The sequence below is a fragment of the Eschrichtius robustus genome, chromosome 15, assembly GCF_028021215.1.
Source record: "Eschrichtius robustus isolate mEscRob2 chromosome 15, mEscRob2.pri, whole genome shotgun sequence".
NCBI lineage: Eukaryota > Metazoa > Chordata > Mammalia > Artiodactyla > Eschrichtiidae > Eschrichtius > Eschrichtius robustus.
In genome coordinates this window covers 24886797-25157928 of record NC_090838.1, presented here as the reverse complement: position 1 = coordinate 25157928, position 271132 = coordinate 24886797, and the positions used below count along the sequence as shown (strand labels likewise).

At 48.2% G+C, this 271132-nt stretch overlaps 1 protein-coding gene across 2 annotated transcripts; it reads left to right on the top strand.

Annotated features, from left to right (window-relative positions):
- Positions 1-31781: 31781 nt before the first annotated feature.
- On the top strand, positions 31782-254755 carry GALNT14 (polypeptide N-acetylgalactosaminyltransferase 14). Of its 2 annotated transcripts, XM_068564337.1 has the most exons (15): positions 31782-31910; positions 173632-173801; positions 203795-203893; positions 209867-209934; positions 211768-211833; positions 211961-212082; positions 219183-219270; positions 220041-220125; positions 222657-222760; positions 235322-235448; positions 237619-237711; positions 241872-241955; positions 242442-242586; positions 252883-253002; positions 254227-254755. In XM_068564337.1, exons 1-15 carry the CDS (start codon positions 31782-31784, stop codon positions 254383-254385), a joined length of 1659 nt encoding a protein of 552 aa, XP_068420438.1. In that variant the 3' UTR covers positions 254386-254755. The 2 variants fall into 2 exon arrangements, with proteins under 2 accessions (XP_068420438.1, XP_068420439.1); XM_068564338.1 differs by lacking the exons at positions 241872-241955; positions 242442-242586 and having other exon boundaries at positions 254227-254426.
- Positions 254756-271132: the final 16377 nt, after the last annotated feature.

Genomic DNA, 271132 nt, shown 5'->3' with positions numbered 1-271132 from the left:
TTTTTGTGCTACAGTGACCCCTCACTTTCCTGGCATCCCTACCAACCCAGAACCCAGGCAGAAAATCAGAACAATGGCCATTTCCCAAGGCCCATGCGTTTTACTCATAAGTTAGCAACCCAGAGCCATTCGTTAAAATTCTATTTATTATTAATTTACAAACTGTTCTAACAAACATGACTACCTGGTTTCCAGGTCCATAGCAGACTAAAGGAGGAGGCTGAATAGGGGATAAAAGGGTGTCCATTGGCAGAACTAAAGGAAGTTTGACAGCCTGGTAGATGGGCAGTGCGGGAGGAAGGAGCACTTGAAAGGGGCACTTTTGAAGCATAAAAACCTTTATTTATTCCAAATGGTAAAATGTGAAGTGGTTTACCATAAAGTGCCATACGCACTGATACATGAGGTATTACTGATTTTGTGAACAGTCATCATAAAATTATAGTCTTTTAAAGATTTTTATGCCTATTTATTTATCATTATTTCTCTCTTTAGACCCTGCCATTTTAAATATTTGGTTTAATTAAGTTATTATTGCTTTGCACCATGAAGGCCATTTTGCAGATTTTTTGGGTGACGGGAAGGTGGTACCATTATTCCGTTCATGACACTTGCATTACAATGTGATGGTTTTGCTTGGTGCAGATGAGATCTACATTCAAATTAATTAATTCTGATAGAGCCCCCTGCTTGGCTTCTTGGTGGTGCTCTGAGCTGCCCTCCTGTCACTTGTGTGTTACCCTCACCCCCCTGAATTTAGGTATCACTGTAGCAACTCACAGATACCCTGTGCCTTGCTGACCTTCACCCCCACTGATTCCCTCTGTGCCCTCCCAAAGCTGAGTACTGGAGATGAGGGGCAAAGCCATGTCCCCACCCACATGTCCCCTCCCCATCTTCTGTCACCCCAGGGTATGGGGGGCAAGTAAAGCTCTAGGACAGGATAGACTGTTCAAGGGTCCGGATGAAGTCACGCTGAAGGTCTGAGTGGTGGATATTAGTGATTTCCAGAAGTTAAAAGCCAGAAGATTATAATGACCAAGACAGGTGGAAAGTCTGCATTCCAGAAGCCCAGCAACGGAGGAGCAAGCAGTCAGTCCTCAGGTGCCAAGACAGGTGAGTCAGGGAGTCCAGAAGGTAGGGCTGTCTAGAAGTCCAGCCCAAGGAGGCAGAGCATGCCTGGGGGTCCCGTCCTAAGCCTTCAAATCTCATAAAAAAAGGACTCTGATAAAAGGATAGTGCAAGAGGGGACTAAAATACCTGCCTTTTATTTATCCCTGTTTTTCTTTTTTCCTTTCTCTCATGTTTTGTATAAAAACTTAGTCACCAGAGAGAACCTTCTAGATACCAGTTAAGGCCCAGGGCAGGGCAGTCAGCAGCTTACTGTACAGAGCACTGCTTCCCTTCTGTGGTGCCGCCGGGTTAGAGAAATGATTTTAGCCTCCAGGATTTCCAAGCTGATGTTTTCCCAATGAAATATATGTTTTTTAATATTTATAATGGAAGAAAAGGAAAAAATGAGTTTTGTGGGTCCTAGGTAGGTAAAAGGGGGCCAGCTCTGCCTGGCTTTGTGGAGGAGTAAGTTGTGTGTCCAGCTCTTGGGGAGCTCTGGGAAGACAGCCCTCTGGGGTCACTGGCCCCAGGGCCTGAGCTACCAATGCTCTCCCAGAGTCCCGAAGACCGAAGGGATACAAAATCCAGCAGGAATGAAAGTGAGGAGAGGTTGGGCAGGAACACTCTAGCTGTATGACATTGGACCTCAGGCTACTCATTGGTAAAACGGAGCCCAAAATGTCTACGTTACTGGGTCATTATGAAGATTAAATAATGCTGGTATGCTGTAGGCACTCAGTAGATGAAGCTGCTCTTTTTTTCCTTAGGCAGGACAAGTCTTTCTTTACAACCACTATTATTTAGTTTTGTTTTTAAAACACAGTCACTCACAACGACCACTCCTCTGAAATGCCCAAGGTTTCATACCCCATTTCTACTTTCCTCTTCTTCCTCTACTTCCCATCTCTGAACCTATCACTGCTTCCTTGAAGTGTGGCCTCAGGAGGGCACCCCTCGTCTCCAATGCCAGGCACCTGCAAAAGTGGCCATCTTGTTATTAAAGCTCCTCTCACGTCACACAGACACAGGCTCTGTCCTCCAGTCACCTTGAACTTCAGAAGCACGAGAAGGTTTACTCGTCAGAGGCCCAGGTTGTCAGTGAGGGCTTTTCTGGACCACAGACCAAGCAACTCTGGAGACCATACTGACCAGCAGTTGTTCCGGAAGCTCTGTTGGATAATTTAGATGTGACCTAGAGCTGACCTGACACTAGGAGTGAGAAGGCCTGACAAGTGCACAGCCACGGCAAGGAAGCAGTTACTCTCTGTTAGACTGACGTCCTCACGGTGGTCCTCCATGCTGATTGGCTCAGTTGGTTTGCTCGTGGTGCTGATGAGGCCCTGGCATGGTGAGGCCAGCTGGGCAGTGGGATTGCATCTCCTCCACCTGTCCAGACAGCCAGCCGTTCAAACATTCACCCATCCATCAGAAGACATGTGTCAACCTCCTATAATGGCTTGGGCACCGTGCTAGGCACTGGGGACACAGAGTCACAGTTTACTGGAGTGACAGCTGACGGACAGATGGCCTAAGGCACGCTGTGGTGGATATGCACAGAGTGCTGGGGAAACACACAAGACAGGTGCCCAGGCCAGCCTGAGAGAGTCGGGGGAAGCTTCCTGGGGGGTGATGCTTGGCCATCTTAAAGGATAGAGGCACTAGATAAGACAGTAAAGGGAGAACGGTGAGGTTCCAGATAGACGGTCCTGCACGTGGAGAAAAAGTACACAGAAGCAGGGAAGGGCATGGTGTGTTTGGGGAACAGCCACGGTCCCGAGGGGCGGGGCTTAGCTCTGTCGTGAGGGAGCAGGTGAGCGAGTCCGCACAGGCAGGCAGGGGCCCAGCGAGTTCTGTCATGGCATCGGGACCCTCTCCTGAGGGGCTGAGGCATCAGCCAAGGCCTTCAAGTTTGGCCATGAGACGTTCAAGCCCTTCCTCTCCACCACTGTCAGCAGGGTGCAGGCAAGGACCTCGGAGTCCTAAGAACTGAGTTCAAATCACGGCTTAGCTCAGGGGTTACTTCGGAACCTCGCCTTTTCGAATCTCTACAGCCTCATCGATAAGACGGCGAGAAACATGCTAACCTCACAGGGTGAGTTTCATGAGACAAGATATGAGCGTGTCTGGCATTGGGCAACGCACTTTAAAAAATGTGAGCTCAGCCTGATTTTTCAGGTTAGGGGCGGAGCACCTTCCTTCCCACATCTATGGCATGTGCTGCGGATGAGCAGACACTAGATGGCGCCCTGTCCCCACGCAAGGGCTCCTTCCTGGGTGCTGGACTGCAGATGACAACTTCAGCCCCCGACCTGGGAAACGCCAGCTGGTTTAGAGTCCTGCCAGCCTGACTCAGAGCAAAAGACCCCCCTCCGCCCCGCATGGACTCACTCCCCTTTTCTTGCCTCCGTTTTCTGCTCAGGTTTTAATTGATGTACTGTACTTTATTTTACACAGCTCATTCATTTCTGAAAAAGAGCAAACTATGCTTTTAAGCCCTTGTTTCAAATGCGTCTCTTTGATGATGCACTCAGTCCACTCACCCTTAGAACCCAGCGCCTGGCTTAGTGCCTAACCCATGTTTGGTATTTATTGAATGAATGAATGAATTTTGAAGTAATAGGTGAATCTTGTCATTTAAAAAGTCAGCATCTAATTGAGTTTCTAGCGGAAAATATTTAGTACATAGTGTTTGCTTGGGGACAAACGACTTTCCTCTAAAAGGGTCCCTCTGATGTTGCATAAGGTATAGTTTCACTCTGATGCCGAGCACTGTGGCTTTTCAAACCACCTTTGAAAAGCTCATCGGGCTCTATCTGAAGACATTCTTCCTATCTTAACATTCCAGGGACTTGGGCATCGTTTTCTCTCACACATTCAGAATTCATCCTTCCAGAGGGATTAACCAGTTGAGGAAAGTTCCAGAGACTTTTGCGTTCAGGGTGGCAGTGGCAGTGGCAGCTCTGTGAGTAGCGGGAGGCGGCTGGTCCTGGGCCTGAAGGCTGGTTGTTAAGTCCTCGTCTCCATCCTAAGCCTCGACAGCTTCTCCTGCTTGCAGAAGAAAATGAGGCCAGAACAGGCAGGGTGGGGTGTTGGAAGGAGCAGGCCTCACCCTGGCAGGGAGTCTGGGTGTTTTTTGTTCTCCTGAAGAGCAATCCACGGGGCCTTAGATGACTTCCCTAACTTCTCAATTCAACTATTTACAAAAGTTATGTGTGCACTTGGAGGAGGTTGGACTGTATAACTTCTAAATCTGCCTCTGGCTGGAGATAAATTTGCCAAGAGTACAGGCTGGGCTTGAAAAAAGACGCCTGCTTGAGTCTGGCTCCACCATTTACTAGTGTAAGTTACCTTTGGCCAGTTGCCAATGTATCTGTGGTCCAGAGGATGGTGTGGATCACGTGTGATCACGTAGGTACGCTGCTTAGCACTGAGCCAGGCCTCTGCTATGGTTTACTGTGGACACACAGGAGGGGCTGACTCCACTCTACAATGGGCCCCCCCAGGATTCCCCCCAGGGGAGAAGCTAAGTGGTTTCTGAACCAGGGCAAACCAGAGGCCACAAGGCTCTGATGCCTGAAACCCAAGCTGCAGTTCTGCTTGGAAAACATCAATCTCGGGGTTTTCGTACAGAGGGTTTGCTTCCCAGATTCATTTTCCTTTTGGCCGAATGAAAGGATCAAAATGATCTTTGTCTTTGTTTTGACTTCCCATCGGCCTCACATCAAGTCTCCCCCAAGAGGGAATGTCACCAAGCTTGACATTCCACTCACCCAGCTGGTGGCCTGATTTGCTCATCAGCAGTAATGACAGACGCAGCCCAGCTAAGACTGCACAGCGGCAGCAGTGGCCTTACTCAGGCACAGCGGGTGGACAGCTTGCGGGCCCCAGGCTGGCGCCTCTGCTCTCTCACCCCCGGTATTGCACACACTCAGAGAAGCAGGCCGGTTCAGGCCCCACAGCAAGGCTGGGCTGTGTGCTAACCCTCTCTCCTATTTTGCATGGTCCGGGGTTCCCTGGGTGCAGCTTGGATGGTTGACTCACACAGAACATTCTTTTCCTGGTCTTTGGCTTCCTTGAGAAGGGAGGAATCTGAGATTATTAGAGTGCCTTGGCCAGGGCTTTAATGATGGGAGGGCCATGGAGTTCTCAGGAGGCAGGCGCTCTTCCCCTAAAACTGCCCCTGCCTCTGGGTGGGGGAGGAGCTTCTGGAGGGGCGAGCTGCAGGGAGGTCTCCCGGGGACTCCGGTGGCTGGGAAGGTGCAATACGGTTTGCAGGCACTGCCTGGAAAGGGCCCTGGGAGATTGTTGCTCAGGGCTGCTCGTTGCTGCCCGAGTGCATGTGTGTCTGACACCCAGGCTCCCAGAACTGATGGTTTCTTCAGATCAGGCTATGCCAGGCTGGAGGCTCAGCAGCTGAGAGGAGAGGTCTGAATTCTGCAAGTCTTACTGTGAAAGCTGGGGTCCTTAACGGAGTGAGAATGATCCAGGGGTGGGCTGGTGAAATAGGCAACACATTTGACCAGGAGCCAGATGACATGAGCTTACGTCTCCTCTTCCACCAACTGGATGTGAGGCTGTGTGGCCTTAGGAAAGTCATTTAACCTCTCTGAGTATCAGTGTTGTCATGTTCTGATTTGGGATGGTGATTCCTGCCTCCCAGGCTGGTGGCAAAGATTAAGTAAGATTGTGAGCATGAGAGAGCTTTGCAAATTGTAAAGTAGGGTTCGTAGTTGGGGGTTACTATTCTAGTGGATAGACCTGGAGTCATATGCATCTGCTGGATTATTTGAGAATATTTGATTCTGCTCTAGAAAATAAGAGAAACCAACAAATAAGGAGGATAGATAAAACTAAGTGTAGAAGCACATGGCTTGAGAGACAAGTCAGACGTAGATAAAGAGAGTGAATCACCGCGTGAATTTAGGAAGGGATGCAGGAGCTGAGTAGGCTCTGAATATTCATGCTTTGCACTAAATATACATGAGGCACCTGAAGCATCAAATAGTCAGGATACGTCAAACATACACGAGACCCATGAGGCACTCAGCCTTCAATCAGCCGCCCATTGGTGACGCCCACCTAGTCCCATTCTAACCCCTAGAAATGCAGATAAGCACCATGGCTTTCAGCTGACTAATTGGCGAGCTGCAGCTGTGCCCTGCCATCCCTGCCTGAGGCTCACTGATAGAGCACCTGTGTGGTTGGGCCCAGAGCCTTCGGTCTTTTGCTCAAAGCCTCAGCTCTGGTGCTTGTGAGCACACCGTCAGCAGGAAGGGCTGATGTGGCAGAGGGACAGGACACCCCAGCATTCTGTAGCCCAGGATTCAGTGGTGTGGACCTTCTACAATATCCTAAGTGTGTTTACTACTCCGTCTCTCCCTGCCTTGCTTTTTCCTGTTTTCAATTGACCCAATCAACCACGTGAGCTGAGGCTCCTGCGTTTTGGTCCGCAAGCCCTTCTGTTTGGTGACTTGCTGGTAGAGGAGTCGGAAGATACCCGCGCAGCAAGGTAATTTCCCCCCTGACGCCTGGGACCAGAATGGGGAGCTGGGGGCTGGGGGCAGGAGGACTGCGTGCTTCCAACTCTGTGGCTTGGCTGCTGAGGTACGGGTGCCGTGTCTACACGCATGGTGGGTGGAGCGGGCCCCTCAGTACACCCCTCCCCAGCAGCCCTCGTCAGGTGGGTCAGCTCCCATGCAGAGGGCTGAGCAATGCCTAAGACCACACGTTGTGGAGAGGTTCCCAGCGACCCTGCCGCTCTCTCCCCTTGTCCTAAAACGACAGAAGGTCAAGTGATTTCAGCAACCACCTGACAGAATCTCATGCTCTCCTCACTGGCCTGACCGGTGTTCCAACTTTCTCACCATCACCTTCCCATAGCCTCTTCTGAAAGTCATCCATGCGAGGCTACGTGTCTGAGCGCAAAGAAACCTGGGCCAGAGTCCCGCCTCTGTCACGTACTAGCTGTGGGATGTAATCGAGTCACGTAAACTCTGGGCCTCGGTTTCTTCATTAGTAAAATGATGCCTGACCAGGCACTTGTAACAGCTGATGTCTGTTCAATAACCCCAAGCACAGAGAAGGCAGGTAGTTCTTTATTTTATTTTACTTTACTTACTCTATTTGATTTGATTTTATTATTTAGATTTTTTTTTTTTTAAATAGACATATAGGTGCTGGCCTAGATCCTAACCTATGGAGATGAAAATTCAGCTCCTGTTCTTAAGGAGGTTGCAGTCTGCTTGGAGGAAAATACAAGAAGGTAGCCCGGTGTAGGGAGCGAGAACACACCTGGGGAACTCAGATTAACTTGGGGAGGCTTGGAAGAGGTCCTGGAGGGCGTGGTACTTAGTTTGAATGCTCAAAGATGGATCCAGGGACAGAAGGATGAGCTCGGTAGAAGGAAGGGCGTGGGAAAGGACAGAGTATTAAAACGTGGATTCATCAGGAGAGGGATGAGTGCTATAATGACAAGTGGTTGCAGCAGGATAGAGGGTGATTTGGAGAGAGATTGTTCCAATAGCTTAGCAGAGGACAGATTGGTAGGAGTAGAAATGGGAGGGAGTTCAGAGATTGTAAGTGACCTACCCAAGGTCCACAGGAAGTGGTAGGTCCTCCTGACTCAACTCTTTCCCGGCCTCCTCCTCAGGTTTCTTAGAATTCCAGAAGGGCCTGATAGGTGCCTTTCCCGCCAAGTTGCTGTCAACCCACACCCTGGTGGCTGCAGATCAAGCCACTCTGGAGGGGAGGGGAGGGGCGGGGGGGAGGCTGCCCTATGCAACCTCACGTCATCAGAGACCCAGACAGAGGCCAGGTTGAGAGTGTGACGGGGACAGGCAGGTGTGTAGAGGCAGCTTCCCAGAGCCTCACGCTGCCCTGCCCAGCCGTCCTTCCTTAGGAGGGTCCTGCAGGAGGTAAAGGAAGAGAGGGAAGGAAGAGGAGGCTTAACGGGTGACTTCAAAGCTGCTTCTCCCTCCTCAGTGTTGCCTCACCCCTCTCCACGAGAAGGCATTTTGTTTCAGAAGCAAACGGGGCATCAGTGAACAAGGCAAGGTCCCCTCCTAATCCCCACCCCTCTGACTCACACTATGCAAGACCAGCCCTCTGGGCAGCGGTTTTAAACACCCCTTTTTATTACCATGGAAACTTACTGAACATTCAGGGCGCTGTTGGACCGGGGGCTTCCTTTCTAGGGGATGTGGAGGAAACCATCTTACTGTACGGGTATCAATCTGGGTCATATCAGGAGAGAGAAACCACACAGTAAGGTGAATAGGGGTCCTTTACATAAAGACTTTTTAACTATAACGGGGGATTGGAGTAACGAGAGACAGGGTAGTAAAAAGTAACGAGAGGGCTAAATAATGCAACAAAAGCAGATAGAAGGGCATCTGCTATCCCTAGGCCTGAGATAAGAAATAACTCCCTTCCGCCACCCAGAGCTGATCCAAGCCTTGGTGGAGAGGGCATGCTGTGGTTCCTGCACGGCCGAGAAGCCACTGGGGTGCAGGCAAAGTGGCAGACTTGCTGAAGATCTCAGCTCTGGAACTTGCTCAAGTTCTGCCCTCCAGAACCTGCTGGAAATCTGCCCTCCAGGGTGCTAAGGAAAGCTGTTCACGGGAAGGTTTCTCACCAGGGGCACTTTTCATGTGTACTTTCCTCGCGGAAAATACTGAAAAGGTGTGAGTTCAAGGGTTGAGATTTAATCAAATTAATCATTTTTACTGCTTTATCAGAGACATTCTTAAATGAAATTGGCTGTTACCCCCCTGTTCTCCTGCAAATGTGCGGTGGTGAAGAACATGATGGCAGGGTACGGCTGGGCGGGGCGCTGGGCTGAATCTAAGGCGCCAGCTGTTTACCTACCACTGCTTCTGCATCCCCGGTGTGAATGTCAGCACGACAAAAAAGGACAAGAACAGTTTCGTACTATTATTTTTTTTTTTAATCTTTATCTGATCTTAGTCATGAAGTTGGAAATCGTGTTGGTATTGTTATTTATTTATTTATTTATTTATTTTTAACATGTACTATGTGGGAGGTTCTTGGTATTTTGATTATTATTTATTGATTGATTGATTTATTTTTGGCTGTGTTGGGTCTTCGTTTCTGTGCGAGGGCTTTCTCCAGTTGCGGCAAGCGGGGCCACTCTTCATCACGGTGCGCAGGCCTCTCACTATCGTGGCCTCTCTTGTTGCAGAGCACAGGCTCCAGATGCGCAGGCTCAGTAGTTGTGGCTCACAGGCCTAGTTGCTCCGCGGCATGTGGGATCTTCCCAGAGCAGGGCTCGAACCCGTGTCCCCTGCATCGGCAGGCAGATTCTCAACCACTGCGCCACCAGGGAAGCCCCAGTTTCGTGCTATTATTCAAATAGTTTTGGCCCTGCAGAGCCCCTGAAAGGATCCTGAAACCACAGGGGTCCACAGACTACCCTTGGAGAACTGCTGAGTTGCTGGCTTGGCCAAGCTCCTAGACTAGGAAGTAGGGGTAGAATTTAAATATTGGGCTCCTGGCTTCAAACCCTGTGCCATTTCCACCAAAACTGTTGGGGTTCCCAATAAACAGCCTACCTCTTCTTTGTCCAGATTCTTAATAAGTTTAAAAATAAAATAAAACTAGGGTCCAAGTGTCATTTTTTATTACAAATAGAGACCAGGTTGAAGGATGTAGCATCAGGTCTGTCAACCAAGTGGGCTTGATAATACCAAACCCAATCAGCCACATAGCGCTGGCCTGGAAATAGACCGTGTGTGTGTGTGTGTGTGTGTGTGTGTGTGTGTGTGTGTGTGTGTGTGTGTGTGTGTGTGTAGGGCTGGGGAAGGTGTGGGGAGCATTGCCCAGAGAGACAGAGCAGAGCACAGGTGGTCTGCAGCCCGTCACCCCTGGGATGTAGAGGGCAGGGCTGAGCTGAGCACGGTCAGTTATTCCTAAGACAGAGGAGTCTTCGGCCTTCATAAGACAGGGAAGAAACCCAGCCTTAGAACAGGAGTCTCAGATGCTTCCGAACCTTGCATTCCACATTCGAGAAGTTTTCCCTCCACCCCATGTCTGTATCCTACCAGCCAAAGGCAGTCTCTGAGTAGCCAATTCCCAAGGTTTCTTGTCATTTCTCAGATATGCTCAGCACCCCTCCTTAATGCCTTTGTAACTTTCTGTATCCTAGATCAAAAGTAATCAGATGCTTTTACAGACATATAAAGCATGTTGGAAGTCCCCTTATTAAGAGGCAGTGAGGTTGAGGAAGAGAAGAGACCAGCTTCTGGCTGGGCCTCTGAGGGGCTGTATGGTGGTGGGACTTTCGCAATTCAAGACACAGCTGGTCAGATAACCCGGGTCAGGGCACCCGGAAGTGATCTGGGCAACTGGGTCCCCACCACCATGCTCATGTGCTTGTAATGTGTCCTGGGAACTCATCCACCTGAAGGAGCCCCCTTTAGCGTGACTAGATGCTTGTGTCCATCCTCCCCAAGAGGCACTACGTCTGGGAACCTGGAAAAGCAAACAAATCATTAGATGGCTAAACAGACTTAAAGCCCAGGAAGTGAGACGAGTCTGGGCCACTGCAGCACAGGCCTTTCTAGTGATTAAATATTTGCGCTGCCAGATGCACACTCCCGTTTTCCCCCTGGTCGGCGCTCCGCAACCGCGGAGAGCTCTGCTTTCCGGCTGCGCCCTGATCAGCTGTCAGTTACTTCCATCCATCTGCTTGAGCTTGTGTGACATCATCTTCATCTGAACACATTTAGCGCTTGTAGCAGGCCGAGCTAAGTTTACAGATCATTTTCTGTTGATTGCGTTTTTGAGTGGCTGCTTCCCTGAGTGTCCGAAGAGGGCCAGTAATTCACCAGTGTGCGCTCTCCCAGTTGCTCCCACAGCCCGATTTACTCCGGGGAAGATTTCCTTTTCGACACTTGATCCGCATCAGGAGTGTGGATTCCCATTAGGTCTGATCAAAGAGATCCTCTGTGATTTGCCCTGCTTTTAAAGAGCCACGTGTGTTGGTTTATTTCACTAATAGATGCTGCCTTTAATGTTTCTGGCAGCCCGTGGGAGCTTAGATAAATATCCTTTAAGCCAAAAACAATAGAAAGTGTGCAGGGGCCTTAAGCAAGGCCAACCTTTGAGTTAAGAGTTTGGGATTTTGAAATGGAATGCTTTTCCACCCCTCACAAAGAATTTTTTTATTTAAAGGCAAGCAAACAATTAGATGTTGTTAATACGCATTTCGAAGTTAATTTTTTAGAAGAAACAAACCCTTAAAGATAAACCCCAGGTCTTTATCCTCAAGTGTGAATTTCTCCCTCAGAACCCCACATTTATGAAGTTTCATTTGGGGAGTATCGGTTCCCCGCAGCTTGGTCTCCAAATGGTTTGTAAGAGCTCTCACTATTAAAGCCCATTCATAAGGGAAGTCGTCTTTACAGGAGTTCAGTTTTGCTTCAAAACTGAGTTTCTTGATTGTTTACTTGGTTTAAAAGAGTGTACTCTGGGGTTTGGGTAATTGACATGCTGTAGAGGACCTGGTTACCTCCTCAGTGTGTCTTACCAGTGGGACCTTACATCAGATCTCCTGGAGAGTTTTAATCACACAGCTTCAAGGGGCCCGTAGATCACCCTCTTCATTTTAACATCTGGCGCTTTCAGGACGTGACACGTTCTCCCAGCTTACAGATGATTTCCTGTTGGTTGAACTTTAGAGTGGCTGCTTCTCTGGGTGTGCAGGGAGGCACCTTCATTCACCACTTAAATCTGAAGTTCTGCGGCCAAGACATGAAAACCCAGGTTTTCACAAAACCCCCATTTTCAGAAAAAAATCACTGAAATGATTCTGATGTATGCAAAGATCTGATGTGTTTCAGAACCTCCTAACTTCGCTTTGCCAGGTTTCATTTGTTCCATGCCTCTCCAAGACGGGCTCTGGAGATAGGTTGCCAGGACATCCCCGACTCATGCCAGGTACCCACCAGCGTTGCCAGCACTGACCTCTCGGCATAAAGGAAAACGCTGGGCGGTTTGTACATTTCTTCATCCTTCCTCCTGTGCCACTCTCTCAGATCTGCACTTTCTCCAGAGCTCCCCAGCGTAAAGGGATCTGAAGATGCTGGATCCGACCTGTTGGCAGCGTGTGTACCTTGCTGAGAAGAGGATGAAGTGAGCGTTTGGCTTCCTGTTGCTGGCATACACATTTTAATTTTAGGGTCTTCATCTGCTTTGGTAGATAAATCACAAACATTTCCATGAATAAGCACGTCTGTTATGCAAATTGTTTTCCGTCTGCTGGTCTGTTGAGAATAATGTTCCATAATTACAACAGCTATTTACTTATGGGCAAATCAGCTTTCTTACCACCTTCTCCATTTGAGAGAGGCCTCCAGCTGCTGTAGGAGCCCTCGTGTCTGGAAGGGCTGGAGGACTCTGCCTTTGTGGGCCTGTGGTCTGAGTTGGCAGGTCCTGGGACAGAGAAGGATCCAAATACCATACATTACTCACTTGTACATTTATTCCATGAGTGTTTATTGAGCACCTACATCATGCCAAAAACTGTGCAAGGTTGGGTATTCAGAGATGAATAGATCCAGTCTAGTTCTCCATAATTCACAGTCTAGTTCAGGAGAATTAAAGTCAGCATGGTGTTCTAATGAGGGGTAAGTGTAAGGGGTCATGTAAGTCCAAGGAGGGTCCATAGTCCAGGATCAGGAAAAGCTTCCAGGGAGAGGTGACATCTTCTTACTATGCTCCAGCCATGCTGGTCTTTCCTGCAGTTGCAGATTCCTCCCCACTCCAAGTATTTTCAATCTATGTTCCCTCAGGATTGAATGCTGTTCCCTCTCCTTTTGACTATCTCCTCCCATACATCTTCAGGTCTTGGCATAAATACCACTTTCTCAGGGAGGCTTCCCCCGACCTCACTCCCCACAAATCTAAATGATGATTCCTCTGTTATTTTTCTTTCCTACCGCCCCATTCCTTTACAACACAAATATATTTGTATCTATGTGAATCTTTAAATAACTGTTTATTGTTCCTACTAGCATGTAAGCTCCTTTTCCTCCACTGTGTATACAATAGTGTCTGCCACACAGAAGACACTCAATAAATACTGGTGGGACACATGAATGAAACTACCCAACAAAGGCAAGTCAATAAGTCTTCTGGATCTCAGTTTCTTCATCTGAAAAATGGGATTTATGTGCCTGCTTCATAGGATTTTTGGAGTGTGATTACCTGAGCAATGTCCCCCAGAGACTTTCACATCCTAATCCTTGGCACCTGTGACTATGTGACCTTATATGGCAAAAGGGACTTTGCAGATGTGATTAAATTAAGGATCTTGAGATGGGGAATTTATCTTGGATTATCCAGATGGGTCTGATGTAATTACAGGGGTCCTTATGAGAGGGAGGCAGGAGATCAGAGGGACAGAAGGCAATGTGGTAACAAAAGCAGAGAGAGACCTGAAGATGTTACGTGGTTGGCCTTGAAGGTGCAGGAAGGGCCCACAGACCAAGGACTGCAAGTTGGAGGAGGGAAGAAACAGATTCTTCCCTGAGCCTTCACAAGGGACACCCCCTCCCCACACTGACACCTTGATTTAGCCCGGCAAGACTCATTTTGAACTTCTGACTTCCAGAGCTGTAAGAGAAAAAAATGTTATTTTAAGCCTCTAAATGTGTAGTAATTTTGTTACAGCATCAATAGAAAACTAATACATGTAGGGATCCAGTAAGATCTTGTGTGGGATGACTCTTGGAAAAACACAAAGCCAGGAGTCATTATTAGTTTACGACAACTCCCCCCTTGTTTATTCAATTTCTGTGCAGTGCTATGTAAGTTCCAGCTCCTATAATGAGGCGAGATGCTTGAATAATAGCCCTACACCCCAAGAAAGGGTATTTTTTCATAGTTTATAATTGCCATAGAGCTTGAAAATCTTCCAGGTCTTATAGTTCTTAATTATGCTCTCATGCATATGTATCAATTACCCACATGCTCCTACCTAGCTTGTTACTGCAAAGATATTTTAAAATATATATATTTGGAACAGTTTCCTCTGCATGCGTCTCCCTCTGAAAATATCCTATGAAATATTTCACCTCCACTGCAATAATCCGCTCCAGTTGGGACATGCTTGCCAATCTTCTCCTGCATGATGAAATTAAACCTGCATTGTTGTCTGCTGCAGTCTCAATCCTGCTTATTCTACCTGGCAGTTCTCTCCTCTTAACTCCCAGTGGCGTCATTATAGATTTGGTTCTCTGGGTTTGTGTCTACTTTGCTGGGTATGGTCTGCAATCTGGGAAGGATCAGGGAGTGCCTGACCCAGGAGGTTATATTGAAATGGCAATGGAGGGGGAAGAAAGAGTGTTGATATTTTTGCTTGCTGTTTCTCCCTGTTCTAAGTGGCTCTGCAGGGTCTATACTTCTGGGCCACTGAGTTCCCACTGAATCTCAGTGCTAAGGGGAGGCAGTTTTATCTGCAAATCAATGACTTTGCCAAGTGATAGCACGGGAGCCCTCAAGTGGCCCTTCTGGTGATTTTCGGTCCCACCTGACTCAGTTTTTCAATTTGTAAGTCTACTTTCTTCTTTTCTGATTCCCCCCTTTCCTTCTGTTCCTTCTCTCCCTGACTGCTCCCCCTGTCCTGGAGATGCCCATGGGAACTATACCTGCTTGTCTCTGTTGGGAGGATCACAGTAGATCTTCATTGGGCATTTTCATCAAATGGACTAATGTCATTCTGTTGGTGAGCTGAAAGGTGGTGGTCTGCCTCAATATTTTGACTGTTATACTGAACTTAAAAAAATTTCTTTTGTGAAAGAGGAGATTTCACCTGTGGAACCTCTATTTTTTAAAACATATGAGTTGTATCATTAGGTAAAACCTTTAACCTCTCTGCATTTTGGTTTCTTTACCTGTAAAATGGAGATAATAATATAAACATGGTAGTGTTGTTGGGAGGATTAAATGAATTACTATGTAAAATGCTTGTCACATATGGGGCACGGTCACTTGGAAAACACTTATTCTGTCCTCTGCCCCCGACTCCATTCTCATGCTTGAGATGCACACACACCCCCTGGTGAATTTGCTTTAAAGGAAGATTCTGGGGTCTTAGTCCAGAAAGTCAGATTCAGTCAGTCTTGGGAGAAGTCTGGGAATGTGCACTTGGAACAAGCTGCCCAGGGGACATTGATGCGGGTGGTCTTCAGACTCTACTTTTAGAGACTGTTCCACGGGCTGTGAATACGGTGAGCTTGGACCATAAGCATCTTCAGGGCAGCGCCTGTGTGACGTCAATTTGTGTATAATCACAGTGTCTGTCACAGAGGAGACACCCAATACACATTGGCCAATGTTAAATGAATACCTCTGTGCACTTTCCATGTTACCTGATTTATTTTTTCAAGCTTTACTCCTCACTGGGTAATTACAAGGCTACGTATAAAGTACACTAGTGTGACAACCCATCCTCTGAACCCTGAAGCATATTCCTAGGGGACATCTGGAGTCCCCATTCTCCTCCATTCCTGCATGTCCAGATTTCCCCATCTTTCAATAAGCCCCAGTTCAGAGCCACATTCTCTATGACGTCTTTCCTGGTTACAGTTAACATTACCTTCCTCTTCGACCAGTTTCTCTACGTCATGTAAAATAGGTTAACTCATACAGGTTCAGTATGTGCATTGGCCCTCTCAGCAAATTACGTGCTCTTGATGGTTTTCCCCATAATGTCTCTCAAATCCATCTCCTACTGCCATTTGGGCCACAGTTGGCCCAGTCCCAGCTCCATCATCTTGCTTGTATTTATGACATTAGCTTCTTCTTTGACTGGGTCAGGTGACTGTGAGTTCTGTATCTTTTCGATAAACTCTCCTTCAAGTAGGCTAGCTTGAGTGATCCTCAAGCTCTCCGTTCTTTATCTTCAAAAGAAATGTGAGAAGCAATCAGTGATTGGGCATGTAATGGAGCAAACAGTTTAAATCTGAATTTGAGATGAACCTCGGGGGACTCACCTTTCTTAAAGACTGGAGCCACAAACATAGCTTCAGAAGAAACAAGCTGGGAATATCATGCTTGTCTGTAACTAAGCTGAAAGCTGGCACTTGTGTTTATTTATACAGTTAACGTTCTCTGTTACTCACACTTGGGTGAGGGAGACTTTCCTGATTGGACATCTGACCTGGCATGAGTTGGGCTCATGGCCTGCTCTGGGGGAACTGCCAAGACTGAGGTTCAATGTGGAAAGTCTTCTTTGCTGCCTCGAGAGACAGTAGTGAAAATGACAGGTACAGAAGAAATCAATCTAGCCACCCCCTCTTCCAGTCCAATGGCAGCCTGGCCTGACCAAGGGCTGATAGTCTTTTCCCTGCTCTTCTAGATGATTTCTAAGGTGTTAGCACCACGCTGATGCTCTTGTAAAATCACACTGGCTGCTATTCCCCTTAGATGGTGTCTCAGCCACCAGCTCTAAATGCCTTCAGATGTTCAAGTCAGCGGACCCAGCACTGTCTTCGTTGGCCGAGGTGCTGTCAGCTAGTCAGCAAGGGCTTACAGCGTGTCCCCTCGGTGCCCATCTCTGCACCAGGTGCTCTGTGCACTTGACTTACATGTGTGAAGAAAACAGTTAATTGCCTGCTGGACGTGCTGTTCTGGAAGGGTTCTGACGCTTTGGCGAGCATTGCCAGGGCAACCAGACCAAGAATCTGTTAATTAGTTAATACTGCAGTGATCGTAATCCACTCTAGTGAAGAGGAAGCTGGTTGGGATGCTTGTCTTCTCTGTGAGGGGTGGGTGAGAAAGAAACAAGGAGTTTCACAGTAGAGGTTTTGTCCCATTTTAAAGCTAACTGGGACAAGACAGGGAGAGAACTGGTATGGGGGAGAGTTATGGATGAAAAGATTTCAGCCCATAACCACGTGGATGACCAGCAGAAAAATGGTTGAAGGGTTTCTTGGGAGAGATGGAAACCACAGCATGAAAGGTGTATCAAGGGAGAAGCTTAATTGCTGAGTTGGGGTTCAGGTTTCATGTAAAGTTTAGCTTTCCGATCAGGGCATCTGAGAAGATTCACTTAGAAGGGCTTTTGTAGAAACAGTTGGGAATTCATGAAGAAGGACACATCCATGTGAGTTTTATTTAATTTTGCGTGTGTGTATGTAATCACGAAAACCAATGACTGATTGTCCAAGGCTGTGCCCATAATGGTTTTTGACATAGGGATGCAAATCCTTTCTGCCCACAGTTCTGTCTGCCCTTTGGTGCTTTGAACCCCACTCTTCAAGCAAAGGTCTTTGGAATTAGGGTGGACTCCAAAGGAACTCATTTGTAGGTTGGACAGAGCCAATTAGATTCTTTTTATCTTCAAGAATTTCACTAAGAAACTAAATTAGTTGATAATTAGGAGCTTGAGTGAGGAGGGGGTGGTCACAGAGATCTGTGCTAGGTAGCCATGTCTTCCATGAGCACTCAGATGCAGAGAACAACACTGGTGGGGGCAAGGAGGATTCTTTCTTGCTTGCTTGCTTGCTTTCTTTCCTTCTTGCTTTTCTTTCTTCCTTCCTTCCTTCCTTCCTTCCTTCCTTTCTTTCTTCCTTCCTTTCTTTCTTCCTTTCTTTCTTCCTTCCTTCCTTCCTTTCTTGCTTTCTTTCCTTCTTTCTTTCTTCCTTTCTTTCTTCCTTCCTTCCTTCCTTCCTTCCTTCCTTTCTTTCTTCCTTTCTTTCTTCCTTCCTTCCTTTCTTGCTTTCTTTCCTTCTTTCTTTCTTCCTTCCTTCCTTCCTTTCTTGCTTTCTTACTTTCTTGCTTTTCTTTCTTCCTTCCTTCCTTCCTTTCTTTCTTTCTTTCTTTCTTTCTTTCTTTCTTTCTTTCTTTCTTTCTTTCATTCTTTCCTCATTCAAAGCTATTCACTGAGCACCTTCTATGCACCATACCCTCTTCTGGACACAAGTGATACAACAGTGACTAAAACACAGTCCTTTTCCTCATAGAGTCTACTTTCTAGTGAGACAAAGGAGAGACGTAAAATAATTAAACACACACTGTGCGCTCAGGCAGTAATAAGTGCTATGAAGGAAAAGAAAGCCACTAGGGCCGTAGAGATTGACGGGGTTGAGAGGCTGCTGTTTTAGATAAGAAGGACAGGGAAGGTGAAACAAGGGAACAACCCCTGTAGCTATCTAGGAGGAAAGAACGAAGTGGGTGGCTGAGAGGGTTAGGGACAAGGCTTCATGTGGTCATAGAGAAATGCAGAGAAGGATTCTTTAGAGATCTGGCTGTCCTTTCTGTCCTTGGGTTCTGTGAGATACCCTGCTATACATCTAATGAATTACCCCTTTTTGCTTAAGCCAGTTTGAGTGCCTTCATTTTCTTGCAGTTAACAGATTTCAAAGTCATCTACAAATCCACAAGGTGAGTCTAAAGCAGTTACAAGCTACCTAGAATTTCTGTCAAGGCTCCCTAGTCAGAGCACGTGGCTCTTTATCGCCACCTGGTGCCAATATTCTGGAGGTGCAGGAGCCTTAACAAAGGAGCGAAAACCAGTCTGTGAGCACAATAGATGACAAGAGATAATAAATGTAACTTCTTATCCCCAGTTTTAGCAAATTTTGAAAATGGAAGAAATTATATTCTTGAAAACATTAAAAGGGTATTTATTCATGTCAAGATTATCCCATTTCATCTGTAGGATTCCAGGAAACTTGGAGATATTAGTTGTGATTTCTTTGAACTGAGGGCAAGAGCTGGTCCCATCTTGGAGTCAGGTCATACAGATCACTCTTGATGGCTCTGAATGATTCTGCATGTGAACCTGAGGCACAGTTTATTCCTGGCCTTTTGCTTTCACTCTAGCTAGAGAACCAACCAGTAAGCTGGGATCTCTCTAGAACTTGGATCCCCAAGATGCACATGTACTCAAATGTCAAAAAGGAATATAAGTAACCCTGTAGCTTGAGGCTCTGACTGCTCTTGGACTTGTGTTTAAGGAAATAGTATTTGCTGAGTACTCTGATGCCAGACACTGAACGTATAGTATCTTCTTCTATCCCTAAGGAATTAACCCTGTTGTAAAGATGGGGAAACAACTGCAGAGGTTAAGCACCTTGCTGGATCAGTCAAATTCTGGGTTGCAAGCTCCAGAAGATTGCTCTGGCTGGTAAAGCAGAAACAGAATACTAAAAGGATTTGGGGAAGCTCACAGAGAACCAGGGCTAAGCTTCCAGAGGTATGCCTACAGTTGCACTGCAGAACTGGTCTGATGAGCAGTCCACGGCCACCATTACAGAGCACTAGATGCCAGGATATGCACCACTGCCATTTTTGTGCAGGTACTAGGCTAGACTGCTTCTGCTATTTTTGCAAGCCCCATGCCTCTTTTGTGCCAGAAATTCAGCTTTTCAGCTGTCATGACTCCCACTGCCCTCTGTCCCTTCTTTCTTGTCTCATCAGCTTCCGTGTAAAAATTTGGCCAAGTGGTCTGACCAGGAGAGCATAAATCTGGGCTGCAGCTGCAAGGGAGGCTAGGAAAGGAAGTGCTGGTGTTTTTCAGCTCCTCTGAAAGGCTGCTTCAGCTCCTTATCAGGGAGGGAATTCCCCCCAAATGGAAAGGGGTTCAGATGTGGGCAGCCAAACACAATCACGTGCCCTCCAGAGTTGCCAATATGACATGACCAGTGAGGGGTGGGCTTGGCGTCTCTTTCCAGAGCCCACTACTTCACAGTCCTTCTTTCTGTCTATCAAATGGAAGGAGATGCTTGCTTTTAAAAAATTCATCAAACAAATATCGTATTGAGTATTTTCATCATGTCACTAAGTGGTGAAGGAGGGGTGCCAAGGTCCAAAGACACAGTCCTTGCCCTCAAGGTGATAGCTTTTCGAGCCATCATCACATGATCATGAGTGGCAGTGATGGATGACTAGTATATTGATTACCTTCTGTACCAGGCGCTTTCTATCTGTTGTTTCTAAATCCTCACAACAGCCCTGCAAGGAGATATTCGTAATGTCACTTTTTTTTCAGATGATGACACTGGCACTCAGAAAAGCTATATAACATGCCCACATGACACAATTAAGAAGCAGCAGATCCCAGACTACAACCAGAGGTCTGTGTGACCAACTCCAACCCGGGGACAATTGGGGGACAGAGGGATTCAGTGGCTTGACAAAAGTCTGCAGCTGATGGCAGAGGTAGGCTTAGAACCCAGGCCTCTGACTCCGGTGCCTGTGTGCTTAGCTGCTAAGCCAAACTGGCTTGACATCAGCTGTGCTCACGTCACACCAGGTGTAGGCTGACCTGACCCTCTTTGCCTTCATTGTTCTGAATGCCTTTTATTCAGTCTTGAGGTTTTAAAACTTGTCCTTTCCAGTCCCATGTTTTTGAGGGATGTGCTGTCCACCTCAGGCGATTCCAGGAGATAGGGGTGTGTCACTAAAGCCAGATCGCCCAGAGACCCTCTGAGGACACAGGCTAGTGAGCACCAGGGCATCGGCCAGCTGAGCGTGAAGGTCACTTCCCCGTCTGACTTTCCACGAGGAGGGCTCATTCCTAGAGTGTGTGACTCCTTCTCGAGAGAAGCTCTTGATTTTAACTCTCCTCTGTGAGGCTGCTGGGTTCTATGATCTCAGGGCAGTCACCCTGACTGCTGGGATGAGTTCCTTCCCTAAAGGACAAGGACAGGCTGCTTTTTTAAAACAAAGAATTGCTGTATTAAAGCAAACTATTAACACGTACACACAAATGGTAAAGCTTAAATACTGAAGTCATAGCAAACAAATGGGAATTCAATATCCAGGGTTGGTGGACAGAATGCTTGAGAGGGGCAGCCCCAGATCAGACTCCCATGGTGGAGAGGGCGTCTTCAGAGGTGAGGGGCCCTGGGACAGGCTGCTGGTGGTGATTAACTCCCTAATGAGGAAAAAGGACTTTTGAAGAAGGAGCATGTGCAGAGCCTTGGTGGGGGATGACGTGAGTGACATTATGAGGACCTGCCTCCCAACTGGACAGGCCTGGCAGCACTGAGGGTGAAGAGCAGAGGATATTCTTTTTTTTTTTTTTTTTAATTAATTTATTTATTTATTTATTTATTTTTGCCTGTGTTGGGTCTTTGTTTCTGTGCGAGGGCTTTCTCTTGTTGCGGCAAGTGGGGGCCACTCTTCATCGCGGTGCGCGGGCCTCTCACTACCGCGGCCCCTCCCGTTGCGGAGCACAGGCTCCAGACGCGCAGGCTCAGTAGTTGTGGCTCACGGGCCCAGTTGCTCCGCGACATGTGGGATCTTCCCGGACCAGGGCTCGAACCCATGTCCCCTGCATTGGCAGGCAGATTCTCAACCACTGCGCCACCAGGGAAGCCCGAGCAGTGGATATTCTGAGAGAGGTCATGAGAGGCTGAGGGAAAGAGACAGAATTAGAGGAACTGGTTCTTTACATCTTTCTCTCCCACCTCCCACCACTGGTCCAGCTTTCGCCATGGTTAGGTAGCCTTAGTTTTCATCTTGCTCCTTAATGTGCCCGTGGTCTGTATGTAAGTGCTTAAACATTATTATTGTTGTTGTTTGGGCACTACTGGACCATTTCTATTCAGTGCCTGTAAATATGAGCCCATACCACGTCCTCCCACTCCAACTCACACACACACACACACACACACACACACACACACACACACACCCCCGTGAAAACCTCAGAGCCATTTGCTGCACCCTGGGGATTGCTTTGTCTTTGAGAGACCAGAGAGAAAAACCCATCAGCTGTCAAAGATTTTAATTATTTATTTTTAATTACATAAGCAATGCATGAATATGTCTGGTTGTAAAAAATTCACACAATACATATAAAATTAAAGTCTCCTCCAAGTGACGAATTTTAAATAGTTCTGGTCCTTACCTGTCAGACCATAGGTCTGCGTGGAACAGTTCTGGGGGATGTGGGTGAACCGGGCAGGGGTTTAAGGCAGCTGGAGCCTTCATTATACAGGGAAGGGTAGGGAAGCCGGGGTCACTTGTTAATGAAATGGGGGTGGTCTCTAGTTGAACCTATCCTTTCTGTTTAGAAGCTGTGGACTTTGCTAGGAATGTGTTCTTAGAGTTTTGCAGTTTTCTTTTCAAGGAGTGAGGAAGAGGAGACATGGGCTCCTGCACCTCTGTAGAGATTCACCCTTTTCTCTAACATGTGCTGCTTTAAGGCAGCCAGCATCAGAGGCAAATGTTTGACACCCTGGCCCACTGGCTTCTCTCCAGAGGGCCACCTTCCCGGTTCAGGCAGAAGAAAGAGAATCATCCTCACACATCCCCTGTCCCGTGTGACTTAGTGAAGGAATTTCTCAATATTGGTTCACACCCTCCTTGAGTTTAAGGGACCTGGACATGCTTGGCCATAGCAAACAGGAAGACTTTTGTCAAATATATCTCTTCTCATCAACATTTTATCAGTGGGTATTTCCCTATGACTCAACAAAACCCTGTACACATTGGCTGCAGAACCAAATGGAGATGAGTAAAGGATTTAGGAGGAGGAGTAAGAAATGCATTGAATCCAAGAGAGACTGAAGTGGAAAGGATCTTAGAGACAATCAATTGAGTTCCTCACTTTACAGGTGAAGACATCAAAGACCAGAGAAATTTGGTCTAATGCTCCAAATCCCATAGGCAGGGTTAGAAGCAGAGGGAGAACCAGGATTCCCAGTTCCAGACTCAAGGCAGTGCTTCGTCCCTTACCGCAGATTTGGAATTCAAGCTGCCACTGAGATTTACCTACAGGACCTGGGCAGGTGACAACAATTCTTGGTCCCAGTTGCCTCATCGCTCCTATCTACCTTAGAGTAGCACTGCTAAGAGCTTCACATGACATATGACTGTTAAGTGCCATGCAAATCACCAAGCAATTTTCAAGTACAAAGAGTGAACCGCATTTCAGTTATTGGCAAGACAAACATTCTTAATTAGTCAGTCAACGATCATCACCTACCTGAATAAACTTTTTTGGGAATCTGGCCAGCAAGGTTTGCTTTTTAGTTTTGTTCTGTGTTTTGAAGTTCCCTAGAAACTTGGTTATGGACTGAGTGTTGTATGATCTTAGGAAGTTATTTTTAATTCAGTTAGGTGTGATCATGGTGTTGTGGTTATGCCCAGGATGCCATTAATTTCGGGGACTTTGTGATGAAGTGTTTCTGGGTTATTGTTTAGGTGTTCTGTATCATGTCTGTAATTTACTTTTTAATGGTTCAGCAATTATAGATGCATGCTTGTGTGTGTACACAAATATATGGCAAAATGTTAATTTTTGAATCTTGGTGGGAGGTATCTTATACGCCTGGCTGTTGAGTAGATTATCATCCTAACTTCCTGTGTGTTTAAAAATGTTTATAGTAAAATGACTAGTAAAACAAGTTTTCCGGGTGATCCTGATTCTCTCTAATGGTTTGAGCCCACTCATGTGGAGCTGTGAGCCACTGACCAATGACAATGTGTGAGTGAAAAATCTTTTAAATTCCCTGCTTGGTGTCTTGTCAGAATTGGAATCACTTTTCCTCAGCAGTACTGGTGAGGTTCTATTTCCCATTGCTCTGTTTTGCCTGTCTGAGTCATCTATAAGACCAAAGTATTGAAATAATAAACCATCTTCAACATTTCCAGGCAGACCTAAGAGGTGATACTGACTCAACTTGAAGATATTGACTAGTCCAGTGGTTCCCAAACTTAGGTGCCTAGAAACATCACCCACAGAATTTCAGCAGGCTTAGGACAAGACCCAGGCATCTGATTTAACAGATATAATTCTAATGTACATCAGAGGTAATTCTAATGCACATCTAGGTTTGAGACCCATATTTTAGACCACAGTGACCACAAAGCCAGGGTCATAGGTTTGATTCCCAACTGAAGAGCTATTTAACTTTGCAGAAAGAAAAGTTCTGTTCCTTAAAGATATCCTGCACACCTTGCTCTGTTCTATCATTTTAAAATAGGGGTCCTGGTGGGAAAAAAATGAAAACAGGGAACCAGGACAAAGAAGGTGAATGGATCAGAGCAATTTACTATTGCAAACCCATATACGATTTTCTTCCCTTTCTCATGAGAACCTCCTACATTCTATTGTAGAGGTGACTGCATTTTGTTGATGGGTGAAAAGAGGCCTTTGTTTGTTGTTCTCTGACTGCCAAGTGTATTCCTACCTCAGGAATTTTGGATGAAAAGGTAAAAATGTCTTGTTAGTATCAGTGAATTATGATCCAAATGAATCATGCTTTTAATGAAAAACACTTGATGCACACTTACCCGGCATGCCTGGAAGGAGAAATTGAACCTTGGGAAACAGAAAAATGAACACTCCCCCCTCACCCAACTACCTTTATTACGAACATTTTCTGGGACTTCCTACACCACCATAAAGGAAGCCAGGAGCTGCCCTTTGGTGCAGCCCAGGTTTCTTGCAGCAAGAACCAGCAGTGTCCTTCATTAGCACGCCACAAAGCAGCTTCCCGTGTTCTTATGTAATACGTCTTTGCAGCTTACACCTTTAATTAACCAGAGATGTCATCAAGAAAAGTTTGCCAAGGAAGAGGATGCCCGGTTTAATTTAAAAGATCTTTAATAGTTATTAAGGAAATCAATTTGGAATTCAGGCCTGAGAGCAGTGTTGGGGGAAGAGATCACTGAGAGGAACTTTGCCATCTCTCTGGGTAATGGATTTTAACCCTTTGATCTGCATTGCTTCAAATCCCTGGGACAGTGGTGCAGGGGGATGGAGAGGGATGCTTATTTATCACTCATCACTTTTGAATCTACCTTCCAGATCCCAGAGGCAGGTCTGCCTTACATACAGAAAGCCCAACCTTTCTGGAATGCAGTTATCCTGGCAATCGAAGGAAATGGAAAACCATTATAAATTGAAAATCTACTACCTCATAAGTATGAGCTATTTCTTTTTCCCAAGAGATGCATTATTTCTCCCAGAGGATTTGTGCTTGGACTGTACATCAGGTGTCTTTTTCTATTATCGCGCAAACCCTCCTTCTTCGGATCAAGCCAGAAAAAAGGAATTTGGCTCTTTGGAGCACAAGAGAAATATTATTTTCAGTTGTCTCATGAAAATGATGACACCAAGGGTGAAACAGCCAGAGGATGGGCAAAATAAATTGCCTATGGTGTAGGGGGGGGGACTGCAAAAGGGAAAGAATTTTTATTTTAAAAGAACAACATTCTGCCAGCAGGGGGATGATTTTAATATCATCCTCTGATGCAGCCCAGCTGAGTTCAAACGCTAAAAGAACTTTTCAGATAATCTCTGTTTAATTAATATTTGCACAGCACTTAATGAGGGAAACTGAAGACAGGTGAGGAGTATGGCTACAAAAACGACTTTCTTGTTGCAATGTAGCTCATTCTCAGGTGGACTGAAGCGTCTCTACCTGGAACTCCTATCATTACTCAATGGAAACTCAACAGAGAGGATGAACCAGATCTTTGGGCACTCAACCTGCATCCTAATCACCAGCTTACACTTTCTTGAAGAGTTGGGAACAGGTTTGTATTTATTTGTATTACTCACAGCAAATTGCCCAGAATCTGTGCCTACAACGTCTCTGTTGATTGCTGATTACCTGGAAACTTCTGGGCTTATTAGCCCCCAAAATGTCTCCGTTCCCTGTTTCACTTGGTCTATTGAACCTAGTGAGGGGTGTCACTTGGGAGAATTGGGGGTTCGGGGTAGATGCGTTATAATGCAAGGTCTACTGATGAACTTGTTGTCTTGCTGGAAATAGATCAGATAGCTTCTCTGAGCTCCACTTTCCTCAATTACAAAATAAGAAGCATTGAACTAGATGGTCTCCAAGGCCCCTTCTGAATCTAATATAGTCTGCTCCACTATTTCCCCTTTGTCTTGGCTGGGTGTTATCTCTTCTAAGTTAGTAGACTGATGGTACACAGGAAATCTCAGTGCTTATTGAAACATTTGTGGCTGAAGTACGGGTTGTAAACTGGCAAGCAGGAGGCTGGATCCAGTCTGCAGACCTGTTTAGTTTAGCCCACCTAATTTTTCAGAGAGGGGGTGGGAATTGAATTAGTTAACAACAGTTAAAATCCAGGCAATATCACGAGGTTGGACTTGTGTTTCTGTTGAGAAGTTGGAAAACTCTGGTACCGCTTCATCTTCATTGGCAATGATCTGCTTCCTTGTGAGTCCTACATGGACCCAGCCCCTTCCCACTGTGTCCTCAACAAGAAGATTGAATGTCAGTTTCATTGTTTTCATTGATCTCATACCATTTCACTCATTCATGGCCCATGGAGTTATGTGGGTAGAGGGAGAGAGGGTTGGAGGGATAATTAGAGTCTCATGTCAGGAACCTCCTGTCCTTTGAAGAGACACCTGTGCCAGGAGCCTGGCTGCTTCCTGAGATGTGTGAGCTGATAGGTGGATAAAGTTCCTTCAGTTGGGTGGATAGGATCAGACAGCCTTTGACTGATATGGACAACACAATGATTTCCCATTTAAAGCCAGTGCGATTTGTCCACATTGTCTCTCCTTTGAACAAATGTTTTGATTATCGTTCACTCAGAATCGTGCCCCACAGGAACATTTAGGCTGTCCCAAACTCAGCACACCCACAGAAGAACTTGAACAGCAAAGACCCTTTTGTCACCTAAGAGCATCAATCTTTTTCTAGCGACATCACTGGAGTCGTCCTGTCCATGACAGTGGCCATTTAATTTATTGCCTAAAATATGAATTTCTTGAAAGTGAAAGGGGGCACTATTAATAATTATGCCAGGAAAATAGGAATAAACCAGGACTGCCCCAAGCAAACTGGGGCACGTAATCACCCTGCTCAATGCGCAACACCCACTAATGACTTGATCACAAAATCTGTCATTGGCCGCAGCAGCTTGTCCTGGGAACCAGATTTGTCCCATTTCCACCCCTGGGCATGCTTGGCTCCTCTCATTGTTGAAATTCCTGTCAGACTGGAGAGGACTCATCCTGTTTCCATTCCTTCCAGGATCTGAGCTCTCCTGCCCCCTTCTACCTTTCACTGATGCCTCTAAACTTAAGCCTCCCAAGAAGGACTGTCTTTGATTTGTCAAAGATGATGCAGGTGGTGATCAGACGTGGCTGTGTGAACTCTGGGTCCTGGGGAATGAATGATATCTGTCTTCGGGTCCCTCCATTTCTTCTCCTGCTCCTGCACCCCTCTTTCCTGCTAGGTAATTCAGGTTAAAGAATTTTCCTCTCCTTTTCTTTAAGCTAATTGGGTCATCCCTTCGTGCTGCTAGAACTTTACATTTTCTACGTGGGGAGAGGTGGTCCATGGCTCAGGTCACTGCAGGACACCACCACTGAAGATCAAACCACTTTCACAACCAGCAAAGGCATATCACTGCAGCAACAGTGAGTTTTATACTTGGCATTTGGGTGAGGAACAAAGAAAGTTTGGGGGCACTTCAAGTAATGAAAGAAAGGAGCAGGCTTTTGAAATGCAAAGATATAAATCCCTTTCCAGGAAGCAAATTATACCGTGGTACATAAGAAAAAAAAGGGAGGCGGGGTTGAGGGTAGTAGGATGGTGAAAGGAGGTGTTTAATGGATGGAGAAAGATCCAGAAAGGTGAGTCTCAGATCCCTTAGATAAAGCCACCCATCTACGTGGCAAAGATAAGAGGAAAAGTCGGCTGGCTTTATTCTTTTGACAAAGATGCACCAATGTGGCAGAGAGAGGAAGTAAGAAGGTTGGTAACAGCTCATTCTCATTTACCACACAGCCTAAACTATTCTATCACTCACTTTATAAAAAGGCCTCGCAGGACACTCGGGACATACAGTTTGACAGAGTCTACAGTGGCAAGGAAAAAGGAGAGGAACACAGAGGGAAAGGGAGCTGATGTATTATTTACAGGTGAATAAAGAACTTGAATAAAGCAGGCCGCAGGATCAGGCCCAAAGACTTGTGTCCATACGACTGTGGAATAAAGACAGACATCTCTGAATTCTTGCTGTTGCTCCTTTTGCTGCTGGAGACCCTTGCCAGTGCTGGGCCCGTGTGCATGTGTTTCAGCTCATCACTGTGCCCCAATCTGCCCTGATCTCAGTTACATTTCCCTGCGGCCCAGAAGGGGTAAAGCCCTCACCTGGAAGCTGCCGGGCCTCTGTGGGTACAATCTCATTAGGCTGGGCACAGAGGGCATCTCGCTGGTGGTGGCAGGTCTAATAAGCATGCAGATGGAAGACACACATGCACACACACACTCTCGCTGAAGTCATGCAGTGGGCAGAGAGGAGGGATACGGGGGATCGGATCCGAAAGGAACAAAAGGCTGCAGCCTCTGCAGTGAGCTGAGTGAGAGTGACAGGAGGACAGCTAAAGGCAACCAGAAGCAAAGTGTGAAACCCCACAGCAAAAGGCACCAGAGAGCATATGCACTGGACTTCACAGCTTCCTCCCATTCCCGGCTTACACTGGCTCCGTGTGCTGCTTCACACAGCTTTCTGGGGCCATAATGGGTTTTATTCCACAGTTTTTATACTAACACGAATGACTCACATCTGCTCCAATACCCAATTCGCTCTCTAATGACTTCGGCTGCTAGGAGAGAACTTGCCAAGGACAGGAGTGGCAAAAAAGAGTCCCAATTCAGGGACGAGGAAGGTTACAACCCCATACGTGTGAGCTGGAAGGCCTTTGAGAGGGCATGACGTTAGGAATGGGGAAACAGACCCCGAGAAATCAGGAATTTGCTCCAGACTATCAAGACCAGAGGTTGATCCATTTTAGGGCACCAGGATAGTCCTAATTCAGAATGTTCTTATTTTCCTGCCATGTTAAATCTTTTGCTAGGAGCTTTTCCTCCCCATATAGGCTATGATGAGAAAAAAGTAACTTGGATTAATCACCAATGATAGCTAATCCCCCACTGGGATCAACTGTGCTCTGCATTACTTAAGGTGGATATTAAAGTTTTAACTATCCGGGGGACCCCTGAATAGGCTGGGAGAGACTTAAAGGGCTGGACCCTGCATGGAGACTCACCTGGCTTCCAGATGTTTGAAGTCCCAACTGAAATCAGTTTCAACCCTAATGACAGTGACTGGCTTGACCACCCAGAATAATATGCCTTTTGGCTGGATCAGGTAATGACACTTGGCAAAACTGGATTCCCTTCACAGCTTTCATAGGCCCAGGGAATCTTCTCCACTTGAATGGAGGACAAAATAGCAATCAAGAAGCAAGCGTCTTGGAAGGCAATCCCTGCTGCCCCAGGCATCACAGGCCCCGTATGGAGCTGCCATGGGAGACCCAAGGCCTCAGTTGCCCCAGATGCCAAACAGCACAAAGCACCTTACACCCTCAGCAGCAGGTGGTGTGGTGCTGCACTATCTCTAAAGCTTGGCGGTGGTGTTGTGTAACTGTTCACCATCTGTTACTCAGATGCAGCATCACAAAGCACTGAGCAGCGGACTACGGTGCTGCAGCTCCTTCCTGGAGCCCACAGCACTTCAGCGGCTTGCCTGGGCCTCCCCTGCAGAGCCTGCCGCAGAACACTTTGCAGGCCCCAGCCTGCAGGTCCAGGGTAAGGCTCCTGGAAGGATCCAGGAAGCTCAAGATGCTGCAGACAGGGGTTCTCTTGCTGCTGCCCCCCACCCCTCCCATGACCATGATCTACCTGGACCTTTGCCCAGCCAAAGTCGTGGCTGGGAAGCCTACCTCAACCTTTCAGTGTGCTAATAAAGGCAAATCCTGGACCGTCCCCAGGGTTCTGTGTGATTGTCTGAGAGCTCAGCTGAATCTTGAGATGGGCTGGCAGGAGTGCTCAGCTTTCCTGGGCTGTTTGATTTCCACCTTTGTTCCCAACCAAAAACTTCTCATCTATAGCCTGGCCGAGAACACTTTGGGGCTATGAGGAAGGACTGCCCTGTGACTGAAAGACAAGGTACCAAACACAGGGGTGTCCAGCAGATTCCTCCATTTCTGACTCCACTTTTTGCTGACTCCATCTTACTGGAGAGTGAATTCTGGAGCCGTGCTTTACCCCTGCGCTACCTCCCCATGCTGAGCTCTGTAGGGAGAGGCAGGGAGGATGATGGCTACAGTAGTAGATGCATCACTTTCACCTCCCCAGGCAACTTGATGAGATAAGCATCCCTCCAACTCAGGCAACAGACATAATATGGCACTGTTCCCCAGGGAGAGCAAGGTTTCTTTCTTTCCCTCTTTGAGGGATTAGATGATCAGGTAACACCAGCACCTTGCATTTAGCTTTCACAACTATTCATTCACTTGTCAGAGGAGGTAGTATCGTCCCCATTTTACAGATGAGGAATCTAAGGCTTGGGGAAGGTAAAGGACTTCCCCAAGATTCACACAGCTGGTGTGGCTGACCCGGGCCAGGAACCCCTAGTCCAGTGATATCACCATCATTCCAGCCTAGCTGAGACCCACATGGGAATCCAATTCAGACTTTGCTCTGCCTCTGGACTCAAGTAGTTCTAATCTTCAAGAGGAAGGAGGATGCACTTCCAGAAGGCATTTGGGGAAAGGGGTTTTTGAAAGATAACCCTCTGTTCTCAGTACCCCACTGCCCCAAAACCACTTTCCAAGAACCCCATGTGGTTGACCCAGCTTTGGACTCCATCCCCCACCCCCTTTCTGCAAGCACAGAGCCCTGGTCCTTATAGGGAGAGAAAACCCTTAAGGGAGATAATTACACCTTAATTTTTAAAAGGATTTCTTTAAAGTTAAATTTAGACCAACTCAGCGTTCCACTAAGCAGAAAAAGTTGCCAGGCACCTGCAGGCAGGCAGAGAAACACCCTGGGGAGGTGGCTGAACTCTGCCTTGGCCCTGCACGGCCAGGAGCGTGGCTTGCGGGTGGAGCAGTCGCCCCGCCAGCGGCCCAGCGTCTCGGCGTCAGCTCCCGTAGGGCGGGTGCGCAAAGGGCGGGACCGGGCTGTGAGCGCCACGTGCAGACCCCCGCGGCAAGCCGGAAAGTCCTCCCAAGCACAAATCCTCCTGGCGCCGGCTGGCCCTTGGATCCCAGCTCGCAGCTGGGGGTGGCGGGTCTCGCGGACGCACCTTTCCCGCCCCGCCCCATCCCGGTACGGCCCGGGAGCTGCGCCCAGGGCTCGCCGCGGGCGACCCCAGAACAGCACCCGGCGCCTCGGTGGGCGGGCGGCGGTAGCGCACCCTCTCAGAGCCCCGTTCGCTCCTGCCCGGGCTCCCTCGGAGTCGGTCTGTCTGTCGGCCCTCCCTCCCCCTTCGCTCCCTCCCTTCCCTCCCCCGTCGTGTTTCTCCCGGGGTGCCGGGCACAGCCTCGGATTCCTCCCTCCCCACAGCTCGAGTCAGTTTCCCTCGCGGCGGCTGCCGAGGCGGCGGCAACGGCGGCGGCGCGGGAAGCATCTCGGCGGCCACCGCGCTTCTCCGGCTGGAGCGGGCGTCCAGCTTGGCTGCCCCTCGGCCCTTCCCTGCCGCGCCTCGGGGCACCGTGTGCCCACCACCCCTGCTCTCTTCTCTCCCAAGCGGGCGGGGCGCCTGGCAGGATCCCACCGGCCCTCCACCCGGATCCCGGGGCTAGCGCTCCCGGGAGCAGGGCGCTCTGGGGACTCCTGCCCCGCCGACCCTGACCGCCAGGGGGTGCCCCACGGGCGCAGCGCCGCCGAGAGGAGAAGGCAAGAGGGACCATGCGGCGTCTGACTCGCCGCCTGGTGCTGCCGATCTTCGGGGTTCTCTGGATCACCGTGCTGCTGTTCTTCTGGGTAACCAAGAAGAAGTTGGAGGTGCCGGCGGGACCTGAAGTGCAGACCCCCAAGGTACCGGTTTGGCGGCGCGCCGGGCGCGGGGCAGTGGTGGGCAGGAGGGCGCGCAGCTCGCGCGCCGGGTTTGCGGGCTCCCGGGAAGCCAGGGCGGGGGTCTGGGTGCTGCGAGCAGGTAACCGGGCGCCGGATGCGGCTACAGTGTGATGTTTCTGGATTTCAAAAAGCTCAGGGACATCCCCGGCCCCGCTCTGTGTGTAAGTGGGAGTGGGAGTGGGTGTGGATGGTGGGCGCGCTGGCGGGCAGAGCGGGCTCTCAACTTGGGCAGCGCGCCGGGGTCCCTGGGCGGCGGGAGCACTACGGTCGAGCAGCCCAGGGGGTGGCCGTCCGTGGACGCCGCGAGAGAGTCGCCGGTGGTGGGGTCGGGTGGCAGGGCCGGCAGGTGCTGGCGCCCGCGAGAAATCGGGCGGCCGCGCTGATCTCCTTCCTTCCCTCAGCTGCCAGGCCCGACCGGGGGAGGCCGGAGACCGAGGGTGCGCCGCGCGCGCGTGTGCGGCGCGGGAGAGCGCCCTGCAGCCTCCCGGGCGGTTGCTGCCGGGGCCCACCCGGCCTTTCGCCACCCCTGCTGTGTAATTGTCCTCGATCCCTCCGGCTGCATTGGAAGTTGAATTGCATGTGCCCTGAACATCACTAAAGAGCCTGTAAAAACAGACGCCTTGGTATTGGTGGGGAGTTGGGGAAATGAGAATCCAAGTGGCTTTTCCAACTCCTGCCCAGTCGGTTCATATGAGCGGAGCTGCAAGGTTCAGTCTTACCTTTATTCAGAGCCCCTATTCCTCGGTCTCCTCTTCCACAGACCTGGCTGTAGGACACAGAAAAAGGAGGCCTCAGGGGGTTTCCTGACCAGCCAGGAAACGTTTATGAACTGGGTCCAGAGAGGTCCTCCAGCGACCGCAAAAAAGCCCTTGGAGAAGATTTACGGTCCCAAGCAGGAGACAGAAAATAATGGGGGAAGGGAGAGAGAGGGGAGGCTCCCAGTAAGTACAGTGCAGAGCACCTACTAGGTGCCAGGTACATAGTGGGTGCTTTTTCATAAGTAGTTGTATGAGTTGGGTAGGATTCTCCTTATTCCATAGATTAGGAAACCGGTTCAGTCTTTAAGTACGTTGCCTTAGGACACTACTGATTTGAACTCAGACCTCCGATATTCAGGATCTTTCCACTGTATCAAGTTGCCTTTGAGATTGCCTTTTAACTAAGTCTCTGGTCACTTATGTTTTGGAATCTTGCCAATGCTCGATTGAATTCCACAATCATTTATTGATGATCTGCCATGTGCTGGGCAGTGTGCTAGGTACTGTGGGTACAGAGATGCAGAACTTGTTCTCTGCAGTAGGGGGATCTGCTCAGGAATAGACCAGGACCATACAGTGTGCTGAGGGCTACAATGGCTCAGTGCGCTGGGCGTCATGGGAGCCTGGGGACTTCCTGGAGGAGGAGGAGGACATAAGGGAACTGAGTTGAGAAGGATGAACAGTAGGTTTGCCAGCAGGTAGGGAGGGCATTCCAGGTAGAGGTTAATTGCATCAAACAGGCTGAGAGGAATTACACAGCACGCTGAGTGAGTTTGGCGTCAAAGCATGTGGCCAATGGCAGGGATGAGGTTGGGAAGACGTGTAACGGTCCTGTTGGGTAGGACCTTGTGGGTACCAGGGGACCTTGGAGGTGTACTAAGCAGGGGAGTGATGAGGTCAGACTGATGATTTCAAACAGCCTTCATCACACTGGGTCAATTTTCTCACTCACCTCAGACCTAGAGAGGTCTGAGGTGAGTGAGATCTGGAGAGCTCATAGATCTGGAGAGCTTTTCGTCTTTTTCCCTGGGTGGTTCTGCTCCTTGTGAGGTTAATGATGTCTGTGGGGGCATGAACTCTCTCTGTTTTGCGTTGAGCCTCATTACCTTAAGCTTGTTTATTCTAGTCTACACCAGGGAGCTGGGACAAGAGATCTGTTTCCTTCTTTGTGCACTTTGTCTGTCTTCTTTTCCTGCCTCTTCTCATCCTGGCGAGCGCTGAGCACACATTGATCGAATGCAGCCACAGGCCAGGCTCTGTGCTAGGTTTGGGGGCGGCTGTGATAAGTACACTGTGCCCCTGCTGTTTGGCAGGGGCGGCTCTCACAAGTTCCTGGTTGAGGCAAAATTACAAACAAATGAGTAGCGACATGGGATGGGGGCAGTGGTCTAATGTCAGAAGTCCAGACATAGTGCTGTGCAGTCACTTGCTCTTTGTCTTAGTATCTTCCTTTTCCCTCATTTTCTGTATCCTTTATAACCATGAATTCTCTAGACTTTAAAAATCTTGATAATTCTTATTATTGGTCACCCTTTTTTGTTAGTAGGTTTCTTCTTCCTGTTTTTCACCTGTATTATGCCTTTTTGTGTCTACATATATGTGTTGTGTGTATTCGTGGGCGTATTTTGTGTCTGGTGGATGAGCAGCCCTCTGTATCTTAGTGTATATGTACCTGACGGGCGGGATGGAGAGACAAAGAGAGGTCCTTCTTAGCACTAGAACAGTTGTATTCCCATGACTGATCTACTCAGGAAATTTGCATGTCAGGTCCCAAGGAGTGCGGTGGGTTTCCAAACCTGATTCCATGTCAGAACCACCTGGAGAGCTCGTTTAATTTACACGTTTTTGTGTTTATTGCAGAGATTATGATTCTGTGGCTTTGGTAGAAGGTCCTAGAATCAATATTTTTACAAGGGCTCCATGTGAGTCTGAGGCAGCCTATTGATGGGTGGTATTTGGGAGCTAGATGAAGAATACCAAGTCTCTTGGGTTTTTTCGTAGTTCGGTGGACCCCATGTAAATATGGCCGAACGATTTCATTCCTCTTGAGCTCCTCATGGACCAAGCCTGTGTGAGCATGCGCATTCATGTGAATAGGTAGCATTTGTATCGTGCTTTATAAATTCGCACACTCCATTTCACATATATTAGCTCATTTAAGCTTCACAATGACCACAAACAATAAGGCAGATCATACTTTTATGCAGATGAGATTGAGTAATGAGGTTAAACAATTGGCCCAAGATAACAAGGCTATTATTAAGTGACAGCATCAGGACAAGAATGGAATGGGATTATTCTGGCAACTGCTCACGCAAGTGCTGCTTCCATGCCATTAAGCCACATGGATGCCTGGGTCTGCGCTAGTGGGTGATGGGGTGAGGTTAGGGATGTTAATAGTTGCACGATGCCCACCTACTTTCCAAGCACTTTCATCCCTAGGTGCTGGCCTTTGGAGAGCTCCAGGGAGGTTGGTGTAATTTGTGGGGAAACCATTTCAGAGGGAATCCTGCTCTGCCCTCAGAGGAGGTCATATGGGGCAGAGGAGGCTCCTCTGGCTGGATAGAGTGCAGCCGGGTGGGGCGGGTCTGATGGAAGGTTGCAGCATCATTGGGGGGTTGCCTCAAATGGTTGCAGGCGGTTGCAGCACCGTTGGTTTAGGAATCATTTGCCAGGGCGGAGATTGTTTCCTCAACAGTAGGAATTATCCAGGGACATTTGTCTATTGTAGGGAAAACTTTTTGGTTTTTGAGTGAGTTCAGTATCCTAGGTTTTCCTAGACAATGCTCATGCACAGTCATGGGGAGAGCTCTTGCCTTGGACATGTCTGAAGCCAGGGGGACTCTGCCTAGGGCTCTTCCCAGTGTGGTGGAGGGGGTCAGTTTATTTTCTAAAGCAAGAACACTGGGCTTCCTTCCCTTAAAAATATTTAGAGAAGTTGAAATGGTGGAGGGATTGGACTAGAGAGGGCTATGGTGAGGGCTACTGGGCTGGGGACTTCCCAGCTTGTAGATTCCATGCAGCCAATTGCCTTCACTGGGGACTAGACCCTTATTCCCCTTTCCTCAGTGTTAGGGAACATCCTCATTCACCTGGCAATGGGATCTCCAAAGTGAGCCTGATAATAAAATAAAACCTATGCTTCGTCACAATCCAAGTGATATGGAGAAGCCAAGCTGCACTCCAGGTTTAAGAAAATTAATTGGATTTTTTCCCTTAGTTTTAAGAAAGGCTGTTTCTATTAATAGCTCAAATAAAGATTTAAGTTTGACTTTTCAATGTTGATTTGATTTTTTATGGGGTTTCCCACCCCCAAATTCAGCAAAGCTCTAATTCCTAATTGAAAATCCTGTAACAAGCTTGATACCTTAATTTAAACTGTATTTTAGCAATAAATACTGTACCACTAAAAAAAAGGACCTGAAAAATGTTTCCATTTTTTCTCTCCCCTATCATTTGTTTGCTTCTTGGAGAATTATACAATAACTGGCAGAATTTAAAAAAAAAAAAAAACCCAGCAAATTTGTCTCTTATTTCCAAGAAACTAAATTTTGTCCAGGGGCTTAGGGCTTAGTAAAAGCAGAAGAATCTGAGGCCTGAGGGTGCTTTTGGAGGAAGGTATTGGAAATGTAAAGGCTCTGAATAAAGTGCCTCAGGCCCATGTAAATGTATTTGTGCTGTACTAGAAATACAGCAAAAACTATTAGAAAAGAGCCTGTTTTCTGTAATATTTGTATATTGCAAATACCTTATGTATATGACACTGTTATCGTATTCCCCATTTATTAGGTAATTTCTCCCACTAAAAAAAATCCATCAATTTTAGAGAGAGGCCCTAATAATCTGCTGACGCTCAGTGGGTGTATTTTAGACTGCCCAGGGAATTTTGACTCTGGCATGACCAGAAATAGCTCATTATCAGATGAACGTTCATCCTTCATGAACATTCATTTCTGTGTGTGCTGGTGCCTGCGCTGGACGCTGTGCTGTTTTCCCGTCTAAGGCAGTTCCTGGAGAAGGTGGCGGGGATGGTGTTGCCTTGTGGGCCAGCTATGGCTGCTGTGAGAAGCTGGCAAATACGAGACTAGAAGGTTGGAGCCTCAGGTATTCAAGAAATAGCATGCTTTTGCTTTCTAGATATCAACGAGCTTAGAAGAACAAACCAACCCAAAAACCCTGAGCTCCCCTGTACTTCCTCTCTTGCCCTGTTCAGTCCCATCAGGCTGATGGGAATTTCTCCTCCTTGGGTCATTTTTGGCCTGCCCTGGGTTGCACCCTTGTCCCTGCTTGCTTTCCCAGCTGGCATTCTCCCCCAGGCCCTGTCTCAGGGACCCACAGATCTATTCGAAGGGAACCTCTTTGAGTCAGTCTGGGGAGCTCTCCCTCTCTCTCTCTCTCTCTCTCTCTCTCTCTCTCTCTCTCTCTCTCTCTCTCCTCCTAAACCCTTGTTCCCCTAAGTGGCCTGGTATTTTTGGAAGCAAAGACCAGGAATCCCTGTCTCAAAATTTTCTAGAGGCACAGAATGACATCTGCTCAAATCAGGGAAGACAAAGGGGCAAAACCAGAAAAGAAAGAGAAATTAATGTCCTTGTCACAAGCTTCCCCAGCCTGTCTAGAGACTACCCTTTTCCAAGGTTGCTCATCTGTTTGTATCATTTAAAAGTGTTAATTTCCAGTCATCAGAGGTCATTTATTAACTGAACAGGGACAGAATGAGGCTGCCGTTGGCTGATGCCTAAGGCCCGGGATTTTTACAGGGACAGGTTCACATGCCATCTCGTCTGCCGCCTTTGCCTGCATCCTTTCCCACACCTCTCCCATCCCAAATTTCCAAAACAGTCTTATGCATTATCAGGCACCCAGGAACACATTCTGAAGTTGAAGAAATGTGTTTCTGTGCCCTTGTTTAATTTCTAACGTTTTTAGTTTTGTCACTCTTCCAGAGCATTTCAAAGTCCCCGATGCATTTTTTTGGAAAAGAATCTGAATTAGAAAGTAGGAACAAATCCCCAGCTCCTCTCTCTGGGGGCGTCTGTGAACCCTGTCATGACTTTTGCACATTCTACCCGAGACCAGCATTATGGACCCACCATCTGTTTGGGGAAGTGAGTCTGACATGCCCAGTGCCCTCTACAGCTGGCTGCTGCCTCTTCCACTTGCCCGCAGTGACCCTGAGCTGGGTGGTCAGCCTTCCTTCTTGTCTGGACCTCAGAGACTCACACTGTTCACCAGGGTCAAAAGATGGAGAGCCCAGCCCTCTCCTGGCAGCTCCCATGATGTCATAATCAAGTGTGATTTCACCTTCTGGTTTTTCTTATATACGTGGCAACCCGGGTGTCTCTTTCTGCCATTGGCAGTGCTGGGGATAACTCAGATAGTCTCTTCCGGGCTCAGTCTCCTCAACTGTGAAATGGGAGCAGCATGCTACAGCACTGCCTGTCTCCCACTTGCCTTGCCAGCAGTCTGAGTCATTTTGGGTTAATTGTGAATAATTCTGAAGTGAGACCTCGTGGCTTTAAGTAATTATACCACAGATACTCTGTGTCTGTTACTTGTCTTTTAATTATTTTACCAGAAATGTTAGATTAACCAAAAGATAAATCCGTTTCCGAGTCCTCAGATGTTGAACTGATTAAGAAAGAACCCCTTTGGGATACTGAAGAACGCGCATGCACACACATGTACACTGGCACCCTGGGGAATTCTGCAGAAGCTCCTGAAATTTGCTGGCTCTGGTATTTTGGTATTTCAGAATAAATGGCCTGAGATGACCTTCTGGGGCAGCAGCCTTTGCATTTGGCAGCAGCTGCTGTCATCACAGGACCTAATGAACACTAGGAAGCTAATGGGGAGAGCGAGGAAGAGATCTATCTCTGTGACGGGAGGAATGTATGTGCCACTCAGGGAGTCCTCTTTCCTCCTGCTTTTCTTTCCTTCGCTTTCCTCCTCCCTTCATCATTCTTCCTCCTCCTCTTACTCACATCTCCTGGAAAGCGAGGGGGCCCCAGAGCAGCGAGGCACAGGGCACTTGGTCAGGAGCCCCGGGAAGAAGTCTGGAGGTGCAGGAGCCCAGTACTTCCTTGCAGGCACTGACCAAGGTCAGGAGCAGCCTGTCTCGCTGCTGCTCTGGACACAAAGGCCGTTCTTTCCGAAGGAGGGAAGTAGCCGCTCTGGGCCATCCTGAGCCATTCTGCTCGGATGCTCTTATATCAGCTCGAGCCCTCATGGCAGGAATTAAGGAGCCATCAGACCACTATCTCCCGGACAATGCCAATTTCAAGTACAAAGTCTCTTCTGCATACCATTTCCTGGAGACAAGATTAGGCATTTGAAAAAAATAATTAAATTCTCCTCATGTCACTTGTCTTCTTAACTGTGAGCACTACAGAGATCTTTCAAGGAAATGCAGGGCGAGCAGCACACGCACATGTTCCTGCCACGGGATCTGAGTGCCCAGACGAAGAGAACCACCACCAGCTGCCTCTTTTCTAATGATCCCGTTGTTTAAACCCAATTTGCATCTCATTCCCAGCCAGGAAAGCGTGGGTAACATCTACAGAGCAGGTAGGACCGCCCCATCTTGACAAGCTGTCTCCCAAGAGGCCATCGGTCCCTTTCCTCTGTCCTCACTAAGGTTTGGAAATTAGGATTTTTTTTCCCCTGATGGTCCAGGCTGAGGATTTATGTAGCTCCTGTTGTTCCTCTGAGAACGCTCTAATCGTTAATTCCCCACCCCCCCAGCCACAGAGAGACTGAGCCAATCAATATTTATGCTCCCATCGCTCACAGCTGCAACGCACAGGCATAATGGACGCCAAACTCCTTGATGGTCATTGAGAAATTAGCTGGCGCCCGTGTTTCGGGCTCATTGTTTTCTAGGATCTTGGGGAGATCGGACCATGTCGTCCATGGATTATCTGTTTCAGGCTCGTTTTCCAGGATCTTGGGGAGATCAGACCACGTGGTCCATGGATTAATTAAGCCACCCAGCTAATTGGCTGTTAATAGACAGGCAGTTGATAGCTGCCAGCTGAGTGCTGAATCGACCGAGGTCCTTATTATGGTGGGCTGGTGGTCTTTACCTGCAGAGGCACTGGCTCAAAGACCTGACTAATTAAAGGTGAATGAGGAACTGGAAGATAAGAGGTAGCTTCCTCCCTCCACCTCTTTGTGCGATGTTTTACAGTTTACAAAGCGTTTTTATTCACAAATGCCTCATTTGATCCTTCCTGCAACCCCTTGAGGTGGGTGTTATTATTATCCTCGTTTTCTGAAGTATGATGAAGCTGAGACTATAAGAGGGAGGAGACTGGCAAGCTCACCCAACCGTAAGTGGCCTTGAACTCACTCATCTGACTGTAAAGCCTGTACTGTTTGTATCATGGCTGCACTCAACGTCTGGCAAGCTTCCTTTTCCAGGGGAAATGACATCTATTTTATATATGTATGTGTTATGCATATATTTTCATATGGACAAAAAGCTTATGCTCTTGCTGAGAAGTGACTCCGTACCTCTGCTAAAACACCAGTGTTGCTTTTCTGCATGTAAAAGGGAACGGAGGGTCTGATTAAGGGAACTAGAGCCGGTCTCCAGAGGGCCACCAGGACTTTGGGTTTTCTCCCAGGACAGGCCAAGTTTAACTCACTCGCAGGCCCAGCAGAAACATTCCACAGGACACTGTTTTCTACTGTGGGAAGGTGCCGGCCTGGAATGGCAGACTCATGGTCCCGGGAGAAGTGGAGGGAGAGAGGCTTTCCCACCCCTGAGTCCTGTAGTCGGCATTGTGTCTGTCCTTGATTCTCCCTGGCTGGCGGGGTTTGACAGCAGGAAATGAGGCTCTGCTGTCATTCAAGAGGCTGCTTAACTCAGAAGTCAACAGGATTGTGCAATTAACACAGAAACCGTTGATATGAATCCCTTTCGTGATGAATGTGGTTCTTAAACAATCAGAAGCAATTCCCCTCTAAGAGGAAATATGTCATTTGAAAGAACCTAAGACGTACATCCTATTTGACATGCGAGGCAGGTGTATGGGGGAATGACTCCAAAGAAGTGTCTTTGGAAGGTAGCCAGCGTCACCTGAGAGCCTCCCGGCTCGAAGACAGAGGGTGCCCTGCCTGCGTCGTGCTCTTTAGCCTTGAAGGCCCAGGGTTCAGCCTCTTGGTGGCTGCTTTGGAGGTTGGGTGTGGGTAACGTAGTTGCTGCCCGTGTATATGCTTAAACTTATGACAGCATAAAAGCAGGAGGTTGCTAATATCTTCCTGGTATTTTGTCTGCAATTTGGGTAAGCTACCCGGAGGGCTCATGGTGGTGGTGCTTTTGTGATGTGGCCTGAATGACACAGTTTCTGTTGTGGGATCCTGAACAGAAGCATGACTTCTCCACTCTTGTCCATTTCTGCAGAGTGTGGCAACGTTAAAGGGGACTATATTTTTAAAGAGTGTGCATGGAGTAAGAATGAAAGGAAATGTAAACCTAGAGAACTCTGATATTTTCGCTCTCCACTCAAAAGTCCCGATGGTTTCTAATCATTTGTTTAATTCTGGATCAGGTAAACACCCTGTAATTCTCCCTGCCTCTCTTAACACTGAGATTATGGCTTCTGCTCCAGGTTTTAGCTTTTCTCTTAAAACTGAATGTATATTTTGGAAAACGTCTTGGCAGTGTCTACTAAAGCTGAACACATGTATATACCTATGACCCTGCCATTTCACTCCTAGGGATAAACCCCAAATAAATGCATTTCGTATTTCAACGAATGCCTCGCACTCAAATTGAAGTCGGCAAACTTTTTCTGTAAAAGGTCATGTACTTAGAATTTTTGTTTTTTTAGGTCATATGGTTTCTATTGTAACCAACTCTGCTGTTGCGGAGAGAAGGACAATATGTAGATGAAATTGAGCACGGCCGTGTTCCAATGAAACTTTATTTATGGACCCTGAAATTTAAATTTCGTGTAGTTTTCACATCTTGTGAAATATTATTCCTCTTTTGGCGTGATTTTCAAAGATTTATAAATGCAAAATCCATTCGTACTTTGCCAGGGTATCCTTAGACAGGTGGCAGGCCAGATTTGGCCCTCAGGCTGTGGAATTCCACTTACATAATGTACAAGAACAGAGCAAACTAATCTATGGTGTTTGAAGTCAGTTTCACGGTGACACTTGGTTGGCATCAGTGACTAGAAGGAAGCAGGGGGGCATCTGGGGCGTTGGTACTGTGTCAGTTTCTCGATCTGGGTGCTTGTAACTCAGGTGTGTTCATTGTGGGAATTCATCGAATGCCTGCGCTTTTCTGTTTGTATATGCCTCCTCTGTAAGGCGTTCAGAAAGATAAAGAATGAACTGAGTGGGTGGCTTCTGACTTCAGGTGTTAGCACCTCTTTGGGGTCAGAGCATAGAAGTTTTCATTCTTTTTACAGCCACCGGCTTCTGTTTCTGAATAAGAGAGTCTCGGGCTTCCCTGGTGGCGCAGTGGTTGAGAATCTGCCTGCTAATGCAGGGGACACGGGTTCGAGCCCTGGTCTGGGAAGATCCCACATGCCGCGGAGCAACTAGGCCCGTGCGCCACAACTGCTGAGCCTGCGCGTCTGGAGCCTGTGCTCCGCAACAGGAGAGGCCGCGATGGTGAGAGGCCCGCGCACCGCGATGAAGAGTGGCCCCCGCTTGCCACAACTAGAGAAAGCCCTCGCACAGAAACGAAGACCCAACACAGCCAAAAATAAATAAATAAATAAGTAAATTAAAAAAAAAAAAAAAAGAATTAAATATATTAAAAAAAAAGAGAGTCTCTGGAGAAAGGTCTTGATAGGTCTTTCCAACTTCCCAACTCTTACTCCCTTTTACATACAGGGAGACGTTTAATAACTAGTGTAGTACAGGTACCAGCCACCCAAAGTACAATACCTGCGGAGAGTTCACCCTCTAGTTGCTGAGTCATAGGAAGTTGGTTGGGGGAGGGGAATCCTAGAGGAGAGCCAGGCAGTGGGAAAGCCTTCAGGGCAGTGGGAACCGCCAATAGGAATTCGGCTCCATAGTGATTCCGGGCTGAAATCTACCTATGTTTATAATTAAGAGGTGGAGGCTTAGTTACAGTGAGTGGAATTATATGGCTACAAGCTAGTGGCTTGTAGCAAACCATCTTCTATTCTTTTTTTTTTTTTGCACCCAGGACAAAAAGCAGAGAACAACCTGAGCCCCTGTGAGTGCCAGGTGTTTCCTGTGTCAGACATCTGTTCTTCCTAACAGCCCCGTACAATAGGCATTAGTAGCTTTATTTTTCAGATGAGCAGCATCAAGGCTTAGGGAAGTTAAGTGACTTTCCCAAAGTCATGCCGCTCATCAGCAGAGGAACTGGATTCCAATCCAGATCTGTCTGGCTCCAGAGCCCACCTTCTTCCCACGTCACCACGCTCACCCCAGGTTTCTCTACCCCTCACAGTCACACCGAATCTGGCCTCCTGAAAGTGATGATTGAATATAGTTTCCCCTTAGCAACCTGCCTTTATAGCCCGCTTTTGTTCTGCTTCCTGGAATTACACACATCTTATTGAGACCACAAGCTGTTGAATGAAATAGTTTTATATCAGAAACTGTCTCTTCCAGGACAAGTCATTTAAAAACAATAGTCAAGGAGAAAACTTTACAAAACTTTCAAAGAGAAATAGATTGTGCTTTCGGCACTGTTTGATATCCCTTGTGAACACGTCAGATGACTGGGGATGTTTCTGGTCCCAGGGTTAAACTTTGAAAAAGGAAATCTCCAAGCTGTCACATTTTTGACCATGTTAAGGTGCTGTCGACATGCCTCAAGACTGATGAAAGAGGGCATGGTAAGGAGTTAATCAACAGATGCTGAAAGTGCAAAGGCCATAGTGAATGGTAACCCCCCTCCATATCACCCCTCAGAGAGGAATAGTCCTGTATCCGACATAATAGCACCAATTATTTGGTTGTTTGTGCTGAGGAGTTGAAAGCTATCATGTGCCGGGAAAATACTCAGCATGGAGCAGTAATTATGTATCAGCTGATAATAAAGGATGCACTGGATTGACTGCTAATTAGATTATTAGCACCAAAAACAAATACCTGCTATTAACCATAGATAAGCCACATTTGGGGACTTCCCTGGTGGCTCAGTGGTTAAGAATCAGCCTGCCAACGCAGGGGACACGGGTTCGAGCCCTGCTCCGGGAAGATCCCACATGCCGCAGAGCAGCTGAGCCCACGCACCACAACTACTGAGCCTGCGCTCTAGAGCCCGTGTGCCACAACTAGTGAAGCCCTCACGCCTAGAGCCTGTGCTCCACAGCAAGAGAAGCCACCGCAATGAGAAGCCCGCGCACCGCAAAGAAGAGTAGCCCCCGCTCACCGCAACTAGAGAAAGCCGGCACGACCCAACACAGCCAAAAATAAATAAATAAATATTAAAAAGAATAAGCCACATTTATGATATTTTCTACTTTGAAATACACATTCCTTTTTATAATGTGCAATTTCCTTTCTTCCCTTTCTGTGCCAAGACTTCTAATTTTCCCCAGTCATATTAAGCATAGCTGTTTTCTGAGCTGTAACCAAGTTGTTTTCTTGTTTCCTTCTGGTCTCAAAAGGAGTTGAGAGCTCTGACATGTATTGAGTGTCACGTGTCAAGGCCCTACATGAGACGTGCTAGTTCTTTTCAGGGAAGAAGTCGGGGTTATTCCAGAGCAGAATCCCGGTATTTCCCACGGGCACAGAGTCTTTTTTTTTTTTTTTTTTTTCACGCACACACACTGTATTTTATTTTTACAAGAGATAAATAGACTGACACCAAGCATTGTACATGGATGACCACAACAAAAGCAACAATGATTGCAATTACCAAACCTGAAACACACTCATACTATGTCATAATATTGACATTCAGTCCAGTAATCCTCCACTGTAACAGCTCCTTTACTTTGCAGTGAAAATTGATTTGTATATTCTTTGCCTCTGAGTCCTTGTGGGATTTTTTTTTTTAATTCAGACAGAAAGTCACAAAAATTATACTCATCCTCATCAGTTCACTCAGTCCCATGTAATTAATTTTTTTTTTTCATCTTGATCTTTTGTTAGCACTTTTATGAGTTCATCAGTTTTTCATTAGAGATCTGAAAATGCTTATTCATTCAGTTCAGCAGTACAGTCAGTTACCAGAAACCTGTACTTGTCCGAGTCCTTTCCATGCATTTCTTGAAGATGAAAGCCTTTTATAGGAACATATTTGCAAAAGCATCAGAGTACACCCAGAACTGTCTGTAAATGACAAAAGACTTAAAAATGACCACTGTTAAAGATTTGATGAAAGTTCATAATAATGCAGTTGACAAGAAAATTAGTTTTTTCTGAGATATACATTTTAAAGTAATAACTAGGAGTATTACTTATAACATTATACCAGAACATATAAGATTTTTAGAAATTTCATGTAATGTCTGAAACATTTATATTAACATATTTCCATACATATTTCCATACAAATACAAATATAAGATTTTTAGAAATTTCATATAATGTCTGAAACATTTATATTAACATATTTCCATACATATTTCCATACAAATACAAATATAAGAGTTTTAGAAATTTCATGTAATGTCTGAAACATTTATATTAACATATTTCCATACAAATAACCCAATGAAAGTTTAGTATTAGTTGTTTTGTTTGTTTGTTTTTTTATACTGCAGGTTCTTATGAGGCATCAATTTTATACACATCAGTGTATACATGTCAATCCCAATCGCCCAATTCAGCACACCACCATCCCCACCCCACCGCAGTTTTCCCCCCTTGGTGTCCATATGTCCATTCTCTACATCTGTGTCTCAACTTCTGCCCTGCAAACTGGCTCATCTGTACCATTTTTCTAGGTTCCACATACATGCATTAATATATGATATTTGTTTTTCTCTTTCTGACTTACTTCACTCTGTATGACAGTCTCTAGATCCATCCACTTCTCAACAAATGACTCAATTTCGTTCCTTTTTATGGCTGAGTAATATTCCATTGTATATATGTACCTCAACTTCTTTATCCATTCGTCTGTTGATGGGCATTTAGGTTGCTTCCATGACCTGGCTATTGTAAATAGTGCTGCAATGAACATTCGGGTGCATGTGTCTTTTTGAATTACGGTTTTCTCTGGGTATATGCCCAGTAGTGGGATTGCTGGGTCGTATGGTAATTCTATTTTTAGTTTTTTAAGGAACCTCCATATTGTTCTCCATAGTGGCTGTATCAATTTACATTCCCACCAACAGTGCAAGAGGGTTCCCTTTTCTCCATACCCTCTCCAGCATTTGTTGTTTGTAGATTTTCTGATGATGCCCATTCTAACAGGAGTGAGGTGATACCTCATTGTAGTTTTGATTTGCATTTCTCTAATAATCAGTGATGTTGAGCATCTTTTCATGTGCTTCGTGGCCGTCTGTATGTCTTCTTTGGAGAAATGTCTATTTAGGTCTTCTGCCCATTTTTGGATTGGGGTGTTTGTTTCTTTAATATTGAGCTGAATGAGCTGTTTATATATTTTGGAGATTAATCCTTTGTCCGTTGATTCGTTTGCAAATATTTTCTCCCATTCTGAGGGTTGTCTTTTGGTCTTGTTTATGGTTTCCTTTGCTGTGCAAAAGCTTTGAAGTTTCTTTAGGTCCCATTTGTTTATTTTTGTTTTTATTTCCATTACTCTAGGAGGTGGATCAAAAAAGATCTTGCTGTGATTTATGTCAAAGAGTGTTCTTCCTATGTTTTCCTCTAAGAGTTTTATAGTGTCCAGTCTTATATTTAGGTCTCTAATCCATTTTGAGTTTATTTTTGTGTATGGTGTTAGGGAGTATTCTAATTTCATTCTTTTACATGTAGCTGTGCCAGTACCATATTGTCTTGATTACTGTAGCTTTGTAGTATAGTCTGAAGTCAGGGAGTCTGATTCCTCCAGCTCCATTTTTTTGCCTCAAGACTGCTTTGGCTATTCGGGGTCTTTTGTGTCTCCATACAAATTTTAAGATGATTTGTTCTAGCTCCGTAAAAAATGCCATTGGTAATTTGATAGGGATTGCATTGAATCTGTAGATTGCTTTGGGTAGTATACTCATTTTCACAGTGTTGATTCTTCCAATCCAAGAACATGGTATATCTCTCCATCTGTTGGTATCATCTTTAATTTCTTTCATCAGTGTCTTATAGTTTTCTGCATACAGGTCTTTTGTCTCCCTAGGTAGGTTTATTCCTAGGTATTTTATTCTTTTTGTTGCAATGGTAAATGGGAGTGCTTCCATAATTTCTCTTTCAGGTTTTTCATCATTAGTGTATAGGAATGCAAGAGATTTCTGTGCATTAATTTTGTATCCTGCAACTTTACCATATTCATTAACTAGCTCTAGCAGTTTTCTGGTGGCAGTTTTGGGATTCTCTATGTATAGTATCATGTCATCCGCAAACAGTGACAGTTTTACTTCTTCTTTTCCAATTTGTATTCCTTTTATTTCTTTTTCTTCTCTGATTGCCGTGGCTAGGACTTCCAGAACTATGTTGAATAATAGTGGTGAGAGTGGACATCCTTGTCTCGTTCCTGATCTTAGAGGAAATGGTTTCAGTTTTTCACCATTGAGAATGATGTTTGCTGTGGGTTTGTTGTAGATGGCCTTTATTATGTTGAGGTAGGTTCCCTCTATGCCCACTTTCTGGAGAGTTTTTATCATAAATGGGTGTTGAATTTTGTCAAAAGCTTTTTCTGCATCTATTGAGATGATCATATGGTTTTTCTTCTTCAATTTGTTAATATGGTGTATCACATTGATTGATTTGCGTATATTGAAGAATCCTTGCATCCCTGGGATAAATCCCACTTGATCGTGGTGTATGATCCTTTTAATGTGTTGTTGGATTCTGTTTGCTAGTATTTTGTTGAGGATTTTTGCATCTATATTCATCAGTGATATTGGTCTGTAATTTTCTTTCTTTGTAGTGTCTTTGTCTGGTTTTGGTATCAGGGTGATGGTGGCCTCATAGAATGAGTTTGGGAGTGTTCCTTCCTCTGCAATTTTTTGGAAGAGTTTGAGAAGGATGGGTGTTAGCTCTTCTCTAAATGTTTGATAGAATTCACCTGTGAAGCCATCTGGTCCTGGACTTTTGTTTGTTGGAAGATTTTTAATCACAGTTTCAATTTCATTACTTGTGATTGGTCTGTTCATATTTTCTGTTTCTTCCTGGTTCAGTAATGGAAGGTTATACCTTTCTAAAAATTTGTCCATTTCTTCCAGGTTGTCCATTTTACTGGCATAAAGTTGCTTGTAGTAGTCTCTTAGGATGCTTTGTATTTCTGCGGTGTCTGTTGTAACTTCTCCTTTTTCATTTCTGATTTTATTGATTTGAGTCCTCTCCCTCTTTTTCTCGATGAGTCTGGCTAATGGCTTATCAATTTTGTTTATCTTCTCAAAGAACCAACTTTTAGTTTTATTGATCTTTGCTATTGTTTTCTTTGTTTCTATTTCATTTATTTCCGCTCTGATCTTTATGATTTCTTTCCTTCTGCTAACTTTGGGTTTTGTTTGTTCTTCTTTCTCTAGTTTCTTTAGGTGTAAGGTTAGATTGTTTACTTGAGATTTTTCTTGTTTCTTTAGGTAGGCTTGTATAGCTATAAACTTCCCTCTTAGAACTGCTTTCGCTGCATCCCATAGGTTTTTGGGTCGTCGTGTTTTCATTGTCATTTGTCTCTAGGTATTTTTTTATTTCCTCTTTGATTTCTTCAGTTATCTCTTGGTTATTTAGTAACGTATTGTTTAGCCTCCATGTGTTTGTCTTTTTTATGTTTTTTCCCCTGTAATTCATTTCTAATCTCATAGCGTTGTGGTCAGAAAAGATGCTTGATATGATTTCAATTTTCTTAAATTTACTGAGGCTTGATTTGTGACCCAAGATGTGATCTATCCTGGAGAATGTTCCGTGCGCACTTGAGAAGAACGTGTAATCTGCTGTTTTTCGATGGAATGTCCTATATATATCAATTAAATCTATCTGGTCTATTGTGTCATTTAAAGCTTCTGTTTCCTTATTTATTTTCATTTTGGATGATCTGTCCATTGGTGTAAGTGAGGTGTTAAAGTCCCCCACTATGATTGTGTTACTGTCAATTTCCTCTTTTTATAGCTGTTAGCAGTTGCCTTATGTATTGAGGTGCTCCTATGTTGGGTGCATATATATTTATAATTGTTATATCTTCTTCTTGGATTGATCCCTTGATCATTATGTAGTGTCCTTCCTTGTCTCTTGTAACATTCTTTATTTTAAAGTCTATTTTATCTGATATGAGTATAGCTACTCCAGCTTTCTTTTGATTTCCATTTGCATGGAATATCTTTTTCCATCCCCTCACTTTCAGTCTGTATGTGTCCCTAGGTCTAAAGTGGGTCTCTTGTAGACAGCATATATATGGGTCTTGTTTTTGTATCCATTCAGCCAGTCTATGTCTTTTGGTTGGGGCATTCAATCCATTCACGTTTAAGGTAATTATCGATGTGGATGTTCCTGTGACCATTTTCTTAATTGTTTTGGGTTTGTTTTTGTAAGTCCTTTTCTTCTCTTGTGTTTCCCACTTAGAGAAGTTCCTTTAGCATTTGTTGTAGAGCTGGTTTGGTGGTGCTGAATTCTCGTAGCTTTTGCTTGTCTGTAAAGCTTTTGATTTCTCCATCAAATCTAAATGAGATCCTTGCCGGGTAGAGTAATCTTGGTTGTAGGTTCTTCCCTTTCATCACTTTAAGTATATCATGCCACTCCCTTCTGGCTTGCAGAGTTTCTGCTGAGAAATCAGCTGTTAACCTTATGGGAGTTCCCTTGTATGTTATTTGTCGTTTTTCCCTTGCTGCTTTCAATAATTTTTCTTTGCCTTTAATTTTTGCCACTTTGATTACTATGTGTCTCGGCGTGTTTCTCCTTGGGTTTATCCTGTATGGGACTCTCTGCGCTTCCTGGACTTGGGTGGCTATTTCCTTTCCCATGTTAGGGAAGTTTTCGACTATAATCTCTTCAAATATTTTCTATGGTCCTTTCTCTCTCTCTTCACGTTCTGGGACCCCTATAATGCGAATGTTGTTGCGTTTAATGTTGTCCCAGAGGTCTCTTAGGCTGTTTTCATTTCTTTTCATTCTTTTTTCTTTAGTCTGTTCCGCAGCAGTGAATTCCACCGTTCTGTCTTCCAGGTCACTTATCCGTTCTTCTGCCTCAGTTATTCTGCTATTGATTCCTTCTAGTGTAGTTTTCCTTTCAGTTATTGTATTGGTCATCTCTGTTTGTTTGTTCTTTAATTCTTCTAGGTCTTTGTTAATCATTTCTTGCATCTTCTTGATCCTTGCCTCCATTCTTATTCCGAGGTCCTGGATCATCTTCACTATCATTATTCTGAATTCTTCTTCTGGAAGGTTGCCTATCTCCACTTCATTTAGTTGTTTTTCTGGGGTTTTTTGTTGTTCCTTCATCTGGTACATAGCCCTCTGCCTTTTCATCTTGTCTATCTTTCTGTAACTGTGGTTTTTGGTCCACAGGCTGCAGGATTGTAGTTTTTCTTGCTTCTGCTGTCTGCCCTCTGGTGGTTGAGGCTATCTAAGAGGCTTGATGGGAGGCTCTGGTGGTGGGTAGAGCTGACTGTTGCTGTGGCAGTCAGAGCTCAGTAAAACTTTAATCCACTTGACTGTTGATGGGTGGGGCTGGGTTCCCTCCCTGTTGGTTGTTTTGCCTGAGGCAACCCAACACTGGAGCCTACCTCGGCTCTTTGGTGGGGTTAATGGCAGACTCTGGGAGGGCTCACGCCAAGGAGCACTTCCCAGAAACTCCGCTGCCAGAGTCCTTGTCCCCACAGTGAAACAGAGCCACCCCCCGCCTCTGCAGGAGACCCCCCAACACCAGCAGGTAGGTCTGGTTCAGTCTCCCCCGGGGTCACTGCTCCTTCCCCTGGGTCCCGATGCGCACACTACTTTGTGTGTGCCCTCCAAGAGTGGGGTCTCTGTTTCCCCCAGTCCTGTCGAAGTCCTGCAATCAATTCCCACTAGGCTTCAAAGCCTGATTCTCTAGGAATTCCTCCTCCCGTTGCCGGACACCCAGGTTAGGAAGCCTGACGTGGGGCTCAGAACCTTCACTCCAGTGGGTGGACTTCTATGGTATAAGTGTTCGCCAGCCTGTGAGTCACCCACCCAGCAGTTATGGGATTAGATTTTACTCTGATTGCGCCCCTCCTACCGTCTCACTGTGGCTTCTCCTCTGTCCTTGGACGTGGGGTATCCTCCTTGGTGAAGTCCAGGGTCTTCCTCTCAATGACTGTCCAGCAGCCAGTTGTGATTCTGGTGCTCTCGCAAGAGGGAGTGAGAGCACGTCCTTCTACTCTGCCATCTTGGTTAATCCTCGGGCACGGAGTCTTTATAAGGGTAAGGGATTGTAGAATTTTCTCTGTGAAATATATGCTGGAGTTAATTGCCAAAGAAATGACCCAGTTGCTTTTTTTGTGGCACTTTGAGGTTTGGTCCTTGTTTTCCTGATTTGAGGAGGATGGGATGGGCATTTGGGTGCTTCGGGTATGTGCCCTCCACCCCACCCCAGCAAGTAGGCCATCTTCCTACAAGTGGGTTGACTGTGTTCCCCCAGTAGAATGAGATTCCAGCTGTCTTCTGCCCAGGGTGGCTATGAGTTCTGTGGGTAGGACCATCTGAAAGAAGCCTCGGGAGCTCCCTGGGTTGTCTGCAAGGAAAAGCTCCAGTAAGAGTCAGGAGGCGGCTCTGGTCATGTGCTCAATAAGTGGTGCAAGTGACTGTCAGGTGTCCTGCAGGAAGCGCTGGCAATGGAGCTTTTCGTGGCCACCATCATATGCTAGGAGGCTTCCATGGGGAGAGGGGTGTATGGCTGCCTTTCAGGAGAAATGCTAGCTGCTCTATCTGTGTTAAGTTATTCATTCTTTACAAGGCCTACCACAAGGTAGGCAGGCTGAGATTTACCTGGTACTTGCCAGTACAGTCATACTGGGTGTTTAAGGCTGTCACCTTTCTGATTAAACAGTGTCTGAGCCATACGGGTTGTTAAATGTTCTCTTATGAACATTATCTCTGGATGATGTATTGATTACCCTTATTTTACCAATGAAGAGCTTAAGGTTCATAAACATCCAGTGAAACTTGCCCAAGTCAACAGAGCTAGCAAGTGGCGGAGCTAAGACAGGTCTGGGTGATGCTGAGGTGCCAGTGGGGCAGTCGGCAAGTGAGCAAGACAGTGAGCTCCTTGAAGGAGTTTCTCCCTTTGAGCGCCCATCCAGCATGGGGAGACAGGCTTATCGAACAGGGGGAGACAGAGTGGGCCAGTTGCCCTGCTCCAGGCCACTGGGTCAGGCTCATCAGTTCATTCAGCAAACCTACATGGGCATTGCTGGGTGCGAAGCGCTGTGCAGGATGCAGGAGATGGCCGAGGCTGGTTCTGCCCTTCTTGCCCAGGGCGAATTCTTAGGGAGTAGTGAAGTGTGGCGCAGTGGCCCCTGGCTGGCGCCTGGCGACTTCTGTCTCTAGAACTCTGTCTCCCTCTTGGACTTTCAGGTGTGTTGTTTATTCCTGGAAAGATAGAACTGTGTCGCTGGGATGGCTGTTAAATGGTGAAATGGGCTGCAAAATGGCTAGAAGTCTTTTTTGTCTTTTAAGTCAAAATGGGATGTGAGGCCAAGGGGATGGAGAGAATCTTTGCCTGGGTTCATGGGATAAATGTTTGAGACTATTGCTTTCAAATTTTCTAGGTGTTGTTCTGCAAGGTTGATTTCTTCCCCTGATCGTGTCACTCTTCTGTTAGCTCAAAAAACTGTGGTTGAAGTTTAATCTCCTCCTTAAAGCTCTTCCACTAAAACAGGAACCTGTTATTCCACAGGGCCTCTTATTAGAAGAAGAAGGATTTAGGACGGCCTTTTAAAGTCCGCTCAGTGAGTTTTGAAGAAGTACATTTGCCAGCATCCACTTGTCCCCAGAGTGTCTGCTGTTTGAAAAGCACAGCACTAGTGGAAGGATCACGGGAAAGGAAAACCGACTTCAGGATAGAAAAATAGGCTGAGCCCCCCACTTTAATTAGTCGAGGATGCCTATCGTGGGTTTTATACTGTGTTGGACACTCTAGACCAGGATCGGCCCATGGGCCAAATTCAGAACCCTGTCCTCCTCTGCTTATCCTGTGAGCTAAGAATGTTTTTTAAAAATATTTTTAATGGTTGGAAACAAAACGAGGAAGAAAAATATTTTGTGACACGTGAAAATTATCTGAAATTCAAATTTCAGTGTTCATAAATAAAGTTTTATGGGAACCATCACACTCATTATGTGTTGTCTGTGGCTGCTTTCACACTGCCGTGGGTGGCAGAGTTGAACAGCTGTGATGGAGACTAGGTGGCCCACAAAGCTGAAATTTTTACTATCTTTATAGGAAAAGTTTGCTAACCCTGGCCTTAGACTTTTGCTTCTCAAAGTGTGGTTCTTGGGCCAGGGGTGGAAGTTTGCTAGACATGCGGATTCTCAGGCCACTCCACAGCTACTGATTCAAAATCTGCATCTTTATAAGACCCCCAGGTGGTTCTTGTGCAATTAACATTTGAGAAGCGCTGCATCAGATAGCAACTAACTCTTGCTCACAAAAAGGTAGTATGAATCATACTTCACGAACTGGGGTCTAGAGTTGGTGCCACGTTTCCCTATTTATTGAATTCAGTTTGATTCAGAGCTCCCATTCCCCTGGGTTGGAGTGGGGAATTCCTCTCCTACTCATAGCTTCATAAGGATCCTCATTGCCTGGTGATGTGGGAAGAGCCTAGAACCTTCTGAGCATCATGGTCATGTCTGTAACATCATTGACTAAGCTCTCATCATTCTGTTGCTCTCAGGCAAGTGGGTTCCTTGTGATGCTGGGAGCCCAGAGCCCAGGGCCCAACCTCCCTAGGGGCACCACACAGCCATGCCTCTGGGACCCTGCTGCCCCCTGGGGCACCCACCACTTTCAGGACTGGCTACCTTCATTGTCTTTCCAAGCTGGAGGAATTCCCTTTTTCCATCACCTTCTGGGCTACTTATTCTTTCAGCACAGCTTTTATGTACCACTTACCTGGGAGTGAGGGAGTTTCCTGTCCAGGTTGTATGCTGAGGTTAGGGGCTGGGACAGGGCTGGGGTGGGAGTGAGTGGGTGGAATGAAAACAAATGCAAACGAATATCCCGGTACATTACCCTACCATGCCTGTAGTGTGTTAGGGTGCAGTTTGCGGACATGAGCAGCACCATGTACTAGCAAATCTAGGATATCTTCCTGTAGAACAAGAAGTAAATTCTGTAGGAATTTAGAGAAAGGGCAGTTGTGTGGTTGGCAGGGGTGGGGAAGGTCTTCCTGAGGCAGTGGTACTTGGCACGAATGACCAGAGGTCCATGCAAACCAGGAGCAGCACAGATAGTGGAAGAGTTTTTTTTTTTTTTTTTAATTATTTATTTATTTATATTTCATTTTTTTGGCTGTGTTGGGTCTTCGTTTCTGTGCGAGGGCTTTCTCTAGTTGTGGCAAGCGGGGGCCACTCTTCATCGCGGTGTGCGGGCCTCTCACTGTCGCGGCCTCTCTTGTTGGGAGCACAGGCTCCAGTCGCGCAGGCTCAGTAGTTGTGGCTCACGGACCTAGTTGCTCCGTGGCATGTGGGATCTTCCCAGACCAGGGCTCGAACCCATGTCCCCTGCACTGGCAGGCAGACTCTCAACCACTGAGCCACCAGGGAAGCCCGGAAGAGTTTTAAAATAAAGCCATTTGCTTATTTTTGTTCTCAGAATTGAATGTGTCTGAAAGTAAATGGATCTCTTCAGTTGGGAATATTATAGTCTAATCACTGGGGACTTTGTTCAGGAAATATTTTTGGTTTAAGCATTTTAACTGCTCAGAGTTTGCTAATTGCTCTTAAAGGGGCAATTCAGGGAAACTTCACTGTGGCGTTCCCTTTCTCTTAACTCCCTGGCGTAAATGAGAGTTGCTGTTTACGTTCTCTATTTCTCACCAAGGCTGATTCTGGCTTTTCTTGACCACCTATTTTCATCTCTAGTCATGTAGCTGCTCTTAGAGAAATGCCCCGTGGAGAAGTCATCTTTTCTACCTACATTCTCTTCAATGAGGTCTTGGCAGGGCTGTGACCGGAAGTCATGTAGAATAGTCACGTCTTCTGAGTCCAGAAGACCTGAGTCTGTATGCATTCGTTCAAGGAATCAAGAAGTGAAGATATCCTGCCTGGTGTTACCAGGAGGATGGATGGGGATCAGGGCCTGGGAGATTTCTTTCTTCTTATATATGCCAGGTAGCCCAAAGGCTGATGGCCGGCTGGCGTTCCCTGAGATGTGTGGCTGATCCACCATGCCTCTCTCCAAATTATCTTCTTGGGAGGCTAGACTAGGAAAGTACCTGACCCAGTGGGCATGGAAATATACTCATGATGTACCAAGTTAAAAATAACTCGTGTCTATAGTAGGATCCTATTTTGTTTAAAACCATATATCTATTGAAAAGAAATCTTAGAACATCAAAATGGGTAATATACATAAACGGGTATTGTCTATGTTGTATTTCTCATTGCTGCTTATTAATTTATTGATTTTAGCCTTGTCTTCTCCCTCATGCCCTCCACTCACCCCTCTCCCCAATTTTAAGTAAGCAACATAACAACCTGGATGTGTAAACTTCCATATCTTTCTCTGTGTACCCTCTAGTCAGTACGTAAACATATATAAATATTTATTGATCTGTTTTGGTCATTATTAAGAAGGAGAGAGAGAGATTTATCATATTATATATACTTCTTTGTATCTTACTCTTCATTAACCATATATCCTAGAAATCCTCAGATCAGCAAGTTCATTATTTTTAATGACTGCATAATATGCTATGACATGGCTGTGACTTATTTTATTCAACCCTTCCATGTGACAGGTATCTGCCTTGTCTCTTATCTTTTGTCACTACACACAGTGCTGCAGTAAATATCTATGTACACGTGTTCTTACATATTGGTGCTTCTTCTATGGGATAGGTTTTGAAGAGGGGGGATTCTGAGTCAAAGGGAGTCTAATTTTTATATTAATGGATATATTAAGATTGCTTTTGAAAGCAGTGTAATAACCCACATTTCCACCGGCAAAGTGAGTGTTCTTTCCCCAGCAGCCCCTTTAGCGTAAATTTTGTCCTTTTCATTTTGCCCATTTTGGGTGTAAAATGGAATCCTATTGTAATTTTACATTCCTCTGACTACCAAAGAGGTTGAGTATGTTCTCATATTTTTATTGCCCTTAAGGATCTGTTTTTCTGTGAAGTGTCTATTCATATCCTCTGCCCATTTTTCCCCTGGCCTATGTGTCTTTTGTTGTCAATAATAAGAGTTCTTTGTAAGTTACAGATAGCTCTTTATTGGTCATATGCATTGCAGATTTTTTTCTAGTCAGTTGTTACACTGTTGATTTTGTTTATGGTATATATTACCATATATTTTTTGCCTATTTTTATATAGTTAAATATGTCTTTTAAAAAATAGTTAATGAGGGCTTCCCTGGTGACACAGTGGTTAAGAATCCGCCTGCCAATGCAGGGGACACAGGTTCGAGCCCTGGTCAGGGAAGATCCCACATGCCGCAGAGCAACTAAGCCCGTGCGCCACAACTACTGAGACTGCACTCTAGGGCCCGCGAGCCACAACTACTGAGCCTGCACGCCTAGAGCCCGTGCTCCGCAGCAAGAGAAGCCACCGCAATGAGAAGCCCGTGCACCACAACGAAGAGTAGCCCCTGCTCACCACAACTAGAGAAAGCCCACGTGCAGCAACGAAGACCCAAAGCGGCCAACAATAAAAAAATAAAAAAATAAGTAAATAAATTTTTTAAAAAAACCCAAATTACTGAACTTTAAAAAAAAAATTAGTTAATGAATGTTCTGTCTTATTAAAAAGATCTTCCTAACTACTACGTTGTATATAGAACATCCTAAATTTCCTCTTCTATATGAATTTAAAAAAACTTTTAAATCTTAAGTCCATCTGGATTTTATTTTTATTTCTAGATTGAGGCAGAGATTTAACTCCATTTTCTTCCAAATGGATAGTTATTTGTGTCAATATCATTAACTAAATAAGCCATCATTCCCTCCACTAACTGAAATACCACCTTTGTCATATATTTATTTCCCCTAAACAATGGGTTTTAGTTCTGGGAACTCCACTCTGCTCTATTGATCTGTTTATCTCTTACTATATCAATATCATACTTTTTACCAGAATTTTCTTATTAAACCTAGGGGTTACTTGTTAATTAGTCCATTAGATTTTCCAGGTATAAAATCATATCATTATCAAAATGAGTTAAATTTATCTCTTCTTTCTGAAGATTATTAATTGATCATTTCATTATCTTGTTTTGTCACATTCATGAGAACATTCAAAATGAAATACCATGGCAATACAAGACTCCTTTCTTGATTTTGATGCAAATGGCTATAGTATTTCACTATTTACTATTTCACATTTATGAAATATTCTTTACCATATTGTAGTGGTTTCCTTTCCTGTTTTACTTCAAGTTTTTATTAGAATTAATTTTGTATTTTTAATTATATTTTGATTGAATCATATAATTTTTCTGTTTGATTGATGCAGTGAAATATTTTGACTTCCTTATTTTGAACCATCCTTGCTTTCCTAGGATAAACCCTCTATAGTTATAGTTTATTTTTATTTATACTACTGGATTTTATTTGTTGGCATTTATTTGGAATTTTAACAGCTATATTCATGAATTAGCTTAATTTATAGTTTTTTTTTTTTTTTTTTGGTACTCTATCAAGGTTTAGATTTAAGAATATACTGCTTCCATAAAATGAATTAGGGAGATTTGTGTTTTTTTTAAATGTAAAATAGTTAAAATAATAGTTTAAATAACTTTGACATATCTGTCCTTTAATGGGCACATAAAAACTCAGCTCTGAAACTACTGATTTCTTCAGTGGTAGCCCTTGACTCCCTTGAACACCTATTTTTATTTTTCAGTCCAGTCTGAAAATGGTAGTTTTTGAATAGGAATATTCAGCCTATCATAATTAGTGAAATAATTGATATATTGAATATTTACTATTTATTTTTCTTTCTCCTTTGTATTATTGTCACTATTTTGGCCAGTCATTATTTCCACTTCTGTTTCCTTTTTAGATGCAGACATCTTACTATACTATCAACACTGACAGTTACCTTTCTTTTCAGGACATTCAAATAGATATTTCTATAAAAACAAAATATGGATGAGTTTTCCCTACAAAGATGTTTTACTCACTTATTTTCAGTTTAATACATTGAGACTTTTAGGAGTACTTTTACTTCCTTACTCTTTCTTACACTGAAATCTGGCAGACCTTTAGAAGGCTTTTACTCCCAACCTCCACCCCCACTAATTTCTAGGTTTTGCTAAGATAATTTAACACTTCTAGAGCTAAGTGGCAAGTTTTTCTTTGCAGAGTGCCTCTTCTTTTTCAAGTATTCTTATTTGTCCCTTTTGTTACATGTTTCCAGCACTTTATACTATTTAGATTCAACCGTGCAAATTGCATGGTTCATCACTCACCACTGTTTTCTCTTCATCTCATTCATCCTGAGATTTCTGTTTGAATTCATTCATGTCTTGACCTGAGTGAGTATTTTCCTGAGAGGGGGTATGTGGGTTATATTTTCTATGAACCCTTGCATATCCACAAATATTCTACAAATCAGACAGTTGGATAACCGCTGGCTTGGATGACTGGTAGTCTGTGGCTGGTTCCCTGCTGTCTTCTAGACTCCCGTTGTGCAGATGGCAGGTAAACTTGATAGCTAACTACTTTTCATTTGTAAGTCACTTGTTCTTTCCGTCTGGCAGCCTGTGAGATTTCCTCCTTATCTTTGGAACTTAGGAACATACTTTGGGGTACGTCCTTTCCCATGACTCCTGCAAGAAGCTCAGTTCCATCGGCAGACTTCAAGGGAAGCCCTCTATTTTCATTTGTTTAATTCTTGTCTGTTCTTTATTTGTTCGTTTTTGTCCTCCTGGGATTACTCTTATGCACAAATTAGGTCTTCCGAATAGATCTGTTATCCAAATATCTTTTTTGCCCCGATTGCTATTTCTTTGTATTTTTGCTCTTCTTGTGATATTTTTTTTCCATTTGCTCTTCTGAGCCACTGATTCAGGTTGGTACAGTGACCGTTCCTTTACTCAGCTCATCTGATGAGCTTTTTAGTTTGAAAATCATGATTTTTAGTTCCAGAAAGTCTTCTTTGTTTGGTGTTGTAATTGAGCATCATTAAGTGCTGTTATTGTGTTGCTTGTGTGGTCCTTTGCCTCCTCCAGCCTCTCCCACTTCTAAGTGATTTGCTCCTTCATCTCTCTGCCTTCTGGTCCCCTCTATGGGGAACGTTTGTTTCCTGGATGAGCCTCAGGACCAGCTGCCTTCAGGTAAGAGCAGCAGAGAGTGGTGACGGTATTACAGTCTTGGCTCCTGTACTTTGGTGTGGTTTCACCTGGCAGGTAGTCAGTTCCCTGAGACACAAGAAGGAACCCCTGAGCTACCCTAGCTTCAGGCTAGAAGGGACTTGGCAGGGCTGTTGAGCTTCCAGTCCTTCCTGTGGGCTACAGAGCCTCTCTGAACACTCTCGCCAGCTGAGCTGCCTTCCTCCCGGGGTCCATCCCACTCTGGGCCAGGCTGCCCACAGGATTTGGGAGCTCTGAGCTTGCCTCTCTGCTGCTCCTCTCCAGGCTCTCTTTCAGCCCTGCATCAGCCTTCTCCATCCAGCTCTGCAGGACCTGAGGTCTCTCTCATCACAGACTCCAGACCACACCTGTGTGCTGGCCTCAGCGGCTGCCAGGCTCACAACAGCAACCTGCGGTTAGTTAGATTGACGTTGAGTGAGACAACTCCAACCGTCAGCAGGGGCACGTTCAAGACCATTGTCCAAAACTGCTTCATCAACTCCTGAATTTTGTATCTTGTCACCTCCTAGGAGAGGGGGTTTTGCTTTAGTGTTGAAAGAATTTCTATGCATTGAGAAGTGTTACTGTGATTTTATAGTAGCTGCATATAATAATACTGCTGTGTAAGCCTAATTTATCTAGACCAAAATTACTTCCTTATGGGGTCATTTAGGGGCTGGTAGGTTTAATCCATCACAAAGTAAGAGTTCCAGAAGCAAATGGAGATGGGGTTCTCTAACCAGAGGAAAGAGGACTTGGTGTAGCCTAAGGATCAAAGGGGAGAATTTGGGGGTGGCAGGAAGGAGAAGGTTTGAAGTAGAATTAGGGACAGACTCAGTGGTGTTGTGGACCATGAGAATGACACGGGATCTTGTTCCATAAAGTGGACAGAAAGCCAGGTGGACCCTGGGTTGCTGGGAGATTCATTGCCAAGATGCTATCAGATGTCCTTTCAAGTGCAGAGAACTGGAATATGACCTAGGTCGTGAATGTTGGCCATTGTGCCTTGAAGACTGTGACCTGTCCCAAAGACTAGCTCATGAAGAATTCAAGAGAGCCTCATGTTTTTCAGAATTTATTAAACACCGGTTCCTTACAAAAAATTGTGCCTGGTGCCGTCCCACACATCTCGTTTACTCTCCACCCAACGTTCTGTGTTAGGCAGCCTCTTCCCCAGTTTACATAAAGAGCAGGAATGAGAAGCTAAGTGACTTGTTCAAGGTCACAGGTCAATAAACACCCACCGTGATTTATTAGCTGAGCAGGAGGCCTGACTCCTATGTGATAGTGTGGCTGAAATGCATAGGGTTTTGACCAGATTTTGCTCAAACAGTGATCAGAATAAGAAAGCAACCTCGGTATGTTTGCTCCCCTGCACCCTGGAGCCGGTTCGCCGGGAAGAATGTTTCAAGGACCTTCTGCTGAATGGGCAGAATGTGACCACTGGCCGTCTCCAAGGACAGCCTTTTACAGAATTGGACTGAAATAGGAGCTCAGGTCCTCTGAGGAATAAGGAGGGATACAAAGAAGAAAAAAGGAGAAGCAAATACACAGAGCTACAGAGAGAGAAGGCGCCCAGCCCCATCGGTGGAGGCAACAGCCGTGTGAGAGGCTGTGCTGTTGGTACCGGTGCTTCTGGCGGCCTGTTTAAAAAATAAACAGTAAATAAGGCATGAGAGAGAAGCAAAATAGATACAAAGGAGGAGAGGGTCAAATTGAAACTCATCTTGCATAGACAAGTGACGAAAGCCAGATAAGGCCCTTTGTCTGAAAAAAAAGTCTTAAGCAAACATCTATTTACCTGCATCATCTCACCTCATTTTAAAAGGAAACAAAAACTCTTAAGGTGCAGCTCAGGAGTCTCCAGAGGGGTGGGATTTGGGTAGTCTGTGATAGTTTGTTATAGTTTATTTTTGGTTTGATGGGTTGTGGTTTGAAGTCCTGGGTGAAAGCCATACAGGGGGTGGACAGGAAAGCTGTCCCAGTCAAACCAGCCTGGGAACCAGCAGAGAGGGGCTTTCCTGCCGTCGACTTAGTGAACAGATTAAATTCTACAAATGTTTAGGATGAATATCTGTTGTGCGTCCAGGGATGAACTCAGCCTTGTGGGAATAAAAGTGTAAGCCCAGGTCCTCTTGCCCTGGAGACTTGTGAAGTCTTTCAGGGTAGCTGCCCTGGGAGGCCTCCATCCTGGTGTCCTTGGGGCTTGCGACTGCAGAATCCCCGGCAGCTCAGCGATGGCATTTCCCCGTCTGCAGCCTGGACGGTTCCCTGGGGCTTCAGAGCGGAAGCAGGGGGACAGCATATACTTGCTGCCTCACCCCAGCTTGCACCTTTGAGGCTCTGGGGTGCTCACTGGTTTCAGTTCTCTGGCTCTGCTGGGAGACTATAGGGAGAGGGTCAGTTTGTCTAACTCTGTCTTACAAATGTGCTACGTACATGAGAGAGGACTAAAGTCCTTGACCCCAAGTTGTTCAGGGGTTTGGAGTTACCGTCCAAGTTCCCTGAATCCACATGAGTCAGGTTGAGTCATATCTTTGAAAATCTGACTTGCAGATTATTTTCCCTCATGAATGAGGGTTGATGTAAGTCTTGCAGAGTCAGTTTTTCCCATTCAGAGAAAAAGACCAATCAGCTTGACATCAATCCCTCCCAATTTTTGAACAGATGGTTTTCTGAGCACTTGAGAAAAACATGTGGTGGTCGCCAGGGCTAACATGGCTTCCCCTCAGGACAAAGCACGTCTTCTTTCCCATGGTCGTCTACTGGGAGGTCAGGGGAAGGACACAGCAAGCGATGGCTAACATCTAGCCCATGTGCTGTCACTCCTTCCCCAGCACTCAGGCCAAGGGAGATAGCGCTAACTGTCCCCTCTGCCAGCATATGGCCACAGTTTTCATGGAAGCCAGAACCAGGCTTGGTAGCTCCTGTTCTGCCTTTATTTTGCTCATTAAAGATTGCCTTCTGGGTAAGAAACAGGGTTCTTTCCTTTTTGTGACTTTTTAAATCCTTGGCCTGTTCAATTTCCAAGATGCCTAGTGTGTGGAAGATGTGTCCTCTGGAGTCACTACAGGTAGGCCACCTTTGACTTGATTAGCCAACGAATGGAGTGTCTAGAAATGGGGGCCAGGAGGAGGGATCTGTGTGCTTCTTGCATTTATAGGGAATAAAGAGATTGAGGAGGTAAGAAAGGGAGAAAGAAGGACTGAGTCTGGCTATTCAGACACCTGAAATATTGTTTCAAAGAAAGGCAGTGCAGAAATTAAACCATTTTTTTAAAAAGAGATGGGGCTCAAAGACAAGGAAAGAATGGATTTGTTTTTAATGATTTCAAGTAGAATTGAGGCTGTTCCTGTGATTGTTGGAAATAAAATTGGTTAGAAAATGATGTCAGCAGAGAGTGGGTACTGTGAACTGGGAAAATAAATGAGCTCTGAAATCACCTTCTATTTTATAAATATTGTTTCTGGAGCTGAGAAAATTGAGACAGATTATTCCTTTTTCTCTCTCCCAAGCTACGGGTGGAAGAAGCCCCGAGTATCCCATTTGGACCTTGTGAGGAGCGTCCCATCTTGTCCTGGCGCGCTAAGTAGCTTTGTCTGCATTTAGACACACTCCATTTCGCTCTCAAGGACCACTACAGCAGTAGCCAATTACAAACACACCTCATAACACATTATTGAGACACACTGCAAGCAGATAAGCTGGAGAGATGTTTAATGATTGGATCGCATCGCGTCCATTCCAATCTGTCCGCACTGCCGGAGGACGGAGGGGCTGTGCCTGGGTGCGAGCGTCTCTGTGTATTTGTGCTTCTGTGTATTTCATTTTCACTGTGTCCTAATTGGACATAATTTGAGCCAACCCAGTTGACACTTTCAAGGAGGGAGAAAGGGCATCATTTCACATTCTGACAGGCTCTTTTTAAGCCTGAGATTCCTTGTCTTTGGTTTTCTGAAAGTATCAGCGCTATTAGCAGCCTGGATTCATCTGAGAACAAGGGATAATGCATTTTCCGACTCCATGGGTGGTTTTCTTCTGTTATCTGTCTCTTGTGGAGAGGCAAAAGGTGGGCATTTTAGAGAAATGTTACTTAGGCAGCCACTTCCTCCACTCTTTCATCTGCGGGTTTGGTTTTGCGGTAAGAGTTTGCTGAATTTTATTTTCTTTGCCGTTTGCCATTGCTGTTGGTTTTGAAGTAATGACTGCATTTTGCCACAGTAACAGCAAGCATTCCAGGCCTGGGAGAAGTGGTGGCTGATTCACAAAGCATAAGGCCTTCTCTTACGGTGTGGGGTTAGGGGTATCAGAGCTGAGAGTGAGGTAACAGCCAGGGTCTGGGGGGTAAACCGGAATCCTCACTTGCTGAAGCAGGGAGCCTTTGAGTTTATCACACCCACTTGCTCTCCTTACATCTGAGGATGCTGAGACTAGGGAGAAGGTACCCTCTCAAGTGTACTCAGCTGGTCGGTGGTGGAACTTATCTGGAACCTGGCCTCTTGGCGCCTAACCCAAGCTCTTTGCATTCTGCCTGTTCCAAGCTGGCTGTGTTGGCCTCCATCAAATGCAGGGCTCAGGGGGGGAGATGGGAGCTGCTGGCAGGATGCTGGGGGACTGCCGGCATCTCCAGCCATGAAAAGCATCCCAGAGCATGCAGACGATGAACACTTGCATACTTCTCATTCCTCAAGGAGACTGTTCCCATTCCACAGAGCCTTCTGAAAGAGGGCGTATGATTTCAAAGGATTATTTTATCAAAGGATTGTTTTTATCCTCCTTCTTTTGGAAAAATGGGTTGCCCAATGCTCCTACCCACGTTGTCTTGCTTGAGTTTCACTCTTGTAGTTCTGAGCCTTCCTTGAAGGGGTAGCAGAAGGAAGAGAGAACAAACCTTTGTGTATGCCTGGAAATCAGCCAGGAAGGTTTTCAGCTGGATGGAAAACTAGGTCAGGTCTTCTAGAGCCTGTTTGTACAGCTGAGTGGGTGACGTGTCTGGCCTCCCGACTTGGAAAAATTTACTGTTCACATTTCATTCATATGTTCCCTAGTCCTTGGCAAGTGAATTGCTTTTGAAGAATTTATGTTCCCATCTGCCACTTCTATTACTAAGGGTGACATTTGTGACTGATATGGTGACGGCAGAGTCCTCGGGCCTCGGTGATTTGACATTGCCCATCTGTAGCCTGAAACTTTGGGGTTCACATGGGGTCATGGGTTTGGTAGTTCCCAAATCACACCACCTGTCTGAGGGAGCCTGTGTTTGCTCACAGCCAGGCAGATGGTGCCAAGTAGTGGCACATTCCTACTGCTACTTTTGCAGCCAGCAAGAGAAATGAGACAGGGCAGCCAGCAAATTGGTATTTTGAAGAATCTGCTACGTCTGTGGGTGTGAGTGTGGGTGGTGTTGGGGAGGTGGTGAGAGTCTGCAGTCTAGTCCTAAAGAACCAGCTGTTTCCTGGCTGGTGGTCTACAGAAGAGCTGGTGCTAAAGGAGAAGTAGAATGGGAGGTAAAACGATCAGCACCATGGAAAGCACCCTCCCTAACAGCAGTGAGACTTGCCTCCTGTCTGCGCTTCCCATACTCTGCTTTCATCATCTTCAGAAGGAGCTGGGAGAAGGACAGCAGTTCCTTCTGCCCATTCTGCTCTTGGGGAGACTGAGGCTCACGGGGTGACTGGCTTGAGATGTTGTGGTAACCCAGCAGAACAGGCAAACAGAACTTCCAGCATGATATGGTTGTTTGTGCAAGACAACCTCTTGCTTTCTGTCCTTGGATATTATACAAAAGCAACAAGGGGAATAATAATAATTTAAAAATGCAAAATGTCATTTTCAGTGGAATTAGAGAATAGATATAATCTGTGGAATCTGAAGTATGTGCAAGGGCTACCTAAGCAGCTGGGTTTGGGAGAGGCCACTGGCAGATGTGAAGAGGTTTAGAAGAGCAGCAGGAGGGCCTCGGGGCAGCAGATGGCAGAGAGTGTCAGTAAGATATGTGTCCTGGAGGTGCAAGGGCATCCTGAAGATGTATCCCTTATTTTCAAACACTGGGCAGGGACTGGCATGAGCCAAACAGAAGGAAGGTGCCTCCTGGGCCTGTTTTGCTTTAGAGAAGCAGAGGAGGTGGGTTGATACAAAGTATCCCCCAGAGAGACCTATTTGCCGGAAGTAATTTCTGTTGCAGCAGAAAAAAAGTCATCCCTCCCTTCATCCCTTCCTTCCTGCCTGCCTACATTTTTCTTGAGGTCTAACATACATGCAGTAAAGTATATAACTATTTTTTAGCTTGACAAATTTTATATACGTTCACACTTGTGTAACCACCACCCAGTTCAAGATCTAGGGCATTTCCAGCACCCAAGAAGTCTCCTTGTGCCTCCTCAGTCATTACCCCTCCCACAAAGAGCTTTTTTTTTTTTTTTTTTTTTTTTTAATAGTGAAATGCTACCCTGGTCCTTCCTTCTATCCCACAGGGACTTCCTGCAAAAAACTGGTCCAAGAAAATCCACTCATACAATGATAAGTAATGAAAGAGAAATGAGAAATTGAGGGTATTGGTAGAATAGAAGCAAAGATATTACAGTGAAAAAATGTCAATAGTAGCCACAAAAAGTACACCAAATAAGGAACATTTCCATGTAAATGTAGGGAGGAGATGAAAATTTCAATCAACTATTTCACAGCGAATTTAAAGAACCCAATGAAGCAATCATTTCTATGAAGAAAAACTACAAAGCAGAAACAAGAATTCTGGAAAGGATGACAGGATGGCAAGAGGTGGTGAAACGCAAGCTGTCAGAACCCAAGGAGAAAATAAGGAGGAAAAAGGCAAATCTATCTCAGAAATGAAGATAAAGTTGGAAGGCTCTCAAGGGCAAATAGACACTGGAAAATTCAGTGTGGAACATAGACAGTAGAAATGAGTACAGTGAATAAATGCAATTGAAATAAGAGAAGTGTTCATAAAGATTGGAGAGAAAATGATAGATATAGAAGACATGCAATGGAAATCCAAAGAAAGCATCATTTTAGTCCCTGAAGGAAAACACAAAACAATTGAATGGAACAAACATTTAAAATATAAATTAAGAAAGCTTTTATGATATAAAAGAAGAGTTAATATCTAAATGTTGAAAGAACACAAATTTGGACTTTGGGGAAAATTACCCAGAGCAGTTAACACCAGGATATAGCCTTGGAAAGTTTTAGGCATTAAGGGAAGGGAATAATTCCCTTCTTTCCTCCTTTCTCTCCTCCCTCCCTCCTTCCCTTTCCTCTCCTCCCCTCCCCAGCAGAGTAGAGAGTAGGTGTGGAGGTGGCAAGCACAGAAGTTAATTTATTGAGCAAGGAAAGATATATAGAGAGGATAATAGGACCCATGGTTTTCACTGTTTGAGAAGAGATTTATAAACATGTAAAGAGGAAGGGCTAGAAAGAACGTGGGGTGCTGGATTGGAATTAGAAGTATCCATGTGTATATGTATATACATGTATTTCCTAACTCATTCTGCTGAGATGGTCTGGAGGCAGTGGAACTGTAGCAGCCGTGAGTGTACGCTGAATACTCAGAGCCTGTTTTCTAAATACTGTCCTTCCACTAGGAGTTACTGGGGCTCCTCAGAGAAATGGCTGATTTAAGGGATGGGGCAGAGAAAGTGTAAAATGAACCTGAAATATTTTATTTTGCAGAAAGTCAGGAAAAGATTGGAACCTGTCAGGACACAGAAGCCAGCTTGGAGTATCCATGGGCCAAAGGACAGTATGAGCATCAAAGTAAATAAGTATCAGATTACAACCATTGCATAAAATAGGAATCCATGTTATAGATGAATGAATCAATCAGTCAATCAATAAATATATAGATAAATAGATAAGTGGGGGAAAAGGGGAAACTTTTCCTTATGGTAGAATGCCAACTGAGAAGTGTAGAAGGAATAATGGAAATAAATATTCATTCATCACTTGGCAACCATCATGATGGTAGTTGATACAGGCAGGAGTTGTCAATGGATGCTAAGTCTTGTGGGTGGAGGTTTCATAAGGATCTAGTGTTATTGGCACAATACGGAATAGCTTCCCACAAAACCGTTATCAAATACAATGGAAACATGGTGAATTATCAGTGGTGAAACCTGGCAGACACCGCCTTGGCCAGATAATCAAAGTTAACATGAATAGTGGTGGAATGTGTTGACCTAGGGTACCCTGGATGTGATGCACTGAGAATACAGCATCATTTCTATTGTATTCCTACCAAGAATGAATGGCCTTTGTCTGGTCATGGGGAAGCATCGGATGTACCCAGGCCCTACAGAATGAAAGGCCTGTAACTGAGACTTTTAAGGACTTGAGAAACAGAGAAAGGCTGGGGGACTGTTCCAGATTGGAGGAAACTGATGAGACATGACACCTAAATGGAACACGTGTTGGTGGATAGGATCCTAGACCGGGAAGGGAAAGGAGACATTGTTAGGACAGTTGGAGATACTTGATTGGGCCTGTGGATCAGGCTGTGCTGTAGCAGGGTTGATTTTTTTTTTTTTTTTTTTTTTTGGCTGTGTTGGGTCTTCGTTTCTGTGCGAGGGCTTTCTCTAGTTGTGGCAAGCGGGGGCCACTCTTCATCGCGGTGCGCGGGCCTCTCACTATAGGGTTGATTTTTTGACTAGAAGGGTTTGTATGGTGGTTCTGCTTAGAAGGGTCCTTATCTTTGGGAGGCATACGCTGGAGTATTTAGAGATGATAGACATCATGTCACAAGAAAAATCTCTCTCTTTCTCACTCTCCACAAATGGGAAAAATACAGTAAAATGCTCTCATCTAGGGATTTGTGTGGAGGGGAGTGTAAGAGTTTGTATTGTTCTTGCAACCTTTTTTTTTAAGGTTTGAAATTACTTCAAAATTAACAAAGGGATCATGAAAAAGACAGTTTGAAGGAAGGAAGGAGGGAAGAAGGGAAGAAAGAAAAGAAAGGCAGACAGGCAGGAAAGAAAGACAAGAAAAAAGGAAAGAAAGACAGGAAAAGGAATTCCTTGGGAATCTGGGCAAAGAAATCAAGTTACTTATGAGGAGAAAAATATCAGGTTGGCCCCAGTTTCCTCTGCAGAAACATTGAACGCCTGGAAGTCAGTGAAACATCTACAAGATAAGCAAGGGAAAAAAATGTGACCCAAAATTCCCATCCATCCTAGTCATCTTTTAAGTATAAAGGCAGTTTTGATCACGCGATAACTCAGGGAATATTGTTCCCATGAGCACTTCCTGAGCAAACTAGTAGAGGATGAACTTCAGTCAACAAAGGGAAGAGTGAGGATGAACGCCGAGTAGTTCCAACTGTCAATCTACACTAAAGCTAAAACAAATATAAGGATTAGAGCAACAGAGGAGAATGTAAATGTTCTGCGCCCTGATGATGTAGAAATAACACAACCAACAAATATTGGAAGGGGAAGGGGGAAAAAGTAAGTTGTCGGAATGCCTCATTCGATAATAGCAGGGAGTCAAAAGATGTAATTTAGAGCTGACAAATGAAGTAATATAAGCATAATTATATTTAACAATAAATGGTAAACATTATGAAAGATAATATTATTGATTAAAATCAGGTGATGGAAGAGGGATGCAGCCTAGCCAGCGTAAATGGTGCCCAGGGGCTCTGTAATGTGTTTGTCGTCTCCCTCCCTGCGTGCAGCTGCCACTGTGTTAAATTTCTATGCATTTTTATAACTGGTGTCCGGGGATGTATGTCTCTCTCTCCCTACCCTGACCATGCCTTTGCTATGCCTCTGTGGAAAGGGAAGTGAAGAGGAAGAGGAGGAGATATACCAATTTTATCTTTGCTTGTAGTATAAGACTCATAAATCACGTCTAAAGACATAGATTAAGATTAGTATATAATGTTTTAGTTATAAAATGTAACCACTAGAATAAAAACATGAACCTTCCCAGAAGAATCCCACAGAATAAACAATCACAGAAAGACTAAAATAATGCCAAGAATCCAGGAAACATGATATAAAATGAGAACGAGGAGCAAGCCCATTTGTCATACTGCTAAATATAAGTGAGTTTAACTCACCTTCTAAAAAGATTTTCAGATAGGATTATAAATCACAACCCAATTCTATGTTGTTTAGAGAGACACCCCTAAGGAAAGTGAAATGGTAAGGTTGAAACTACAGGAAGAATGAGTAAAGGAACACCAGGAAAATGCTTTAAAAGGTTAACAAAAAAGTAAATATAGAAATAAAGTAATAATCACAGGCTTGCATCAGAGAAAGTAGAATTCAGGTTAAAATGCATTAAATGAGGTAAAGGAACTTCATTATGCTAAAGTATGCATTTCACAATGAAAAAACCAGAAATATTGAGAAAACAAAAATTTCAGGAGATTCAAGGAGAAATAGAGCAAAGCACACTAGTAACAGATCACTTTAATTTACATGTTTCGGTCTCCAGATAACTGGACAAGAATAAAAATCAATATTGAAGACCTAATTAACATAAGTAATAAAGCAGATCTGATTGATAAATAGCAAACCCCATAGACCAAATAAATGAAGGGAATGCATCTTTCAAGGGCCCACGAAACATTCACAAATATTGACCATCTATTAGGGGCTAAAGATAACCTCAGTAAATCCCCCAAATTAGAAAAAAAGATACAAGCAGTATTCTCTAATTACAGTACAATTAAGCTAGAAAGTAATACTAAATCAGAAAATCAAAAGACCATTCCACTAAAAGTAAAATCAAATCAAAACTAAACAAAAAGACCCCTTTAATGCATAGCTCAAAGAGGAAACTAGAAACTGAAAATTCAGATTTTCTGGAAAACAGCAATTGATAAAAACACTAAAAATCAGGACAGATGTGATAAAGCTAAAGCAGTACTCAGAGGGAAAATGATGACCTTAAATATTTACACAAAAGAATGAAAACACATGAATTAGTCATCTAAGTCAAGGAGTTATAACAGAATAAAAAGATTATAGCAGAAGGAAAGCAGAAGGAAAAAGTAGATAAAAGTAAAAATTAATGAGTTAGGAAGCGAAACAGTTGAAATAAATTTCAAAGCTGGTTTTGGGGAAAAACAACAATGAAATAGATAAACTACTAGTTAACCTAATCAAGAGAATGTGGGAGCAAGTGCAGATACATAAAATAAGAAATGATATGTGGGAAATAATGACAAAAACAGGAAGTTAAAGGAATCACAGGGGACTACTTTGCTCAGATTTATGCAGATATGTTTGAAAGTCTGAATGAACTAGATTTTCCAAGAAAATAAAATTTACTAAACTGACCTCAGGAAAGAATCCAAAATTTCCAAGGCAGAACACAAAAAAACAAACAAAAAATCCTTTTCAAACAGGTATACACCACCCCAAAATAAAAAACAACAGTCCAGATGGTTTTACAGAGAACATTTTATCAAACTTCCAAGGAACAGGCAATTCCAATACATTCCAGAGCATAGACAAACAAGAGAAATAGTTACCAAAATCTGACAAAGAAGGCACAAATAGAAAACCAAAGACTAATCCCACTTATTATATCAATTCAAAAATCCTAGGAAAAATGGCAAAACAATTTCAGTAATACATTTGAAAACTAATAAATCATAATCAAGAGGGTTTTAATCCTGGAATGCAGATACAGTTTTACAGTAGTGAACATTAGCAGAAAAGTGATATGGTTATCTTCATAGATGTCAAAAAGGCCTTTGAGAAAGTTCAATCATCATGTTTTATTAAAAAAAATACAAACAAAAGCAGGAACAGCTAGGTACTTTCTTTTTTTTTTTTTTTTTACATCTTTATTGGAGTATAACTGTTTTACAATGATGTGTTAGTTTCTGCTTTATAACAAAGTGAATCAGCTATACATATACATATATCCTCATATCTCTTCCCTTTTGCGTCTCCCTCCCAGCCTCCCTATCCCATCCCTCTAGGTGGTCACAAAGCACTGAGCTGATCTCCCTTTGCTATGCAGCTGCTTCCCACTAGCTATCTATTTTACATTTGGTAGTGTATATATGTCCATGCCACTCTCTCACTTTGTCCCAGCTTACTCTTCCCCCTCCCCGTGGCCTCAAGTTCATTCTCTACGTCTGCATCTTTATTCCTGTCAGCTAGGTACTTTTCTTAACATGCTAAAAATACATCTATCTTGGACTAAAAGCCAGCTTCATTCTTAATGGGGAAACACTAAGGGAATTCTCACTAAAGTAAAGAATAAGGATCTATACTATTAGTACTATTATTCATCATTGTGCTGGTGATACTTTCCAATGCAACTAGACAAGAGAAAACAATTAGAAGAGAGAAATGGGGAGAAGGCAATAGTCACTGTGTGAGATATTGTGGCTGCATGACTGGAGAACATATGAGAAATCACCGTGAAACTATTTCAGACAATAAAAGAATCCCATGAAGTAACAATGTACAAAAATTAGTAAACAGAAATCAATACCTTTTGTATGTACAAACATCAAGCAGAATGTACATTGGAAAAGCCCTCGGTTACAATAACAACAAAAAATGTAAAACAATAATAAACTTAGCAAAAAGACATATAGGGTATATAAGAGGATTTAAAAACACTACTGAAGGATACAAAAGGAGCCTTGAACAAAGGGAGAGATATATCATGTTCAGTGGAAAGACAATAGATGTTATTCTCTTTATAAATTTAATACAATCTAAATAAAAGTACTGGTAGATTTTTTTTAATTAGGTAAGCTTATTTTAAAGTGCATATAAAAAAATAAATAAGAATAGTCAGGAAAATTCTGAAAAAGAAAAACAATGTGGGAAGACTGGCCCTCCCAGTTATTAGAACTTACTATAGTGCCTCATTTATTGAAAGAGTGTTGGAGGCACATGCACAAATAGTTAAAAGAAGCAGAATGGATAGTTTAGAAATAGACCCAAATACGTGTGATCATTTAGTATTTGTTAGAGGTGACATCTCAAGTCATGGGAGGAAAAGCTTAAAGGTTTAAAAAAATCCCTAGGGGAGAAAAATAAATTTGCATTTATACCTCATACCATATATATGCCAGGATAAAATTCAAAACAAAAATAAGATTTAAATGTAAAAATAAAACTATAAAGGTACCAAAAGAAAACACAGAGAAGGCAGTTCTAACCAAGATTTAAATCCAGAAGCTGTAAAAGAAAAATCTGATATACTTGACTAGATAAAAATTGAAAGGAAAAAAAAAAAAACCAACAAAATCACCTGAATAGTAAAAAATAATCTGTATAAAGTAAACCGAAAAGACAAATGACAAAGGACTAATCACTTGAATAGATAAAGGGCTCCAAAGGGTCAATAAGAATTTCAGTCCTATAGAAAAAATAGGCAAAGATATAACCAGAGAAGTCATAGAAAAAGAAATATGAATGGCCCCTAAATGTGTTAAAAGATATGCTCAACCTTACCTCGGAAAACGTTAAATTAAAACTACATATAAATACCATATTTCACCTATCAGAGTGCCAAATGAAAAAAAAAAAATTCTGAACAGAGTGTATACAATACTCACTTTTGTATAAAAGGTGGTGTGGGGGTGAGGCAGAATTAGAATGTATATTTCACAGTTGCTTCTATAGGCATGGGAAATTCTGGAAGGAAACATAACAAGCTAACTATGGTTTGCCTTTAGGGGTGCTGATGTGAACTCAGGATGGACAGGGGTGGAAGGGAAACTTTTCATTGTGTGCCTTTTTTTTTTCAACCATGTAAATGCATCCATTTTTTAAAGGGATTATTATACTAGCAGGATTCTGACATATTCACTGATATATTTATATCACAAAATGATGCACACCCCCTTATCCCTCACCTACAGAACGGGGTACAAATGCTTCTACTCTAACTATAATTTGCCCAAACCTTTCCCCCTTTAATAAGCTGTGAAGGATAAAGGCAGAGCTCCTCAGAGTCCACTGTGAGTTTTTCAGGTAAAATCAGCATCATCTCGAATCACTGACTTTTATGAGGCAGTGAAATGTTTGTTTGCAGAATGCAGTGCATTTGCTGAGTGTGCGGTTTGCATCTCCCCTGACGCTTTGGTATGGATCTGGATCAAGTGTTAGATGCTTGTTTTGCAGCTTTTCAATAGAGATGTATGAGGGTGACTGATACCAGCTTGAGATTACTCAGTTTCCAGCTCTAATGTAAGTCTGAACAATTCTGACCATGTAGAGCCTAGGACATGAAACAGAGGGCATGGAATGGATCACTGAGATTCACTCGTGAAATTCCCCCATTTTATTGGTGAGCAAACACTCCAGTCCTGGTGGAAGGTGCTGAGCTAGAGCAAGAGCCTTGAGGTTCTGGGCTGGAACCTGCCAACTCTGGATTCTTTCCCATCTTCCCATTTCCCATGATCACAAAGGTCTTAGCGTGGTCAGTACAGTGTGACTCTATGGACAGTATGAAGGAGGCTTAGTATTAGGGTGTGAATGTCCTATGTTAGGATGCTTGCGTGTGGACAACAGGAAACAGAAGAATTAAGCTAACATAACCGAGAAGTCCAGATAATAATAATCTCTCTGTAACAAACCCCTATTTTATTTTCTCATAGCGCAAAACACTCTCAAAAAGATCTTGTTGGATTTTTTTTTTTTTGCTCATTTGTTTATTTGTTAGCTCTGTGACCAAAGAGGCCTCATCTGGCTTGTCTACTCTTGTATCTCTGATGCCTAGAACACATATTAGGTGCTCAATAAATACTTGTGGGAGGAGTTAGTTCTCTGCCCTTGGAGTGGAGGATGGAGGATGGAGCAAGCGCATGGTCTAAGAGTGGGGAGAGGAATTGTCCCCCAAAGACATTGAGAGGTGACAGTGGATGCACGAGGCCAAAAGACAACTAATGTCCACTGCACCTCAAAGATTTTCAGATAATCTTCTTTAGCTCTCTTCTCCTTCCTTATTTCTTAGAAAATGTCTTCATGTTCATGTTTTCCCTTCTGCTGCATTTGACTCAGGAGGACGGGGAGAAGCTTCCATAATCGTGGTTGGTTATTGTGTCTCACACAAGCGGGAGGCACCTCTCACACCACCTGGCACCACACAGAGTACATGAGACGCCCCTCCCAGTCCTTCCCCAGCTGGAGGATCCTGACTACTTCTCCTTGATTTAGAACCAGGACTAACCTGATGGTGTGTAGTCGCACAGCAAGAAAGGAAGAATATGGTTTTAGGAGGATACTTTCAATGGGAAACAGCCAGACAGAGGACAGAAATGCAAAGTGAGAGACCAGGGTTCTGAGTTATATTAAGAGGCCAGTGTCTACTATTGCCACACCTCTCCACTTAGGTTAAGTTGTGCTTTGGCCGAATGGTGGTGCTGGTGGTGGTGGTGGTGATGGTGGTAGTGGTGGTTACCATCTTCCCTGTGTGTACATTTCCATGGTATTCAGAACAGGTTTTCACGCAGGGCATGTGTTATTAGAAAACTCTAATTTGAAACCACAAGTGTTGTCATTTGTTAGTTGTGTGATCTTAGGCAAATCATTTAACTTCTTACTCTCAGATTATACTTCTACAAAGGGGGGATGATGGCAGTATATTCCCTATGTATTTCCCAATTGATGCGAGGATTAAATGAGACAAAGCATAGGCAAGTGCTTTGAAAACTAATGCACACGACAGAAGCTAATCTTTTAATGACCTTATTTTATCCCCATAAAGTTACATATCTTAAAGATCTGAGACTAAAGTCTTTGATTTTAGAGGAGAAAACCAAAGTGACAAGAGGTTTGGCCAGGGTCATATGCCTTAGCTAGTAGAGGAAACCGTTTCCCACTGTGGTAGGTAAAATAATGCCCCCTACTCCCCCAAGATGTCCTAGTTCCTAGAAACTGTATGTTAGCTTACATGGCAAAGGGGAGTTACATTGCTAATCAGTTGACTTTAAAATAAGGAGAGTAGCCTGGATTACCCAGGTGAGTCTAATGTAAATATGAGTGTCCTTAAAAGGGAAGAAGGAGGCAAAAGAGGTCAGAGGGATGGATGTGAGAAGGACCCCACCCACCGTTGCTGGCCATGAAGATGGAGGACAGAGCCGAGAAATACAGGTGGTCTCTAGAAGCTGGAAAAGGGAAGGGAACCCATTCTCCCCTAGAGCCTCCGGAAGGACCATACCCTTGCAGACACCTTGATTTTAGCTCACTGAGACTCGTGTTGGATTTCTAACCTAGAGAACTGAAGGAGAATAAATTTACATTGTTTTAAGCCACTAGTTTATGGCAATTTGTTACAGCAGCCATAGAAAAGGAATACAGGTACCATTCCTCACATTTCAGTAGGCAAAGAAAGGTAGAGGGTCTTTTTCTAAGTCATAAGTGTCAGCTACTTCGGGAACTTTTTCTAGAGAAAGGAGTTGTTGTGTTGAAAATATTCAATAACTACTATGGAGATAGCTTGGAAAAGATTAGGATATTAAATAGCTGGTCGTGGAAATAAATTTTCATCTCTTTTTAGCTAGCCTGCATTCCCTCCGTGGAGGGTCAAGAGCTGTAAAATTTTTCAGTGACCTGGTGTAATCATTACTTGTCCTGCTGAGTAGGCAGGTTGACTTTCTCAGGACCAAAGAACATCTTAGTGGAAAGTGAAAAGTAGGAAGTTGAGGCAGAGACCATTTTTTGTATAAATGGAAGTGGAGACTTTGGCTTACACACTTTTTTTTAGAATGATTTCCCCTGTGTCCAGTTAGCTTAATGCAGGGCCCGTGCTATGTCAGATACTCAGCTGGCAATTGTTCTCTTGTCGGGGTTCATGCACATTTGTCAGCACATCTGGAACAAGGGTGAAATTCATAGACACTGAATGCTGGATGGGATCCTAGTGGTTACCCTACCTCGTTTTGTGTTGATGACATTAAGCTATTGCAGTGACAGATCTCTACCAAGATTAAGTCATCTCTGGTTGTCTTCTCTGGGTTTTGCCACCTTTCTTTCTTTTTCCACTCCCACTGATGTTTCCATGACTATTCTGCTGTCCATATCTCTTTAACTCAGCACATTATTTGCACTCTCAGTGACTCAGCCAGAATATGCTCATTGATTCCACTCAAGACTTGATGTTTACCTAGTGGTTCTTTCGTATCAGTGCCGGGCCTATTTCTCATTTTGATCTTGATACTCCTCCCCCGTGGCTCTGACCTGGCTTCTGGTCTAATATGCTCATTGGTCCGATGAGCTATTAAGGCCATAGAGGAGAAGTGACCCGCATGGGGCCTCATATCACTGGGGCAACAACGGGGCCAGAGCCCGGTTTCCTTTACTCCATTCCTCGCCCCTCGCCCAGCACACGGCCTACAGTGAGTCTCTGTGGAGGACCAGACGCTGCCTGTGTCTTCCAGTCTCAAGACCAGCCTCATGTTCTCTGGGAAAATTCCTTAATCATAAACTTCCATTCTCCATATGCAAAATGGAGAGAGCAGAGAAGAAGCTGAGAGACACCTGGAGAGTGGTAAAGTCTGGGATGTGCAAGAAAAATGGATCAAGGGAGACCCAAGGACATACTATTGCCAGAGCAAAAAGAGTGATCAAGGGGATCTGGCCACATGTTGCCCATGGCCAATTTCTGTGGCTCTCACACAAATAGCTTTGGCCTCCAAATGGGCCAAGTCAAAGCCCGCAGGTGGGGTACATTTTATTGCACCATAAACGAATGTGAATGACCTGGATGCAATGGGTTTCCAGCCAATCAACATGCTTGGAAAGGGCTTCTCAAGTCCAGCTCAGCGTAGTTCAGTCTAGGTCTTGGAATAACCTGGCAGCCTTACTGCTCTGCTCTTGGATGTTTTTCTTTATAGGAGGCTGCAAGTCTGTAACAGTGTATTTCAGTCCATTTGCATTCAACACCTGCTGGATACTACAGAAATAAAGTGATGTATGCATGATAGATAATAATAAGAAACGTAGCACTTGTCATTTGTTAACAGTGCTATTCATTATTCTTTGCAGCAGCGTGGTGTGATAGATTCACGTTATCTTTTTCCTAAAGAGGAGAGATGAAGCCTGGTTTGTGGGAATCAACATACCATGTCTGTGGTCCCTGCTCAGGATGTGCAGCCCCAGACTCCCCAGGCACTGCTTCTAGAAGTGGCGTGGCCTCTCCTGTTGTACAAACAGTCTTCTAAAAGATGAACAGATGCTGGTCACTGATCGCTACGTTTTATACTCACAATATTGTATACTCACTACTCTGAGTACATGTAGTGGTGGGGAACTCATCGCTTGAGTTGGCACAGACAGCCAGCATGCTTCTTCATGTTGAGCTGAAATGCGTCTTCAGTCCTAAGTTTACTCCTTGCAGCCACAGAGAAGGATCCTTATCTTCCTTCTTCCTAACAGCTCTTTGGATAATTGAAGGTACCCGCTTAATTATCTCTCTAACCATTCTTCCTGTGACACGTGTCTGGGTCCCAGAACATTCCTGGTTGCCTAACTGAATGTGATCCACTTTGTCTATACCTCTATTAAAGTACGATTCCCAGAATCAAATCCTGACTCATTCTAGATCTTTTTGTGGGAGTAGCCTTGGGGCAAGTAGAAAGATGGTCTATATCAGGAGTTGGCAAACTTTTCCGCTGAAGAACCACTTAGTAAATAATTTGGCTTTACAGGCCATATGGTCTCTGCTGCAGCTACTCAGCTCTGCTGGTGTAGCATGAAGGCAGCCACAGACAATATGTAAACAAGAGAGCACGGCTGTGTTTCAATAAATCTTTATTTGTGGACACTGTAATTTGAATTTCATATAACTTTCATGTGTCACAAAATGCTCTTCTTCTGACTTGTTTTTCCAACTATTTAAAAATGTAAGAACTGTTCTTAGCTCACCTGTCATACAAAAATAGGTGGTGGGTCAGATTTGGGCAGTGGGCTATAGCTTGCTGACCTCTGGTCTGTATTCTCTATTTAAGAGCCCTGAGCTCCTTCCTCAGACAAAAAAAAAAGAAATACAACTCCTTTCGTCCATGCCTGAAATACCTCCGCTGATGAAGGAGGGAAACATTGCCCTCCATGCAAGAGAGGAGGGATGTCAGAGGGTCTGCTTAAAAGTGAAAATATTTTGGGGTGAGGGAATCCAGGCTTTACAACTTTAGTATGAATTAGTACCTTGTAATGACTTACCTTGTAAAACACTTACCTTGTAAATGACTTACCTTATAAAACACTTGCCAGTTTATAAACATGCATTATTTAACTCTGTCATCACGGAACCTGTGAGGTATATATTAAAATATCTACCTTCACAGAAGAGGAGAAAGTGCCTTAAAGATGAAGTGACTGCCTCGGGCTTCATGGTTCAGGCAGAGCTGAGGCTTATCCCAGGCAAGTTGAATTCTCTGCTACCTCTGTTGTTTGAATATAATAAAAATATAACATTTATTCAGTGCCCACTTGTGTCTGGCGCACTGCTAGAGAAGGAAAGACAGGTAGATAAGACACAGCCCCAGACCCAGAGAGCTCAGAGCCTCGTAGGGGAGATACCTAATGTCACTGTCGTTGCTTGGCTAGAAGGTGAGAGTAGGGTACTCCGGAAGCTCAGAAGAGGGGACCCTCACCCAGCCCAGCTGTGGACCGGAGGGCTTCTTGAGGGAAACTTTGCTCAAACAGAGAAGGAAGGGTGGGCTGGCTTGATGATTCTGGTGTCTGAAAATGATGGGGACTTGGGAGGGTGGATTGGAGCCCTCAAGGGGATGGAAGGTGAGCGCCTGCCCCTGCTTCACAAGTTTGCCCGTGGCAGCCCTGTTGCCAAGCAAGTGTTCTTTGGACCAATCCTGTTATCCCCACACATAACTGGTGGGTGTTGAAGATGGCAGTGCAGGACCTTCGGAAACTGTCAGGTACCTTGAACCGAGACTTCAAGTATACCCTGCTACCCTGGCTCAGGCTGGGAAGGCCCTTGAGAGCGAACTCCCTCTAATCTCTTTCAGGTATAAATAAGGTCTGCGTAGTTGGGATGGAGGGAGCAGGCCTGCTGCTTATTATTTCTGGGACCCCTTGCGTGAAATACACACTCCCGAGCGTCACCTGTCAGATCTGCTGCCTTTTGTTTCATTAAAAATAAAACAGAAAGCCCTCTAAGCAATGGCATTAAAGAACATCTGGAAAATAACCCTTCTGCTTTCCCAGGGAAGATGTCAGTACGTCCGAGGCAGGATTGATGAAGGCATTTTTGAAGCAGTAAAGAAAAAAAAAACAAAAAACGGATCAGGCTTCAGGGAAGTCGGCATAAGAAGTGAGAAAAAAAATAACCCCAAACGAGAAAATGTGTCTGTCTCCAAAAAACAATAGTTCTGGTGGCTAACTCTTAACAGCTGGTCTTGCCTGGTTTGTTTTGGTCCAAGTCAGCTATTCTAGAAGATGAAACAGTGATAGACAAATACTTTTTCTTCTTAAGCCAGTTAACAAGTAATTATTAAGCCTCCTCAGCATGACCATCATTATGTCATTGGTATTTTGGGGGACTCAAAAGAAGCAGACTGCATGGCCCGCGTGTCTTATCAAGGTGAAGTCCAGCAGAGGGAAGAGGAGGCATTAGTCTTGAAGCAAACAATGAGAAGGCTATTCAGTATTGGACTGGGGTTGAGACTGCAGATACGGTAGGAGAAGTGAGGGGTCATGGTAAGCTAGAGTAGTTAGCAAAAGCTTTCAAGGAGAGAGTGGGGCTTATTAGAATTTAAATCAGTGGAGAAGATTAGACATATAAGGAAAGACAAATAGCAGGCAGCAAACATCCCCTCACCACAACCAAGGACACTTCCTACAAATGACCTTGCATCATTAGTCCTTGAGAAGTTCGAGTCCATCCAACCTGAGCTCCTCATCTTTCCTCAACCAGATTTTTAAACTTTCTGGCATCTGTACCCACCTTTTCCTCTCTTATTACAATGGATACACCACCCTCCTCTTACCTAAGACCAGCCCCTCCACTTGTCCTCGGGATCTCATTCCTTCTTGCTCTTCTCATAGACGTTGCCCTTCCAAAGCTATCTCACACTTCCCAGGCATCAAAATCGTTTTTCATGTCAGTAGATCATTTTCCTATTAGTATACAAACATACTCTAGTATCAGCTATCTTAAAAATAAAGATATCTGACTACAAGTTCTCCCTTGTATCAGTCAGCCATATCCATAAAAATGCTGCATAACAAATAACCACCGCATCTCAGGGGCATTCATACAACAAGCATTTGTTTTTTGCTCATAGGCCTTCAGGTTGGCTAGGAGTCCACAGATCTAAGCTGGGTTCCAAGTTGTGGGTTGTGTCCTAATCTGTTCCACATGTCACTCATCCTCCTTCATCCAGAGGCTACCCAAGGTATGTTCTTCTCATGGAAAAAGGCAGGAGCCACAGAGAGCAGGCCCAATCAGGCAAGTGCATTTCAAGCCCTTGTTCAGGGCATAGCTGCCCATCTCATATGCCAGATCATGTCAGAGGTCCAAGCCCAACATCAGTGGGGTGGGAAACACACTCGTCTCCTGTGGATGGAGGGAGAGGGAGTGCATGCTTGCTGAGCAATATTCCACCATATTCTTTCATCTTCTGCACCTTTGTTCTGTTCCTCTTGAGGGCCAGACCTCTGGAAGAGGTTGCCTACACACGGTGTCCCCAGTTCCTCACCTCCTGTTCTGTTTCCGTCTCCTCCAATGGCTACTGCCACAACCACTCCACTTAGGCCCCTCTGATCAAGGTCACCAACATCATCCACAATGTCAGAGCCAGTGGATATGTTTCCATCCTCATCTTACGATCTCCATGTCTCAGTAGCATTCCACCCAGGTGGGCGCTCCCTCCTTCTGGAATTCCTTTCTCTTTGGGATTTCACACCTTCACCAGGTCCTGGTTTTCCTCTCTTTCCATGACTGTCCCTCCTCATCTCTTTCTTCTCCTCCTCTCCCCCAGCTCAGGGGTGGTATTTCTCAGGACTTGGTCTAGAGCCCCTCTTCTCTACTTTCTCTAAACTCCATCACTGTTCACAGAGTTTGAGGTGCCTTCTCTGCACTGATGACTCCTGAAGGCATGTGTCTAGCTCAGAGATCTGAGTGTTCACCTCCTCTCTATTCAGCTGCCTTGACAGTGCCGTTTGGTTGCCATGCATAACCCTTGAAGTCAGTACATCCAAATGGGATTGTTTGTCTCTTCAATGTCTCTTCAGTAATTTGCCCCTTCAATGTCCCCACCCACAGCCATAAAGATCCTAAACAGACCACATTGGCACCTGCCTCAGAGCCTTTGGAAAGGCTGTTTCTTCTTCCTGGAATGCCTTCTGCCCCCCTTCTCCCCAACCCACCCCTTCCCATGGCTGGTATCTTGCCATCGTCCAGGTCATATAGTCAAATGTTACTACCCTGGAGAAGCCTTCCTTAACCATTCTCTCTAAAGGAGGCCACTCTCCTCAGACTACCTCATTTTTTATGTCAGTCCTATGTTTCCTACCAGTTACCACAATTAGTCATTCTTTCATTTGTTCTCTTGGATTTTTTTCTGTTTCCCTAACTAGAATGCAAACTTACTGGCAGGCACTCAGTAAATATTTGTTGAATTAATGACCTTGAAAGGCCCTTGGAGATTATCTAGTCCTCTGTTTGCCAACCTACAGGCTGTGGACCCCTGGGGGACTGTGGAATCATTACCCTGGGTCCAAGAAGCCATAGTGTACGAGTAATAATAGATCTCGCTCATCTATGTACTACTATTTTTCAAATGATGGTGTTGTAATGAATAAGATACAAGTTCATTTGAAAGTATTACTACATTCATAGGGTCTTTTTATCTCACCTTCTAACATAATTCATAGACCTCTGTCCTTATAGTAGTAAACACAGCTCCAGAGGGATGAAGTTACTTTCTCAAGGTCACATTCTGCAACAGTAGAAAGGCCTGGAGGGAGGTGGAAAGTAAAGGTCAGGGGCCTAGGGAGCCATCCCTATAGCTTGGTGGTTAAGAGCATGGCTGTGAGCACATGCTTGGAGGCATCCAGTTCAACAGGGTGGGCCCGTGGCTGTGGCCTGAGCTGACTTGTGGGACTAAAAGGCAGTGACTTGGAGGGTAGTGGCAGGTGAAAGGGTTAAGAGATGGCAACTCTGTGTGCCTGAAAATCACGGTTTAGCCTGGAATAGTGTGGCCCCAATCCAGAGATCTTGGGACGTAGTGAAGGCCTGATGGCCAGGGTGGGAGGTGACAGAGCAAGTGTCACACACGGGCAGGAACTGAGCATTTCAATTAGAGAAGCATCAAAAAGGCACAGGAGAGCTGAGGGGTCACAGCAATGCACAGAAAGGAAATGGAGTGGCTTCTAATGAGCCCATTAGAGGGTGGCAGGGGAGTGATGACAGGGAGGCGGAGAAAGTGTGACAGAGGTGGCGGAAGTCAGGCTGGGACTTGGGTTTTCCCGGTGAGGACACCAGTTCCCGGGCCAGGGGCTGCAGAGGCTGACTCCCCTGCCTCGCCCAGCCCGCCCCCCACCCCATCTCCCCACCGCCTTCCTGTGATTAAGGCTCCCTTGTTGTCCCTGGGCTCGGAGTTGAGCTCTGCGGCTGTGCTTGGGAGCAACCGCCTTCCTGTGATTAAGGCTCCCTTGTTGTCCCTGGGCTCGGAGTTGAGCTCTGCGGCTGTGCTTGGGAGCAACCGCCTTCCTGTGATTAAGGGTCCCTTGTTGTCCCTGGGCTCGGAGTTGAGCTCTGCGGCTGTGCTTTGGGAGCACCTTTTTGAGGCTCTGAAGGTTATGCTTGAGCACTGGCTCCTCCCTCTCTCTGGAAGCCCTTCTCGCTGTCCTGATCCTGGCTTGCCTTTCTGGATGCCTGGAAGACCAGGAGCGAGGAGCGAAGGCTTTGAATCGGGCTCCTAGTCAGACAGGTCAGTCTGGCGTGGTTAAACGCCGTCAATGGGGGAGTCCTATCGCTTCTGTTTGGCTTGTGGGCCTGGCACCCTGGCGGGTTAGCAAATGTTGCTCAAAATAACGTTCCCCATGTATGGAGGGCTACGCTGCACCCCATGCAATGCTAAGCGTGTCACACATGCTATTTTTAATAGTCACACCAGCTATGGGTGAGCCAGGCTATAGACGAAGAGACAGATTCAGGGAGGTTAAGTGACTTGCTTAAGGCTGCCTAGTTACCACGGAGCAGAGCCATTATTCCAACCCTACTGTGTGGGGTGTACGAACCTGTGCTGCTTCTCCTTCACTGGCCCACCGCCGCAGTGTCTCCAAGGAGGACGCCCCATGCCAATCCCGTCCCCAGGACCCAGGCAGGCTGAGCATCAGGTCCGGGTGTCAAAGCGCTTAATAAATGTGGAGGAGCTGGATACATCAACCACGGGGCTTCAAACGCCACACCGGACGGCTGGTCCAAAGAAGACTCTTCCTCGGGCACCAGGTTCCTGGCTCCTTGCATCAGCCACCGTCGGTTCGGTGCATGTTACTGATCCCCGTCCCAGCCCACATCTTTACGGTTCCAGAATCAACTGCTTCTGCTTTAGCCAACACACCAAACTCCTAAGCTTCGCTGCATCAACAGCTCGCTTCTCTTAGCCTCAGGGTCTACCTCCCTGAGATTGTTGCCTCATCCAAAAAAAAAAAATGGGGCCTAGTAATGCTTACTTTAGAGTCTTGTGCTGAGGATTAAATGACAAAATCTGAGACAGTGCCTTGCACGGTGGCTGTTCCCAGTGCCTGTGCGGCGTGTGCTAGCCGAGGCTGAATTTCTCCCCCACTTGCTGTATATCAGCCGTCTCTAGAAATCGTGTTCCTAAGTCCATCCCTACAACCTCAGGGAGCTGAGGTGTCCCTTGTAGCTTCCCCACCAACAGCCTCTCACCAAGCATCCCCTGGGCCCTCCTTGCTTCCACTGTTCTAAGATTCGCCAGCAGCAGGAGAGGAAGTAGGGACTCGAAGTTGTGTAACTGCCCTCTTGTCGGGTTACACGTGGGGTCTGGTGACGGGTTATGGGGAAGGCCTTGGGCCTCGGCTCCTGACCTGGGAGACCAGGGCCTGCCCACTGAACCAGGGCTCCCTGATAGTAATTCCCAGCTGAGAGTCTAGGCCTTTCTGCAGAGACACAGCCAAGGAGGCAGCAGATGGGAACCCTGGCCCCATCGCTCCGCTTATTCAGATGCTTTGCACGTGGCTGAGTGCCCACCACCTGCCAGGCTCCTGCAGTGAGTGAGGCTCTGGGTGGGCACCTGGTGAAGGGTGGGGAGACCAGCTGAAACTCAGTGAGCCCAGGCACAGCCAGACGCCGCTTCCTACCATCCCCTCCCACCCCCTTGTTCTGTTTTCTTTAACTGGAACCGGCGGGAGGAAATGATTAGACTGGGCAGCTCGTTAACGATCATCGATTCACTACGTTCACTTCACCAGGCACTGTGACGGGAAATGCCAGACCATGATCCTCAAACAAGAAAACTCAGCTTTTCCCCCAGGAAGGTGTGGTTCCTGGCTCCCTGACTGTAATGGCCTCGGATGCCCACAGCTAAAGGCACTTAAGCCCCCCTGCAGCTTCCGACCCAGCCCAGGCTCTGTGATCATTTTGAGCACAGCGCAGGGAGAGAAGGACCAGCCATCCCAGTTTGCCTGGTTTAGCCCTGGATGAACCACATCTTGGGAACCCGGCCCCGGACAGTTGGTTACACTGGCAGGGAACATTTCATCCTCCTCCTCATCGGTAATAACTCATATCAAGTACTTCCCATGTACCAAGTTGACCTGTGCCACACATTGTACATCTTTAGGAAGTTGGTAATCCCCTTCAGGAAGCTGAGACAGAGGTTACAGTTAATTTACCTGATCAGCTTCTGCACGATTCTGTTTACCCGAACCCCTAACTTATGTTCTTGGCAGCAGGTCAGCCTCCTGCAGGGGCTACTCTAATCCTCTGGTTTCCCCCAAGCTCCTGCCTTGTCCTGGTTTCTGGCTCTCAGCCTTTCCTATGGCTGAGATCCACTGAGTACTTCAGTACCCTGGGACCAAGGTCAGCCTTGTACCTGACCTCCATCCTGGAATTCTACAAGAGCCTGGAGTGTGGCACTTGAACTTCTATCGCTGAGGCTTGGCCTTTACACCTGCACTTGGATCCTGCATGGCTGCCTGCTCACCGCTTAGTAATTACAGCTGGTGCTTGGTCAGCCTTCCTGGCATTATCTTCAACTGGTCTGGGCTTGCAGAAGGCTGTGCTCTTGCTCTGTTGGCACGGCGTGGGGAGCACAGCCCTTTTCATATCAGTCTGAACATCCAATAGCTAGAGAGACAAATAGACCACTGGAAATAACATCATGCACTCCAAAGGCACGTATAAATGACTTTTGGAAAGGGTGGGCTCGATTAAAATCAAATTGATTCAAATCATGATTTGAATCACTAGTCAGGAAGAGTCGATTAAATCAATATTTTCCCTTCAAAACTGCCTTCATTTTTGATACAATTCTAACGCACAGCCTTCACATCTCTGACAGAGATAGATGTGGTTTTCATTTTTAGAAGTTACATACCATGCATTTTTAAGCTGTGATTTATTTTGACATTTCGTTGAATCAATTTTGCAGCCACGTCTGTCTTGAGTGATGACTTGGTTATTTTATTTACCAAAGCTAATCAAACAAATGTGTGTAATTTTCCCAACAAAATAAGCATGTGTACTTTTGAATGTTTAACTATTTTTTTCTGTAAATGTAAAAATGTGTCTTTGCCGAGATGAAATTAGACTGTTTCGGGCAGATCCAACCCAAAACGCTTATATAGTTTGGAGTTAACTCAGTCTTTACCTTTCCTTTCTGCTTGCTTACATATTAGGAAAGAAAGGGTAGGCTTTTCTCCTTTTGTAGTTCCCAAATGGTTTTAAAATTTAGACTGAATTAGTCTTCTTTGGGAGACACTCTTGTATGTGTAGAGAAGAAATAGCTGTGATCACACAAACTTGATATTCTTCCTAATCGTTGCTGAGAACCCAGTGCTTGACTTCTGCCAGCCTTTGGTGTGACCTTCACGAAGCTTTGTCAGCATCTTTCATGATTAATTGAGCTTCACCCTATCTGAAACAAATTGTCTTCATGGGGATCAGTGGATTTTGTTTTAAGAAAGTATTTTCACAACAACAAAACCTTTTAAGACACACCTTTGGAATCAGATACAGTCTTAATAGGGCTGTTTATGGAAGGGCTTCTCTTTCCTTCTATCAGCCTTGGAAGGTTTGGGATGGACCCCCATAGAGCAGTAGAGGCCCAGGTAACTTACTTGGGTTTATCTTTTCTGACCCTATCTCTGGCTTCAATTCGTGACACCATCTCTTAGAACACGGCCATGTGAATTCTGTGCCTGCTGGGAAATCAAGTGTCTGCCAATGGATGAATGGATAAAGAAAATGTGGCTTATATATACAATGGAATGTTATTCAGCCATAGAAAAGATGGAAATCCTGTCATTTGTGACAACATGGATGAACCTGGAGGTCATTATGCTAAGTGAAATAAGCCAGACACAGAGAGAGCAATACTGCATGATCTCATTTATATGTGGAATCTAAAATAGTCACTCATAGGAGAAGAAAGTAGAATGGTGGTTACCAGGGGCTGGGGGGAAGGGGAAATGGGGAGATGTTGGTCAAAGAGTTCATGAAGGATGAAGAAATTCTAGAGATTCAATATACAGGATGATGACTCTAGTTAATAATACTGTATTATATACTTGGAATTTGCTAAGAGAATAAACTTAATTGTTCTCAATGCCCACCCCCCCAAAAAGATAACTATGTGAGGTAATGGGTATGTTAAAAAAGAAAGAAGAGACCTGCAAGGAAAGAAAGAACCTACATCTTTCTGCAAGAGGTGCCCTCTAGTTTTGCTTTTCTAGGACTTGGAACATAAATACATTTGTTTCACCCTGTTCATATAGTTCTAGTTGAATAGCATCATAACATTTCAGGATTAGAAAGAAAATAGCCATTTCCTAGTCCATCCTCAAACTAACTAACATAAAAATTAAGTGACTTGCACAGGTCACAAGCCTGGGACAAGAAACCATGTCCTCTGGGTATCCCAGAACATGGTGTTTCCTGTAATAAATCATGCCTGGATTTGAGTAGTTTCTCCTCTAAGTCTTCCTCTTCTGGAAAGTAATGATTTTTAAAAAAATTATTTTCCATGTACAAACATCTAACTTTTGTTCATTTATAACTGTTCTTTGCTGGACTTTCCTAGAACTGCATTTAGAGTCTAGGTATAGGATGGATGGTTTTCTGGTAAGGATGCCAGATTTAGCAAATAAAAGCAAAGGATGCCCAGTTAAATTTGAAGTTCAGATAAACAATACTTTTTTAGTGGAAGTATATCCTAGAAATTGCATGGGGTGTACTTATACTAAAAACTTAACTGGGCCTCCTGTATTTTAACTGGAAATCCTATTCTCCCTGTTATTCAGGGTAACGTGTTTTATTTGGTTACCCATGCTCTTTCTAAGGTGTAGAGTAACATATCTAATCCATCTTACAGGTGGCCAGACATGCTTGAGTTATATTTTCACTGCATACTCTGCTCTTCTGTTTTGTTTCATTAAAAAAAAATCATTTTGTGTGTAGAAAAGCAACAGATTTCTATCTATGAATCTTGTATCCTGAAACTTTACTGAATTCGTTTATTCTAACTTTCTTTTGGTGGAGACTTCAGGGTTTTCTATATATAGTATCATGTCATCTTCAAATAGGGACCATTTTACTTCTTCCAACTTGGATTCCCTTTATTTCTTTTTCTTGTCTGATTGCTGTGGCTAGGACTTCTAATACTATGTTAAACAGAAATGGCAAGAGTAGGCATCCTTGTCTTGTTCCTGATTATAGAGGAAAAGCTTTCAGCTTTTCACCATTGAGTATGATGTTAGCTGTGGGTTTGTTATAAATTGCCTTTATTATATTGAGATCTGTTCCCTCTATACCAACATTGTTGAGAGCTTTTATCATGAATGGGTGTTGAATTTCATCAAATGCTCTAATAATGAACTAACAGAGGAAGCAAGAAAACAACCCATTTACAATCACTTCAAAAAGAATAAAATACCTTAAAATAAATTTAACCAAGGAGCTGAAAGACCTAAACTCTGAAAACTATAAGACATTGACGAAGGAAACTGAAGACAAAAAAAATTCATTTTGATCAGCTCTGATTTTGCCCCACGCACCATTTTCGTTAATGTGCACCACTGCATCCTTTCAAGAAGGGATCCTGATGCTTGCAGAACTCACGCCTGCTTAAGCCAACCTGTGTGGCACCAGGTCACAGGAGACTGGCCAAATCCAGGTGCCGGAGGCTGGAGCGGTGCCCTGAGTTCCCAGCCTGGTCTTTCTGGGAAGCGCCAGGAGGGCCTGGCGTCAGAGTGACCACCAGAGGGAGTAGCTGTGATGGGGGCTGAGTGACACGAACCTCACTGTGCCCAGGATGGGAGATCTAGACCCTGCCTGATTAAGGAAGCCTGTGGAAAGCTCATGCTGACACAGCCAATTTGCTGGTTGATGGGAGCCTCACACAGAAGCCAATTATCCCTAGATGCATGGCTTTCTAATTGCAGTAGTAGCTCTTGTTGGCCATCATCTTCCCTCTGGACATGGAGCCTAAGCTGTGGCTCTTGATTCAGACAAACTGGTTTCCCAAAGGTGTGGTCACCTGAGCCACATATCATGGCATGCATTTCCATTTCTTATTTCTTTATGTTTTCGTGAATTGAAAGCGGTCTGCAGCTGAGGTCTGGGCCCACCCATCTCTGAACCCAGCCCCAGCCCCGCAGCATAGCTCCTCTGCTCCCCCTCCAAGGCCCTGAGATGGGCTTGCACAGCAGCAGACCTGGCTACACAGCTTCCTGCTCCAGCAGACCTGAAGTGCCTGAGTTTGCAGCCCTGTGCTCTGATCTGTGAACCAACCCTGCTCTGCTCTGCTCTGCTCTCTGGCACCCAGGTTCTCCCAGGTCTGTATCTTGTCCCATGCCTTGACCTCAAGTGCCTGTGCCCATCCCTGTTGCTCGTCTTGGTGGCCTCACCATGCTGTCCAGCTTCTGAACCTTTGCCATTGAGTGAGCACTGTCCTGAGTGGGCAGCGTGGCCCCCAGGAGCCCGGGCAGGCCTGAGAGCTCCCTGGTTCCGGCACTGCTGCAGGGCTGGCCCCAGGACAGCTCACCTCAGCCAAGCTCAGTGCGGGGTAAGTGGGCTGATTTGTCGGACTTCCAGAGAGTGGGAGGAGGAACCTTCAGTAGGCCAAATCCTCCCAGGATCGCTGTGAAGAGAAATTCCAATTTAGACCCTTTCTTCTGAAGTCATTTAGTTGGCTTTAACTCTGGGTGCAATTTTCCGGTAACCTTTAAAACAATAGGGTTTTCTTATCAATCTGTGTTCTGTTAATAAGGGCAGGGCTGATGGAGACAGGAACGGGGGGCAAACCCGGTGAACGTAAGTATCTAATGATATCAAACCTAATTACCATTTTCAAAGCCTGGCTGAAACTGTAAAGTTTTGGAGTAGGATCATTACCATTCAAGTTTTCTCCTCCTAACGAGCCTGAACTCCGTCTGCCATAGCTGAGCCGGATACGTTTTGATGGTTGTCCCTATTGACTAATGAACATAATTGGTCCTGGCCTTTTCTTCCAGCCTCCTCTTTTCAGACTCAGCACAGTCTCCGCTGGAGCCAGTCTTTTCTCAAGATTACCTGTATCCCTTCACTTTTGCTCCTGTGTTGTCACCTCTGGCATATGACGTAGCAATGTCCTCAACTCCCGACTTGAGCCTCGTGGCCTGCCCTGGTCTCTCCTGTACCCAGGGTGGTACCAGACAACTCCATCTGTGACCTGGTACAAATTTCTCTGTGGACACAACACGATGAGTCTTGGTCAGGTTCCTCGGCCCATCCACCATAGGCTTTCAGCATAGACTGGCACTGAAAGGCAATGCATATGCAATGGCAAATAGGCAGTGCTGTGGCTGCCCTGCTTATTAAGGGATGAAACCCAAAGGTGATGAAATGGAGTGAGAAATGTGTGTATTTTGCTGGTACTCAGGGAAAAGTCGATTTAATTAAAGACAGATGAAGAGGTAAATAGAGATTTCTGGGAATTGTGCAAGGGGACGTCAGGGTACTTTCGATGTCATTATTGGATGATGTAACTGTGTATTATTTTAAATTTTATTTTACAACTTAGGTTTTCATTTGCCTTCATGAAGGAACTCTTAGGCTTATCAAACAAGATTAGTGAGCATCTTCGGAGATTTGTAACAGGAATGGAAACGGGGAAAGCAATATTTAGAGAAAAGGGGAAAGTATTTTTCGAGTTAATTGAAGGGAAAGAAGGACAGATGTTAAGTAGGGAAACAGAAATTAAAATGGAGAGAAGAAAACTGCCTGAGATGGCAGGAGCTGAGTTGTGGTTGGTGAAAGATGGACGTGTCTACTGGACTTCATAGCCTCCTTGAGGAATACAGGTCAGAACTTAAGCTTGTAATTAAGACGAGGCCCTTCATATTCAGAAAGTGCTGGAGTACTCACTTTCATGGCCATTGGGCATGTCACTTAACCGACACCCTTTGTACCCTGTTTTACTTTCTGTAAAATGGGTCTAATAATGCCCATCTCTTATCATTGTAAGAATCAAACAAGCTGATCTCTGTAATGGCTTAGCACAGTATCTGGCATCTCTAATCAACAATTAGAGAAGCTGCAATTATTATAAAGATTGTTACTATAATAATACAAATAACAGAATTTAGTGCTGGTGTCACAAGGGATAGGGTGGCACTGTGCAGAATTCAGCACTTGTATAGGACACTTGAAAGCGGAGCCTGTGTGAGTTTGGCCGGGGCTTATGACCATCTAGCTACCTCAGGTGACCTTACGTCCTGGTTCACCTTGGCCAGTTCCATTTATACCTTTTGTCCTAGTGCAATTATTAGCAGTGTTCTCCTTTCGTTCTTAAGAGCATTCTGGTGTGGATGACAAATCATATAGTTGTCCTGCATGTGGTTCTTACTGTCTCAATCAGTAAGGCAGTATTATTCATTGTTTCCTATTTTCTCAAAAAGATTCTGAGTTTCTTGAGGCCACTCTATATGTGTGTAAATCTGTGTATGTATTCACCCACGCGCACACACACACACACAATTTAGTACTTCTTTTATATTTGCATCCGTGCTTCAACGGTGCTCGTCACATAGAGATGCGGTGCTCTCATCCTAAGTGGTCATCTCTCCAGGACCCTCCCCTCCCCCTGTTGCTGCTCCATGAGCCCCTCCTTCACTGCTCGAAGGGGGTCACTAGAGGACAGTGGGCTAAGAGGAGAAGTGGAGACATGGTGTTCATAGGAGCAGCGTTGGTTCTAAAGTGGAGCTGTGGGCCGACAATGAGTTTGCACCCTAAACATCTCCTGGGCCAGCCATTGTATTTCTTTGAGTCTCCGTTTGCTCATATAGAAGAGTAACGAAATGGACCTGGAAGTCTTGTTAGGAGGATTGTACTGCATGGTGCCCGGCCGTAGTGGGTGCTCAATAAATGGGAGCCTTGAGCAGGACGGCCCTCTAAATCTACGTGGGCAGCATCGTGCCCCTGCCCGCCCCTACCCACTCTTTCCTTCAGTTCTCCCAGCTGTTCTTTATACACTGGGGTTTCAGGTCCGTTGGTGACCTGGGTATGCTTGAGTGAAGGCAGCTTCTGGCCAGGGGGATGGATAGGTCAGTTCACGTGGCTGTCGGAGTTGTGTGCAGGGCGCTTTAGAAAGGGTTCTCTCCCTGACTCACGAATGCATGTGTAGAGCCTGCAAGAGGCACAGAGCCCGGTGTCGGGGAGAGGTCTTCCCACCACGTGTACGTCCTGTCTGCCTTGAAGTTAAATCATGTTATTCAAGTGGGATGTTTGTGATTCAATAATCAATTCAACAGTGAAAGGCGAAGGAGCAGCCTGCCAGTTCTGGCGGAGTAAATCATCCTGTAAGCACGTGAAGAGCAGCAGCCCCTAAGAGCTCTTGTAAACACGCTGTCACTCTCGGGGTTGGGCACGGTCCAGCCAAACCTCTCTCTGGTGTTTGTCTCTATTTCTTGGAAGCGCTGCGAGAGCCGGCTGTGACACACATTCTGTATCAGTCAAGAAACACTGTTCCAACCCATGTCTCTGTTACCCAGAGATTGTTTCTGATTGTTTGCAGATCAATTAGGAGGCCTTTTTGGAGCAGCTTCTGGGTGGGGGGAGGGTGGAGGCTCAAGGATGTTTGAGCCAGATCTGCGTGTGAAAGATGTGTGGGGACAGTGGAACCCCATTCTGAGCTGCGCTCTGCATATGTGCTTCCACTCGTGTTCACGGCAACTGTCCCTTGTTAACTTCATTTTACATGGGAGGAAGCTAAGACTGGGGAGGCCAGATGACTGCTCCAAGGTCACCAGCTGAGAGTTGGAGCCCGAGCTGACTCTGCAGGCTGTTCTCTGCTCAGTTATGATCAGCCGAAAATGTCCATGAGACCTGAGTCGTCTCCTGCAGTGACCTCTGGCCTCCTTTATCTGCTTCCCCTGCACCTTGGTGTCATTCCTCACCCACATTTGCCTCTTCCAGGTCCCCAGCTCACAGGCAACTATTCGCAGTGGAAACCCCAATTGATTATTAAGATGTGCAGAGAACTCAGGGCTCAAATAATATACAGGTAGATAAGTAGGCAGCCTGGGGTAAAGCAGAGGGCTCCGTGTGGCAGTGGAAAGAGGGGGGTTCCACCCCAGATCTCTCTCCTCCCGTTCTCTCTAGTCCCACATTTGCCTCAGTTTTTTTCACAGCAGAGATACTTCATCTATGATTTGCCTCTCTCCTCCACTAGAATGCAGTCTCCAAGAGGGCAAAATCTTTGTCGGTTTTCTCGACCACTGTGTCCCCTGTGCCTAGATGAACACCTGCACACAGCGGCGTGCAACAAATACATTCGTTAAGTCCCATCTTTGTAACTAACCTGTTTTGAGTGCGTGTAATATGCCAGGCACAGGGCAAAGTTATTTATGTTAGCTAGACCTTGTAAAAACCCCATGGAGTGAGTCCTAGTAATATTCCTGTTTGGCAGAGTGGTTAAATATTTTGTCCAAGATCCTAGAGCTGCTTAGTGTTGGAGCCTGGGCTGTTGGACTCCAGATCAGGGCCCTTAGACACTATTCTCAGGTGACCGCTTGCTGCCATCACTAAGCAGTTGAGGAGGGGTTTTCCCAGCAGAGGTTGCCTGGCCCCTGCGGTTCCTGGTGTTACCTTTGAACCTGGGTGTCTTCCTTACCTACATCTTCTTCCATGTACCCAACACTCAGATGTTTAAGTGCAAAGGCCAGTTTATCATCATATGTCGAGAATGTAGGGCTCAAATAAGATACATAGACAATTAGCAGGGCCAGAGCAGGGCAGAGGCCATGTGTGGTCATGGCAGGAGCACCGGGCTAGAGCCTGGTGACCTGGGCCACCCTGACCTGCACATCTCTGCCTGGGGTCCTAGTGTGCATGGCTTCCCTCACTCTCTGGCCCCATCGACAGGGTGGAGGAGAAGTCCCTTGGTCCCCATGCACTGAGTGAGGGGTCCTGTTGGAGGGATGTCGTCTGTCGTGGGACTGGATGTCCTCCAGGTCTCCTTCAGCTGCAGGAATACGAGTCTGTGGGTCTGTGAGTCCACTAAGGGAGAAACCAAGGAAGGCAGAATTGTCCAAGCAAAGCAGAGCAGGGGCCTGTGAAATGGAATGGAAAAGAGAAGCAGAGAAGCAAGGCAGAGTGAGGACAAAAAGAGCAGAGGCCAGGGGACCAGAGGAGTGAGAATGAAAGAGAGAGAAGAAAGCAATGAAGGAACAACGACATAAAAGAATGGGATCAGGAAGGGGAAAAATATGTATTTGGTGTGTGTGTGTGTGTCTGTGTGTGTGAGAGAGAGAGAGAGAGAAATAAAGTAGGTGGAGGAAGGCGATTGGAAGCTGGGGAGGGGAGTGAGCGCCTCGGAGCCTGGGCCACCCCTGCTTCTCCTCCCCTCCCCCACGCCTCTGCCCAGCACAAGGTGAAGATCATGCCTTCCATCCTGTCCTCCCAGCCTGAAGTGCTCCTCTCTCCCCGGGTTCGCCTCTTCTTCCACGTGTCTCGGTCACCTCCCTTTCTGCCCGTCCTGATTCCCTGTTCTCCCACACATAGTGAACCCCACGCGCAGACCCTAGGTGACATCTCCTCTCCTCGGTTTGCTCAGCACCTCCGGTCGGGATGTCTGGTCAGGGTAACCCCCAGAGCACTGCCGGCTTCCTGGGCCTGAGGCTCCTGAAGCTGCACACGGGCTCTGTGCTTGATTTCAAGTCTGCTCTTGAAATTCTTAATGATTTTTGAACAAGGAAGCTCTACTTTTCTTTGCACTGGGACCTACCAGTTACGTAGTCCTCTCTCAGAGCCCAGAAGCCCACCTAGCGGTCTGAAGGAAGGGAGAGACACCAGAATTCAGAGGAGGGTGGAGGTGAGAGCCAGGGAGGCCCAGACACACCAGGTCAGGTGCGGAGAAGGAGGGCCCGGGAGCAACTTGGAAGCCGTGGGGCAAGTTCCTGGGACCAGGTGAGCCAGGTAATTCTGTGGGACAGGAGAGGCGGCTAGGGACATGCAGAGTCAGAAGCTCCAGGGCCTTGACCCTGCGCTTGTGGGCAGGGAAAGGAGCTGGAACAGCTGTGATGAGGAAGAAAATATCACTTGACACCAGTTTCTGAATGAAGCTTCTCCATCCACCCTTGGTGTTACATCCAAGTGGCTGTCCTTGAAGCCACTGGCTCTCTGTTATGCTCCGCTGTCCTCTGGACATTGTTCAAGAAACAGCTGCGAAAGCATCAGTCTGGACAGTACTCAGACTCATGATGGGCATCCTTGGTTGACCCCGGTTCTACTTTTCTCCAAGTCCGAGGAAGGCCCTGGTATCTCTTCGCCAATAAAGATGGCCCTTACTCCTCCTGCAATCCTGTGCCCAGCCCCGAGTAGGGCCCGCCTCTCTCCATCCTGCAAACATCCAACCCACACTTCCAAATCTGCATTTTTGCAATTGGGCAAATGGTCTCGGATTATTCCACCAACTCAGTGATTTGGGCATTTGCTACACACTGGAATTTGGATGCACCTGAAAAAAATTCAGACTCCAGGGTGTAGGATTTCAAATTAAAACTAGAAGCGTGGTTCACAGCATTGCTTGTTTCGGCTGCACCAGCTCGTGGCTGTCAGCCGCCTACCCTCGGGCGCACTGATAAATTGCTGCTGAGCGTTTTTCGGGCTGGTGGAAAATGGATGCATCAGTGGGCTTTCGGAGCCTAAATGCAAGCTTGTGTATTGTGTAAGTTCAGTGTGAAATGGCAGGTGGAAGAAGATGGCCTTTGAGTCAGGGCCCCACCAGGAGTACAGAAGCACTTCTGTGTCTGAGGACAGGACCTGTTGGGCAAGGCCTGTGTGATGCTGCCATTTCCAAGGTCCTTCTGTCTTCAGAGGGACATTAGGACCTAAAGGGTCCCCGTTATTGCCCTCAAACTGATGTCCTAGGTTTGTTTCTGGGCTCCTTTTGGGATGGTGGACAAGCGCCGGCTGAATTTCCGACTGGTACTTGGTGAGTGGGTGGACGTGTGGGACAGTCCCTGATTAACGTGGGAAGGAGGCTTGAATGCGGGGTTGCGTTGATTATCCTGGGATAATCACTCAGGTGGTTCGTCTCTCTCCTCCCAGAGGCTCTTGGAGGCTGCTTTGCGGAACTCAGAGGAGAGGTGTAGGTGGATGGAGGAAGGAGTGTGGCTTTGCTGTTGGTTGGGTGATTAAGCCGTCGTCCTTTACTTCGCCCGGGTCTGGGTCAGTGTTGATGGATCTCTCCCCTCCCTGTCACAGTGGGGGCTTCTCACGGAGCAAGGCCGTTCATCACCCCATCAGGATGGGGAGACAAATGACCGCAGTAACGTAAACTGAGGAGGATTAGATAAAACCAAGGAGCTATCACACACAACAGTGGACAGTCATTTAAAAGGAAATCCATCTTGTTGTTGCCCGAGGCCTCTCGGGAAGAAAATGACATCTTCCTATCTCTAGCTTGGTTTTTATTGCGGGGGTGGGGGTGGTGGTCAGCTTCCAGGAAGCTCCGCCCCTCTCCTGCGGCGAGCTCTCCCAGGCTCAGGGGGAAGAAGGAAGGCTCTGGAGACACACCACCTGGGTTCACACTCAGGGTCTGCCTGTCCTCGGGCGAGATATCACATTTAACCTCTCGGAGAGTCCATTTCCTCGTTTGTAGAGTGTGGATAGTAAAAGCATTTCCTTTATAGGGCAATCGTGAAGGATAAATGAGAGGATACCAGCAGAGTGCTTAGGACGTAACTAGGATGCGATCAGTGATAAGTATGATGATTATAGGTCAGATGCCGGCTGTCTAACCTGTCCATAGACAAATTACTCTAATAAAACACAGACCCTCTCGCCTTCCTGATGTGGCCTGGGGGTAAATAACCATGAGAATGTTTAATGCTCTTTCTGAGATACTGACTTTCTCCCTGTCCCTCTCCAGAAAGGAAGATAAAGGGGATGACCCAGAATCTTCTTATTTTCTTTTGATAAATGCAATATTTATAAATGGAATGGAATATTTATAAATGGAATATTTCCTGCCCTATCAGTAAACAAAGGATGTCACAGCCATCAACAATTGCAGCCCTCCAGCGTGAGCCGGTGAGCCCTGAGGAAACTCAGGGCTGAAAAGAATACCTGCCATCTAGCAAGCCAGCAGACTGCAGCCACTCCCTGCGGTGGATACTGGCCCCAGATAGCGGAGGTGCCTATCAAAGGAATGATTTCCTTTGAGCTCCAGTGAGCCCCAGACTCTTGCATCTTCCCATACATAGAAAAGCGCTAAATTCCTTAACTTGAGATATCTGGTTTTCTTTCATTAACAATAATCTTTTGATGTTCAGATTACTTGCCCTTTGTTACAAAACGTCTATATAAGTTGGCTCCCCTGCCTCACCTCCCAGGAGCAGTTTCTCAGAGTTATCTGAAACACTGTCTCCCAGGCTGCAGTCCTCACTTAGCCCCAAATAAAACTTAACTCGCATCTCTCACATTGTGCATTTTTTTAAGTCAACACTTTAATACCTTTACTGAGGTATAGTTTACATACCATAAAACCCACCCATAGAGAGTATACAGTTCAGTGTTACAGTGTATTCACAGGGCATACAACCGTCACTGCAATATAATCTTAGAGCATCTTCATTGCCCGCACCCAGCCCCTGACGACCACTAGTCTACTTTCTGTCTCTATGGATTTGCCTGTTCTGGACAGTTGATACAAATGAACTCATACAATACGTGGTTCTTTGTGACTGGCTTCTTTCACTTAGCATGTTTTCAGGTTTCATCCATGTTGTAGCGTAAATATACTTCATTAACTTTATTTTTTAACATCTTTATTGGAGTATAATTGCTTTACAATTGTGTGTTAGTTTCTGCTGTATGACAAAGTGAATCAGCTATACATGTGTATATATATATATATATATATATATATATATATATATCCCCATATCCCCTCCCTATTGCGTCTCCCTCCCACCCTCCCTATCCCACCCCTCTAGGTGGTCACAAAGCACTGAGCTGATCTCCCTGTGCTATGCGGCTGCTTCCCACTAGCTATTTTACATTTCGTAGTGTATATATGTCAATGCCACTCTCTCACCTCGTCGCAGCTTACCCTTTCCCCTCCCCATGTCCTCAAGTCCATACTCTACATCTGCATCTTTATTCCTGTCCTGCCCCTAGGTTCATCAGAACCACTTTTTTTTTTTTTTTTTGGATTCCATATATATGTGTTAGCATACGGTATTTGTTTTTCTCTTTCTAACTCAGTTCACTCTGTATGAAAGACTCTAGGTCCATCCACCTCACTACAAATAACTCAATTTCGTTTCTTTTTATGGCTGAGTAATATTCCATTGTATATATGTGCCACATCTTCTTTATCCATTCATCTGTCAATGGACACTTAGGTTGCTTCCATGTCTATTGTATATAGATCTGCAATGAACATTGTGGTACATGACTCTTTTTGAATTATGTTTTTTTCAGGGTATATGCCCAGTAGTGGGATTGCTGGATCGTATGGTAGTTCTATTTTTAGTTTTTTAAGGAACCTCCATACTGTTCTCCATAGTGGCTGTATCAATTTACATTCCCACCAACAGTGCAAGAGGGTTTCCTTTTCTCCGCACCCTCTCCAACATTTATTGTTTGTAGATTTTTTGATGATGGCCATTCTGACTGCTGTGAGGTGATACCTCACTGTAGTTTGGATTTGCATTTCTCTTGATTAGTGATGTTGAGCATCCTTTCATGCGTTTGTTGGCAATCTGTATATCTTCTCTGGAGAAATGTCTTTTTAGGTCTTCTGCCCATTTTTGGATTGGGTTGTTTGTTTTTTTTTTGATATTGAGCTGCATGAGCTGCTTGTATGTTTTGGAGATTAATCCTTTGTCAGTTGCTTCGTTTGCAAATATTTTCTCCCATTCTGAGGGTTGTCTTTTCATCTTGTTTATGGTTTCCTTTGTTGTTCAAAAATTTTTAAGTTTAACTAGGTTTCATTTATTTTTGTTTTTATTTCCATTTTTCTAGGAGGTGGGTCAAAAAGGATCTTGCTGTGATTTATGTCATAGACTGTTCTGCCTATGTTTTCCTCGAAGAGTTTTATAGTGTCTGGACTTACATTTAGGTCTTTAATCTATTTTGAGTTTATTTTTGTGTATGGTGTTAGGGAGTGTTCTAATTTCATTCTTTTACATGTAGCTGTCCAGTTTACTCAGCACCACTTATTGAAGAGGCTGTCTTTTCTCCATTGTATATTCTTGCCTCCTTTATCAAAGATAAGGTGACCATATGTGCGTGGGTTTATCTCTGGGATTTCTATCCTGTTCCATTGATCTACATTTCTGTTTTTGTGCCAGTACCATACTGTCTTGATTACTGTAGCTTTGTAGTATAGTCTGAAGTCTGGGAGCCTGATTCCTCCAGCTCCGTTTTTCTTTCTCAAGATTGCTTTGGCTATTCGGGGTCTTTTGTGTTTCCATACAAAGTGTGAAATTTTTTGTTCTGGTTCTGTGAAAAATGCCATTGGTAGTTTGATAGGGATTGCATTGAATTTGTAGGTTGCTTTGGGTAGTATAGTCATTTTCACACTGTTGATTCTTCCAATTCAAGAACATGGTATATCTCTCCATCTGTTTGTATCATCTTTAATTTCTTTCATCAGTGTCTTATAGTTTTCTGCATACAGGTCTTTTGTCTCCTTAGGTAGGTTTATTCCTAGGTATTTTATTCTTTTTGTTGCAATGGTAAATGGGAGTGTTTCCTTAATTTCTCTTTCAGATTTTTTTATCATTAGTGTATAGGAATACAAGAGATTTCTGTGCATTAATTTTGTATCCTGCTACACTGCCAGATTCACTGATTAGCTCTAGTAGTTTTCTGGTAGCATCTTTAGGATTCTCTATGTATAGTATCATGTCATCTGCAAACAGTGACAGCTTTACTTCTTCTTTTCCAATTTGGATTACTTTTATTTCTTTTTCTTCTCTGATTGCTGTGGCTAAAACTTCCCAAACTATGTTGAATAATAGTGGTGAGAGTGGGCAACCTTGTCTTGTTCCTGATCTTAGAGGAAATGGTTTCAGTTTTTCACCATTGAGAATGATGTTGGCTGTGGGTTTGTCATATATGGCCTTTATTATGTTGAGGAAAGTTCCCTCTATGCCTACTTTCTGGAGGGTTCTTATCATAAATGGGTGTTGAATTTTGTCGAAAGCTTTCTCTGCATCTGTTGAGCTGATCATATGGTTTTTCTCCTTCAGTTGGTTAATATGGTGTATCACATTGATTGATTTGCGTATATTGAAGAATCCTTGCATTCCTGGGGTAAACCCCACTTGATCATGGTGTATGATCCGTTTAATGTGCTGTTGGAGTCTGTTTACTAGTATTTTGTTGAGGATTTTTGCATCTATGTTCATCAGTGATATTGGCCTGTAGTTTTCTTTTTTTGTGACATCTTTGTCTGTTATTGGTATCAGGGTGATGGTGGCCTCGTAGAATGAGTTTGGGAGGGTTCCTCCCTCTGCTATATTTTGGAAGAGTTTGAGAAGAATAGGTGTTAGCCCTTCTCTAAATGTTTGATAGAATTCGCCTGTGAAGCCATCTGGTCCTGGGCTTTTGTTTGTTGGAACATTTTTAATCACAGTTTCAATTTCAGTGCTTGTGATCGGTCTACTTATATTTTCTGTTTTTTCCTGTTTCAGTCTCGGAAGGTTGTGCTTATCTAAGAATTTGTCCATTTCTTCCAGGTTGTCCATTTTATTGGCATATAGTTGCTTGTAGTAATCTCTTATGATCCTTTGTATTTCTGCAGTGCCAGTTGTTACTTCTCCTTTTTCATTTCTAACTCTGTTGATTTGAGTCTTCTCCCTTTTTTTCTTGATGAGTCTGGCTAATGGTTTATCAATTTTGTTTATCTTCTCAAAGAACCAGCTTTTAGTTTTATTGATCTTTGCTATCGTTTCCTTCATTTCTTTTACATTTATTTCTGATCTGATTTTTATGATTTCTTTCCTTCTGCTAACTTTGGGGTTTTTTTGTTCTTCTTTCTCTAATTGCTTTAAGTGTAAGGTTAGGTTGTTTATTTGAGATTTTTCTTGTGTCTTGAGGTAGGATTGTATTGCTATAAACTTCCTTATTAGAACTGCTTTTGCTGCATCCCATAGGTTTTGAGTTGTCGTGTTTACATTGTTATTTGTTTCTAGGTACTTTTTGATTTCTTCAGTGATCTCTTGGTTATTTAGTAGTGTATTGTTTAGCCTCCATGTGTTTGTATTCATTACAGTTTTTTGCCTGTAATTGATATCTGGTCTCATGTAGTCGTGGTCGGAAAAGAACTTGATATGATTTCAATTTTCTTAAATTTACCAAGGCTTTATTTGTGACCCAAGATATGTTCTATCTTGGAGAATGTTCCATGAGCATTTGAAGAGAAAGTGTATTCTGTTGTTTTTGGATGGAATGTCCTATAAATATCAGTTAAGTCTACCTTGTTTAATGTGTCATTTAAAGTTTGCATTTTCTCATTTATTTTCATTTTAGATGATCTGTCCATTGGTGAAAGTGGGGTGTTAAATTCCCCTACTATTATTGTGTTACTGTCGATTTCCCCTTTTATGGCTGTTAGCATTTGCCTTATGTATTGAGGTTCTCCTATGTTGGGTACATAAATATTTACAATTGTTATATCTTCTTCCTGGATTGATCCCTTGATCATTATGTAGTGTCCTTCTTTGTCTCTTGTAATAGTCTTTATTTTAAAGTCTATTTTGTCTGATATGAGAATTGCTACTCCAGCTTTCTTTTGATTTCCATTTGCATGGAATATCTTTTTCCATCCTCTCACCTTCAGTCTGTATGTGTCCCTAGGTCTGAAGTGGGTTTCTTGTAGACAGCATATATACAGGTCTTGTTTTTGTATCCATTCAGCCAGTCTATGTCTTTTGGTTGGAGCATTTAATCCATTTACATTTAAGGTAATTATCGATATGGATGTTCGTATTTCCATTTTCTTAATTCTTTTGGGTTTGTTGTTATAGGTCTTTTCCTTCTCTTGTGTTTCCTTCCTAGAGAAGTTCCTTTAGCATTTGTTGTAAAGCTGCTTTGGTGCTGCTGAATTCTCTTAGCCTTTGGTTCTCTGTAAAGGTTTTAATTTCTCCATTGAATCTAAATGAGATCCTTGCTGGGTAGAGTAATCTTGGTTGTAGGTTTTTCCCTTTCATCACTTCAAATATGTCCTGTCACTCCCTTCTGGCTTGCAGAGTTTCTGCTGAAAGATCAGCTGTTAACCTTATGGGGATTCCCTTGTATGTTATTTGTTGCTTTTCCCTTGCTGCTTTTAATATTTTTTCTTTGTATTTAATTTTTGACAGTTTGATTAATATGTTTCTTGGCATGTTTCTCCTTGGATTTATCCTGTATGGGACTCTCTGCACTTCCTGGACTTGACTGACTATTTCCTTACCCATATTAGGGAAGTTTTCAACTACAGTCTCTTCAAATATTTTCTCAGTCCCTTGCTTTTTCTCTTCTTCTTCTGGTACCCCTATAATTCTAATGTTGGTGCATTTAATGTTGTCCCAGAGGTCTCTGAGGCTGTCCTCAATTCTTTTCATTCTTTTTTCTGTATTCTGCTCTATGGTAGTTATTTCCACTATTTTATCTTCCAGGTCACTTATCCGTTCTTCTGCCTCAGTTATTCTGCTATTGATTCCTTCTAGAGAATTTTTAATTTCATGTATTGTGTTGTTCATCATTGTTTGTTTTCTCTTTATGTTCTTCTAGGTCCTTGTTAAATGTTTCTTTTGTTTTCTCCATTCTGTTTCCAAGATTTTGGATCATCTTTACTATCATTACTCTGAATTCTTTTTCAGGTAGACTGCCTATTTCCTCTTCATTTGTTTGGTCTGGTGGGTTTTTACTTTGCTCCTTCATCTGCTGCGTATTTCTCTGTCTTCTCATTTTGCTTAACTTACTATGTTTGGGGTCTCCTTTTCACAGGCTGCAGGTTCATAGTTGCCATTGTTTTTGGTGTCTGTCCCCAGTGGGTAAAGTTGGTTCAGTGGGTTGTGTAGGCTTCCTGGTGGAGGGGACTGGTGCCTGTGTTCTGGTGGATGAGGCTGGATCTTGTCTTTCTGGTGGGCAGGACCGTGTCCAGAGGTGTGTTTTGGGGTGTCTGTGAACTTAGTATGATTTTAGGCAGCCTCTTTGCTAATGGGTGGGGTTGTGTTCCTGTCTTGCTAGCTGTTTGGCATGGGGCTTGCCAAACACTGGAGCTTGCTGGTTGTTGAGTGGAGCTGGGTCTTAGCGTTGAGACAGAGATCTCTGGGAGAGCTCTCGCCGACTGATATTACATGGGGCCGGGTGGTCTCTGGTGGTCCAATGTGCTGAACTCGGCTCTCCCACCTCAGAGGCTCAGGCCTGATACCTCGCCGGAGCACCAAGACCCTGTCAGCCACATGGCTCAGAAGAAAAGGGAGGAAAAAAAATAAAGAAAAAATAAAATAAAATAAAGTTATTAAGATAAAAAATTTTTTTTAATTATTAAAATAAAAAAATTTAAAAATTAAAAAGAAGAAGAGAGCATCCAAACCAATAAACAAATCCACCAATGATAACAAGCACTAAGAACTATACTAAGATAAACATAAAACCAGAAACAAATTAGATGCAGAAAGCAAATGCCAAGTCTACAGTTGCTCCCAAAGTCCACTGCCTCAATTTTGGGATGATTTGTTGTCTATTCAGGTATTCCACAGATGCAGGGTTCATCAGGTTGATTGTGGAGATTTAATCCGCTGCTCCTGAGGCTGCTGGGAGAGGTTTCCCTCTCTCTTCTTTGTTTGCACAGCTTCTAGGGTTCATCTTTGGATTTGGCCCCACCTCTGCATGTAGGTCGCCCTCTGGCGTCTGTTCTTCACCCAGACAGGAGGGGGTTAAAGTAGCAGCTGATTAGGGGGCTCTGGCTCAGGCCGGGGGGAGGGAGGGGTACAGAATGCGGAGTGAGCCTGCGGCGGCAGAGGCCAGCATGACGTGGCAGCAGCCTGAGGTGCGCCACGCGTTCTCCCAAGGAAGTTGTCCCTGGATCACGGGAGCCCGGCAGTGGCGGGCTGCACCGGCTCCCGGGAGGGGAGGTGTGGATAGAGACCTGTGCTTGCACACAGGCTTCTTGGTGGCTGCAGCAGCAGCCTTAGCGTCTCATGCCTGTCTCTGGGGTCTGCACTGATAGCTGCAGCTTGCGCCCGTTTCTGGAGCTCGTTTAGGCGGCGCTCTTAATCCCCTCTCCTCGCGCACCCCAAAGCAATGGTCTCTTGCCTCTTTGGCAGGTCCAGACTTTTTCCTGGACTCCCTCCCAGCTAGCTGTGGCGCACTAGCTCCCTTCAGGCTGTGTTCACGCAGCCAACCCCAGTCCTCTCCCTGGGATCTGAACTCTGAAGCCCAAGTCTCAGCTCCCAGACCCCACCCGTACCGGCCGGCAGGTGAGCAGACAAACCTCTCAGGCTGGTGAGTGCTGGTTGGCACCGATCCTCTGTGCGGGAATCTCTCTGCTTTGCCCTCTGCACCCCTGTTGCCGCCCTCTCCTCTGTGGCTCCGAAGCTTCCCCCCTCTGCCACCCCCACCCGCAGTCTCCGCCAGTGAAGGGCCTTCCTAGTGTGTGGAAACTTTTCCTCCTTCACAGCTCCCTCCCAGAGGTGCAGGTCCCGTCCCTATTCTTTTGTCTCTGTTTTTTCTCTTTTCTTTTGCCCTACCCAGGTACGTGGGGAGTTTCTTGCCTTTTGGGAAGTCTGAGGTCTTCTGCCAGCGTTCAGTAGGTGTTCTGTAGGAGTTGTTCCACACGTAGATGTATTTTTGATGTATTTGTGGGGAGGAAGGTGATATCCACGTCTTACTCCTCCACCATCTTGAAGGTCCTCCCCTACTTCATTCCTTTTAATTGGGAAATAATATTTCCTTGTATTGATGTACCTCATTTTATTCACCCATTCCTCAGTTGGTGGGTGTTTGGATTGTTTCCACTGTATTGTGAATAACCCAGCATCATCTTAAACACCCAGGGGCCCCACTGCTGTCCTGGGATGCCAGGGGCCGGTAGTGAGTGGCCATATACCACTTCCAAGGTGGCCCAGCCTCTAATTTAGATCCTCTGGGGTTGAGAGGGGAATGGGGTTAGCTGTGTACCTTTTGTTACTCTTTAAAGTGAGTGTCCAGGGATTTTCCTGATGGCCCAGTGGGTAAGACTCTGTGCTCCCAATGCAGGGGGCCTGGGTTCGATCCCTGGTTGGGGAACTAGATCCCACATGCATGCTGCAACTAAGAGTTCGCATGCCACAACTAAGATGTCCATGTGCCACAACTAAGAGCCTGCATGCCACAACTAAAAGATCCAGCATGCTGCAACTTAACATCCCGCATGCTGCAACTAAGACCCAGTGCAGCCAGAATAAATAAATAAATAAATAAATATTTTTAAAAATAAATAAAGTAAAAATAAAGAAATAAAGTGAATGTCCTATTAGTTAGGGGCCTTTCTGGGGTTGCAGCCCTTTGTCCTCCTTTGGAATCAGCCAGAATCTGGGTGCCTGCAGGGCTGAGCCCCACAGTCCTGACCAGAGTCTCCAGTTTGGGGAATGACTTGGAGCCCCTTTCTGGGCAGAGCTGGCAGCAGGGTGGGGAGTGGAGGCTCCTGAACTTTGTTGCTGGTGCAGATGGGGAGAATCCACACCCACAGGAAGGCAGAGCAGACTCGAGCTCAGGGTGCTGTGTCCCCAGCCTTTCTGCCTGCATCTCCCCCAGATCATGGCGCATGGGAACAGTACCTCCGTGTGTGTTCAGACTGCCAGGCTGTGGCTCAGGCGCAGGGGGACATTGAGCGTGTCCCTGAGCACCTCAGAGCTCCAGTCCTCGTCTGAAAAATGGGGTGAGTCATGCCCACTTCCTAAAATGTTAATGAAAATTCATGGAGCCGATGGGAGTGGGAACGCAGCGCTGCATCTGTAATTCAGGCTCATTTTTATCGCAGGAGCAGGCGCCACTCCTATGTCCTCCCTTTGCGATAGACTGGGGATCGGCTCCCCTGCCTTTGAAGCTGCGTAAACGGAGGCATGCAAGGCACCCTCAGTATTAGCACCACTAGGGGCAGAGCCGGGAACCCTGCCCAGTTTCACAATAGATCCAGTCACCTGTGGACGCCCCACTTTCCTGAGTAAATGTGTCTGCCTGTCACAAAACCCGCTGGAGGAGGGCCCTCAGGGAGAAGCTCGGTATTCTGTAAGTCCTTAGGATGCGGTGGAGACCGCCCGGCGTCCATGATTCTGCGTGTCTGCGCTCATCGGGATGTGGGCCTCTGCCCCTTCTCCTTGGCCCCAGGGGGGACGCTGCTTCTGTCTCTGGACTCCCCGTGTGGCTGCAAGGCTGCATCCCCAACACTCTTCCTCTTCTCGTCGGATCATCAGGGCTGGAGGGGACCTTGCCCTGCTCTCGGCCATGTGACCAATGCGGGGACCATGGCCAGCCAGGCCTGGTGACTGGGTGAGAGCGACGGGGCGTGTCTGCTCGCCCTGGGCCGGAAGAAGGTAGAGTCCGAGCGGCTAAAGTAGCCCCTGAGGAAAGGATGGTGCCTCGACTGCTGGGGGCAGAAGGAGGGTCCCTGGCTGGGCGGCCGGGGGGCACCATCCAGCTGCATCACTGGTGTTGCTGGGAGGTGGGCACCCCCTGCTCGAGGGGTTCGGGCTGGTGTCGAGCATCGTCACACGTGGGTGAGGTAGGCCTGGGGCCAGTGCCCCACCCAGTTCCCCCTTCTCGGCCCGAGTGGGCATGGAATTGGGTTTTCCACCGCCGGAGCGGCTTCCCACTGACTTGATTTCTCTTTTCTGTGTGTGGAAAGGGGCCCGGCCTGGGGGGCCGGCATGGAGAGGCGCCATTGGTGCAGCGGCGGGGCGGCGCCCTGCCCACCTGCCGACCAGCCCCGCAGGTCGCCCCGCACTCCGACTCTTTGCAGAAAGCAATATTGCAGCCGATTTTAGCTCTCCGCCGGGATGGTAGGGGCCGAGATGCAGTTCCTGGCCAGCCCGTGTCAGCATTTCTGAGGGGAAGAGCTCTAATTAAAGGCTTCCCTGCACGGCCCCCTCCCTGCTCGCTCAGCCTGAGTGACGTAAATGAGCCCCTTGTTTCTCTTGCACCAGCAAACCCTGAAGGGTGGCTGGACGCCACCTCCCCCATCCCCATTCCCTGGTTGCCACTAGGAGTCATGGGCAGAGCTGGTGAATAACGGCCGCTGTCCAAGCCACAGCCCTGCTCTTCTAGCTTCTGACAGGCTCCTGGGTACTTTATAGCAGGGGAGGGTGTTATGCTTTCTTCCGTCTCCTTCTGACCGTGCTGCTCTGGCCTCTGGGGTGGCCTAAAAACGGCTCGGCTGAGGAGTCAGTTGATGAGAAGCATCTTACAGTGGGCACACAGAGTGGAACCTCCAGACTGATGGGAAGCAGGGAATGGGGTCCTGGGAAGGGGGCATCTGCCACGTGATGTGCTGCTCTGGGCGAGGCACCTTGAAGCTATGATGTCATCTCTCTCATGTAGCAACCCTGCGAGCAAGCTAAGAAAAGGGAACCTCAGAGAAGGTGAGCCACTTGCCCGAGGTCACACAGCTAAGGAGAGGCTGGGGCAGAGATTTGAATCCTGAGCTGAAGGCCTACGCTCTGGTCATCGTGCTCTGCTGCCTTTTTGGGCAGTTTGTGGGGCTGTATGGCACGAATGTGTCAGAGCTGGAACTCAAACCCAGGTCCACCTCATGCCCTCCGCCCTGCTGTTCTACTTCCCCTGGGCACCCAGGCCAGATTTGCTGGACACCTAGGATTTGTTGGGCATCTGGGGAGGACATGTAGGATGGTTGATTGTGGTCTTTCTCAAAGCAGGAGGTCCCCAGCGCAATTTGAATGTGAGTCCTTTCACAGTGTTTCAATTCACACATCATTTTTTAAATCTGCTATGGTGAGCAGTAAATCTGAGACTCAGGAGGGGCCATTACCAAGTTGACAGGTCTGGAAAGTGCATAGCAGCATCGGTCCATCCCAGGCCTTCCTCCTGGCCCCGTATGGGTTCTGGCTAACCCCACCCAGCACCCTGCTGATTTGGTCCTGCATCGTGCCCACTGAGGTTTACCAGACACTGAGCTGCGTGTGTTACCTAGAGCATCGACTTCCCCTTAATTCTAACCACTCTTGAAAATTATTCTCCCCATTTTTCCTATGCAGAAAATGAAGGCAGAGAAAGTCAGTGAACTTGCCTAAGTTCACACAGCTTTGAAATAGACGGGAGGGATCTGGATTGACTCACAGCAATGCTTTTCCCATGGTCACCTCAGCCTTTCGTGGAGGGAGGGGAGAGGAAGGGGGAAGCTTAAAGACAGTGTAAAACATGGGACATTGTCTCTGCCTTCAAGTCAGACTTCAAGCATCCATGTAATAGTTAAAATAATAAAACAAAAGAGTGGATGATAAAGAACCAAGATGGATGCACAGACTGCTAATTCAGTGGGAGCCCAGAGCTGGGGGGTCTTCAGGGCTGATCTGGAAAGGAGAGGTCAGTTTGGGGCTTGCTTCCAGCCACTCCTGCGTCTCCCTCACTTTTCATCCCCGAGGAGAAGCGCGGCCAGCCTGAGTGTGAGCGGTTAATCTGCTGGGAATGAAGGAGGAGATGAATCTCTTTAACCGTGCTAACAATTTTTCACCACTCTCTCCCTTATCTCTGTTTATTCTGGAAATCAATACAGACAAAGGAAAAGTTATTCCCTGGAGAGGACCTGGCCATGTGGTTTTCAAAAATATCCTTAGTCCTTCTTCCCTGGTCCTGCTTGCCTTCCCCCATCACATTTATTCAGAGCAGAGCCATTTCTGAGAAGCAACACTGGGTAGTGAACCAGAGAGTTCTAGCTGCTGTAGCCTGGTCTTTGGCAGGGCCAGCGGAGGACCCGGATGCCCAGGTCTGATGGCCACACAGCACAAGGGGCACATCTCTCTCCTTTAGACAGGAATGTTTGCTTCCTGAGCCAAGGAGAGGGCTGCAAAGGCAGAGAGGACCCGTGCTGGGTGGGGAAGGAGACGGAAGTGCCCTGCTGACTTCAGGTCTTAAGGGCTAGGGGTGTCTGGCGAGATCCGATAGGATGATCTGAAGTCTGACAGTCCAATAGAAATCAGTATCCCCTGCGCCGTATATTCTGACATGTAAACATACAGTCTTGGGTATCCTATAAGCTAATTGAATGATCTAGGGAATTAGAATAGATGTTAACTTTCAAACGTTTCCCCCAGTGAATCCTTTTAGTTGGATTGAAATCTGTGCCAGGTAGCAGATATGAACCAGTTGAAAGTGTAGCTTTGGTTTTAGGGGGCCAGGGTTTGGGACAGACTCTCTGCGCTCTGATAGGATGTGGGGCTCTGAGGGAGGTGGGGAAAGCACTGGAGGAGTTGTCCCCGGAGGTTGTCTCTAGCTCTGATAATGTAGAAATTTACTATCTTACATCGTTCCCCTCTCTGGGTTGTGCCTGTGTCTGGACCCTCCACGGAGCCAGGGAACGCTGTGAGGGCAGAAACAATGTCTTCCATTTGATTTGTGCCCTTGTACACAGCAGGAGCATAAAAACAGATTTGTACCCACTTGAGTTCCAATCTCTGTTCCCACTCAGAATCAAGGGTTTGCAGCAGGTTCTCTGGAGGAGAGGGCCACTCTCCATCAGTCTAGATGTGACATCCATTCTGTGTTCCGGTGTACCTGGCTGTGAACCTTGCCATTTCTCCTCTCTTGCCATCTGTAAAAGAGGACTCTGCCCAATAGGGATGAAATGAGAATGAAATCCTCATCTTGGAAGTCCCCTCCTGTAGAATTGTCTTTTCAAATCTTTTCCATCCAGGAAGAGTATTCTCAAGTACTACCACGGAGGAATTCAGTTCATTTTCAAGATTTTATTGAAACAGTTTGGTTCAGGCACTGCATGAAACACTAGGGTAGGAATAAATTAAAACTCTGATCTTGTCTTCGAGGACTGTTCGGTGTGGGTGGGTTTTCTCCCCGTCAGGAGTGGAGCCTGTTTAGCACCGGCCCTATTCAAGTTCAGTAGGAGGCCCTGGGTGGTAGGCGTGTGTGTCTGGGGGCCTCGCGTGGATTGTTGGCAAAGCAGAGCCTCGAGAGACTGGTCTACGGTGGGCGGAGAGAGGCCGTCTGGAACAGCTGCGTGATCATAATAGCATCTTCCCAGGCTGACAGAAAAAAATCCCTGACCTGGGCCCTCCCTGCTCCCGGTCCCGGCTGCAACGCTGGTTTCCTTGTCACTCTTGGTCGAGCCATTTAGCCTTTCCGCCTCTGTTCTCTTCATCTGTGAAGTACAGCTCATAACACCTCTCGTCCTCTCGGGTATGTTGTAGGGATTAATGACCGTGAAGCACCTCAAGGGTTGGGGAGGGGAGAGGGCTGGTGGTGGTGTCCATGCTGAGTGTTGGGAATTCTTGTTGAAAGCGAGGGGAAATATAATTTGGCATCGCCAATACATCATTAAATTGAATTCCTGATAGTATTTATTCAGGCCAAGTCACATTTTAGGAGAGGTACAGAAAGCACTGGATTGTGTCTGTTCAGACGAGAAGTGGGCTGTGATGTCTGCTTTGAATCCAAAGAAAACTACCCCTGTTGTTCCCTTAGTGCTGGACGCGCGAGGAAGAGGGCAGAGCTGCCAGGCAGGCTCGCTTGCCCTTAAAATAAAGGTTAAGATAATTTTGTCCCTTGGGAAATAAAAAGGGTAAGACTTTCAACTCTGGAGCTTTTACTTAAACATAAGATGCTTCTTTTATCTCTCTGCTTTTTCCTGACATCATTTTCACTAACTTACACAATTAAACCATAAACGCTCAATGACTTGTAGATGGACGACTGTATCTCTTCGATGCCATTTCTGTTTCTCAGTGGAAGAGCCTGTCTTTCCGGTCCAAAGATTTACTGAAGGGTGAGGGTTTTGTTGAGTCATTTATATTTGCTGTCTTAGCTCTTCTTGCTGGGAAAGAAATGGAGACATTGGTTAGAAAATTTAAGAACTAGGTCTGGTTTTGGTCCTCAGGAGATGTGTGACTTTGGACAAGTCTCCCCTATCTCTGAACTCTGTCTCACCCCAAAAAGAAGTACGGTAGTAAGGTCCACTTCATGATATTGTGAAGATATAATGAGCATCATCTGTGAAAGCTCTGTGCACCTGTCAGGTGTGGGGATTTATTGCCGAAGTGGGAAGAGGGAAAATGAAATCTAGAGGGGATCACCCCCTAAGCCAGATGGCTCCCCTGGGCCCAGCCTGACCTCCTCCTTCTCCTATGGGGAATGGCCCCCTGGCTGCTGTGTGCTTCTGAGGGGCGAGAGGCGTCTGAGCCCTGTGTGCCCCCAAAAGACCTCCCCTAGAGTGATTCTGGCCATTCTGGACAGAGAGATATACTAGGTCTGTCTACCCAGAACAAACTGCAGGGCAACCTGTCCTCGGAGCTCTTTGCCGGCTCTAAAATGAAGGTGACTCACCAAGAGCTTCCCTGGCCAGGCACCCTGCTAGACCTGCTACTCACACCGTTCCGCTTAATCCCCACAGCCCGCCTATGGCGGTGGGTGCTGCGGTTCCCCTTCCATAGATTAAGAAGCTCAGATTGGTTGGGTGCTTTGTTCAAGGTCACGTAGCAGGGCAGGGTTGTATCGGGAGGGCTCAGGCAAGAAACAGCTGGCACACACAGTGTGGCTCAGGGGACCTTAGTAAAGAGGCTGGTTAAAGATCTGCAGGCAGGTGAGACTATCTTTCCCAGAAGCCCCCAGCAAACGTCCCCTCACATCTCATTGGCCAGAAAATGTCACATGGCCTATATCTAAACCAATCATATACATGTGTGTATATATATTTTTTATATCCTCTTGATAACATGGGTTTGATTTTTCCTAATATTCATTTATAAATTCCAAAAAGAAAACATTTTGTTGGGAACAATATGGGAAATTTGAATATAAGCTGGGTATTGAGTAGTATTAGGAATTATTTTAAATTTTGTTAGGTGCGCTTAATGATATTGTGGTTATTAGGGAAAATGTCCTTGTAGTTAAGAGATGCGCGTTAAAATATTTACAGCTAAAATATGAAGATCTGTAATTTACTTTATAATACTTCAGAATAAAAAAAGACAAAACATGCCAAAATGTTAAGATTTATTAAATCTGAGTAATGGGTATGTGAGTGTTCATTATTCTATGATCTCTACTTTTCTGTATATTTGAAACTGTTCATAAAAGAAAGTTTTTAAAAAGTTAATTAAACCATGAAAAAATTGCAAAATAAAGCAAACAAAAAAACCCCCCAAAACAAACAAGCAAACAAAAAAAGATCTATGGGCAGGGGTAAGGGAGCCAGCAGGAGACGGAGAACCCCCCAGGGACCAGCACCGCCAGGGAGCAGTTACTCCCTAGGGCTGGAGGGGCAGGAGAGGGATGGTGTTACAGGAGCAGGGGGCCACCTTGGTGCCCAGGTAGAGGACGGCTCTGCAGTGGTCAGCTCCCGGGGTGCACAGCAGGGGCAAGTTCGGAGACAATATATCTGGGGGCAAATGGAGAATAACAGGATGCAAATCTGATTCTCTGGCATCAAAATCAGGACTCGTTACCATATCACTAAGCTCAGATAGTGTTGCACACATGCTCTCAGGTGGCGTGTAGTTGTCACGTGATGACAAAAAAGTGAAGCTCCTGATGATTGTTCTTCCTGGTGATTGTAAAGAGGGCCGTTGCCTGTCCTTTGCTACTGGAGCCAGGCCCGGTCCCTCAGTGCCTAAACTGGGCTTCTTAGCTTGGCCCTAGCTTTATACTTATGCAATGCAGCTGCTACAGGTGTTTTGAATTTTTTTTCCATTTTGTTACTACCTTGAAATTACAGCAGTTCTTAGACCACTGCTAGATCCCGTTGAATGCATTAATAAAGAAACACATATATGCTACATCAGGTTAAAAACTTTTTTTGAAAAACCGTATTTGGATATAATTTGTTTCCTTTGTAACACTATGCATTTAATTTTATGCATTTATAAGCATTATTCTGAGAAGGGCTTCCCCACAGCATGTACCCTACAAAAGATTCAGAACCTCTGAACTGGGTGGTCTTGACCCTGCATATGTTGTTGCAACCACAGGTATTGCAGCTGGATTGTAGCAGGTGATGCCTCGAAGGTCTGGGTCGTAGGGCCCGGCCAGTAGCTCCCCAGGTCCCAAGGTTGAGACCCTTGGACCGAGCTTCAGGAGTGTCCCTGGGATGATTCTGGCTCTTTCTGCCTCTGGATTCACTGACCTAAACACTGATCCTTTCTCAGGATCACACTTCTGAGATAAGTGTCCCGAGAAGGGAGACTGGGGACCTGAACCTACCGAGTGGACAAGGGTAAACCAGCTGGTCACCTTCACTTCGGAGTTTCCTCAATGTGTGATCTGTTCATCCCCCGTCTACCTCAGGATCACTTGGGAAGCTTATTAAAATGTAGATTCCCGCTCCAGACCCACTGAATCAGAATTTGGGGAGCAGGACCTGGGAATATGCATTTTGTGGGTTTCTTGGGTGACTTGGGGGCACGCTGATATTTGGACCCAGAACCACTGCTTTCGATTGCCTATGCCCTGGAGCTGCTAATTGGACCTGAGGTTTAAGATTTGCAATGGGTGTTCAAGAACACATCTCATTTCTAAACCAAGTTCCACTCCAGTTGGAGAAAATCGTGCATGGAGGAGAATCATGGCTTCTTGCACTGTGCCGGTCTATCTGGCTCTTGTCCAGCGTAACTAGAGGTCTTCTTGTCAGGCTCTGTGCTGTCCTCTCTGGCTCGGCCACTTTTTTTTTTTTTTTTTTAATTTTATTTATTTATGGCTGTGTTGGGTCTTTGTTTCTGTGCGAGGGCTTTCTCTAATTGCGGCAAGTGGGGGCCACTCTTCATCGTGGTGCGCTGGCGGCCACTTTTCATGAGAGAAATAAGGCAGCCAGGGGCTGTACTAGCAGGGTCTCGTCCCGTCTGCTCTGGAAGCCCGGAGAAGTAACATATCCACTGGACAGTCCTTCAAGTCCCCATAGCCAAGGGCTGGCCAGCGGGGAACCTGTGCCTTTTGCAGTGAGCCGCTCAAAGCTTCTCATTACAACAGGGGACCCAGTGCTCTACGGGTGGGTGGCACAGACACTCGGGTGGCAGCGGCATGCCAGGGCTCAGAAAGCAGGTGATGGCCTAATGGCCCCTTTGGCCTCCAGCAGCTGGAGTCTCAGCTGACCTGGGCTGTTCTCTTTTGACCCTGAAGTTTTGCATTGCAATGGCCAGTCAGTTGATCAAGTGCAATGACAAGGCAGTGGTTTATCCAGCACCTTTAATCCCAGCATTTAAAGAGCTGTTCAAAGGTCAGCTTCCAAGGAGTAAGTGTCCATGTCATTTATGTTTTCTAAAATAGTAGGGTAAATGAAAACAGTTTGCTGGCACCTTGCTAATGCATGCACGCTTTCCAGATTTTCATTAGCCCTTCAGAAGATTGCCAGTGGTATATGGATGATCCATTTGACAGCAGCAAACCTGAAGATTCACAGTATCTGTGCTGCAAATAATTTCAACTTTCATTTAAATTACTTTTTTTCCAGAACATGATTTCCTTTATGTGCGATATTTTCATGGCCAAGTCTCATCCTCCTTTGCTCTGATAGTTTAGTGGGCAGACCTCTGGCCCAGGTTTCTTGCATGTGGCTCTCAATATGGCTTGGACTCAGTCTTGCCATCCAGAAAATGGGCAGCTATTCCCAGTCTCTCCTCTACCGGGAGAACCCTTCAGTACTTTTTAATCTTGCTCCGTGGTTTCCTGTCTTGAAAGTTGTTATCCACTAAATAAACAGCTTGGATGTTATGATGCTTTTGTTCTCCCACTTTTAATAGTCAAAATATATTTACTAATTAGAGTTTCTGATTAGCAAGGGAGCCAGTAATACTGAGTTGATATCCTTGTAGTCAAAGGCAAAGAAATGTGACATCCTATTTCTCCTGTGGGGCTTTATCAAGGATAAGGAAACAGATAAAGCCTGTTAGGCTTTGGAATATATGGAAATAGCTCACAAGGGCCCGGGAGGTTGGGAACCACTGGGTGGTTGTTCTGCCTGTTCTTTTATTTGTTCCTTCATTTGTGCAGTAAACTTCAGTGGAGGGAGCACTTGCTGGGCGCTGGAGGTGTAGCGTCAGAGGACACAGGCAAGGATGCAGGAGGACAGATGAACGACGAAGGAAAGGCCAGGCTGTGAGAAAAGCCATAATAATGACAAAATAGGAGGCTAGGAGGGAGAGTGATGGGGGCCGCTTTAGATCAGGCAGTTGGGGAAAGTCTCTCAGGGGAGGGGGCATTTAAGGTGAGACAAGAAGGAAGGAGCCAGCCACGCCAAGGTTATCTTTGACCACATTGACAGAGTGGCCCAAGTCAGTGTACACATCTGTAAATGTGACTTCAGTCTTATTGCCAACCATCTTTCAAAAAAAATCAGAACAGCCATTAAGTGGACAGCTCACCCCAGGGGCTCAAAGCATTTGTCACATTTCTGTGAAATGGTCTGATTCCTTTTCTCCCTCCCTAAATAGTGTGTCATCTCCTTGAAGGCAGGGCCCCTGACTTGCTCTTCCCTGTATGCACAGAGTCTGATGCTGTGCCTGACTCAGGGGAGGCCTACAGTAAATTCAATGGGTGGAGGAAGGAAGGAAGGAAAGGAGGGAGGAAGGAGGCGGGGAGGAGGAAGGAAGGCACAGTGTTGATTTTCACTCTCCTCGGGCTTTGTGGTGCGGGGTTCTTGCCAGGCAGTGACAGAGGATCAAAAGTGGGTGAGAACTGGTAAGTGAAGTCAGCAAGGGTCTTCCCAGCCTTGATCTGATTTGCTGGTCCCTTGAACAGTGTGGTCTGAAGACTGCACGCAAAGGAAAGGTTTAGTAAAATATTAATGCCCTGCTATGCCTCTTGTTAAGAAGGCGTGGGTGCCAGGAGAGCTAAGAAGCCAGTCTATTCAGAAGTATAATTGTTTGGACTTTGAGCTGCCTGGAAGCAGCCGTATCCATAGGGAAGACTAGAAATGGGAGCAGAGGACTGCTTCTTAGCAGCAGGGGACAGACCTGGACTTCAGGCTGCAAGTGGAACAGGGACCTCAGGGGAAGCCATGGGATGTCTGGGTGGCATGGTTCCTAGTGCATTTTTGTGGGTCTTTTTTTTTTTTTTTTTTTTTACTTTTTGAATTTTATTTTATTTATTTTTTTATACAGCAGGTCCTTATTAGTCATCAATTTTATACACATCAGTGTATACATGTCAATCCCAATTGCCCAATTCATCACACCACCCCCCCCACCGCTTTTCCCCCCTTGGTGTCCATACGTTTGTTCTCTACATCTGTGTCTCTATTTCTGCCCTGAAAACCGGTTCATCTGTACCATTATTCTAGGTTCCACATATATGCGTTAATATACGATATTTGTTTTTCTCTTTCTGACTTACTTCACTCTGTATGACAGTCTCTAGATTCATCCATGTCTCTACAAATGACCCAGTTTCATTCCTTTTTATGGCTGAGTAATATTCCATTGTATATATGTACCACATCTTCTTTATCCATTCGTCTGTCGATGGGCATTTAGGTTGCTTCCATGACCTGGCTATTGTAAATAGTGCTGCAATGAACATTGGGGGGCATGTGTCTTTTTGAATTATGGTTTTCTCTGGGTATATGCCCAGTAGTGGGATTGCTGGATCATATGGTAATTCAATTTTTAGTTTTTTAAGGAACCTCCATACTGTTCTCCATCGTGGCTGTATCAATTTACATTCCCACCAACAGTGCAAGAGGGTTCCCTTTTCTCCATACCCTCTCCAGCATTTGTTGTTTGTAGATTTTCTGATGATGGCCATTCTAACTGGTGTGAGGGGATACCTCATTGTAGTTTTGATTTGCATTTCTCTAATAATTAGTGATGTTGAGCAGCTTTTCATGTGCTTCTTGGCCATCTGTATGTCTTCTTAGGAGAAATGTCTATTTAGGTCTTCTGCCCGTTTTTGGATTGGGGTGTTTGTTTCTTTAATATTGAGCTGAATGAGCTGTTTATATATTTTGGAGATTAATCCTTTGTCCGTTGATTTGTTTGCAAATATTTTCTCCCATTCTGAGGGTTGTCTTTTGGTCTTGTTTATGGTTTCCTTTGCTGTGCAAAAGCTTTGAAGTTTCATTAGGTCCCATTTGTTTATTTTTGTTTTTATTTCCATTACTCTAGGAGGTGGATCAAAAAAGATCTTGCTGTGATTTATGTCAAAGAGTGTTCTTCTTATGTTTTCCTCTAAGAGGTTTATAGTGTCTGGTCTTACATTTAGGTCTCTAATCCATTTTGAGTTTATTTTTGTGTATGGTGTTAGGGAGTGTTCTAATTTCATTCTCTTACATGTAGCTGTCCAGTTTTCTCAGCATCACTTATTGAAGAGACTGTCTTTTCTCCATTGTATATCCTTGCCTCCTTTGTCATAGATTAGTTGACCATAGGTATGTGGGTTTATCTCTGGGCTTTCTTTCTTGTTCCATTGATCTATGTTTCTGTTTTTGTGCCAGTACCATATTGTCTTGATTACTGTAGCTTTGTAGTATAGCCTGAAGTCAGGGAGTCTGATTCCTCCAGCTCCGTTTTTTTTTCCCTCAAGACTGCTTTGGGTATTTGGGGTCTTTTGTGTCTCCATACAAATTTTAAGATTTTTTGTTCTGGTTCTGTAAAAAATGCCACTGGTAATTTGATAGGGATTGCATTGAATCTGTAGATTGCTTTGGGTAGTATAGTCATTTTCACAATATTGATTCTTCCAATCCAAGAACATGGTATATCTCTCCATCTGTTGGTATCATCTTTAATTTCTTTCATCAGTGTCTTATAGTTTTCTGCATACAGGTCTTTTGGCTCTGTGGGTCTTATTGTCAAAGGAGGTTGTGCTCAGGCACCACACTTGGTTAACATCTGATCCATGGTCGTCAGAGCTGGAGGTGGGTAGGAGGGTACGGCAGGATAGGTGGGGAAAACAGGCTGAGAATAGTCCCACTTACCTGCATGGGGAGCTCACCTAGCCACAGGTGCCAGTGGGCAAGTGTACACCTGCATCTAGGTGAGCTCCCCTAGTGTTCAGGGCCTATAGCTGTCTTCAGTCAAGGAGGATGGGGGGTACCCAAGAGGATGTGGCCAACTGTCCTGGCAGTCAGGGCCCTCTGCCCATTATACTAGGGTTTAGGCACTGGACCCAAGGTTGGGCAAAGGGCGTGTGTTATCAGGCAGGTCCCCAGGCCTCAAAGAGGTGCCAGGAAGAACCTCAGCACAGGCCCAAGAAGTGGATCGCAAGACTAGGGCCGGGGGCCAAGGAAGGGTCTGTTGGGAGCAACGGGACTCTGCAGCTGCTTAAACCCCTCCTGTCTCAGCTGAGGGTTGGGCCTGGGCTGAATGAGGGGGCCCAGCTGGAGGAAATGGGACGAGAGACCAGGAGGCTGGGGACCAGCAGGGCCTGATGCTGTAGCCCTCCCGGCTCTCCCCCGCTGGAAGTAGGGTGCCAGGTAAGATACAAGATGCCCAGTTATATTGAATTTCAGAGAAACAACAAATAATTTTTTCATTATAAGTATATCCCAAATATCACATGATGTGTATTTGTAGTTGATCTGAAATTCAAATTTAAATGGGCAGCTTGTATTTTTATTTGCTAAATCTGGCAATCCTGTTTTGAAGGCAAAAGGCAGAAGCTCCCAAAGAAACCACTGATTTCTGATGCATCTGCTGCCTGGCGTGTCCTCTGCAGTCGAGGCTGGTGGAGCTGGTGTTTCTCCTCCACCTCCCTGAGCACGGGGGCCTCTGGGTCAGCAGCTGGGCTGAGGGAAGCAGCCAGAGTGGCCCGGGCTGGCACAGACGGAAGGGGTCTCTTGGCAGAGTGGAGGAGGCTGTCCTGCCGTCTCCCAGGCTGCGGCTCTGTGCTCCCCTCCTTGAAAAAGTGTCTGAAGTGAAAATGCCCAACTTCCTGCTCTGCCGTTTGACCTTGAGTGTGTCCTCTAGTGCTGCGTGGGCTTCTGGGGCTGTCACCCCGATCTGCGGACTCCCAGCAGCTCCATGGTTGCTACTGGTTTCCTTGACGCTGAGAGAACCACGGGCAGGACAGCCTGGAAGGGCAAGCAGCCTGTCTCAGTGGGTTGGTTCCGCTGGGTGCTGTGGATATCTCCTTGGCAGGTGGCACGTTTGTCCTCCTCCCCAAGGAAGTTCTGTCAGCCCAGGCACACGTGACTGCGGAGAGTTCAGTGATGTGCTGTTATTTTCGTGTTGAAAATGAGACGTGGGGGGAGGGGGATGTCCACTAAGCTATTTCTGAAACGTTTGTCACTTCCTGTCGCTTTTGAGTACAGGGAGAGGCATCCTCTTAAGACGATCAATACAAACTCTTTATTTCAGTGACTGAACGCTGAAGCTGGGGAGAACCAGTGATGGGGCGTCACTGTCTCTAAACCCACAGAGGGACATCAGCGGGACAGTGAAGAGCGCAAGTGTCTCTGACCCAGCCCGGGCTCTTCCGGATCCTCTGTTTCCCTTGAATTAGTGAGGGTTCTCCAGAGAAGCAGAGCCAGTCTGTGTGTCTACTTCTACATATTCATATTTGTCTTATACATCTACATCTATCTATCCATCCATCTATTTATCTATGTATCTAGAGAGATTCATTTTAAGGCATTGGCTCACATGATGGGGGGCTGGCAAGTCTGAAATCTGTAGGTTTTGGATAATCAGGTCAGAGCTTATGGTGCAGTCTTGAGCTCGAAATCCATAGGCAAGCCAGGCAGGATGGAAACTCCAGCTAGGTTTGTATGTTGCAGTCTTGAGAATTCCTTCTTTTCCAGGAAACCTCACTCTTTGCTATTAAGGCCTTTAACTGATTAAATGAGGCCCACCCACACTACAGAGGGTCATTTGCTTGACTTTGAGTCTACTAAATTAAATGGTAACCTGCACTCAAAGTCTACTGATTTAAATGTTAGTCGTATCTAAAAAAAATACCTTCACAGCAACATCTAGGCTGGTGTTGACCAAACAACTGGGCCCCATAGCCTCGCCCAGGTGACACATGGCACTAACCATCACAGTGGGCTTGTCCTCAGACTTGCTGAGTGTGCAGAGCTGGCTGGAGACCCAGGTGGAGTGTCAGCCACTTTCATGCGGATATTTCTCTCCAGTAAGGGGATGTTCCCTTGGCTTTTCTACACGAGGTTCACAAAGGCCAGAGTGTCCATCTTGATTCCCCTGCCCCTCTTACTACACCAGATCTCTTATTGCTTAGGGGAGATGAGTCTTTGTTCTCTTAAGGCCTTAACTGATTGGACGAGGCCCACCACTTATGAGGGGCCATCTACTTGACTCAAAGTCTGTTGATTGTAAATATTAAACACATCTAAAAAAAAATACCTGCACAACAATATCTAGACCAGTATTTGACCAACCGGGCACCATAGCCTAACCCAGTTGACACATAAAATTGTTACGCTTTTCCTCTGGCCTATCCTGAGAGTCGGGAGACTCTACCCTTGCCTTGGATAAGAAGAGAGCCAAGGAAAGGTGTGGTCACCTGCGTGCAGAGCAGGAACTTGGCACAGTGGGAGCGAGCCAGGAGCTCAGGAGAGCGGGGGCGGGGGGGGGAGTGCACATCACAGTGGGCGTGTCCACCTGATCCATGCCCCTGCCCTGGAGGAGGTTTGGTGGGCCTCCAGACAGAGGCCAGGAGAGACTGGCATAAGACAGGAGGTCGCTGCCAGCTGTCCCCTCCCTGGTCAGGGATGTTACACTACCTCCGTGGGCCTGTGAGATTTCCAAACATGCCCAGCTGTCTAGAGGGTCTCACACACCCCACCGGAGGTAAGTTCAAAAGGATTCCCACAATGGCTGCCCCGTGCGAGCCCAGAGTATTCTGCATGGCATGAGGCTTTCTGCCCAGTTCGTTTCACTGCCTCTGTCCAGTAGACTCTTCTGACAAAAAAGATGGTTTTTTGGTAGCGTCTTCCTGCCTCATCCCTTTTCTTCCTTCTCTGTAGGAAGGCTTCCCCCTCTGCTTCCCCCTTTGCCCTTCTTCTCTTTAGTTATAACCTGCCTGTGACTTGCAGGCTCTCTCTGGGGTGAGGTCACACACAGGGAAGGTCCCTGTCAGTGTGGGGCTGCCCCCAAACCCCACCACCCATGATGGAGAACCCTCACCTCCAAGAAGGCAGTACATTCACTTTTTCAATAAATTAAACTTTTTTTTTTTTTTTTTTTTTTATTTATTTATTTATTTTTGACTGTGTTAGGTCTTCGTTTCTGTGCGAGGGCTTTCTCTAGTTGCGGCAAGCGGGGGCCACTCTTCATCACGGTGCGCGGGCCTCTCACTATCGTGGCCTCTCTTGTTGCGGAGCACAGGCTCTAGACGCGCAGGCTCAGTAGTTGTGGCTCAGGGGCCTAGTTGCTCTGCGGCATGTGGGATCTTCCCAGACCAGGGCTCGAACCCGTGTCCCCTGCATCGGCAGGCAGATTCTCAACCACTGCGCCACCAGGGAAGCCCTAAATTAAACTTTTAGCTTAGAATAATTTTTAATTCATAAAAAAGTTGCAGAGATAGTAGAGCATTCGTGCAGTCCCTCACCCAGTTCCCCCCAATGTTATCCTCTTACATCACATGGAACGTTTGTCACCACGAAGAAACCAACATAGGTGCGTTACGATTAACTCCGGACCTTGGGTTTCACCAGTTCTCCTGTTCCGGGAGCCGGTCCAGGATGTCACGTTGTGCTTAGTGCTGCTCCTCCTTCCAGGCTCTGTTGGCCCCTTGCGCTTTCTCACTACACCCTTCCTAGTTCTCCCCTCCTCCCCTCCCGAGAGAGTGTCTCGGCTTGAAAGTTCACTGATCGAGGCTCATGGCGATGTCTGTTGATCTTTGCGCAGAGGCCTAACCTGGAGCTTTCTTCCCTCTTTCACGCTGGGAGAAAGGAAGCCACCCTGGCCGCTTGGTAAATATTTTACAACATCTAATGGAATCAAGTTGTTTACTCTGCAGGAAATAGAAAGGCATTCATTAAAGACGGTAACAAGCTGGCTGGTTTCTGGCCCTTCTGGTTTAGCGAGAGACCTGGGAGCTTGAATGATTTCTACTTAAGAAGCTTTAGTGCTGGCCTGCAACTAGAACATCCCAGAAGTGATTGGCTTCTGCTGCTTCTTGGGGCAGGGCTCTCAGGGCCAGGATCCCTGCAGCCTCAGACTCACCAGGGACCTTGCTGGGCTCCTACTCAATTCTGTCCCCATAATGTCTCCCCTGCGCCTCAAACCTCACTCCCCCCAAATTCTCCCCTTGGCCTCTTCCTCCTCAGCTTGATTCTCCCAGCCCGTACCCTTTGGGGGTGTCCTGCGGGGCTGTGGACCACATCCTGAGCCTGTCATTTCTGTGCCCTCCTGGGGCCCCTATGAGCTGTGCCCATCAACATGGCCCCTTGCCCGTGGGACCTGCCTTTCTTGTCTGGCATGAGAAGGATGGTGTTTAACACGCAGCCCAGAGACAGAGTGGAAAGGGCTGCTCCTCCTGGCTGGGTCTGGGAACTCCCACGTCACCCGATGCTGCGTCATTTCCTGCTCCTGCCCCACCTCCCCCTCCTCATGTCTCACCTCTGCTTTTCTGGACTTTGCCCCCCAAGAGTTTCATTTCACAGAAGAGTGAAACAAAAATATTTATTATTTAAACCAGGGCATATAAAGGAAGGCTGTAGTAAATTGTTCTGATGCTGTTTACAAGCGTGAAGTCACTAGGGAATCAGTGAAGGAGGTCTGAGCAGAATCTTGAATGAAGGGGAAACAGATCTTACAGACCCTTAGGTTTGCAATTTTGTCCCCTGCCGGCTCGTCACTCTAAGGAGAGCTCTGGCCTCCCTGCTTTGCCCTGTGGCTTCCTTGCCCTCTTCTTAGCCTGCACCCCACTCCTACCCCTCGCCCCCTCATCCCATCATTCGTCCCCCTGACCCCTGCCCCATGTACACCCAGTTCTCCGTGACCAGAGGAAGTGAGCTGCCGGCTAGTCCCTCGGCGCCTCAGCCCGGCCCCGGCCTGCTTTACCCGGGCGCCCTGGGAGCCATGCAGCGGAGCCCTCCCGGCTCTGGCTAGGAGCACACAGGAGCCTCTGATTGGACTTTGGAGATTTACCAGGAGCCTGGGTCATCTTTCTCAGTTGTCTTGAGTGATAATCGTTCCTGCTTTGAGTGTTTAACAAGTGCAAGTTTACATGTGATACCTGAGAACAAGCGGAAGACACAGACCCTAACCCTGAGAAGGGGGCCCCAAGACAGAGGGCACTGAAGTGGACAGACGGACGGCTGCACCCGGAGTACAAAGAAGCGAGCCGGTGAATGACTCTGTTACAGTGCAGAGAACTAGTTGCATAAAGTACACATCGTGGGAAGCTGTGGGATCTCCAAGGATGGCACAGGATATTTGTCACGGCCTGGGGTCCTCCCTCCTCATTTGTGAGGGAAGGCTGGCCGGGCAGGGTCGGGGGAAGGGAGGGAAAGGAAGGAAGAGAGACGTCTGTGGGCTGGAGGGAGCATCTATCCAACGAAGAGGTCCTGGTGGGAATGAGGGGGTCAGGAGAAGGGCCCCAAATCCTGGTGAGTGGTGGGGAGGCAAGTTCAGTCCTCATCGCAAGGACAGAGGGGCTTCTCTGGGGTCTGGGGGAGAGAGCTGACCTGGCCCAAGGTCAAGAGAGTGATAGCAGCGGCATGAAGTGAGGGAGTCAGCGCAGAGCTCTCGGTACATCGAGGGGGAGAGGATGGGACTGTGGCTCCCAGCGAGGGCTCAGCATGGGGGAACGATGGCAGAGCTCCGTGGAAGGACGCAGCCCTGGGTACGGGGAGGCAGGTGAGGCAGGCATCAGGGTGGGGAGGCTGTCCCAGGGCCTGGTCGTGTCTGGCACTCTGTCTCCCTCTCTTTCGTATTTGTTCCTAAGAACCTGGCCATTCATTGCTTTAGCCTCCAGAGGCTGGTGGGTGGTGAGTTTTGGAAATGGATGAAGGCAGGGTGAGGTCCTCCCCAGCCTGGAGCTTCCAGGCCGGGCCTTGCAATCCAGCTACCATGAAGGCTATAAGCTAACAAAGTAGAGCCCTGTCTTCTCTCTGCTGTTCTCCCTTATCAGGGTCCTCGTGGGGGAGAAGAACCTCTCTGGTTCGAGGCACATTTGGGCATTCCTATATCCCTTAGCCAAAAGCCATAGAGCCAGCAGGGCCCCAAGCCTGAAGTTCTTAATAGAAAGCAGGAAAAAAAAAAAGACCAGTTCATGTTTCCTACAACCCGCCTCCTGCCTGGGGTGGGCAGCGCATACACCCAGGGGTCCCTTTTGGGGGTGATGAGCTTATCCCTGACTCTGAACATCCCCCTCGGGGCCCTTGCATGTGGCTTCATGGCCCTCACATCTGGGCCATTTCTCCCAGAGAGCTGGGAGCTGGCTCTCCGGCGTTTGGCGGCATCCCACCCGCTCAGCAGCTTTGGATTAAAATGTTCTAAATCCACCTATTATGGACCATAAGCTGGAGCCCCAAGGGGCTGGTGCTTGGCCGTAAGCCAGCGCTCCCCCGAATAGGTTGGACACTGGCACTGAAAATGAGCCAGGAGATGAAGGTGGGTGGGTCCTCTTTCTGTTCCTGGCTTTTAAGAAGACTCCATCCCAGCTTTGTCCTCTTAGGGCAGGAGTCTCATCTGCCGAGATGGTTGACATGCAGATTCCAGGGCCTTATTGCCAAGTTCACGATTCAGTATGTCTGGGGTATGGTCCTGGGATCTGCATTTTGACGGAGATCTCTTGGGTAGTCCTGACGTGTAGCCAGATGTGGGAACCCTTGCTCGAGTCCACCCTCCTAGAAAGAATCCCTTCAAGGTCACTAGCCTAGGCCCTCGTAGATCTGGATGTGGAAGGGAGACTGGGGAACAGCCTGGGGCCTCCCTCCCCTTTGACTTTAGTTACACAAAAGGGAAGAAATGTTACCTGTAGTGCCCATCAGACCTCAGAAGACAGAATCCTTGGGAAGACCTGATTCTGAAGCTATTCAGAGCCAAGGGAGTGGCTACAAATGGGAGCCTGGGCCACCAGGACACGCTGTCTTATAGTGAAGGGGTGAGGTGAGGGGCAGTGTAAGGAGGGTGAGGGACCCTTCCCAGCAGCGGGGGAGGCAGGGCTGCAAGGTGGGGGCCTCCTCCCTGCTCCTCTCGGCTGCCTGAGGCCCATGCTCAGCCTCCTGCCGGGCAGGCCCTGCTCTGTTTTCTCCTGGAGGGATACCCTGCCCCCGATGGTGGCTGGCACTGCACTCCCTCTGTTCCTGGGGGTTCTGCTGGGGAGGGTGATCTCTGCTGTGAGATTTAGCCCCGCACGAGGAAGCAGGAGGCCTGGCTGGAGTCTGTTTCCAGCCACACCGCTTCCTGCATCTGTGCCCAGGCAAGGGGTCCAACCTCCCCGAACCTTAGTTTCTCCATCTGTGAAAGGGGATTTTGATTTCTGTCTTGCCTCCCCTATAGAAACATTCCAAAGGCCACATGAGTTGAGAGGTGGGAGAATATCTTGAAATTTCTGAAGCAAAGTCCATGAACTTGATATGTGGGACTAAATGAGTGAGCTGGGCAGTGAGGAATGGCGGGAGCTGCGGGGAACCGGACAACGGAATTAGATTCAATCAGAAAAAGTCAATACCATGGGCTCTGAATGACTCATAGATAAGGCCCAAATTTGGCTTGCAGGCCAACAGTTAACCTCTACTGTAAAGTGTCATTCAAAAGCCAGGTAGCTCTCATAGATTTCCGTACCACAGCCATCAACTATGATATAGCAACATTGCAAACAATGCCCTACAAAGTATTTTATGCCTGGACATATATATGTGTGTGTGTGTGTGTGTGTGTGTGTGTGTGTGTGTGTGTAGGGCCTCTAAGAGATGGGCTCTGGAGTCAGCCTGCTTAGATTCAAACCTGGTCTCTGGTGCTTGGATACGTTATTTCAATTTCCTGTACTCTCGATTATTTTCTTCATGTATAAAATGTGGGTAATAATAGCACCTATGTCACTGGAATCCTGTGCAGATTAAATGAGATAATCCATAAAAAGCTTAGCCCAATGACTGCTCATAACTTACTCAGTAAAAGTTCGACATGATGATTATTGTTGTGTTATTATTATTTTTCTCTGCTTTGTTGCACAAAGGATTGGAGGGGCGTATGCTGCAGGAACGCAGTAATAATACAGAATAAGGGATGGCGGTAAAAAAGAGTCTGAACTTAAGAGCAAAGATGACCACAAAGGTCTCATGCTGTTCCTTTGGAAAGTTTGTATTTTACTTTGAGCTTCCTGTTAACCACAGGGACCAGGGAGAAATGGCCAGTTTCAAGCTTCTTATCAAAAGGGAGGAGGGATCTTGGAAGCTCCTCCTGGATCCATGCTTATCTTTTGTTCAAGAAAAGAAGTGGAAAAAACTTTCATCCTCAGTTGAAATGACTGTGAATATACCTGGATAACTGTTTCCTCATTGGCAGGTCTGAGCCCAGAGTGACCCCTTGGTTGTTTTTAAACCTCGGTGGTCCCCGGATACTGGGACATGGAAATGGCCCCCTCATGGCTAGTGCCTCAAAGCTCAAGATTTGGGCCAGTTTTCTCATCTTCCTGAATGTGCCAGAACATGGGTGCTGTTCAGCTATTTCAGTAGATCCATCTCTGCCTGTACCTTGTATCTAACCCTCTCCTTCAGCAAACTGGTCATTCTTCTCATGTGGCTCTGACATCTGCCTTCCCACCTCCCATCTTGAAGCCCTTTCTGAAGGTTTTCTGGGTGGTGATTTCCTATGAGCATATTGGCTTGAATTTCCAATACCTTAGATAGATCTGACACCCCATATTTCTGACTACCCGAATGCTCCTGCGATAGAGTGTAGCCCGTATGTAATTTCTAGAAGAATCCTTTCTGGTTTGTGCACCGTTTATATGGAGCATTGAAGTACAAGTTTCTAGAGTGCACATACCACACATCTGTTTATCTTGCTCTGATTTACATTCTGTGCACAGAAGGATACTTAAATCAATGTCCTGATGAAGATGGTGGTAGTGTCAGTAACTGATAATAACTGGGACAGCAAAAGAGGAAAATATTACCTGATTTGAACACAAAACTTGAGTTTTCGGAGGAAAGCAAGCTCTACGCAATGCATTTATTTTAAGGGAGAATGTGTTGACTTTGCAAGCCATTGCTGGACGAAATGAGCAGTGCATTATTTTACTGCTGAGTCCTTCCAAATGGTTTTAGGAACTCTGATGTGTCAGGACAAAAGGCCTTCTTTTTACAACAATGTGTGGCTTTAGAAGACTTACTAAGGGACATGAAGAAACAATTGTGTGAAAAAATTGATCTTAGAGTGATTAAAGGGTCTTGTGATAAGTTGCTGGTCCTTTGCTGTGCCGTTATAGGGTCCAGTATGTGAAGTGGGCAGTCAGGAAACTTGACAGCATTCCCAGAGGGTGGGTCCTTCTGGTACTGCTTTCTGAGGTACAGGGAGGCATCCAATAGCCTGGCAAGCCCTTTCCCTGATCATCCTTTACCCTTGCCTGCCCCGCTACTGATTTCACCACTGTTGTACCTGCAATTCCAAGGGACTTCTTACAGATGTTGCTATTGTACTGCGTTATAATTCTTTGTTTACATGTTGATCTCTCTGGATTGTGGGGAGGAACCAGTGTGGTGTGATGTCTTATTAATCTTCATATGCACAAGACCTAGCATGTAGTAGGCCCTCAATATGTATTTGCTGAATAAATTAAATAATTTTGGAAAAACACACACACACACACACACACACACACACACACACACACACACACACAAACCTGGTCCATCCCTTTCTGGTAAGGTGGAGGACCCCAGAGAATTTTAATAGCTTGTCCAGAGCCCCAGAGCTAGAATGTGGCCTGTACGGGGACTGGATCTTCTGCTTTCTATCTCAAAGTACAAGTGTTTTTGGCTGGAGTTATCAAGTTGTGGGTTTTTTTTCCCCCCTCTTGTTTGATTACATTGTTTTTTTCTTCTTACACATTCAGTCATTGACTCATTCTTACTTTGTTTATTGAACAGCTACAGTGGGCTAGGTACAAACCAAAACAGATGAAGAATGCTTATGGTGTTCTGTTATGACCCAAATGGGCGGGATGGGGGGTGGATAGGAGGGAGGTCCAAGAAGGAGAGGATATATGTATACATACAGCTGATTCACTTCATCGTACAGCAGCAACTAACACACCATTGTAAAACAATTATACTCCAATTAAAAAGAAAAGAAGGCTCATGGAGCTTTTGTTTTATCAGGGGAAGATAGCCAATAAATAATAAGCATAATTAATAAGGAAGGTATATCATATGTCAGAAGGAAATAAGTGCTATGTAAAAAAGAAGCAAGTGAGCAAGGAGGGGAATTGGAAATGTTGAGGTGGGGCTGGCAGTAGGTTACAGCATTTCATGGGATGAGAGTGAGAAAGTGAGGTTGGAACAAAGACTTGTAGGAGGCGAGGGATTTTGCCTACAGATATCTGGGGGAGTGTGTTTCTGGCAGAGAAAAGAACTAAAGCAAAGGCTCCAAGGTGAGAGTGCACTTGGAGTGTCTGAAGCCAGGGCCAGCAGAGTGGAGTGGGCTGGGTGAGCAGAGTGGGGAGAAGTAGGAGATGAGGTGAGGCAGGTAACCAGACCCATATCAAGTAGAGTCTTGTAAGCCATAAATAGGACTTTGGCTTAGATTTGGAAGGATATGGAGAGACATTGGAGGGTTTTGAGGAAAGGAATGACATGATCTGACTTGTTTTTAAAAAGAACTAGCTGTCGTGTTGAAAATAGACATTAGGAGGGCAAGGGTACAAGCGGTGAGACCTATTAGGAGGCTATTGACATAATCCAGGCCAAAGATGCTTGTGGCTTGGATCAAGATGGTAGCAGCAGTAGAGGTGGAGAGAAGAGGCAGATACTGGATTTGTTTCAAAGGGAGAGCCAAGAGGGTTTCCTGATGGATTGGATACAGGGTAACCCAGGGTTTTCACCTCAGCAGATGGAGGGATGGAATTGCCATCCACAGTCATGGAGAAAAGCTCTGGGTGGAGCTGGATGCCCCATCTCCCCACCTGACCCACTGATTCCATTCCTGGGAAGGAAGAGGTGTGGGGAGAATATGGAGTGAGATGAGAGTCCCTGCTTCTGTTTTGAACCCACAATCTTTTTCTTCACTAATTCAAATGCTACCCTTTCATTATCCCCTTTAAGATTCATCTCCTCCTTCGTGACATCTACCTTGATTAATTTTACCTGGCTGAAGTCTCCCAGTTCATTCCATATTCATACAGAGATATACTTTACTTAACACAATCGATGAGTTTTTGAAAAGAGAGGTGTAAGTCACCTTTTAAAAAAATATTAAAGCCTATTTTATATTCTCCAGGGGAGCGAACTATTCAAAGTACCTTATTATTAATGCTTTTGTAAGGCTAAGAGTCCTTTCGTTAGATGACTATGGAGCTCCAGTAATTTATCAGTTTTGAAAGATCAGATTATAGATGTGTAAAACTGAGTGCACACTTATATGTCTCCGTGCGTGAGGCACCTGCTAGGCATCTCATCACAGGGCCACTGGGACCTCAGGCTTAGTGCGTTCTCACCTGAGCGCGTCATTTTCCTCCTCAACCCTCGTCCTCCTGAACTCCCTGTTCCGCCCAGGCCTGAAACCTCAGAATCATCTCTTGATGTTTGTCCTCATCCGTCTCTCTGTCCCTCCCACACCCAGCTCGTCACTTCACACCTGTGAACTTCCTTGCATCTCCCGCATTCTTTCCCTGACCCTCTGCCTCTATTAGAGTTCAGGTGCATGGACTTCTTAACTCTTCTCCCTGTAAGGATTCTAGCCCTGTTCTCTAATGCATCATTCTCCATTCAGCTATGCGAGCAAACTGCCAAAAGCATCGTTCTTATCGTGACACTTCTTTGCTCAAAGAAGTAATCTCCCAATCACCTTGCCTCTAGCTTGCAACTAAACCCCTGAGCATGGTATCCACGCCCCTGTCTGGACCAGCCTCCATGCACCTCTCTGGCCTTCTCAGCACCTGTAAATCCCTTCATCCTCATGCGTCATGAGGGGCATCTGTGATGAGACATGCCCGCGGTCCTTAGCGTGAGCAGGTGTGGGCCCACACCTTCATCACCCCTGGCCTGCAGTGCCCCTCAAGCCACCTTATTCTACTCAAATCCTTTCCATCTTCAAAGACCTCCCAAGCACCCCTTCCTATTGGAAGATGTCTGTTCTTCAGACAGAAATGACCTCTCCTTCCATAGCACTTTATGCAAATTATTTTCATAGACCATATCCTTCTAGTATGTCCTTATTCTGCTTCTCATATCTTCCTCACCAGTCTGTATGCCTGCTGGGTGCCGTCTTCAACCTCACCTTTCCTTTCATGTCTTATGTGGAGTGAGCGCTTAAGAAAAATGTGCTGTATGACTGTACAGCTGTCCTTTTTCTTATTCATGTTTTATTGTTGACATGTGCTGCCCACATTTAATTGTAAGCTTTGTGAAGTCGCGAACTGCCTTTGGTTTTTTACCTCCATCCTTACTGTACTGTCGCCACAGACAGTGTTTATTGTGCTAAGCAGTGAGTTCTTCATTAGCCCTTGTGTTTCAAGGTTCATCCCAGGCACTCTGGCCTCTGGTTTGTTTATTCATTCATTCACTTATTTATATCCCATGTGGCGGGTATGAATTTCAGGCTACAACTGTAGGGTGCCAGGAATGTCACATTTCTTTGTTTCTCTAAATCAAATTTAATCAGTGCCAAGCTTCCACCTGCTGAGCTAGCCGGAAATTCAGTCTGTCTTTTGACAGCCTCCCACCCACAACTACTCCTTGAGGATTGTACAAAAGCCTCAGGGTTCTCACTAGTTCTGAAGAGCTGAGGAAGGACCCTTTGTTTGGGGTCCATACTGGTCACATCATAACTCATGTGATCTGCAGGCCAGTGGCTCCTCTGCTTCTGTGTTAAGAGAGCTGGAGGGCCCAGGCTGGGAGCACGAGGTCCTTTCTGAGATTCTCCCATGGTCCCCGGGCACTGCAAGGAGAAGGACGCTAGCCTCTACTACTCAAGATGCGTCCAGAAACCATGCTGCATCACTTCAGGGGACATTCTCAAAACTTCCACCAGATGAGAGAGGGGAAATACCTCTTGTTCTTTTTAGCCTATTTCAATATTGCCCAAAGAAATCAATATCAGAATGACTTTTCTGTCATACATATTAATAATCTGATTTATGCTCAGTACACGTTATAAATTTGTGATGGTATAGAAATAGAAATAAAGAATTTGGACCAGAGAAAGAACCCAAAGTCCCAGTAGCTATAATTGCTATAGTTAAGCTTCGTATTTGGTTGTCAAAATGAAAAGGGAGATGAGGTTTCATAACTCTATTATCAGAAAGGGAGAAACAATCAGTTTCTCAAGAGAGGCAAAGATTTTTCTATTACTTGGTTCTAAAATAAATTTCTCTTGTGAAGCTTTATAGAGGGCATATCAAGTTAAGCCTTCTGAGATATTGCATGCAGGTCTCTGTTCCTGTAGCTTGTGCCTCTTGTTAACTATGTGTGAGGATAAGAGTGCCTGGGGCCCTGCACATGGGAGCATTGAGCACAGATATTGGTTCCTTCTTTTGCTACCTATATCTCCTGCTCAGATTTCTAAAGATGGCCAGATGTTTTTGATATCACCACTGCATCATAGTCTAAATGGAACAAAGACTGAAATAATCATCTACTAAAGATCATAACCTAAGTGGCAAAAAAGTATGGCCAGTCTGGGCAGGTAGGTTCTGCTCCTGATATTGCCTTTGCCTGTTGATGGCCCTTGGCCATTTTTTTTCCTGCTGAAATCTTTTTGAGCATTGGAGCTGGGACTCTGTCTTCATCATTGAATCACTAATGCTTCACATGGTGCCTGGTGTTTAACAGGTGCTGACTAAATCATTCTTCAGTTAATATGCTTGTTTTTTCCCTCTATTTCATATCTGTAACATCATCTTTTAAGTTACCCTCCTGGGTTTCAGGAATAATGTGGAAGTAAATAAGAAAAGAGTTCCTCCAAGGTGGACTTTTCTCTACCTCATACATGATAGGACTAAGGAAATACATCTGAGGATCTATCAGTGATTTAAGGGACATATGAGAATTAAAGGAAAGTATGAGAATATTGCTTCATTAAATAGAGAATATTAGTAAAGAGATAGAAAAAATATATATGAGAACCAAATAGACATTCTGGAGTTGAAAAGTATAATAACTGAAGTGAAAAGTTCACTAGAGAGACTCAACAGTATATTTGAGTTGGCAGAAGAAAGAATCAGTGAACTTAAAAATGGGTCAATTGAGAGTATCCAGTATGAGGAACAGGATGAAAAAAGAACGAAGAAGAATAGACAAAATATGAGACCTGTGGCACACCATAAAGCATACCAGCATACGGGTAATAGGATCCCAGAAGGAGAGAAGAAAAAGTGGCATAAAGAATCTTTGAAGAAATGATGTCCAAAAACTTCCCAAATTTATGAAATGCGTTAATCTACACATCCAAGAAACTCAATGAATTCTAAGTAGAGTAACTCAAAGAAATCCACACGTAGATACATCACAAACTGTCAGAAGTCAAAGACAGAGAATCTTTAAGGCAGCAGGAGAGATTTGTCACGTACAAGGGATGTCAATAAGATTAACAGCTGACTTCTCATCAGAGAGCTGGGAGGCCAGATGTCAGTGGTCTGGAATATTCAAAATGCTGACAGAGAAAGACTGTCAACCAAACATTTTATATTCAGTAAGAACTATCCTTCAGAAGTGAAGGAGGAATTAAGACATTCTCAGATAAACAAAACTAAGAGAATATGTCATTAGAAGACCTGCTCTACAAGAAATACTAAAGAGAATCTTTCAGGCTAAAATGAAAAAACACTAGATGTAACTCAAATCCACACAAAGAAATAATGAGCAGTCATAAAAGTTACTACGACGTAAATGTATTTTTTATTTATTACTCTTTTCTTTTCCTATCTGATTTAAAAGACAAATATACAAAGCAACAATTATAAAACTTTGTTGATAGGCTTATAATGCATAAAGATGTAATTTGTTTGGCAGTAATACCATGAAGTAGGGGAAATGAATGGAGCTATATTGGAGCAACGTTTTTATATACTGTTGAAAGTAAGTTGATATTAATCTGAACTAGGTTGCTGTAAATTAAGATGTTAATTGTAATTTCCAGGGAACTCACTAAGAAAATAATTTAAAAAAAAAAGACGACAAAGAAGAAACAGCGGGGAATAAAAATGGTACACCAGAAAACATCCATATAACATAAAAGAAAGCAATAATGGAGAAATAAAGGAAAAAAGACACAAGGCATATAGAAAACAAATAGCAAAATGGCAGACATAAACCCTACCTTATCACTAATTACATTATATTCAAATAGACTCAACACTTTAATCAAAAGGCAGAGTTTGGCAAGATGGATTTTAAAAAAACGTAATCCAACTATATGCTGTCTACAAGAGATATGTTTTCGATTCAGAGACACAAATTGGTTGGAGGTAAAAGGATAAAGATATAACGTGCAAACAGTAACGACAAGGAGCTATACTAATATCAGACATAATAGACTTTAAAACCAAATTTTTACCAGAGACCAAGAACATTTTATAATGATAAAAGGGTCAGTTGATCAAGGAGACATCACAAATATAAGCATAATCACCTAACAGCAGGACCCCAAAATACATGGAACAAAAATGAACAGAATTGAAGGAAAAAACAGACAATTTGACAATAATAGCTAGAGATTTCAATACCCCACTTTCAACAAGGGATAGAAAACTCAGCAGATGACCAACAAGGGAAAAGTGGCTTGGGCACTAGAAACCAAGTAGTCTTAACAGATATCCGTAGAATACTCCATCCAACAGCAACAGAATAGACATTCTTCTCAAGTGCACATGGGACATTCTCCAGGATAAACCATATATCAGGCCATGCAACAACTCAATAAATTTAAAAGGACTGAAATCATACAAAATATTTCTCCAACCACAGTGGAGTGAAGTTGGAAGGCAATTACAGAGGAAATTTGGGAAATGGACAAATATGTGGAAATTAAACAACATACTTCTAAATAACCAATGGATTAAAGAAAAAATCATAGGGAAACTAGAAAATACTTTAAGAAGCATGAAAACGAAAACACAACATACCAAAACCTATGGGATGCTGATAAATCAGTGCTTAGAGGGAAATTGATGGCTGTAAATGCCTATATTTATAAAGAAGAAAGATCTCAAATCAATAACCTATACTTCCACTTTGAGAAATTAGAAAAAGCAGATCAAAGAGATGGAAGGAAATTAATAAATATTAGAGCAGAAATAAGTCAAATAGAGAATAGGAAAACAATCAGAGGACTAGAAAAAGATCAAAAGTCAGTGACTGGAGTAAGCCACAAAGAGCTCAAGGGAACGTTCTAGGCAAGGCTAACAAGGATGGGTGCCGTTTTGTGAGGGGTCCTGGTGCTGGGCTAAGCACCCTGTTTTGAAGTGTGGGCTGAGAGGAGTCCTTGAAACTTTCTCCTGGAAGAGTAGCAAAATGAAATAAGTATTCTAAAGGATTATCTGGAGGCAGTGTTCATTATCTGGGAGCAGTGTTCAGTGCATTATAAAAGCTAAGGAATGAAATCAGTAAGGTGAAGCTAGAGGCCACTGCAGTAATCCAGGCAGCTAGGGACAGAAGTCCAGAGTTGAATCATGGCAGTGGAAGGACAGATTCAGTATAAAAGGGGTCAGGAAGGAAGGAAGACTTCACAGGATTTGATGGCTGTCTGGATCTTTGATCTGAGAAGTAAGAAAGGAGAAAATTGAGTTTAGTCTTGGTTCCATCATTTACTTGCTATTTGATTTTAGGCAATTCTTCTGAGCCCCCAGGTCCCTCATCTATGAAATGAGGCTAGCAATGCTTGCCTGGCCTATATTCCTGGATCTTCAGTATGATTGAAATGGAATAAAGGGCATAAAAGAGGTATAAAAGCCACTTGTGAACATTCAAACTCTTGACAAGTAGGAGGGTTTGTTTTCTATTATCATGAGTTTCGTTTTTGACACGTGTGTTCAATAGTGAGACCATCCACGTGGAAATGTTGAGTGGATGGTTGGAAACGTGGGAGGGAATTCTGGAGAGAAGTTAGTGCCAGAACCAACATTTGTCCTCACCTGCCTATCCCAGAGGGAGGAGTGGAGAGAGGAGTGGGGTGGGACGGGCAGGGACTCAGCCAGCAGAGAAATGGAACCCATTAGGGGCAGAGGCAGGCCAGGGTGGGAAGGAAGCGGGAACTCACTCAGGTACAGGGTTTCCCAGAGCTGTAGTTCTGAGATGTGAGAGGGAGAAGCTAACAGGTCTGGGAATGACGGGGTATCTGAACTACACACGGGAGTTCCCGTAGAAAGTGATAGAATCAAAGGCAGCCTTATCTGAATTTAGCTGGAGAATCAAGAGTAAGGAAAGGTAGGTCACAGGATAGAGTGTTCATTTAAATGACTGGCTTTGGAAGAGAGAATCGGGACAATCTCAGAGTCTTGCATTGAGACGTCGTCATTCTTTATTTTGAAATGGAAACTCTGTTGTGGTTCTGCTGTGTGAAGTGTCAGGGTCACGAGGGAGGCCACCAGGGAGGACAGATGCATGGGGTTTTGCAAGTAGGAGCCCTGCCACACGCCACAGAGAGGTGGGGACCCCAGTCCACAGGAGCAGGAGGGAAACGCTTGGCAAATCAGAGCTACCCCAGAGCCTCGAGGGCTCAGTCGCCTGAGCATGTGGAGAAGCATCCCGCCACCAAGGCAGCAGGGCTCGTTTTGGAGACCTAATTCTTTTGCTTCCATCTATCCCCTCCCCTGCGGCCGATCTGTTCCCTAACCCAAGGATGCCCACCCTCACAGTATAGCAGTAAACTTGGGCTTGGTGTGACTCCGGGTCCCTCCCAGCTCAGGGCTGCTTCGGGAGCTGACCAATCCAGAGGTGCCCTTCGGGCGAGGGACGCAGCCTTTTCTGGCTCCTTCTCTCCCAGAGCCCAGCAGAGCCCAGCTGTTTTTCCAGCGTGGAGCAAAGTGCCGCCCGAGGCAGGGTTTCCTGGCTCTGGAGTGCAGGATGCACCTCCTGCTCTTCACAGCAGATCAGTGGGAGGTTGCTATGACCTTCATGGCTCAGCAGTGCTGCTGGGCTGTGCTGAGCCGGGGCTTCCTGGGCCGGAAAGAGAGAGAATTGGAGGGTAGAGGGGGAGGACGCAGCGAGGAATACTCTCAGCAGCTCCCCCTGGCAGGAAGATAGCAGAAGCAAGTTGTGCACTCGCTTGCGCTGACGTCTGGGCTGCTTCTGTTCTTTCACAGCCCCAGGATGCTTCTTAATATGCTGGACCTCAGAAGGCACCAGAAAAGTAAAAGCAGCAAACGTTGAGCCCAGCTACCCTGAACTGCTGACTTTATCTGTTTCTTGCAGCCTGGAGATGAAAATTGCTTTGCCTTTGGTTGCTGTTCAAGACATCCTGGAGCCCTGCACTGTGGCCTCCCTGCCCAATCCCCACACCCCGACTTTCTCTTCCCCAACCCAGGCTCAGGTAGGGATGAAAGTTCTGGGATGTCGGTGGCTGGAGGTATCTTGAGTGGGTGGGTCGTCAGCCAGCCATCCCCACCAGTTCCCCAGGGACCATGGGCACAGAAGACTTTCTGAGAAAAATCACTCTTGTCATAAGTGAGGGCTTTGGGTCTGAGCCCCTGATTGGTCTCCCACCTTGGGGAGCTGGTCTCATCACCACGGGACCTGAAGGATTCCTTTGTATTCATGAGTCTGGCCCCTGGGTATTCCTCCCCAGATCCCACCATGGCTTCAGCATGGCTTTCCTGAAGGATGAAGACATGTCCTTCCGAAGGAAGGAAGGTCCCCGGCAGATAGTATGGCAGCTCCAAGGAGTTCCTCCAAGGAGGCACAGGGAGCAGGGCCCAGCTCGGCAAGGCCAGAGACCGCGGCTCCAAACAGGAAGACACTTACTGGAGGGAGAACATGTTACCCAGGGTGTGACCCACCCCTGCGCTGCTCCTCCTCGGGGGCGGGGAGGGGAAGGGGAGCCTCTGTCCCTCCTCAGAGGTCGGGATGTGTAGCCAAGATCCTGCGCCCAAAGCCACATTTCCGCATGGGGTTCAAAGCGTGGCAGCTATTTTCAAGCCTCAGGCAGGACATTTGAAGACTTCCTTTTCATCCATACGACCTTGTTTGGATGCATCCGGATATTGAGAGGTGTGCCAACAAGCTGGAACTGTTTGGGACCGAAGAAGACGCAGGCATGCGCTCCAGCTCCTCACTTTCTGGAAGGCATACGTGTAATAGCCACGTCCGTTTGTATGACGTGCTCTCATAGAGTGCCGTCAGAGAGCGGGCGCACCGTGGACGCCCCGGGCAGCCAAGGACTCGCTCTTCTCAGAAGGACGGTGGAGCCTGTATCCATCAGGATATGGGCTAAGCTGCTGTAACAAAGCCACCAGATATTATCGTGCTTCCACTAAGGTAGACGCCGCTTCTTTCCTCTCTGAACAGACCAGAGGTGGTCCAGGGTGGGCCGTGCTCTGCAGCATGAACTCACGTAGAGAGCCCAGCTGTCTTGTTGCTTCTCCACGCCTTAACGTGCTGTCCTTGTCCCCATTCCTGAGACTGGCCGCCACCATCACGTGCAAGTCCCAGCACAGGGGAAGGGGGAAGGAGAGGAGCGGGGACAGCCCATTTCCTTTATAAAGATTGTGACCTGGATGTTGTACCCGTAATATCCACTCACCTTCCGCTCGTTATGTGGTTCCGTCTGCCGCAAGGCGGGCTGGGAAGTACAGATGCTAGCTGGGTGGGTATGCCCAGCTGGAACTCAGGGGTTCTGTTACCAAATGGATGGAGTGGAGAGAGATTCAAGGAGACAGAGATTAGTCTTTGCCCAGATGGCTTCACTGCGCGGGGACGCAGGCGCTGCTGCCGCCCCGTGTGAGACTGACCGGCTCTGTGGAGGGCCAGGTGGTCGGATGCTGGTGGCGATGATGAGGCATTTGGGGGTGATGCTGGTGGAGGCATCTGTGACCGTGAATGTGGGGCGCAAGGGGCAGAATATGCTTGCATAGACAGGCTGGCTCTTCCTGACTTTGGCTCTTTGTATAAGAGTCACAGAGCTTGTCTGACCCTTCCTTTTGCAAATGACAAAACAGATCCAGAGAGCTGAAGTGACTTGCTCAAGGTCCCACCACTCGGGAGTTGCTGAAAAGAAACTCAGAGCCGAGTCTCTGCTCTACCCTCTACGCACTTTAGAATTTTCTTGGGTGGGGCAGTTTGAGACATGGGAGCACAGGGGTCGCCCAGGAGACCTGAGGGCTGTAAGAGCATATGAGACCTGCCACAGATGCCCTCGTTCCTGGCCCTCCACCTGCATGCTGGAAAGCAGTGCTTTCATTTTGGTTTTTGTTAACATAGCCAATCCCTCAACTGTAAGCTCCTCTCGGCCGTTGCCGCTTAGCATGTGAGCCGTCCTCTCCCTCCCCTCACCTTCCGTCCCCACTAGATACCGTGGCAATGAAATACCACCTTGGCAGAGTCGGAGAATTTGTCATTTTTACATCTCCACATCCTAGTGTCTTCTGCTCCCAGTGACAAATAAATCCCTGGGCTGATGGCTGGCCCCGGCCATTCATTAAGCAAATAAAGCCCCAGAGTTTGAGCCAGAGGCTCGTAAATAATCCCTGGTGTTTTATCCCCGTTGCCTGCTGCCTCCCAAGCTTTGCATATTTATAATACAGGAGCAGTATTTCTGACATAGCCTATTATGTGTGGGAGACGTGGGGGAGAAGGACAGACAGCAGAGGCGCTAACCTGGATGGAGAAGGTCCAGTCACTGCGCCTGGCTGCGGGCAGTGGCCCCTCAGCCCTGAGTGCTGACATCATCACCCAGCTGGGCTGAATGAGGGGCTCTGTCGTGCTGGGCCCAGAGCCAGCCCTGATCTGGCCCCAGTCGAGGTGGGGAGGAGGAGGGAGACCTGGGCCGAGTGGCAGCTTCAGCCCATTCTGTCCTGGGGGTAGAGGACCATCATCTTGGAGGAGGGAAGTGGCTGTAGTGTGGTAGAGCCCTTGGCCGGCTAAGTGCTGGTCATTAAGGCCCCTCACAGAGGCCAAGCACCCTCACTTCTGTTTCCCTGGGCAGCCTCATGGGTGAGGGGGTCAGACTTCCGCAGTGGGCAACAGGAGGAAGATGAGAAAGAGTTCACGCCTGTAACAGTGAGAACAAGGAGAATAATTAACACTAAGGAAGGGGATAGAGTTCACAGGCACTTTCATATGAGTTACGTGCCTCACTATATACACTCTTGAGCAATGGACTCAGCGAACCTCTGTTACCTGAGGAAGATGTCACCATGCAGCACCCTGCCCCCGGCACGTGTACACACACACACACACACACACACACGTGCACACATGCACACCATGGCCCTCTTAGCATGTCATATCCCCCAGGCAGCATTTGTCACCTAAAGCCTTCCAGTGGTAAAAACTATTATTTATAGAGGTGTACGGTGTACACGAGTGCACGATGGTGGATGTAGATTTCATTTGGCTTCCACCACAAAGGTTGGGCACATGAAACTGTGGCGAGAAACAGAAGCAGAGATAATGGGCAATAGATACTCTATACCAGTCCCGAAAGGAAGGCTTGGGATACACTACTGACCCACTGGCATCCAGGTTTCTTCCTAAAGTGGCCAAGGTCGGCTGATCTCACCCAGGACCCCTTTTGTCTGGGATCTGTGTGAACTGGCCTAGGACCCCGGAATTTGTAGGTTTGCTCTCTGACTGGGCCCTGTGACACCGCCGAGAGGAAAATGCTGAGAGCAGAGGCCATCTTTTACCCTCAGTGAGAGCATGTGGTTGTCCCATTTAGTGTGAGGTAGACCAGAGTGTGTGTTGAATGCGGAGTATGACGCATCAGTGAATTGTGTTTTTTTAAAGGCACGGGCTGGAATGAGAAAGCATTGCAAGCAGAAAGGGAGAGTTTCATTCATAAAATGTGAGCTTTCATTGTGCTGGCAGGTGTGTGTGCTGTGTAGATGTACTGGCCACAGTGTGAAATGTATTTCTTACCTGGGGTTGAACTCAGAAAGGTGGGCAGCATGGGGAAGACTGGAGAGGAAAGGGCTCTGGACTTGAAGTTGAAGGTCCTGGGTTCAGCTCCCGGCCATGCCCTTGAGTTCTTCTGCACATATTCACACACCCTGACTCAGGCCAGTCCCCTTTCTTTGTACATGACAGAAATGACCAGTCACAGTGGCATGGTGGAATGGTCCAGCCAGAAGGCACCTTGGAGATAAGCCAGGTCTGCGTGGCAGCTCAAAGCCAGAGATCGGGAAAGGCTGTGCACGGTCACATGGCACCTTAGTGGCCAAGGCAGGACTGGGACCCATTGTGATTCTTGCCACAGCCTCCCTCTGGGGAGCAATAGGCATGAGGGCCTCAGGAATCTCCTTAGAAGCAAACGTCTCCACGGAGTGACCAGGATGACCTGGCGTCACCCCATTCTAGGCCTCATTCATCTCTGAGCCGGGGCAGGGTGGCCACTTAAACCATTGCCGTCCACAGTCCAGTGTCTGTCTGGGGAGAGAAAACAAAATATCCTGCATCCAATTAAAAGCAACAGGAAGGTGTAAGGGAGACAGAAAGTAATTCTCCTTCTTGGAAGCCAGCCAGGGCATCCTCGTGCCAAGATTAAGAAGGATAATAGCAACAGCCATAATTGTGGGAAGGAAGAAGCTTCTACAAGGCCTCAGGGACCTGACTAAGTAAGGAGAGAAGAAGGGGAATCAAGCTGGACACTCTGACCTTTGCAAACCTGCAGAAAAGCCAGTGGCCCAGCCCCTCACTGGAGAGAACTGTCTTCCTGGAAGCGCCCATGGGTCTCTGGCCAGCTTTACACACTCGACACGTCTGAGGCCAAGCCCACTGTGATGGTTAATGCCAGGTGTCCACTGGGCGAGGCTATGGGGTCCAGTTGTTTGGTCAACACCAGTCTAGATGTTGCTGTGAAGGTATTTTAAGCATGTGATAAACATTTAAATCAGTAGACTTGGAGTCAAGCCATTGACCCCTCACAGTGTGGCTGGGCCTCATCCAATCACTTGAAAACTTCAAGAGCAAACAGTGAGGTTTCCTGAAGAAGAAGGAATTCTCCTCGAGACTCTAGCATAGAAACCCTGCCGGAGTTTCCAGGCTTTGGACTCCAGACCGCAGCATCAAACTCTTGCTGGAGCCAATTCCTTAGAATCTCTCCCTCTCTCTCCTACTGGTTAAGTTTCTCTGGAGAACCCTGACGAATACACACACCAGCTCATCTCCAGGTCTCCTCCTGTTACAGGTCCCTGCGTCCTCATCCCCACCCAGGTTAGAGCTTGCAGAGCTGACCTCACCTCTGGTCTCCTCTTCCCTCCACCCACATCCAGTGGGCCAACAAGGCTGTGAGTGTTTTCTCATTACCGTAGGACTGTCATTTTCTACTGCCCGTCTCACATCCAGCCCTGTCTTGTCATTCTCTAGTCGGTCCTGTTTAGCCTCACACCTGGACAATTGCAGTTGCCTCTTTAGCTGGCTCGTACTCTTTCTCTCTCTCTCTCCATCCATATCTGCCTGTATCTATTGTCTATCTCCCCTCCCCCTCCATTTGTCCATATTAGAGAGTGTCAGTGGTAGGAGGGTGCCTTGCAGATCATGAAATCCAACCCCTGTTCATTGGTTCTGGAATCAGACCCCCTGCATTGGGATCTAGGCTTGTCAACTTCCTGGCACTACTATAAATCTTTCTGCCTCAGTTTTCCCATCTCTGAAGTAGGTATAATAGTAACATGTGCATCTTAAGAGTTATGAGAAGAATTATGTGAGATGATCCACATAAAGTATTTAACCCAATAGAAATGTGCAAATCAATGTTAGCTAGTTTCATTATTACTGCAGGAAAAAAACGTTGGCCCAAATGGATGAAGTGACTGGTCTGATGAAGAGTGTCTGTGGTGTAGCTGAGCCACGTGTCAAGTATTTTGACTTCCAGTCTAGGGCTCTTTCTCTCCTGTTCCAACAGCCCACCATCACTGCCAGGAAGACTGTGTGGGATCTGTCTCCTCAGAAGTTTTCAGTGGCTCCCCATTGCTTCTCCAAAGAGATGTATAATCTCTATGGTGCAAATGAATGCTAAGAAGAAAAATAGAACAGAATAAGGGAAAGGGTGGTCCAGATAAGTCCTCTGAAGAGCTGAGGTGAGATTTAAGCAGGAGGGAGTGAGTCATGCAGATATTTCAGGGAAGGGCATTCCAGGTTGCAGAAATAGCCCGTGCAAAGGCCCTGAGGTGGGAGCTTGGCAGGCATGGTGGAGGAACAACCCGGGTTAGGGTTAAGGTTAGGGTTAGGGTTAGGGTTTAGGGTTTAGGGTTTAGGGTTAGGGTTAGGGTTAGGGTTAGCCCAGTATGACTAGGATGGGGTGAGTGAGGGGGAGCAGCAGGAGATGAGAACGTGTGGGGTCTTTGGGCCACGGTAAGGCCTTTGTTCCTGAGGGAGTTGTGCAGCCAGCAGATAGTTCAGGGAAGAGGTGTGCCATGATTTGACTTACATGTTTAAAGGATAAGTATTGTCGGTTTCTGTGTGGAGAATAACCTCTAGGGAGAAAGGGGAGAAACAGGGAGGCCAGTTAAGAGTACAGATGAGAGGTGACATTGGCTCGGGCTCTGGTGATAGTGGTGGGCGTGCTGAGAGGTCACATGGGGTGTATTTCATCTTTGCCAACAGTGAGAGGAGTCAAGAGTGACACACACACTGAAGGCTGGAAGGAGGCATTTGCCTCGTACTGAGACGGGGAAGGCTTAGAAGAGCAAGTTCAAAGAGGAAATCAGGTTTGGGTTGGGGACGTATGTTCAGGATATATTTTAGACCTCAAAGTGGAGATTTGGGGTAAGCAGTTGGAAACGAAGAGGGAAGAGGTTGGAGGTAAAGATATAGGTTTAGGAGTCATCTCTGTGTTGAAATCCTGGGACTTGATGAGATCATGTAGGGAGTGTGTGTGGATGCAGAAGAGAGGATGACAAGAGTACAGAATCTCGGGCACTTCGGTGCTTAGCCAGGGGAGGAAGAGGCTGAGAAGGGGTGGCCAGAGAGGTGGGAGGAAAACCAGGAGAGAGTGGGGTCCCGGAGGGGAAGGAGGAAGGCACCCCAGTAGGAGGGCTGGAGTTACTGTGCAGTGATGCTGCTGGATGAAACATGCTGAGAATTAAGACTTGTCTATTGGATTTAACCCTGTGGAAGGATGACCTTCCTATGGGCCGTTCATAAATCATGGATGACCTCCATGAGGGCCATTTCAGAGGACAGTAGGGCTAAGAGCCTGATGGGGTGGGGTTCAAGAGAGAAGAGGAGGAGATGGTGAAGATGGGATTCTTCTTCCATAAAGGGAAGCCGAGAAAGGGGCTGATAGCTGGAGAGGGATCTGGGGGTCAAGGGAGGGTTTTTAAAGATGGGAAATATGGTACTAGATCTGTGTGCTAGTGAGACTGATCCAGCAGAGAGGGGAACTGTGATGATGTAAGACTGAGAGAGTGCAATTACGGGAAGGAATTCCTTGAGTAGGCAAGAGGGGAGGCAAGTAGCGTTCCCACCAGACCCGTCCTGGAAGTGGTCCCTCTAGGCCATCTGTGCTCTCTGCCTGGGCTGTCCGAGTGCTTTTATCATCAGTGCGGACTTCTTCACTAAGCAGACGGAGTGCGTGCTGAGGGAAGCAGCATAGCAGGGCCACCTGTGGGTGGGGAGGGAGGGAGGGAATTCAGCTCCCACCAACTTGCCCAGAATTTTGGTACTGGAAGAGCTACAAGGAACCTCTGTCCATTTCAGTATACTTGTAAATATACTTGTAAGCTTTACTGTGGCATATTGTTTTCATTTAGAATTATATATTGGGAGGCATCATGATTTCTTCTGGTCTTAGGACCCCCTAAAGATCCTAACTGGGCTGCCCTCGCCTCCCCTTTCTCCCCCAGGAGGCTGTGAGTGCCTGGAGGATGCATTGCATCCCACCTGTCTTGGGGCCTCTGCAGCATCTCCTAAGCTCCTAAATATACATCTCCTGTGTGTGAAGACACGGTTTTGCAGAAGTGTTACATGGAAACTGGAGGCCCCGTGTGGGATGATATTCTGATTTTGAGGAGGGTAGAGTCGTGGTGGTCTTATTCCAGAACCGGGAGAGAGCAGGGCCACAGGGCAGAGGCTAGGGTCACAATCCAGAGACTCAGCCCAAGGGGGGGCTGACCCAAGCCAGGTGTTATGATGGGCCCCGCATCCCAGCCTCTGCCACCAAGGGACCCCCTGGGGGGCTTCGTGGCCGTATTTTGAGTGTGCCAGTGTCCATATTAAAAGAGAAGGCGGGCATTGATTTGCCTACTCATCCATATTTCTCCTGAGAAAATCAAGTGGTTGTCAAAGAGCAGCTCTCCCTTCTCCCCTCCCTTCCTCTCCATTCTGACCCACACTTCCCATCCATCCATACAGGTATTTGCAAAACACAAGCAGGGTCTCTGAAAATATTCTAGCCCATGAAGAATAGGCTGGAAAGGTATATTTCCGAGCCACAGAGGAAGAAAGAATCTCTCTTCCATCTAATTCCTTACTGATGCATCTGCCTTCCATGCCTTCACTGCACACACAGCTGATCTCATTTTTACTAATTAGGACAACACCCTGTAAAGTAGATGTTACATCCCCATTTTATGGATGAGAGAAACTGATCTGTAGAGAAGTGAGGAAACCTTTGCAGGGCACACAGCCAGGACAGGACAGAGCGCACGTTAATCTCCAGTCTCCTGGCTCCCAGGCTCCAGCAGAGTTCTCTTTCTACCACACCAGGGGTTGGCAAACTTTCTCTCTGAAGGGCCAGATAGTATATATTTTAAGCTTTGCGGGCCATATGGTCTCAGCTCTGCTGCTTAGTGAGAAAGCAGCACAGTGTGTAAAGGAGCGGGTGTGGCCGTGTTTCCGTAAAACATTTTTATCAGAGCAGGTGGTGGGCTGGATTTGGTGCACAGGTCTGAGAGAGAGGACCCCTGACCTCCTCCAAAGCTGCCTCTTCCCTTCACGCCCTTTTGTGACCATGGCTTCACAAAGCCCTCGGAGGGTCCCTTCCTCGCCGGCAAACTGGCCCATCCGTAAAACGCCTGCTGGCTTTTCCAGCTCTCCCGTGCATCTCTCTTGGCTCCAGGATGGGCCTTTCCACTCCTGCCTTCCCTCCAGGCCCATTGGCAGGTGATTAAGAGCCCAGCTCTACATTTCTGACAGCAGTGGCTGGCAGAAGGGACCGCGTGGCTGAGATAAGCGAGCCTGTGCTGGGGAAGGGGGCTGGCCACGTGGGATGAGGGTTTCATTCCTGGAGAGGAGTAATAAGCATGTAATTGGCTTTTCAGAATCATGCAGGCTGCTGGAAAGCCTGTGTCTCCTACACACCATGCTCTCTTCTGAGCCGCCAAGGCTGGTTCACCCAGAGCGGGGATGAGCTGGATGAATGCTGCATCAGCAGGTGGGGGCCACCTTGTCCTCAGTGATCACTATGAGCTGTATGACGCTTGGGAGCTGAGAGGCAGGTTAGGACAAGACAGAAGGTAAGTTGTTCCCACTAGCAACCCCCCTCTCCAGGGCGTGCAGGAGAAGTGGGTGTGGGAGGACCATTCCTAGACCCAGCATGACTGTTGAGGAGAAGAGAATTAAATAGCTTCCCCAGGGTGCTGGGTCCCTTGGGGTCTGTAAATTAGACCATCCTTTCATGACCCTGAGACCACCTTGAACTCCAGGCGCAGGTGGGAACTGCCCATCCCCCAGCTCTGTGCTGCCCAGAGAGGGTGCTGTGACAACATTTGATGGTGGGGAGGACAGGGGCTGCTGGAGGTCCCCCGCTTCTCTCTAAGCCTCTCTGTTCTCTGGGGTGTCGTTGACCCACATGAAGGTATTAACAGCTGCAGCCATGTATTTGCTGGACTCGTTTTACAAAAATCAGCTTTCACTGTAGGTTGACTTTAGTTCAATCCCCCTTTAACGAACACAGTTAAAAGGTACAGTCTATAGAGCGAGTCTACGTTCATGTCCCGGATAAAGATCCAGCACTGCTTTGCGTATTATAGCAACGAAACACGTCTAACATGTTTGTTCCCCAATCCCTGATCAGTTAGCGCTGGCCCATCCAGCAGAGATGCTGTTCATAGGGTAGACTGTTTGAGAACCTCTCACTCCTATTCTAGTACAATTCTATACTTAGATTCGGCACAATAATAATCTCTTATATTTGTAGAGAGCTGTTATGTTGTCAAGGCACTTTTACATGCATCTTTTTACTTCATTCCCACAGTGACCCTGTGACCTAGGCAGCTCAGGTATCATGATTCCCATTTGACAGAAGGGCTAATGGAGGCTCCAAGCTTGGACTTATAAGGTCACACAGGGACTAAGTGCTGGCCTCTGGAAAGGAGGCAAAGCTGCTTAATGTCGAGGAGATACCCTTGCACCCCCAGGTCAGCCCTGTCATAACCTTCATGACCTTTTATGGTGGCCTGCAGGCTCCTGATGCACGTTGTGTGGTCGTGTGGTCGTGTGGTTGTGTGGTGCACCCCTGTGGCCTGCTGCCTAGCCCAGGCCCTGCAGGACACAGACAGATTTTCAATGAGTGGTCATTAAATGGGTGAATGAATGAGGGACGCTGGGCCTCTCCCAAATGACCAGTCAGGTGTCAGACACTGGGCTCTGCAATTCCAGAAGGAAGAGTTCTTTACAAATGAAAATTAAAAGCAACACCCACTCAAAGTAAGCTCTGATGTCAACAAATTCTCAGCCCAAGTCCGATTCTAAATTAAGACTGCACTGATTCATGTTGACCTAGAGTTGGAGGACCCAGTGGAGTCATAGCAGCCTCCATCCTTTCTGAGAAGGTCTCGGCCCTCAGGGCTTCCATCCCTCCCACCCTGGAGGCACATGGGGTGGTGATTGAGGACAGCCTGCATTTGCAGCCTGACTCCCCTCTACCAGCCTGGGGCCTTGGGGACATGACAATCTTTCCTACCTCATGGCATCGTTCTGAGGATTGTATGAGATGATGTCTAATAAAGCATTAAGTGTAGTGCCCACAGACACCTAACTCGCCCATCACCAGCCCCTGTGCCACTGGCATTTGTGGGGCCCAGGGTCACTGTTCGTTCACCCATTTAATGACCACTCACTTAGAATCTGTCTGCCCTTCCTGGGCCTGGGCCAGGCAGACGGCCGCAGGGCTCCACCACGGAACCGCGAGCCTGCAGGCTGCAGTGAAAGGCCAGGAGTCCTGAGGGCTACGTGCTGAGTAAAATTGTGCGTTTTATTGTCAACACCGCTGACCTCATGCTCTCACATCCCTAAGAACCTGCACAAATTTTCTTACTCCTCACTCTGTCCATCCCTAGAAGCCCTCACTGTTCCAGATATCATTTGCTTCAAATACCTTTAAAAAAGAAAGAAAGAAAAAAAAACAGACCACCCCTCTAGACTCTTCAGCAAAAATGAACAATAAGTGGCGATTATTCCTCTCAAGTGCTTCGAAGCTGAGGCTGCCTGGTGCCTGAGACCCGGTGACCTCCTTTCCACTGGCGAGGCAGGCCCGGAGGCCTTGCTGCCCTGCTGGAGTGAAATCCCAGAGGGCTGGCCTCGCCCTCTTGTTCTCCAAGCCTTTGTCCCTTTCACACATCTCCAGGCCCCTTTCTTCTCAGGAAAATTGCCTCTCCCGGAGCTGGGAGGCTGCTGAATTGTTGGCCCTGACCTGAGTCAGGACATGAGCGGAGAGCTGTCCCCAGGGCCCAGGGCCTGAGGGAGGGTAATTCACCCTTGTCGCTATAACTACAGACGCCCTTATTACTCACACAGACGTCTCACCCTTGTTTAACAACATATTAAACCATTAGTCTCCGTGCCAGTGGGTTCAGTTAGTTCACAGTGGCAAAAGCTGATCATTAAATCCCCTTTTCCCTGCTTAATCTCTTTTAAATTGGTTGCCTTTTAATTTCATCAAGTGCCCTCTTTCTCAACCGTTCCATCACCCGGTGCAGCGGCGCCGGCATAGTGCTAGGTGAGAGGGGCTGCTGCTGGCCTTTCCGGGTCTTCCCCGGTGGTCTCTGCGGACTGCAAGGTCATGGGGCAGAGGCTAACCGGAACGCTGTCCCTGAAGAACGGGCCCCGCTCCGGGCGCTGTGAAAGCGTTATGGGTTTTACTCTCCTCTCACTCCTCTCTGCGTCAGTACCTGGGGCAGAAGATTCCAGTCTTTAAACCTTTTGCTTCATCAGTCTGTCCAAGAACCTGGGTTCCCTGTAGGTTAAAGTAAAAATCTTCTGTTTTCTTAGGAGGAAATTTAAGTATTCGTAAAAATGGACAGTGTGCTATATATACGTATTACTTACAGTAAATTCAAACGTCATTCAAGTTGTAATTGAAGAGAACTCGTATCGCTCGGAGCCTGTCAGTCAGTGGTTGCACTGTGTACGGTTGCGGCTGAGCGCCCGTGTGCCGAGAGATGCTCCAGGAAGTCAGCTGAGCACCAAGCCCATTCTTGCCCTGTCACACAGCAACTCCACCCCCTCACCTCACCTCACCTCAGCCACTCTTCTTATTAGGTTGGGTAGCTATGTTCTGTGCCTGCTGTCTACTGATAAGAGGAACCAAACCTGAAGAGGTGGCAGCCATAGCTTTAAGTTTAAGGGGGCTCTGTCCACTTAGGTGGGACTGGGGGGTGGAAGGGAGAGGTGACACTCCCCTTTCTGTTTCACAGAGACCTTTAACTGTGGAGAAAAGCACAAATTCCCTAAGTGTGGGAGTGGGGAATGGGCCCCCTCCTACTTCTACTCCTTGGTTCCCAGATCCAGCTGTGAATTCCGCGTGTTGACTATAGAGCCATATCCTGGTCATGGGTGCCCTGAGGGCTGATGTCCTGTCCTCTCAGGGCATCACCTCCAAGCTGGTGCCTCAGCTCCGCTCTAATAGGCTCGTGCCTTTTAGATGGCATAGTATGTTTTAGGATCAGTGGATCTGTAGTCTTGTATGTATTGCTTTTCCCCTTTGACATAAGTAAGTCCCTTGGTACAGGATGATGCCATTATGGGGAATCCTCTGCCGATAGGTCAGACTTTGTGTGAGCCCTCAGCAGTGGTACTAGTCAAGGCTCTGCAGACAGGAAATTCAAACACACACCTGGAATACATGTTCATCTGGGAATGATGAATCTCTCGCTGCCTTTTCCATCATGGAAGGGTCCAGTGTTCACCCTTGAACAACACTGGGGGGGATCTGAGTATAACTTACAGTCGGCCCTTTGTATCCACAGTTCCTCTGCATCCAAAGATTCAACCAACAGACCATGTAGCAGTGTTTTATTTACTATTGAAAAACATCTGTATACGAGTGGACCTGTGCAGTTCAAACGCACATTGTTCAAGGGTCAACTGTAATTAACTTGCACCCAGTGGCTGGTTGGTCTCCAGCAACCAGTGGATGGTGCTGTATTGGACTCAGCATTGGCCTCTGTTGTCGGCAGGTTGGCCCCATGGCTGTGGCAATGGCTGGATCAGACTTAATGAGAGGGAGCCCAAGCCGCTAAGCCCACACATACTCTCTACCTTTGCCTCCATGACTGCTACTTCATTCCTGAGCCAGTTGTGAAAGCGCTGGGGTGGCTGAGGACGGAGGCTGGCTGCCTGTTCTGCCGTGGATGTTCTGCCATGGTTGTTCTTGGTGGGCATGAACACGTGACACATAGTTCCTCACACGTGCCTGCATCCGTAAGGCCGTCACGTGCATCAACCCAGATCTCCTTGTCTCCAGCCTTAACCTTGCTCCTTCCAGGCCCTTGACCAACCAGCTCAGCCATTCACCACTGCTCTTTAGACCGTGGATGTCCTTTCCTTGGGCCACTCCACACAAGGCGCACGTCTGAGAGCCTTGTCTGAAGCTTTACCCACTGGGAGGATTTTCCCTCAGCGCCATTCCAAGGCCACAGTGGGGTGTAGCTAATGCAACCACAGTCTATTTGTGGTTTGCACCCATCTGTAGATCCAACTAACCCATGAACAAAGCTCAGGCTTTCCCCTTTATCTGTCATGGGAAACCCCGGCCCCTTCCCCATGAGGCCGGATTGGTGAGCAAAGTGGGTGCAATCGTTCTAAGTGACGAGGAGGAGGGGTCTGGGCCACCTGTTTTTGAAGCCTTCTTTCTGGATGTGCTTAAGCCCAATTCTGGACGTTCCTTTCCATTTTATGATGGCTTCTCCAAGGCCTACTCAACCTTATGACTGGGTAGGTCCCACACTATCCAGTTCATTGTGAGTAGTTTTGGCTCTGTGGTTGCTTCATGTTCCATGGGTAGATTTTTTTTTATGCTCTTCTTTTACTTGATATCCCAGGGTTAGGGGGGGTGTGTGTGTGTGTGCGTGTGTGTGTGTGTTTTAATATTATGTTTCTACCAGGGCCCAGAAGCATGTCCTGGCATATACTTCCATGCCTCAATGGCATCTATAACTTTGCTACATAGCCCTGTGGTTCTATGCTGCAGCTCCTCTTTTGGGTCTTTCCAGAAGCTACATACAGCGTTTTTCTCTACCACAGATACCTCTGGTACCATGGGCTCTGCCAAGTTGTATGCGCTAAGTGTCAGAGCTGCTTGACCTGTAGCCTTGACCTTCCATGAAGCCCATTTTTGTTCTGGGTCTCTTAAAACTAGCAGACTTTGAAGTTATCTGGTAAATGGGTAGGAACAGTATTCCCAAGTGTGGAATATGCTGACTGCAAAACCTGAAGAGACCTAGCAAGTGCTATTCTTCTCTTTCAGTGGAGAAGGTGCAAGATGCAATCCCATGCCTTTTGCTTTGGAGGGGATGTCCCAATAGTCCCCAGATCCTGGGATCCCTAAAACTTCAGCCATAGGTCAAGCCCTTGCATCTTCATAGGGTGCATCTCCCATCTTCTGCAGCACGTGTATCTTACCTAGACTTCAAAGATCCTTGCTAGTTCCACTCATCTAGCTTGATTAACATGATGCCATCCATATAATGGACGAATGTGATGTTCTAAGGTATGTCCAGATAGGCCGGGGCCCTTTGGATGATACTGTGACAGAGAATTAACATAGCCCTGGAGCTAGCCTATGAATGTATATTGTTGTCCATTCCATATGAATTTCAGTGAATTTCTGATTTTCCTTCCTGATGGGTGTTGAAAGAAAAGCATTCACCAGGTCAGTAGCTGTGACCCAGGGCTGTGTCACTCTGTTCTAGCAAATATACCACAACTGGCCCAGCAGCTTTACTCATGCCCACCACCTGGTTAGGTTTGTAGTAGTTTATTATCATCTGCCATAATCCATCCGGTCTTTGCCTTGGCCAGGATAGTGATTTAAATGAGCATTGATAGGCATCACTACCTTGGCATTTTTAAAGCTTTGTGGATGGCACTAATTCCCCAGGGGGAATGGATTTCGGGGTCTTCCTCTTGTCCTTTCCTATCACAGTGGCTCTTATACTACAGGTCAGAGAATCAACGTGGTATTTCTGCTAACTAAATTTGTCCTTTCCAGTTTTATATTGAAGAACCAGGGAAATGACCACCAGGTAGGTCTGTGGATCCAGTCAACCCACTGTGAGACTAATTTGGGCCAGGCCTCCATTTCTTAGCAGACCCCTCTTTGCCCCCAATCCAGCAGGGGGACTTTGATGGCACATTGGGCCACAAGGTGTCAGTAACAAATTAGACCCTGTAATTGATAGTCCTCAAGAGACTGGCTATGGTTACCTTTTTGAAAGAAGACCGACTTTTTTCTCCACCTAATTCCACAGCAGCCACCTGATTCCACAGTTTTTGTAGGTGCAATTTCCCTCAAACTCCTTAAACACCAGTTGCATTGCACCAGCCAGGGCACACCCTTTTACCTGTATCCTGACTGGTCCATCACCAGGCTGTTAGAAATAGCCACTGCCACAGTTTCTTCCATCCACAGCCAGTGTTGGGGGCCTATGGCCATCCAGCCAGCATGTTATCCACCTCCTTAGAGGCTGATCCTGGAAGCAGAGCCTGAGGCAGGATCTCTGTGGAAGTGATTTACTTGGGACATGCGTCCAAGAGGAGGGGCCTCAGGGAAGCAGGATAGGGCAGGGATGTAGTCTCCACTGGAGACTTGCTTTAGCCTGGTCCTGCTGGGAGCTCTGGATTAGGAACTGCTTCAGAGCTGGTCCGACTTTCACGCAGGAGGGCTGGCCTTGGGTCCCTTCTGCCAGTTAGTCACTGGCTTCTGGGTTACTCCCAGGAGGGGACCCTGCCAGACTCCTGCTCACTGGGGTGAATTCTCTGGAGAAGGAGACAGCTCTGAGTCATTAGCTCATCAGCAGCCAAGAGTCAGTGGAGGGAAGAGTGTCCTGAGCCCAGGAAAAGGCTCAGGGTAGGACAGTAATAGCATCTATGGCACCTTGGATCCTCTCTACGGACCTGCTGTTCTAATCTCGTTTTACCAATAAGGAAACTGAGGCACAAAGTGATTAGGTAATATTTCAAGGGTCACCTAGCAAGTAAGAATCCAAGCTGGGCTTTGAACCCACATTCTCTTGACTTCGGGACCTCTATACATCATAGTCGTGCTTCATGGCTTTCCAGGCTACCAGACCAAGGTCTGCATCACACACACACACACACACACACACACACACACACACACACACACACACACACACACACACTGCTGCCCTAGTCTGGGCACAGCAGGAGCAGGAGTGGCTGGCATTGGTGGAGTGGACTTAGGTAAGGGGTTAGGAGCACAATTAGTACCTCAGTGGTCCATGGATCTGGACAGATGCATCCTTTTTTTTTTAAACAACTTTTTATTTGAAAATGATTTTAGACTTGTAGAAAAGTTGCAAAACTAGTATGGAGAATCCTGTATCCTTCACCCAGCTTCTCCTAATATTAACATCTTATATAACCATAGTATTATTTAATTATCAAAACCAGGAAATTAACACTGGAATGATATCCTTAACTAAACTAAAGACCTACCATGAACTAAACTACAGTTTAAAACTTCCTCAGTTTTTCCACTAATGTCCTTTGTCTCTTCTGGCATCCAATTCCAGATCCCACATTGCCTTTGATCGTTCTGTCTCCTTAGTCTCCTTTAATCTGTGACAGTTTCTCTCTTTCCGTGTCTCCAGCGCCCTTGACACTTTGAAGAGCACCAGTGAGTAATTTTGTAGAATGTCTCTCGATTGGGTTTGTCTGATGTTTCCTCCCGACCAGATGGAGGTTCTGTGCTTTGGGTGAGGATGCTGCAGAGGCCGTATTGAGCCCTTCTCAGCACATCATTTCAGGGGATACATGCCGTCGATGTGTCTTATGAGCGTGGTGTTAACCTTGATCCCTTGGCTAAGGTGGTGCCTGCCCAGCTTCTCCATTGTAAAATACCATTTTTCCTCTTTGCAATTAATAAAAAATCTTAGAGGGATATACTTTGAGACTCTGCAAGTATCCTGATTTGACTCTGGTTTTAGGATCGATGGATGCAGTTTTAATGCCATTTTCTGGATTCCTTTCATAAGGTGGAGTTGACTTCTTTCAGCAGTTCCCTTATCAGGAGTGGAATCCTGGGGCTCCGAGCAGGTTGAAGGCAGCTATCTCCAGCTCTCTCTGCAGGCAGCGAGCTGACGCTCCTTTATGGCTATCGGATCAGTGCTTCAGTCCTTTCCTGCTTCCTTTCCTTCTCCTTGTCCCCTCCCCTGCTCATTTACACTTCCGTCTCGTGTTTCCTGGCCTTGCTCACTCCTTCCTTTGGTTTGCTTGTTGAGTCAGTTGAGGCCACAAAGACATCATATGGGGCATGCAGCCTGCCCAGAACTCTGCACTCTACACATACAGTCAACCAGAGAACTTTCAGATCGTTGACTCCCACCCACTTCCTTCACAGATGAGGAAAGACACAGACAGGTTGAGAGGAATAAGTGGGTGCCAGTGCCGGGTCTAGAGCTCGGCTTCCTGACCTCTGTGTGCTCTGTTCCCTGGGCTGCCGCATCCCTCAGGGCTGGTCCTGCAGAGGTCACCCGGGGCGGTCAGGAGGAGGTGCCGGCCGGCTGGCAAGCTGGAACCACCCCGCCCCTCAGCCTGCACCTCACCTGCGGGGAAGCCTGGCTTCCCGTCCTGGCTCCTCTTCCTCAGTCCTGAGAAAGGGGGCTGTTTTCTGCCTGGCTGGAAACTAGGGGCCCCATGCCCCTCTGGAGACACTGCTCCCTGTTTTGAAGCACTGGGACCAGGGACCTTTGTGAAAGCCCAGCATCTCCCATGAGCATCCAGGCATAGAGCAGTGGTTCATCCTCTTGCCTCTTTGCGGGGAGCGTTGAGGTGGAGGTGCTCACTTTCATTCCCGTTTTCACCCTCATCTTTGGTCTCCTTCACCTCTTAGTGAACAGTAATTATGTGCAAGTCACTGCTTTATATATATTTTTTCATTTAATCCTTAAACCCTATGAGATAGGCATGAGTCTCCCCATTTGACAGGTGAAGGAACTGAGGCTCAAACAGGTTAAGTAGCTTCCTCCAAATCACACAAATAGTGAGTGGTAGAGCTGGCATCAGAGCCCAGGTCTTGAGAAAACTTAGGTCTATCTTTGTTCCTTATTAGCAGCTTTTATGATAGCTTACAGAGATAAAAGCCTAAAGCCATTATCCGCATTATTATTATTTTCAGATTGTCAGAGCCTGTAACATTTTCACAGTATTATATGACCATTGCCACAGCTGTTTCTTTTTTTTAATTTTTTTTTAATTTTTATGTTTTTATTTTTATTTTACCTGTGGCTGCGTCAGCTTTTTTTTTTTTTTTTTTAATTTATTTATTTATTATTTTTGGCTGTGTTGGGTCTTCGTTTCTGTGCGAGGGCTTTCTCCAGTTGCTGCGAGCGGGGGCCACTCTTCATCGCGGTGCACGGGCCTCTCACTGTCGCGGCCTCTCGTTGCGGAGCACAGGCTCCAGACGCACAGGCTCAGTAATTGTGGCTCACGGGCTTAGTTGCTCCGCGGCATGTGGGATCTTCCCAGACCAGGGCTCGAACCCATGTCCCCTGCATTGGCAGGCAGACTCTCAACCACTGCGCCACCAGGGAAACCCCAGCTGTTTCGTTTTAATTTCATAATTAAATAGATTCATTGTGCTCCTGGTTCTTATACTCCGTTCCTGGGCTTTTCATTTTGAACCATCTCTTCATTGGCTGGATGTTATCATTTAGTAGATTCTTCAAAATGGGCTCAGAGGTGCTGTGATCCCCAAGGTCTTTGACGGTGGGAATGTCAGTCTCTCGCCTCCCACGCTTGAACAGGTTAAGATGCTCTCGGGTCATACCTGGAGTTAGCCTTTGTGGCTGCTCCTTCATTGTCATCTGTTGATGAATGTTGCTCTGGGGAAGTTTGAAGTCAGCAAACATTCTTCCTTTTGTAGATGAGAAGATGTCTTGTTTGTTCTGCCTGGACGCTTGATGATTTCTCTCTGAATCGTCCACGTTCAATACCTAAATCAGGAACCATCTCTGAGTCAGTTGTTCTGTATCAATTTTTTGTGGAACGTGGCATGCTCTTTTGCTGTACAGATTCCATTTTTTATTCATTTCAGGGGCTTTTTTTTTTAAAGGATGAATACCTTTTTGTGCGTTCCACCTGTGTCTTGCCTTCAGGTTCGCTAGTTTTCTGATGTTGGGTCACCTTTGCCGTTTCTGCATGGTTTTTTCTCTCCTCTAGTTGCTTCAATAAATTGAGCTTTTCTCCTTTGCAGTCACAGTGACTCACCCAAGGACCCACTGCTACTGGGTGGCAGACGGGGATGGAACCCTTTAGTTGGTGTCAGAAATTAGATTTTCTGCTTCATCTGCTACTTGGAATTTCTACATTTATTTACTGGTTCTGCAAAAGCATTTAGTGGTTCTCGATTTTATAATCCTTCATTTTGTTTCTTTGTTTTATCATCTGATCTTCTAGCTTTTGTTTTATTAAATTCATGTTCTTAAGTTGTTCTATAGTATGAAGCATGTTTGGGTGATTTCTTTCTGTGCCTAGGTTATATTTTCTTTTAGGCTGGGGTGTTTAATTTTTTTCATGCTCTGCTCCATTTCTTTGTTCGTTTTTGTTCATCTCCCCGCCCCCCACCCCCCGTACTCCGCAATGACATTTGCTTCATTGCCATGCAGTATGTTTTCAATTTGCCTTTCCTACTGACCCTGACTTAGGGTGAGTCAGTTCTTGACCCCCTTCCCAGCGTGTCTTGGCTTGTTCATTTTCTCCACCAGGAGTAGTTTGAGGGCTGGGGGTTCTGTGTTCTGTCCACTTTTCTGCAGCCTGAGAGCCTTGGCTGGGGCAAGAATGGAAGTGGAGAGCTGGCCCGAGGCTGGGAGTAGTCTTCATTAGGACACCCAGCCTCTCTCCCAGATGCCAGGAGTCAGCGAGAAAATCCTTGCTCCTACGTCTATGCAGTTTGGGAGAAGAAGGCCCAATAAATAGGTAATTATAATAAGTGCCATGATGTAAGAGGAGGGGCCACTTTCAGATGGCAGGGACCAGATTTTCTCAACTTACTTTCAGTACTAGTGGTGGCAGTTTAACGAAAGGATACCAGTTTTGTGGGGACTGGAATTAAGGACTTGCAGGCCATGGTAAGGAACTTGGCCTTTATTCTGTTGATAGGATCCAACTATATATTTCAGAAAAGTCCCTCCAGCAGCAGCATGAAAATTAAATACGGATCTGAAGACTTAACATCCCCAAAGCATATCTGTGGGTCAGCTCTGCAAAGAGGCCAAGAAAATAACTTTTGTACTTGGAGCTGGGGCACCATGGAGTAGAGAGGTTCCTGAGACAAGCTGACATCCCTCCACCCTTCTTTATCCCTTCCCCACTTCAGACACCCTCAGCTTTGGGGCAGCAGCTGAAGAAACCCAGCTTCTCCTCCCAATGCTGTTCCCTCGTGGACCTCTGGAGATGTTTTCTAGAGCTGTCCAGATGACAGCCAGGGGCTGCACATAGGGATAATAGATCTCAAGGTTGTTGCTTTTTCCCAGCACAGCATGGAGCAGGGCCCAATTATGCGGTCCCTCTGCATAGCAGCCCTCATTACTGTGCTCAGCATGGGATGGGCAGAGGCTGGCAGAGCTGGGGAACCGGCTCTGGCCCCCTAAAGTATAACTTAGGGGTGGGGGGAAGGAAGACATCATTGATTTCTTCCCTGCCAGGCAGGTCTGCCTGTGTGAGCTCATCTTTTCAGGGAGGCACCCATACCTGTACACCGGACTTGAAAGCCGGGTGCCTCCTAGGGTTCCATGGTGGCACTGGGTCCTTGATACTGTAAGCAGAAATTTGTATCTGTGTCTACACAGACATTTCTCTGGGGAGAGGGGCTTCCATCATGTTGCAAAGGGGGCCATCTGTCCTCAAAATAGTTAAGAATGCCTGCTCTAACTCCTACATTTGGCAAGTGGGGAAACTAACCAGAGACCCAGTGAGTAGAAGTGATATACCCAAGGATACAAGGTAGTGGCAGAGGCAGGTCTAAAAGCCTGATCTCCCGGCTCCTTCCGGGAATCCTCGCTGCCTCTCTGGTGGGATCACTTCCTGCCCCATGGACACACGATGTTGTCTTCACTTTACTAACAAGTGAAGTTGTAGCTGCCATTGACTGAGTGCTTAGTGTGTGCACGGCACAGTGCTCAGTGCTTCATTTAGTCTATTTGTTCACAAAACAGAATCGTGATTTTACAGAATAGGCAGCTGAGGCTCACTCAGAGAGGTTAATCCCTTGCCCAAGATAGACAGTAACTGGAGGACAGAGATGGCACACTCAGCTCTTTCGGGGCATCCAGTCTACCCATCCCCACCTCCCATCTTTTTGCACTCCTGTCTCAGTCTGGCCCAGGCCAGGACTTCCCCCTCCTTGCAGTGTTCTCTGACGGGCCCAGCCCTGGCTGTTGCTTCCTTTCTCTGGATAGGCAGGACCACTGTAAGTTCTTCGTAGGCAGATGGTCTTGGTTCAACTCTCAGTCCTGCTACTTCCCTGACGGCTGCCCTTGAGCATATTTACTTCTCCTCTGTAGCTCTGCTTGTATATGAGATGGGAATAATAATACCCAGATCTTGGGGATTTTAAGAGGATTAAATGAGATAATTAACATCCATCGAGTCATTTATTCAACAAATATTGGAGAATCTACCATGAGCCATGCAATATGCCAACAGTGGTGAGCAAAACAGACAGTTCCTGCTCTCAAGAAGGGTGTGGCCAAGTTGCAGAGGCACACATGAAATATATAATTAGACCAATGTACCTGATACAGGCTGTGATTTCCCAGTTCTGTAAAAGAGATGTGTAAGTTCCTAAGAGAGTATAGGAGGGACTTTATGCAGCCTCAAGATTCATGGAAGCCCTCTTTAAAGATATAACACTTAGTTTGAGAGCCGATGGATGAAGAGGAGTTGATCAGGTGAAGAATATTCCAGGTAGAAAACACGGCAGGCATGGAGGCCTGAGATGGTGTATTCATTTGCAAGAACTGCCATAACAAAATACCACAGGCTGGGTGGCTTAAACTACAGAAGTTTATTTTCTCAAAGTTCTGGAGGCCTAAAGTCTAAGGTCAAGGTGTTGACAGTGCTGGTTTTTCCTGAGGCCTCGCTCCTTGGCTTGCAGATGGCCGCCTTCTCATCATGGTCTTTTCTTGGTAGGAGGGCACCCCTGGTGTCTCTACCTCTTTTTATAAGGACACCAGTCATATGGGATTAGGGCTCCACTCTGATGGCCTCTTTTTAACCTAATCACCTCTTTGAAAGCCCTGTCTCCAAATGCGGTCACATGGAGCAGGGCACACCCCAATAACCTCATTTAACCATAATTACCTCGCTAAAGGCCCCATCTGCAAACACAGTTACACTCTTGAGGTATTGGAGACTTCAACAGATGAATTTTGGGGGACCAGAATTCAGATGGGAAAGAGCTTGACTTGTTCTACAAGCTGAAGACAGGCCAGTGTGACTGGAGCGTAGTAAACAAAGAGGGGAAGGGAGACGGGAGTGAGGCTGCAGAATTTGTGGAGCCACATCAGGCAGGGCTTGGAGGGCCGTGGTACAGAGTGCGGATGGTATTCTGAGTGCACCCGGGAGCCACTGGGGGGGTCTGAGTCCGAATGGGAGAGAGAGGATCAGGTGTCATTTTAAGAAGGTAACTCCTGAAAATGGATTGTTGGGGCCGAAAGTAGAAATACGGAGTTGGGGCCTATTGCAGTCAGTATTTCAGAAAGCAGTCAGTGGTGGTGGGCGTGGTTGTAGAGATGGGGATGGTGGGGGGGAAGGATGGAGACACGTGGTGGAGGTTGAATCCATAGGACATGGTGGTGGGTGGGGTACAAGTGATCAGAGTGAAGATGCGGGTGAGAGAGAAGGAGTGTGAAGGATGACTCAGATTCCCGGTTGAGCAGCTGCACGGATGCTGGTGCTGTTTCCTCACAGGGGGCAGACTGGAGGAGGTTGTGATGGGAAGATCAGGAGTTCCATATGGGACCTACTCAGCGTGAGATGCTTGTGAGACACCCGGGTGGGCATGGCAAGTAGGCATCTGTTTAATCTAGACGTGAGCTCAGAAGAGATCTGGGCTGGAAAGATATAGTGGGAATTATCCACCTGTAGAAGCCTTTGAAGACACAGGAATGGAAGCAGTCACCTGTGATGAGCATATAATGGGTGGGTGGGGGGGGGGGCATTAAATCCACAGGCAATTCCAAGATTTAGAAGCCAGGGAGGAGGAGAGGCCAGCAAAGGAGGTGGGGAAGAGGGCAGAGGATGAGGAAAAGCCCAAGAAAGAGGGCTCCTGGGAGCCAAGAGACAAGAGCACCTGAAGGGGGGTGTCCCCAGTGGGATAGATGCTGCTGAGGGACCAAGGAAGAGGCATGTGCCAAATCCTGGCTCAATGCTGGGCAGCCAGCGGGCACCCGATCGACGTGGGATCCTTTTCCTTGCCACTCTCTCCGTCTTAATTTGTTCCTGTATTTCTGAATATCTATTGCCTTTTCCCTCAGATGACAGTAAGAACCCAAGAAATAATGAATAAATGAATGAAGATGTGAATGACAAGGGCAGCTGTGATGGGTGGTCTCCGGGGTGAGGTGCAACTCCCCTCATCTCCTCTCCTGCAGCTCTGGGCATTGATTTTGTCCCAAGGCTAGGCTGGGTGCAAGATTGCTGGACACTGATGGCTCCTGTCTAGCAGAGGGCCCTCTGGGGAGCCACTTCGCGTGTTCCTCAGGCATCCCGGCCTGAGCAGGACCGAGACAGTCCCCTTGGCTGCTGGTGCAGGGAGCCGCCTCCCTCAGCAGGTCGCTGGAGTCCCTGTCGCCTTCCCCCCACCCGCCCAGCGGCGTCGACTGCACTGTAATCACACAATTATGATGCCATTAAAATGTCACATTTGGAGAAATCCATATAAACAAAGCATTAACAACCGCTTGAAAATTGTAGTCTTTACCACTAATGACCTACTTTGTCTATGCACCCACTGTACCCTCCTGCCACCCCCAGGGCTGCCGCTTTCCCCAGCCTCGTTTTCAGAGGCAGACCAGAAGGTACAGTTGTGTCTGCTGCCTGGAAAGCCTTAATGTTTAATGTGCTGGGAGAGGCTCTTTGATGCGTGTGTCCGAAGTTGGCCAGGCCAGGGGGAGACCGGCACTGAGCCACTTAGCAAATGAGACAAGAGGATGCCACACCGCCCTACCACCCCGCTGCCCTCCGCACTGCCCCCGGCAGATCTAAGATCCTGATGGTGGAAGAACCCGTGGAGAGAATCTGGTCCTTGGGAAACTGAAGAAAGAGGAGGTTGTTGAAAAACGTGAGGGTCGGATTCATGCCATTGGCTTTGACTCCCTCCTTTCGGGAAGAGATTGAACCTGAGACTTAGTGTCAGGCCTTGCAGGAGGAAAGGGTCCTGCCCAGCGGCTGTGGACCAGAGTGAGTCCAAGCTAAGAACGTAGGTGGGTGGAGAGCCACGGGGTGAGAGGGCTTTGATAGTTTTTACCTCATTCCCAGGACAGTGCTCTGGAAAAGTGGAGATACTGAATTTTCTTTGTCACCAGAGTCTAATTTTAGTGCACTAAGGAAATGGATTACTTAAAGGAATCTTGTAGTGAGTGCTCTTAGGCAGTAGGACATAAACCAAAGCAGCTCTGGCCAAGTGATTAATCTCTTCTCGATGTATCTCAATTGCAAATCTGGATCCCCAGAGAGTCTCGTTTGTGGTTGAAGTCAGAGTAAGCTTTATTCTGAAGAAGCGAAAGAGAAGACCACTGTGGGTTAAAAGATGTTGAACTAGAGGATTGGCGATGTTTCATTTTTGTTTTTATTGAAGTGTAGTTGATTTACAATGTTGTGTTAGTTACTGCTGTACAGGAAAGTGATTCAGTTATACATATACATATATATACATTCTTTTATATATATACTTTTCCATTGTGGTTTATCATAGGATACTGAATCTCTGTGCTACACAGTAGGACCTTGTTGTTTATCCATTCCATATATAATAGCTTACATCTGCTCACCCCAGCCTCCCACTCCATCCCTCCCCAACCCCCTCCCCCTTGGCAACCACCAGTCTGTTCTCTGTGTCCATGAGTCTGTTTCTGTTTCGTAGCTAGGTTCATTTGTGTCAAAACTCTAATTCAAAAAGATACATGCACCCCCTATGCTCATAGCAGCACTATTCACAGTTGCCGAGACATGGAAACAACCTAAATGTCCATTGACAGAGGAATGGTTAAAGAAGATGTGGTACATATATACAATGGAATACCACTCAGCCATAAAAAAGAACAAAATAATGCCATCTGCAGCCACATGGATGCAACTGGAGATTATCATGCTAAGTGAAGTAAGTCAGAAAGAGAAAGGCAAATACCATATGACAGCACTTATACGTGGAGTCTAAAATATGACACAGATGAGGGTAGAAGATGTTTTAAATGTCACTCCAGCACTTGACATCCCTCACACAGTTCAGGATTAACCTGCAGAAGGGATCATGCCACAGGTGCTTTAACGAATGGACCAGAATGGTTGGTGATGAGCACGTCATTTGGGGAGCAATTATTGGTGCTTCGTAAGGTGAGAGAGATGCCCCTGTGGGTCTTGTTTGCAAAAGCAAGTGCTTTATAAATCCCTTCTTTATAGTTCATGCAAGATGCCATAGACGAAATTCCTGCCAGGCTGTAAAGATGGTCAGTATTTAGGACAGGCTCGTAAGGATTTCTCCCAGTTTTTCAACCCACTGCTGTTATCACTTGCTATGTTGCCTGCAGCACTAAATTTGCCCTTCACAGAGGTGGGCATCCTTTCCCCACCCAGATTCAGCAGCCGTGATGTCTGCTGGGTCTGCTTTTGACATAATAGAGCCCCTTTCACTGAAAGCCAGCCAGCAGCCCCCATGGAGTCCTGGGAGATAAAGCCCTTTCAGAGTTATTCACTCCAACCCCACACCTGCATATTCAGAAGCTGACCTAGTTTTGAGGGAGCTGGAGGGTATCTGGATGTCACCTTATTTACAGAGCGGATAGAACATGCGCTAAGCTCTGGGCCCTGCCTGCACACGGTATCTGGGGAGATCTAGCCGGCACCTCGGAGGCGGAGAAGAGAGGAACAAATTCTCCTCCGCCAAGAGCTCGAGGCTTCTTGCTAATGTCACCTTTGGGGAATGAATGATAGGGCTTAGGGGACATGACTCTGAAACTCCTTCTAGCCAGAAAATCCAGTTTAGCACCTTTTGACCTATGGATTAGGGGAGGTGTTTGCAGGATAGCCTCGGCGGAAAGTGTATGACGGGGCTTCTGGCGGGCACCTCCTCCCCCCTCCTTCCTCCATCCTTCTCTAGGCAGGAGCTGGGTTTGGAAGCCTCTTTCCACGAATGACTCTCTGCCATTGTAGGTCCCGGTAAAGGAAATGATGGAGCCCACCTGCCTGGGTTTCATCCCAGCATCTGCACTTACTAGATGTGTGACCTTGGCTGAGTCTCTTTAGCTCCTCAAACCTCAGTTTCACCTTCAGTAAAATAGCGTTCATAATAGCACCTGCTTCAGGTTTGTTCTGAGTATTCAATGAGCGACATCTTCAGGACAGAGCCTGGCACGCAGTAAATGCTACAAAACAATTAGTTGTGATTGCTGTTCTGAGTGACTATGTCCAGTGTGCGAATTGATCACCTTTTCAAGTCGGTCCTCTTCCCTGGCTTCTCACAGCCATCTCCATCTTGATTTCTCCAAGGTCACCTTTGCCCAAGAAGAACCTAGAGGGAGATTTGGGGAAGCTGCAAACCTTGTCGAACATATTCCTTGTGAGGATAGCTGTAGGACTGGCCATTCCGGCCCTTGGAAGCCAAGTCCCAGGGCGCCTGGAGAAGACCCTCCGGGGCTAATGCGTCAGAGGAGGAAAGGGGCCAGCAGTCGAGCAGGGAGCAGGCTCCTTGGCCTGATGGGAGCCTTGGGGTCTCAAGCAGGTTCAGGTTTCTGACCCCACCCCTGAGATCCCCAGGTGTCCCCCCAGAATCACCCAGCACAGCCTCTGTGCCTGCCGCAGACCCCACCTTCACACACATAAAGAAGGGAGTTAGCACAGAGGCCACACAAAACTCAGTTTCCAGCCTTCCAAGCTGGCAATGACCTTATGTATTACTTTTTTAAAAAGTAGTTTTCTGGTTGTGTCGTTTGCATGGCACTGTACTCAAACCCATATCTGAGATGGGGCTTTTGGGTGGATGAGCCCTCCCGAGCCCCAGGCAACAACAGCATTGATGATGACCTGTGTCTTTCATCACAGCCGGACAGTAAGGAGGTGCATCCAGTCACCTGAGGATGCAGTCACAGGTCACATTTCTGCCACAGGGAAGGAAGAAGCTAAACGTAAATTAGCTGACTGTAAATCGTAAAATCGTAAATTTTCTCCCCATTAGCATTCAATCCCCAAAAGGAATAATAGTAACCACAGCAATGTTGACAATAATAATGTGTTACATTCGCATTATGTTTTACAGAACAATTTTCGTGTCTTATCTCATTTCTGAGACTTAATCCAGGACTGTAAAATTGTGTGGGGTAAAGATTCATATTGCCCTTGGGGTGGAGGAAGAAACCGACCACAGGAGGTTGAAAGGGCATGCTGTGCAGAGCCAGGCTCGGGACCGGCTTTCCTGACTCCTGTTTTCCTTTAGCATCTACGGGACCGTCGACAGGAATTACAGGATCTTCTCTGATGCCGTGCATCCCCTTCTCTGCCCATCTCCACCTTCCCACACGTCAGCACTCTTGCTGCTGCATGTCTGTCCGGGTGAAACTGGGTTGAAATGTACAAGGGGCCCCTTGAAAGAGAAGAGAAGTCACAAAAGCTTGACGTGTATAGCATGAGCACTTTTCCCTTCATTTCATTCTTCCCTCCTTTATCTTTACCCTCTTCCTTTTATCCCATTATTGTCTCTGGGTCACAATTTGGTAGCCCGCAGACTCACCCCATGGGTGTATTTTGTTTCACCCAAAGGGGAGGTTTAAGGCAGTGTCACTAGGCAGGTATTGTTTGGCACCTGTAAGGTCTTCGCGCACATTTCTGTTCTCGGTGACCCTGAAGGCATGTTCATTTGTGACCCCTGCTGCACACCTTGGTTCAGTCGGGCCCCTTGAAAGTTGCTTGCCTCCATAGCTATTCCTTGAGGCTAACGAGATTACTGATGATGTCTTAAGATATTTCCTGGCCCTGTACAGGTGAAGAGGGAGACCTCTTCTGTCACTGAGAAATTCAAATCTCGTTTTTAGTGTTTTGTTATTTTCCTGCTTCTAGTGAGTGAGCGTCTTACCACAAGGCTCCATCTCTGTTCCTGCTGGAAGCCACTCTGGCCACACTGTTGGGCCATCCCAGGAGGAATGCCCTCCTCTTCCCTCGCAACCCTGCCCTGAGAGATGGCTGCAGTGTCACCCTGGCAGACCTCAGTCTTTGGAGGTGACCCTGTGCCCAAGACGACTGCAGCTGTCCACGCCAGAAACAATGAGTTTCAGTGTCCGGTTCTGTTTAGCTGGAGGCCTCCCTTTCTGAGCTCACTTCCGGTCCCCTCTCCCTAGGTCCAGGCCCTCTCCTTGGTCCCTCCCGAGCACAGGTTCGGTCTCTTCATGCCTGCTGTCCTCCAGCGCCAGCCTCCTGGGTACAGGCACAACCACCCTCCTTGTGCCACCATGTGGTCCACCAAATCCTCTTCCTCCTGGGCCCCGTTTGGTTACTTGGCTCCCTCCCCACTTGATCTCTTGCTCTCTGGGTTCCAGAGCTGAAAGGGACAGAGGCTTCTCATGTTCCCATGGTCTGTTTACTGCTCCATCTTTGAACACAAAGAAGATGCAGAAATCAATGATGTGGGTGGGGCCAGCTCTCTCTTAATCCTCACGCCCACCAGCAGTTGGGAGGTGCTCTTAAAGCGAACAAGTGATATGAGATGCCCATCTCCATAAAGGAGCTCTGGGTTTGGTCTTTGGTGGTGGAATGTATAGGACGTTGGGTAGGAAGGGAGCAGACATGTAGCGTTAGAGCTCACTCACCCTGGCACGTGCAGGGGGACCATACCTTCTTGCCCAGTCACGCTGATTTATACTTCCCTGGTGCCTCCCTCTCATGCTAATTAGCAAGCAAATTAATCTCCATATAAGGCCCAAATTGCATGAGACTCTTTTTTTCCCCTATTCCAGAAACAAAAGCTGGGCTTCTGTCCATTCTGTTAATCACATTATATTTCACAGTTGGAGGTTTCAGGCAATTATAATAATTATCAGACCTTTTCTTCTTCCAGAAAGCTCGAAGCATCCCCCAAAGCCGTATTTGCATGTGATGTGCAATTGGAAAATATGTGGTCAGTGTGTGTATTGGGCAATGATGGGGAGGAGAGAGCTAGGTGGTGGTGTCTCTTGTCCGAGACCAAATGAGACTAAAGCCAGCAATAGAGTCATTGTGGTATCCAGACTGTCAAGACCCCCCAGTGGCTCAGAGAAGCCACAGCAGACCCAATATCTAGGCACCTGGCTCTTGAGGGAGCGGGAGTGAGAAGGAAAGTGGGGAAGAAAGACAGAAGGAGGTGGAATAGAAAAGTAAACTTATCCCTGTTGAATTATCTGCTACCTCATTTGGCCTGAGAAATAGCCCTTTCCTCCTCTATTATATGCCCATTCCATCTATCAAATTCTTTAAGAGTGACTTTCATATAATTAATACTAACCATTAAACTACAGCATTGAAGGAACAATTGCCTAATTCTGAGGAAAATTTAAATTTATTATCAGCACCCGAGATAAAATGAATCCTAAAGAGAAGAAGAGAAAACCGTGCAGAAGATAAATAGAAAGCCAAGTGGGATATTGACTTGATCCTTCTCCGGTGCAGGGTAATTTGGCTTCTAAAGTGAGTTAGATCATAATAAATTAAATTTAGATTTCTGCATATCAGTTAAATAACTCCCCAGACAGAATTCCAGTGAGAGGCAGAGGTGATAATACATGGTGGAAATATTAAAATGGAGATCTTATCTAATAATCCATAATTGATGTGCTGTCCCTGGATGAGGGAGAAGGATTTTGCAGCTCTTTCCTTTGTCATGAGCCCAGGTGGGTGAGTGAAGGGCTGTCTTGCCCCTCCTTCTTTGTTTGAGTTGGTCCTGCAGACTGTGGGGAGTCTGTTATCAGCAGTCACTCCTCTCCCAGACCATTCCTACCAGGTAGGACTTACATAGCTGTACTGGTGTGATGAGGGATTCTGCTGTCCTCTCTTGACTGGCCCTTGGAAAAACAAGGTCACTTCCCAGATGGATGCACATTAGAACAGTACAGAGGTGGGCAGATCCTCCTGCATTTTTGTGACTGCCTAGCAGGGTGAACAAAGTGGCCCCGTGGATGAGTGAAACATCTGGTGACGGGGAAAGAACACCGGTTTTGAGGTCAAAAGTCCTGGGTTAGAGTCTCAGTCGTCTCCAGCAAGCTCTTTTGCTTTCTCGAGCCTCAGTTTTCCAATCTGCAAAATGGGAACAACCTAACTGGCCTGCCACCTGCATGGGGTTAATACAAATGGATATTCCAGTGAAAATGCTTTGAAGACTGTAAACATTTCTGTTTGTCTTTCAATCATTATTATACTTTTTTGTTTCTAAAAATTCTGTTTGGTTCTTTTACAAATAACTTTTGTTCTTTCCTAATTTTTTATTCCACATTTCAGCCTACATATGCTTTATTTTATATCTGTAATTTCTGTGTCTGGATTTCTTGGAGGAACAGAATATGTTGTTTATAGTTTCCACTCACTCTCCCTTATAGTGGACTTGTTCCCTCTGTGTCTGGTCATTTTTTATTGTGATTCCATCTTTTGGTGAGCTACGTGGGAATCCTGGGAGCCTACCTTGGAGATGCTTTCCTCCAGATAGTATTTATATTTGTCTCTGCTGGGAGCCAGGTTACAGCTGATCTGGGACCATTTAATCCCACTTCTTGACCTTAATTATGGAAGACTCAGGTTCAGTTACTCCACCTTTTAGGAGCCTGCCTTTACTTTCTCAGTGACCCTTACCCTCGGGGCAGCCTCACATATTGTCTTTACTTACCATTCAACTATCCCAGCTCTGGCTTTAGCACCCTGTATTTTCCCTGGCCTCACCTCTCCTCTTGTGGTGAAGATTTTCGTTCTAGAAAGCCCAGTAATGCATTAAAAACCACATTTGTGGCACTTCCCTGGTGGTCCAGTGGTTAAGACTCTGCGCTTCCAATGCAGGGGGCACAGGTTTGATCCCTGGTCCGGGAATTAAGATCCCGCATACGGGGCGTGGCCCAAAAATAGAAATAATAAAATAAAATAAAACAAAACAAAACAAAATATACCTTCAAAAAAACCCCACCACATTTGTTGTTATTTATGCAGGATCTAGCTGTAGTTCAGCATGAAGGTCCTGGTGAGTATCTGGTCTGCCATGGTGCTAGAAGCAGACGGCTTCAGTGGGTAGAAGGCAGGGGCACTCGGGGTGGTGCTGGGAAGCCACAGGCTGCGGTCCTGGAAGCAACCTGGATGCGTGGAGATGTGAACGCCAGGCTGCACAGCTTGCGTAGAAACTGTGTCTACAGGCCTTGAGGCACACTTCTCAGTTGTGTGAACTTGGGCAAATAATTAATCCTGCCCGTGCCTCAGTTTCCTCACTTGGAGATTGGGGATACAATTTTCTGTTGTATATTGGGATTGTAAGGGTTAGACATCATTTGGGTTACCCCTCCCTCACTACTTCCCTCTGAGGTTCTGACAGGGGAGCTGGGATGGGTAGTTTTGTGTGCTCAGTAGGTGGAGGACCTTATCAAAGGTGCAGCAGAGCAACTTCCGTCTAGGAAGCCTGCATGTAAAAGTTAGACTGTATTATGAGCAATGTCTCCCTTCTCGTTCTGCACACACAGAAGGGTTTCCAGGGTGTTTGAATTCCTTGATGAACCCCACCCGACTTCACTTACTCTCGTTCTCTTGATCCTTTGGTAGATCTTTTGCACTTCTCTGTGTCATTTTTTCTGAGTAGCAAGTCTTATATAAGACTTGGAAGATTGGGGGTTGGAAGACCTGGGGAACACATAGTTGCCATTAAATATCTGAAGGGTATGAAAAAGAAAGGTCAGATTTGCATTATATATCCCTGGGGATAAAACCAGGCCCCAAAGGGAGATATTACCAGGAGATAAATTCTGGTTCAAAATTAGAAGAAAACTTCTAGAAGTTACAGTCCTTTGAAGCTTGGAGTGGGCTTCTTGGGACCGCTCTGTCCCTGAGTGGTGGGATGTCCACCAGTGGAATGTTACATTGGAGTTTCAAACATTGGGTGGATAGATGAATTATATCATCTTTAAATTATCAGTTATATCATTTTTTTCAATTATGACCTTCTGTGTGTTAGTCTATCATATTCCCATCTTCCTGCAGGAATCTGCCTGCAGAGTTCCCCCTTTTCTTGCCCTAGGCTGGCAGGATGAAGCCCACTGCTGAGAGGAGAATGACTGCCCAGAAGGGGGAGTGAAGAGCAGGCGGGAGGATGGTGAGAGGGGGTACAGACATCCTTGCGTGGAGGAAGATCTCTAAGCAAAGGAAGAACTGGACCTCGAAAAATGGTGGGAAGCACATAGATAGTCTTCGAAGGTAGCCCAAGAAAATGGCAGTGAGGGTGTACTAAGGTTGAGTCACCTAATGGGTGAGCGCATGGGATCTGGAGCTAGGCCGCCTGGGCTCAAGTCCTGGCTCTAACACTACCTGTGTGACATTGGGCAAGTTACTCAATCTCTCTGTGCCTCGGTTTCCCCAGTTATAAGATGGGAATGGTAATATTGATATCTATTAGAGTGAGGATTAAATGTAAATATTTAGGACACATGATAAGAGCCCCCCAAGGTGTTAGCTGTTTATTATAGGGTGAGTCTGAGGCATTCTCTTAAGGATCAGGTGCAGTTCAGAGTAAGATGGAAGCCTTAGCAAGGGCTAGAGATTCTCTCATTTGAAAGTGAAAAAAAAGAGAATTAGATCAATAAGAGAAAACTAGTAATACCAAGCTGGGGAAAGAAGGGAGGGAGACAAAAACATTAGTGGAAAATAGAGGCATCTTCAAAACCTAACAGAAGGGAAGGCTACACCCATGATTCCTGAGCCAAATAATCAGCTTGAAACCAGAGTGAGAGAAAACAGGCCAGGGAAGGATGGAGGAAAGGGGATTCATGATTTCTCATGGAAGTGTGGTGAGACGAAAGAAATGAAGCAACTTAACAGATGTGCTTTTGAGCTTTCATTATTGGTGCCAAATTATTTAAGCACTGGTCTTGGCCAGGGGGTTGGCTGACTTAATCAGATAGTTTCTACTTAAAAGACGGTCTTCGTTTTTGTTTGTGGCATCATACTCCTCTTGAAACACACACACTCTAGATTGAATAAATTCCAGTCAGAAAGTCAAGTGGTGGCAGCTTGGGGGGCCAGGTGGCAGTGGGCGCAGTTCTGGGGTGGGCCCTTGTGGGGGCTTCCTTGGTGTGTGTTCTTGTTTTGGAAAAGCATTGCATGTCCTGTGCTAGGAAGGCTTGTGAAGGTGAAAGTGCCTGTTCAGAAACTCTCTCGATGTTCACATGAGCCAGGAAGCGAGGAATCCGATGCATGGGTACAACATACGTGCCCTGGGCCCTTAGAGTCCAGATGTGGGGACTTAACGAATTGAAGAGCTTGGAAACCAGCTCCAAATCAGGACTGGAAGTATTTGGCAAAGTTGCTGCCCCTTTAGAAATTCTGGGAGGACCGCGGTCAACTCTATTCTGGGGGCAAGCAGGGCAGGAGTGGCTGGCCCTTCCCTGCGGGCATGTCCCCCACTCCACTCCTCCAGGGGGGTCTTTCTCTGCCCATTCATCCTCAGCAGAGAGGACGCACCTTGTTCTGTCCATGATAAACAGAACAGACCGTGGCGCTGGGAGGCCCTGGGGAGATTCAGTCGGGGGTCCCTTCACTTACTAGCCGTCGTGCATGGGCAAGCCACCTTACCTCTCTAAGTCAACCCCTCCCTGTCCAAATGGGGGTTGTGTGAGGATTCTGTGACAATACCTGCAAGCTGCTTCATAAAATAGAGATTGCTATTCAAATGGTAGTGTTGTTTTAAACACAGTCTCACCATCATTTAATACATCCAGATATCATTATAGAAACACCAAGCTCCCAGTACAGGGAGATCCCCCCAGCGGATGCAGCGCAGCAAAGTGGGAACCAGCTCCGCACCTGTGACCATCTGAGGGAGTGGTCCCCTCCAAGGATGCCCTTGACTGACTGTTCAGGCAGTTTCTCTTGCCAGCCTGGCTGCTGCTCTGGCTCTAGGCCTTCTGGAAGCCAGCTGAGTTCTCATGGCACCATCTCCAAGGATGCCAAGGATGCTCAGCTGCCCTTAGGGTGGCAATTACCAGGCTGAGCAAACCACCCAACCTTGTACCCCCTTGGCCCTGAGCCTGGTCTGGTATTAATAGAAAGTAGGGATTGGGATGAGACTTAGAGGTTGGTCGAGTGCCCTCACTCCAGCCCCTGTGCCTCCCCACGGTGCCTGCGCCACCACCTGCTTCTCCAGCTGATGGATGGTACACCGGGGCCCCATCAGGCTTCCCTTCCCACCAGGTTAAAGTGCTAAGGTTACCTCCTAACTGGTCTCCTCGTGGAGCTCTCTTCCCTCCACTCCATCCTGCACATGCAGCCAGAGATACTTTCCCCTGACCTGCTTCATACGGGACCAGCGCATTCTGGAATTTTCTTTCACTCATGTTCTCTTTGCAGTCCGCACTCTGGCCTCCCCATTCTGACCTAGCCATTCCCTGAACAGATGCTCCTCCCCCGAGCCATTCTGCCTTTTATCTGGATTTTCACTGCGCACGTACTTCCCTTCCCCATATCCCCTTAAGCAAAGCAAAATCCCTGCTCATCCTTCAAGTCCTAACTCATTTGATGCTTCTTCTGGGAAGCCGTTCCCATTTCCCTCGCTCCTCTGTTATAGGTGTCTTCACGCAGGTGTCTCTACAATGTTGCGCCCACTGGTGGGCAGGGGCCTTCCGTCTCCGCATCTCCCCTCCCCAGCACACAGCACTCTAGGGGCTCACAACTTATTTTGAGATTTGCAGTGAATTCAGTGGGGCGTGAGCCAGCTGGAGATGGTTCAGGGCCCCATGGCCCTTCCCGCAAGAATGGGATGTCAGGGTGGCCCTGAGGTCATGTTCCAAGCACAGGTGACATCTGTCAGGCTGTGACATGACACAGCCCAGGCTGGGGGTTTCATACCCCCCACACACAAATACCCCCACGTAGCAGCGGTATCACAGGACATTAATAAAATCAATTATTGGATAAAAATCACTGGTTTCCAGTGCTTCATTTTGTGCTATTAGCAGGAGAATGCTGTTTCAAAAGGATATAACAGAGAGAGAGAGAGCGAAAGGGAAAGATCAATTATCAGATAAGATGCAGTGGTGCCTGAGATGAACGTGTATGCGGGCGAGCGGCCCCCCTTACCTGCCAAATGTGGGCCGTGCGCTTGCACTGCTGTCGGCAGCACCTGCCCTGGGCCTTCCTGTTTAGATGCCTTAAGTGCAGAAGAGCATCCTGGCCAATGATGGGATGGGTGGTACCCGGGCAGCTTCAGATACTTGCACAGTGAGGAAGGCCAGTAACACATGAATGAACATCTCGTCCTCGATGCCAGCCCCAGGGCTCCAGCCCTCATGGTCCAGGTCGGAGCCTGGTCAGTAGGTTCTTCCTGGCACAGTACTCTTTTGGCTTTGATGAACCTGAAAGGTCTGAGCTTTGTTGATACAGAGCGGCTCTCCCCTAGTGGGGGCAGCACTAGCATCCACTGGGCAGTGGCTATCAAGGGAAGCATCCAGTTTGCTGAGGCCCTGAAGCCCATACCTCCTGCTGGCTGTGTGGAGTCTCTGTTGGCTGCAGAGCCGGGGTGGGCAGAGCGGAGGCGGCAGCATGGGCTCTGGGCAGGAGCCGTCGCCTCCCTGTGTGAATCCCCTCACCTCCTCTGCGCTGGGGGGCCCAGGAGACAGAGCTGTGCTTTGGGCTCTGCCACCATCCACCTGGGCGACCTCAGACAAGCCAGTAACCTTTCTGAAGGCTTGTCTTCCCTACTCTGCAGAGGGTCTTGAGGAGGGTGAAACGATATCGTGAATGCAGAAACCGCCTTATCCATTCTAAAGTACCGTCTTCTCTTGTGGTGAGGGTTATTACTTGCTCCCCCATGGATGCTTCTTAAAAATAAGCACAGATCCCTGGGTTGGAGGAAGAAAGGAGCACACAGGCATCCATCCGGTGGGTAGCACACCATGATAGATGGACTGCTTACTTCTCATCGCCACCTTCCTTTGGCAGAGGAAGGAATGACAGTCACTGTGTACCACCTACTATGCGCCAGCCACTGTGCCAGCACTTTTCACCAAGTGTCTCAAATAACCCTGGAGAAGTGGCCTCTGGGGTTAGTGTTCTAGAATCCAAACCCCAGCCCTGCCGCATCCTAACTGTGAGATCTTGAGCAAGCTGCCTGGGCCATAGAGCCTGCTTCCTTGTGTGTGCAGTGGGAATACGAGCAATATCCATCTCCTAAAACTGCTCTGAGAACTACACGAGATAATGTGAGTATAGGTCCTAGCACCGTGCCTGGTATGTGAGCACAGCACTCATTAAATGGTAGCTGTCATTGTCATCGTCACTCTGTTGTTATTATTGTTGCTCATGGTTTTATTAACGTCCTACCTCTGCCCCTATCTTTGAGCTAAACCTCGCCAGCACAAGCCCGGTCTTGGCGGCTGGGCACTGACAGACAGAGGGGGCTGAGAGGACCGGGAGCCATCCTCACAGACTTCCTGTTCGTGTCTCACAGATTTCGGATGCTGACTGGGATGACCTGTGGGACCAGTTTGATGAGCGGCGGTACCTGAATGCCAAGAAGTGGCGCGTCGGTGATGATCCCTATAAGCTGTATGCTTTCAACCAGCGGGAGAGCGAGCGGATTGCCAGCAGCCGGGTGGTCCCAGACACCCGCCTTTTCAGGTACTTCTCCCGACCCCTCCCCACAGTCATGTCAGATCCACAGCAGGCTTGCTTTGTGCAGCGCCCAGTGCCAGGAATCGGGGCAGGCAAACCATTTGTTGCCAGTTAGACACGAAGGGGTCTGTGATGTTGCAATTTACCCCGTCTGTGCTGCTTGCTGCCGCGAGCCGTCCCAAAGCACCCCGTGGAGAGGGAGGAGGCCTCCACCTGCACCCTGCCGCCCTCACCCGGGGGTCACCCTAGGCATACCCGCCATGGGGTCATGGAACACTAAACACCCTACAGCCAGAACCTTTCTCCCCTGGCAAATTCCCATGGCCTGGCCTGGCTTTCACACTGGGGGAGGGCAGGCCGGGCAGGCCTCTGGGCAGTCAGGCTGGTGGTCTCTTCTGTCACTGGGAGGTCCCTCTGGCTTCTCTCCTCAGGTGCCACAATGTCAGGCCATCAGAGGTCCTACAGCCTGACATTTTGGCACGTGAGAAGAGAAGCCAGAGGGGCCTCTACACTTGCCATTGGGTCCGCTGTCTGCTTCGGAGCAGCCCTTTCACACAGCCTCTGTCCTGCTATCCCCTTGGTCAGGCCCCCTTCGTCAGGCCCCCTTCAGATGGGTTGCAGAGATCAGCCCTGGGGCAATGTGGAAAGCTTTGTTTCCCAGCAAAAAAGAGGCTTTGTGAAGGCGCTTTGCCTCTCAAGCCTTCCTAGAGTCAGCCAGCCCTTTGCTTCCTGGGGAGGCCTGAGGAAGCAGGTCAGTCTCACCCAGCGCCTCCCCTCCTGACCTCCAAGCTGGGAGGCCCAGCTGTGCCAAAGCCCCATGAGGGCGTGTTTCCTGTCTGCTGCGGGAAATTGACTTGGCACCCAAAATAGCAGACCGGCAAGCCTGGGGTAGAGGGGCTTGAAGGCAATGTCAAATGAGAGACTGTAGGATTGGTGTAAGTGTCTTAGCTTTCTGTGTCTGTTTGGGCCTATGGGTACCGAATTGTGGACACTGGGGTTTAGGAGCAGGACAGTAAAAATTTTCATGACAAACGAGGCTGGTCAATCAGGTGGTGCGTAAGCTGGCAGTATGGGAAGGCTGGTGGACCCAGTCTTCCCGACTAGGCAGCACAACCCAGAACCTTGACTTATGCAGCTTATTTCCGCGGAGGGGTTTGACCAGTCCTGGTTAATCACCATCACCCCTAAGAGGAGCCGGAGTCCTGGTTTCCCCCATGAATAAAGCCAGGGGACTGAACTGGATGAGATCTATGCCTTCTCACTCTGAGAGTCTGTGAACTCAACCCTCCCCTCGAGGTACCCTGGAGACGCTTCCTTAGCAGTGGGGCCTGGAAGTCCCCTTTACCCAGGACACTCCCTGCTGCTTGCCTGAAAGCTTCAAGTCAGAGTCTTGTATTATTCCTATTAAAATTCCCCAGCACTTACCCTGGTCCTTGGACCGGATAGAATTTTACTTAAATATTAGTTTATTTTATTTCGTGGGGCGGAGAGTATGTATAGGAGAACAGGGAAGAGGGAGCAGGCAGAAGGCTGAGAAGCTCCACTGGGTCTCCAGCGGGTGGTGCCTCCCTTGTCTTGTGTCCAGATGCCGAGGCCCTGTAGAGGGACCCAGGGACACCTCCTCGCCAGGAAAGGGGCTGGTGCATCTGGGTGACAGCTGTCGGAGCTGCCTCTGAAAGCTCCCACCTGCAGGAAGGAGGCGTCGGGGAATTCACTGAGCAGGCCGATTTGCGGGGATACCTGAGGAGGACTAACATCTGCGTTCACCCTGTTTTATGATCTGAGAGGCAGAAACGAAAGCATTTTACAGGGCTGGACACAGTGGTAGTTGTGGGTGAAGAACTCAGCCTGTCCCCAAGGATCTGAGTTCCCCAGGTCCAGTTCCAGGCTCCCTACCTGACCCAGTGTGTTTCTTCTGTGAAGTAAGTGTGATCTTCTGGGATTGCAGCAAGAAGGGAAGAGAAGATTTAGACAGAATGCAGACACCCTTTGGGAAGACAACGAGGAAAAGTGTATCAACTACACGTCTGCCTCGGGACAGTGACCTTGCTCTGTGGGAGCTGGGATTGTGTTACTCAGAGAAGTTCAGACTTATGGATCCTATTCTGAAAGAGCAAGAAGGGGAGAGGACGAGGCATTGGGAATGAGGGCAAGCACATGGGACCAGGCAGCCATGGCACATGGTCCCGCCTACTGTGTGCGAAACCCTAAGCAAGCCCCGACAGAAGCCGCGCATTGATCAGCTGTCTGCAGGCTGAGTTTGGTACGGGACTGACCCTGTGCCTGTGTCACCCTCGTGGTGATGGGAGTTCCGGAGACTGCAAAGCCCAATGTTCTTCTCTCACATGGGCCCCCACTGAGTGGTGACTTTCTGTCTACAGGACCTCCCACTTCCAACCCTTACCTCCTAGGGAGTCCGTGTCCTTGAGGTTGAAGTCACCAGCTAAGTCCCTTAATCCTTCTGTGATTCTAGCCTCTCTGCTGTATCCTGCCTTCACCCTCCTCCAACCCTGGGGCTTGCCTGCCTGGGCTGACAGAGCCCCAGGGCCCATTCTCAGGCCCTGCCTGTCCCAGCTCTGACCAGCTGTGGCTGCTGGTGACCTGCGTCCACCTGACCAGGGATTCTCAATGGTGACTGACATTTGGGGCTGGATAACTGTGTGTTATGGGGGGCTGTCCTGTACTTTGGATGTTTAGCAGCATCTCTGGCCTCTACCCACGAGATGCCAGTAGCACCTCCCCCAGTTGTGACAACCAAATATGTCTCCAGACATTGCCAAATGTCCCCTGGGAGCAAAACTGCAATGAGAACGCCTGCCATAAAGCCAGCCCTGCTTGTTACCTGAGTTCTCAAGAATGAAACGTAAATATGCCTTCTCAGCCCCAGCAAAAGGATGAGGCCATATCTTCCCCCTAAGTCAGAGTCAAGCAGAAGGCAGTACAGCCCAGGGGTTAATGATACAGAGTCTGGGATCAGATCACCCTGTTTCCAGTCTTGCCTGTGCTGCTGCCTAGCTGAGCAAACTCATCATCACCTGGCTTCTCTGGTCCACACTTTCCTCTTCTGAAAAGTAGGGATAAAAATAACAATGATACCTACCTAATGCGCTTTTCATAAGGATCAAATAATCTATATGTAAAGTACTTACATACTCCTTAGCAAGTAGTAAAAAAATTTTTCATTGTTGTTATTATTACACGGTAATAATATGGGCAGGCTTGCACTGCAGGGCCATGAATGGAAGGGAAGTGTCGGGGGCGGGGATGGGGGTCTCCTGAGAAAACTGAAGATACTCAGGCAAGAGAGGCAACCAAACGCCGAGTGTCAGGAAGGAGCATTAGGGAGATCACTTAAGTTGTCAGGAGGGGTGGGGGTCAGGGAGGAACAGAGGAGGGCCTCAAGGGTAAGTTCCAAGCTGGAGAAATGGGTGTGGAGTGTTGGTCACGAGTGGGGGTCCCAGCAGTTCTCAATCCAGGCATCTCATAAGAATCACTTGGGGAACTTTTAAGAAATGCTGATACCCAGCCTCCAAGCAGCTGAAGTGTCTCTTTTCTGAGTTCCCCAAGTGATTCTAGGGAGCAGCCAGGGTTGAGAAACGCTGTTCCAGGTACGTGTTTCTCAAACTCAAATCATCTGAGGTTCTCGTCAAACTGATCCAGCAGGTCTGGGGTGGGGCCTGAGAGTCTGCATTCCTATCAAGCCCCCAGGTTCTGCCGATGGACGGTCCATTGATCACACTTCGAATAGCAAAGGCTTAGAACGATGGTTCTCAAAGAGTGGTTTCCCAAACCAGGAGACTAGCAGCGCTGGCATCACCTGGAGGCTTGTTAGAACTGCAGTTTCTAAGCTTCCCCCCGGAACTACTGAGTGAGGCGCTCTGGGGTGGAGCCTGGCAGTCTGTGTCTCAACAAGCACCACCAGTGATTCTGATGCCTGCTCAAATTTGCAAACCACGAGCATCAGCTGGCACTGCGGCTTCCTTTTGTGGGTCAGATGAAGTCCATGGGTGGGTTGGTCCAGCTGAAAGGCCCAGGGTTTGAGTAGAAAGTAGGCCCTCGAGTAAAGATGCCTTCCCGCCTACAGGCTGCAGCCCTCTCCCTCTGTTCAGGTGATGGGGCTCTGTCTCAGGCCCTGTAGAGACCTCTGGCTTCTCTGCCCCTTCCTCTTCTCAGTTTCTGCAACCACAGGGTGTATATGCTGCCATCCTCTTGGCAGTTGGCATCGCCTTTACCAGGAAGCTCCTACTGTGGCCATTGGCCCACCCTGGACTCCTGGTTCCTTTGTGGGACCCGACCCCATGGACACAGCTTCCCTCTCCCTGTCCATGCCTTGCAGCTAAGGTTCTACTAGTTATGACACCAGTTGCCCTCTAGGGGGAGAAATCTTTGATGTGTGATAGGAATTCAATAAATGTTTGTTGAGCAAATGAAAGGGAGAGTAAGCCTGGAAAGACAACTGACGACTCTTTTCCTATCTGCCTTATGGGTAAATAGGACAAGAGCAGCTAGAGGAAGCCCCCTTCTCCGTATCCTCCCATCCTCATGGGCTTCAGATAAGGGACCAGGAGAATAGCCTCTGTTAAAGGAAAAAGGCCTTTTTCCCGTAAAGAGTTCTCATTACTGAGAAGAGAAGAGTGAAGAAACAGCATGTGAGAGGGGTCTGAGCTTATTAAATTTGCTTCCAATTTTCCTACCACAGTAATTGCATTGTAATTTATAGGATGCGTTTGGGCAACGCCTGAAACACAGAGCTGTTAGCTGAGCATCAGAGCAGACACTGCTGAGAGAGCGGGCACTGGGCGGAATGGCTTAGGAATCCAAAGGTACCCAGGTGGAGTGAGGAGGGGAGAAAGGAGGAAGGCTGCGGAGGTTTTCACCAACCACCCACTGTGCTGATTGAAAAGCGAGTGCATTGGTGGCGTGGAACGCTGACAAACAAGTCATGGCGGGGTGTCACGTGATAGAAGAACCCCCAGAGGGGCCAGGGGCTTGATCCCCTATGTGAAATGGGATAGAGTCACCATCTTTCTCTTGGTCCTTTACCCCGTGGAGTCCACGGTATTTTGTGGGAGGCAGCAAGGTTTACCTGGAGCCTGGGATGACTGAGGTGAGGAGTAGGAGATAAGACTGGGGGGCAGGCTTTGAACTCTCCATTCCAGGGTTTATGGGGGCCGTGGGGTCCATGGGGTCAGCAGTGAGGATAGTTTAGAAATGAGTTTCTACAGTTTCCAGTGGATCTACTCATTCACCCTTCGGGGTCAACAACCTTCCCCTGCCCGCCCTACCCCTTACGTAACATTTGACATTTTCACAACCTTGAGGTGGAAACCTGCTGTCCTGGGGCTTCAGACATGTCTTTGCTACAGCTCGGTCTCCCCACCCCTGATTCAGGCCCAGTGAGAGCAGTGGGGACGAGGTGACCAGCAATGGCCTTCCGCCCATCCCTGCCCTGTCTCGGCTTGTTTTCTCATCTGTAGTTGGACTAGATAACCTCGAAGCTTTCTCATTCCCTGAATGCCACACAACTGTAGATGGGTTCATTCTTCCGTGGTTGGCCTTCTCTTCCAGATATAAACATACACTCCGCTCTCCCACCCGCCTCGGCCTGTGTGAATACAACACGGGTTGCTTCATCGGGGCATCCTAGTCTGGAATTTTCCCCCTAAGGCCCATTGTTCTGTTAACTCGGATGAGAGCCTTAATTTCCAGGGCACTACCTAAGTCCTGTGGGGTCGCAAGGCTGAATACTTGTGGCTGCCTGTGCTGGGGGCTGGAGGTGGGGTGCCGTAAATATTTCAATGTGAGGAAGAGACAGCGTCTAGCTGGGGTGAGTCTGAGAAGATTTCCCAGGGGAGTTCTGCTGTTTATAAAGCATTGACTGGTCCAACAATTAGTCTTCATTTTCCAGTCCTGCCGCCCCCATCCCTGTCACCACATTCTGGTGACAACAGCTGGATTTGCTATCATCCAAGTAGCACATAAAACGGCTGGCAGACAGGAAGCCATTAAATGGAGGCACACCCCTCGAGAAGGGGGGAAATATTTTGATAAGGCACATGTATATTTTCGCTGTTGCCTAGCAATGCTTATTATGGGGTCGCTTTGATTGCAGGGGAGCAGGTGGCAGGGTGGATGCGCCCGTGAGCTGGGAGCTGGGAGGAGTGAGAGCTGGGAAGCCTCATTAGGTCACCTCCCCCGGCCATGCTGGGTTTGATTGTTCCCCTCGGCATATCCTCCTGGGCTCTGTCCGGTGCGGTGCTAAATCATTCGAACAGTGGGATGCCCATCGCTTGCCTGGAGGGAAAATTCCACACTTCGATACATCTCACCGGGAAGACATTTTTCCTTTGCTTCTTTTCATTCTGGGAAATGAAGGGACCGTGGCCCAGTCTAGGATTGCATTTATCCTTCCTTGAATTTACTCGGTTGGAATGGCTGCCAAAGATCATCATCATTTCTATCCTTGTACTCATCACTTAGCAGTAATAGGATCAAAATCTTTATGGCTGGAATGGCAAAGCATAAAAAATGTTCATATTCCCTCAGAGTCAAGGCAATTCCACTAGCTCAGCATAGACTTGGTGATTCCACATCAAGGTGGAGGGGAGGGGAAACCCATCACAGACAGTAAGCTTTGCAAACAAGCTCTCCCATCTGCTGCATTCTGGTCCCTCCTGTGTGCCATTTTCCAATACAGGAGCTTGCAAGCCCGTTGACAGTGGCTCTGAGAGTGCTTCACTCCAGAGCATCTGAGAGTTTCAGGGAGCTTTGGAAGGGAATAGCGGGAAGAGTTTCCCAACAGCCTGGTATCTCTCAGCAGGAGAACTGTGTCTGCTGCCCTGGGTACCCCTGATTGCAGGACCACTTACAGGCCCTGGGAAGGGGTTCTCTCCAGGGTGCGGAGGAAGAAAGACCACAAAGGCTGAGAGAGCAGACGTCTCTGGGCCAGGATTCCTTCCACTCAGGTCCCCTGTTCCTTGTGTGCTGCCCCTGCAGGTCCCTCCCTCAACCCCCGGCTTGCTCTGTGAGTTTCGGACAGATTTCCCAAAAGGGCAACTCTTCAGCCTTTGAAAGGGGGCCAGTCAAGAAAAGCTACTGATGAGAACTCATCTGGACAAACCGCCTTAGCTAATGTTTTCTCACACCTTGTTTCCTAGTTAATTCCCACCAACTTGACTTCCCACCGCTGTGCATCTCACTCATTCACTCATTTCCCCATTCATCCACTCAGCACATTTACTGAACACTAACTGCATGCCCAGCTCCGTGCTAGGAACTGGTCTCCGCTCCCAGGAGCTCATGGTCTAGTGGGAGAAGTGCACAGCGACGGATTCCTGATGCTCAAATGTGGATCGCCCTGAAGCCATGTCCTTATTTCTGGAGTTAAGGCACAGCCTGCCCGCCCTTGATTTCCAAGCGCCCATTTCCTGCCCTGTCTCTGGTTGGGTGTAGCTATTTCTGTCTTGACCATGGAACAGAACACAGGAGTTAGGAGCTTTCCCATAGGAAAAAGACAAAATAGCATTAGGCTGGCGTAAGGAGGAGAAGGAATTTACACGTGAATGGGAAGCAGAGGCTTTTTGAAGGAGGCAGCATCTGGACCGGAAGAACTAGGGGAGACAGGTAGGAATTTTGCAGGTGGGAGGCATTCCAAGTTGAGGGAACAGTGTGCCAAAGGCAAGGAGATGGAAGAGCCACGGTGTTTTGTGGGAGTCAGTCCAGTTTCCTTGGAGGGTGGGATAATGGAGGGGATGAGTGGGGGAGGATAATTCTGGAAGGGATACTTCGGGTCGTGTTGGGGCAAAGCCTTGGATTTGGGGTGAGGACCTTACAGTTGATTCAGTAAACACTGGAATGCTTTCCCTTTCACACTGGCCCTGGCCCCTCATCAGAGCAACCCTGAGAGATGCCCTAGACAACACGTCCTGGGGCAGCACCATATTTTGGGAGCTCCTGCCTGCGGGAGGGGACCAAGCCCAGCCTGAACCTGGAGCCGGCCCAAGGCGGTGGAGGGCAATGTGGGATCTTGGCTCTGAGGCTCTGGCATCCTCAGGGTGGGAGTGTTGTGTCTTACACCTGGGAGTTTACTCAGAGGTGAGGTGGGAGAGATGAGAAACCAGAACTGGTCCAGCAGGAAAAGGAGCTGGTGGGGACCTGGAAAAGGGGGTTTGTCCTTGACCCCCAAACTAACTGCTGGGCTTCAGGATTGAGCACCAGTACTGGCTGTGGAGATTTGGGCAGAACAGCAAGACTAGCAGATTAACCACATACCTAGGTAAGGAGATCCAGGCTCAGAGAGGTTAAGGGACTTGTCCAAGGTCGCACAGCTAGTCAATGCTTGGGTGAAACTCAAAATCAAGCTTTTAGATTCTAGGTGAGTGTGTGTGTGTGTGTGTGTGTGTGTGTGTGTGTGTGTATACACATATATATATAATTCTGTCACAAACATAAAACCGCTATTATGGCCAGGTTCACTGAGTGAGTGAGTGTGTGTGTGTATGTGTGTGTGTTTGACTTGTGCTTGTAGGAACAAGCGGAAGAGATGATGCATGAGGATTCTGGGCTTCAGATAAGATAGTTTGATATTTTTATTTTAGTTTTGCTTAGAGACACAGAAATAACATATTTCGGTTGGCTAATGGAGTCAGTAGTTTCTTCTGTCACTGAGGCCAAACTCTAATGGGCAGGTACCCCAAGAAGAACCCTGTGTGGCTTTGAAAGGTACTAAATGGCCTTGGTTCTGGGGGCAGATTTCCCTTCCTCTTCCTTGGGTTTGTTCCCTTTATTACATGATGCCTGAGGAAAGAGGCAATGGAAAGAGATGTAGAAAGAGACGGAGAAGTATATTCAGTGCCCAGAATAGGAAACTGGTTTGGAATTAATATTTGCCATGAAAAAAAACCAGCCCACAATACTTATTACTTATACATATTGAGTAATTAGGCTATTAGGGACATATCAGTAAATGAGCAGTCCTGGCGCTTGCTCTCATGGAGCTGAGATTCCCCAAGTGAGCAAATCCCCCACTGGATGATTGGGAGCTACCTTAGCGCCCCTGCAGGCCACCAGTCCCTCCTCACCTGAGGGTCACTCCCCCTGGGAAGAATGTTCCCTTACTCTGGCCTTGAAACTAAGTGCTGGTGCTCAGGGCCAGTAACACCAAGGGGAAGGTGGTATCATTTCTCTCTCCTCTAAATTATCTTTTTCTTGAAAATTTGGTTTGGGGTGTGTACTTTTAAAGGTCAGAGGCAGAAGGCTGAGGGGACCTTGGATTTGCACTCTGTGTTCTGGGATGTTCTCTCTAGCACTATGAAGGGCACCAGGATGGTTGGAGTTCTAAGAAGGGGACAAGGCACTGATGAGTTTGCTACCTATTTCATTGCAGTCCTTGCCTATTTCATGGGCTGTATTTTGAATCCTTCCACTTCCGTGGCTTTTGAAATATTCCTGCAAGACCAAAATATGCCCGTGGATGAGGATCTCTCTTCATCTTAAGTGAACTTTCTATCAAAGTATCACATACATATAGGAAGGTTCACACTTTGTACATGTACAGTTTGATGAACTTTTCCTAAGAGAAGTTACCCATGTTCCTATATCAAGCACCTCGGTCAAGGACAAGACCCTCAGTTTGCCAGAAACCACCTTTGTTCCCCACTCCTGCTCCCCACCATAAGTAACGGTGTCTGGACTTCAAATGCCATAGACTAGCATTGCTTATTCTTGAACTGTTTATAAATAGAATTACGCAGTGTGTGCTCTGTGCATCTGCCTTCCCTCAAAGGTATGTGTATGTTTAATCCACTTGGAGTTTATTTTTGTATATGGTGTTAGGTAGTATTCTAATTTCATTCTTTTACATGTAGCTGTCCAGTTTTTCCAGCACTACTTATTGAAGAGGCTGTCTTTTCTCCGTTAGAGGAAAACATAGGAAAAAACACTCTTTGACATAAACCACAGCAAGATCTTTTTTGACCCACCTCCTAGAGTAATGGAAATAAAAACAGAAATAAACAAATGGGACTTAATTAAACTTAAAAGCTTTTGCATAGCAAAGGAAACCATAAATAAGACGAAAAGACAACCCTCAGAATGGGAGAAAATATTTGCAAATGAAACAACAAAGGATTAATCTCCAAAATATACAAACAGCTCATGGAACTCAATAGCAAAAAAACAAACAGTCCAGTTAAAAAATGGGCAGAAGACCTAAATAGCCATTTCACCAAGGAAGACATACAGATGGCCAAGAGGCACATGAAAAGATGCTCAACATCACTAATTATTAGAGAAATGCAAATCAAAACTACAATGAGGTATCACTCATGCTGGTCAGAATGGGCTTCATCAAAAAATCTAGAAACAATAAATGCTGGGAAGGGTGTGGTGAAAAGGGAACCCTCCTGCACTGTTGGTGGGAATGTAAATTGATACAACCACTATGGAAAACAGTATGGAGGTTGCTTAAAAAACTAAAAATAGAACTACCATACGACCCAGCAATCCCACTACTGGGCGTATACCCTGAGAAAACCATAATTCAAAAAGAGTCATGTACCGCAATGTTCATTGCAGCACTATTTACAATAGCCAGGACATGGAACCAACCTAAATGTCTATCAACAGAGGAATGGATAAAGAAGATGTGGCACATATATACAATGGAATATTACTCAGCCATAAAAGAAATGAAATTGAGTTATTTGTAGTGAGGTGGATGGACCTAGAGTCTGTCATACAGAGTGAAGTAAGTCAGAAAGAGAAAAAAAATACCATATGCTAACGTGTATATATGGAATCTTAAGGAAAAAAAAAAAAAAAGGTACTGATGAACCTAGTTGTAGGGCAGGAATAAAGATGTAGACATAGAGAATGGACTTGAGGACATAGGGTGGGAGGGCGAAGCTGGGGCAAAGTGAGAGTAGCATCGACATATATACACTACTGAATGTAAAATAGTTGGCTGGTGGGAAGCAGCAGCATAGCACAAGGAGATCGGCTCAGTGCTTTGCGATGACCTAGTAGAGGGGTGGGATAGGGAGGATGGGAGGGAGGCTCAAGAGGGAGGGGATATGGGGACATGTGTACCCATATGGCTGATTCGCTTTGTTGTGCAACAGAAACTAACACAGTATTGTGAAGCAATTATAGTCCAATAAAAATCTATTAAAAAGAAAAATGATAAGTGTGTGAAATCCAGCCACATTTTGCAAGACGGTTTGTTCATTCTCATTGCTGTATAGTATTCCTTTTGAGGAATATATTACAATTTATATATCTGTTCCACTGTTAATGCTCATTTGGGGTTTTTCCAGTGTGAGCTTCTTCTGAATAGAGCTCCTATGAGTAACCTTGTATTTGTCTTCTGGCGAACAGGCGTATGCGTTTCTGTAGGGTGTATCCCTGGCAGCTTTTTAAGATTTTGTCAAACATCTAAGGAAGCGGTTAGACCGTTTCCACCCCCACCAGCAGCGTGAGAGTTCCAGTGGTTCCGTGTCTTTGTTGCCCGTCACTCGCTATAGTCAGTCTCTTCCATTTTAGCCTTTCTAGAGGCTGAGTAGGGGTGTCTCATTGTGGTTTAAATCTGCCTTTCTCCGCGAGTCAGTGAAGTGGAACACCTTTTCCTAAGTGTATCGGCCACTTGAATCCTTGATCAAGGGTCTTGCCCCTTCCCTGTTCATCTTTCTGTGCTCTTTGCCCAAGAACCAAGCATGAAGCCTGGCTTTTAGTCTGTCCTCAATTATCTCCTCCTCTTCTGATTAGTTTCTGGCATTTTGTCCCACATCTTGGCAGCATGATAAAATGAGGGGGGAAGAGCTGAACGGAGCGTGAGAAGATCTGGGTCCTAAGATGCTCCCCAACTCTTCAGCTCTCTGGGTGACCATTTCTTCACCTGTAGGAGGAGAGAAGTAGCTCAGAGATTGTTATTAAGGTCACTTCTAGCTCTGCTCCTGGTGGAAAATACTCTGCCAGTAAGAATGTGCGGGAAGCGACTTAGGAACTGACTCAGATTGGAGGCTATTTCCAGACGCAGGGCTCCTTCTAGCTCAGCAGCAGTGGCCCGCCCCCGAGACCCTGGATTAGTCGTTCTCCTCACACACTTCCCTTCCTGACAGGACTCGAGGGCCCTGCAGAACCGGAAGAGCTGTCCTTTTTTTATTGCTGCCGTGGCCGTTTCCTTGTATGGCTCCCCTGCCCCCTCATGCCTTCCCCTCAGTGGAGGTCACCAGACTCCCTCCCAGCTGGAGATCCAAATGTAAGCTGATTTGACACCATCTTTGCACTTATCCGAAGGTCTCAGGATCTATTAAACACGACGACAACAAAACCATCTACCCCTGGAACTGACGTGTGGGCGGCAGCTTGACTGCAAACTGGTGACCTGCCCACGTTTTTCAGTCTAGTATAGGGAGTTGGAGCATACGGACTTTTTCCCTTTAAAACCCAGGATGCTGTCATGTTCAGTTACCATTATCCCCCAACCCCTAGTGCACTTGGCGTGGTGTGATGCCCCTAACGCCAGAGAGAAACAGGGCTGGTAGGACTGGTTTGATGAGGCCCAAGGAGTCTCAGGGCACCTTTGGCAATTCCTTAGTGAAAGGCTGAACCTTGTAGTAAGTGCCTAGAATGAGAATAATCACACCTTATATTTACGGGAGACTTTCCAAAGCACTCTCACATCCCTTACCCGTGATGTCCTCAGTAGCCCTTTGGGTGAAGGGGCCATTGTCATTTCACAGCAGAGGAAACAGAGGCCCAGGCAAGGCAACTGGTTGGCTAAGTGGCAGAGTAGGTCTTCTCGCGTGTGAGCCCTGAGAGAAGTCATCTCTGCCACTTACCAGCTGGTCCTTGGACAAGTTACTCAACTCCCGAGCCTCAGTTTCCTCATCTTTAAAATGGGAATAATAATGGTACCCAGGATTGCTGTGAGGGTGAGCAAATCCATAATCCATGTCAAATGCTGAGCCCAGTCTTTAACCCCTAGTAAGCACTCGGTGACTGTTTGTTAGCTGTGGTCATGAACAGTCAAACTGTATTAGTCTGAGGACCAGCATTAGCACTCAGGCCCTGGGGCCTTTTCACTGCTCCACAGCTGTGGGTAAAAGCAGGTCCAAGAGGCGGGCAGAGAGGGTGACCCAAACCAGGACAAAGGGGTGATGTGAGTAAGTTTGGAGTGGTCCTGGCTTGGTGCCCTGTCCCACACCTCCGAGTTGGGGTGCCCTCCAAGAGCAAGGCGGGCAGGGGTGGCAGGGGCGCGGGCAGGGAAGTTGTGCAGAGAGCATCCTGCCTCATCCTTGGCTCTCAGCACCGAACACTTCACGTGCCTGAATGTCAGACTTACTTTGGAAACTGGAATGCAAAATAAGCCATGAGGCAACTGCAATGCCGCGTCTGGTGAAATTTGCATTTTTCAGATACAGGGGATAGAAGCCAAGGCCAGCAGAGGGAGTGATTTAAGGGCTGGGGTCCAGGCAGTACAAAATGTGTTTGACAAGAGATGAAAAGAGCAGAGAGGAGATGACAGCTGTGGGTGGGAGAAGCCGTGGGAAAGAGGCTGCCCGTGCAGCTGTGGTGACAGACAGTGGGATGGAGCGACGTGAGCCCCGGGGACCAAGGACAGCGGGAAAACTCACTGAGGAATGTGTGACGTGACAGAAGAAGGGCTCTGCTGGGGGACCCGTGGAGTCACGTGGCAGCCGGGCTTCCATCTGGACTGACAAGGGGCACGATCAGCAAAGGCCCCTTGTGGGGTCCTTAGTGTCCTGGATGTAGCAAGAGGAGCCACTTACATTGGACTGAAGCATATCGTATCTGACAGCTCTCACCTCCTGCCCTCACCTCACCCTCCCAGTGACCCTGCAGCCAGCCAGACCAGACATCGTTATCTCTGTTCCCTGTTTTCCTACTTCTCCCTGTCTCTCCTTGATTGATCATATGGACACATCATTTTTTCCTTACTCCGAGCCTGCCTGTCGAGACATCAAGTACCCAGTCTGCTCTCATGTCTCCATCTCAGGGCAAGCCCACTCTTCACCCTGTGACCCAAGCCAAACCCTCGGCGTCCCCTCCTCTCTCACCCTCACTTTGTTGGGTCTGCCTCCTACATAGCTCCTGGTCCCTGCCCCTGCTCCCTGCTCACAGCTCTCCCCTCTACCTGGGTGACCGCAGCAGCCCTCAGCCGCCCTCCCACTGGGCTCTGGCCCCCCCACTGGTCCACCCTGCACACCTCCTCCGTGGAGAGCATCCCAAATGCCGGTGCATCACTCCCCATCCAAACCCTGCAAAGCCGCCAGCTCACCCCGCCCCTGAAGGCACGCCCACCCCAGCCAAGCCCAGGCTTGCAGCTGCCTGACTGTGCACAAGGGTTCATTCATGCCTTCTCATCTTCGCTGCTCTCTCTGCTTGGGATGCTCTTTCACCTTTCAGGAACGCGGGTTGGTTGGGTCGCCACTCCAGGAAGACATTTTGCCCCTTCAGGCTAAGTAGGGCGGCACCTCCTACTCGCTCACCTCTGAGCAGCACCCGTTACCCCGAGTTTCAAGCTTTCCCTCTCCCCTCCTTGAGCGACATGGGCAGGGCTGCTGACTTACATTTGCACCTCCCTGCAGAGCTCCACACGGTGCCTGGCACTCAGACACTTCATCAGTATCAGCAGATGACTGATGGATTCAAAGAGCACCCCACTGGATTCATTCTCAGACAATCTACTGAAAACATCCGGGTTTGCAAGTGCAGGCGTGGGAATGTATCCTCAGAACAGAGGGAGAAAAATCACGGGAAACTTAAAACGACCTTCACTCAACAAAGAATTCTCTGCGTTACCACATAAATCCAGGACCATAATCAGCCAACATTTATTGATCAAACTAGTCCCCTGACATGTGGTAGGCACCTTACATATGTTCTCTCAGTTAAGCCTCATGACAACTTTGCTATGATCCTGGGTTTAGAGATGAGGAAAGTGACCGCAGTCGGTTGAGTAACTGGCCCACGGGAACATTAAGAAGTAGAAACGTGGCCGCTGCCCACGGAGAAGATAGCACAGCCATGCAGGAGGGGCAGGGAGGCCAGGGAGCCCACGAGAAGTGCAATGGAGGAGCTGACCTAGGCTAAGCATTGCACAAAAGTTACACTGAGGCAGCCCTAGAAAGGACGGTGGCTGGATGGGGAGGTGTGTGGAGGTCATGGCTCAGGCATGACCAAGGATGCATGGACTGGTTCGCAGGGCTAGAAGGTTCAGGCAAGAGAACCGTGGGGCAGAGCTGAAGGGTTAACACGATGGTGGGGGCCTTGGGATGTGGCCAAGGTTTAGCTTAGGTAACTACGGAAGGTAGGGAGAGCTACGTGTGTGAAGCAGGGTGTTAGGAAGATTAATGTGGAAGGTGGGGGGAGGAATGAGATGAGGAGCAGTCAGAAGGCCATTGTAGTCCCACAGATCAAGGGGGTGGGCCCGGCTTGGGCAGATGGAAATGAGAGTAAAAAGAGGGGATGGAGGCAGAATTTGGTACAGGACTGACTCGGAGATGGGCCGACAGTCTAGAAGGGTACAGGTGGGCATGGGAGGTCTTGGCTTTTTATCTCCCCAGCTCAGACCTTCCACAGGGGCCCACCGTTATGAGTCCCCTAGAGAAGAAGAGACATTGGATGCTCGGCCCTCAACCAGACCATTCTGGCGCTCAATGTGCTGGGTCTGACCACATGCCTGGAGTCACTAGGCTACAGGTCTTATCTCAGCTGCTTCAGTTTGAGGAACATTTCCCCCTTCAGGTAAAGGAAGGGAATGACTCTTCTCTGATCCTTTAGCTGGAAAGTCTGAGAAGTATCAGGACACAGCTCAGGGAAGATCAAGGGGAGACATCCTTCCTTAGCAGGCGAGGGACACCCAGACTTGTGATTTTCCATCTTTCCAGAACCTTCCAGCGTGCAGACTTCAAGAGCAAAGACAGAGAGAAAGGTCAACATGAAACAAAGTTTTGCAAACGAGTGTGTTGGCTGACCATCAAGGGTCATTCTAGTGGAGTGTGAGAGCTGAGTTGGGAGCCAGACCATCTGGTGTGACCTCGAGACTCTGCTGCTTACTGACTGTGCCCTCACAGTGTTCTCCATGACGAGCGAGGAGGTCTCAGAGCACCTACCTCAGGGAATGATTGTGCAGATTTATAGCTCTTGGAAGAATACCTGAGACATAGGATTCAGTAAATGTTATCTATTATTACTATTGTGTAATGTGATTCAAGCAGGACTAAAATAAGACTTGGAGGAGCCCTAGTCTCAGACACTGAGGAATCTTTTTCAGGAAACATTTCAAAAATAAGCCTTGGCCCACCTCCACACTTCCTGGTCCTGGCTAGACTCTGCATTTGCCTTTTGAGAACATTCTCCTCTGCACACACACATGCACACACACGGGCACACAGCTGCCATCTGGGTAGTGCTTGGTACCAACTAACCCAGGTCCTGGGAGCGTCCCAAGAGAAGCCTCTTTGCAGCTTCCTGAGAGCAGCTGATCTTTCTGGAGAAAAGGCGCTGTTACTTCCCTGTGGTTTCCACCAAACCTCAGTGTTCCACTCACTTCAAAGGGGCTGAGTTGTCTGGAAAAACACAGTGGTGCAGAATGGAGCCATGGTCATTTCTAGGAGGTCTAAATGTGGCCAGAGGCGTCTGCATTCGCCAAGTTAGGTGTGCGTTCTGAGCCCAGATTGCGCATGACAGCTTGGACAGCAGAAGTGCGTGAGGAGATACATTGGGGCTAGAGACTGGAAAAATCATACCAAGTCATAGCATCAGCAGCACCAAGAACAGAGCTGGAGCTGCTGCTTCCAGAGCAGAGTGTGGAGATATCTTGTCTTCTGCGTTTAGTATACGTGCTGTCTGTGGAGGGTGGACATAGGTGCATCATAATTTATGGGACAAACCCTTGAACTGTACTTTCAGATGCCATTTGGTGAATTAGTGCAGATCTGATCTGTGGAGTTGGGGAAAAGGGGAGATGCTGAGGGAGATTTTCTTAAAGTTTAATTTTACAATTTATAACGCTTTTAATGATTCTGAGGTTGTGGCCTTTTTGAGTGTTTAAACACCCTTTCTTTTATGAAATAACAATGATGCTAGATGATGAGAGTTTTAAAATATAATTTTGCTGCAAAAGAAAATGTTGCAAACCTCGTAATCTTCTCTACAATTTTTTAAAATTTTATTTTACATTTAAAATTTTATTTTACATTTTATTATATGAAAGAACCCAATATCTAGAAACTATTGTCTGACACTAATGTTGAAATTTTAAATTAGATTATATACAAGCTAGGTTCAGTAATGACCTAGGACAACGATGTCTAATAGAAATAGACGTAAGCCATGCACGTAATTTAAATTTTTCTAATAGTCACATTTTAAAAAGTAAATTTTTTTTTTTTTTTTTTTTTTTTTAAAGTAAATTTTTTTTAAAGAATTTTTTTTATGTGGACCATTTTTTAAAGTCTTTATTGAACTTGTTACAATATTTCTTCTGTTTTTATGGTTTTTTTGGTTTTTTGACCGCGAGGCATGTGGGATACTAGCTCCCCAACCAGGGATTGAACCCGCACCCCCTGCATTGGAAGGCGAAGTCTTAACCACTGGATCTCCAGGGAAGTCCCTAAAAATTAAAATTTTTTAAGTGACATCGGTTTTAATAATATGTATTATTTAACCCAATACACCCAAAACTATCATTTTGACATATAATAAGGTAAAAAAATTACTGATGAGGTATCTTGCGTTTTTTATCAGTCTGAAATCTTGCGTGTATTTCACACTTACAGCATATCTCTATTCTGATACATCTCAAATGCTCAATAGCCACAGGTAGCTCGTGGCTACCGTATTGGACAGCACAGGTCTGGGAGAAAAGCATCTGAGTCATAGTCTGGCAGTCCTGTCAGCTAGGGTTCAGTCTCTCCCCTCCCACGTAAGGAAGCCTTGTTCACCTCTGGGACTTCAGTGAACAAGGGGAACATCCCAGCTTTTTAAACATAGCTGAGTATTTTCAATGCAACAGAGAATGCGTCAGACCTGTCCACAGGCACCAGATGACTGTCCCAGAAGTCTCCCAGGACAGCCTTAGCCCAAGGCTCCCCATTCTCCCCACATGGTACCATTCTCAGTTTTGGTGACTTGTTTGGACTCCTCTGTGTGACTGACCTAGGCACGCCACTCAGCTTACAGCTCTGCAGCTTCCATGAGCTGGTGCTACCTGTCACTTGGCAAGGGACGTTTTCTCCTCTGGCTTTGCCCCCATGGAAGCCTCACCTGCTTCCTCCCCCATTCACTCATCCACTCATTATTCAGATGTTTATTGTACATCTACTATGTTTAGTCGCCGTGCCAGGGACTGAGGTTTTAACTACGAAAAAGTCCTGGCCTTCATTGCAGCTAAGAGTCAGCAGGAGAGATGGAGAGTTCCCAGTGCTTGGTAATAAACCACAGTGATGGGGTGAGTGCAGGGTCCTAGGGGAGCACAATAGAAAAGACTTGGAGATCAAGAAATGCTTCCGAGGGGAAGTACCTTCCAAGCCAGGATTAGAAGAGGAAAAGATAGCCAGGCCTTGGAAGAGAGGAGAGTGCCTTTCAGACACGTGGGAGGGAGGGCAGCGCCTGCTGAGGTCCAGAGGGAGAAAGAGCCGGTGAGGCAGAACGTGGCTGGAAGTGGGAGGATGTGAAGAGAGGAGTCGCAGGTGATGCCGGGTCACCGAGGATGGTAAGCAATGATTGGGGGTTTCAACTTTATTTTGTGAGCAGTTGGGCAGTGTTGAAACATTTGGAATGATCATTCTAGCTGCAGCATGCAGGAGAGATTGGAAGGGGATAAAGCCAGCTAGGAAGTGGCTGCAGTAATCCAGCAAAGATATGATGGGAATAGAGAGAAACAGCCAGATGGAGAGATAAGTAAGAAGGATTGATAGGACTAGGTTTAGTGAGACTGGTGTCAGGGATGGAGAGGCAGGATTCGAGAATATCTCTTGGGTTTGGTCACATGGTAGATGGTGAGCTGGGGAACACGGAAGGGTCGGCAGGCTGGGGCGAGGTATGAGAGGCAGAGGGTGGCTGAAGAGGTCATCTCGTGGGGACATCCAAGAGAAGATGCTCATCAGATTAAGGTTAGGGTTGGGATCGTTAGCAAACAGATGGGAAATTGAAGGCTTGGAAACGAGTAAAATAATCTAGAGGGAAGGAAGATTGAGAAGAGAATGGCTTAGGAGAGAATTTTGGAGGGGAACACCAGAATTTCAGAGGAGGGAAAGAAAAGGAAAACCAAGAAACAGCCTAAGAAGAGGAGAACCATGCTAGGGTGATTCTACCAAAGCCAAGGGCAAAGATCCAAACATTTAATGAAATGTATGACCCTCAATATTAACTACTACAGAGATGACAAGCAAGGAAAAGACTGAAAGGTTTCCATTAGCTTTAGCAACATAGAGAAGTAATAGGGACCTTGGTGGGAATATTTTGAGGGGGTAAAACGGCACTGGAAAGCAGAGGTGGCCAGTACCCTATGTGGACTGGGGCTTCTCTAAACCATCTGACAGGGCCCCCCAAGCCTGAGTGCTTTAAGGAAGCAGCAAGTTCAACAGCCAAGAACTAGGAGGTCTTAGCTTGGCCACTGCCAAGCAGGGTCAACGTGGCAGGTCAATTTGCTCACTGTTCTGGGTCTCAGTTTGCACATCTTTAAAAAAGGAGGGATGGGCTTCCCTGGTGGCGCAGTGGTTGAGAATCTGCCTGCTAATGCAGGGGACACGGGTTCGAGCCCTGGTCGGGGAAGATCCCACATGCCGCAGAGCAACTGGGCCCGTGAGCCACAACTGCTGAGCCTGCGCGTCTGGAGCCTGTGCTCCGCAACAAGAGAGGCCGCGATAGTGAGAGGCCCGCGCACCACGATGAAGAGTGGTCCCCGCACCACGAGGAAGAGTGGCCCCCGCTTGCTGCAACTAGAGAAAGCCCTCGCACGAAACAAAGACCCAACACAGCTAAAAATAAATAAATAAATAAATAAATAAATAAATAAATAAATAAAGTAGCTATTAATTAACAACAACAACAACAAAAAATACAGGGAGCTGGAAGCAATGCTTTTAAAACCTGTGTGTTACAAAATTCTGTTTTTGGTAGGATGTTAAGTGGTAGGCTTGATACAATATATATATCCTGTGAATATGTGAGTTCCCATGATATGTGAAGGATTTTAGGGCAGGGTTTGAGGTCAAAGCTTGGTAAACAGGATGCTAGCGCAAGTCTCAGAACCTTTAACATGTTAGTGTGCATGGGTGGATCACCAAAAAGTTAATCTAGTAGTCTTCCAGTATTTCTCATGTGCCAAACTTATTTGACTCTTGTAGACTTTATTCAGAGCATGCATAGGCTTCTCCTGGAGATGCGGTCCAGCAGCTCACAGTGTAGGGACTGACTAACCAGAGGAGCTCTGTGGTCCATTCCAGTCCAGTATTGCAGCAGCCCAGGAGTTTGTATGGAGCCAGAGAGGGAAAGGTCTTCCAGCTACTCTGGGCTGTGAAATAGCGGCAGAGACTGAGCCTTTGGGGGCCTCCAGACAACATGGCCCCTTACATCCTAGTGTCCCCCCTCTCCAGTTAGCTTCGCAGCGTGTCAGCAAAGAACCCTTGGGGCATTGGTACAGCTCCAGGAAAATGAGCTTGTGGAGCCTGCAATTAATAATGATGGTGGAAGTGCCCTAGAATTGTCAAGATGTAGGTTTTCTTAGAAATGTTATGCTACTGGAAGTAGGTAGCTAAGAAATCCAGAGGGTTCTCCGAGGAGCAAGAGGTGAATTGCAGACCCTGAGCTGGCCTGACAGATTCAACCAAGAACATGGTGATGGTTGGTACACGGAATGCATTTGTTGGCCTAAATAGGCCCAGCCTGAGACCAAGGGCTCTGCCAAATGGCCTCGTGTTCATGGAATGGAGGGATGTCTGTGATACCATCTAGGTCAGCCTTTCTTTACTGGACTTCTGCAAGTGAATCAAGCCTTAAAACCCTATGACATCCATTATATGAGATGAATTAACTTCTCCTCTGTGCGTGTGGAAGGGTACTAGTTATGCACCATCCACGGGAGAAGTGAGAAGAGAGTCTCTCAACAATTTTCTACGTGTTTGATTCATATTAAGAAGCCCTAAGGGAGCTGAATCTGTAAAGACTGGAACAAACCCCAAAGGTATCCCTGAAGAATTTCCCTCTGTATGTTGTGGCCATAGGAATCTTATACCTAGCAACATCTTGATGCCAACAGAGCATGAATGAAGGGTCCAGTGGGAGCTCTGGAGCTCTGTGCTGGGAGAATCGTGATGCCTTTGCATAGCTCTTCCACCAGGTACCCAAGAGAATTTACCTTTGACCCCAGGGCAGTGAGAAATCCTGGTGGACTTGGGTTTTCAGGAGCTAAGGGTACCTGTATTCATTGTCTGTTGCTGCATAACAAGTTACCATGAAACTTAGTGGCTTAAAATAATGTTTATCATCTCACAGTTTCTGGGGGTCAGGAATTCAGGCGTGGCCAAGGTGCGTCCTTTCCTTCAGGGTCTCTCACAGGCAGTGTTCAAGGTGTCAGCTGGGGTTGCAGGCATCTCAGGGCACGTCTCGGGGGGGACTCTCTTCCAAGTTCACTGACATGGTTGTTGGCAGGATTCAGTCCCTCACAGGCTATGGACCAGAGGCCACTCTCAGTGCTTTGCCATGTGGGGCTCCCCATCATGGCAGCTTGCCTCAGCAAAACATACAAGCGAGAAAGATGGAAGTCACTGTCTTTTGCGACCTAATCACAAAAGTGACATCCCATCACTTTAGCTGTAGTCTGTTCCTTAGAAGCAAGACACCAGGTTTAGTCCACACTCAAGGCTAAGAGATTACACAAGGAGGTGGGTGCTGGGGGCCTTCATCTGCCCACCAAGAGCTCAACCAAGTTCCTAAGCAGTTCAGTTCCCTGCCCTGGCCCACCTATCCCGTTCCCAGGATACTAGAATTTAATAACGTGCTCAGCAGGGACTTCCCTGGCGGTCCAGTGGTTAAGACTTCACCTTCCAGCGCAGGGGGTGCGGGTTCGATCCCTGGTCAGGGAGCTAAGATCCCACATGCCTCGTGGCCAAAAAACCAAAACATAAAACAGAAGCAGTAGTGTAACAAATTCAATAAAGACTTTAAAAAAATGGTCCACATCAAAAAAAAATCTTTAAAAAAAAAAATAACATGCTCAGCAATTCAAAACGTAGCAGTGTCATGGAATAGCAGATCTCACTGTTATCTTAAGTGTCTTTTACGAGACGTAGGATTTCCATAACACTAAGTGAGGGTGACTTGAGGCAAGAAGTCGGAGCGGTATATGTTTATGTGGATGAACAAATTAATCTGCATGTGAAATCCCAGTGAAGTTGACACGAAATAAAAATTTCATGCCTTACGGTGTATAGTGTTGCCCATGAAATGAGATTAAAAGGAATTTCTGGTTTTACAGCTGTCATACTTTTTATACTGCTCGTGTTTTTCTCTTCTAAAGAGTCAAGTTTGAACCTAGAGGTCAGTTACAGATTTGGCATTTTATAGTTTTCAGTCATCTTCCTTTTCCTCAAGCTGACAGCAGGCTTCCTTGCATAGAACTGAGCTGGGAAATGTAGTAGGTGTTCTTGGTCCCTGTCCTGAGGGAGCTGACATTCTGGAAAGGTCACTGGGCCAAGAGCTTTTCCCCTCTCGTCCTTTCTTCCTCACAGACGTCAGCTTTGGGGGGGTGTTGCTGGCGGGAAAATGGGGAGGAGACATGGTCTCCCTGGGACCTCTTCTGGGCTATAGTGGAGGACACAGGGGCCCAGAGAGGGAAGCGGGGAGCAAGGAAAGGCTGTGCCCCACCCACCTGCAGGGAATCCAGGTTGTCACTCCCCTGGGGACAGTGCTCTCCCGGGAAACTAGCCCTACCCCCGCTTTACAGCTTATGCCTATTTCCCTTGGCCTTTGCAGCTGTAGAGTTCAGGCAAATGGCACATGTGGAGAAGATAACCCGTTCGGTTTCTATGTCTGGTCTGGCCTCTGGAGCGGGCTCTGGACCTGTGGGAATCGGAGGGACAAACTGCAGCTTTCTGCTTAAAAACAAGTTCATGCGCCTCCCAGGGCCTCGTTGAAATCACCCTGTGCCCACTTTCAGGCTCCATCTGGGCGTAAGTGGGAGCCCCTGTTAGGATGTTCCTGTGGCGGCTCAGCCAGCAGTGTCCCAGTCTTGCTGTCACTACCCAGGAGCAGCAGGCAGCCTGTCCCTCCCTGCTGGGTTCTAGAGCTTGGTAGAAGCTGTTCCTTGGGGGTGGTGATCGAGTGTGAGCCCAGGGGTCCGCACGGTGTGCAGGGCCCAGAGTACACCTAGGGGACAGACGGCAGCTATGGATACCCTGATGCCTGGAACGGTGCTGGCACGGAGAGGTGGTGGCTTGGTGACAAGGATGCACGGCAGGCCTGGGCTCCCTAGCTGCAGTGAGTTACTTAACCTCCCTGAGCCTCAGTCTCCTCCTGAGTGAATCCATTAAACAGTGCCCCCTCCTACAGGGCTATCTGTGAACCTTAAATATGCGAGGTGCTCAGGACAGAGCCTGGCAGCAGGGGTCACTAAGTAGTCGTTTAAAAACCTTCCCTGATTGTAAAGCAATTATACTCCAATAAAGATGCTAAAAAAAAAAAAAACCTTCCCTGAGGTGGATAATTTCATCAAGGAAGTCACTTCCCAGCTCCCGAGTGGCAAAGGGTTGCCCCAGTGTGTCCCACCCCAGGCCTGTTTGATTTCCACTGTGTCATGCTGCATATTTGTGTGACCTTTCCCCTTTCTCTAACTGCCCTCAGCCTTCCCGCTGGGATGCCAGAGCCCCCCCTTCGAGAGTTTGCCTCCTAGACACAGAGCCATTGTCAGTTCTGGACATTTTAGTGATAATAATTATTATGCTCTACTCTCTGCTTCAAAGTTACCGGGTCTGCCTCTCCATCACTCCCTCCTGTTTTTACCCTAGAGAATAAAATCCCAAATGTTTCTAATTTATGACCACATCTTTCCTCCCTGCTGCCCAGTGCTAAAATGGAGATGACGATCATCATCATAACACTCTGTTTACGGGCTGCTGCCAGTTTAATGAGCTTGTGCAATAAAATAAAAGGCATGTGCACAGCATTAACAGTTCTGTGATAACTGACAGCCGTCCTCACTTGGGGTGTTTCTAACATCCCCGCTTGGCACCTGTTCAGGTGCAGGGATGAGGCGGGGTAGGCAGCCGAGCAGTGATTGGCTGGTGGAGAGATGGAAGAGGAAGCTCTGACCCCGTGCCAGGGGTTAGCATCCCAGAACACCTCTCTGGAAGCATCCTCGGCCAGTAAATGACACGGAACCCTCAAGAAATGGATGGTTAGGAAGCACTGTGAGACCCACCTGAACTTGGAGAAATTAAGTCAGTGGAATCTTTCTTTAAAAAATGAAAAGTCGGGGCTTCCCTGGTGGCGCAGTGGTTGAGAATCTGCCTGTCAATGCAGGGGACACGGGTTCGAGCCCTGGTCTGGGAAGATCCCACGTGCCGCGGAGCAACTAGGCCCGTGAGCCACAACTACTGAGCCTGCGCGTCTGGAGCCTGTGCCCCGCAACAAGAGAGGCCGCGACAGTGAGAGGCCCGCGCACCGTGATGAAGAGTGGCCCCCGCTTGCCACAACTGGAGAAAGCCCTCGCACGGAAACGAAGACCCAACACAGCCATAAATAAATAAATAAATAAAAATTTTAAAATAAATAAATAAATAAAATAAAATAATTTTAAAAAAAAAAAGAAAAGTCAAAAAAGAAACTACAGGTGGAGAATCAGCTCAGAGGAGCGCGCATTATTCAGGAGCTGCTGTGGCAATCAGGACAGCAGCCCGGGGCTGGCATCTGTCTCTGCCCACAGCGGTGGTCCCGCCCTTCCTCCTGGTTCCACCCTCAAACCCATCCTTCCTGCTGGCTAGCTCTTCTCTCCAGTAAAAGCCCTGAATCTTTAATAAATTATAAACATGTTTCTCATCCATCTGCCGGCGCCAGATCTCAGTGTTGGCAGTTTTTGCATTCCCCTGGTGCCCCTAATAGATCTTGCTGTTTGATGAATCTTTCAGATCCTCTCACAGGAAGCCCACGCATGTTCTGACTCCTCACAGTGGCCTGTTTTAAGGATTTTTCCTGGCCCCTCGGCCTTGTTGCTGCCAGTGTCCAGGGCTCGCCTCCAAGCGGGACTGCAGCCCACCCTGGGCCTTGAAGGGCAGGTGGCTCATGCGCAGGGCTCGGGCAGCTGGGCCCCGTCCAGAACCAGCCCCTCGGGCTCCTGTGCCTTAACCAGGTTGAATTCACAGTGGACGCTAGGGACAACGACCACATTAGAAGTCACGGAACCTGGACGCAGCTCATCTCGGCCACTCACCAGGGGTGTGAGCTTGAGTGAGATCCTGAGCCTCGGTTGTTCTCATCTGTGGAGTAGAGGTTCTCGGAGGCTGTTGTGAGGGTCCGAGGAGACGGAGGATGAGTCCAGGCACCATGAGCTGAGAGCAGGGGCAGGAGGAAGGCAGTGCTGAGTGCCGGGAGCCGGGAGCTGGGATGCCTGTGCCTCAGAGCTGTGATGCACCGCCTCCTGCCGGCCTGCCCTCCCTTGGGGCTGTGCACACAGGGGGCGCTTATGGGATTTCTGCCCAGCCTCGAGGAAGAGCCCCTGCCCTTTATCCTGCAGGAGCAGGAGGCTGGCGGGGGCTGAGGCCCAGGAGCAAAGCAGCCCAGGCGCCAATGAACGCCTGTTGGGCCAAGTTCTGCCCGCTTTAGGAGGTTGGACTAGGTCATCTCCAAGCCCCTTCCTTCCTTGGCTGAACTCTGAGTTCGTAGTTCTAGTCCAAAAGCATTGAACGTTGCCTGGAGGCAATATTATTATTACAATAATAATTCTCACCACCATTGACTCAGCAGCTATGAAACACCACGTGTTTTGCCTGGATTCTCTGCAATCTCCACAAACAAGCCTGAAAGGGAGGTATTTGTCCTCATTTTACAGGTGACAACACAGGCTCAGAGAAGGTAAAGGACGTGCCCAAGGGCACACAGCCAGTTTTCAGCAGATCCAGGATTCCCGTCGACGTCACAGCCCAGGTTCCTTTCTCTAACACTGATGCTCTCTTTGCTCTCTTTACCGCCTCTTGCCTCCCGGTGCCCCTCACCCGCTGTCAGACAGGGCAGAACCACTCACTAAGGATGCCTTTCCAGCCTGTGCAAGATCTGGCTCCGCCCAGTGGGAGGAGGAGTCTGCAGATTTAAGCGTGATGTTAAAAATAATGATAGGCACTATTTGTCAAGCATCTATTATTACCTAACATGTTAATAATTTAGGGGGAAAAATCTACAAGTTAAAAGTTGTTGTCTCCACTTTCCAGATGAAGATACTGAGTCTTAGAAAAGTAAATTTGGATGTCCAGCCACACAGTTGAGCCTCAGCTGCAGAATGGCCTTCACGGCCTTTCGTTCAAATCAACCACGCTTACTGCATGTCAGCTACGATCAAAGCTTCTGATTACTGATGCTCTGGGAAACTTTAGCAGGAGAGCCTTGGGCCCAAGCTCTGTTTTACAGATAAGCAGACAGCAGCCTGCAGAGGGTGGGTGGTTTACCCACCGTCTCGCAGCTGGTCAGCGGTATCCAGACCCCTGGGCCAGTATTCTGCCAACTGCCTCACTGGGCATCCGGCCTGTGGGTCCAGAACCATGCTGTGACGGGGATGCTGTACCCTGTTTGTGTCCATCCATCCCTATCTCACCCTCCTCCTCCATGAAGCCTTCTTCACCGCCCCCCGCCTGCCCCCGCCCCCGGGCGGAGGTCCGCTTCCCTCTGCTCTCCCAGTGCCACGTGCATGCCGCTGCGTCACTGTGCGGCCATACACCTGCCTCCCAGCTGGATGCCTCCAAGGCAGGAAGAGGAGCCCCGTCCCCAAAAGCTCTCTAAGCGGGTAACTCCCAGTACCTCCTGCACCAACTTGCCCCCGAATAACTTACCTCATAAAAGCTGGGATTTAGGATCCCATCGCCGCCCAGGGTGTGGAATGGGACGCTGTCTCCAGCGCAGTGCCCAGGCCTCACCCTCAGCGCAGCCCTGGCAGCCACGGCCTTCTCAGTCATCCTGCTCGTCTGTCTTCTCTCCCCGTCTCTGATGGAGACAGGGAGGTTCTGCTAAGCTCTGTGCTTTATCACCTTCCGATAAAGAGACAGATGATTATCATTCCGCTCCCTGACATCCCCCTCATTCCTTTCGGCGCTGCGCTGACCGTGCTCACTGCCGCCTACCCCTCTGCCTGAGTCCCTCCCAGCCCCTCCTTGCCCCCCATGGACCCTGCAGCACACCAATCGAGGGAGCCCCTCCCAAGTCCACCTCTGCCAGCCCCCCGCCCTCCTCCCTCCCCACTGCTCCCAGTTTAGACTCAGGTCTGAATCCAAAGGTAGGCAAGTCCAAGGCCTCTTCTCACTAGGGGCCATTTCAAGGCATTTTCCTCCTCTTTTATAATGGTTATTTAATGCACAACAAATCACCCCCAAACTTTAGTGGCTTAGAACAACAGGAATCATTGATTGTCCTTATGGTCTCTGTGAGGTAGGAATTCAGAGCATCTTGGCTGGGCGGTTCAGGCTTGGAGCTGCTAGAGCTGCTGTCATCTGAAGGCTTGACTAGAGCTGGTGGACCCACTTCCAGGGGGGCTCATTCCTGTGTCTGGCAAGTTGGTGCCGGCTGTGGGCAGGAGACCTCAGTTGCAACACACGTCAGCCTCACTCCACAGGGCTGCTTGAGTGTCCTCATGGCATGGCAGCTGGCTTCCCTCCAAGTGGCCAAGGCAGAGTCTTCGGTGCTTTCACGATTTAGCCTTAGAAGTCACACACTGTCCCTTCCATCATATTCTATTAGTCCTATAAGCTAGCCCTGATTCAGTGAGGGACAGAACTATACTAGGACCAGTAGTTGAGAATCACTGGAAGCCATCTGGGAGGCTGGCTACCTCCCCTTTTAAAAGCATAAAAGGCTAAGTCATCAGCTGACCTAAGAATGCATTTCCTGAATTTCTTTCTCTTTCTCCGTGAATGGACATCTGATATACTTATCTCTTGTCCTAGGGACGTGGAGATAGCCAGGGATCCTTCCCTAGAGGAACTCATAGTCAAGTGGGGGAGATAGTCCATCTTGAGAAGTGCCAGGAGAGAGATATGTACAAAATTATGGGAGCACAAAGGACAGGTCATTACCTATCTGGGGGAGTACGGAACACCTTTTCAGACAAGAGATATTTGCTCTGGGTCTTGAAGGATGAGTAGGAGTTCGCCAGGTGGAGAAAAGAGAAAGGACACTGCTCCAGGCAGAGGTAATAGTGAGAGCAGTGACAGAAAGTTATGGCAGCGTATGAAGTTGCAATTGTGGAAGGTCTTGAAGGCTGTGATAGGGAGTTTGGACTTTCTGTATCAGGAGCCACTGAAGGCTTCAAGCCAGAGGAAGACCTGGGTGGAGCTTTGTGGTAGACTGGACATGACTGGCAGGGGCAGAGGGTGGAGGCAAGATGACTGGTCAGGAGACTGCTGCAGGAATCCCCCAGAGGAGTAAAGACTCTCTGAGCCGGGCCCATGGGGACTAGAAAGGAGAGGTGGGTTCAGGGTGTGGGGATTTATTAGTAGGTGGTGCTGACGTGACGTGGTGAGAAGTTGTCTCTGTGGGGGGAGCACAGGCAGACCTGAAGGTCATGACCAGCCTTTCCACTGTCTCTACCCCTGGGGCCTTCCTTTCCCGATTCTTGGCTCCTCGTGGCTGACCCCGCCCAGTCTGTGCTCAGGTCCTGAGCACAACAGCCCTGCCTTGTCTGTGTAAGTCCTCTTATTCAGGGTTTGCTCCTGTAGGCAAAAGTGTTCAGAATTATTAGGGAGGCCAAAGGGACGTCATGCCCATTGGCCTAGGATTGAGGTTCTTAAGTGTTTCAGGCCACAGACTTCTTTGAGAATCTACTGAAAGCTGTGAACCATCTTCCCAGGGAAGAGAATAAAAACACACTTGCGTATACAAGTTTGCAAACAACGTCAGAGGGCTCACAGTCTCCTTGAAGTCCATCCTTGGGTCTCTGGACCCCAAGTTAAAAGCCCCAAGCAAGCCCCAAGCCTAGGAAGAAATTAGAAAATGAGGAGAGGAAATGTTTGACTCACCAAACATCTGTTATTTATTTCCTCGTTTAATACCCCTGGAATAGCGAGAAACAGGAGGCAGCATTTACCCAGGATCGCCCCTGGTGGCCCCAGCCTCACTTGGTGGGTTTATTTCCATTATTATAGTAATTTTCGGGCTGCGGGCTACAATTTTCACTTGCAGTGAGGTATTAAATTGATATTACCCCAGATGTAATTGTCATACAAAATGATCCTGGACATGGGGAGGTGAATGCTTTTTCAAGATGGGGTTTTCCTGCGAATGCTGGGTTTTAGGGCTCTGCCTCTTTAAATATGCCAGATTTCCGTGTGTGTGGCCGGCAGTCAGGGGTCAGCATGGTGTGGTGGGCTGGAGCTGCTGGCCCAGAACACAGTGAGGCCTTGGCAGGGTGGGATGGACACAGACTGGGCAGCAGAGCCGAAGGCTCGGGGGTGGGCTTACGTGGCTACCAGGAACTATGTGCTGTAACCCAGGCACGCGGGAAATCCCGCACTTATGTTCTGTACGTCAGCTTAATTCGACTCCAAGCCCAAGTTCCCCCGAGGTGGTGGGAGATTCAGCTCTAATCATTCTCAGAGCTTCCTGGGCTCCCCCGTAGGGCCAGGTGAGGCCCTGGGGTCTTACACAGTGCTGTGCAGCTGGAGGGGGCCCCACCAGACACCAGGCATCTGTCCACACCAGTGATGCCCTCGGTTCCAGCCCTTGAGATCTGCTTTGTCTCTAAAGGTCTTCTTGTCCCGCTGCCTTGCCTTCCCCAGATGCACCCTGCTGGGGTACTGCACGGACCTCCCTCCCACCAGCATCATCATCACCTTCCACAACGAGGCCCGCTCCACCCTGCTCAGAACCGTCCGCAGGTAAGAGCCTTCCCGTCTGTCAACCTTCCAGGCTGGCATTTGGCGAGGGCGTGTCTGCCCGCGCGGGGAGGGGGACCAGTTCACGTGTTTCTAAGTACCTGCCAGGCACTGTTCAGCACACTCCACATGCATCCGCTAGTAGTCACTCCTCACGCTCCTATGAGGGCGGCTATTATCCCATTATATAGGAGGAAAGATAGAGGCCTGAGGCATCGGGTTACTTATAGAAGGTCACTGGTAGTCATAGAGGACTTGGTCCCAGAGCACTTGCCCTTAACCACTGCGTAGACTGCCTCTAGAACATGAGTTCTCATTTTCACAGCTGATGAGGAAGCCGGGGCCCCGAGAGGCTGAGTACATCCTCCACCCCCAGCATCAGTCTGGGATTAGAACTCGGGTCTGCCAAGAGCATCCGAGAGAGACTCCTTGCCTTCCAGGCTGACTTCTTCTCCTCCTTGGAGGAGTCTTCTGAGGCCATGCACCTCCATCCCCCTCAACACGCGCACACACACACACACACACACACACACACAGGCGCGCGCACACACACACACACGCCTTCAGGGCCTTCTTCTGGGCTACTTCTCTGCACATCTCTACTCTAGCACTTAATGCATTTTTCCCAGATGTAATCCTCAATGAACTCCTGACGGGTAAGGGCTGTATCTTATTCATGTCTTACCTAACCTCCCTGTGGCATAATAATTAGTCCTACGGCCTAGAGCTGCTTTGGTTAATTCAGGTAAAGGACTGAGGCTGTGCTGGCACAGAGCAGCCATCCCTGTATCTGCACAGCTATTGAGCTCTCAAAAGAAAAGAGGCTCTGGGGTACCTAAAAGGGCACCACACTTGGAGTCTGAAGACCTGGGTCAAGTCCCCACCCTACCACTTCCTTGCCTTGTGACCTTGGACAGGTCATTAGCCACATCTGTAAAGATGGTGATAAAAAGGTCTTTCATGTTTCAAGTTCTATCACATTTCCCACAAGAAGACATTACCCTGGGACATTTGGGGGCCATTATAATGTGGGGACCCCAGGTCCCCCATGCTTTCCTTACACTATGTTTATGTTCTCGGGGGCACTTCAGCTGCTGCCCTCAGACTTGTCCCTTTCAGCTCTAAGACATATTTCTACTTCTCTTCCTGCTGCTCCTGTGTCTCTTTATAATAGTAATAACGGTACTTTATGATAATAATACTAACATGTTAAATGTATGCTGAGCTTAATGGTCCACAGAACACATTTTATCTGTCACTTCAGTTGGAGCCCCATCGGACCTTGTGAAGTCCAGGTGCACATAGTGAATGGAGGCCAAGTCCACAGAGCTGGGAAGCACAGGAGCCAGGATTCGGGTTTCTGACTTCCTGAGTGGAAGTGGAGAGCAGTAGGGGTGCAGCCCCAGGGCCTCTGTCTGCCAGCCTGACGGAGGGCTTCCCCCAAGGCCCTGGTGCCCTGCACTCTGAAGGGGACTTGGGGCCCATCAACACCATGCTCTTCAGAAGGCCCCATGAACTGCCAGACTGTACCCCAAATTCTGCTGGGCGCTTTGCTGAGAGAGCTCAGGACCTCTTTCCTGCCTCTCAGGAACTTCAGTGTGAGCCAGGCCCCTGGCTCAGACCCAGGTGTGATGCATGAAAACAGCAGAATTAGGGCCCGAGAGCCAGGTATGACCAGACGGGCGTTAACATCATTAGCAGGCAGGGCGGAAGTGAATTTTAGGGGTGGAGGCAAGAAGATTACTTCTAGGAAATTCCGTGGCCAGGTGTCATTTGCCTTGGGAATCCGTACCTCCCTTTTACTCCCTATCCTGTTGCACAAATAAATCGCTAGCCACTGAGAGAGAATTGAATGAAGAGCACTTCCTATCTCACTTTTGTTGTTGATGAAAGGATCTTTTCTAAGGCGTCTTTTCATCTTTAACTTTCTAGAATTCTCATGGCTTTGCTGCCAGGCTCTGGCAAGGGAAAGATGCTCGAGGAACTGGGAAGGACCGAGTTGCCCTCTCGTCCCTCCCATGCAGCGCCTGGCCAGGCCTTGGTCCCTCTGCCCATCCCTGCCCAAGCTCCTGCATTAGCCGGGGATGGGGGGTGTGGGAAGGCACACATGGGGGCACTCAGAGCCAGGCAGAGGCACAATGCAGTGGTGATGGGGGGAGAGAGAGAGAGTCACAGCCTTGATGAGTTAGGGGACTTTTCTCACTTAAGGACTGAGAAAAGCCCTGAAGAATGGTTTATCTTGACTGGTGTTGCCACGAGACCCTGTGTATATGTGAGACCCAGGGCCGCCCCCTTCTTTTGGAGGATCCTCTGGCCCCCTGCCTCCCAGGGGGGCTCTGGAGCATGCTGACTGGCCAGTTTATATCTTGAATCTCCTTGCTGTGGCTTTTGGTAATAACCTAGATTTAGAGGAGCAGTCTCTCAGATTCAGGTGGTTAAGAAATTGGACCCTGGGACCAGATTTGCCCACTCTGCCCTTACCAGCTGTGTGACCTTGGGCACCTCCTTCACCTCTCTGCCTCAGTTTCCTTTTCTGCCAAACAAGGAATACTGGTAATAACTGCCTCACATGATTGTGGAGAGGAGTGAACGACTTCAGGTAGGTAAAGGCCTTGGAACAGTGCCTGGCACAGAGTGAGCCTGGGGAGGCGACAGCAGGTGCCATGAGGCACCCCCAGCCCGGGTAGGCAGCGGGGTTCTGATACTGTGGCTCTCAAGCTTGAGCAGACATCAGAATCCCCTGGAGGGCTCGTTAAAACGTGGTTTCTTGGGCCCCATCCCCACATATTCCAACTCAGTAGGTGTAGAGTGGGGCCCAAGACTTTGCATTTCTACGAGGTCCCCAGGTGATACCGACGCTGCTGGTTCTGGGATCACACGTTGAGAGCCAGTGTCATCATCATTATCAAGCCTCAGAGTCCGGGGGCAGCTGCCAGGCACCAGGCAGGGTGCTAAGCTCCTTCTCTGTGGCTGAGGCAGCTGTGCTGACAGTTCGGTACTTCCTGAAGCTCTCCGGCTAGTGAATGGCAGATACGCAGACACAGCACTCGAACCCACGTCGGTCTGACTCCAGAACGACTAAACTCAACTGTCAACCGGCCTCAGGTCTTCATTCAACTGGTATTTATGGAACGTCTGATAAACGCTGCCTGCCTATAGCCCCGTGCAGTTCACAAAGCAATTTCAAATACATTTCCTCATTTCATACACACAATAGCCTGTGAAGTAGGTCAAGTACTAACATCACCTGCCTTTGCAAGGAAAATGTAATTACAGATGGAAATGAAGGCTGGGACCTGCCCGGTGTCTTGCTCAGGATCGCATAGTAGTAGATGGTAGAGGCTGCCCGGCCTCCCACGCTGCTGTACCTGCCATCTCTCAGGGGGCTCCGGGGGCCCCATGGTTAGGGCGCGGCGGGCAGAAGGTGTAGACGCTGCTGGCAGCCGCCCTCTGGCAGAGAGCGAGCTGTGGATAGAAGACTCAGTTCTAGGACAATTCCCAGGACGAGTGTGACCCCCCAATACGCCCATGAGGCGAGTGCTCAGTCCCCTGCGAGGTTGTGAAAGGAAAGGGCGCAGAACAGTGCAGTGGGGGTGAAGCAAGGAAAACGCTGGGCCCTGGAGGAAAGGGAGGGTCGGCTTGGCTGTGGAGGGACTGGTGAGCTGTCCTGGCAGAGAACTGGTGAGACCAAAGGAGGGAGATGGAAGCCACCAGGGTCCAGGGGATGAGGGTGGGGTGTGAAGAAGAGAGGACCCAGGGGGACCATCTGGGCCGAGCCAGGTCCCCTGGGCTGGACTTGACCTGTCTCCTTCTCCAGCCACCCCAGGCGCCCAGAGCACCTGCCCATCTCAGGCCCTCCCAGCCCCGAGTCACTTTTTCGGTGCCCTTACCATCACTCCAATTGCTCTGTTTAGAGGAGCAAAAACCAGCCAGGTGTCACCAGGAAATGGTGTAATTAGCACTTACCGCTGACGATTTCATTCTTTTTTTTTTTTTTTCTTTTTTAAACCCTGGACATTTTTTATTCGCTAATCGTCTCTCAGTTCAACCAGCACAGAGCTGCACGCGATTTACCTTTTGATGTTCACAGAAGAGAACTCTTGAATTTCAAAGAGCCGGCAGGGATTTGGGGAGATTGCGTGCAGAAGCTACAGCCGTAATCAAACCTCATTAGAGGGTATTCTTCCAGCAACTTTTCCCTCTCTGTCAGCCTCGCTCTCCCCATCCCTCTCTGATTAGAGGGCTGGTTGTTGGGTTTTGTGTGTTTCCTTTCGGATGATTGTGGCGAGGGTTCCCTCCCACCACCTCGTGCCCTCCCTGTCCCCACCTCCCAACAGCGGGCTCAGGGCTTGGGGTCGGGGTTCCTCTCTCCCCCTCACACTAGTTGCCATGGTGAGAACTAAGGTTTCATAAATAAAAGTAGCTCCAGGCGAAGTTCTCCTCCTGGAAAGTCTCTGCATCCTGCTTAGAAAGGACAGCTCACCAGAAGCAGGGCTCAGGTGCGCACACGCCTCCACCAGCGCCCATCTGAGCCCCGTCCTCAGTACACGCAGGGCGCTGGGTGCCCCACGGTGGGTGGTGTGGCCCAGGAATGTTTCTGAGGACCCATGCAGTTTGGCGTGTTCAGGAGAAGCAGGATCCAGCCATCTCAGGCCTGAAACCCAGAATGAACACAGAAACCTAACCTTGCCCTGTGGGTACAGATCCACAGCACAGGAGAGGAAATGAAGTCAATTCAAAAATCACCACTGATGCACAAAACAGTAATAATTGCTACACTTTTTATCACTGTTATCAGCAGGCACTGTGCTAAATGTTTTAGAAACATTCTCCTTTAATTCTCCCAACAGCCCTGTGAATGATAGGTACTATTATTATCCCTGTTATACAGATGGGAATACTTTACTGCACAGAGCAGTAAAGTAACCTGCCCAAGGTTACACAGCCTGTAGTAAGTAGCTCCTAGACCACAAGCTTCTCACAGAGCTCACATCTCCTTTGATCCTCATCATATACCCAGCACCCAGCACATAGTAGGTGTGCACTAAACATCCCTGGAGTGCATGGTAATGGGCCAAAGCACAGCTGGACTCTGGCAGTACAGACAGTAGCTTGACAAGGCCCCTGCCGCCGGGGAGGTGGCCATTTTGATGGGCCAACAAAACCAGCCCTTGGAGTCAGGCTGGCGTGAGAGCCGCAGGAAGCTTCAGATACAAACAGCTGAGGGACCCCAGGGGAGGAAGCAGTTCATTCTCACTAAGTGGCTTGGAAAGCCGCTAGAGGGGAAGTGACATTTGAATGGATCCTTGTGGCACAGGAGGGGCATTTCACGCTGTGGCAGCAGTAGGAGAATGGGCCTCGGTTGTAACAAGCAGGATGTCTCCAGATAAAGGCACTGGGCATGAGAAGGCTGGGAAGCCCTCTGGCTGGCTCCAGGTTGGGAAAAGCCTTGAAAAGCATGCTGAGGGTTTGGGGTGTAGATTGTGGGGAGCCTTTTGTCAACCTATGTACTTGCATTAGTGAGGAAAGTCACACGATCGGAGATCAGATCTATGCTTCAGAAAGCTCACTCTGGAGGTCACGGGAGGATGGCCTGACAGGTGAGGCTACTGAAAAAAAAAAAGGCAAAAGAGGTTGGATCAGGTTGGAGGTATAAGAGGTGAAGGTGATTTGAGTGATATTTTTCAAGGAAAACCAGCACATCTTGGTCACTGATGTGATGCAGGATTTCAGGGAGAGGGAGGGTCATTGAGGGTGGCTGTGGATCTCTGGGTGCTAGGGGGGTGGCGGTGATATTCACTAAGACACAGCAGAGTTGTATCCCAGTGGCTCACAGGTGAGCAGTTTGGCTGGACAAAGCTTTTCGGTTGCTCTGAGTTTTATTCTTCAAATGCAGTGGTGTCTATTTAAAGCTCAGGTTGATACATGTATTTGCCGCTGGAAGTCATAATGATCTTTCCTCTTTCAATCTCACAGCATATTAAACCGCACCCCTATGAATCTCCTCCAGGAAATCATATTAGTCGATGACTTCAGCAATGACCGTAAGTACCATCGCTCTCCTGTGCTGTGGACACAAATGTCTGTTCCCAGCCCCTGTGTAACCAGCAGAGGTGAGGCCACTGGTTCCCTGGGGGTGGAAGAAGCCTGGGTTTGTAGTAGGTTGGAAGACATTGAGTGTCCAGGTGGGGCTCAGGAAGCACATAAACCTTACGTTTGAGAAACAATGTCTTGGGTTCTCTGCCATGAGTCTTTGAGGATCTAACCAGATCAATTCAGTAGATTCTTGATGGGGTTGGTGTGTGTATGCATGTGTGTCCCTGCCCCCAACCTGCATTCCTGGACTTGAAGAGACCCCATACCTTCAAAGAGACCCCAAGCCCTGAAGCAGGGCCCATGACTAGAGATTCGTCACTCATATACTCTGATAATCCACCAGCCTGAGCTGAGGCCACCTACCCTCTTCCTTTCATTCCCACGGCAAGACTCATGGGGGGGGGGGGGTTCAGTTTTTGGGACATCCCATCACTTGGCCATGATGCAGTGAGCAGCTGCCTTCCAGCCTTCCAACCACTGGTCATTACCATCCCCTAGTCATCCTGTCCAAGAACCTGGTCCCACCCAAATTCACAATCCAAGTCCACTTTCCCCGAGAAAAGCACGTGGGAGATTTCAGACCCCTGTGTGTTCAGTTTGACGATCAGGCACGATCATCGCAGAAGCACTGTTACACTTCAGGAATGGACAGTGCTGGCGCCTCTTCCGAGAGCCGTCATCCCAGCCCCAGCACTGCTGCAGGCAGTCGGCCACGTGCAGGCAGAACCGCCTCTTCCCAGTGACAAACCAGGGGAAGCGGGTGATGGCCACTGGGGACAGCTCCGAATCCCAGGAGAGTGGAGTCTCTCCCCACCAGCCCTGATGCTGGAAGCTGGGCGTCGGAGCCACTTCCACACTGGGGTCTGCTGTAGGAAGGCTGGAAACCCACACCTCTGACACAGCCTCAGAACCTTGGAAGTCATGCACAAGGGGGTTGTACACCAGATCCAGGGTAATCAGATTGGACTTGAGTTCTGAAACTCAGTGATCTGATCTCCCTTCCCTAGTGAGAAAGGGGTTGGAGCTGGGGAGACACTCGTCCTGCTGGGAGGTAGCTGGCGCTGAGGCTGGAGACGGGAATGCTGCTGGATTCACTTAGAAGCAGAATAGCTTAGTGGTTAGAGCATGGCCTCTGGAGCCAACTGCCTGGCTTCAAATCCGAGATCTGTCACTGACTCACTCAGTGCTGGGGCAGGCAGGCACGCCAGGGCGACCCAGGGTGAATGCCTAGGATGGGTCTCTTGCCTTTCCCAGCACATTTGCCTGCATGGTGGAGAGCTGAACCAGCTCTGGGTGACGGGATACACCGGACGGATCCCCTAACAAATAGGGTCTCCTGTATTGAGTCAATGAACTGAAAGGAAACTCCAAAATTTGTCTCACCCATTCTCTGGCCTCCCAGCGGCTTTTTATCAGGCCTCACGTAAGTGAATAGGACACTGATCATGCTTTGAATGATCTATAAAAAAGCAGAAACGTCCCCAGGTGACCATGCCAAGATTTCCCATCTGGCAGTGTTCCAGCAAGTACGCAGGTGCCACTGTGTGACTGACCTGCTCCAAAGTGGCCCCCTTGCGGCCACTTTGCACAGACTGGGCCATGTTGTATTTTGCTAGCTGTGGTCAGTCAGCCCCTTCCAAAGCCCAGAAACACCCTGGCATCAAGACAGGGCACCGCGGTTGGGGTTGGGGGCGGGGACGGCAGGCAGGGCTGCCTCACCTACTCCGCCGGCTCACCTCCACCCCCAGGCGCTCAATCCATGTGACCTCTTGTCTTTGCAGCCGAGGACTGCAGAGAGCTCATCAAGCTACCCAAGGTGAAATGCTTACGCAATAACGAGCGGCAAGGTGGGTCTGTGCTGCTGGGCGGGCCCGGGGTGGGGGTGGAGGTGGGATGCGTTTGGGCGTGTGTTCTGTGTGGTGCCAGACGATGGAGCGACGCTGGCGCCCACTCGGCCGATTGTCCCTCCTGCAGGTCTGGTGCGGTCCCGGATCCGGGGTGCTGATGCTGCCCAGGGCACCACCCTGACTTTTCTCGACAGCCACTGTGAGGTGAACAGGGACTGGCTCCAGCCCCTGCTGCACAGGGTCAAAGAGGTGAGCGAGGTGGGTTCCGTGCCCCCCACTTTCCTAAGCTCAGGACTTCACGTATGCCCTCAATCCCTCGGGGGGTGGGTGGGACAGATTGCTGTCCCCATTTTATAGATGAGGAGAATGGGGGAGAGTGGCCTTCCCCGGGGTCGCCCAGCAGGCAGCGGTGAAACAAAGCCCAGGACCTCGTCTTTGCATCACACTGTCACCCACAGCAGGCCTGCAGGTGGGGCTGCCGATGGCTGGTACGTGACACACGCAGCTTCCTGGCCAAGAGGACTGCCCAGAACGATTTCTCACAGACGTTAGAAAGTTCCAGAAAGGGAGTCCTGATGAGTGTCATTTGTGAAAAGGAGGCAGTGGGATTAACCAGGCCTCATAACGCAAATCCTGAGGCTTCTGACTTATCTCCAGCCACGTGTCACCCTCATCCAAAGGCCAAGGTGGGAGCAGGGGGTGGATGCTAAAAGACCTGAATTCCTTGCCTCTGTCTGCCCTTAAATTACTCTAGAATTCTGTCTGCTTTCTCTCTCTGGGTCTCAGTTATTCCTCTTGAAATTTTTTAATAATTTTCCCATCATTATTTTATATTCCCAAAAATCCATCCACCCCTCCCCTGCCTTGATCTGCAGAAAGCACTGCATGCTTAGATGCCAGTGTCTGTGACTAGCATTTATGCTGTTCATTTCCTCCGTGAGTTACTGTCTCCTGCAGCTGCTCTGTGAAGTGGGAAGCCGGGTATTTTTAACATACCCATTTCACAGGTGAGGATACAGCCTCCGGGAGAATCATATAATTTGGGCTGATATTTCCTAGCTGGTACCGCCAACACCAGGGCCCTCAGTGTTGCCTCAACAGCATCTGCCCTGTGCTGTGGTTATTTCCTTCTCACTCTTCAAGGTGGCTCCTTGACTCCTATTGCAAAATGACGGTTTTCAGAGGATGAAAGAATTGAGATGTGTGAACTGCTCAGAGTACTAAGAAATCCTTACCAACTTTGTTCATCCGTTGAGAGAATCTCGGTGGGTGTACAAAGTTCCCACACCTGGGCCTAGATGTTAGAACCCATCCCGTGACCACTTTCTCTGAGATCGGGAGGGCTCGTATAAGTGTGTGACGTAACCAGGTGAAGAGGTCTGGATGGAGACATAGTCGGTTATGAGCAGACCATTCTGTTGAGGGGCTTGGCCCGGCGCTGGAGGCCCTTCCACGTCCTCCCTTCCCTTTGTGCTCCGTCTACACATGCAGCAAGCCTCCCCAGTCTAACACTCTTACAAAGCTAGACTGCTCCTCCTCCCTGACCGTGCCCGACATGCCCACTGCTTCATCTCCCTCTAAGCCCTTCCTGTCCCTGGATGCCCTTCCCCTCCTCTCCACAACCCCCTTGCTCTCCAGAGCCTCACCCATGTCTCCCCTCCTCCAGGAAGTCTTTCCTGACTGCGTGGCCAGCTGGGATCACTCCCAGCAAGAATTGCCCACTTAGCCCTACAATTTCCTTTTCTGGGTTTAGTTCTCTGTCTCCCTTAACAGATGACAAACCCAGGGCGGCACCAATCACCTCATTGTGGTCACAGAGTAAGGTGCTCAGTGTTTGGAAATGATAATAATACGAAACTAGGTGCAACGGGAGGTGATAAGGTTGGAACAGGAGGAAAACGGGCTCGCTTCGTGCCTCTAAGTTAACTACCAGACATTTATCGAACACCTATTTTGGGCAGAGTTTCGAGGGAGAGTTGGGATGGACCATGGAAAAGGAATCCACACCCTGCTTTCTTCCCCAGCCCAGAAACTCTTTTTTTTTTTTTTAAACATCTTTATTGGAGTATAATTGCTTTACAGTGGTGTGTTAGTTTCTGCTTTATAACAAAGTGAATCAGTTATACATATACATATATCCCCACATCTCTTCCCTCTTATGTCTCCCTCCCTCCCACCCTCCCTATCCCACCCCTCTAGGTGGTCACAAAGCACCGAGCTGATCTCCCTGTGCTATGTGGCTGCTTCCCACTAGCTATCTCTTTTACATTTGGTAGTGTATATATGTCCATGCCACTCTCTCACTTTGTCCCAGCTTACCCTTCCCCCTCCCCGTGTCCTCAAGTCCATTCTTAGTAAACCCGGAAACTCTTCAAACTGTGTTGTTTAGGGTTTTCATGGAGGTTTGTTTACATAGGCATGGTTGATGAAATCATTGGCCATTGGTGGTTGAGCTCAATCTCCAGCGTCTCTCCTCTCCTTGGAGGTGGGGGGCAAATGGGGAAGGGAATGTGAGGGGGTTGGGCATGGGGCTGCAATTTCCAGCCCTTTAATCACATGGTTGGTTCCTCTGGGAACCAGCCCCCCTCCTCCAAGAGTCACCTCATTAGTATAAACTCAGATATAGTGAAAAAGGCTTATCATGAGAACAAAAGATACTCCTGTCACCCCCAATCAGTCAGGAAATTCCAAGAGTTTTAGGAGGAACAAAGACTAAATTCAGATTTCTTTTCATATCACAACATCACATTATATACCACATTTTGTTTATCCACTCACCCACTGATGGACATTTGGGTTGTTTCTGCCTTTTTACCATCGTGAATAATGCTGCTGCAAACATTTGTGTACAGGTTTTCCTCTGAGTACCTGCTTTCAATTCTTTGGGGTGCATACCAAGGAGTGGAATTGCTGGGTTGTGTGGTAATTCGGTGTTTGACCTATAAGGACCTCCAGGCTGATGTGTCCCTGCAGGATGCTTTCCTCGGGCAGCCTTAATGAACCTGGAGGCCCTTTGCTTCCCCGTGGCAGTGAGTCCATCTCTGAAGCCCTCTTTGAAAAAATGCTCTCTTGTGTATCCCTGCACAGCAATCCTCCTATAGGAGTCATGCGGCCCCAAGAGTGGGCTCAGCCCCCCAGGCCAAGCTCCCGGTCCCCACCACTGTCTGACCTAAAGCTTTCATGGCAGAGGATTGCTCAGACAAACCCCAGACTGTGGTCCCACCCTCACCTGCAGAGGTTTTCACCAGACCCCGACTCTTGATGACGAGATGGTTCTGCTGAGACATCCCCTTCAGCATGGGGAGTGTGGGCGTGTGTCAGCCTCTGTTTCCACGTGTCTTCGTATGTGTCTGATCTCAGAGTAAAACGTGATTTGATCTTGTGAGTGGAAGTGGAAATTTTAAGCTGTAATTGGAGTTTGGGATTTTCAAAAATAGAAAGAGATAAGAAAGAGGTTGGGCTTGAGCTGTCAGAAGCTGTCCTCAGCTGGTGTTTTCCACATGGAAAATCTCCTTGATTTCCCTTCCTTCCCTTCAATTACATGATGATACTTGAAACAAGCACCAAGTTGTTAGGCTTTTTTAAACAGAGGCTTCTTCCCTGCCACCCTTATCTACATATTCCTTTAGTAGGAAAAAAAAGATTTTAAGAAATTTCAATCTCTATAGCATTTGGCAAATTGATATAAATAATGGCTTACATATGCTTCAAAGCCCTTTCACATGCTTCCTTTCTTGTTCCTTCCAAAAAGCCCTGTTAGGAAGGCAGGAGAGTTTTGCAAATGGTAATTTGCCTTTGCTTCATAGATGAAGAAACAGAGTTCCTCAGAGTGTGCTGATTTGCTTAAGGTCAAACGTATTCTAGATGTCAGAACCAGAATGGGAACCCAGGTCCCTGGCCCCCCTCCTGCTCCCCCATCCCTCCCTCCAGGCTAACAGAGACCCCACATTGTACTCCTCTGCTCTTCTGTCCACCACCTTCCCTAGACAGCAAGGTCTTATTCATCTTTGTACCATCCACAGTCCCTAAACCATAGTAGGTGCTCAGTGATGCTGGTGGATGCAATGAGTGAATGGTCGTCTCTAGAAGTGTTTTGATTGCCCGTTTACAATGTGGTTTTAATTATATGAGATGGTGGAGGAAGAAGAGAGGTATGACTGGAGGGGTGATTGATGGCCATTGGCTCTCAGTGGGGCTTGGGGCTTGGATTTGTGTCGGGGAGGGGGAGGGCGTGTTGTTCTGGATCTGCCGGGGATTTCACCAGCTGCCGTTTGAGCTTACCTGTGGACCTAGCCTTAAAGATAAAGCCACTGGAGCACACAGGTGGGGACCTGCAGTAGGTCTGGGCATCTTTATGGAGAGTCCATCCATCCCTGAGCCTGTGTGAGGAGAGGCCATCTTGCTCAGCTGTAATTGATCCACCGGCTTTGCCTCTAGCCATTGACAGTGCCCTCAGAGAGAGTTCATAGCTGCCCTCTTTTAGCCAATGCCAGCTGAACACCTGCTACCCAGCCAGCTCTGGCCTGGTGCTGAGGGATACAGAAGTGGAGCAGATATGACCCCCAGGGTCACTCAGGGAGGTTTGTGTCCTGTCTTCGAGGGGTCATGTCTAACGTCTCCTGCAGCCCCCTCTTAAGGTTGGCTCCACACAGCACTTAGCCCCAAACATCCCTCTCTGCCTATCTGGCCTCCATGACTCTGAGCCAAGCAGCTGTCACACCCGAGTTGTGGAAGGACAGAAACCCTCAGAACTTACAGAAGAGTACCCCAGAGTCTGTCATAGCCCTGGAGGCAGAGCCCATGGGTTTCTTCTGGGGAAGCCTGTGGCCAAGGTAAGCAACCAGCATTTTATTTTGCCTTGCAGTTTCCAAATATTGAGGAAAGATTAAAAAAAAAACAGGATTGCAGTTTGGGGTCCCCAAGACCACCCTCAGGTTCAATAATTCACTAGAAGGACTGGGAACTTGGCAAAGATGCTACACGCAAGGTTACTGTTTATTACCGCCAAGGGATCTGGATTAAAATCAGCAGCGGGAAGAGGTGCACGGGGGGAGTTGCAGGCACGATCGTGCAGTTGTCCCCTCCCAGTGCTGGTGTGCGGGCAGCACTTGCTTCCCCCAGCCAGGGTGTGTGGCAACATGCACGGAGTGTTGCCAAACAGGGGAGCCCACCCAAGCCTTGGTGTCCAGGGTTTTTATTGGAGGTCAGTCACATAGACGTGGCTAATCACCGCCATGGTTTCCATGCCCCTTCAGAGGTCAAGTTGAGTTGGCACCACGTGACCCAAGGCCGTCACCACAAATCTCATCCTTAGCATAGTCTATCTGATGTAACCCCAGGGTCCCAGGTAAACAGAGACACTTTTATAGGCAGAACATGCCAAGGGCTTAGAAGTTACCTCTCAGGAGTTGGGCAAGGGCTAAACGTATCTTTAGGTTAATCCTTTATGGCACAAGGGTTTTTACCTAAAGACTCAGTGAAGCTGTAGAGGCCCAAACTCAGCAGACAAAGGCAAAAAGAGGACTTTGTCAGACCCACAGAAGAAGATCAGTCTCTGAACTTCTGAGAACATTTCAGAATTCAAGTCAGGAGAATGTCTTTGAGGTGTGTCTCTGTGGAGATATTGGTGTGGGTGGTGGATGGTTGTGCATGCATGCAGTGTGTATATACACACGGACACATGGTGACAGTGGCCCCAGGGCACTGTGGCAGCTGGGCAGGTGCTGTACAGGAAGCATCTGTGCACATCCCAGAGGGGGAAGCAATGCATTGAAAATGAGCATTTCCTTCCACGGGAGCCAGCTGGCTTCAGAGGCACCTTGGCACTGTTGAGATGAGTTGTGTGTGGAGGCCAAGGGCCAGATTAAGTCTGTGAATGTCAAGGCGGGTGCTCGGTGAATCTGAGCTTAAAATTAGAAGACGGCCTTATTTATGGGAGAGATTGAACCAGGAAATTAAATGACTGCAAGAGAAACAGAAGTTCCTGCCCATGCTGACCGGGGGTGGTAGGTGCGAAGGATTGGAAAAGTGGTCCTGCCTTGTAGGCCCAGTCCTGTTGTCTCCTCCCAGCTGCTGGATTCCCATTCAGCCACTGAGTCTCCTGGTCACAGCTCAATTATCCTGCCCATGGGAGCCCAGTTTCCCCTCCTGCATGCCAGTACGGGAGTGTTCATCCAGAATCAAGGAACATTTTAAAAACATATGCAATGCTTTGATGGCCCCCAAGAACTGGTGGATTTGTCTTGAAGATTTTGAAACTGTCCCCTGGATGACTTTGATGCTTATCAGCGGGATAGCCTGGGGGAAGTAGCAAGCAATGAGGCCGGAAGGCTAGAAACAGGCCTGTTTTTGATGGTCTTGGATGCCAGGCTAAGGAGTTTGAACCTTATCTTCAAGGCAATTCAAGTTTTTAGCTGTTGAGCTACAGAGTGAGATTTGAAAGACAACTCTGTCAGCCACCTGTAGAATGAAAGGGAAAGGGGTGAGATGACGGTGGGGAGGAGCTGGGAGTCCACTGCCGTGTTCGCCAGGCTCGAGGGGATAAGGGAGAGTCAGCATCCATTCAGAAAAGCAGTTTTAGAGTTACAGTCGGCAGGATTGATCCAGTTGATGGGCAGAGGTGTAGCTTCTTAAGTTAGTGCTGGGGAGGAAGGGGGGATATGTTGACGGAAATAGGGAACCAAGGGAAGGAGCGTGTGTGGGGAGAAGATGGTGAGGGCACCACTGAAAGGCTGTGTGCGTCCACATGGAGGGGCCGGCGGTGTACTGGATCCACCCGAGTCTGGAAGTGAGGAGCAATGTCAGGGCTGGAGGTACAGACTTGATTATCACAGGTGACGACTGAAGTTAGGAATTTCTGGAGATGCTACGCATCAACTTGCCCGTGAACCACAGGCATAGACGTTAAGTATTGGGAAATTCCCACTGTGGAGGTGTGGCTTTGCTTCTTGGAGCTGCAGGCTCGAGGCCACCTTCCTGGCTGACTGTGTCCTCTGCCTCCTGAGAGCCCCGTGGCACTGAAGGACTTCAGGGCTCCCCTTCTTCCTGATGTCCCTTTTCTCAGTGTGCAGCATGCTCCAGCCAGCCTCCCCGTGTCTCCACCATGACTACATGGCCATGAGAAGGCGCCCAGGAGTAAAGGAAAGGCTCTTAGCATTGTAGGCATCATAACTAGAGAGGTCACGTGTCTGTTGGCCCATTTTATAGATGAGAACATTGAGATCCAGAGAGGAAAGTTCTCAGTCAAGGCCCTGAACCCAGTCTCCGGCCCTCCCAGGGCGAGGCCCTACCGAGCCCCGGCCTGGCTCCCTTATGCCGCCATCTGAGCTTGCAGGCCTTCTGTTTTGCAGGACTACACGCGGGTGGTGTGCCCCGTGATCGATATCATCCACCTGGACACCTTCAACTACATCGAGTCGGCCACGGAACTTAGAGGGGGTGAGTGGGGCTAATGCCCTTGCCCAGTAAGGACTTTCTTTTTCTCCTAGTCGTTGCTGCCAAGGGGGAAAGTGAGAAAAATCTCCTAGTGGTTTGTCTGGAACCTCCAGCCCTGTATCCTGTAATGTCAATAGCTCCAGGGTGGCCCTCACCATGGGCACTGTGAATGGAAGGGCCGGGGAGGGGGCAGGTCACTCCCAGCCCCCTGAGCTCTAGCTCCAACATGGGGTCACTCCAGGGCCTGAGGATTCGAGGGAAGCAAGGGCCCCCCTCCAATGTGGGGCCTGAATTTTTCCAGCATCTCAGCATTGGGTGCCTCCCTCTCCTCGAGGCCTACCACAGTTCTGCCCAGGGCTGAGTGCTGGCTCCTCAAGATGGATTTGGGGTGATTCAGCCCCTCACAGACCTCCTGCTTACACGCCCCCACTCCCGAGACTCTTGGCCAGGGGCCACACTCCATAACTGTCTGTCGTGTCCCCCTTGGGTCCCACTCTTGGGCTCTGTCAACTCCCACTCTATCCTGTGCCCTTTGTTCCCTAAGTCCGCCCAGCAGAGAAGGCTCAGAGAGGCAGTAGGGGGTAGAGAAAGAAGGAAGCCGTGGAAGGGAAATCAGGAAGCTCTGTTGCCGACCCGCTTAGGTGAGACCTGTTATCCCTGGGACCACCTGGGAAACTGGGTATGTTCTTGAGCTTCTAGTAAAGGGACGGAATGAGCAAGGTCTGCAGGTACATCAGAGAGACCAAGTCAGCCACGCGGATGCTGTGTTTCAGGGTTTGACTGGAGCCTCCACTTCCAATGGGAGCAGCTCACACCAGCGCAGAAGGCTCGGCGCCTGGACCCCACTGAGCCCATTAGGTGAGTCAGGGCAAGGGTTGGGGGCGGGCAGATTCATAACCACTTGGCCCTTCCCACTGTCACGTGGTATAGGGAAGCAGTCCATGTGAGGTGCTCAAACGACTGGGCAGAAACCAAGAGAACCCTTTGCCAGGCCAGCACCGCCTTTGCCCTATTTTAGGAGCTTTGCATCCTCGTGGAGACTTCTGCTGAAGGGATGGGGGCCGGTGGAGACCTGTGCTGAGGACTTGCCCAGCGCTGTCCACCCACGCACATGCCACGTCAATACTTACGCTTCCAGCTAAGCGTTGGAGGGTCCCAGATGGTCCCGTTTGAGCTTCTGACAAGGGAAAAGATGGTTCCTTAGCCCTCAGGTGCTGGATGTCAGGATTCGACCCAGGTGGGTTGAGTGAGCCGTTGCTGTAAGCGGAGGCTGCTCTCGAGGCATGGCCGCTGCTATGTACTAACACACGCGACTGCCGTGTCCCACGCAAGAACACGACAGGGGCGTCAGCCCTGGGCTGCCTTTGCGGTGCTGCAGATGGCTTTGTCCTCATCTACATTCTCACTTTCAGACCCCATTGTGGCCCACAACACAGTGGCCAGATGGCCGCCTGGGGTTCCGGCCCATCTGAGGGCTCGGCGTAGAGGAGAGCACAGGGGTCCACCCAGTGGTGTCTGCATCGTGTGTGCGGCTTCAGTGTTTCCAAGACTGGAGGGTGCACGTGTCCCAGACCTGCTGGGAACCTCCAAGCTAAAACTTTCCTGCCTCCAGTGCAACGTCAGGAGGCCAGCAAGTGCTTGAGGATGTGGAGAGAAGACCACGGGACGGGGATTGCTCCTGCCGGGGTTGCAGGGGGACTCTGGGCTCTTCAGGGGCAACTCGGGGCCTGCCATAGAGTAAATGTTTGATCATTTTCATTGAACTAACTTAAGTCAAACTGAGACTCAAAGAGCTGTGAAGAACTGAGTGGTGACACTCAGACAAACGGTGGGAATTGGGAGAACTTTGCAGTGGGACCTCTGTCGTATCTACCTGCCAGCCCCTCCTCCCTCCTCCAGCTTTCATGATCTGGAGTGATGCCGAGAGGGAGGTTGGAGCCACGTGGCATGCCAGATAGTGCCATTCGCTCCTAAAGGGAGAGCAGAGCCTTCTCACCGTCCTCAGGGCCATGCAGCACACACCGGTGCCTCGGTTACTTGCTGCCAGAAGTGTCTGATGTGGCAGTGGACCTGGACAAAATCAAGGACAAGGCGGTGATGGTGCAGCTGCCTCTGGGTTTCCCTTCTCTGTCCCAGGAGTAGGGTTTTCGGGGCAGGTTCTCTTCTTGTGGGAATATCTCTGCTCATCAGAGGACAAGTGTTTCCCAGAGGATAGTAGGGTGTCGTGGCATTGGGATACTGAGCTTCTGACCTGCTCCCCGTCAACTAACTGTCTGACATAGAAGAAAACGCCCTTCGCCCTCTGGACCCACTGAATGAGGGGCCAGGTCCCGGAGGGCTTGCCACCACCCCACCCGAGCTGTTGATTCTTGCAGACATGCGTCCTTGTGCTTATCGGGTTGCTTGGCTGGACTCTGCAGCCCTTTCCTTTCCAAGTGGCTTCTCTGGAATCTCTTTCAGTGGTCAAGGGGAGGGGAGCTTGGGAGAGGACTCCAAGGAAAGAGAATGAAGATGAGGGCGTGTTTGTTTACTAGGGCTGCTGCAGCAGAGTACCACAGGCTGCGTGGCTTAAACCACAGAAACATACCGTCTTGAGCTCTGGAGGCTGGAAGTCCAAGGCGGAGGTGTTGGCAGGTTTGCTTCCTTCTGAGGGCTGTGCCAGACCCTCCCCTGGGCTTGCAGAGGGCCGTCTTCTCTCTGTGTCTCCTCACATTGTCGTCTCTTTGTGCATGTCTGCCTCTGCAACTACATATCCCCTTTTATAAGACACCAGTCCTATTGGATTAGGACCCACCCTAATAACCTCATTTTAACTTGATCACCTCTGTAAAGACCTTCTTTTTAAATAAGGTCACATTCTGAGGTACTCAGGGTTAGGACCTCAACATGTTTTCCGGGGGATATAACTCAATCTAGAGCAGAAGGAAAGAGAGGGAAAAAAAGAAGAGAGAGTCCAGTCTCAAGAAATGGACGTGCTGTTCACAGGTGCTGCCGCAGCCCCTCTTCTCTGCCTCGTCAGTGGCCCATGGTCCCCGCTCCCTGTCGTGGAGCTCCTGGGAGAGCCCCGCTGGGCAGGGCCTGTGGGAGAAGCCGGGGGGAGGCTCCCCAGGCCCTCCGAACAGCCGGGTCTCTGAGCAAATCCCGACTGCCCCACAGGAGGTGTGCGGACGAGCATATTAGCCTGTCTGCAGGGTCAGGGGATTTACGGTCAAAGGGAAAAGCCCTGGGGCATGTTCCTGTGTGAGGCAAGTGGACAATGTGTCAGTCTTTCTGAAGAGGGGCAGAAACGGGAAGAATATGGCCTCGAGGTCAGGACCACCGGGACAGAAGAACAGGCAGCAGCCCCCCTCCCGCGACTGACCCTCCTGCTTTTCCTTCCAAACGCACAGGACTCCAATCATAGCTGGAGGGCTCTTCGTGATGGACAAATCCTGGTTCGACTACCTGGGGAAGTATGACATGGACATGGACATCTGGGGCGGGGAGAACTTCGGTGAGTCGCTGTCTCTGCATCCGGGGGCTAGGGCGGGGGTCTCCGTGTCATTGGACCACATGTGCCTGGGATGAGGGCCAGGGAGATGGGGAGCGGGTCACTCCCTTGGGGGAAGACCACATGGGGCGCCAGAGGAGTGGTTGCTGGGAGGGCGGAGGGAAGGAGGGGATTTATCCATGGGGCCACATGGATGCTGCAGACCAGGGAAACACGCCCGGATGGACCATTAGGGGGAAGTTGAGATGCAAAAGCTGGAAAGACCAAGGAGGAGCACCAAGTCTGAGGGCCAGAGGCAGGCTTGAGCTGGGAGTACTGAACACGGGAATTTGGAGTTGGAAGGAGACTGGGGATAAAAAGGATGAGGAGGAGGATGGACAGCAACGCCATTAACATCTGGATCACATCTGTTGGCTGGTCTAGGCGTATAGCACTCGGCACTGGGTTAATGAGGAGGGTCTGGGTGAATGCTACAGAAGCCCTTATCTTTTCGCACAGAGAAAGCAGTGGGGGAGGGGGGGAGAGGGGCTGGGTTACGTGTTCCAGAACTGTGTAAACAGATGGCCAGGTGTGGCCACAGTGGTGTAGGGCTGCCATGTACAGATACAGGAGAAAGTAGCCGGAGACCCATCCCATCTAGATGATGACAGTGACTGACCCTCCAGTTTCCTCGTGTGTTAAAAGTGTAACACAGGGATGCTTTGGGGGTTGCTGTGGAAATCCATTCAAGTAAGTCTGTAAAACCTCTGGGCACCATGTGAACACAATACACGTTAGTTGCCATTTCTTCCCTCCAGCAGGTGAGACCTAAGAGATGACCAGCATATAAGCTGCACAAGGCAGGGATTTGGCCTGTTTGTTCACGGCTATCTCCCTTGCCCAGTATGGTGCCTGCCACAAAGGAGGCTTCAGTAACTATTTGTTGAAAAACCGCAGGAGAACCATTGTAAAGCAATTATACTCCAATAAAGATATTTAAAAAATAAAAAAATAAACCGCAAGAGAGGAAGAAGAAGAGTCCGGGGTGTCAGGGCCCCTTCCCCTTTCTGGGTACCGGGGAGCGTGTTTGGCACGGGCTCCCCAAGCAGTGGCGCAGGCCAGGAGAAGGATCCATGGGGCTCGTCCTGGCATTTAGCGGTAATCCCGTGCATTGTCCTCTGCCCCTGTTTTCTCCTGTCCCTGTCTCCAGGATGCGTTATGGCTTTCTTCCTCAGTCATTAAGAGTTATTTCCTGGAAATTTATGGCTCTTGGCCTGACCCACAGCATCTGTTCTCCTAAACTGGGCAGTGTAGAGAAATCTATCAGAAAAGTCCGTGTCCTGCCATGTGGGGGCCAGGTTGGAAGCTCGGCAAACAAAGCAGAAAATCCCAGTTCCCACAAACCAAACCAAATCCTCTGACTGGGACTCAGTCCTGGGATGCCATGGGGGTCTTTGGGGTGGGGTTTGAGGGGGGATCTGCCTGCACCAGCCTGGGAGAACTTGGAGCTGGGTACACCCTTGACATTTTCAAGGGGGACAAGATCTCTCTCCTGGGCAGAGCCCATCAGATGTCCTAACGTTCACAGTACCTCTCATGATTCTTCCTGATGTGCTCTAGCCTTTATTCCTGTACATTGAATCCTTTCTGCAGCGCTTTTTTTTTTTTTTAACATCTTTATTGGAGTATAATTGCCTTACAATGGTGTGTTAGTTTCTGCTTTATAACAAAGTGAATCAGTTATACATATACATATGTTCCCATATCTCTTCCCTCTTGTGTCTCCCTCCCTCCCACCCTCCCTATCCCCCCTCCTAGGTGGTCACAAAGCACTGAGCTGCTCTCCCCGTGCTATGCGGCTACTTCCCACCAGCTATCTATTTTACGTTTGGTAGTGTATATATGTCCATGCCACTCTCTCACTTTGTCCCAGCTTACCCTTCCCCCTCCCCATATCCTCAAGTCCATTCTCTAGTAGGTCTGTGTCTTTATTCCCATCTTGCCCCTAGGTTCTTCATGACCTTTTTTTTTTTTCTTAGATTCCATATATATGTGTTAGCATACGGTATTTGTTTTTCTCTTTCTGACTTACTTCACTCTGTATGACAGACTCTAGGTCCATCCACCTCACTACAAATAACTCAATTTCATTTCTTTTTATGGCTGAGTCATATTCCATTGTATATATGTGCCACGCCACATCTTGTTTATCCATTCGTCTGATGATGGACACTTAGGTTGCTTCCCTGTCCTGGCTATTGTAAATAGAGCTTCTGCAGCCCTTTTGATAGACAGCAGTCATCCAATCTCTGCTCGAATGCTACTTACGATGATGTGTTTGCTGCTTCACAGTATGGTAGGTTCTGTTGCTGAGAATTTTTGTGTTCAATTGTTAGAAAATTCTTCTAAGTCGAAGCCCAGCTTCCATCAGTCAGGCCTTGTTCTGCCCTCTTGACCCACACAAAGTATGTGTGACCCTTCCTTTCCGTGGCAGCCACGTGTGGATGCAGGCAGCATGTTATTTTCAATGATGTCACATTCTGGTCCAACCGACCAGTACCTTCCCTTTATAGCAATGTTGACGCACACCTGCTCACATCCAGGGTGATCTCCTCTTGTTGGTTTCCCAGTGGTTTGGCATCACCAAGTGCTGACTGGACCAGGGAAGTAGGGAGGGGCTTCGGGAGAGGTGTGGGAGAGACATTTTACAATCCATCACAAAAGTTTTTAAATCACAAAAAAAGCACTGCAGACAGCTATCACAGGAAACACTGTTTTCTCCAATTCCAACATTCCATCATACTATAGCCAGCTCCCAGCACTTTAAAAGTCATTTCTGGATTTTTTTTTTAGCATTTTACATGCCAGAACATGCAGTGCTTTTTTTTTTTTAATGGAAGTATAGTTGATTTACAGCGCTGTGTTAGTTTCAGGTGTACAGCAAAGTGGTTCAGTTATACATATACATACATATTCTTTTTCAGATTCTTTTCCATTCTAGGTTATTACAAGATATTGAATATAGTTCCCTGTGCTAGACAGTAGGTCCTTGTTGGTTATCTATTTCATATAAAGTAGTATGTAGATGTTAATCCCAAACTCCTAATTTATCCCTCCCCCACCCTCCGCTTTCCTCTTTGGTAACCATAAGTTTGTTTTCTATGTCAGTGAATCAATTTCTGTTTCGTAAATAAGTTCATTTATATATGTTTTTTAGATTCCACAAATAAGTGATATCATATGATATTTGTCTTTCTCTGTCTGACTTACTTCACCTAGTATGACAATCTCTAGGTCCATTTATGTTGCTGCAAATGGCATTATTTCATTCTTTTTTATGGCTGAGTAATATTGCATTGTATATATATACCACATCTTTACCCATTCATCTGTTGATGGACATTTAGGTTGTTTCCATGTCTTGGCTATTGTGAATAGTGCTGCTATGAACATTGGGGTGCATGTATCTTTTTGAATTAGAGTTTTCATCTTTTTCAGATATATGCCCAGGAGTGGGATTGCTGGGTCGTGTGGTAGTTGTATTTTTAGTTTTTTAAGAAGTCTCCGTACTGTTCTCCACAGTGGCTGCACCAACTTACAATCCCACCAACGGTGTAGGAGGGTTCCCTTTCTCCACACCCTCTCCAGCATTTATTACTTGTAGACTTTTTGATGATGGCCATTCTGACCAGTGTGAGGTGGTAGCTCATTGTAGTTTTGATTTGCATTTCTCTAATAATCAGTGATGTTGAGCATCTTTTCATGTGCCTGTTGGCCATCTGTATGTCTTCTTTGGAGAAATGTCTATTTAGGTCTTCTGCCCCTTTTTTGGTTGAGTTGTTTGGGGTTTTTTTGATATTGAGCTGTATGAGCTTTTTGTATATTTTGGAAATTAAGCCCTTGTCAGTCGCATCGTTTGCAAATATTTCTCCCAGTCCATAGGTTGTCTTTTCATTTTATTATGGTTTCCTTTGCTGTGCAAAAGCTTATAAGTCTGATTAGGTCCCATTTGTCCACCTGCAAAGGACAGATGGTGAAGAGGGGTGAAGGAATGTGCATGTCAGAGTAAAAAATCCCAGCTCCAGTGTGTGGCAAGAGGGCCCCTTGCTTCCAAGTCCTGAAGATCCTCTCCCCTCAGCATCACTCATGTCCATCCCCCTCTCACTCTCCTAAAGGATTCTCCACCTCCAGTCTGCTCCCCTCAAAGCCATCCCCACACACTCCCGCCAAAGTGCTCTTGGAAATGCCAATCTCACCACCCTCCCGGGTCTGGCACCCCCTGTGGCCCCTTCTTGTCCTAAAGACAAGGCCCACACCATTCCTTGACCTTGCCCACCTCCCCAGCCTTCAGTCCAGAGGCACTGACAGACCCTCCTGCGCTGCCCGGACACGCCCAGCCGTCTACAGAGACCCAGCCTCCATCCTCCACCAAGTGCCGAATGGCCACAGATCACAGCTCTGGGGCTGCCTGGCCTCCCCCAGGACTAGGACACCCTCCCTGCCCACCCTCTGCCCACTGCCCTCAGCACCCTGCTTTCCTCTCCACTCTGGTACTGGGCCCTCTCTTGTATTTGTCTGTTTTTTCTTCTGTGCCCTCCACCCTCCACCTACAAGAACACTCATCCAACTTCTCGACCTTGATGCCTGGAGCAGTGGAAACTGCTTGCTGAATATGTGTTCAAAGCGGGAGACTGACCAGGAAGGGGGTTCAGGGTGGGAAGGACCACATGTACACAACTCTGAGGCTCCATTTAAAATCAGTCTCCATGCATTAAACAGAGCCTGTGGAGAATAACAATGGCAGGTAAAGATGTCTTTCCTTTCCCAAGACATGGGATTTCTGTGTGTTCCAGACGTAGTTGCCTTTGTTGCACTGACTTGATTTCACAGCACAGAAGTCCATGAGATCACCGGACAAGGCTCTGGCCAGGGTGACCGGGACCATCCTCAGTGGCACGCTGCCTGGCCCGCCCATCTCACTTTCATCTGCTGGGAGCGGCCCCAAGCGGCCACTTGAAAGCCAACCCCCGCTATGCACTCGAGCAGCCCGACCCTGGTGCAATCATTCGCACAAAGCGTTTCTAAGAGGAGCTGAAGTGTTGATAATTACATCTGCAGTTCAGCATAGCAACAGGCTTTAGGGAAATGTGGCTTTTAGCCTTTTATTTTTCAGAAGTTGCTTTGCATTAAAATTGGATGTTTAAACTCCAATTTTCATAACACAGGATACATGGAAAATATCTAATACGTCTACTCACTTTAGCTTTTGGTCTTTAGAGGTGAAAGGAACCTGCTGCCCAGTAAAAGTGTGCGTGCGTGTGTGTGTGTGTGTGTGTGTTTTTGTGTGTAAGTGGTGGGGTAGGAGGTGTGCCTTTCCAAAATGGAGGCCTTGGCACATATATGAAAGGAGAGTATGGGATTTCTGGATTTAAAATGGGGGGTTTCTAAAGCATAGCAGATACAAAAGACAGAGCTGAGGAGAGAGATGAGGGTCCCAGAGAGAAGCTGCCACCACCAGCTCCCCCATCCCCAGAACACTGTCAAGGACATCAGGCTGTGTCAGGTTTGGCAGGCACACTCCTGTGTGTCAACATGGGCTGTGGAATCAGACAGGCCTACATTTGAATCCTGCAGTCATCACTAGCTGTGTGTCCTTGGGAAAGTTGCTTTACCTCACTGTTTCTAAGTCTTTAAAGTGGAGACAGTGATCCCCATGGTAGGGGAAGGGCCTCCGCCAAAATACATCCCCGCCCTAATCCCCGTGTTAGAGAAAAAATTATTCTGACACTTGTTAAAATGGTAAGAAAGACTTTATTCAGGACTCTCACAATGGGTGTCAAGGCTATCGCAATGGCAGGGCTGGGGGGTATGGGGCTCAGCTCCAAATACAACAAGAACAGGTGGGGATTTGGATCCAAGGAGCGGGGTGGGGGGCGGTGGATGGAAATTACTAAGAGGGAACATCAAAAGTGGGGGTGATAATATTCTTGAAGTGACAACATTATGAAGGAAATAGTAATGGTTAACATGGGTTAAAGGTGAGTCTGACGGGAGAGGAGAGAGGTGGTGTGATTAAAAGGGTAGCATGAGGGATCTTTGTGGTAATGAAACTCTTCTGTGTCTTTACTGGTGAATACATGGACATATGCATGTGATAAAATTGCATGAGGTAAATACACACATGCACACACACAATTTCATATACATGAAACTTGGAAACCTGAATATGATTGATGGATTGTATCAATGTGAATATCTTTGTTAAATTCATGTACTATAATTTTGCGAGACAGTGCCATTAGAGAAAACCATGAAGGGTACACAGGGTCTCTATTTTATTTCTTATAATTGTTTGTGAATGTACAATCATCTCAACATTAAAAGTTTAATTTAAAAACAAAGTGGGGGGAATTCTGCTACACTGACCTAAGGTTTCTTACCAGGGTAATCAGATTTGGGGGCCGGGGCAGCCTGGGGGGATGGATTCTCTAAACCGGCTTAGCAGAATTCTTGCTAAAACGGGACGCAGGCCTGACGAGGGTAGGGAACAACAGTTCACGCCTAGTCAGAGAGAGGGCGAGCCTGAGTAAAGTTTGGTCACGGAGAGCATCTCCTCACCTAGAACCTGTCAGGAGGTTACCTTACACGGCAAAAGGGAGTTTGCAGATGTGATTAAGGCTCCTGAATCTGAAGCTGGGAGAGTAGCCTGGAGTATCCAGGTGGGCCCAGTCCAATCACGTGGGCCCTTTGCAGCAGAGAACTTTCTCTGGCTGGAGTCAGAGGAAATGTAGCGGAAACAGTCAGAGAGGTTCGCAGCCTGGGAGGAACTGGCCAGGCTGCCACTGGTGTGAAGAGGGAGGGGCAGCGTGGATGTAGCAGGGGCCCCTGACCTACAGCCAGCCGAGGAGAAGGGAACCGCAGCCCTGCGACTGCGAGGAACTGGCTTCTGCAAACAACCTGAATCAACTCGAAAGCTTCAGAGCCCCCAGAAAGGAACCTGATCCTGCTGACATCTTGATCGCGGCCTGGAGAGACCCTCAGCAGAGGGCCCAACCAAACCCACGCTAGGTTGGTGTGGTAATTTGTTACGGCAGCAATAGAAACACGCTCCCAGGGCCACTGTGAAGACGAATGAGGCCCCGAGCAGTGGCTTTGCCTCGCCTTCGGGCTGCGGGCGAGCGGGTTTGTCAGAGGAGCGCTGTGTCATGCCCGCGGGAACAGTGGGTCCCTCTCGCTTTCTCTTTTGGCCTCACCCTTTCCAGGCTCAGGGGCTCAAGATGAGAGAAGTGGCCTCATCTGGGAAGAGCATCCAAGTCTGATGAAAAGTCATCTTTCCCCCCGCAGGTGGGGCTGCTTGCTAAGCCCCAGGCCCAGGTGTGGTCCCTCAAGGCCATCCTTTTCCAGAGGGACTATGGCGAGGTAAAGGGTGCCGCCGTGACCTTCGCAGCTGGACAGCCCATGGTGACCAGGGTGGGCCTGTGGTTACTGCTTGTTCAGAAGTCAGGGACCTGGATGCAACCTTGATCGTCCCGGATGGTGCGAAGCATAATTTTGCTAATAGGTTCAAGGTTATCCTTTGTGGCCCAGTAAGATTGCCTCTACTCGAGTCCGTGTACTCATTAAAAAATAATAACAGAGCTTTCTAGCCCAGGTGGCCCTGAGAATGTAAAGATTCTTGAAAGGAAAGGTCCCTGTCACCACATTTATCTGTGTGGACTGAGTGGCTGTCTCTTACTGTTCATCGCTCTCCACTCCAATCCCTTTGTCCTCACTGGATTTCAACTCGGCCAGAGGGAGAGTGGATAATGCCGTGTAGACAATATGTGTCTGTATACAGTCCATGAGGTGCCATTTAAAACAGGCCCACTGCCTTCAGGGGAGCCCATGTCTAACGCTCCCTTTGCCTTTGTCTAGAAACCAGGCTATCAGAGGAAATTCCAACTTGACCTATATGGCCAAGGAGGAATAGCTGTGATTCGGTTCCTGGGGAGGAAGCTGTCCCCTTTCCCCTGAATTCCTGTCCCCCATCACGGCTCGTCAGGTAGACGCTGGCTCTGGTTAAGGGTTGGGGGCTTATGAGCGCTGGTAAAACTACGGATGAGTTGGTGAGGAGATAGAAGGAAAGAGCTGAGAAGGAAAGAGCTGAGAACAGAGGCTGGGGGAGGGCGGTTTATTCCCAAATATTAATCTGAAGTTTAAAGAAAAGAAGAAGGCAACAGCGCCCCCAGTGAGGATGGAATAATTACACATCTCCCTGCCTGGAATTCCGAGCAGATTTGGGGCTGCGTGCCATTCATCACCAGGGAGATTATGCGGGTGCTGACTCAGTGAGAGCTCCCCACAAACTCCCTACATCATCTTTTTGCTCCTTCACTTAAGAAAGTAATGACTTTGCAGGAACTGCAGACATGGCAAGTGGAGGGTCTGGGCTATACCTGGAAGGCCCACTGCTTTACACCTCGGTCTACGGCCCCACTGCTTGGACCTCGGGATCACAAGCCTTTCCCAGAGGCTTCAGCACAAATCTGTGAATCACCGGACCTGGCTTGCAGTCCTGGGAGGATACACATTGTTATCCTGACGTCAGTGGTGTAGTTAAGGGTAGGACAGTGATATGTCCTAGGTTTTGAATACTCCACACTGTGGCACCTGAAAGTCATTACACTGATCTGAACACTCCAAGCTTCAACACCCAGACTGCCTTGACTCTGGCCGAGGCACAGCAAGGCACGTGTCTCAGGTCATCTTGGTTACGACAGTCTGGACTCCAGAGCAGAGAAGCTCTTACTGCATCTCAGGCTGCAGCCTCTATGGGCAGCATCAGCTGGCCAGAAGCAGAGCTGAGACAGGCAGGTGTCAGGACTGGAGGAAGGAGTGGATGAGGTAGCTGGTTATACATTGGCCTCTGGTTCGTCTGTGAGTGCCCTGCAGTCAGGATCTTCGTGTCCACAGCCGCATTGGCTGATGGTGTGTGTTCACACTGGGGGAGGTGGGGTCGGGGCAAGGGCAGGAGTTTTGGAGCTGGGGAGGTGGGCTTCAGATGCCAGCTACCCGCTGTCAGTTGTCCTATCAGGACTGCTTCTGCATTGTAAAGTAACATCCACAACCGTGTGTGGGGTTGTTAGGATGACTAATAAGTTACTGCCTGAGGGAGGACCAAACAAAGCCCAGCCCAGGAATAAATGAAAGAGTCCTTTCCTCCCATGCAGAACTGAGATACTCTGATGTTTTAAAGAAGCACAGACACAGGAAAACGAGGAGGAAGGATGGTTTTAGAGGCAGAGGAGAGGAGGCAGCCTGCAGAGGGCTATTAGAGGATGCTGATGGGGTAGAAGACATACCGCATCTGAGGACATCCAGTGCACCTCGACAGAGCGTCAGGCAGCCCCGGAGGTCAGTGCTGGAGCCCGCGGTAGAGCTGGGCTGGTGGGATAGGGGTGAGTCCTCAGCATCAAGTGAATGTTGGGGTCAGATGAGGAAGCAGTGTCAGCAAGGCACTCAGAGACAGAGCCTTGGGGTGGAGAATGCCAGAAGCCCAAAAGGAAGGTGGAGAGGGGAACGGTACTTTCTGAGGTGGGGTCTGTGCGTGATGGTGGCAGAGGAGGGGGGGCCAATAGATTCAGAGAGAAGCAGAATGCTGGGTGAAGGAAGCACAGGGAGAGGAACAGGTTTCAGGGGCGGGGAGGGTGGGTGGGACTGAGGCACAGGTTGGAGGGATTTGCTTTGCAAATGAGGAGGGACGTATGTCTCATTTGAATACATGTAAGGAAGAGACCATAGCTGAAATGTATGCATATTTTTGGAAGAAAGCTGGCACAGAATTGGTAGGTTATATCCAGTAAGCAAGGCCTCCATCTCTGGTTTTGAGGGATGAGAGGGTTTTCCTTTTTGGGAACTGGAAACCCTGTTTTGCGATCCTGGAGAGGAGCTGATTGGAGCCCAGTAGACCTTAGCCCTGGAGGCTCAATTCACACGTGTTCCATCACAATTCCCTGCACCGAACCCTCCAACCCTTCGTGCATCTCTGCAGGGTGGAGAGCTGGATGCTGGCCATCAGCTAAGCTCACTCATCATCCCCCGCAAACGCCAGGCCGGTGCCCCCGATTCCAACCAGGCAAACGCCAGGGCGCCGTGTATCGTGGATTTCTATGGAGAGTCAAAATCTCAGGTGTTAAGTATCACAGATTTCAACTGCCTCCTGTGGCAGAAGCAGGAAGCTGTAAATCATCTAGGAAGTTGGAAGTGGGCACAGGTGGGCGATGCCATTGGCGTCCACGTCTTAAAGAGACGGCCTGCAGAGGAATGTCTTGTAACTGTTACTGAGCTTTCCAGCACACATAAGAGTTTTCACAGTCATTCTTGAAATTCCATTTCATTTGATGTCAGCGGCAGTCCTGTGGAGTACTTTTATGATCTTCATTTTACGTGTGAGGAAACCCGGCCTCAGCGAGGTCAAGCAGGTTTCCCAGGGACACGGCTAGTGGGTTACTGCAGACTTGGGGCCACTGACCCCAAAGCCGAGTTCTTCCCGTCTCTCCCCGACCCTGTATTCTTGCCATCATTTGACAGCAATCTTGAGACGTCCTTTCTTCATCCTGGTGTCCACGTTGCCCCCACTCTGAGGGAAATCCGAGCTTGCTGGAAATGCGCTGTAGCCTGTCTGGGAGGGTACCTGGGCAGGGGGCGACAGGTGTCAAGGCAGCCTGGCCTGCAACTTTTCCAGGGACACAGGGCAGGAGGCAGGAGGGGACAGGTAAAGGGTGACTGAGGACAGGTGAGTATGAGAGCAGGTGAGGCTCAGGATGAAGAATTTGTGTCCAAGCACTTGCTTGGAGAGTTGGAAAGAAGGGAGAAGGAGAGCAGGACATGGGAGGGACAGAGGATAAAGGAGAGGACCCCGTGGTGAAGAAACCCAGGGAAGTGGGGCCCAAGGTGCTGGAGGGTGCGGGGCACGTCGTACATGGTGGGACAGCACTGGAATACCCGCATCCTCATTTCCTGCTCGTGGACACCCGGGCCGCTTCCAGGGGCAGTTGCCCACGGGCACGGGATTTTCCTGAGCCATCCTCTTGCTTGAGCTTGACTGCAGAAGCATGGGCCAGGCAAGCATTTCAGGTGGGAAGCCAGTGGGGTGCAGCGAGGAGGCTGCCCTGGGTGCAGTCAGTAAGGGGAGGCACCATCTGTAGAGGAGTTAAAAGCGATAATAAAACCCCCTCACAGTGTTTAGCAATTCCAAACCAGGGCAGTGATGAGAGATACTCCCCCACCACCACTGAATTCCGCTGCCTCCTTCTGGGGTAGAACCACTGCTCCAAGCCTGCAGGAAGCAGCCCCGAGGGAGAAATGCACCCGCCAGCCTAGTCCCAGCGCCTCTGCTAACTCCACCCCGCCCACCTCCCGGAGGTCCCTGCAGCAGCAGCCAACGGGGAAAAATGGGTTTGTGTGCAAACCCCCACCCAGGGGAGTACCTCCAACAAGAGCTTCGAGGCTTCCAGCACTTTCTATGGCTGCTCCCAGCTCTCGACTACGGCTCAGACTTCCTCCTCCCGGCTAAGACTGAGGGGCCCTTGCAGCGGGTAGCATTGCCGTCTCAGTATTGGGAGGCTCTGGCCTGGACACCTTGTCCAGGTGCCTCCTGGGAACTGGTCCTCTCTGTCGCCTCCAGGCCATGTGGCTTGCTGGCCTGTCAGAGCGGCAAACACACTTACTCCATGACAGCCCCTTCTTTTTTTTTTTTTTAAATAATCCCATGTAATTCTTTTTTTTTTTTTTTTTTTTTTATTTTGGCTGTGTTGGGTCTTTGTTTCTGTGCGAGGGCTCTCTCCAGTTGCGGCGAGCGGGGGCCACTCTTCATCGCGGTGCGAGGGCCTCTCACTATCGCGGCCTCTCCAGTTGCAGAGCACAGGTTCCAGACACGCAGGCTCAGTAGTTGTGGCTCACGGGCCCAGTTGCTCCGCGGCATGTGGGATCTTCCCAGACCAGGGCTCGAACCCGTGTCCCCTGCATTGGCAGGCAGATTCTCAACCACTGCGCCACCAGGGAAGCCCCCTGACAGCCCCTTCTATCTGGACCTTGACCATCAGAAAATTCTCCCATAGTCTCTAATGGAAATTCTTTCTCCTGGGTCCTGGCTCTAACCCTCTGGGATCATATGAGCTTGTCTAATCCATCTTCCACGTGCTCAAAAGCAGCTCTCTCATAGCCCCCAGGCTTCTCTTTCCAGGCTAAAGCCTCACAGCAGTGGCCCCCGCCGTGCAGGCCCCTGAGTGTGATCCAGAGGCCTCCATGAGGGCAGGGAACAGGGCGTGATTGTTGTGTGCTCCTCCCTGCCGGCCACTGTTTCCCTATTAACTCAAACCACCCTCCCAGGTGCGAGTTGTTACCACCCTTGTTGTGGGCCGGGAGACCGAGGTTGCCGGGCTAGTGGAGCACGCTGGTAACCGCCGCGCCCGTGGCTGGATGCAGCCGGCCCTCCCCGCTCCCAGGGACCTGGGACTCTCTGGCGCCTGGAGTCTCAACGCTGCCATCCTGTGTCCCCTCCGCCCAGGAGGCAGAGCAGCGATGGGGGGCCTGGCTGTCTTGCAGAAATCTCCTTCAGGGTGTGGATGTGTGGGGGCAGCCTCGAGATCGTCCCCTGCAGCCGAGTGGGCCACGTCTTCCGGAAGAAGCACCCGTATGTCTTCCCAGATGGAAATGCCAACACGTATATAAAGTAAGTGTGCGCTGCAGCGGCCGAGGGCTTTTCTGGCGATGGATTGCTGCCGCCCTGGGTTCTCTGGTAGGTCGCCTGAGTGTTCTGGACGGACAGGGGCTGCGGGTCCTGCTCGCTGGGCCGCTGCCTGAGCAGGAGAGGTCAGGCCTGCCCGTCCAGCTTCAGGCTGGAAGCCCCAAGGCTGTTCTCCACTGTTGGCTTCCCCCACATGTAGCCTTGGGGGCTTCAAGTCACTGGGCGGCGCCATCCTGCAGGGCTCAGGGCCCTGGGTATTTTGGGTTGTTTGGGGTGGGAGAAGGGTGACCGTTTTGCCCCTGAGTTCTGGAAGATCCGCTGCTCCCACCTTCAGGCTGGGTCACCAGGGGAAAGGCCCTTGGGAAGATTCGGGAATGGGGAGGCACAAGTGGATACAACCCACCTGACTGCTCCAGGGCCTCGAGGGTGCACAGAAGCTGCCAGGCTGGCGTAGGCCCTGCGGCCCTGGGCTCCTTTCCTGGGACTTGTCACCTCCTGCCTGGGGACAGGACGAAGATCCTGGGGTCTCAGTGACCCAGCGGTGCCCACTTGCCTATTCCTGCTCCCTCCTTCCATACGCCCTTCTGCTTTCCGTGACTATTTTCTTCAACCTTTCTCCTTTTCTTTAAAAATAATTCCTTACACTTCTTTCTCCTTTTGTTCTTCTGGTCCTCCAGCCTCGCCTCCCCTTGTCTCTTGTCACTTGACAGCTCACTCCCCATTTATTCCCACTGTGCCCTTTTTTTCTCTCATTTGGTCCATTTGGGGGAAGGAGGAGACAAGCGCCTCTTTTGGTGTTTTGCTTCCCCTGCGGTGTTGTTCTCCTCGTCTGAGTTCTCCCGTCCTCGGTTTCTCACACTATGGACAGCTGTGGGTGTGGACAGGTGTGGAGGCGCCATGGGCTTGAACAGGGAGAAAGTTGACCCCATGCTGGGCAGGGCGGGGCAGTGAGAACCCAGTCAGCAGGGACAGGAACAAAGGCGGGGCTGCCTGGGCTCTGGGCTTTTACAGGGAAAGGTGATCTGGGGGCGCCTGGCACAGGAAAGCGGTGGGGCCGTGATGGGGAAAGGGGCCAGCCTGGGCGTGAGGGGGCAGAGCCTTGGGCTCCAGAGCATTTCTTGTGTTTGAGCCTGGGCCCTGGCCAGCGGGCATCCTGCGTGCCCCCAGCGGGTCATTGGAGGGGAGGGAAATGTGGGTCAGTGTCTCCTCGGCAGCTTCCGGTTTGCCGGTGGTTAGGCCGGTGAAGGGAGGCGGCAAGGCTCTGTTAGCTGCCTGCCGAGCACCAACAGCTGGGCTGCGTGTGCGTGACTCCTTCCAGGTTCACGGGCTTGAAGGGCGTGCCGCGCCCCGCTGTTGAATGCCTCTGTGGCACACAGAGCCAGAAACCTGGAGGGACATGGCCTTTCCGGTGAGACCCCGAGTCCACGCACTCGGGCCTTGGCAGGTGCTGCCCCGGCCCTGCTCCTGGCTTCTGATGGTTTTCCCACATCCTCTCTTCCTGGTGCCCCTGCCTGCTGGACAGCTGAGTACTGGCATCCTCCATGTCTGTCTCTGTCTCTTTTTCTGTGACCTTGGATGTCAAACTCAGAGCGAATAGCTGATGTTTTAAAAACTTCAGAGTCCTGGCAAACGTTTGACCGAGATGGCGTGATTGCTTAATTCTTTACACCTGCACCAAGCTAATCACGTGGCCTGTGGGAAACCCGTGCGTGACGGGCTCTCTCCTTGGAGAGCTGGGCCCCGGGCCGCAGGGGAGAGTTCTGGAGCAGGAGCCCGTGGACGGCCAGAGGTGAGACGGTCAGCACTTGCTCCTCTTGTACCGGCACCACAGGGCTGCACCAGATTCTCCTGGCTCTTTTCTCCCTGATTTTTTTCTTTTTTGAGGGCGACAGAAGTTCAGTTTCTGGTGTAACTTCTCTGGCCTGTGCCTTTTGGGAAAAGAGTATGTAGTGACTACTAAAATCGTGTGTCTTGGGGTAGAGGTCCCTTTGGAGATTGGTGGTAGTGGCTGGGCTCAGCACTGTGGGGAGAGTAATGTTACTGGACCGTGGTGGGCCCCACGGGGGTGACGCTGCCAGCTTGCCACTTGTGTATATTTTACCTGGACACGTCCCAGGTCCTCTCTGACCCTCCCCGACACCCCCTGTCTCCCCAGGAACACCAAGCGGACAGCTGAAGTGTGGATGGATGAATACAAGCAGTACTATTATGCTTCCCGGCCGTTCGCCCTGGAGAGACCCTTTGGAAAGTAAGTGTCCCTCCTGGTTTATTTGTGCAAAGAGCCCCAGCTCACAGGCCCGAGGAGAGCGGGTCCCAACAGGCCTGTGTGCTCAGCTGGTCTCCCGAGCCCCCAGGCCCCTCCAGGGCCCAGGCTGGGGCTCTTCTCCCTTCATGTGCCTTCTTGCTCCTGCCCAGTTCCGGCTGCAGGGCCTTGGACAGCTCTTGTGGGATGACCCGCGGGCAACCTGGGCCGTCTACTCCGTGGGCAGAGCTGTGCCTTGTGCAGTGGACTGGTGTTTCCAGCTTTTTATAGAAAGGTGGGGTGCTGGGCTAAGCAGCCCTGGTCCCTCCAGGTCGGAGTTCCTTCCTCCTCGTCCTCAGCTGCCCAAGCCTGAATCTTCTGCCTTCCTAGGAGGGGCGGTACCATGCAGATCTCTTCTAGAGCCAGGCTCCAGCTTCATGGGGGTCGAAGAGGACAGAGAGAGAAATTAAGGACCAGATACCATTACATGAGATATCCCATTAGTCCTCCGCAAACTGAGAAATGGGTATAATTACCCCTGTTTTACAGATGAGGAGACTGAGTCTTCTACAGGTTCAGGTACTTGCCCTGGGTCACACCATTACAGGAGGAGGAGAAGGCTCAAATCACACCTGTCATATTCCAAAACTCTGTGATGTTGCATTCCCCAACCCAGGGGAATCATTCATCTTTTGCAGGGGGCAGCCGGTGGCTTTTGTCATCTAATGTCCCTCAGTCATTCTAAGGCTGTTGACAGATGGGATTTTTGCAGCCTACTCTCCATAGGTCGAGCCCATCACTGCCCGGGAGGATTAAATCAGAGGCTGCTAAAGTGATTTGTATTTCTGAAACCATAAACCCACACTGTTCTCCACTTGTCCTACTCAGAGCCTCCCACGGCGTTTATTGAGTCCTTAGCCAACTTCCGGTCTATTGGCCGTGTGGGTCCACCCCTCCTTTCTTCACTGCCCTCCCCTCTCCAACTTGGGTTCCACCTTCTTGCTTAAAGAGAATGCTTAAAAGATGTTGTCCTCAGGTCTCTTGCTCTGTTGGGCATCTATCAACCCTCCCTGGTGAAGTTCTCTTAACCCTGGATGAACCCGACTTTGTACCTTTTCCTCCCCTGTTCATAGGCTGCTGAACAGTTCTGGGACTATCAGCTGGTGCTGCTACCACTCCATGGCCATCAGGCTCAGGGGGGCCCTTGGTGGACCTCTTGATCCTGCCACCTTGCCTGGCCAGCGTTCTCCCTCAATCTCCATTTGTACCTTTTCCACTCACCCCAGCTGCTGGGTCCACCCCACTCCTTTCACTCACAGAAGATGACACCTCTGTTTTGTAGATGAAATAGCACCAACTTCCCAAGACAGACGAACCTGTATCTGCACCATCCTTCTGTCTCTTTCATCTTGAAGGATAAGGTGTGCCTCCTGTTCTCCGGACACACTCTTACCCCCTGCATTCATTCATAAATCATCATTTATCGAGGTCCCACTGCCTGGATTCATCTCCTCCTGCCTGTCGGCTTCTCACACTTTAATGTGCACACAGATCTCCCGGGGATCTTGTTAAAGTGTGGATTTTGGTTCGGTAGGTCTGCAGTTCTGTAAGCCCCAGGTGGTGCCGTGCTGCTGGTCTGAGGACCTCAACTCAAGGAGCGAGGTTTCAAGGTGATGGTTGCCAAACTGTCTGTACAGCGCAGTCACCTGGGGAGCTTCAAAAACTCTGCTGCCTCTACTGCACCCCCAGAGAGTGGATTTCCTCTGGGCTGTGGCCTGGGCTGTAGAATTTGTAAAAGAACCACCCCCCCCCAACACCATCAGGTGATTCTAATGTGCAGACAGTGTGGGAGCCCCTGTTCTAGGGGACTTTGCCCTCTGTGTGCCTTCACTCTCCCTGATCACCCATCTCTCTTCTCTATTGCATGGTCCCCATTGGCATTTAAATTTATTCAGTATCTTACATAGTTTTTAAAAACAAAAAAGGAAGAGAAGGAAAGAAAACAAACTGTAAGAACTCTCCCTCAGTCCAGCTTTGCTCGTCACCTACACCCGGTCTTCTGCTCCTTCAGAGCCAAGCTTCATGAAAAAGCTGCCTGCATTGCTGTCTGCGGCTCCCCCTCCCCCTTCTCCTGACTGTGACCTGAGGCTGTGCCCCCATCCCCTGCGATCACGCCCACCTGGCCCATCCATGACTCCCTGGGACCCCTTACCTTTCTCTATGTTACCCCATTGGTATGAGACTTCTCCCACCCAGCCTCCTTCAGGCGCACTTCTGATCTCGGTTTCCAGAACTGCAGTCTTGGCTCTTGTCCTGCGGTGCAGGCTGCACCCTCTCAGCCCCCCTCTGCAGGCTCAGGCTCCTCTCCCCACCCTTATATGTTGGCGTTCCCTGAGGATCTGTCATAAGCCCTCTTACTCCACATTTTCGCTGGCATCAACCCCCACTGTGCTGCCGATACTCACGTTTCCATCTCTGTCTTGCACCTTTCCTCTGAGCTCCATCCCTTATGTCCGAGTAGCAACTGGACATCTCTGCCCAGATGCCTCCCAGGCTCCTCCAACTCGACAGGTCCTAACTGAACTCATCCTCTTCGCTCCTAAACTTGCTCCTTACCCCATATTCCCCGTCTCAGTGAACGCTCTTCCTTGCATCCTGTTGCCAAACCAGAAATGAGTGTCAACCTTGACTTTTCCTCCCACACCTAGGCAATCACCAAGTCCCAGAGATCCTGCCTCACTCATGCACTGAACATCTGGGTTCTTGCAAATACTGAACACTTAGCCCTTTTCAAACAATGTCATTCCTGCCCTCATGTTGCTTGGAGTCTGGTGAGGAATGGTGGTTAGTGCTGTTTAAGAAGTTCCAGTGCTGTGAGGGCGCCCGGTCCAGTCCTTGGGGTGGAAGGAGGCAAGGCTGGAGAGAGCAGAGCCAGTTCTGTGTGGTCACGCAGGAGAGACAAGGTGTACATGGAACTCGGGTGGGTGCTGGTGGTGCAGTGGAGAGAATTAAATCTGGCCCTTCTCTCCGTTCCCACCCCCACTTCCCTGCCAGCAATCATGAGCAGCGCCTGGGTTTCTTCCGCTGCCTCCTAACAGCTCTCCCAGCTTTGCACATCAGACGCATTCACCATCAGTAAGATGCTCTTAAAGGGCTAACACCGCCACATCGTTCTCTGCTTAGAACCCATCCATGGCATCCCATTGCCCTGAAAATGAAGTCCAAGCTCCTCCACAGTATTTCACAGGACCTTTTATGGTCTGCATCTTCATCTCCTCCCACCCACCTCCCCTCTCCCATCCCCCCACATACATCCGTTCACACACACGTATTCTAACCTGCACCGCTGTTCCTGTCAACAGACCCCTTCCCTCTCCACGTGCACTAATCTCTCTTTGCTATTCCCCTGGCACTACCAGGGGACCCCACCTCACCCACTTTCTGGTTTGTCTGGACAACGTCCACTTTCCTTCCAGATACCAGCTTCCACATTACCACTCGACCACCACCGACCCGACAGGCATGGGGCCACCTCTGAGGTGCTCCCACCCCACATCCACATAGGGCTGTGACCACCCAGTTCGTTACCTGTTTCTCTCTTGCTCGAAAGTTCACCATCACGTCCCACGTTGGGCACAATGCCTGGCGCATACCAGGTACTCAGGAAATATGTGATGAACAAATACATGACCAAAGCCCAGAACCAGCTAACGAAGAGGATTCTTTGAGGCTGGGCTGGTTGAGGCAGGGCGTCGGGGGGATGGCAGTTCAACAGCAGAATCCAAAGAGAGATTTGTAAGTAGACCCAGAGCCCCGGCGGTGAATTATTAACAACACGCCGAATGTTCTCATAACCTTGTTTTTAATGAAAAATAAAAACACCCCCAAATTCTGTTTTCAAGTAAAGCACAAATCTTTGGTGTCATTACCGCTCCACTGTGAGATATTGCTAAGTGTTTCCATAGCTCTGTCTGGAGCTCTCAAAATCTCTTTCGGTTTTTTTCTCCAGCACCCTCCAGGGAGACGTGGGTGCAGAACATGGGCACGGGTTGTGCTGTATGCCTCCCAGCCTGGAGGGCTGGTACCTCCTGGGTCCATGTTGCTGGTACCTGTCTCTGACACAGCTGTATTTTGTCTCTGTGTCTGCCCTCCCCCTTCGCCCCCAGCATTGAGAGCAGATTGAACCTGAGGAAGAACCTGCAGTGCCGGAGCTTCAAGTGGTACCTGGAGAACGTCTATCCAGAACTCAGGTATCCGCCCTGTGGTCTGAGCCTTTGCTAGCTGCAGAGAGAGACCCTCCGCTGACTCAGTCTGGAGAAAGGACCACCTGTGCCCATCTGGATGAGGGTTTTTAAGTATATGGAGGTCTGAGAAGGCCAGTTGGCTCTGCTTATCCCTGAAACCAGAAAGAGAATTCTATTAATCAGTAGCATGAGGGATTGAGGTTAGCTGTAGCAGTATTTCTCAACTGCTGGGGTTTGAACTCCGGGGTGTGACCTCAGGGCATGGACTCACTGATTCCATTCCAGGCTCCAGTCTCCTGGGTTGTTCCCTGCTGCCTTGCTCCTAGTGGCACCTCCCCCATCCCCAGGCCCCGAGCAGTGCAAGTCATTGTAACACAGCCAGGACGAAATGCCCCTGCCATTCTCCAAACACTGCCCGACCTCTCCAACTGCTGGTGTTACTACTAATCCAAAGAGTAGTGGATTCTCATCCCTCCCGTGGCTTTCCTCTAGAGTACCCAAGGAGTCCTCCATCCAGAAGGGCAGCATCCGACAGAGGCAGAAGTGCCTAGAGTCTCAAAAGCAGAAAGACCAAGAGATCTCCAACCTCAAGTTAAGCCCCTGTGTCAAGATTGAAGACAAGGAAGCCAAGTCCCAGGTAAAGTAACTGGCTGGGGATACTTGAACATGTGAATGGACTTGGCCTCTATTTCCTGCTTTTACGGGAATCAGGTGTCTAGTTATACCCGGAGCTCAACAGCAGAGCAAGAGAAGCACGATCCCCCTCACTCTGGGACTGGGTTCACTCCGCTTGGTTTCCAAATGCACAGACTTTCTCTGAAAGACGCCTCACCAGGCAACTTAGCGCCTATAGGAATTAACCATTAAATTAGCAGGAGTTTAATGAGGATGTCATTGGTGTCCAAGCTGCTGGCAGTAAATGTGGGCTGGATCAGGCAGGGTGGGCAACACAGCTACCTCGAAAATATGAGATGCAGACAGAAAAGCATCCTGCTGGGTGACACTGTCTCCAGGTGAAATGCCTGCTCTGTGAGTCTCCCCGCTGATTTAACCCTGACTTCCAGACAGTCACGTCAGATGTGCTACAGCCTTCCCCATCATCCACCGCCCCCACCTCTGGGCAGGGCCGTCGATCATCCCCTTTCTGCCCTCAGCAGGCCTGTGGCTCCACCTCTGCCGTCTCCTGCTTCCCCCAGGTCTGGAGGGACCATCGTCGCCCCTTCTCAGAGAGGTTTCCTTGTGCTGTAGCAGTTTCATCAACGCTGTGGGTCAGTGTACTCCCCTCTGAGGATAGAGCTCTTTTCAAAAGTCACTGACAAATTCACAGCCTGTCTCAACCTCTGTAACACTTGGCCTGCTGGATGCATGAATGCACATCCATCTTATAACTTCCCTCCTGGCTCTGGAGACACTGCATGATCCTGACTGTCCTGCATTCCTGTTCTTTCCACCCCTTTTTTCTTTTTTTTGGCTGGCTCCTCTCCCCACTCTCATACCCTTACGGTGAGTAATCACCCAAGTTCTCAATTCACTGTTCTTTTCTCTGTAACTGGTTCCTTGGAGATTTTATCCATGCTTCCAGCTTTGGCAACCTCGTCTGTTTTCTTGAGTCACAAATTCTGTATCTTCATCCATCCATGAATTCATTCATTTATTCATTCATTCACTCAACGAACGTCTATGTTCTCTGCTGACTGTGGAGATGCACAGGTGAAAGGTTAGGTTGCAGGCCCCCATGGCCCCTCGAGGGATCTAACGCAAAAAGAAGCAAGTCAGCAGCCATTTTGATATAATCTCTGTCCTGGAGAGAGTTTGGTCCACGGTGCTATAGAAGTGCAGAGAGATGATATCCAACTTCTACACAAGGATTGGGGAAGTCTTCCCAGAGGACCTGAAAATGAGCTGTATCCTGAGAGATGAGTAGAAATAGGCCAGGTCACGAAGGGAAGAAAGGGCAGGTGGGCAAATCCAGCATGTACCAAGGCCCGGGGCTGGGAGCCAGGATGCCTTTGAAAGGCTGCAGGGAGATTGTGGTCAGAGGGGTAGAATGGTGAGGGAGCAGCAAAGGTAAGACTGGAGAGGAGGGAAGAGGCACGTCATGGCCTCTTTTCCCAGCTGAGGAGATTGACTTTTATCCTCGGGGGTAGGAGGCTGTGAGCGCCCAGGAGATGGCTGCAGGATGGCGGGTTTACACTTAGACATCCCTGCCAGACTCTCCCTCTCAAACACGGGATGATCTAGTGAGTCCACAGCCACTACAAACGCCTCTGAAACTCAAGCCAACAGATGGCCCCAAGCACCTGTCAGGCTCCCCGGCCATCTCACCATCCCACTAATTCTCTCCAGATGGTTGTAGTTCTGTCCATCTTCCGTGGCTCCTCTTTCTCCCACATCCCCCGTTCCTGCAAATCCCATCCCTTCTCCCCTCAGAATAGCTGCTCTTGGCCCCAACGTTCACCTCTTCATGCCAGATCAGCGGCCCTCCGCCTCGGCACTATTGACATTTGGGGCTGGATCACTCTTTGTGGCAGGGACCATCCTGTGTCCTGTAGGCTGTCCAGCAGCATCCCTGGTCTCTGCCCACCGGATGCCAGGAGCGCCCCATACATACCAGTCATGCCAGTCAAAGCTGTCTCCAGGCTTTACCAAATGCCCCCGGGGGACAAAACCACCCTGCTTGGGAACCACTGTGTTAGATTATGGCCACAGCCTCCAGTAACATGTGATCACCAAACCATTGTTCCCCATCTCCATACAGCCTTCAATGGCTCCCCATTGTCTACCACAAAAACCCACACTCTCAGCCTGGCATTTGAGGCGTTGCACTACCAGCCTCCAGCTTGCTGAGAGTTTTTCCAAAAATAATCTCTGCTCCAGCAAGACACGGAAGGGGGCTGCCTGAGTCAGACAGGAAAAGGGGAAGGAAATAGAGGTGTCAGTTTTGCTTTAGGTGTGACAGCCTGGTTGAGAATGATACCACTTGTTAGTGGCATTTTGTAGAATGTGTGAGTAGATAACGCACATCCCTCTCTTCTGGCTCTATGTGTGGGCCCTGCTCATGGGGGATTGCAAACAGCCAAAATGTTACCATCCCCCTTTCCCCGAGACAGAAGTTTGCCTCATCTGTTTCTAGCAAAGTAGGGGTTTTTCTGGTACTTAATGTCTTTGGCTGCATAAGGAAGGTGGCGGGGGGAGCCATGGGATCTCTGGATCTCAAGGAGGGGCCACCCAATAGCCTGGCCCAGGGAGAAGCTGCCAGGCCTTTATTTGACTAGAGGAGAATGGCACCTATTCTGGCTGACGTTCCAGCGGAGTGAGAAAGGGGAGAGAAAAAAGCTGTCACTGTGGGAAACTAAGGTTTAGCACAGTAACAGCGTTCAAGTGAGCAAAGAGTTCTTTTGTAGAAAATCGTGCCAAGCTGTCACTCTTCTCTGCTTTGGAGAGAACAGTTGGGTGTGTGTGGCAGCAGAGCGAATTCAGGACATGGGAAGAACACAGGAGACAGGACGATGTTCAGTTCCCTTCAACAGATGACACCCACCGAGTGTGCACGGTGCCCCGGGTACCAGGCTGCATGCTGCGGTGCCGGGTGGGATTACCCTGGGTTAGACACAGCCCTCTCCTAGCAGGACCCGCGGCCGACAGCAGGCCTGGGATGCCTGTCCAAGTATTCTGAAGGCGTTGAACCCACTGATAGAAATCCGCAAAGCAATTTCAGCTAGACTCGTCCCCCCAAGTGTGTGGGCGTGTGGGCGTGTGCATGTGTTTCTGGGTGTGTGCACGTGTGTGCGTGGAATATATACCCTTGCAGGACTGACTTACACTACCTTTCTCATGCTTTCGGTGTCTGCCCCTCCTTCCTACATAAACTCCCCGTCCTGTCGTCCTGCTTCCCAGCGCCTCCTGCTAATGTGATAACCCTCCTTTGCCTCCTCTCCCCTCTTGCGTCTCTCAGCTTGTCCTGCCTCTTGGCCTGTCCAGAGAAGTTGCATCTGCCCCTCAGACCCCTTCATGTGACTTGTTCACCTTCTCTCCTGCCCCTACTTCTCTGTCTCTGAGAGGCCATATCAAGCCGATTAAGGAGGTGTTACTATTATCCTCGTTTTGCAGATGATGAACCTGAGACCTGGAGAGATTATCCAAGGTCATACACTAGTAAGTGAGGCAGGCAGGATTTGGAAACCTGGCTCCACAGCTCTGCTCGAGCTACTGCTGCCACTGGGGTCATGGCTCGTTCCGGGCCCTTTGATTCAGTTGAATCTCGGGAGACCCCTCCTCCAGGTCGTAAATATTAAAACGCTAGATCAGCTCCTCCTTGACAGGAGATAGCTGGCAGCAGCTTCCCCCTCTTGGCCAGCTCCCAGTGGCAGCCGCCGTGAGAAGGGAAACCAAGCTCACACCCCGTGTCGGGGGCCGGGGAGGGGGCAGACCAGAGAGTAGGCCCCTCCCCTGACACTGATGGGAACTGGGCAAGGGTATGAACGGAGGCCCACCCGCCGCGGACGCCACACCAGACCAGGGGACACGCGTGGCGCTGGCTTCCAGCGTGGGCTGCCCCCCTTTACTTCCCACCCCACCTCTGTCCCCCACCGTGAACTCCCAGCCTGCATCTCCCTGCTTGGTCACTCCCCTCTCAAGGGTCCCCCTAGGGCCTGGGTGTGTGGACCTGGGACACAGTCCATCCTCTGGAACGGACCCAGGGGCGAGAGATCCACGCAAGTCCTGAAATCAGGCTCAGGTTATTTGGGTGGTGGATTCCGGGGTCTTCAACGTGTGGGGTGAAAGAGCAGCAGAGATTGGGGCTCGGGGGCCCTGAGCTCTGCTTCCAGCTGGCCACTGAGTCTCCAGGTGGCGTGTCCCCGTGCACGTGGCTGTCCTCATTGTTGAAAGGAGACCGTCCGACCGTGGCTGTCCTCTGGCTCCAGTGCTGGCTCACGACTCTGCTCCACCCCAGCCCCCTCCACCCCTCACCCTCCCTTACTTCCCTTTCTTGGCTGGTTTGTCAACCTTGGGAACAAAATATCTAACCTGAGTGTGTGTATTCAGGATGGCAGCAACCTGATGCCTTGGGTAGAAAGAGAAATACATCATCAGTTTGTAAACGTGTGACGCCCCAGGAGCCTTCTGGGTCGTAAGTTTCCTCTCAATTTTATTGGATTCCCTAGAAAAATATTTGTGAAAGATAGAAAGAAGACAGATGCACCAATCTCACTGTATCCCAATTTAAAGAAAGGGAAAAAACATAAATGAAAGACTTTTTAGTGTCTCCTCCCACCTGGATCCCCAGCAGTTCAGGCTACTGGCTTGTGAAGGATGCATGCAGGCCGCTAGATAGCCTGGGTGGGTGAGATGAATATCAAAGCTCTTCCCCCAAACCTGGACTCACATTGGCACCTCTCGGTGAGTCTGCCAGTGGGACAGGTTGCCAGCAGTCACCTTCCCTGCCTGATACCACCCTTCCTCCCCGGCTTTCTCAGCACACCCTTGGGAATGGCCCCATCACGACTGCCTCTGCAGCATCTGTCCTGGGAGGCAAAGCAAAGGCAGTTTTCCACAGGAGGTTCTCCAGGGCCGTCTCTCCTGCTGCTGGCATCCTCCAGCATCACAGCCAACACGCGGAGAGTAACTGAGCACTTGCTCCATGGTCAGCGCCATTCTGGACACATATATGTATTACCCTCCGAGTTCGGGGCTGCTGTTATCTTCATTTCACAGCTGAGGGGACTGAGGCGCAGAGTTAAGTAACTCACCCAAGTTTATGGGGTTAAAAAAACAAGCGAGCCAGGGTCTTAGCCCCGGCAGTCACTCCAGAGTCCAACAGCCTGGCCCAACACCATTTGTACTGGGTGTATTCTTGCAACTTGGGAGGAAAGGACACAATGGACTAGAAACAAAGGTCCCCAAAGCGAGTCTAGTCCCAGTTGAAGGAGAGGCGCGTCTCAGAGCCACCCCTGGTCAGAGGGCCCCCACCAGGGCACGGCTGAGCTCTGTCCCTGCGGGTGATGAAGGCCCCCCGCACAGCCAGTCAGTGCGTCTGGGGGATCCCGCGGCCACACAGGTGCATCAAGAGGTCGGCTGAACTAAAGGTTCGCTTGAACCCACTCGTTCAATCCCAGCATCTTGTCTGAAGCAGGCTTCAGGGCGTGTTCGACGGACGAGGGCAATGCCCAGTGTGGCCTACAAGGTTTGAGGCCAGCCCGTGGCCCTGGACACGCTTGGCTCAGATCCCGTCTCACCAGGGAGGTCCCGCATTCACAGTCAACCCCAGGGTCTGCCCCTGGCATTGCCCAGAGCAGCCACTGACCTCAGTCCGCCTTCCATCCAATCGTACCTACCTCCCAGGGTGGCTGTCAGGGTCACGTAGACAATGGAAGGTGAACAATCTAGAACAGAATCGTCCCTTGGCACCGAGTTATTTCGGCCGTCTAACCACAGCACAGCCAGAAGGGCTGCCTCCCATTCACTGTTTCTTCTCCGTTGTTTACTCTTCCGCACACGGGAGAATTTTTGAACAGGGGACTCACTACCAGCAGAAAATGATGTGTGCTTCTGCCTTAAGGAAAACACAGCCCCCTAACGTCTGTCCACATGGCAATGTTTCTCTGTCCTCGTCCAACCACTCCTCCTTCCCACGTGTTGGAAAAAGATGGTTCACGGAGACTCTCCTCCAGGGGCTGGGCAACGGGCTGAGTGCTCGACGTGCATCTGCTTGTTTCATCTTCATGATAACCCCCATTTCACAGATGGAGGAAGCGAGGCTTAGAGGAGTTGACCAAGGCTACCCAGGTCATGTGCTAGTAGCGCCAGAGCAGGGTTCAGACACGGGCCTGCCGCCTCCAGATACCAAGCTCTTAAGACTAGGCCAGGTAATGAGAATTTATTGCATAGCACAGGGAACTCTACTCAGTGCTCTGTGGTGACCTAAATGGGAAGGAAACCCAAAAAAGAGGGGATATGTGTATACAGGTGGCTGATTCACTTTGCTGTACAGCAGAAACTAACACAACATTGTAAAGCAACTGTATCCAACAAAAACTAAAAAAAAAAAAAAAAAAAAAAAAAAAAAAAAAAGGCTAGGCTAGGGTTTCTCAACCTCAGCACAGCTGGCATTAGTACCAGGTAATTCTTCATTGCAGGGACTGTCCGTGCATTGTAGAATGTTTAGCAACATCCCTGACCACACCCACCAGGTGCCAGTGACAGCCCCGACCTAGTCATAACAGTCACAAAATGCCTCCAGACACCGCCAGCTGTTCCCTGGGTAGGTGGCTAGGGGCAAAAGCACCCCAGCTGAGAAGCAGTGCCCTTGCCTACTAGCGGTGGCTCTGGACCATTCTAAGATCAGCCCCTGGGCTTGGGCCCCCACTTAGCTTCATGCCTGCTCCCTTCAGAACTTTACTCCTTCAGGTGTCTCCTCTGAAGAAAATCTTTCCTCTCTGCTTCTCCAGCCAGTACAGGACAGTAAGCCCCAGGCTGGCTGCCGTGGCCAGGTGAGCATTTACTAGCGAGAAGTCTCCTCCCCCAGTGACGGGCCACTCCCGTCTCCCACCCACACTGGCAGCTCCAGAGACTTCCTCTGAGCACAGAAGGTCTTCAGGCTGTCTGGCCTGGACCATCCCCTCCCCATCATCAGTTCCCCTCTTCCAGGGCAGCGGCAAAGAGGCTGGAGGGCCAGGAATGGACTGCCTCCTCCTCAGCCCCTTACCAGCCCTGTCCCAGAGGGGCGAGGCATCCCACACCGCCTCCGGGATGGCCTCTGGGTTAGCTTCCATGGATATGGCCGTGTCTGTGTGCATTGGGTTGAAAGCTGTGACTTTGCCAGTCCCCGAAATGGAGCCGTCAGTGCTCACCGATCGAGGCCAGGCCAGCCTGAGCAACCAGTGCTGCCTTCTTGAATTCATTTCTGACTCTGACATTCATTTAATAAACCCATTCATCACCGACCATTCTGCAAAGCCTGACAGGCCGCAGAATAGGAATCGGAAAACCTCTCCTTGCTTCCTGCCCCACCTGCTCCCGTGTTCTGCTTCCCCCTCAACTCTCTTCTCTTGCATATGTGGCCACAGAGCTGCGTTCCTCTGGGGAATTGCAAGGCTGAATTATTTCGATGCCAGTAAAGCACCAGCTAATGGAAAGTCCACAGAGTATGAGGGCTTCAATACCTGTCTGTGCCTGTGCACGTTCTCCCCCGGGGCGTCTCGAGGTGGTTTCCTCAGAGCCCCCGGGGTACCATATACATTCCTTCCCGAAAGGCATTTGTGGATGGGGTGTCTCAGAGTTAAAAGGACCACCACTCCCCACCCTACCCCGTGCCATCCTCAGCACTTCTGGTTTTTGAAGCCCCTAGGATATTCAAAAAGAAATGCCAAAATGGGCTACCAGAAATTGTGGTATATTTTAAGTTTTTATATTTAATCGGTTAATGCTTTTAACATAAAAAACACAAAGCCAGTGTATTGTAGTGATCATAAAATAATTACAGGGTTTATTTTTAAAATGCTAATTCATGGTTCACCGCAAGCTGTGTGGTCGGGTAGTTGGACGGAGCGATGAGCCTCATCTTCTTTCCACGTCGGTGACTGTGTGTTTATCCTCATTTCCAGACAATGCAGAAGTCTAACACTGAGGCCAGTGGTACGGTGGGCCTGGGCAAATGGCCCCCTAGCAGCGCTGCCCTTGAACCTGGGCCCTGCTCTCCCCCCCGCACCACAGGCCAAGGAATTCTCAGGGCTCACGCCTAGGACCTGTGTCTACCTTCTACATTACACTCCCCAAATGTGTAGGACCCCAGAATCCACCACCCTAATGACCCGAACCTGATTTCAGGACTTGCATGGATCTCTCTCCCCTGGGTCCGTTCCAGAGGATGGACTGTGTCCCAGGTCCACACACCCAGGCCCTAGGGGGACCCTTGAGAGGGGAGTGACCAAGCAGGGAGATGCAGGCTGGGAGTTCACGGTGGGGGACAGAGGTGGGGTGGGAAGTAAAGGGGGGCAGCCCACGCTGGAAGCCAGCGCCACGCGTGTCCCCTGGTCTGGTGTGGCGTCCGCGGCGGGTGGGCCTCCGTTCATACCCTTGCCCAGTTCCCATCAGTGTCAGGGGAGGGGCCTACTCTCTGATCTGCCCCCTCCCCGGCCCCCGACACGGGGTGTGAGCTTGGTTTCCCTTCTCACGGCGGCTGCCACTGGGAGCTGGCCAAGAGGGGGAAGCTGCTGCCAGCTATCTCCTGTCAAGGAGGAGCTGATCTAGCGTTTTAATATTTACGACCTGGAGGAGGGGTCTCCCGAGATTCAACTGAATCAAAGGGCCCGGAACGAGCCATGACCCCAGTGGCAGCAGTAGCTCGAGCAGAGCTGTTGAGGAGAGTGGGTGCAGGGGCCACTTACTGTACCTGACTTAGGATAACCTCTCTGAGCCTTACCTTCCTCATCTGTAAAAGGGGAATAAAGACAACACCTACCTAATTGGAGTCTTGTGATTAAGTTAACATGTGTAAAGCTGTGCCAGAACGGTGCCTGGCACATAGTAGGTGCTCAAGAAATGTGAGCCGCTGTTAGCCATCTTGTCATGGTTCCGACGTTACCTCCATGCATACAGGCGTCTTCCCGTTGCAGCTTACCCTGGAGGAAGGCAAATAGTTTGCATAGCATGGTGATGTTCACAAGGCCAGAAGAGTACATTTCCTAACGTTTTATTATTTAAAAAAAAAAAAAAACTGAATAGATACAGAAATCAAACTCAGTGGAAGAGTATGAAGAACCCCCGTGTACCCATCCCCAGGCTTCAGGAATTCTCAACTCACAGCCAGTCTTTGTTCGTCTCTATTTCCATCCACTCCCCAGGGAATACTTTCTGGTCTAGGTCTTCTCTCGACACCAGGTGGCCTTGTGCAGGGACAGAGGGTCCACTGGACGGTAAGGGTGTCGTGGAAGAGGAAGGGTACAACCCTTAGAGGGGTCCCCTCTGCAGCTCCCCTCGGGGCATCCGATTCACAAGTCTTCTCTGCCCCATGATGAAGGCAAAGGACAGATGTTATCGTTATCCCTGTTTTACAACCTAGGAAAAACCTCTTGAAGGTTCACGTTTGACAACTATTACGCCAGCATTTCCGCCCCTGGTCGAAGAGCTGGGCGGTGTCCCGGGCTGCTTCAGCAGTTGGTTGCTCTCTGGTCTCTGGCACTTGAAGGAAACGTTCCTCCTTCCTCGTAATGAACCTCACCGAATGCCACTTTCCCTTCGCCGCTGTCAGAACTCTGCATGTCCATCCGATTTCTCAGCTGCTCCCCCTGCAGGAGCTCCGGGGCCAAGTGCTCTGTTCTCCTGGAGTGCTGGTGTGCATGCGCCCCCTTGGAATGATTTTATTTCTCACAACTTCCTCCTTTCCCTCCTGCTCCTCTGCCACCCCCTCCTCATTCCCTTTGCCCCTCCATCTGCCTCTTGTCACAACTCTCATGTTCTCAGGGCACCGATTTGGACTCCTTTTCAAAGAAGGGACATTCTAAAGACAGCTTGGGGGGACGGGGGGGTGTGACCTACCGCGTAGCGGCGTGAAATGTCAAGTGTGGGGAACAGACACCAATCCAAACGGAGAAACTGGGGACCATGCAGCTCGGCCGGGGTGTCGTTCAGTCTCCTGCCCAAAGCCCAGAATTGCTCCTTGCCTCTCAGAGGCAGCCTGCATGCCCCAGGCCAGTCCCCTTCTTGGGAGTGGGGCGGGGACTTCACCGAGGGTGTGACCCAAGAATCTCTGGCTCTTGGGTAGCATTTTCCCAGGTGACCTGTTGACAGTCGATTCCCGCTAGGACCACCCCCCCCCCCCAGCCAGTGCTTCGTACCAAGCTGTGCTAACTGTCACACGTAGGCACAGTAGTATCCCAGCAGGGGTGGCTTCCAGGCATCCTGAGGTGACCCTTTCTGGCCTCTTCCCCTCCAGATCTGGGCCTTCACATACACCCAGCAGATCCTGCAGGAGGAACTGTGCCTGTCAGTTGTCACCTTGTTCCCTGGCGCCCCGGTGGTTCTTGTCCTTTGCAAGAATGGAGATGACAGACAGGTAAGTGCTCAGCGCGTCTGCCCTGGCACGTGGCCGCCGGTGTAGGTCTAAGTCTCGTGTGCAGGAAAAGAGAGAAGCTTCAGAGGAGGAAGGGGTGATAAGGAAGAGGTCCTTCTGGTTAAGAGAGGGAGGGAGGGGCTTCTGATACCATCCGTGGTGCCCGCGGCAGCGATCAGCTGCCATGTGAAAGCCTATTGACCGCGCTGGACCTCAGCTTGCATGCGTATCTTGTACTGCCCTGTTTTGCTCCGACGCCCACCCAGGACCCCAGAGCAGGAGCACACTGGGACAGAGCCTGCAGGGCCACAAGGATGAACAAGACTCGAACCTCTGCCTTCGGGGGCCTTGGGCTCCGGCAGGACGTCCAGCAAAGTTCATAGCACTCTGGATGCACCTGGTGCCTAGTTTCTCTGGCGGCACAGTGTTGGCTCCACTCAGTTTCCTGCCAACTGGGTCCTGGTGTTGGAGAGACCGAGATTCAAATACCCATTTTTATGGCTCACTGGCTGTGTGACCCTTGGCAGGTTACTGGACCTCTCTGAGCTTCCGTTTCCTCCTCTATGAAATGAGGTTGATGATGCCCATCACACAGGGTAGCTGTTTAGAGCAGTTCACTGAGATGACCCGTGATACCTGGTCAGTGGTTGTTCCCCAGTACGTGTCCATCCCCTCCCTCCTTGTCCAGTGAGGTGAGGTCTGGGAAGCAGCAGCATGAGACCCCCTCTCTGCTTGGGCCCCTCGTGTGCTGAAGCACTTTGGAGGAGCAGAGGTTCGGCGTCAGGTGCTGCCCAGGAGCCCCTCCACCCCTCCTGCCTCGCCATCCCCCCCTCCTCATTCTCACCCACTTCTTCATGACGGTGCAGACACCGAGCGTGGATCATTTCTTTCGCTGCTCCTGTGACTAACTCGCTTCATATTTTCTGGCCTATTGCTTGGAAAGTTATTGCCTTCTAATGAGTTTTCCTAGCAAACATATTGATTTCGCGTTTACTTTTTTTAATCCGATTAAAAAAAAAAAAAAAAAAGAAAACCAACAACAATACCTGGCAAGGCAATTAGTTGCAGTTTTCTTCCTCCATGAGACCATGAAGTCAAGTCTCTGGATGACCCTAGCCATGTGGTGTCAACATTTCTGATTACGCTGGAACTCCCAATACTATTGCTAGGACCCAGGACCTTAGCCGGAGAATTCTGGTTCATCCTCTCCCCTCTCCATCTTCCCAGCAATGGACCAAGACTGGTTCCCGCATCGAGCACGTGGCATCCCACCTCTGCCTAGACACGGACATGTTTGGCGATGGCACTGAGAACAGCAGGGAGATCGTTGTCAATCCGTGTGAGTCCTCACTCATGAGCCAGCACTGGGACCTGGTGAGCTCTTGAAGATCCGTGTCGGAACTGGCAGGGGCCGTGGGGTGGCGCTTCCCCGGATGAGAATCGGACTGGCAACCAGGCTGCAGGAAGCCCCGAACTGCTGCAGAAGCCCTGAATGGGGAAGCGAAGGCAGAGCCCCCCAGGACAGGAGCGGCTGTCAGGGAGGATGCAGGAAGAGACTGCAAGCCGAGAGCAACTCAGAGACAGACAGATCCCCGCGTTCCCAAGGCCGTTAAGTTCCAGTCCTGGCTGGGTCTGCCCCTGCACGGTATCTGGAGGCAGAGATCTGATGGGAAGTGTTAATGTTGTTCCCTGTCTTAACGAAAGAGGCCAGAGAGAACAGCCTTCGTCGTCACTAGGCCAGGACTCGACTGAGAGATGAAGGGCGGAGGTGCTTTTCAAAACAATTAAAGGAACCGTGGAAGTTCTGTCTGTGTCTCTCCTCCTTTGTTTCCACTTAGGTTAGCTCAGAGCTAGGCTGAGTTCTCCTTCGAGTCGGGGTGGGCAGTTGGTGGGGCCTTGTTGGGGGTCGACAACGAGGACGGGGAGATGGGAAACCTGCCCTCTGATCCTGAGCTGCCGCCGCTGGCAGGCAGTGCGACCGGGAGAAGACACATAATTCTCTGGCCCTTCATCTCCTGTTACATCAAGTGGGGGAGGCGAAGGACAGTAGTGTTTCCTACCTAGGGATACACAGTCTGTCTCATCTGGGGAAACTGCATCTATTCAGCAGCCCTAGGGGCTACCTGTGGGGATCCCACTGCAGTAGGTCCAGGGCAGGGTCCAGGCTCCTCCCTGGTTGGAATCACTGCTCTAGGCGTCTCTGTGGGCCCTGATGGCTTTATAGTCTGTGGCCATCGGTGTGGGAGTTTCATCCTCTAACAAATCCCCAGTGTGTTCTGGGAATTGGGTATGGTGGTTGTCCATTCTTAGTAACTAGGCTTTAAGAAAAGAACCGACCCATGTTGTTTAAAAGTTCCCGGAATATGCCTGTACATTCTCGGCCGAGGTAAGTTCACCACGTGCTGATTAGTAATGGTTTTAGCTATCTATCGCCGAGAAGCAAATGACCCCAAAACTTAGCAGCTCAAAGCAACACACATCTCTGATCGCACAGTTGCTACGGGGCACAGCCTCCCTGGGTCCCCTGCTTCAGGGTGACTTAAAAGGTTGCAATCAAGGTGTTGCAGTGGTTTTTGATAGGATCTGGCTCTTTGCTGTTGGCCAGAAGCTGCCCTCAGTTCCTTACCGTGTCGGCCTCTCTAACCCAGCCACCAAGCCAAGCAAGCCAGGAAGGCAAGAGTACCAGCAAGACGGAAGCCACAGTCCTTTCCAACCTCGTCTCACAAGTTACCTCCCATCACTTTTGCCACATTTGAGAGAAGTGAGCCTCTAGGCCCAGCCACACTCAAGGGGAGAGGATTACACAAGAGAGCTGGTGCCAGGAGGTGGGGGTCATTTGGATCCACTTTGGAATCCATCTCCCATCTTATACCCTGAACAGGTGTCTGTCTCCCCTTCATCCAGAAAGCCTTCCGTGATGGCCGTTGTTCAAGCTCATCATTAAAAAAATCCATGACTGTGGACTACTGCAGACATGGAAAGTGAAGGGCTGGGCGTGCAGATCCAGCGTGTCCTCTGGTGGTTGCATTTGTTTATGCAATCCTCCTATTGCCTTCTTTAGTTACCATTCGGCTCTTATGTGGGGCTGGCTCACTCCCCACTGTGGACAGGAGAGGAGGCCGTGTGATAAAGACATCTACAGAAGAAGATGTTCTGTTGGCTCCTCCAGCTACAGGTCCACGGGGTTTAAACCAGTTTTGCAGAGAAGAAAGAACAGGCAGTTTCACCAGCGCCCTCTCCCCTAAATCGGGGAAACAGATTCTGCACTAAAATAACTAAAGGAGCTGGTATTGTCCCCATCTGTGTCCTTGTCTCCCTCTGTATCTGTGCCTGTCTGGGAGTTCCCCGGTGGCAGGAAAGCTGGCTCGTGACTGACTTTAGCCCCAGCACTGAGTCAGGCACATCAAGCTCTCAGTGAATATTTTCCCACATGGGTGATTGGAAACACTATTCCTTGTCCAGGAGGAAGGGACATTACTCTTATTTTACTCCCCCTGTCAAGTCACAGAGTGTAGGTGGCCATAGATATCTGTTGAATACCCATGGAAACGGGGAAACAGGAATGGAGGCCTCTGCCCCAGAGGGACAAACATTTTTTTTTTTTTTATATCTCAGCTGCTTAGATGTGGCAGAAAAGCTAAGGCTCGGGGATCCCACTGACCTTCCTCTTACTAGTGAAAGAACTTGGGACAGTAACAAAGACTCTGTGAAGGACGTGGGGGGTAGTTTGCTAATGGAGACGCCAAAGGTTCACATTTGGGCTTCAGGGTGTGCATCTTAAGACCTCCTTAGTGGAAAGCAGAACTTAAAAACTGATGCCAGTAGGGATCACTATAACTGTGTAGGGTTATCCAAATACCCTCTCTTCACCAAGTTGATGGTGATGGAGCCAAAGCAAGAGTAATTTGTGATTTAAAAGCAAGAATAGCAGCAGTTCCAAAGCTCCACCGATTCAAGACAAAGCTGATGATACCTGGATGGGACAGCAACCTGCCCCAGTCTGAGATTCCTGTGTCCTGCAATTATGCAGCAGAGCAAGTGTGGCCAAGCTTTGCCGGGCAGTAAGGTCTTTTAGTGGGTGCTGAATTAGAGTCCTTGGTCAGCTCTGATCGTTGAGTTTGAATGCCAGATTTCAGGAACCTGAAACGGCTCACTTTGTAGGCCAGCAGTATTGTGGGTGAAAGTGAAAGTTTGTCAATGACATCAGCATATGAAAGCAGAGAAGGACCTACTCTCTTCATATCTTATGGGCTAGCAAGATAGAAACCCCAAACCCAGCTTTGGGAGTCACCACTCTGCAGCAATCTCATCACACTGCCGGGCGAGAAGGCGGCCAGGTGTGGCAGAAACGCCTCACCAGGGGTTGCCTCTGGCTAGTGCGAACAGACATGAGCAATATGGGCTCCTAAGTATCTAAATGGTGTGGTGTGCGAATTAAACGAAAGGGAATTTATACATACATTGTATACATTTGTGAACTGGAAAGAAGAGAGACAGGGGCTTCAGGCACTCTCCAGTACCTGGATTAGAGTTGGAGGGATGATGGTGTTGAGTGGATGGGCAGAAATGGGAGTTTTTCAGTAGTTCTGGAGGCAGCATAGGTGGCTACGCTGGGTGCCATATTGAATCTGAGACTCACTCTCTTGGCAGTTTCTTTTCTTATGGACTGTGTAATTTCTCTGTGTGTGAGCTCATCTTCAGCAGGAGTTATTTCCTCTGGGCTGTGGAAGCATGCCTCAGGGAAGGTTCAAGTTTGCCTCTGTTGGGTTCCATTGGGTTCAAACCAGTATGTACACTGATTTTTCCAATTGTAGTTTCCACACTGTGAAAGTTCAGTGAATTTGGACCCCACATCTGTGCTTGGCACAATCTTGGATTTTGATCCTTTGCAGATTATCTTTCCTCTACCCAAATTGTTGTCCTGCTCCCATGCCGGCTGGTAGGTGGGGTTTGTTTAGCCCTTCTGAGCACCCACTTAAGTGTAGGGTCCCATTTCTGGCCCCAGCCACTCATGAAGCTGTGGTCTTCATATCTGCCTCCACTGGGGTGTTGAAACCCCAGTCCTGATTGCACAGATATCTGGCTTCCACTCCCTTTCAGCTCTCATTCACCATGCTGGCTTTGAATTCCCACTCATTTTTGGAATCTGGAATTTCTCTTTTCTTCCTTTCAAACGCAGCTGTGATTTCAAATTGTTTTATTGTATTTTATCCAATATTTATAGGTGTTTGTGGCAGGGGGCTTTCCTGTGTCAGCTCAGACCAAAATTCCTTAGTGCTATAATTAGCTGTCACCACTGTCTTTCCCACTGGCTCTGGGACCAGATCTTAGTGTAGACCCTCAATAAATTTCCGTGAGTGAGTGAGAGAATAAGCCCGTGATTCTTTAGTACTACTTCCTAATTACCTCCTGGCTATAGCTACCAGACATTGGAGTTTTAAAAAGATAGCAAAGGCAGAAATGGAGGACCGAGAAGACAAATTTATAACAATGAAATCTCGTTATAATACACAAAGATTTAGGGATCATGCATATTTTACTTCATAATGACAGAGATTAATCCTGGAAGCGTTAACTAGAAAGAACGATCAGTAATGGAAATCTTTAACACTACAATAGAGCCTGGCAAGAGAGAGTCTGTTCTCATAAACTCTGGGGGATGGAGATGGGAGGGTAAGTGGGGAGCCCTCACATCTCCTCTGCAAGTATCTCAGGCATATTCACCGGCATCTGGTAATCTGAGTCCTGGCCAGCCTTCAAGGACAGGCTCACCTTTTACCTGTGCTCCATCATAGTTTACCTGCAGTGCAGTTACGCCTCCTCCGTTCCCCCACCCCACACGTTGTGCTCCTGGAGAGACAGTGCCCTGACCTATCGGGTCCCTTGGCACGTGACAGCACCTGGGGCAGCATCTGGCACGCAGAGGAGCACGGCGAAGGGTTGCATGAGAGGTCTGGCAGCCGTGCGCACGTGGTGGCCGCCTCTGGGACATCACCCACGGTAGGCGGGAGCCTCTTCTCCCCAGCATGCAGAGCCAACCTCTCGAGCTCCCTGGTGGTCTAAGGTCTCAGGCAGCCCAATTCGGATTAGCAAAATCCAAAGCTCCGAGCGCTTTTCCATTTGCCATGGAGCCGACTAATTTAATGAAGCCGTCACAGAGCAAACCTCAGGGCTTATTGGGAAAGGACTCGAGCACGACATTATTTCACAGCAGTAGATTGCATCATTTTCATTTCACAGCTTTCCAATGGGAAATAATAAAGCAAAATTACAAACATAATGAAGAAAGAAAGGAGGGGAAAAAAAAAAAAAAACCTTGGGTGAGAGATGCATCCTCTGTGCCATGAAAGGGCTGGTCACCTTATTCATTGGAGCCAGTAGATATTACCTGGCTTCCCTCGCAGGAAGGAGTGCAGCCCAGGATGCCTCCACCTGCTGCTGAAGCTAACAGGCTGCAATAACTCACTGCCCAGCACAGCGAGGAGCCCTGAGCACCCCTGCAAAAGGCTCACTGGATGGCCTTCTGAGAAATTCCAGCTTCCAAGAGCTCAGCCCTCCCTGGGCTGGCCACAGCGCTGGGGCAAAGGGCTGCCATTGGTGATGGCCAGGCAAGGTCTTGGGGTGTTGGTGTGCACTGCACCTCCCTTCCCTCCAGAAGACACAGTGGCTTCACCAGTGGGCCTTCTTTCATCCCCAGGTTGGAGGAAAGAATAGGTCCCTTCCTCCGTATGAGCTGAAAGCCAGGGGCTAAATAGGAGTCAACAGAGAGACAAAGCTTTTTCCAAAGCTGTTCTCGTTTATAGCACTGAGGTGTAAGATCAGGGTGGGCAGCCAGCTCAGGTGGGCCTTTTATTCCATTCTGCAGACCTGTCCAGAGCTTGAGGAGATGCCCCAGGCCTCTCCCCACAGCCAGGAGACTGAACTCCATTCCACCCAGGCCCAAGTTCCTGCCTTGCCTTGTACTGAAAATAACTTTCTCCTCTGTTAGCGGAGGGGTTTGGGGCCTTGAGGAACGAGCTCCCTCCTCTTTCCCCTAGTGGTCACCACCTCCTTCCCCTCCCCGTCTTTGCCCTCCCCCTCCTCATTCTTGACCCCTCACCTGTGCCGTCATCTTCCTCCCTTTGCTCCTGCAGTGATGCGTCCGCCTCTGCTACCCCCTCCCCATTAACTGAACAGTGTCCCGGTTTCTCCCACCCTGACATAAAGAAAAAAGCCTTCCCTTGAACCTGGTCTCCCCTTTTTCTTTGGCCAACACGCTCCTCGAGAGCACAGTAGCTGGTCCCATGGACTTAGGTCCAGATCCTGGCTCTTCCAGTTCCTAGCTGTGTGACTAGGGGCAAATTACTTAACTTCTCTGAACTCAATTTTCTCCTCTCTAAATGGGGCTAATAATTGTACCTATCTCATATGTTTATTGTGAGACTAAATGAAATGACTCATGTGATGTTTTCAGCACAGTGCCAGGCACGTCTTATGTCTAAAAATGTTGGTCATTGTTATAGGTTTACTGTGAGAATGAAACATCAGTTTCCAGAGCAGAGGGCAGGACCTGGGAGTGGGGCGGGCTGAGCCTCAATCCTCAGCGGCCACTTAGAGGTCAGGCTGGGGCCTGAGACTCTCTGTGGGGTTGCCAGGAGAAGCCCCGGCAGCCCTGCTCTTTGAGTCTGAATTGGTGTTGGGCCAGGAGGGGAGGAAGCAAAGAGAGACAGTGAGGACGGTGAGGGAATGGCGATGCCCCTCGCTGGCCTTGGCCCTTTGTTGCCTGCAATTCACCATTCGCCTTTCCTGGTGCTGCCTCAGCCTGTGTGTTCATTGCTCGTGGGCTCACACTGACGGGTCTGTCACCTGTGCGCTAGGCCCTGTGTGTGCCATGATCCGTGCAGAGCCCCGCGGGAGGCCACGTTGTGCACAGCGCCAATGGTGTCATAGACGAGGACAGCGGACAGGCATGCGAGTAAGGCCTGGCAGAGAAGTCCAGCCCGGCCCCGCACCCCCAGAACCCCCCTCTACCCTCGCACGGTGGTCACACCACACCCCAACACCCAGGAAACGTCTCCAGCTCTGCTTCCAACCCTCTTGTTTGGCTCTTCAGTCTAACCTAAGAGTTCAGCTCTCACACCTGAACTCTGCCTCTGTTCCCTCATCGGCCTGGCCCCTGCGTGATTTTTCAGTTTTGGTGTTACCCCCAGATGCTGTTGGACACCGGGTCCGGCTCGGGTGCTGGCGCTCAGTGCCCCAGGCTTCCGCCTGCCTTCCGGTGGGGTCCCCAGCTCCGGGAGTAGGGTCTGATCTATCTCACCAAACCGGCTTTACAGGACACTTGGTCCTGAGCAGGCGGATAGGATGTTAAGGGCCCAAAGAAGTGCAGACAGAATGTTGCACCAGAAAAGAGATTCCAGTAAAGAACTATGAGGTCCAAAGGAAGAAAAGACCCCATGTGAGATGAACTTGAAACATACGTGAGACTTCAAAAAGGTGGACACAGAGACACATGCTAGGGGATAAGAACAGCCTGAACAAAGGCACAGAAGCAGGAAAGGATGGACCTTTTTCAGAGAATGTGGAGCAGCTCAGCTAGCTGCAGGTGTAGAAGACATGGAAGAGAGCGGGGGGGGTGGGGTGGGGGTGTCAGGTAAGGCAAGAGAGGGGGCCTCGGAAGGGCCGGTGGCCGGAGGCAGAAGATGCTGAACTTAATTGGGTAAGTGCTTTTGAGCTACTGAAGGTGTTGGAGCAAGGGAGTAACACTGGCCAGGGTGGAAGAGGAGGAAGACGGATGGGACAGCAGAGAGTATGGTGGTTTGGAGGTGAGCTTCCGTGAAGAGGGGCCTGATGGAGACTCCAGAAGTAGTATGAGGCCTGCGCTATGTCACCATCAGTCAGAGGGGAAAACAGACAACAGTTATGGGAGATCCTGGTGGCGGACATGGGAGGGGAGGAGACGGAGGGAGAGGAGACGGAGCAAAGCAGGAGAAGGGCCTTAATGTCAGAGGGATTCTGCTCTGCCGGCTGAGCAAGTGCCTTCGTGGGCCTACGTTTAACTGAGTATCTGATAACCAGGCTTAATTATTCAATTATAACACATTTCCGACACACAGAAGAAGACTGGTAGCGTAGCAATTGCGTACACAGTGCTTCCTCTGTGCTTGGCATTGTTCTGAGAGCTTTAAAGAATTTAACTTAGTCAATCCTCTTGAAAATAGTAGCGATATAATATAATAACAGCTATTACCATCTCCATCTTGAGAGCCAAGAAGGTTAATATTGTAGAAGTGAGATTCAAGTTCAGGAAGTCCACTCCAGAGTGCTGGGTTCCGAACCACTAGCCTCTGCTGCTTCTCACTCGGAGGACAGAATAACAGATACCCGTGTCCTCACCAGAAAGAAAGGGCTGCAAGTGCAGGGAAGTCCCTCGTGCACAGCTCCCCAGTGGGCTCACCTGTCAAATTACGTAGTTCTACATCTTTAACGATGGTGAGCCATGTTGAGCCTCCATTCATCCATCCATCAGTCGTCCTGCATCAGGTAGGAAGGGTGAAGGGAATCAGCATTTAGGGAGCTAGAGTTATGTGCCAACTGTGTGCTTATGGGCTCTGCAGTCACTATTTTGTGGAATGCTGACAGCATCCCATGAGGTAGGTTATCCTTCAGATTTTACAGATGAGGAACTTGAGTCTCAGAGAAATGAAATAACCGGTCAAGGTTACCCAGCTGATATGTGGCAGAGCTGTCTGCCTCTTCTTGGTGACCTTGCTGCCTCACGAGCGTGGGGATTCAGCCCCCAAATGCCTATGGCAATCACTAAGCAATAAATATTTCCTGGGCACCTGTCATATGGCAGGCACTATGCCAGGAGCTGGCCACTGACCGTGCCCTCAAGGAAAACGAGCGGAGGAGAGAACCGGGTTCTATTTAGAGAGAGTGGGGGCCGGGGGTGGGGTGTGAAGAGCAGAGGGGGAGGGAGGGGGTGCTCAGCGTGACCACAGCTGTAAGAGGTCACCTGAATGCAAGGGGCACAGAGGAGGGGATGGGCAGGCTTCGCAGAGGATGGGGCGGCTGAGTTGTAAGGCTGACAGGACTAGAGGGAGAGAAGGCGGGATTCCAGACACAGGAACCCGAGCTTGCGTCTCCACACCGTCCTGGAGCCCCTGGCTCAACCCTGGCGATAACGTAAGGGTGGCATTTTCTTTATGAACTTGCGACGATTTCATCGAGAGGTTGGAGGAAGGCTGAGCCATCTCCTAGGAACCCCTTTCTGGGCCCCCCAGGAGGAAGGATGCGGAGAGGCTGGCTGTCCCCTCTGTATCCCCGTGGTAACCTGTGTCCCCATGGAAGGCTCTGTCTCCGGGTCCTTCTGTAGGAACAGCACCCTTGGCACAGCTAACAGAGCACTTACTCCGTGGCCTGTACCTCCTCTGTTCATGTGTCTGTCCGGCCGCCCTCATTTGTTTGGACACACCTCACGGGAGGGGACCCACCTGCACCTGGTAGCGTCTGGCCCTCAGAGGGGGCATGTTGAACTGAACCACCCTGCGTGGACCGAACCAGATTTTCCAGGTGAAGCTGCTGCCTGCTTTGGTCCCACGTCCAACCAGCCAGGCCAGGGTCATAGCCATATTTCTGTCCAGAACAGGCCCTTGCAACTTAAGCAGCACAGACAGGCCGCAGTTCATTCTAACTGCCAAGAGTTCTTTCTGCTGGATCATAGAAGTGATGAAAACCTCCCAAACCTGACCTCTGCTGATGGATAGTCAGGTGCCTCTGCCCTGCGGCCCTGGGGATTGACAGCACAAACCTAGCAGGGACTTTGCAACATTCAGAGCTGCCTTAGGGAGCTCCCGTTGTCCTCGGGGGCTACTCAGCCCCCCTGAGCAGGACCGGCCCTTCCGAGGATGGCAGGGCAGTAGGCCAGGAGCCCAGAGGGGTGACCGCTGACCGCCCTCCCCTGCCGCAGTTGGGTTTGGGACATCCAGACTCAGTCAGCTTCAGGGTAACAGCCAACCTGTGAAGTGGTGCCTGGGGAGGGGAACCTGTAGGAAGAAGACAAGGCGGGTACCAGCAGTCATGGTCCATAGTTCAGATTCTAGAACCAGAAGCTCCCACGCGGAAGCATCTGCTGGGTATCCAGCACCGCCCAACACGAATTCTCCAGTATGAAACAAACAAAGTCATTCCGGGGAAAACAGGCTCGATTACCTCTGCCTCTGCTCTACCCAGTCTCTCTAATTGTAACAGCACGCCTGCATTGCCTTGGATTCTGTATTCCTATGGTAGAATGAAGGAAAAATCTAGAATAGTGAGCACAAACAGAACTTTGAAAGAGCATTTCTAGTCCAACTCCAGCTTCTTGGCAGACCTGTCTCCAAATCATAGCAGCCATTTGCTTCTATTTTTAAGTGCCTTTAGAAATCACTCTTAATTTGCTCAAATCAGATCAATACTCAGCAACGCCTACTCTGTGTAAGCAGTCAGGGTCTACTGAGGCTACAGTGAAATCAAGTGCCCTTGCCCAACCTGTAACTGCCCTGTGAGGAAGGTAGTGTTTGCCTCATCTGCAGAGTAGGAAACTGTGTTTCAGAGCAGTGCAGTAACTTCTCTGAGGACACACAGCAAGTAAGGGGTGGGGGGGGCGGGGGACAGTCAGGGCTGGAACCCACTTCTTTCAGCTCCAGATCCCAGGCCCCTGTCCTCTTTCCTTTTCTTTCAAGAAAGTCTAACTTTAAAAGCATAATCAAGAAAAACATGAAACTGATACTGTATATAGTGTAACTAAGGAGTTCAAAATGTAACACATTTTAAAAATTGTCCTTTTTGTTCACGATGAGAAAAGCTGAGGTTTGATGACTAGTTTGGTTGAAAAAAGATCCAGCCCACTAAAAGGCTGTGGCAGCTGTCTATGTCATTTTTTAAAACTCAGATTTATATTTTTTAATTATTTTTATAAAAGTAATACTTGTTTGAAGTAATATTTACGTACAGAAATCCCCCATTCCACACATGCTCCCTCTCCCCAGAGAGAACACCCCTCACATTTCCAGGGCTTCCCCCTGGCATTTACCTCTGTCCTTTAAAATCATACTGCTATTTCTTGAAATATCAACTTTAGACATTATCTATTCACTTTGGGCCATGGTAGATAAGGATTTCCTTTTTTCATACCACTGGCCACATTTCTCTCCTTTTATCCCTGTGACATATTTATAAAATAATTTTTGGCAAAAATCAATAATCAGTACTGACACACTGAGCCAAATGGTGAAATACAACCAAACCTCCTTTCTTGTATAATCTTTTCTTTTTCCTAGAATTAATAATTGCCTCCTTTTTTTTTTAATTTACCTGGTTTTCTGTGAATCTTTCACACTTCTCTTCAAATTTTTCTATGTCATAATAATACTTTCCATAATTTCAAACAAATCCTCATTTCCTTTTTTGTTGTGTTTTATTTTGTTTTCCTTGAGTCCTCACACAAGAGGCTCTCTCTTCAAATGTCCCTATGTCCCAACGTTATCGGTTGTTTTCAGTGCATGCTGCATAGCAGACATGCTGGGAACTTTTTCCTCCAGTCTCTAATTTTGGTTCCCCTCTTTCCTGGATCAGATATCTTCTTATTTCTTGATTTACTTTTTTTTTTTTTTTTTTTTTTTTTTTGCGGAACAACATCTTAGAGTGCATTCCTAAGAATGGGCACATTGTATTTTTTGAACTTGAATTTGTACAGGCAAAATTTTTGAATTGCGAAAATGTCTTTATTCTGCTCCACATTTGTTTTCTACTCTGCTTGTACAAGAAATCCTAAGGTGGGGACTTCCCTGGTGGCGCAGTGGTTAAGAATCTGCCTGCCAATGCAGGGGACACGGGTTCGAGCCCTGGTCTGGGAGGATCCCACATGCCACGGAGCGACTAAGCCTGTGCACCACAACTACTGAGCCTGTACTCTAGAGCCTGCGAGCCACAACTACTGAAGCCCGCACACCTAGAGCCCATGCTCTGCAACAAGAGAAGCCACCGCAACGAGAAGCCTGCGTGCCGCAACAAAGAGTAGCCCCCACTCACAGCAACTAGAGAAAGCCCGTGCGCAGCAACGAAGACCCAATGCAGCCAAAAATTAATTAATTAAAAAAAAAAAAAGAAACAAAGAAATCCTAAGGTGAAAGTCATTTTCCTTCAGAATTCTGAATGCATTGCTGTCCGCAACTATGAAGGGTCAGGTTTTACCCTCCTTGCAAGCTAACCAACTGGCTTCTAGCTTCACGGAGATAGAAGGCCTGAGGCTCCTGGGTCAGACATAGACAGCTTATTACTCACAGCTGTGGGAGAAGCCAGACTATCAGCATTCTTTGCACCTATGCCCCTAACCCCAGTTCTCATAGAGGACGTAAAGAGAACCAAGTGCCACCTGCACACACACAATGGGTTGTGTTACAAGAGAGGAACCCTGCGCTTAGGGAACCCAAATCTTTCATAATGGGCATGCCTGCCTTTTGCTCTGGACGGAAACACTATCTCTGTCTTCCAAAGCTGTTCACTCTATGAACATGCTTGAAAGTATAGTCCATCCAAACCAAAAGGCAGTCAGGGCCTCTCTTGTAAGACACTCAGAAATGCAAGAGACACATGGCAAAGTGTCTGCCAATAAGCGTCTCCTTGCCTCCTGGCTACCCCCACTGCTCCTGAGCTGCCACTGATGTCTGTGCAGCTGTTTTCTGTAGTTTGTTGCCTTTTTTTCCTCCCTTGAAAGCCTTTGGACCATCTCTTTATACCTCGTCTTCTGAAATTTCCATCTATCAACTTGGAGACTCTTATATCCTGCATTTCTAGAGAATTTTCTTACACCATTTCTTTGATTATTAGATGGTCTCTTTCTCCCTTGTATCCCCTCATGGAATTCTCTAGTTTTCTTTAGATTTATTTGCTTTGTCATTCAGGTTGGAAGATTTTCCTCGTTTCCCATTACCTATGGTTGTCAGAGTATATTTACGAATGAGAGACTAGGGCTTCCCTGGTGGCGCAGTGGTTAAGAATCCACCTGCCGATACAGGAGACATGGGTTTGAGCCCTGGTCTGGGAAGATCCCACATGCCGCAGAGCAACTAAGACCGTGCGCCACAACTACTGAGCCTGAGCTCTAGAGCCTGTGAGCCACAACTACTGAAGCCCGTGTGCCTAGAGCCCGTGCTCTGCAACAAGAGAAGCCACCGCAATGAGAAGCCCACGCACCGCAACAAAGAGTAGCCCCCGCTCACTGCAACTAGAGAAAGCCCGCGCACAGCAACGAAGACCCAAGGCAACCAAAAATAAATAAATAAAAATTTTTTAAAAAAGAATGAGAGACTAAAACAGCTGGAAGTTCCGTGTGTTTGGCCAGGGCCTGCCACCTGGTAAGCTGAGCCATAAGGTGATCAAGGGTGATTTGGCCTTTTCATTGTTGGGGTGGGAGCTCCCAGTTGTCAAAAGCAGTAGGTGTTTGCTCTTGGCTCTTCTAGTTTCTCCAGAAAACAGTCTATTGATTTCCTACCTGGGAGATTTATGCCAGGCTTGGCTTTCTGGAAATAAGGCAAGGGAAGAGAGCTGAGGCTGCCACACTTCACCAAGCATGTTTTTATGAAGGAGAAGAAATAAATACATTTGGTTAACCAATGCACTTGACCCAGTTATCCTTATGGTGGTCCTGCCCTCATCCCTAGCCTCTGACGGGTGGGCCTTAGCTTAGAGCCTGAGACTCCTCTTGTCTTGTAGAGGAAATTACCTACAAATTGACCCAATCAACAGGACATGTGATTCAAATACTTCCTGATTCATACTGTGCTCTCTTGTGCAGACATTGTCATTCTTTGTGGGTCTGTTTGAAGGGGGACATCTGATGTAGGACATCCTAAAGAGAGAACCTGGGGTCCAGGTGGTGATATTTCCTCATGGAGCTTTCTTCAGAAAATGACTGCTTTCCTATTTCTCTTTATGTAATTTGATCCCGGTTTCTTGGGACCCTTCTTTTTTAAAACTTTTCTTCACGGAATGTTTGTAAAGTCATCACACTCATTTTCTGAGCATCTGGTTCATGTGCCTTGAAGTCCTCCTGCCTCTTGGTAAACCTTCGTTAAGTCTTTGAGTTTAAAGGTCACAGCTGTGAGAAGGCCTTCTTTAGTCATCACTGGGTAAGCTCGTTCAGTCACAGAGCAGGAAAGCCCATCGTCTCTTCCAACAGTGCGTCTGATTTACTCTATCAGAATCTCACTGGCTTTAGAGCCTGGGAATCTGTATTTTGAGAAGATCACCTAAGTGATTCTGGTCACCTCCTAGTTGACAGGGGTCTGCCACACCCTTGCCTTTCATGCCTAATGCCTAAATTTGGAGCTCTGATGTCCTGGACCACATGTCCCTGGGTCAGACTACCTGCCCACTCCAGCCTCTGCACACCCACTGCCCTGGTTGGACAGGGCCTAGACCCCGGACCTTAAACTTTGCATCCTCACTCAGCTATGGGCCTCCCACGTGGCTCCTCTCTGTCCTCACACTGGCCTCCTGGACTCAGGAGGGCTTACTTGCCCTTGTCAGAACTCATGTCCTCCCTGCCCCATCACCTGCCACCCACCACACGCCCCCCACACACACACACCCAAGTCTGATATCTTGCCTTATTCTGCCCTGACCCATCTGGATCTGCCTGTGCTGTGAGTCCCATAACTAGAAAGAATGCTACTGGGTGTTACGATGTTTGGTCTAATGAGCGATGCAGACAAAGAACACTGAGAAGGAAGTGATGACCTCGGGCTGGCATCTCAGGGAGGTGTCACAATGAAATGGGATTTCAGCTGGACTTTTAGCGGAAGAGTATTTTTGCATAGTCATAGAGGAGGGTGAAGTGAAGTCTAGGAAATACTTACCAAATGCCTCCTGCTACTACAAGTACTACTACTATAACTATTCCTACTAATATTCATATACATTATCATTGAATCCCTACTCTAGGATAAGCACTGCATATGTGTGTGTATATGTATATTATATATATATATATATCATTTGAGACTTTCAACAACCCTCAAGGGAAGCATGGTTATCCCCATTTTAGAGATGTGGAAAATGAGGCACAGAGGAGAATTGTTCTCTCAAGACCTCAAGAATACTAAGTGCTAAGAGGAAGACCGGCAGCCCAGTGTGCTGACTGGTTTCTTTTCTCCTTGCGGTTTGCTCCTGCTGCTTCCCTGTAATTAAAGAAAGCAGCTCTCCCCTCTGGGGGCAGCAGCCTCTTCTCTTTCCTCCCAGGGAGACAGCTGCAAATGAAACTCAAATCAAATCACACTGTGTCTCCCCCCGAGCATGTAGATCACCAGGTTCCTCCCCCACGGGCGTCCATTATTGTGGTAGGTGAAGTGTGGCCAGCCGTGATCTTGGTAATTCGGCGGCCGTGAGAGTTGTCTGCAAGGTGAGGTGGCACAGCCAGGCTGCAAGCCTGTTTTCCTCTACACCCTTCTTTTTCATTCCACATAGCTTTCTGAGACATTTACTCAAAGACTGAAAACGTTCATGGTTCAATGCAGCCCCAGATCTGAATTACTTTGTAAAACTTGTTAAGTGCTTTTAGAGTTAGTCAAGCAAGAAAATATTTGACTTTTGTTCTAACGAAAGCAATTTTTAACATTTAAAATATAGAAAACAACCCCACTTTTGCACTTCAGACACCAACATTTGCCAGCATGCATGGCCCTGTAAGTACACAATCCATGAAAATCTAACTTTACCGAAAAGATAAACTAGAGGAGATTATTCATTTGTTTACCAGAATGCCTTTGTACAGGAATTCCAATAATTCGAAAACCTGAATCCTAGGTCAGGCCCTACCACTTACTGGCATAGCCTCTCTGCACCTCAGTGTTCATCTCTGTAAAATGGAGAGATGTCAGACTAAGCTGTCCCATGAGGCTGTCATGAGAATCTAGTGGGCTATAGATTGTAAACCAAGATGTGCTTTAGAAAGGTGAGGCCCCTTTGATGAGAGGAGTAGAGGGCTGGGGCGAGGGGAGAAGGCAATCCTGTCGGGGGGAGGGGTGGGGTGGTACCCCAGGTTGTTAGGAGGCCAGCCTCCCACCTGGATTAGCTTGTGAACAGGCTACCCTCAGTTGCCACTGCAGGATATGAGCTGTTCCAAGTCCCATTATCCTCATCATCCCCCCACAGCCCTGCTATTCACTTAAACACCGCAACTCCTGAGTACATTTCAATTTCTGATCATTAGTTACAAGATTGTCTTGTTAATTCTGATTCAGCAGATTTTGCTGAGACAGCTCTCTTTTTTCCCTTTTATTTTGGTCGTGCTGCACACAGCCTATTCAGACAGACAATAAATCTGGTGGCTAACCGCCCTCCCGAGGATGAATCATCTGAAACTCTGCAAAGGACACAGCCACAGGGGTGGCAACAGGGAGGGGGCCTCCTCCCAGGCTTCTTTATAGGTGACTCCGGGGGACCTTCGTGATTCTGGCCCTGGGACACAAACCTGCCAGTGGTAATTACATCAGATATAACAAGATTACCTCAGAGCTCAATAGCAGGCAAATCGGGGGGGTGGGGGTGGGGGGCCGGAATAGAATAACCAAGGACAACTCAGCAAAATCTGTTCCTGCTTTCTGCCACTTTTATTAGATCACAGGTATCATGCCACTGAATTAGCTGTAGATTTATCTAACCTAGAGGTACCAGCAGAATTTTGCAACCAGCAAGATTGGTTTGGGGTCCTGCACCTCTCCCTCCTTTCCTTCCCTCCTTGTGTCTAGTTGCTCGCCCTGGCCATTGGCATGAGTAGGTTTATTGTCCTCCTTGGTCTGGTAGGTAACCCCTTCCAACCTTAGACCTAGGAAAAGGATGAGCTCATTCAAACTAAAATGTTGTTCTGGTCAGTTGCAATACTCTTCCCAGGGGACCGGTGGTCTTTTCAGAAATTCTTAAGAAGAGCCGACACCCATGGAGGATTTACAATATGCTGGACACTCTTCTTAACCCTTTTTATGTATTAACTCACTTAACTGCTACATCAACCCTGTGAGGTAGGTGTAATCAGTATCCCCATTTTGTAGATGAGGGAACTGAGGCACAAAAATGGTAAACAGCTCTCTCTGTAGTCACCCATGTAGTAAGT

Excerpts from the sequence above, each read along its gene's own strand:
- GALNT14 (XM_068564337.1), top strand. The coding sequence starts at position 31,782 with ATGCGGCGTCTGACTCGCCGCCTGGTGCTGCCGATCTTCGGGGTTCTC. Across the intron at positions 203,894-209,866 it reads CTGCTCAGAACCGTCCGCAG|CATATTAAACCGCACCCCTA; the intron begins GTAAGAGCCTTC and ends TCAATCTCACAG. Across the intron at positions 241,956-242,441 it reads AACGTCTATCCAGAACTCAG|AGTACCCAAGGAGTCCTCCA; the intron begins GTATCCGCCCTG and ends GCTTTCCTCTAG.